This window comes from Somniosus microcephalus, chromosome 32, assembly GCF_052327205.1.
Source record: "Somniosus microcephalus isolate GS21.2 chromosome 32, FLI_Smic_1.0, whole genome shotgun sequence".
In the NCBI taxonomy this organism is placed as follows: domain Eukaryota; kingdom Metazoa; phylum Chordata; class Chondrichthyes; order Squaliformes; family Somniosidae; genus Somniosus; species Somniosus microcephalus.
Window position 1 is genome coordinate 30,717,519 of NC_141018.1, and position 267,379 is coordinate 30,984,897.

Here is a 267,379-nt window from a genome sequence, read left to right on the forward strand (position 1 = left end):
TATTAATTTAAACAGTCTTACTTTTAAACAGTCCTCAGGTTGTGACATGTTGTTACATATTTAGCCCCAAGGTATGGTCTGTCTCCTTCTCCTAGGACTAATCTCAATTTTGACAGATCATCCAATTCCTTGAAATCTGGGGTTGTTTGGCTTAGCTTGTTGAATAATATGTTTCTTGATGTGTTGAATTTTTCGCATTTTAGGAGAAATGCATTTCTGTTTCAACCTCGCCAGCCAGACATTGATCGCATATTCTATTCTCTCTAGGCTGCCAGGATTTCTTGTATCTGCCTTTTTCAATTTCCAGTTGGTGGTCGCTTAGTCTGTACCTGGTGAGGGTCTGTCTCTGTTTTGTGTCTCTGATGGTCGTGAGGTAGTCTGCCAGTTTATATTCTCTTTTTAGGGCCCGGTAACATTCTAATCTGCTTTGGCTTTCGGTTATTTTGTTCCAATGTTCTCTCTCTCTCTCTCTCTCTCTACTGAATGGCGGAGCAGGCTCGAGGGGCCGTGTGGCCTACTCCTCCTAATTCTTACAAGAAAAATTAGGAATGTTGTGTTGTGCCTTCAAGCCTTTCAGTGGATCACTATTTTGTATCTGGTTGAGGAGGAGCGCTGTTGGTGTGGCTGAGGCTGTGCCTGGACACTTGAGACACGAGCATCCACCTAACAGCTTGTCGGAAAGTATTCCCCATCCAAGCACCTTTAGTCTGGTTCTGCCTCTTTAAATGGTGTATGAGATGATAAGAAATCATAGGAAGAAAAGTAGTGGAATTCCATGATACCGCACAACACTGAACAAGCGTCTACCACCCCTGTGTCCTTGTAATCCTCTGGGTCACTATCGAGGCAATCCTATTAATTTAAACTCCTCCCCTCCCCCCCCCCCCCCCCAAAAAAAAAGAGAAATTAAATTCTAGGTTACTGAGAAAACAATTTGATTCTAAGCCTTTTATATATTAGCGAATGGCTTTAAGTCTTCCACAATTATGCCACGAGTCTCCATTCCTTTGCTTCATGTAATTATTTAATACACGTGATGATCATGTACAGTGCCTCTTCGGCAGGAGATAATCCTGAATATTCGATCTTGTCCGTATATCTCTGCAGCCTCCACACTTAAGAGGCTTTGTCGTGGGGATTACTGGATTATAATCATTTACGATTCAAGCGATTGAGCATTATCTGGCCCGATACACACACACAGACACACACATTGTGATGAAAGAAAATTGTTTTTTTAATGCCCTGTTTACAAAAATAGCGACTTGCTGTAAAAAGTGCAGTTTTGGATCTCGGGGGCTGTGCGATCTCATTCTTTTATTTCACAACTGTTAAAGCTCACCCCCCCCCACACCAGTGTTTTGGTGGGTCAATGCACTAGGCGACAGGAGGGACTAAGCCAGACAGGAAGGCCGCAGATTTGACCTCAATCACTGCTATTGGCCCATCTCCACAGAGTATTGCCATTGGGCCTCGGCCACTCTAAGCTCGGGTGTGGGGGAGAGGTTGTCCAGGGTTCCTGTTCTCGAATGCTCCACAGTAACTCTTGGCTGGAATAATGAGCCCTGACACACACACACTCTTTAAATCGTTGTCTTGTTCATACAATGAAAAGTGGAATACTTTAACTCCTTCGGAATAGTTGGAGGTCGGAAAGGGACATTGCTACCATTGGGCTATGAGGATCTCGAGAGGCATTGAACATGCATATTTGTGTTTTGAGGGCCGGGCTTCACATCTGTTGACTTAAATGTTCCGCTAAGGTTTGTGGCAGCTAGTTGGAGATGGACTTGCTGGAAAAATGACCGGTGTTGGGACTGTTTATTTAGCTAGAACTTGACGTAAGGTACCGCGTTTACACCAAGTACAATATATTAAAAAAAAATTAGAGATGCTCCCCTTTGGCCGAGACACTCGAGTAAGGCTCAAGTAATCCCCACTTTCGACTGTCATGGGGGAGATGCTGGGTTGGTATTCTGGAAGACTGAGATCAAATGGGCTGAGCTGACCTAGTGGTTGTGAATATAGGAAATACAGCAGAGTCCAGATAAACACAACTGATGCAAGAAAACAATTCCATTGTTTTCTAACCTCCTGTTATGTAGTGTTCAAAATGATCTAACTGTCGGGTGTTTGATGGTGAGTGTATTGAATATAGTCAATCCATCGGCACACAGGTGTCAGCTGTGGCTCAGTGGGTAGCACTCTCTCACCTCTGAGTCAGAAGATTGTGGTTCAGAGACTTGAGCACATAAAGCTAGGCTGACACTCCCAGTGCAGTGCTGAGGGAGTGCCGCACTGTCGGAGGCGCCGTCTTTCGGATGAGACGTTAAACTGAGGCCCCGTCTGCTCTCTCAGGTGGACGTAAAAGATCCCATGGCACTATTTCGAAGAAGAGCAGGGGAGTTCTTCCCGGTGTCCTGGACAATATTTATCCCTCAATTAACATCACTAACACAGATGAGCTGTTCATTATCACATTGCTGCTTGTTGCTGTGCGCAAATTGGCTGCTGCGTTTCTACATTACAACAGTGACTACACTTCAAAAAAATACGTCATTGGCTGTAAAGCGCTTTGGGATGCCCAGTGGTCGTGAAAGGTGCTATATAAATGCAAGTCTTTCTTTGACATCACAGAGAGCAGGGATTTGCAAGCCTTAGCCATCATGGGCTGTATAGGTGCATACCATGGTCTCTTGGGGGCTATATACAAAATTTAAATCAATGTTCCTGTTAATTTTCATATTTATTGGCGGATGCAAATAGATATTGGTGGAGGTCTCGCCATTTCGCATAGGCTACTTCCAACTTCTCTGAATAAACAAAAATACATACTCTCGGGATGTGGGTGTCGCTGGCAAGGCCAGCATTTATTGCCCATCCCTAATTGCCCACGAGAAGGTGGTGGTGGTGAGCCGCTGCAGTCCGTGCGGTGTCGGTGCTCCCACAGTGCATCATTGACGAATCCACTCCCATTTCTTTACCATGGGTAACTGGCAAGCAACTCGCGCTCAGCACCGCGATGCCTCCACGACGGTCAGGATTTTCTTTTGCTTAAATGTACCTTTTTGTTTGATAGGATGCCGATGATTCCAAGAGCCTGGCGTTGGTGTTTAACCGTCAGAAGGAGATGGTTCAACAGGTGCAAGAGATAAGGTAGCTATCTTCTCTTTTCTCTTTGGTAGGAATGCCGTTGGTGAGGTTGGGTCAGACACTGGACTCCCAGTCAGAGAGCTGGCGCTTGAATCCCAGGCGTTCTGGAATTCCAGGGAGCGGGGAAACCGGGGCGATGTGTGAACGGTATCTTTGGGAAAACTTCACGCTCAACCCTCGTGATTGAAACAAAAACCAGTGAGAGAAGTTAAAAAACCAAAGGCTACAAATATTAATTATTTTGATTTTTTTCCCTTTTTTTATTAAATTGAGATTTTTACTTCTATAGCGCAGTCACTGAACTGGTATAATAGTTGAAATAACAACAGAAAATTCTGGAAATACTCAGCAGGCCAGGCAGCATCCGTGGAGAGAGAAACAGAGTTAACGTTTCAGGTCTGGGACCCTTCATCAGAACCTGTTCTGTCCCAGACATGAAACGTTAACTCTCTTTCTCTCTCCACGGATGCTGCCTGGCCTGCTGAGTGTTTCCAGCGTTTTCTGTTGTTATTTCAGATTTCCAACATCCGCAGTATTTTGCTGTTATATTGGTATAATAGTAGGTTTTCTACTGAAGGAAGTAATTACAGGAAACTTTGTGATATCCGGCACCGACGGGACCGAGCTGTTGCCGATCTATCAAAACTGCCGTACATACAAAGTTAATGTTGAAGCATACAGAGATGTATCTGACAACAAACACTGAGCTTCAAACAGTCGGCCCGTACCTTGGAAGCGTCTCTGTAGCTTAGCAACAGCTTCAGAGAGACTTTCCAAAGCCTGATTGTTGGGGGAAAAAAAAGCCACGAGAAGAAAAACAACCGAACAGAACGGCTCCTGATTTCTGCCGGCAGACCGAGGTTTCCGGACATACAACCTCCGGATAAACCAAAGTCTCCTGTATATTAACCATGAATTTGCAATCGATGAATTCCATTTAATTTCACCGATCATGCGCGCAGTCTTACTGAAATACAAGAGCAATTCGTTCTTCCTCGGGGTAAGCGTCATCACTGATAGAAAAGTTTATGTTCCCTCCAATCTTGGGGGATTTTTTGTATAAAGATAAAGGTTGCTTTACAAACAGGACGGAAATCTCTGAGCTGGGAGCGTGTGTGGGGGCCAGTTTCTCCCTTTTCAAGGGTTAAAGTTGAAACAGTGCAAGGAAAGCAACACCAGGCGAATTGGAATATCGTAGTCTCTTGCAGCACAGAAGGAGGATCATTCAACCCGTTGTGCTGGTGCTGGCTCTCTGCAACGCCATCTGCTTTGCCCCATTTCCCTCCCACTTTCCCCATACTCCATTACAATTTTTCTTTTTTCAAATATTATTATCCACTTTCCTTCAAGTACATAAGAACATAAGAAATAGGAGCAGGAGTAGGCCAATCGGCCCCTCGAGCCTGCTCCGCCATTCAATAAGATCATGGCTGATCTGATCCTAACCGCCAATCCACTATCACAGAACCATCTCCTGAATCTAACAGAATTAGACACACGAAATAGGAGCAGGATCAGGCTACACGGCCCCTGGGCCCGCTCCGCTACCCACAGGGCCATGACCGATCCGAACCTATACTCATGTCCAAATTCCTGCCCACTCCCCGTAACCCTTAATTCCCTTTACTTCTAGGAAACTGTCTATTTCTGTTTTAAATTTATGTATTGATGTAGCTTCGACAGCTTTTTGGGGCAGCATATTCCATGGACCTACCACCCTCTGAGTGAAGTAGTTCCTCCTCATCTCAGTTTTGAAAGAGCAGCCCCTTATTCTAAGACTATGCCCCCTAGTTCTAGTTTCACCCATCATCGGGAACATCCTCCCCGCATCCACCCGATCCAACCCCTTCACAATCTTATATGTTTCAATAAGATCGCCTCTCATTCTTCTGAACTCCAATGAGTAGAGTCCCAATCTACTCAACCTCTCCTCATATGTCCATCCCCTCATCCCCGGGATTAACCGAGTGAACCTTCTTTGTACTGACTCGAGAGCAAGTATGTCCTTTCTTAAGTATGGACACCAAAACTGTACGCAGTATTCCAGGTGCGGTCTCACCAATACCTTGTACAACTGAAGCAATACCTCCCTATTTTTATATTCTATCCCCCTAGCAATGAAAGCCAACATTCCATTGGCCTTCTTAATCACTTGCTGCACCTGTATACTAACCTTTTGAGTTTCGTGCACCAGGACTCCCAGATCCCTTTGTACTTCAGTACTTTCCAGTTTCTCGGTAGCGATGATGGATTCTGCTTCCACCTCTGTTTCTGGTCAGACATTCAATGCGTAAAAACAGAAATTTAAAAATCTATTCTTTTCTGATGTGTTCCTTGATACATTTATGCCCTCTTAGAAACAACATAAAAGATAGGAGCAGGAGTAGGCCATTCGGCCCCTCGAGCCTGCTCCGCCATTCAATGAGATCATGGCTGATCATCCAAATTCAGTACCCTGTCCCTGCTTTCTCCCCATATCCCTTGATCCCTTTAGCCTTAAGAAATATATCTAACTCCTTCTTGAATATATTTAACGAATTGGCCTCAACTGCCTTCTGTGGTAGAGAATTCCACAGGTTCACCACTCTCTGGGTGAAGAAATTCCTCCTCATCTCAGTCCTAAATGGCTTACCCCTTATCCTTAGACTGTGACCCCTGGTTCTGGACTCCCCCGCCATCGGGAACATCCTTCCTGCATCTAGTCTGTCTAGTCCTGTTAGAATTTCATAAGTTTCAATGAGATCCCCTCTCATTCTTCTAAACTCTAGCGAGTATAAGCCCAATCTCTCCTCATACGTCATTCCTGCCATCCCAGGTGGTGCTATGAGAGTTGAGTGCCACATCTGCACTAACGTTAACACCAAATTGATAGTGTGGCATTAGCTAAGCCTTATCATCTCTTTCCAAGAGCCGGCACAGGCATTCTGGGCTGAATGGCCTCCTTCTGTACTCTAAGGCTCTTCTGATTCATACAGACCATAAACCTCCAGGTCTCCGCTGAGCCAGCTGCTCTCAGCAGCAGTCGGGCTGTTTAAATTGGCCGTTGCGTCTCTGTCGGGGAGGGGAGGATTAGGCAGGGCTCCTCCTGACCCAGCGACACTACAGGAAGTATGTGCGAGCGTGTGAAGCCCCTCAGTTTGGGTCGCTTGCTGCTATTCACAGTCCAGGCACACAGGAATATTAGCCGCTTTGGGTGCGGCATCCGATGGCTGTTGGACTGTACCCCAGCAAGGAGTTAACTTTGAGGGGAAGAGGTAAGCATTGGTGAAAGAAAAAAAAAAATCTATGTTGTAGTTTAGCTCCTATATAGTTGCAGCTTTTTAAATTCATTCACGGGATGTGGGCGTCGCTGGCAAGGCCAGCATTTATTGCCCATCCCTAATTTGCCCTCGAAGGTGGTGGCGAGCTGCTGCCTTGAACCGTTGCAGTCCGTGTGGTGAGGGTACTCCCACAGTGCTATTAGGGAGGGAGTTCCAGGATTTTGACCCATGATGAAGGAATGCCGATATATTTCTCAGTCAGGATGGTGTGTAACTTGGAGGCGGTGGTGTTCCCATGCGCCTGCTGCCCTTGTCCTTCCAGGTGGTCGAGGTGGCGGGTTTGGGAAGTGCTGCCGAAGAAGCCTGTTCTAATTTGCTACATGTGGGTTTATATTTAATTGATATATAAATAAATATGAAATCTAAACTATGTAAACAGGAACTGTGACAGTTGTTCAGATTCCAGGTGTGATCAATCTAACTAACCTAATCCTGTAAGGTGAAATTGAAAGGACTTGCCCTGTATGTATAGGGATCCTTCCAACTATAGTTAATTACATTATTTTACATGTGCATTGTACTTGGTTGCAGTGTCACTGTCTCCAATATACAGATCCTTTTCATTTTAGATTCTGTGATCGTCAGTGCGTTTTGCATTTCACTAGTCACTTGACGATTGGGTTTAATTGTAATCTATTGCGATATGGGAGAGTAGAGTAGAAATCAGTCTTTCTGACCTTTACCGATATACAGCATTGCTTTGAGACTAAACTGTGACACGCATGCGTACGTATACAGGAAACTTTGGTTTATCCAGAGGTTGTATGTCTGGAAACCTCGATCTAATGGCAGAAATCAGCAGCCGTTTTGGTTAGGTTTTGTTTCTTCTCGCATTTTTTTTAATTTTTTTTTTTTATAAACAGTCATGCTCTGGAAAGCATCTCTGTAGCTTAGCAACAGCTTCAGAGACGCTTCCAAGGTACGGGCCGAGTGTTTACAAGCTGTTGCTAAGCAACACTGTTTGTCCGATACGGAGATGAAAACCTCCGTATCCTTCAACATTAGCGCTGGTCTATCCGGAAGTTTTGATAGATCGGCAGCAGCTCGGTCCCGTCGGTGCCGGATATCGCGACGTTTCCTGTATTAACATGTCTGCAACCGGGTGTGCCAAAAAAAATTGAATAATCCTGTGAGGAAACCGCTGATGAAATGTACGACCACTGATTTGCAAAGGTTGTGACACAAGGATGTAAAAAACAGACTGTTAACAAAATCCAACGTCGACACATTTACGGGAACATTCTTATTCCAAAATGCCAAATGTGCACTTTTATGATTTCTGTCGCCAGCATCGGAGAAGGAGAAAAGTAGGTTAACATTTTGAGTGCCACTTGTTCAGAGCTGACGGAGTCTTGCTGTGTATGTCCTGCTTTTTATTGTTGTTTCCTTGTAAGGCTCCTTACGTAGAACTCTGCACCGATGAAATAAGCACTGAATTACTCTTTTGATCCATTCAATGGATTCTTTTTTGCAAACCTACATCAGCAGTGTATGCTTCAGTGGAACTGATGCAGCGGACAACCAGTGTAATGGATAAAATGTGCACCCCTCACTTAGTTAAAGCAACATTGCACCGCCGCAAGTATTGGATCGCGAGGAACAGCACCTTCCGACTCGGCATTGTATGGCCCTCGGGCTTTGACATTGACCTTAACTGTAGCTCCCATTTTCTCTCTCTGGCAGTAGGTGCTAGCAATAAAGGACGGGTGTGCGGGCGTCTCCGGTGTTGAGGGAAGGGAACAGTTTGGTGCTTCGGGTGGGGACCGTCGGAATGCTGCTGGCGGAGTGGTCTGCACCCTTGGTGTCGACATGCTATCGACTCCTGAGCCACTCGCCAGGTTTTCCTACTTCCCTTTCTACCATCCTATCCTCCTTTAGTCAAACTCTGCATCTCATATGCGCCTTTTGTTTCTTTGATTTCTCTCGTGCCTCCTTTTGTATCATACGAATATCACTTCTGACATTTAACCTTCTGTTCTCCACCCAAGTGCTTTACAGGCCGTTATTGTATTGATTTTCATGTGTGTGCCCATGTCCGTCCATTGTTCTGTCCCTGTTTTTTGAACAGTCTTCATCTGTAGTATCTTCCAGTTCTGAGGAAAGGTTTATACCCGAGACATCGACTCCTGTCCTTTCCACAGACCTGTTTAAGTATTTCCACCGTCTGTTTTTGTTTCCGATGTCCAGCATCCTCTGAAAGGGGAAAAGAAAGACTTGCATTTCTATAACGCCTTTCACGACCACCAAAGCGCTTTTCAGCCAATGAAGTACTTTTTGAAGTGCAGTCACTGTTGTAATGTGGGAAACGCAGCAGCCAATCTGCGCACAGCAAGCTCCCACAAACAGCAATGTGATAATGGCCAGATTATCTGTTTTTAGTGATATTCGTGGAGGGTTAACTCCCCTGCTCCTCTTCGAAATAGTGCCACGGGATCTTTTACGTCCACCAGAGAGAGCAGATGGGGCCTCGGTTTAACGGCACCTCTGACAGTGCATCACTCCCTCAGCTGTGCACTGGAGGGTGATAGCCTAGATTTTGTGCTCAAGTCTCTGGAGTGGGGACTCGAACCCATGACCTTCTGACTCGGAGACGAGAGTGTGCTACCCACGGAGCCACTGGCTGATGCTTGTCACCATGAATGAGTCTTTCGTCACTCTGCTTCAAGCGAGCTGGCCTGCCACATGTAAAAACCCCTGCGGTTTAGTCTGAGCAGCTTAGTGCCATCTGGATCATGACGTTCCAGAGCAAGTAGCCCAATTCTGCAGTGTCGGTGAAAGCAGACTTGTCCTCTCCCTGCTTGTAGAATTAAACAATGTACGAGCGTGGGCTGTCTCAGTGAATTCGAGATTGACTGTCTTAAAGTAATGAGTCTTCCTGTCATTTAACACCCTCTGTCCCCAACCCCCCCCCTTCCTTTTCTTTCTCCAGTACGGTGACATGCACTTGTATGTCATTGCTACTTGATCGTTCCCCAGCATCTTGAAGATATTGCGATAATGTGTTGGGTGCCAAGCTGTCTGAACGGCTCAATCAGGCAACAGTCGGGCATTCCCCACCCACTGATGGCAGAGTAGAAATCCAAAGGAAACTCATTCAGCACAGAAACAGGCCATTCGGCCCAACTGGTCCGTGCCGGGGTTTATGCTCCACACCAGCCTCCTCCCTCCCCTCTTCATCTCGCCCTCTCAGCATAACCTTCTATTCCTTTCTCCCTCATGTGTTTATCTAGCTTCCCCTTTAATGCATCTGTGCTATTTGCCTCAACCACTCCCTGTGGTAGCGAGTTCCACATTCTCACCACTCTGAGTAAAGAAGCTTCCCCTGAATTCCCTATTGGATTTATTAGAGACAATTGGATGTTTTTTTTTGTATACTTTCTAGTGCTTGGTTGCAGGGTAGCATTGGCAAAGGCCTGGGAGCAGGTCGCAGATCTGCCTGCCCTTGGCCAAGGTGTTCTGTGTGGCACAGAGTGGCTCAAGATAAGGAAACATAACCCAAAAGTGCCTGATTTTGCTGAAGCTTGGCTGTGAGAGGATTGATTCTCCTGTGCTGAATATAGTATCATGTTGTGTATTTAACTGAGCGGCTCTTGGCCATTCTTGTGGAGTCACAATGCAACTTTCTCTGTAGATACGATCAAATGCACAGGATTACTAAAGTAATCGGTAGTATCCAATAGACCTAATGGTATTCAATTTTTATTTATTCATTCACGGGATGTGGGCGTCGCTGGCAAGGCCAGCATTTATTGCCGATCCCTAATTGCCCTTGAGAAGGTGGTGGTGATCCGCCTTCTTTAACCGTTGCAGTCCCTGTGGTGAAGTCTTTCCTAGAAGTTTGATGCAACTGAGCGGCAGGTCGGTCTGCCTGCCCTCGGCCAAGGTATTCTGTGTGGCACAGAGTGGCTCAAGATAAGAAAACATAACCTAAAGTGCCTGCTCGGCCATCTCAGAGGGCAGTTCAGTGTCAACCACATTGCTGTGGGTCTGGAGTCACATATAGGCCAGACCGGGTAAGGACGGTAGATTTCCTTCTCTAAAGGACATTAGTGAACCAGATGGGTTTTTATGACAATCCGGTAGTTTCATGGTCACCATTATTGATACTAGCTTTTTATTCCAGATTTATTTAATTAACTGAATTTAAATTCCCCAGCTGCCATGATGTGATTATGAACTCATGTCTCTGGATCATTCGTCCAGGCCCTTGGATTAATAGCCCAGTAACATACCCACCGTGCTTCTGTTCACGGTGCATCTACAGAGGGAATCTATAAAGAGAGCATGTCGTGTAAGATAAAACGCTTCCGAATTTACCTGCTGTGTTAAAAGGCCAAAGACTCGACTCAGTGCTTTGTTTTGACCTTCATTACAGGTGCAGTTAAAAAGGAAAAGCAAATGCCATAGGCTACAGGTCACTGTTGCAGAGCTAACCTTTGAGACTCCCCTCTTCTGACTAGTCTGTTGTACATCATCTTCCGCCCACCCACCCCGTTCCCCAGCATCCACTCCTCCATCAGTGCCAGCGCTTTCAGCCATCATGCTGTGGCACTCTGGGACAAACTTCCTATACCCCCTCCGTGCTGTTACCCCTCTCCCCGCTTTGAAAAGCTTCCTCAGAACCTTCGCTAGGAGGATTGTGGTAAGGTTTTTTTTTAACCAGAAGGTGGAATGTCCCGACAGAAACAGTGGTGGAATCAGAATCCATTACAGCTCTTAAAATTCAATAATATTTGTTCGCTCTTGTCATAAACATGTTGACGGGTACTTTCTTTTTTTTTAAAAAAAAACCATAATTTGGCAGGGCTCTGGTGTAGTTGTCTTTCCACACACCGAGAGAGAGATCGTCAATAATTAACCTTCCTGTGGTTTTTTTAAATGTTTGCATTTTCTACCAAGGTGCAGTAGATGGTGACAAAGCACTAAACAATAGTGAGCAGGAAGGAGGGATTTTAATTTCTACCTCTGCACAGCCACGTGTTCCAAGCAGCAGTCAGCGTGATTGTGCAGTGGCGTTTTGCCACACCCAGCGTTTTTGAATTCCAGCTAAGTCTAGGCACAGTGAGTGGGTGCAGTGCGCTTCAAAGCAGCTGGTGACGCATCTGTAGCATCCTGCACCACAGGAGGAGGCCATTCAGCCCAGTAAACCTCTGCTGGCTCTTAAGAACAAACCCACTTAGTCCCATTCCCCTGCTTTTCCCCCCCTCGCACCCTTTCATTTTTTACTGATTTCAAATACTTATCCACTTCTCTTTCAAAACCTTTTCTGGATTCTGTTTCGACTGCTATTTCTGACAGAGGAATACTCTGTGTAAATCGGAAAATAAATAATTAATTCTCCGAACCCCCTCCCTTTGTTATTTCTGGCAATGATCTTGAATTTATGCCCTCCAGTCGCAGTAGTTTTCCCTACATACCTCATCAAAACTTCTCCTCGTTGTGAACACTTTTATCGGATCTCCTGTTCACCGTCTCTGCTCCTCGTAACTGAAGCCTCTCATTCATGGCACTATCTTAGTCAATCTCTTCTGTACCATCTCCATGGCCTTGGCATCCTTCCTAAAGTAAGGCATCCACAACTAGGAACCGTGTTTTAACTGTGCCCGAACCAAGTCGGATTTCTTTCAGTCAGGGGTATCGTTAGAGAGCAAAGAGATCTGCATAAGGGGGGGAAAAAAACTTCACATGGCCTTGTGCATTCTTGGATAATGTTTCCAAGAAAAATTATATTTATTCAGTTGAGGAAATCTGAATGCACCTTGCAAAGGTTAGATTACATATTATTTACAGCACAGAAACAGGCCATTCGGCCCAACTGGTCCGTGCCAGTGTTTATGCTCCACACGAGCCTCCCCCCGCACCTCTTCATCTCACCCTATCGGCATAACCTTCTATTCCTTTCTCCCTCATCTGTTTATCCAGCTTCTCCTTGAATGCATCTATGCTCTTCGCCTCAACCACTCCCTGTGGCAGCAAGTTCCACATTCCAACCACTCCCTGGGTAAAGAAGTTTCTCCTGAATTCCCTATTGGATTTATTAGCGACCATCTTATGTCTTGCTGTAGTTGTACAGGGCCTTGGTGAGACCACACCTTGAGTATTGTGTGCAGTTTTGGTCACCTTATCTGAGGAAGGATGTTCTTGCCATGGAAGGAGTTCAGCGAAGATTCACCAGACTGATACCTGGGATGGCAGGAATGACGTATGAGGAGAGTGTGTGTCGATTGGGCTTATACTCGCTGGAGTTTAGAAGAATGAGAGGGGATCTCATTGAAACTTATAAAATTCTAACAGGACTAGACAGACTAGATGCAGGAAGGATGTTCCCAATGGTGGGGGAGTCCAGAACAGTCACAGTCTAAGGATAAGGGGTAAGCCATTTAGGACTGAGACGAGGAGGAATTTCTTCACCCAGAGAGTGGTGAACCTGTGGCATTCTCTACCACAGAAGGCAGTTGAGGCCAATTCATTAAATATATTCAAGAAGGAGTTAGATATATTTCTTTAAGGCTAAGGGGATCAAAGGATATGGGGAGAAAGCAGGGACAGGGTACTGAATTTGGATGATCAGCCATGATCTCATTGTATGGTGGAACAGGCTCGAGGGGCCGAATGGCCTACTCCTGCTCCTATCTTCTATGTTTATATTTACGGCCCCTTGTTCCGGTCTACCCCCACAAGTGGAAACAACATCTCTGCATCTACCCTATCAAACCGTTTCATAATCTTAAAGACTTCTATCAGGTCACCCCTCAGCCTCCTCTTTACCAGAGAAAAGAGCCCCAGCCTTTCCCGATATGTATAACCTCTCAGTTCTGCTATCATCCTTGTAAATCTTTTTTGCACCTTCACCAGTGCCTTGAGATCCCTTTTATAATATTTTCATTAGTTTTGATGCCAAAAACCCCTTGACATTAAAACATTTCTGCTTCCCCCTACCCTCAAGCAGCAGCTGTGGAGGCTGAAGTGTTGCTCCATATTCTGTTGAACCCACTTATATTGCGGCAGGGGCTAACCTGCAAGGGGTGTGCTACCTCTTCAAAAATCGGGTCCCATCAAGCGAGAGCACCATTTGCTGGTGTCACTAATGTAGGTCACCTTGTAATGAGGCACTTAGCAAATTTCACACACAGTAAAAACAGAAATTGGAGAAGCAGCAATCGAGCTGGTGTGGTGTTCTGTGAAATCATTAGTTTCGAGTGCTTGAATGAAAGTTACTGGCTGACAGTTGGATTAGTCCCACCCTGTCGCGCCCCACCCTGACATTTCCTCAAAAACCGAAGACGCGTCTTGTGCGCAATTGGAGCAGCAACAAAGACTTCTTCAAACGATTTCGCATCGGATGAACGGAAGTTGCTGTTACTACAATCCTGCCTTACCCAGAATTTAAATCTTACTCTCTAACTCTAACCGAGATACAGAAACAGCAAAGACCTTCCTCCTCTCGAGGTTGAAATTTATTCAGCTTTTGACATGATGGTTTCTTGAGTGTCTACAGTCCCTTCAGGCTGGTTGTGGCACCCCAGCTAGGGTCCAATTGACACTATCATTTCCCTATCTGGACTCCTTTGCCCTCATGGTGTAGGTTACACCAAGTACCCCAGCGTGCTACTGGAGGGGGACAGTAGACAGATTGGGCCCATTTTACCCATTGGTGTAGTGAGATTTGGGCATAAGGCAACTGTTTTATTAACCCATAAAAATCAAGGTTACTAAAATGAGAACCCTTCTGATTGGCAACTCGCCGAACTTCTTCGGCAGCACCTCCCAAACCCGCGACCTCTACCACCTGGAAGGACAAGGGGAGCAGGCGCATGGGTACACAAACACCTCGAAGTCACACACCATCTTGACTTGACTTGCATATATCACCATTTCTTCATCATCGCTGGGTGAAAATCCTGGAACTCCCTCCCTAACAGCACTGTGGGAGCACCTTCACCACACGGACTGCAGCGGTTCAAGAATCATAGAATGGTTACAGCGCAGAAGAAGGCCATTCGCTCCATCGAGCCCGTGCCGGCTCTCTGCAAGAGCACTTCAGCTAGTCCCACTCCCCCGCCCTTTCCCCGTAGTCCTGCAAATATTTTTCCTTCAGGTACTAATCCAACTCCCTTTTGAAAGCCGTGATTGAGTCTGTCTCCACCAACCCTTCAGGCATTGCATTCCAAATCCTAACCACTTGCTGAATAAAAAAGTTTTTCCTCATGTCACCTTTGGTTCTTTTGCCAATCATTTAAAATCTGTGTCCTCTGGTTCTCGACCCTTCCGCCAATGGGAACAGTTTCTCTCTCTCTACTCAGTCTAGACCCCTCGCCATTTTGAACAACTCTATCAGATCTCCACCCAATCTTCTCTGTTCTAAGGAGAACAACCCCAGCTTCTCTAGTCTATCCACATAACTGAAGTCCCTCATCCCTGGAATCATTCTTGTAAATCTTTTCTGCACCCTCTCTCAGGCCTTCGCATCCTTCCTAAAGTGCGGTGCCCAGAATTGGACACAATATTCCAGTTGAGGCCGAACCAGTGTTTTATACAGGTTCGTCATCATTTCCACGCTTTTGTACTCTACCTCTATTCATGAAGCCCAGGAACCCGTAAGCTTTTATAACTGTTTTCTTAACCTGCCCTGCCACCTTCAACGATTTGTGCACATATACCCCTAGGTCCCTCTGTTCATGCAACCCCTTTATGATTGTACTCTTTATATTTCCCCTCTCCATTCTTTCTACCAAAATGTATCACTTTGTACTTTTCTGCGTTAAATTTCATCTGCCACGTGTCCGCCCATTCCAGCAGCCTGTCTAAGCCCTCTTGGAGTCTATCACTATCCTCCTCACTGTTCACTATACTTCCAAGATTTCTGTCATCTGCAAATTTTAAAATTGTGCCCTGTACACCCACATCAAAGTCATTAATATATATATGAAGAAAAGCAGTGGTCCTAGAACCAAGCCCTAGGGAACACTACCACCTTCTCAAGGGCAATTAGGGATGGGCAATAAATGCCGGCTTTGCCCACATCCCAGGAACGAATACAAAAAAAGAAGCCGGGTGGGAGGAGGCTCTTGTGAAGAAATAAACGCCGGCATCGGCCAGTTGGGCCGAATGGCCTGATTCTGTACTGCACACTCGACGTAACAATGTAAGTTGTAAATGCCCTCTTCTCTCATGCCAGATTGCACATGCATCTGCAATCCTGGAATGAAATCATGATGTTTTATGCCTCCCCAATAAATCCCTATACGGTTAATTCCAGTTTCAAAACCTGAGATAATTACCTGACTCTGAAACAGAGGACATTCAGCTTGCAGTATAATAGAAGCATACCCATAGGTCAGAAATATGGCAACCCTCGTATGCGCTGAGAGCTTTTATAATTAAGAGATTCTGCTTTGTATAGTATGTTCACAATGCCCATCAATATCAAGTAGATCATCTTAAAGGTAATAGATTCATACCTGAGCCATCAATTTTGTTAAATAAATTGCTTACACTCAAATTAAAATAAGCAAATAACACGGGTTTTTACCAATCTTTTCCCCCCTTCCTTTCTCCTGAAAGCGTTGAATCATAGTCGCGTGGGTGCAGTTCATCCTCCCGTGTCTCGACAATCCTGGCCAACATCACGAAAACAGATCATCTGGGAGCTTGCTGTGTGCAAATTGGCTGCCGCGTTTCCTACATTACAACAGTGACTACACTTGTGTGCAGGGACAGAGGGACCTGGGAGTCAATGTGCATCGGTCCCTGAAGGTGGCAGGACATATTGAGAGAGTGGTTAACAAAAAGCTTATGGGATCTTGGGCTTCATAAATAGAGGTATTGAGTACACAAGTAGAGAAGTTATGCTGAACCTTTATAAAGCGCTGGTTAGGCCACAGCTGGAGTATTGCATCCAGTTCTGGTCACCACGCTTTAGGAAGGATGTGAAGGCCCTCGAGAGGGTGCAGAGGAGATTTACCAGAATGGTTCCGGGGATGGGGGATCTTAGCTACAAGGACGGGTTGGAGAAGCTGGATTTGTTTTCATTAGAGCAAAGGAGGTTGAGGGGTGATTTGATGGAGGTGTACAAGATTATGACGGGTTTGGATAGGCTAGACGGGGAAAGGATGTTCCCACTAGTTGATGATACGAGGACTAGGGGACACAGATTTAAGGTTTTGGGCAAGAGATACGGGGGGGGGGGGGGATGAGGAAAAACTTGTTTACGCAGCGAGTGGTGAGGACCTGGAACTCGCTGCCGGCGGAAGTGATGGAAGCGGAGACACTCAGTGTTTTCAAGGGGAGACTGGATAGGCACTTGCGGGAAATAAACTTGCAGGGCTACGGGGATAGAGCGGGGGAATGGGACTGACTGGATTACTCTACAGAGAGCTGGCACGGACTCGATGGGCCGAATGGCTTCCTCCTGTGCCGTTATGTCTCTGACTTTAAAAGTACTTCATTGGCCGTAAAGTGCTTTGGGACGTGCTGAGGCGGTAAAGTCGCTCTAAATGCAAGTCCTTTCTTTCCTCAATTCTTCATGCGCACGCCTAGCGATTGAGTGTTGGTAGGATTTTTTTTTAAATTCATTGATGGGATTTGGGCGTCACTGGCTGGCTAGGCCTGCATTTAGTGCCCATCCCTAATTGCCCTTGAGAAGATGGCGGTGAGCCGCCGCCTTGAACCACTGCAGTCCATATGGTGTAGGTACACCCACAATGCTGTTAGGAAGGGAGTTCCAGGATTTTGGCCCAGCGACAGTGAAGGAACGGCGATACAGGTCCAAGTCAGGATGGTGTGTGGCTTGGAGGGGAACTTGTAGGTGGTGATGTTCCCATGCGTTTGCTGCCCTTGTCCTTCTAAGTGGTAGAGGTCGCGGGTTTGGAAGGTGCTGTTGAAGGAGCTTTGGCGAGTTGCTGCTGTGCATCTTGTAGATGGTACACACTGCAGCCACAGTGCGCCGGTGGTGGAGGGAGTGAATGTTGAAGGTGGTGGATGGAGTGCCAATCAAGCGGGCTGCTTTATCCTGAATGGTGTCGAGCTTCTGGAGTGTTGTTGGAGCTGCACTCATCCAGGCAAGTGGAGAGTATTCCATCGCACTCCTGACTTGTGCCTTGTAGATGGTGGAAAGGCTTTGGGGAGTCAGGAGGTGAGACACTCGCCGCAGAATTCCCAGCCTCTGGCCTGCTCTTGTAGCCACAGTATTTATATGGCTGGTCCAGTTCAGATTCTGATCAATGGTAACCCCCAGGATGTTGATAGTGGGGGATTCAGCGATGGTAATGCCATTGAATGTCATGGGGAGATGGTTAGAGTCTCACTTGTTGGAGATGGTCATTGCCTGGCACTTCTGTGGTGCGAATGTTACTTGCCACTTGTCAGCCCAAGTCTGAATGTTGTCCAGGTCTTGCTGCATATGGACACGGACTGCGTCAGTATCTGACGAGTCTCGAATGGTGCTGAACAGTGTGCAATCATCAGCGAACATCCCCACTTCTGACCTTATGACCTATATTCAACTGGTTGAGGGGCACAGCAGCCAAGTTTGTTAATCACTTCACATTTGACTTCCCAGTAGAAATTCTGGCTCATTTCCCCCTCCCTAACCCAGGAGTGCCGTGGCCCCATTGCAGCACCCCCCTGCTGTCTTCAGATCAGCTAACTCTGCATATACTGGGAGGGAACTGGGCACGGGACTTTAATGGCTCAGCTACACACAATCTTTTATCAATTGAGAAATCGGGGAAGCTGCAATTACTGTGAAGCTCGACATGGCACGGCCTTTAAAGTGCCCTTTCTTGCTCCGCTCGCACACTGCTGAGCGTCATTGCTGTTACATCTGTGGAACTGTAAGCAGTCGATCGCTCTGTCAGCACTTGTTCGGGAACGCGGATAATGTTGCACCCTCCTGGCCTGCTTCATTAGGTTTCCTGTGAATCGGATCGGGTTCGCCGTATGGCTAAAAGTGTTTCATCCTTGTAGGCAAAAAAGTAACCTTTAACCTTTCTTACCTGTTGGTTGTCCCAGATGCCAGCAGACGCGTGCGTTCAGATGCCCAAAACCCTGTTTCTTTATCTGCACTTCTCCAGTGTTTTTGCAGGAGTTTGAACTTTTCGTGTACCCTGGAGAGTTTGGCATGGAATCTGTACGCTATATATTTTTTCATCGACCTCTGTAAAACCCCAGCGAGCCCTCCATCGAACAATCCGCTCTAACTGCCTTCCCTGTGGCGATACCGAAGAATCAGTCTGGCAGTGTTCCTTTGATTGCATGCTACCTTGTAATTTGAGGCAAGTCTTGGTAGTTTTCTGGCAAATCAAACACTGGCTCAATTTCTGCGAGCTGTAATTCTCTGCGTGCAAATTATTGTCTAAGCTAATGTGGTATTTATCATTTACTAAATCCACAGTGTTTGTCATATGTTCAGCTTGTATACTGTATAGAAGGTCATTGCAGCGCTTCCATTTCACAGTACCGGCGGGGGAAAAGTGTGACTTTTTTTCCCTCCCACGCCATTAATAAAAAATATATCAATACAAAATGCTGGAAATGCACAGCAGGGCAATCAGCATCTGTAAAGCGAAAAGAAAGGTCATGACATTTGATGGTGTTTCTCATTCAGACGGTACAGACCCGAACTGTCACGACCTGTCCTTTCTCTTCACAGGTGCCAGTTGACCTGTGCGAGCCTCTAGCATTTTCTGTTTTTTAATATTTCCAACTTCTGCAGATATTTGATGCTTTAACCCAGACCCGGAAGGCTTTCGAGAGAGTAACTAAGGAGAAACTGTTTCCAGTGGCAGGAGGGTCGGTAACCAGAGGACTCCGGTTTAAGATAATTGGCAAAAGAACCAGAGGGCGAGATGAGGGTTTTTTTTTTTAACGCAGCGGGTTGTTGTGATCTGGAACACGCTGCCTGAAAGGGCGGTGGAAGCAGATTCAATAATAACTTTCAAAAGGCAATTGGATAAATACTTGAAAAGGATAAATTTTCAGGGCTACGGGGAAAGAGCAGGGCAGTGTGACTGATCGGATAACTTTGTCAAAGAGGCACGATGGGCCGAAGGGCTTCCTTGTGTGCTGTATTATTCTATCATTTGAATTATTTTTCTCTTCCACCCTATTGCTTTTCCTGTGAACCATATTACTTACCATCTGATCAAATACACTAGCAATTGGACTTGGATTAAAACATGCACAAGGGTGCGGAGAAGGAAGTGGGGGGGGGCACTGATGATTACAATCTTGGACATGCAGTGTTTAGAGAAACCACAAGTCTGTTCTGCGTACAAGAAACTTTTGATTTACCGGCACCTAAATAACCGGAAATCTCAGTTAACAGGCAAAATTCAGGAGTAGGTTCAGGTAAGTTTTATTACTTGCCTTCTTCGATCTGTTGCTGTGCAAGGGTGTGGCTGCAGCTGTTGCTAAGCTACAGAGATGCTTGGAACTTGTGGCCATTGTTCTGAACCTGTTGCTAAGCAACAGGGTTTGTTGCTTTATACGGAGCTCTCTGCTCCGTATCTTTTACTATAGCTCTCGGTTATCCGGAATTTTTGATGAACCGGCACCACGACGGTCCCGTCGGTGCCGGATTTTTAAAAAGTTTCCTGTATTCAGTTTAACAGATCGCCTCCCCAAGTTCTCTTCGCTTTTCTCCTGAAGACATCGAGCTATGCTGAGATTTAGATCCATGGATGCTGGCCGCTATTCTTCACAGGTTATTTGGCGCAACTGAAGTTGATCGTCTGATCGTCCAACATGCCTGTGAATGCATTCCAGGAGGAGTCCTTGTCCTTCAAGGACTGGGGGTCCAACTATCGGGAAAGATTGAACAGGCTGAGGCTCTTTTCTCTAGAAAAGAGAAGTCTGAGGGGGTGACCCGATAGAGGTCTCTTAAAATTATGAAGGGGTTCGATAAGGTAGATTAAGAGGCTTTTTCCACTTGTGGGGATTCCAGAACTAAGGAGCATAAATATAAGATAGTCATTAATAAATCCAATAGGGAATTCAGGAGAGACTTCTATACTCAGAGTGGTTAGAATGTAGAATTCGCTCCCACACGGAGTGGTTGATGTGAATAGCATGGATGGATTTAAGGGGAAACTATCTAAATACATGAGGGAGAAAGGAATAGAAGGATATGTTGATAGGGTGAGAGGAGGCTGGTGTGGAGCATAAACGCCGGCATGAACCTGTTGGGCCGCATGGCCTGTTTCTGTGCTGTAAAATTCTATGTGGAGGCCAATTCATTAAATATATTCAAGAAGGAGTTAGATATATTTCTTAAAACTAAAGGGATCAAGGGATATGGGGAGAAAGCAGGGACAGGGTACTGAATTTGGATGATCAGCCATGATCTCATTGAATGGCGGAGCAGGCTCAAGGGGCAGAATGGCCTACTCCTGCTCCTATTCTTCTATGTTTCTATGTAATTAGATTCTTGACTTGGGTTTTCAGTGGAGGAAAGCGAAAATAGACCCGGGGTCCGAGTGTGGACTGGTGGCTGACTTTCGCTGAATGAACTGAGAAAACCACACTTGACAGTCTAGCATTTGAGCAGACGCTGACTTCAGCGGGAAATGAGTCGATGGAGATGGAAATAGATTAAAAACTGGTTTGACTGGATTATAAGGCAAACTGTAACCTTTAGTTGCTAGGATTACTATGGGAGGCGAAGCCTATAAGGGTTAAGATTGAGCCGAGCGGCATTATACAGGGACATTAATTGGGCTCGACACTGAGGCCGATTCTGCTTTAGTTCCAGAAATGATTCTGTTTCTCACTGATGGTGATACTCCTGATTTTTTTTTTTAAATGTTGGGTTTAACATTGAATGCAGGCGATACGAGGAGAGGTGAGTTAAGAGTCATTTCGATCAAGAATATTGGGGAGCAGATGACCCTGCTTCAGCTGTGTTGTGTTAATTGAACTCCTGTGAGCCAATTTCACCCGATCTTGCCACCAGCAGTACCTAAACGAAATATATTTCAGAGGTGTAGAAAAAGAAAGTGGGTATTTTTTTTTTTCTCTTCCCAGAAATGGAAGCGTTCTGATGGCCCAAGCTGGCTTGCTAACTGCAGCCCCCAGCGCTTTCTGCGGGCGGGTTGGTGCGATCGCGAGCTGCCTGCTATACACATTGGATGATTTTCTCATCATCAAAAAAGTTCTGATGCTAATTAAAAAGGACTTGTATTGCGCCTTTCATGACCTCGGGAATCCCAGACGAACAACTACCAAGGATAGAAATCGTCTGCTACGTAAAGCTGGGTGGGGTTATTTGTACCTGAACTGCTTGGCTGGGTTATTGTCATGTAATTTATTTACTTTGGTATATATATTTTTTTTAATGTACACCTTAACGAGGTGCAAATATACTTCCCATGCACCTGCCCGAAATAGTCAGCGCGCTTAACCCAGGGTAAGCGGCGACTTTGTAACTGACAGCAATGATAACGGAAAATGGTTAGCGCTACTTGCCAGGTTTGAGCGTGGGCGGTTTAAGTGGTGCGAGGACTGTTGCCGCTACCATTTCTGCAGTCGCTTTCCGCGGTCTCCCAAGTAACAACCTATTATTATTATTATTATTATTGTGCTGCGTTCCAGACTGAACTAAACCGTGTTGTAAAGGGGTGTTCAGCGATGAGCTGCATTGTGCCCTGTTGTAGAATCATTTGTTTCTGCCCGTGTTCAAAACAAATCCACTACTAATCCACCCACGGGCTGAATCCCCGTTCAAACATGAAGCTGATTTTGGAATGATGACAGATTTGCTTTCATTGGTGAAGGATTCACAGCATTGCTTAACAACAACAACAACTTGTATTTATATGACGCCTTTAATTGTAGTAAAATGTCCCAAGGCGCTTCACAGGAGTATTTGAAGACACAAAATTGACACCGAGCCACATAAGAAATTAGGGCGGATGACCAAAAGCTTTGGTCAAAGAGGTCGGTTTAAAGGAGGAAAGAGAAGTAGAGAAGTAGAGAGGCGGAGAGGTTTAGGCAGGGAATTCCCGAGCTTGGGGCCCAGGCAACTGAAGGCACGGTCACCGATGGTTGAGCGATTAAAATCGGGGATGCTCAAGAGGGCAGAATTTGAGGAGCGCAGATATCTCTTTGCGGGGGTTGGAGGAGATTACAGAGATGGGGAGGGGCGAGGCTGTGCTTAACCATGAGTGTCCTGGTTTTTTAATGTTGAAAAGCATTTGCAATTTACTTCAGGTCTTCTAGTAGCAAAACTAAAACATCTGCAATTGCTTTTCGGGCGAGAGAAACATTACATGCCCTGTAATGCTCTACATGAGCAGGAGGAAATCGGAAAGAGCAGAGGGGAGCCGGTGGGAAAAGGAAGGGAGTCTGGAAAAACTCCGTGTCGTGTCAGGGAGCCAAAGACAGTGGCAGAAAAGAGTTTTGAGGAGGCCTTTGGAAGTGGGGCAGATAGTCAGAGGGCAAGGGTGCAGTGCCACAGATAGTGGATTGGAGAGATCAGGGGAAGAGGGGAGTAACCCAGTGTCCGAGGGCAAGCAAGTGTGCGCAGAGATATTTGGCTGGTGGAGGTAGGTAAGGTAGGGGTGGGGTGAGGCCGCCGGAGGGGTTTGAAAGCGAGGTCGAGGATCTTACTGTTGACTCACTGAGGCGCAGAGCCCACTGGAGCTCGGAGAGGGGTGTGAGTGAGAGCGGGATGGTTTTTGTCATTTGAGGAGGGTGGTAGCAGGGAAACCAGAAAGAGCGTTCAAAAAAATCCAGCCTTGTGAACAACAAAGTGGTGGGTGCGTTTCTTAAACTGTCAAATTTCCCCACTTACCAAATCTTACTATGAAGATGAGTTGCCTGTTTATGTAATGTTTATCAGATCTAATTAGTTCCAATTGCAGTGCACAAGTGTGTTTGCCAACAAAAAAAATCACATCCTTGCTCTATCCCAATGGACGCTCTTTATTAAGGTGAGTTTTACAAAGATATAATTAGTGTTAATCGAGCTTCTTTTTGTTTGTACTCGGAAGACCATAATGTACAACTCTTTGAAAGAAAGTCTGTGCAATGTTTTCCCAAGGTCTCAGCGAGTGGGTGGTGGAGCTTGTGGTTTTCGCTTCTCTTATTATTGAACAGACACACCTGAGAGAGGTTAAAAGTATTCTTGGTTGTGGTTGCTAAACTCGGGTTATGACTCACCAGATTTTTTGAGTAGCTTAACGACGTGTCCGTGACATAGAAACATAGAAGATAGGAGCAGGAGAAGGCCATTCGGCCCCTCGAGCCTGCTCTGCCATTTAATGAGATCATGGCTGATCATCCAAATTCAGTACCCGGTCCCTGCTTTCTCCCCAGATCCCTTGATCCCTTTAGCCTTAAGAAATATATCCAACTCCTTCCTGAATATATTTAATGAATTGGCCTCAACTGCCTTCTGTGGTAGAGAATTCCACAGGTTCACCACTCTCTGGGTGAAGAAATTCCTCCTCATCTCTGTCCTAAATGGCTTACCCCTTATCCTTAGACTGTGACCCCTGGTTCTGGACTCCCCCTGCCATCGGGAACATCCTTCCTGCATCTAGTCTGTCCAGTCCTGTCAGAATTTTATAAGTTTCAATGAGATCCCCTCTCATTCTTCTAAACTCTAACGAATATAAGCCTAATCGACCCAATCTTGACAACTAAACGTTGATTAAGTCCCCTATTGTCAACACACGAGATAATTTAGTGAATTCATCAAAAGCAATTTTTCTTTTGGCTACACAAACAGCTTGATGTACTTTTGGTGCTAACATTATGTCGGAATGGAATACTGTAGTTGCAAACCTTTGAATTTGGATCATGCGATAATTTGAGATGAGGAAGGCCTATTGGCCCATCTTAATTCATACATCCGGCGACATCTGAATTTCTCCCTGTTGTTTCTTAAATGTTTCCAGAGTTTTTGCCTTTCTGGAAGTTTACTGCACCATTGATCACCTGTGTGAAGAATTATTTCCTGATGTTCGTCCTAAAATTACCTCCTTACTAGTTCGAACCCATGTCCCTTAGTTCTGCTCACGCAGTTGTAATTCAAAGTAATATTCCAAGTTAACTTTTTCTATACCCTTCCTGCATTCCAGCAGTGACTACACGTCACAAAATACTTCATTGGCTGTAAAGCACTTTGGGACGTCCTGAGGAAGTGAAAGGAAAGGCGCTGTAGAAATGTGCACGTTTGTTCTTTCTATCCCTCTCTAAGATCACCTCTTGGACGCCTCCTTACCAGGCTGAATAGCCCAAGTCTCTCCCCTCTTTCCGCCAACTCGGACCCCCCTGACGGTGGGGATCAGCCTTGTGGCTCTTCGCCGTACTGCCTCCAGCAGTTGAATATCTCTCTCGTTTCTTGGTAACCAGAACTAGATGCAGCATTCAAGGCGCACGATAGCATTTGATCGTTACCTCCGCATTCTACCCTTTTGGCTATGAAGGCCTTTATTCGTGCCTTTATTCTGAAACTGTGCCCCCCCCCCCCCCCCCCGAGTTCTAGATTTCCCCACGAGGGGAAACATCCTCTCTGCATCTACCTTGTCGAGCCCCCTCAGTATCTTACATGTTTCAATAAGATCACCTCTCATTCTTCTAAATTCCAATGAGTATAGGCCCAACCTGCTCAACCTTTCTTCATAAGTCAAACCCCCTCATCTCTGGAATTAACCTAGTGAATCGTCTCTAAACTGCCTCCAATGCAGGTACAGGAAACTCTTTGGTATCCAGCACCGACGGGACCGGCGTGTTGCCAGTTGATTAAAATTTCCGGATGACGGAGAGGGTTATCTACCGAGGCTATTTTTAGCAAACAAAAATTAAAAAAATCAAGAAATGTGCAGTATACAGTAATTGGGTACTCCCGGCAGCGCGGGAGAGTCAGACTCCTGTTATTGAGGTGTTCCGACTTCCGACAGCGCCAAGAAGCCAAGTAGTGGCAGTTTGGAGAACTACCCCCACTGACTAACTCGGCCACCGCGGGAGACTCGGACTCGGACTTGACAGCATTGCCGGTTATTGAGGTGTTGTTTTCGGAGTATGAATTTTGCCGGTTAATAGAGAATTCCGGATATTTAGGTGCCGTTTAAACAAGAGTCTCCTGTATATCCTTCCTTAAATAAGGGGGGAAAAATAATAATCTGGGAAAATTCCTCTCCAACCCCCTCAGGCGATCAAAACCAGTCCATGAGATCACATGGACTAAACATGAACTATTTTGGATGGTAGATCCCGCCACGGTCTGTGGAAGAAGCAACTTTCCTCACTTGTGCCGTACTTTCTTAAACCCGCGGTGCATCGTACCACGAGACCTCAAATTGTAGGATTCCGTCAGCCTGTTCCCTTTTGGGGTGGAGAGGGAAGGAAGCTGAAAGCAATTTGACGCTGGTATTTATTTTTTTTTTTACTGCCTTTTCCTGTGCGGTGACGAGAGAATGGCTTTTGATGTCTGGGAGCTGTTGGTGGGGGAAGCGTAGGCGCGGGGGGGAAAAGTGTGATTCCAGAGCATGAAATAAAACTAACACAAGTCCTTGTGATCAGGGAGATTTCCAGTTTAAAGTGTATTCAGCAACTGTATAGATATCTGCATTCTAAGGATTCATCGGGCATTGTATCGGTGTGCGGAGGCTTGAATGAATGTACAGATTTGATGGATTCGAAGTTGACCCAAATTACGAAAAAAAATAGTGATTAGGGAAGCCTCGGACGTCAACAAAAATTATTATTTTAGTTTTCAGTTCAGTGAAACGTATCGTGTGATGAATCTCTCGTCGTACTGCCGTTCACAGTTCCCTCTCTTTTTTTGGGGGGTGCACGGTCCCTTTAAGGGTCTGCGCGCCCCATTCAAATTTCCGCTCATGCGCGGTTTCTTCCATTTGAAAAGCCGGTGAGCGGCCCGCGCGGGACCTCCAGACTGCGCGGCCAAGCGGGGACGTTGCCACGTTATATTGCAAAAGATTCCTTTCCTCTTCTGCACCCCCCCCCCCCCCCCCGCTAAAAGTTAAGTTAAAACTCCTGCAGGTTTTAGATTATGCTGAATGGCAGAAACCGAATGGTAACCTCCTTTTGTCAAATTAGCAGTTTTGTGAGCTCATTACGCTTGATACGTGAAGTTCTTTTTCAAAGACATGTGGACTGTATTGGGATGTAATGCCCACAAACTATTTTTTCACTCGGGCATTTCAGGCTAGTTTTCACCCCTCGCCTCTTCTGCAGGCATTGCTGGCTTTGGCTGTATTTCATGAGAGCCAGTCGCTCACCAGTACCTTTCCCGTGTGGCTGGTGTTCCTGTGAGATTTGATGGTGTCGGTGTAGCTGTTCCACCATGGGGACCATCATAACCAAATCCAGTGCTCTTCCCCCTCACCCAATGTCCATGCACAGGTGCTTTGGAGCGCAGGTCTCTGGCTAGTGACCAGGGCTGATGGCCAGTTGTCACCTCCCTGCTCCACTGGTCGACTGTAGTGCCCCATTTGGTTCCCCAGTCGAATGTTTTTTTCATCACGGCTTCATGCAGAAGTCATCTAGTCCTTGGCTCAGAATATTGTTTGCCACGGCATGGATATAATCAAGAGATTACTCATGATTTATTTTCTCATCTGACCTTTTCTGGTGTTCTTAGTCTGTCGTGGAATCAACTGAATGTTAGCTTGCAGTCTGAAGTCCTTGACTGCGCATTGCCCAAGATAATATCACACATTTTGCTTTGGGCTTAACATGTCCAACTTTTTTCCTGTTTTATGATGGCGTCATTGGTGCTCTGTGCCTTCCAACCCCTCTGTGTCCGATGGAGTGGAAAGCCTACTGCTGCCAACAAACATGTCCTTCAAACAGATTCATTTTCCAAGAAAGCGTTTTAACTCGCCAGCATATTTTGCTTGACTTCATGGCCTTCATGCGGAGTGATTCAAAACTGCACGGTCCCTGCCCTAGAAATGTGTGGCCAACACAAGATGACAAAATAGTTACAGATATAGACGAAGAAGCCCATTCAACCAGATTGAAGTAGGGAACAGCAGTAGGCCATTCAGCCCCTTGAGCCTGTTACACAGGAACAGGAGGAGGCCATTCAGCCCCTCGAGCTTGTCACACAGGAACAGGAGGAGGCCATTCAGCCCCTCGAGCTTGTCACACAGGAACAGGAGGAGGCCATTCAGCCCCTCGAGCCTGTCACACAGGAACAGGAGGAGGCCATTCAGCCCCTCGAGCCTGTCACACAGGAACAGGAGGAGGCCATTCAGCCCCTCGAGCCTGTTACACAGGAACAGGAGGAGGCCATTCAGCCCCTCGAGCCTGTCACACAGGAACAGGAGGAGGCCATTCAGCCCCTCGAGCCTGTTACACAGGAACAGCAGGAGGCCATTCAGCCCCTCGAGCCTGTCGCACAGGAACAGGAGGAGGCCATTCAGCCCCTCGAGCCTCTTCCGCCATTCATTTAGGTCATGGCTGATCTGTATCTTAACTCCATCAACCAGCCTTGGTTCTGTAACCCTTAATGAACACAAATTTATCAATCTCAGTTTTTAAATTTTCAATTTGTTAGCATCTTTTGGGGGAGGGGGGTGGGGGAGGGAGAGTTCCAGATTTCCACTACCCTTTGTGTGAAGAAGCGCTTCTTGACGTCACCTCTGAACAGCCGAGCTCTAATTTTAAGGTTATGCCCTCTACCCTCTACAAGACATAAATTCATATAGTACCTTTTATACATCTCTCGAGAGTCTCAAAGTGCTTCAGTTTGTGCACATCTGAGTTCATTATCCAGGGAAAAATGGGGGATGCTCAAGAGGCCAGGATTGGAGGAGCGCCAAGATCTCGGAGGGTTGCAGTGAGATCCCTCTGAACATTCTCCTTTCAAGTCTAAAAAGGTCAGATTTCTCCTGGGTTCCCTTGTGACTCATGTCTTTTGATGCTCGGGAGTAGAACTAGGGGACACAGGATCAAAGTAGAAAAAAAAATGGTAGTTTTGGGACTAATATCAGGAAATAATTCTTCACGCCGTGATCAAGGTGCAAAAAAATAAGTGTGGTGTTAAGTATCACTGTGCTAATTTCACAATGGCCCGGAATGTGCGGTCCGGCAAAGCAAAGACGTTCAGCGCAGGTCCCGAAATACGCTTCGCACAAAGAAGTCGCGATCCCTTTGTCGAGGACTTTGGGTTTTCCGACATTCAATTCAAATCAACGGAGTATAGTGGGGGATCCCCTAGTGCGAGCTGCTGTGACGTCAGCAGGCTGTCTAAGCAGCCAATCAAAAGAGAGAATTCTGAGACAGCGAAGCAGGAAGTGGGTAAGCTCTTAAAATGTTTTAAAAATGTTAGAGAGAGCAAGACAAAGATTGGGGCTCTCACATAGGGTGAAGGCAAACCTGAAATAAAGGTGGACAAACTTAAAAAAAAATAAAACATTTTTTTAATTAAAAATTTCAACTTTTATTAAAATGGATAAATTTCACACTGAACAAAATTAAAATGAGTTTTTCAGGCCCATAACCTTTGTTTAGCAGTCAATGCGCTGTTAAAACCCCAGTTACACCTAATCCCTTTGGGACTAACGTTTAATGGGGTATTTAACAGCGTAATTACCGCGGAAGAGCCGAAGTTTTCATCCGTTTCCCTGATTTGAGAGATTTCACTGATTGCCGGCTCTGTTGTGGGGGAGGAGGAAGAGAGAGAGGGGGGGGGGGTGGCACAGCGCAGAGCTGTGAATGACAGACCACAACTTCAGGATCTCCGCTTGCTCCTGCGCCAAATCCCGAAGTTACGGTCAGTTTCAAAGGCGGAATGACGGCAAACGCTGCCAGCTCACCGTCATCCCCACTGCAAATTCCAGGCCATTGTCCCAGAAATTCGGGTCGGGGGCTTCCCGCGGGTGCAAGCCCCCGTCCTGCACTTACCTAGCGTGCCGGCCGTTGAGCTGTGGGCCCGCGTGGGATTCCGATCCTGGGCCTCCTCCAACTGCCGGCGCGCAGTGCTTGCGTATCCCAGGGGCGCAGTTAGTTCAAAGCGTCCCCTGGGATCACGTGGGCCATGGAGAGCCAATGGTAGCAGGGAATGCCCATTCATAAATTTGACAGGAAGACTTGTCAAATCTATGAATACAATTCAGCCCCAAAACATAACTAAAACTTCAAATACATTTTTTTTTTAAATTACATAAAATAACTACTTTAAACAATAATTTAAATTTTTGAAAAAATTAATTACAGTTTCTAACAGGGCTAAAAATAAACTTACCTTTCTTTAAAGTATTTAAAAATAATAAACCTGTGGAAAAAATGTTTTAATTTTACTTAATTCACCACTTACCTTGTTAAAAGCAGGCCTTGCGACTGCTTTTTAAACGTGCAGCTGCTGGAGACTCACCCTCCCGGAGCAACCTGCAAAAAAATCGGAAGTTCCAGGCGTACGCGCTGCCTCTCCGGCACACGCGTTCGACCTGTGAACCCCTTCCTTTAAGGGAACGGAAGTTCCGGTTTCCCGCGCATGCGCAGTGCATGCACGAAACCGGCACTTCCGTTGGGCCTACGCGTGAGTACCCAGCGCGTACTCACCCGTGGGGACCCGAAGTTCTGGCCCATTATCTTCGCACTCTGGTTTTACTTGCTCATTTTTGTAATGGCGCTGAACAGGTGCATTGCTAATATGATATGCTGGCTTCACTGTGTTGGTCAGTCATATAAATGTAATAATGATGGGATATAATAAAATCAAACCCACACCTTGCATATAAATGTGCAGTTTTGATCGTCACGCCACGAGGGAGACATTTAAGCTCTGAGCTGGTACAGGGAACTGTGGGGCTGATCCCCAGCATCAGACGACATGAGTTTATGAGGGGACACAGGAGTAATTTGGCCTCTTTAGCCTTGAAAGGAGAATGTTCAGAGGGATCTCACTGAAATATATGATCATGGCAACAAGAAATAAAGGCCGAACACTCTACCGGGGTAAATCATGATTGTAAGGTTAAGGGGGCAAAAGTCCAAGCTGACGTGATGGCATGAAATTCTTCACAAGGGCGAGTGAGCAGCCCTGGGAATGGGCTACCAGGCAAGGCAATGGAGGCAAAAACCTTGGACAGATGCTGTGTGGTGGCCTGAGCTAAGGTGATGCCAATGGCCATCCTTATCTTGCCAACTAAAGGTTCACAATGCAGCAACAACTTGCATTTATATAGTGCCTTTAACGTAGTGAAATTCGCCCCGACTACAAAGGAGGGCAATCCAACTCATGGCAACATTTTCTGCCAGACCTTAATACATTTTTTGGACGAGGACGGATTTTCATTGGTAGAGTACAGTTTGTGTTCTGATGCTGCTGACCTCTGCTTTTTTTGGCCAGAGTCCCGGCCCGATATCAGTGAACCAGCAACCTTACATTGGGGATAAGAGCAGAAGCAAGCCTACTCCGCCCGTGTGTTGCTAATGTCAATTCCTGGCAACAAAACTAATAAATGTCTTCAAAATGGATTGAGCTCAGAACTGTCCTGACAGGACGGTTACTTTCGCTTTTGTAGAAGAAAGATTGAATTGTGAGGCATTGAACAATCCCATAATTTGGGACTTCCTTCCATATGTCTGTTGGGAAAACTGTACCCTGTTTTCAAAATTCCATTCCCAGTCTTATTTTCTAAGAATTTACACTTAATCCATTTCTCCTGCATTAATTCCCAATCTTGCTAAATGTATTTGTAGCTTTGTGAATGGGGTGAGGTGATCCATCAGATCCCTAGTTTCCCTCCCCGCTCCACCATTATCATTTTTTCCACTTCCCTCTTCCTCTCCTAGACGTATTGAATCATTGATTATTTACTAGGTGATGTTTCTGCAGTCATTCTGGTACTTGATCCTAGGTGGTGAGTGTTGATAGGCTGTTGGATTGCGGAGAGGATCATAGCTGAGCCCAGCTCTGTCTTATACATAGATACATGGAAAAACCCTCTCGCTACGAAGGCCAACATACCATTTGCCTTCTTAACCGCCTGCTGCACCTGCATGCTTACCTTCAGCGACTGGTGCACAAGGACACCCAGATCTCGTTGCACTCCTCTTCTCCCAATCTATTGTCGTTTAGATAATAATCTGTCTTCCTGTTTTTGCCACCTGATGGGCCTTCAATAACCACAAAACTAGAAGTTATAGACTTAAACAAGTTGGCTTTTAATCACTAAGATCAGAGCTAACATCTCAACACGCCGACTGGTTCATAGGAATGAGTCATACAGATCCTGGGATCTTTATGTAAGAGAAGTCAGGGGCGGAGCCAAGAGCCAAGACCTGGAACCTCCCAGGTTAGTCGGGAAAGAGGAAGTGAAACTATACACAGTGGAGGAGGGTAATATACATGAGTGCAAAACGAATACAGGATCAAGACAAACAGATTTCATTACACCACCAAAGTGGATAACCTCACATTTATCCACATTATACTCCATCTGCCATGCACCTACCCAATCACCCAACCTGTCCAAATCATACTGGAGTTTCTCGGCATCCTCACAGCACACACGCCCACCCACCCAGCTTTGTGTCGTCTGCAAACTTGAGACTTCTTCAGACATCTATACAGCGGCACTTCTAGCAGGGGTTTCTAGAATGTGAGTGGGAACCGTCAGTGATTCTCCACCCCGTCCAACCCAATGGGGCCGAGCCGAGCCCAAATGGCTCAATCCACCGAAACACTGGAAACACTCCCTACCCTCCAGTCTCTCTTTGCTGTACTGTTTGCAGTGTGCGGTGTTCCCGCTCCTGGCCATGCATGAATGAGTTTTCGGTGCAAATGGGCACAACTTGCATACGAACAATGACGGACAAGTAAAGACCCTCTTTGGCCCATCCAGCCTGTCCCATACAATCGCGATACCTTCTGTATCCCAATATATACACTCCACCCCACCCGAAACCATGTGATCTCCTGGGAGAGGCCAAAAAAAAACAGATGAAAAAACCCAGGCCAATTTGTGAAAAAAAATCTTGGAAGTTCCTTCCGACCCATCTCGACAATCGAAACTAGTCTAGGAGATCACTCCGGTCCGGAATTCCCTGCAGTACCGACCTTCTGTAAGAGGGGATCTCCGCCCCAGCCAGAAACAGGTCCAGCTCTCGCTTGAAGGAGTTCAGTGAATCACCGTCCACCGCACGAGAAGGCAGCCTGTTCCAGAGGCCCACTACTCTCTGGGAGAAGAACCACCTCCTGACATCTAACCTAGATCTAGCCATATACAACTTAAAATTGTGACCCCTGGTCCTCCCCAACCTATTTAATTGGAACAAACTTTCAACTGGAACACAATCTATTCCCTTCATAAAATCTAGTCACTGGCTGAAAACGTGCGCTCTCCAAAGAATAGGCTTCATTTGAGCATGTCTTTCATTCTGCAATCAAAACAGCAAATGCTGGAAACACTCAGCAGGTCAGGCGACATCCGTGGAATGCAAAAACAGAGTTAATGTGTCAGGTCTGTGACCTTTCCAGGGTTCCATAAACCTCAATCAGGTCGCCTCTAAGTCCACGCTTCTCGAAAGTGTACAGTCCCAACTCTTTCCGCCTATCTTGCTGACTTCAAAGCAACTCTTGGCAATTGGACAATGCTCTTGGTCCATCTCCCTGTGTGACACTTGTAAGAAATGTATAAGATGAGACCAGAGTAAAAATATGTTTGTATCAAGATATGTATTGATAGAGCGAAGTGGACAATGACATCCACAACATCCATTTCTTTGACACTCTTCACATAAAGAGAAATGTCTGTCTTTACAGGGCAGGAGAAAAATGATCAATAAATGTGCACTGGTGGAGGGGGGCAGATATTGATTCCATGGCAAGGGTGCAGATCAAGCGGACTGTTTTGTTGCTTGTAGCACGAGCCTTCTTGGTAACCCACTGTCCGTGAAGCACTTGGAGTTTTCTGAGAAGTGCAATATAAACGCAAGTCCCCTTTTTTTTTTAATTTACAACCGGCAACTCTCAATCCTCTCCCACCTGAAACGCACCAGAATAAAGCGCAAAAGCAAAAATGCTACGACTGCTGGCAATCTGAAATAAAAATGCTGGCAGCCGCTCAGCAGGTCAGGCAGCATCTGTCGGCATCAGAACCCTGGAAAGGTCACAGACCTGACCCGTTAACTCCGTTTCGCATGCCACCAGATGTCGCCTGACCTGCTGAGTGTTTCCAGCATTTGCTGTTTCGATTGCAGAGTGAAAGACAAATGCTCAAATGAAGCCTATTCTTTTCAGAGAGCGCACGTTTGCAACCAGCGACTAGATTTTAAATCTAATTGCAATCCATTTGAAAATTCACTTAAAAAAATGTTCATCCCACCCCCCCATAAACTCTATTGACTGGCTAGGTCTTTTCGTAGTCGCTGTACACCATTTCAGTGGCAGTTGTTAGAACTTGCTTTCAATCGATACAGCTGCATAGCAATGCCATCTGGTGATTTCCCCGAACCAGAGGATGACTTTGGGAATGAAGCCAAGTGCTGCTGCTTGTAGCGAATAAGCCGAGTGGCGTGACCTATAAAACCACCCAGTACAGATCATTTATTTGTTCAACGGGCGACAAAGCTTTCACTGGGGAGATCCCACGCATAACCCTGTGTGCTGCTGAAGTAATATGGTGGTTTAGTCTCTTTTTAAAAAAAAACACAATTAACAGATGCTGATCTTTAATGGGCCAAGGGGGGGGGCGGGGATAACGTTAATCGTGCTGCACCATTGGCGCACAGAAAAAGGAAGTGGCCTAAAAGTAAAACCATAAACTGGCATTCAGTGCTGTAGAAATTCGATCTTTTAGGTAGTTAATGTAGGCCAGCGAGGATGGGGTGATGGTCAAGCTGGGCTTGCAGAGCAGGAGATGGGCGTTGGAGTTTTGGACAATTTGGGGTTCATCGAGGATGGAGGTCGGCAATAGGAGCGTTGGAGAAGTAAAGTCTAGAGATATTGGAGGCGTGGATAAGGATTTCAGTGGCATTGGGGGAGGAGGAGTAATGTAATTTAGAGAGGAGGTAGGCAATGCAGTGGAGGAAGTAAACATTTTTGGTGATGAATATATTATAGGGCTTGAAGCTCAGCTATAGGTTGATAAAACTCAAGGTCCTAATTCTGCCTGAGTTGATCACCCATGGAGGGAGATGGAGCCAGTAGCAAAGGTGCAGAGTGTTTTGCAAGGACCGGAGGCGATGGCTTCAGTCTTCCCAATGTTCAATCCTAAGGAATTCTGATTTATCCACAACTTAATGTCAGAAGGCACACACAGATAGGGTTGAGGATCCTGGTGGAGAGATGCAGCTTGGTGTCCTCCGCATACATGCCTACAAATCATGTCACCAAGGCGCAGGATGTAGAGGAGAAGGCCAAGGATGGATCCCTGAGGAAGTCTGGAGATGACTGGGTGAGAGCTGGAGGAAAAGCCCTGGCTGGAGATGGACTGGCTGTATTGTGATGGGTGGGAGTAGAACCACACAAGGGCAGTGCCACTGTGGTAGACCGTGGTGGAGGAGGATGGCATGATTGAACAGGTTGAATGCTACAGAGAGGGCATCGTGGGATAAAGCATCATGGTTACAATAATGGGATATCTTCTTCAGAACATAATCTCTTACATAGTCCAATTAATCTGCAAGACTTTTGGATGGAATGTTCGTGAGGTGGTATCCCTGTCTTCTACAGAAGACCAGCTGTCCACTATGTAGATAGTTAGATATATATTATATTGATATATTTATTTATTCGTGCAGGGCAAGTTTCTGTATCTATTCTCAAATCAACAGGCCTCTGGCTAAATAACTGTTAATCAAGCCAGTTCAAAGATACAATGGTGCATTCAGTGCATGGAATCATGTCGTTACCATTCACATGTTGTCCATAATCAACTAATGCCTTGGCCATGTTTCATCTGATTAGCCTCGGGTCATAGCTCTGGCATTCTGGCTAATCTTCAGATCAAAGGGCTGACTACAGCTGGGCTCCAGCCCTCAGCTGTAGCCCAACAAGCAAAGACACCCTCCTTCTTGACCCTAAAAGACCCTGAATGCTTGCAGCCAATTTAACATTTTATATAATACAGACATTTTCCCCTAGTTGGCACGTGACAAAGTTCTGCTTTTGACACCATATTTTGGCCCTATCGCCAGCCGTGGCTCAGTGGGCAGCACTCTCGCCTCGGAGTCGGCAGGTTGTGGGTTCAAGTCCCACTCCAGAGACTTGAGCACAGAAATCTAGGCTGACACCCCAGTGCAGTACTGAGGGAGCGCTGCACTGTCGGAGGTGCCGTCTTCTGTGGAGGAGACGTTAAAAAGAGGTCCTGTCTGCTCTCTGAGGTGGATGTAAAAGATCCCATGGCATCTGACGTAAGAAAACTACTAGGCACTTGGTCTGAGTATTAAACAAGGCTTTAATCAACTGTTTTTCAACATGGAGGTCTAGTTGTGTCCTTCACTAGTTCCTGTTAAGAATGTCCTGCACAAGCTGGGCCCATGCCCGAGTATTTATACTCTCCCTGGACAGCGCCACCAGCAGGCCGCCCAGTATTACTTCATAAGTCATTTCCACATGAATGACAGATTCATGTCAGCATCATTTCGAAGAAGAGCAGGGGGAGTTCTCCCCGGTGTCCTGGCCCAATATTTATCCCGCAATCAACATCACTAAAAAAAACAGATTATCTGGTCATTATCACATTGCTGTTTGCGGGAGCTTGCTGTGCGCAAATTGGCTGCTGCATTTCCTACATTACAACAGTGACTACACTTCAAAAAATAATAGTACTTCATTGGCTGTAAAGTGCTTTGGGACATCTGGTGGTCGTGAAAGGTGCTATAGAAATGCAAGTCTTTTCATTTATCCAATTGGACCTTTCTGTGTAACGTCAGAACCAAATTGGGTTTGCTCAAGAAATGACCTAATCAGTTCTCCTTGGTGCCTGTATGTTCAGTCAGTTTACTAAACCATTGTGCCTGTGGCTGCCTGGATGTATATTCCTCCCACAAGCACCATATAACCAAAATGTACAATGGCTTCATAAAATATATATGTGAATGCCCTTTCGTGAGAATTGGAAAAGGGAAAAAATGTTGCTCAAGTTGAAATATAATTTCTTGATGTTCCTTGATGTGCATCCAATATTGCAATTCATGTAACACTGCAATGCACAAATATTGGTTTGACACAATGGTTTATCCATTGAGCAACTGGGTGTTTGTAGGGAACTTGTCACTTCAATTTGCAGACTTACATTTCAGTGCTACAGCTACTCGCAAAATTCTGTACTAAACGAAGGCAGATTTGAAACATCTTTCTTCAGAGCATTTTAAAGCTCCATAGGGTCAGGAGTGATTCCTAACTCGTAATGGAGTTGCGTCGTCATCTACAGATTCCGCCTTGACCCTTTTTGCGTTTTGCTTTCCAGGACAAACATAGCGGACATCCTCTCCAGAGTGAAGCTGAGTCGGCAATCCTTAAGTACCGCCACTGCAGACCAAATCCATTTCGGTGACCTCAAGGAGCAGATTCACGTTGTCGCGAAGGACATTGACAGCTTGATGAACATCAAGGTAGGGACTTGAACGTTTCTGGGTTCTGCTTCATTTGGTGGATTGATCTTTCACTGGGCAGAGGGACGTGTGTTTGGACCTGATACTGAAACTGCAGTTAACCTCTTCAAAAAAAAACACAAGCAGACACCTTGAGAGGACGTTATTGGACGGTATAAATTATGGTTCTTTTTGTTTTTGGAAATTGGTAAAAGTTTGAGCTACAGAAGTTTTTTTTTTAATTACAAGGGGACGTTAAGCATTGCTTTGACTCTGGTGACGCCTTATAAGAGCACAGGCTACAAGTTTGTGCCCATTAAGAGTTGCTCTGGTCACTATTTCTAGCAAAGTCATAAACGCAATCTTTTGGAATGGGTTTTTAAAGAAAAAGAAAGAATAGAAAGACTTGCATTTCTATAGCGCCTTTCACGACCACCGGACACCCCAAAGTGCTTTACAGTCAATGAAGTACTTTGAGGAGTGTAGTCACTGTTGTAATGTGGGAAACGCAGCAGCCAATTTGTGCACAGCAAGCTCCCACAAACAGCAATGTGATAATGACAGGATTATCTGTTTTTTGTTATGTTGGTTGAGGGATAAATATTGGCCCCAGGACACCGGGGAGAACTCCCCTGCTTTTCTTCGAAATAGTGGCCGTGGGATCTTTGACGTCCACCTGAGAGAGCAGACGGGGCCTTGATTATTTTTTTAGCATTAAATACTCAATTGGGGGAAATCTTCAAGAATGTATAAATAATGTCATTAGACCTAGCAACCAGCGGTATCTGACCGCTTCCTGGTGTGTTCCTTTCCACAGCTGCAGTATGGAAGCAGACCACTATGCTGGAGGTGGAAGGTGGGGGGGGGGGGGTGAGAATAGATCAACTTGAGCCAATACGGCTAGTTAGTTTAAAGCGGTGCTGCCAGGGGCCCGGGAGGAGGAGGTTAGCCTGAGCTCGCAGCTGATTGGGGTGACGCTACACAGCATTGGCGCTTCTTGAAAATGAGGATCAAAAAACATAATGGCCCAGAAATTCGGGTCTCCACGGGTGAATACGCACGGGGTACTCACCCGTAGGCCCAATGGAAGTGCCGGTTTCCTGCATGCACTGCGCATGCGCGGGAAACCGGCACTTCCGTATCCCTGAAAGAAGGGGTTCAGAGGTGGAACGCGTGCGCAGGAGAGGCAGCGCGTACGCATCGAACTTCGGTTTTTTTTCAGGGTTGTCCCGGGAGGGTAAGTCTCCAGAAGTTACACATATAAAAAGCAGTCGCAAGGCCTGCTTTTTACAAGGTAAGTGGTGAATTAATTAAAATTAAAACCATTTTTTCCACAGGTTTATTATTTTTAAATACTTTAAAGAAAGGTAAGTTTATTTTTAGCCCCATTAGAAAATAAAATTATTTTTTTCAAAAATTTAAATTATTGTTGTTTAAAATAGTTATTTCATGTAATTTATAGTTTATTTAAAAAATGTGTTGTCTTTTTAAAATTTGTTTGAAGATTTAGTGATGTTTTGGGGCTTATAGTATTTATTGGTTTGACAGGTCTTCCTGTCAAACTTATGAATGAAGCATTCCCTGCTACCATTGGCTCTCCATGGCCCACGTGATCCCAGGGGACGCATTGAACTAACTGCGCCCCTGGGATACACAAGCACTGCACGCCGGCAGTTGGAGGAGGCCCAGGATCGGAATCCCACGGGGGCCCACAGCACAACGGCCGGCGCGCTAGGTAAGTGCAGGTCGGGGGCTTGCACCCGCGGGAAGCCCCCGACCCGAATTTCTGGGCCATTGAAGGGAGAGAAACAGAGGAGATTCCTGCTTACAGTTTCCAGAGATTTAAAAGAAACCTGGCCCATTCAAGTTGCGTGCAGTTTATTGATCTCACACCAGCATTCCATGAGTTGGCAATGTGGTAGGTTGGGAGTTTTGGAAAACAGTTGCTCTATCGGTTGAAACTGGAAGCATGGCCTTTAGAATTGAGAGTGCACAAGGCTTTATATAACCTGAATGAATAACCAGTTACTGATTCTAGATATTCATTTCAAATGTCATTAACCATACCAGGCGCTGTGCGCATTGTGCAGGGAGTACTGTTACACTACAAGGAGAATTGAAGGGTCTTTTCTAATGACTTTGTTCTAAATTGGATCCAACCTACACCCCAACCTACATCCAACCAGCACGGTGGCATAGTGGTTAGCACTGTTGCCTCACAGCGCCAGGGACCCGGGTTCGAATCCGGCCTCAGGTGACTGTCTGTGTGGAGTTTGCACATTCTCCCCATGTTTGCGTGGGTTTCCTCCGGGTGCTACGATTTCCTCCCACAGTCCAAAGATGTGCGGGTTAGGTTGATTGGCCATGATAAATTGACCATTAGTGTTAGGGGGATTAAAATATGTGGGGTTACGGGGATAGGGTGGGATATGTGTTGGTGTAGGGGTTACGGGGATCGGGTGGGATATTTGTCGGTGCAGGCTCGATGGGCCGAAATGGCCTCTATCTGCACTGTGGGGTTTCTGTGATTCAGTAATCCTTTAAAGACCGTGCAGCAGTCTTGCACCTTCCCTTTCTAACGTTTTCTTCATTGCTTTAAGTAATTTTTTTCCCCCCCATACGCGCTTCTCATCCATGGCAGCAAACCACTGTTCTAAAGGCAGAATTAATATTCATCAAATTCTGTCCTATTCATGCGCATCCTGCAAAAACACATGGCATTTCCCAGGGGGGGGAGAGACCCAGGCCAGCTTTTGATGGAAATTCATTTTGCCAGGCAATCGCCCAAAGGCTTTCCTTAAAACACTTCCAGTCCCGGGAGGAGCTGTGACCTTGCCCTGCTTTCAGTATTACTGCTGGGCATCCCAGTTGTAACCTCGGTGACGGCGTCGTCGACGACTCCACAGGGGCATCCGTGGCTTGAGCTGCAGAATGCCTCCCCCTGACGTACTTCTCTCCACGTCACTGGGTTCCACATTTAAAGCCGCACCCCTTTGATATGCAATGTTACTCCGAAAATCTGAAGTGTGCAGTCGATCATTTAAAAAAAAAATATCGCTGAGTGTATAACATAAGCCGCATTTCTCCTTCCCAAACAAAATTCTCACTCGGCGGCTTCTCCATATGTCGGCTTGGGATAAAAAGGATGAATTGTAGTTGCGATCTGTTCCACTCCAAACCATTACCTCCAGAGTAAATCTCAACTTGTTCTCTCCTGGTATTTCCAAAATATAAATTTCTCACCAAAACAGACCCTTTCCCATGGGTATCAGACATTTACCCTCCGCCCCGTGTACAGGAAACTCTTTGGTATCCGGCACCGACGGGACCGGTGTGTTGCTGGTTGATCAAAAATTCCGGATGACGGAGAGTGTTATCTACCAAAGCTATTTTTAACAAAGAAAAATTAAAAAAACCAAGAAATGTGCAGTATACAGTAATTGGGTACTCACCTACAGAATGTTGTGTTAAATGGATATTGGAAGATGCTTGATTAAGTACAGTACTGCCAGTTGAGGGTAATGCAATGCAATGACTACCAGCAGCGTGGGAGACACACAGTACCCCTGTAAAATGGCGGATCGGAAGAGACTACCGGCAGCGCGGGAGAGTCCGACTCCTGTTACAGGGGTATTGAGGTGTTCCGACTTCCGACAGCGCCAAGAAGCCGAGTAGTGTCAGTTTGGAGAACTACCCCCACTGACTAACTCAGCCACCGCGGGAGACTCGGACTCGGACTCGGCAACATTGCCGGTTATTGAGGTGTTGTTTTTGGAATGAGAATTATGCTGGTTAATAGAGAATTCTGGATATTTAGGTGCTGTTTAAACAAGAGTTTCCTGTATTAGATAACTCTCTTATTAGAAACATAGAAGATAGGAGCAGGAGTAGGCCATTCGGCCCCTCGAGCCTGCTCCGCCATTTAATGAGATCATGGCTGATCATCCAAATTCAGTACCTTGTCCCTGCTTTCTCCCCATATCCCTTGATCCCTTTAGCCTCAAGAAATATATCCAACTCCTGCTTGAATATATTTAATGAATTGGCCTCAACTGCCTTCTGTGGTAGAGAATTCCACAGGTTCACCACTCTCTGGGTGAAGAAATTCCTCCTCATCTCTGTCCTAAATGGCTTACCCCTTATCCTTAGACTATGACCCCCTGGTTCTGGACTCCCCGACCATCGGGAACATCCTTCCTGCATCTAGTCCTGTTAGAATTTTATAAGTTTCAATGAGATCCCCTCTCATTCTTCTAAACTCCAGCAAATATAAGCCCAATCGACCCAATCTCTCTCCATACGTCATTCCTGCCATCCCAGGTATCAGTCTGGTGAATCTTCGCTGCACTCCCTCCATGGCAAGAATATCCTTCCTCAGATAAGGCGACCAAAACTGCACACAATACTCAAGGTGTGGTTTCACCAAGGCCCTGTACAACTGCAGCAAGACATCCTTGCTCCTGTACTCTAATCCTCTCGCTATGAAGGCCAACATACCATTTGCCATCTTAACCGCCTGCTGCACCTGCATGCTTACCTTCAGCAACTGGTGCACAAGGACACCCAGGTCTCATTGCACTTCCCCTTCTCCCAATCTATTGCCGTTCAGATAATCTGCCTTCCTGTTTTTGCCATCAAAGTGGATAACCTCGCATTTATCCACATTATACTGCATCTGCCCAATCACCCAATCTGTCCAAATCATACTGGAGTTTCTCGGCATCCTCCTCACAGCACACACGCCCACCCAGCTTTGTGTCATCTGCAAATTTGGAGATTTTACATCTAGTTCCCTCGTCTAGATCATTAATATATATTGTGAATAGCATCGATCCCTGCGGTACCCCACTAGTCACTGCCTGCCACTCGGAAATGATCTGTTTATTCCAACTCTTTGCTTCTTGTCTACCGACCCGTTCTCTATCCAAGTCAGTACCTTACCCCCAATCCCATGTGTTTTAACTTTACACGCTAATCTCTTATGCAGGACCTTATCGAAAGCCTTCTGAAAGTCCAAATACACCACATCCACTGGTTCTCCCTTATCTATTCTACCAGTTACATCCTCAAAAAATTTTAGTAGGTTAGTCAAGCACGATTTACCTTTTGTAAATCCATGTTGACTTTGTCCGATCCGGTCACTGTTTTCCAATTACAGGAAACTTTGTGATATCCGGGACCGGCGTGCTGCCGATCTATCAAAACTGCCGGACATACAAAGTTAATGTTGAAGCATACGGAGGTTTTCATCTCCGTATCTGACAACAAACACTGTTGCTTAGCAGCAGCTTCTAAAGAGTTGTCTGCAGCTGTAAGCGTCTCTAGCTGAAGCTGTTGCTATAGCTACAGACCTTGCAGTGGCTGACTGGGGGGAAAAAAAAAGAACGAGATCGAAAAAAACTTACAGAAAACGGCTCCTGATTTTTGCCGTTGGATCGAGTATTCCGGACATACAACCTCCGGATAAACCAAAGTTTCCTGTAGAAAGGAGAAAGTACCCTGCAAGGAATATCCAAGCATTGGCTTGCTATTTTGCAAGCAGTTTAAGTGTAACTGCAGCGAGGGCACACTTGCTTTGGGGTAAGTTAGCAGCAAACCTCCAAAAACTCATGGAGGAAGAAAATGACATGCCCATTAAGTTGAAATTGGATCAGCATTTAGCCCCTCCCGTCTAAACCTGTGTCCTCTAGTTTTGCACTCGTGTTTTTTGATGTCAAATAAGGTGCTTATCATCTGATGCCTCTGGGCATTTTTAAGTTCTGGGTTGTGCCTGTACATAGTTGGAATAACTACTCTTGACTTGCTGTGCCATACTTTTGAGACGCGCCCTAACATTCAGTTCACTTGGTTTGCTAATAAATTGCACTGAGTAGATATGTTCCGTGAATTAGCAATATTCCTAGCCAAAGCCTTTTTCCTCACCTCTTCTAATGAGCATGCCGTCATTGTGTGCATTTTCCTCTTCCAATACTTGGTGTGATTCTCCAAATACTAACTTTTAAAGTGACGGAGTGCATGTTGTCGACACAGCTGCCTAAGGGTTGCATACAGTAAAGTGCATCAATCATTTGCTCCACAGGTTCAACGAGTCACCTGCCCAAAGGTCCCTCCAGTGCCATCCTGTACTTCAGTGTGGCATTTCTTGGTGTTCATGGTCATGCAGTCCGTATTCTTCCTCTGTTACCTAATACACAGGTAATCCTTTTTTCTTCCTCATGTTTGAGAAAAAAAAATGTACTGACAATGTACACTATTGACATTGTACAGGGCCTTGGTGAGACCACACCTGGAGTACTGTGCATAGTTTAGGCCTCCTTATCTAAGGAAGGATATACTTGTCTTGGAGGCGGTGCAACGAAGGTTCACTAGACTGATCCCTGGGATGAGAGGGCTGTCCTATGAGGAGAGATTGAGTAGATTGGGCCGATACTCTCTGGAGTTTAGAAGAATGAGAGGTGACCTCATTGAAACATACAAGATTCTGAGGGGGATTGACAGGGTAGATGCGGAGAGGTTGTTTCCCCCTGGCTGGAGAGTCTAGAACTAGGGGGCATAGTCTCAGGATAAGGGGTCAGTCATTTTAGACTGAGATGAGGAATTCACTCAGAGGGTTGTGCATCTTTGGAATTCTCTGCCCCAGAGGGCTGTGAATGCTGAGTCTTTGAGTATATTCATGGCTGAGATTGATAGATTTTTGGACTCATGGTGAATCAATGGATATGGGGATCGGGCGGGAAAGTGGAGTTGAGGTCGATGATCACCCATGATCTTATTGAGTGGCGGAGCAGGCTCGAGGGGCCGTATGGCTGACTCCTGCTCCTAGTTCTTATGTTCTTATATTGACATTGCTGGTGGGATAGTTAAAGGAGGAGCCGAAATGCAAAGCCAACCGCACAGCTCATCAGCTCATTCCCCTGGGCTGTTTGTTAGCAATGCTGAAGGTGTTGATGGAGCTTTTCTGGCAGTCCTTGGCAACAATACACACCCATCCATAAGTCAAGAATGATTATGTCACCCTGTGCAGGACATCAGCGAGCAAAAAGACCTAGCAACAAATTGTCGAGAACTCTGTGAAGTGTTCATTTAATGGACAGATTTGTGGATTAAATGCACAGCCCGGTTTCATGCTGAGCTACACTAGACTAAGAACGTCCCATTTTTGAATTCCACCCCCCCCCACCCCACCCCAACCCCAGTCTACGCTGTTAGTTGATTTCAGCCAGGAGAGCATTAAGGGTACCTCAAGTGTACCTGGGTGAGGGAGAGAAGAGACAGCCAAGGTTTCTGGTGCAGATACATATCCAAGATCCCTGCTGGAAAATGTGGACATGATTGGGCTTGGCTGTAATATCCCAAAAGCCTACCACCACACAGAGCGAAGATTCACCAGACTGATACCTGGAATGGCAGGAATGACATATGAGGAGAGATTGGGTCGATTGGGCTTATATTCGCTAGAGTTTAGGAGATTGAGAGGGGATCTCATTGAAACTGATAAAATTCTAATAGGACTAGACAGACTAGATGCAGGAAGGATGTTCGTGATGGCGGGGGAGTCCAGAACCAGAGGTCACAGTCTAAGGATAAGGGGTAAGCCATTTAGGACTGAGATGAGGAGGAATTTCTTCACCCAGAGAGTGGTGAACCTGTGGAATTCTCTACCACAGAAGGCAGTTGAGGCCAATTCATTAAATATATTCAAGAAGGAGTTGGATATATTTCTTAAGGCTAAAGGGATCAAGGGATAGGGGGAGAAAGCAGGGACAGGGTACTGAATTTGGATGATCAGCCATGATCTCATTAAATGGCGGAACAGGCTCGAGGGGCCGAATGGCCTACTCCTGCTCCTATCTTCTATGTTTCTATGTCCAGGTTCTCCCACGACCAATAGCTCCTTACTGTGTGCCTTATGGAACCATACCAGAGTATGACCCAATGTCTTCAGGGCAACAGGAAAAGGGAAGAATTTGTTTTTAAATTAAATGTTCCTCCACACTACCTTCTCACTGCTCTATATTTATTTGTTAGCTCTTAAGAACTCAATATAGGAGCAGTGCTTAAGATTTCATCGTGATCCACCGCCTCTTGACCTTCAGGGACTAAGACACCGTGACTCACCCGGGCTTGTGATTTATTGAAGTGCCATTTTAGGAACGGGAAGCATTTCACTAGGCTTCACCGTTAATGTCTACACAATCTGGACATCAGTAAAAATAAAAGGGCAGAAGTGTACGTTTGATCCTTTTAATTATCCACCTGATAATAATATACCCTTGCTGTCTAGACGTGTTATTAGTGCCTCAAAGCTTATGCATTGTTCAGTGCTCCCTATTTTTCCTCAGATTGGGTGATACATAAGAATTAGGAGCAGGAGTAGGCCATACGGCCCCTCGAGCCTGCTCCGTCATTCAATAAGATCATGGCTGATCATCGACCTCAACTCCACTTTCCTGCCCGATCTCCATATCCCTTGATTCCCCTAGAGTCCAAAAATCTATCGATCTCAGCCTTGAATATACTCAAAGACTCCGCATTCACAGCCCTCTGGGGCAGAGAATTCCAAAGATTCACAATCCTCTGAGTGAAGAAATTCCTCCTCGTCTCAGTCTTAAATGGCCGACCCCTTATCCTGAGACTGTGACCCCTGGTTCTAGACTCTCCAGCCAGGGGAAACAACCTCTCAGCATCTACCCTGTCAATCCCCCTCAGAATCTAGTATGTTTCAATGAGATCACCTCTCATTCTTCTAAACTCGAGAGTATAGGCTCAATCTCTCCTCATAGGACAACCCTCTCATCCCAGAAATCAATACGTTGGAACATTTCATCTGTGAAATCAAAGTTCAAATCCTGGTGACTGAGATGAGATAACGGTCTTGCTTGTCTACGGGCTGTTGAGGATTGAAGGAGAAATGGATTTAAGGCAGAGACTGATCCACTAATGACTAAGATGTGCCCTCAGCACATAGCATAAACATAGGGCTAGATATTTGGTGCATTTGCGCCTCTCGTTAGCGGCCTCCGCAAACAACTTTTTGTCTGGGCGCAGTGCCGCTAACGACTCCCGCTAAATTCAGCGGGAGTTCAGCGGTAGCGGTAACCGGTAGCGCCCCCCCGCTCCGCTGCACAGGCAATGACAACGTCGTCACCGTGCGCAACGCCCCGTTTTCGCTTCACCTGCAAAATTGTCCGCGCGCCCCCTGAATCTGCGCCGGGCGATGACATCGACCGATTCAGGGGGCAGGAACGGAGCGGCAGGAGGCTCACGAGGTGCCAAGTAAAGGGGAGGTGGCGGGCGGGGAAAAAAAAATCTCCGACTTGTCGCGGCCCGTTGCCTCTTTGAACGCGGGGTCCGTGTCGCGATCCGGCAGCCCGGTGCTCCTCTTGTGTGCCGGGGCTGCTGGCACGGCGCCCCACTCCCCGGTGGTCCAGGTAGGGCCCCGCAGAGTTGTGGGCTTGGGCCCTCCCCTTTAATGAGGGGAGGAGCCCTTCCATGCGGCAGCGCTACGTGGCCCAGTGCGTAGCGCTGCAGAACGCGATATTCGGGGTTAGCGCTCGAAGAAGGAAGTGTGAAGCGCTTGAATTAGCGCTCCACTTCCTTCTTGGGGCGCTAAAACTGATTTTAGCGATCGCCAGCGCTATTTTTTGCCGGCCGCTAAATTTAGCGCCCAGGCGATGTTAGCGACCCAAAGTGGCTGCTAACGAATTTTTCCCCCAAAGTGTTTATATACTAAAGCAATGTTTTTGTGGGACTCTTTATTTTCATTAAATGTACATCCTAATTTATTTCAATCAGTCTTATAAATAGCACATTGTTGTACCGTGGCATTACATAGAATTGGTGTACAGTAAAATAAATTGCATAAGCAATCCTTACTGGGGTGTTTTTATATTAAGTTGTGGAAGATCAGGTCTTTCTAATCCCAAAGCTGATTTATTTGTGCTTGCTCCTATTTCTACAGTCTTTCACACGCTCATTTCAAATGCCACTGTGAAGGCAGTTACTATTCCACTCAGTCTCGCTCTGTGGGGCTGTGAAGAGGGCAATTGTCTCCTTTTGAGAGCCAAGGACTGAAGTGCGCACAATGGCCGATAACTGTCGTGACTCAGCTTTAATGAATACTAAATAGAAGAACTGATCCCACTGCCCTGTGGTGCCCACATCATTAATACTGTGCCCAGTTCCAGCAACTGCAGATATTAACCTTGCTGCAGGTCCATTTTTAAACATCTCTTACAACTGAGTCAAATGGTTTATAAAAAAAAAAAAAAAAAAAAAATTGGTCCTAAAATTACCAGAGTCTACAAACACCGATTTGTGCTTGTCTCAAATTCCTCTGCCTGGTATTTAGTTTGGGTTGAAGTCACAGGGGAGGAATTTCAGACTGATGCACTGGGTGTCGTTTGTACTCCTGTTATCCCACAGTGTGGCTTGAAATGACGGAAACAAAATGAAAAGGTATTGGGGGGGAGACTGAGATTGATGGGAAAAAAACCGGGATGGATATCCACTTTAGTGGCAAAAAACAGGAAGGCAGATTATTACCTGAACGGCAATAGATTGGGAGAAGGGGAAGTGCAACGAGACCTGGGTGTCCTTGTGCACCAGTCGCTGAAGGTAAGCATGCAGGTGCAGCAAGCGGTTAAGAAGGCAAATGGTATGTTGGCCTTCATAGCGGGAGGATTCGAGTACAGGAACAAGGATGTCTTGCTGCAGTCATACAGGGCCTTGGTGAGACCACACCTTGAGTATTGTGTGTGCAGTTTTGGTCGCCTTATCTGAGGAAGGATGTTCTTGCCGTGGAGGGAGTGCAGCGAAGATTCACCAGACTGATAGCTGGGATGGCAGGAATGACATATGAGGAGAGATTGGGTCGATTGGGCTTATATTCGCTAGAGTTTAGGAGATTGAGAGTGGATCTCATTGAAACTGATAAAATTCTAATAGGACTAGACAGACTAGATGCAGGAAGGCTGTTCCCGATGGTGGGGGAGTCCAGAACCAGGGGTCACAGTCTAAGGATAAGGGGTAAGCCATTTAGGACTGAGATGAGGAGGAATTTCTTCACCCAGAGTGGTGAACCTGTGGAATTCTCTACCACACAAGGCAGTTGAGGCCAATTCATTAAATATATTCAAGAAGGAGTTGGATATATTTCTTAAGCCTAAGGGGATCAAGGGATATGGGGAGAAAGTAGGGACAGGGCACTGAATTTGGATGATCAGCCATGATCGCATTGAATGTCGGAGCAGGCTCGAGGGGCCGAATGGCCTACTCCTGCTCCTATCTTCTATGTTTCTATGGATAGATTTTTGTTTAGGCAAGGGTTACGGAACCTGAGCTGAGATACAGATCAGCCATGATATTGAAGGGCGGAACAGGCTGGAGGGGCTGAATGGCATCCTCCTGTTCCTATGTTGCTTCCTTCCTATGGAGGTATTGCTTGACTGCATTAAGCAACGAGCTGTCTTGCCTTTACCTTTAGAGCCTTGTATGTTAAGCTTTGTATTGAAAGTGTTCAACAACAAAAAAAAAACTAAATATTTGTCTTTTTACAGGAGCCAAAGGGAAACCAATTCCAAGAAATATTTCTGAGGAAGTGCTGCGGGATCATGAAAATTGTGGATCTATATATTTTTTGAGGGGGTGGGGGGTGGAGATTTGTGAACGAGTTTGCAAAGTAATATGTGCTTTAAATTGCCTTATACACGTTCTTTTCTTGATAAGTGTTGCACACCAATTGGACGGTGTCTGTAACTACCACCATGGTATAAAGTGAACATTTTTATTTCAAAGCAGAGATGTTTTTAACAAAAGTAATCCACGTAATTTAAAGGCTGGCATTTGTATTAACTTACCCAGAAAGATATTTTTATCGTCTAATAATTTTCATGTAAAAACTGCTTCGATTTATATCAAATATGCCCAGTGTTTATATACTAAAGCAGTGTTTTTGTGGGAATGTTTCTCTCTCTTCGTTAATTGAAAAAAATTAAGTCTAAATGTACGTCCTAATTTATTTCAGCCAGCCTTATAAATAGTACATTGTTACACCGTGGCATTACATAGAATTGGTGGACAGTAAAATAAATTGCATAAGCAATCCTCACTCGGGTGTTTTTATATTAAGTTGTGGGAGTTCCGGGCTTTCTAATCCTAAAGCTGATTTATTTGTGCTTGCTCCTATATCTACGGTCTTTCACTAGCTCATTTCAAATGCCACTGTGAAGACAGTTACTATTCCACTCAGCCTCGCTGTGTGGAGCCGTGAAGAGGGCAATTGTCTCCTTTTGAGAGCCAAGGACTGAAGTGCGAATGATGGCCGATAACGGTGTTCGTATCCCAGACTGCAACTATTGAAATGGACTACCCTAAATTTTGAACACGTCAAAGATGGTCACACCTACCAAAAGGAAGCAAAGATTCAAAGTGCTTCAATTGCAATGAATTACTTTGAAGTAGTGACTGTTAATGTAGGTGAATGCAGCATTAATTGTGGACGGTGCAATGTGATGAATGACCAGTTAACGTACTGCTCCTCTTTGAGTAATGTCACGGCATCTTTGACATCAATCCTGAATCACCTGAGCAGGTAGACAAGACCTTGGTTTAGTGTGTCATCGAAAAGGCAACACCTCCAACAGTGCAGTGCAGTGCAGCGCTCCCTTGGTAGCGCCCTTGAAGAATCAACCTAGATTATCTGCTCAAGTTCTGCGTGGTTTCAACCCGCAGCCTTCTGACTGAGGCGAGAGTGTTTGTCAACTGTGCCAAGCTGACACTTGACCATAAGCCGATGGAGATGCCTCCAAGCATCCGCTGCATTCAAACAATGGCCCGGGCTTCAAACTGGCTCGAGCCTCCCAGTGGTTACAATGTGCGAACGGATTCTGCCCGCCGATCATGCACCGAAAGTTAAAATCGGGCCCCCGAGGTGTAACGGTGAATCTATATAAAACCCAAAGTAAGACCGCAGTTAGAGGACTGTGCAGTTCTCTGCTTCCACTCTACACCGCGGACTGCTGAGGCAATAGAGCGGTTACAGCACAGATTCACTGGGATGCCGCCTGGTATGAGGGAATCAACAATGCAAAGAAGGACTTGGAAAAATTGGAGCGGTTTGCATTAGAACAGAGGAGAATACAGGGTAATTTGACAGAGGTGTTAGAAATAATGAAGGCATGGGACAGAGTAGGTAGAAAGATTGTTTCCGGTGGTTGAGGGATCTAGAACGAGGGGAGAGAGACACATGATCAGCTGAGAGAGATTTAGGACAACTCCAGTCATTGCCGTTTTTCTGTTGCCTCCTGAGTCTGGTGAAACTGCTCAAGACTCATGACAGGCTCAACACAACTGATTCGTTCACTGGAAGGCTATCCTGGCATTGGCGATGTTGGAGCTTGACTTGTTCTGGCGCAGAGATCTTGGATTCTGGTTCTGGCGCCAGAGATCTTGGATTCTGGTTCTGCACCATAATGTTCCTTCGTCACCAGGTCAGGTAAAGGTTGTGTCCGCTGTGGCTCAGTCCGCTCGCCTCTGAGTCAGAAGGTTGTGGGTTCAAGTCCCGCTCCAGGGACTTGAGCACATAAAGCTAGGCTGACAGTGCAGTGCTGAGGGAGTGCTGCACTGTCGGAGATGCCGTCTTTCGGATGAGACATTAAGCCGAAGCCCCGTCTGCGCTCTCAGGTGGACGTAAAAGATCCCACGGCCACTATTTTGAAGACGAGCAGGGCGTAATCCTCAGTGTCCTGGCCAATATTTCTCCCTCAACCAACATTAAAAAAAAGCAAATTATTTGGTCATTATCGCATTGCTGTTTGTGGGAGCTTGCTGTGCGCAAATTGGCTGCCGTGTTTCCCACATTACAACAGTGACTACACTTCAAAAAAAAAAGTACTTCATTGGCTGTAAAGCGCTTTGAGACAACCGGTGGTCGTCAAAGGCGCTATATAAATGCAGGTCTTCCTACACAAACAATAAAAGAAAACCTAACCTTATTGAACTGGCACCATTATATGAAACCGTTACCTATGTATTTTGGTCCAATTTCATATTTTTGACTCCTTAAGTACTTGGGTTTACAGTTTGTGTTTCATAACCTACCATCTGCCGTAGCTTTCATGGATTTATTTAATTAAGTTTTTAAATTAAAATCAAAATACTAAGATGACTCATGCCCTGTGTGAACTACTGATGAGAATTTTATGAATGTGTCCGGACATTTGTACAAGTGTAAGGAATAAAGTCACACTCTAAATAAACCTCTGCCTTCTCCAAGTAATTTTAATTCAAGCATAGAATTATAGTCTGACAAATTGCTACCCATCATCTTCCCATTATCTACAATTAGAGAGGATATGTAATCCTAGCCTAACATGCGAATGTTAAATCCTGGTGCACTCTTAAAACCCCACAGCCCAGATGGGGAATTTGTATTACTACGGGAACTGTCTTGGCATTTTTCCCATCCATGTTTTGTCCTCCCAACAAATGTTTTAAGCCTGGTGTAATGCAGTTCTGCAGCCTACGCACTTGCCTGCAGGCATTAATGACAAAAAAAAAATGGCAACTTAGAAATATTCCAAAATTCATGGCTTAAATCCTCACACGTTAAATATTGCAGTATGATTGCCTTTAATTATGATCCTGGCTATAATGAGATTAACTTTTTGCTTAACGCTTTTGTGTTAAATGCTCAGTTTTCTTAAGTTTCAAATGAAAGGCACCATACTTTTTCATCTTATAAATAGTCTGACTTTCATCCAGAGTGAAGATTGGCGAATCCTCGCAGGAAACCCTGTGGATAAATGTTCCGTTTTCCAAAGTCCCGGCATCACGTGATAATTGATCTCATTTTAGGTGCACGTTTTCACATTTCACCATGTAGAGTATTGGATATTGAATGTAAATTGTGTACTAAACGCGGAGTGTCTTTCGACGCCACTGTGTCGGCCAGTGAGTTGAAGGTGGGGCGGGACTTCCGGGAGGAATGGCAGCATTTACTCCGCAAACAGCAAAGCAAACAAAGTCTATTTAAAAATGAGTCTCTATGGACTGCGGCAGCACACAGAACTTCGCCTGATTAAAAACTGACGCCTTCAGCGATTTTTTTTTATGATGGGAATAACGGGGAGGCTATCGGCGCTCGCTGTTATTATGGAGTAAATCGGACAGCAACTTCCAGAGTCCACACTTGCACAGTTAATCTCCGAACTGTGGAAGTTGCTTGTCCGAGTTGCCCTGCTCCTCCACAAGCTTCGCTACACTGGTATCTTGCCGATAGACTCGGCATTTAAACACATGAAGGGTGTGAAGTTGTGGTACTTGCCCACTAAACACGCCAGAAAAAGTCAGGCTGGTGCATTCAGGTGTAAATGAATTTTTAATGGTGTGATGAGTCTTAATTACTGCCAAACAACCTCTCTGGCCCGGAAAATTTAATTTTACAAGTGTGGCATCTCATGCCTTCAGAATTTCATTATGGTTGGAGATGTTTAAAAAAGGTTAAATAAAATAAATTATTTTTTTACTTTGTCTCTTTTATCTGTCTTAATCCCATCTTTCTTTCCCTCTCTTTATTGTGCTTTCTGTACCTGATTTTACATTGAATTAAAGCTTCTAATTTATACTTCCTGGTTTAGACTCTGTGGCCGGAATTTTAATCTGGAGGTGAGTCGGGAGTGGGGGGAGGGCGGTGGTGGTTTAGAAAGCAGTAGGGAAACCCAGGAGAACGGGTTTCACCTAGGCCCTGCTGAATTTAATGGCTGGGCCTGATTAGCATTTCAAAGCTCTGTATCCCACTGGAGAAGCTGGCACTAGGCCGCAGAAAGGAGTGAGGGAGGGATTGGGTGGTTGGGGGCTGGAGGAGCATCGGGGGTGTGAGGGGGGTGGGGAAGGTGGAAGAGGATTGGGGCCGGAGGAGCATTGGGGCTGGAGTGGGGAGTCCAGGAAGGCGATCGGGGGCTGGAGAGAGGGGGGGTGGTGGGGGATCAGAGGCCACGGGGTGGAGGGGACTGTCGCTTTCCGATCATGGTGGGTGGGTGAGCCAAGGAAGCTGGACCCAGCAGCTAAGTGTAAAGGCACTTACCTCCTGGATCAGGCTCTCCCTCCTTCCTTTAGCTGGCGGGTTCCCCGAGGCCTGGGAAACCCGACCAGCCACAGTTAAATTTGAAATGGTGGTTAAATCGGAGGCACTCAGCCTCATTATAATATTTTAATGGGTGACCTGCCTCCTGCGAGCGAGATGGCCACCGTCACCCCCTCCCCCAATCCCGCCTCCATTTAAACCAAAAGTTGGGGGGGTCGAGATTCAGTTTTTTTTTAACACTGTGACCTCCAATCCGCCTGTTTTTTGGGGGGTTTAAAATTCCCCCCCAAAAGTGCGTCAGTCTAATTGGTTGAAAAGAGAGACACAGTTGCTTGGCCTGTTCTCACACGTCACAGATCCCCTGTAGAGGGTGTCGCGCTGGAAAAGGAGCTCAATACCGTAAGTAGCCACTCAAAAGCCCACGAATAGTCTGCGGGCAACTGTAAGCGTGATGAAAAGACGAGCGCTGTTCCTTCACCACTGACCATAAAATCCGGGCCAATATGTGCATAAAATCAATCCCAATCATATACAGCAGTGCAGTTGATGGGGGGAATTATCCAAGCGTCTCCATTCGGGCCAGGAATAGTGGTGTCTCTATATGCAGCCCTCCTAAATGTGTACTTTCAGCGTGTGTTGTATGAGTGTACACATGTTGAACTCCATCCCTAACAAGTTAAATATTTGTGGTAATTGCCTCCATGCACAAAGAAAAGTAACTTGCATTCATCATATATCTGTGGAACTTTGCAGTGTGCCAACCCATACATAACAGAAATTGCACAATATAATCCATTCTGTAGGAAGCGCAACATCCAAAGGCACTTCACACACAATGCATTATACAGGAACCCCGCCCCAACCACGGTTTTGTTATACGCGGATTTCAAGTATACATGGTTTCCTCTCCGCGACAACTTTTGCCAACCACGGCAGTGAATTTTGCGTATACGCGGTTTTTAACTTAGGATTAAGGTAAATAACATGATTTTATTGCTTTTATATTTTTTATTGTGTGATTTGAACATTTATACTGTATTTGCCAACCGCGGTTTTACTAACCACGGGGGGTTTTCAGGGACGTATCCCCGTGGTTGGGGAGGGATTACTGTATTACGCAGAAGACGTTATGTGAGTAAGCAGACATCAACACCCCACAAAAGCAATGAGATAAATGACCAGTTAATCTGTTTTCGGTGGTGTTCGTTGAGGAAGAATGATGGCTGAGGTGCTGGGAGAATTCTGTGCTGCTTTACTATCCAATCTTTAACACCCAGAACACCTAGAGTCATAACGGCACAGGAGGAGACCATTCGGCTCATCGAGTCTGTGCCGGCTCTCTGTAGAGCAATCCAGTCAGTCCCATTACCCCCGCTCTATCCCCGTAGCCCTGCAAATTTATTTCCCTCAAGTCTCCCCTTGAAAACATTGAGTGTCTCCGCTTCCACCACTTCCGTCGGCAGCGAGTTCCAGGTCCTCACCACTCGCTGCGTAAAAAAGTTTTCCCTCACATCCCCCCTGTATCTCTTGCCCAAAACCTTAAATCTGTGTCCCCTAGTCCTTGTACCATCAACTAGTGGGAACAGCCTTTCCCTGTCTAACCTATCCAAAGCCGTCATAATCTTGTACACCTCTATCAAATCACCCCTCAACCTCCTTTGCTCTAATGAAAACAAATCCAGCTTCTCCAACCTGTCCTTGTAGCTAAGATCCCCAGAACCATTCTGGTAAATCTCCTCTGCACCCTCTCGAGGGCCTTCACATCCTTCCTAAAGCGTGGTGACCAGAACTGGATGCAATACTCCAGTTGTGGCCTAACCAGCACTTTATAAAGGTTCAGTATAACTTCTCTACTTTTGTACTCAAACCTGTTCAACATCTCATCTGAAGAATGGCACCTCTGACTGAACTGTTTCCTCAGCGCAGTATTGAAATGTCAGCCTTTCGCCCTTCCTTTTTCATTAATTGCAATACTTGAAGAGGTAAGTGTGCATGTGTGTTTTTGGGAGGGGGCAAGAGTTCAGAATCGATCGGTGAATAATTATTTCCAGAATAAAATGTTTTCCTTGTCTGTCTGTTGCCAGAATATCGCGTATCCACTCATTGGAGAGTTAGCCACATTTTCTTCTTATTTAGTAACATTTCAGTTGCTTTTCATTGTTGGTTGATCGAGTTACAATGGAGTTGTGGCACACTGAACTATTAGTTCACAAGGAGCGGTGAAACAAAATCAAGGTTTTTTTTTAAGTGCTTTGTCAGCTGAATGCTGAATTGTTGCAATTTTTCAAATGTACTTCATTTTCTACTTTATATTCTCTAAAAGGATTCTTTTCTGTTGTAAGTTAGATGGAAACCTTGAACATTTAGAGGTAGGGTAATTGCGGATGAGTGACCTGCAGCCTTATTTTAAAAGAAAAAAGACTTGCAGCACCTTTCATGACCTCTGGACATCCCAAAGCACTTTACAGCCAATGAAGTACATTTGATGTGTTGTCACTGTTGTAATATAGGAAACGCGGCAGCCAATTTGCACACAGCAAGCTCCCACAAACAGCAATGTGATAATGACCAGGTAATTTTTTTTTTTTTTTTTAAAGTGATGTTGATTGAGGGATAAATATTGGCCAGGACACCGGGGAAAACTCCCCTGCTCCTCTTCGAAATAGTGCCACGGAATCTTTTACGTCCACCTGAGAGGGCAGATGGGGCCTCGGTTTAATGTCTCATCCGTAAGACATTTTGGATTTGTGATGATGCTGTCGTCCTTGTATTACTTTGTGCCCTCAATATATGTGGTTTCATACTTGACCACTGGACACTACTCTAGCAAGGAGCAGATAATCACAGCTAATGATGCAAACCAATTCTGAAATTCTCACTTTCTCAAAGTTCCAAATGCTACCAGATCATAGCCAAGGTTGATATCTAAATCTATTGAAGTGGCAACACTCTCACCTCTTGAGTTAGAAGGTTGTGATTTCAAGTTCCACTTCAGAGACTTGAGCATACAATCTAGGCCAACACTTCAGTGCTGAAATGAGGAAGTGTTGTCCCATCTGAGGTGCCGTCTTTCGGATGAGATATTAAACCCGAGGCCCCATCTGCCACCTCAGGTGGAGGTTAAGCATCCCACGGGCTTATTTCCAAGAAGCAACAGCTGTGATCGCTCAGTGTCCTAGCCAATATTTATCCCTTAAGCAAAACTTAAAACAGATGATCCGGCCATTTATCTCATTGCTGTTTGTGGGAGCTTGCTTTGCACCAATTTGGCCGCCCCATTTCCTACATTACAACAATGACTACACTTTATATAAAAAAAAAAAAAAAAAGTACTTCATTGGCTGTAAAGCGATTTGTGACTTCCTGAAGTTATGAAGGGCTCTATTATAAATACAAGTCATTTTTTAGCCCAACTGAACCCAGTTGTCATAAATTTAGTAATGAAAACAGAAAATGCTGGAAATACTCAGCAGGTCAGGCAGCATCTGTGGAGAGAGAAACAGAGTTAATGTTTCAGGTCACTGACCTCTCGTCAGAACTGGAAAAAAGTTAGAGATGTAGCAGGTTTTAAGCAAGTGCAGAGGCCGGGAAAGGGGGGAGGGGAGGAAAGAACAAAAGGGAAGGTCAGTGATAGGTTGGAAGGCAAGAGAGATTCAATGACAAAAGGGATGATTGTACAGAGCAAAAGGAGATGGTAATGGGACTAGTAAAGAAACAAAAGATGGGTCTAAAAGAGGTGTAATTGTTGTAAAGTAATATTACTCCGAACCATGGGACTACCACCCCCCATCATCCTACAATCTACATGCTCGCTGTCCCCTAGTCACTTGCTGTTTTATCCTTGTTTTTAGTCCTATTTTAACCTTGGCACTGTCGCCGACTGTGGGCTTTGGCCCTTCACACACACGGATCTCAATTTTCAGAAGAGGTCTGGCATATGAGGGAAAAAGGAATAGAGGGTTATGCTGTTGAGATTTAGATGAGGAAAAATGGGAGGAGGCTCGAGTGGAGCATAAGCACCAGCAGGGACTGGTTGGGCAGAAGGGCCTGTTTCCGTGCTGTACATCCTGTGTAATACACGATGGAGTGTTGTGCATGCGGGAGGAGATTCTGCACTGCCAGTCATGAAGTGCGGGGTGGGGAGGGTTAGGGGGTCAGAGAACTGAGAGTACAATGTTGTAGCCCCCACCCACCCCCCCTTGCACTTCCTTCCGAGAGCAGCCTCACAGCTGTAGAGAACTGGCAGAAGATAATCTCGGAGGGTTCACTTGGGGTCACCACCTCCAACAGTGAAGCTTAGGCAATTCCTCATTAAACCTGGGGATAAGATCATTGTAGTTGTCCATACTCTGTTCTCATTATTTTTGTAATGCGGGCAGCAACATTGGTTGTGCTAATGTTTCAGGACATCACTGAAGAATTAAATTCATGACTTTACTACAAGATTACAAGAATTTCATGTACAATTCATTGTTGACAGATGCTCTATATATTGTATAGTGTGTGTGAACATGAGATTTGTAAATAACCATCGTCTTAAAACTGAGTATTTATTACTGGGACAGAAAAACAACCAATAGAATCTATATATGCATCTGTTGTGTTTATTTGTTGAAACTGATGAAGAAACCAAATTAATAATTAATAAAAAATGTCCTAGTAAAGGATCCCCTTGGTATGAGTGACCATAACATGGTTGAATTCCAAATTCAGTTGGAGGGTGAGAGAGTTGGATCTCAAACCAGCGTACTAAGCTTAAATAAAGGAGACTATGAAGGTATGAGAGCAGAGTTGACTAAAGTGGACTGGGAAAATAGATTAAGGTGTAAGATGGTACAAGAGCAGTGGTGTACATTCAAGGAGATATTTCATAACTTTTAAGAAAAATATATTCCACTGAGGAAAAAGGGGAGTGAAAGAAAAGACTGCCATCCGTGGCTAATAAAGGATAGTATCCAACTGAAAACAAGGGCATATAAAGTAGCCAAATCTAGTGGGAGGATGGAAGATTGGGAAGCATTTAAAAGCCAGCAAACAATAACTAAAAGATTAATTAAGAAAGGGAAGATAGATTATGAAAGTAAACTAGCAAAAAATATAAAAACAGATAGCAAGAGTTTCTACAGTTATATAAAAAGAAAAAGGGTGGCTAAAGTGAATGTTGGTCCCTTAGAGGATGAGACCGGGAAATTAGTAGTGGGGAACATGGAGATGACAAATACGCTGAACAAATATTTTGTATCAGTCTTTACAGTAGAGGACACTAAAAATATCCCAACACTGGACAAACCGGGGGCTATTGGGGGGGGGAGGAGCTAAACACAATTAAAATCACTAAGGAGATGGTACTCGGTAAGATAATGGGACTTGAGGCGGATAAATCCCCTGGACCTGATGGCTTACATCTTAGGGTCTTGAGAGAAGTAGCAGTAGGGATTGCAGATGCATTGGTGGTAATTTTCCAAAACTCCCTGGATTCAGGAAAGGTCCCAGCAGATTGGAAAACTGCTAATGTAACACCCTTATTTAAAAAGGGAGGTAGACAAAAGGCTGGAAACTATAGACCAGTTAGCCTAACATCTGTGGTTGGTAAAATGTTGGAGTCCATTATTAAGGAAGCAGTAACAGGACATTTGGATAAGCATAATTTAATCGGACAGAGTTAGCATGGTTTTATGAAGGGGAAGTCATGTTTGACAAATTTGCTCGAATTCTTTGAGGATGTAACAAACAGCGTGGATAAAGGGGAACCAGTGGATGTGGTGTATTTGGACTTCCAAAAGGCATTTGACAAGGTGCCACACAAAAGATTACTGCACAAGATTTTAAAAAATCACAGGATTGGAGGTAATATACTGGCATGGGTGGAAGATTGGCTATCTAACAGAAAACAGAGAGTTGGGATAAATGGTTAATTCTCGGGTTGGCAATCAGTAACTAGTGGTGTTCTGCAGGGGTCAGTGCTGGGACCCTAACTCTTTACAATCTATATTAACTATTTGGAGGAGGGGACCAAGTGCAACGTATCCAAGTTTGCCGACGATACAAAGGTGGGAGGGAAAGCAGTGAATGAGGAGGACATAAATAACCTGCAAAAGGACATTGACGGGCTAAGTGAGTGGGCAGAAATTTGGCAGATGGAATATAATGTTGGAAAGTGTGAGGTTATGCACTTTGGCAGAAAAAATCAAAGAGCAAGTTATTATCTAAATGGAAAGAAACTGCAAAGTGCTACAGTACAAAGGGATCTGGGGGTCCTGGTGCATGAAACACAGAAGGTTAGTATGCAGGTACAGCAGGTGATCAGGAAGGCCAATGGAATCTTGGCTTTTATTGCAAGGGGGATGGAGTATAAAAGCAGGGAAGTCTTGCTTCAGTTATACAGGGTACTGGTGAGGCCACACCTGGAATACTGCGTACAGTTTTGGTTTCCATATTTAAGAAAAGATATACTTGCTCTCGAGGCAGTTCAGAGAAGGTTCACTCGCTTGATTCCGGAGATGAGGGGGTTGACTTATGAGGAAAGGTTGAGTACGTTGGGCCTCTACTCATTGGAATTCAGAAGAATGAGAGGTGATCTTATCGAAACATATAAGATTGTGTGGGGGCTTGATCGGGTGGATGCGGGGAGGATGTTTCCACTGATGGGTGAGACTAGAACTAGGGGGTATAATCTTAGAATAAGGGGCTGCCCTTTCAAAACTGAGATGAGGAGAAACTTCTTCACGCGGAGGGTAGTAAATCTATGGAATTTGCTACCTCAGAGAGCTGTGGAAGCTGTGACATTAATACATTTAAAACGGAGATAGACAGTTTCCTAGTTGATAAGGGAATTAAGGGTTATGGGGAGCGGGCAGGGAAGTGGATGTGAGTCTAGGTTCAGATCAGCCATGATCCTATTGAATGGCGGAGCAGGCCCGAGGGGCCGTATGGCCTACTCCTGCTCCTACTTTTTATGTTCTTATGTTTTGTCTACATATGTGTCAGTCATGGCAGAGTGGGGAGCACTGTCATCTGAGTCAGAAGGTTGTGGGTTCAAGTCCCACTCCAGAGACTCGAGCACATAAATCTAGGCTGACACTCCCAGTGCAGTGCTGAGGGAGTGCTGCACTGTCGGAGGTGCCGTCTTTTGGATGAGACGTGAAACCGAGTCTCTGCTCTCAGGTGGATGGAAAATATCCCGCGGCACTATTGCGGAGAAGAGCAGAGGAGTTAGCCCTGGTGTCTTGGGCCAATATTTATCCCTCAACCAACATAACAAAAACAGATTATCTGGTCATTATCACATTGTTTTTTGTGGGAGCTTGCTGTGCGCAAATTGTCTTCTGCGCTTCCTACATTACAACAGTGACTGCACTTCAAAAGTACTTCATTGGCTGTAAAGTGCTTTCTTTGAGGTGTCCCGTCGTCGTGAAAGGCGCTATATCAATGTAAGACTTTCTTAAAATTTTGGCGAAGATTGGAACTGGATCTGCAGCGTGAGCAAGACCTGCGTCCTCCTGATTGTTTTTAACTGGCAACCTCAAGATCTGATCCACTGCTGGATCTTCCTACCAGCGTGTGTAAAAAAAAAACTTCAGCCAGTTGTAAAACCCAGACTGAGCGGAGCCTGTCGCTGCTGGGGCGGGGAAGGGAAGGAGGGAGGAGACCGTGGGCTGTCCACCAATCTGCACTCTGGCCATTCAGTGGAGCGGGAGGGAGGGAGAGCTGTCCACATAACGTGGTGCTGAAACTGCCTCCGACCCACACCGCGCAGGGAGCTGTTCAAACCCACCGTCCTCTCCTGAAGCCGGCATCATGGCTTTCATGGTCAAGACGATGGTTGGGGGACAGCTGAAGAATCTGACCGGGGGTCTTGGAGGCGAGGAAAAGGGAGAGGGCGAGAAGTCGGACGCCGCAGCTCAAGGCATGACGAGAGAGGAGTTTGAGGAATACCAGCGGCAGCTGGTAGATGAAAAGTAAGTGCATTTTATCTCTGGACTGCAGCCAAGACGGCTAAAGCTTTCCCAAACTATAATCCACTGAATAAATTCAGGCAGAGATGAAATTGTGCAGTCCCCAATGTCTGCTTTAGTCGTAGGAACACGAAGGCACAGTCCGCCTTTACAATGTCAGTTACTTACTCCTGGAGTTAGTTTCCCTTCAACTCAGTTCGGTGCCTGTTAATCTCGACACAGAGGAATCCCGTTCTTAATTGTCACAATTGTTCGACCAGCAGACAGATTTCCAACGGGAAATCAATCATTTGCTAATGAATGCCCCGTTTTAAACAAATATTACATTATTGGGATCATCTGTCAATGTATTTTCGTCTGTAACAGTCAACCATTCAATTTAATTCAATTCAATCATTTAATGTAAGATCACGGAAAAAAACTGCTTTGCTAAATGCTAAAAATAATTGGCCACTCGAGGGTTGAGTTATGAAACGGAATCATTGAGCTAATGATACTTATTTTTCACCCTGTCCCCGATTAAGAGAGTACAACTCTTTTAAAATATTTTGTGACACTTAAAAGTTGTTTGTTAGTCTTAGCCTCTTAACTTTCTGCGAGACACGGAATCGTTATCAGAATTCTAGCATCTTACATCACAGAAGGAGGCCATTCGGCCCTTCCTGCCTGTGCCGGCTCTGTGAAAGAGCTCTCCAATTAGTCCCACTCCCCCCTGCCCTCTCCCCGAGCACATCTTCAGGTACATGCCTAATTGTCTTTTGACAGTTCCTATTGAATCTGAACCCACCCCTTTCAGATAGTGTGCTCCAGATCTTAACAACCGCCTTGTGTGGGGGGGAAAAAAAGCTTTTTAATGTCCCCTCTGGTCCTTTTGCCAATTATTTTAAATCAGTGACCTTTGAAACCGACCCACTTGCCAGAGGAAACAATTTCTCCCGCCCCGCTCCATCAAAACCCCTCATAATTTTGAATATCTCTATTGCGTCTCGGCTCCAAGGAGAACAATCCCAGCTTCTCCAGTCTCTGCACATAACGGAAGACCCACATCCGAGTAAAGTCCACCATTCCAGTAAATCCCGTCTGCTCCCTCTCCCAGGCCTCGACATCCTTCTAAAGTCAGAAGCATGGACTGCAGATGTTTCCCTGTCTCCTCTATGTTACAACTACGGCGCTGTTCTATCTTTCAATTGCATTTTGCTCTCGGGAGTTTATGATGCCCATCTCCTAAATTATTTAAACTTAATGTTCACCCGGTTTCCCAGTATTCAGGTTAACGGCTGTTGCAATATTCAACAGAAGTTAACTTTCTGACCCTGAGACTCATTTGGGGTGTGGTTTATCGCGTACTCTGTAATTCTACGAAAAAACTGTTCCTTCACAATCTATCATTAAAATAATGAATGTTACATCTCCGGCACACAAACAGGCTCTGCTCCGAGATCAATTTGACACTACAGTGTGCGAAACAGAGTTGTGATGCTGGTAAGGAGATCAACCGTTGCATTAAAAAAAAAAAAAAAATTGGAATTATTCCATATTCTCAAAAAATGCGAGCAGCTAAGTTAGGCTTATCTGATGCATGTCCAGTAGACCGCGTTTAAATCTGTAAATTTGATTGATGTGCATGGAACCGGGCTACTCCAGATCTTGGTGATTTTATTTGACATCCCGATGGGTTTGTGAACAGATTCTCTGTCGGTTTGGTGTGATAACATGTGCGTCCCATTAATTGCCGTGACCAGGAGAAGGCTAAAATTAAAAAAAGTCTGCCTCAATAGGGGACCCGTTAATTCTATTTGAAAATCTTTATAAAGTCAGCTCTGTGTCATTATGCATTTGGTAAATCGTATTCCTAAATGAATGGTAATAGCCAGACTATAATCCCTTAGATTAAAATGTGTAGTGTTTGTCAGTTACAGGTCAATGATGATTGTACCCGAAATAAAGTGTGGTTACGTAAAGCATCTGGAACTCCTTTCCATGCTTACTCGGCGGATTAAGGCACTTGTCCGGTTGAGTTATACAAGCCAGAAATGTTCCTCAGCTGCGCTCAGTTGGTAGATCTCGGCACAGTAAGGATACTATAAGGTCAGCTATTGAGCGAGGGCATGAAAGCACTGACCGGGGGCTTACATTCCTGGTGGCGATCCTGCTGGAGGAGGAACATCAGGATGGGGCTTGTTCAGGGCTGCTGGTGTGTCGCGCAGTTTGCCAGCACACTCGGCACATTGGTGAAGAATGGTCATTTTATTGAGGCACTGGAGGCGGGGGGAGGTGTCTGGACATTAACCCCAGAAAGGCAGAGAGAGGAAATATATAAAGTAACCACATGTGTGTCAGACATGCATGGTAAGCCCTTCAGTTATGCCTGTTGTCTTGGCAGCTCGGGAACATGATTGAAATGATTCGATTGACTAGAAGCTCCGACAGCTCGATTCCTCTGTTATAACGATGGCGCTTGCAAAACGCTTTTCAGGAGACGAGCACTCAATGTCGTGTTGCCTGAAACGAGGACGGCTAGTGTAAGCTGGCGAGCTCAGGTCCTTCCTTCTGCCCGAACCTACAGTCACACCAAGGCGACAGCGACTCCCACCCGCGAGGATATCTGTTACTAAACTATGAACAGAATCGAGCACCTCTGTCCGCCTGATCCGCCCAGTGTGCTTTGGTTGGGACTAGTAGGCGAGGGTGTGTGGGCTTCAGGGCTAGTTCTATTGGGCTCTGATTACATTTTATTACCCTTTTGTGGCGGAACCACCAGAGGATTATGGACAATTGTATATAATTCCTTTTACAGCAATGTAGTACAGCTGGGGGCTGCACCTTTAATGTATCTGTTAACTGTACTCTGGCTTCTTTCCTGTACTCCGCGTGATGATGTCATGCCGTCCATCACGTGATCTCTCAACGGCGAGAAGAACATGATGACGTCATGACGTCAGAGCTCGGAACCTTCTAGCAGTTGAGCTCGGAACCTTCTAGCAGTTGAGCTCGGAACCTTCTAGCAGTTGAGCTCGGAACCTTCTAGCAGTTGAGCTCGGAAGCTGCTAGCAGTTGAGCTCGGAACCTTCTAGCAGTTGTGCTTGGAACCTGCTGTCAGTTGAGCTCGGAACCTGCTGGCAGTTGAGCTCGGAACCTTCTAGCAGACCAGACCTATTTGCATTGTATCTTACAGATTCCTGTACAGCTTCATTTGTTCATTAAATTTTATTGTTTTTGATTTTCTGAGTTGATCTCAATTCTTCGGCTAGGAACCCCAGTTCCTACACTTTAAACTTTTAACTCAGTTTAATTCCCATTACATTGTCCTTAAATGAACATTTACTTTTCAAGGCATTGGTTGAATTCTAACTGTACTGTGCTGAATTCAGCAGAGTGCTGTGTCCTCCAAACCGATTCCAGCACAGAAACAGGCCATTCAGCCCAACCAGTCCATGCCGGTGTTTATGCTCCACTCGAGCCTCCTCCCGTCTTTCCTCATCTAACTCTATCAGCGTAACCCACTATTCCCTTCTCCCTCATATGCTTCTCTAGCCTCCCCTTAAATGCATCTATACTATTCGCTTCAACCACTCCCTGTGGTAGCGAGTTCCACATTCTCACCACTCTCTGGGTAAAGAAGTTTCTTCTGAATTCCCTATTGGATTTCTTGGTGACTATGTGATATTGATGGCCTCTAGTTATGCTCTTCCTCACAAGTGGAAACACTCTCTCTCTCTATCCACTCTATCAAAATTTTTCATCATTTTAAAGACAAGGGGAAGTTTTGCTGTGGAGCGGCCGAAAGATTCAAATTCAACAAAGCCTGGTTGGGAAAGTCACGAAGATGTCGATGCGAAGTTCGTGCCAGTCTCCAGCGATGCTCTGAAGTGATAGATCACCTCGCTCACATCACTAAACTGGGGCTGTTAACGAGAAGAAATCTCAGGAGACAGTCAAGAGGGTCATATATTAGTCACCTCGCTGAGAATTGTCTATTCCAGTCGATGAACAGGCCATTCCCTGGGCTTTTTTGTAGTTATATTTTAAATGCACAAAACTAGCTACAATATCTAAATCAAAGCTCATAGAATTGCGCCCTCTCTCCTGTTTAGGTTTACTACATATCTTGAGCTTTAACAAGTCTTACTGAAATCAATCCTTCTGTTTGGAATGTTCAAATATTATATTTTTAATGGTTGCTGATACTGATTAAAATATTGGCCCCGAAATGACCTCCTAGGGATTGTGAGTACCGACACTGAATGCATTCCTCTGAAAATCCTCTCCCCCATTTTTAAATAAATGGGGTTAACAACTCTGCTGAAGTAGTAGGATGAACAAACTAAAATTTGAGCCTGTTATTGCACAGCTTAGTTTCAAAGTGGTTGAGTTTCTGACTTTCCTACATTCATCAGAGAGAATGCTCCAAGCAAGTAACTGCACTGAACCCATAGATGCGATCAGTGCTGGTCAGTCTAACCATTGCTGAGCCAATAGACTTGATTACAATTGATCAAATCACTAAAAGTTGCACCACAGGTTAGCAAGGCCATAAAAAAAGCAAACCAAGCTCTAGGGTTTATTTCTAGAGGGATAGAATTGAAAAGTAGGGAAGTTATGCTAAACCTGTATCGAACCTTGGTTAGACCACACTTGGAGTACTGCGTGCAGTTCTGGTCACCATATTATAAAAAGGATATAGAGGCACTGGAGAGGGTGCAGAGAAGATTTACAAGGATGATACCAGAAAAGGATGAACAGGTTGGGTCTCTTTTCACTAATAGAGGTCTTTAAAATTATGAACAATTTTGATAGAGTGGATACAGAGAGAATGTTTCCACTTGTGGGGAAGAGCATAATGAGAGGCCATCAATATAAGATAGTCACCAAGAAATCCAATAGAGAATTCAGAAGAAACTTCTTTGCCCAGAGAGTGGTGAGAATGTGGAACTCGCTCCCACAGGGAGTGGTTGAGGTAAATAGTATAGATGCATTTAAGGGGAGGCTGGACAAGCATATGAGGGAGAAGGTAATAGAGGGTTACGCTGATAGATTTAGATGAGGAAAGACGGGAGGAGGCTCGAGTGGAGCATAAACGTCGGCATGGACTGATTGGGCCGAATGGCCTGTTTCTGTGCCGTATATCCTGTGTAATCCTGTGTAAACTAACCATGCTGAGCCAATAGACCTGATCACTATTGATCAGACTAACCAAGTATTACTAAGAACACAATACAGTAACTAGTCAGCAGATGTCAACACTGCATATTGAGCTGAAATAACAAAGCCAATAAGATTATTGCATGTTGGAAAGGAAAAGATTACTCCCGAATATCAGCATGAAGGAAGAAACACTATTTTAATAATGGAGTTAAAGCCAAAACTTCTGTTTTCCATAGCGACATATTTTCACAGGTTTTTAAATGACGGTAAATATTATTATTGGTCGGTTGGATTTAGCTTTGAGTAGACAGCGATAAAGCAAAGAGATCTTCCACACAAAATCCTGATCCTCTTCACTGCCCATCAAGTGTAACTCCACAAGTGTGTATCTAAATCTGAAAAATAGAACATGAAATCTAAATGAATGTTAGACTTTCATTTTAGCCTCCAGAATCCATTTGCACTGGGAAATTAGATGTGAGATCATAATGGCTGATTATGATACAATTGTTACATAAAATGTTTTATACAGTAAAAGTGCTGCTCACTGACCTGACTTATTCCAAAAGGATATATTGGAAAAAATCTATCTTTAAAGCCTAGAAATATATTGAAAAGCTAATGTTACAGCTGTCCCTGCCCTTTATTGTCAGGCTTCTTATGGAGTCACCAGGGTTAAGGTTGTACAAGGTGCTGTGGGGATATGATGCCTGGGAGAGATGCCAACATTTATTTTAGCAGTGAGCCGCAAGGAGTTCATTTCAAGCTGTCCTAAGTGGGGACATAATACTTCCTAAATGTTGACCAAATGGTCCCTGTGTGTGTATTGAAATGTCATCCATTACACCGTCTACCTAATTAGCAGCCTGTAGGTATAATGTTAGAAATCTGGCACCGATTTATACAGAAGTGTATGATTCACTGGGCTTTCTCGTTGACCTATGATGGGTTTAATAATCCTTAAAAGAGCTATCGTGTTAAGAACAAGTCATTTATCTTTACAGTTTCCTAATTATACCTACGGCAAAAGTACAGTGAAAAGGACTAGTTGTTTTTGAACCATAAAGACCCACTGCTAGCTCCCTGCCCTGTCATGCCATTTCAAGCGAGTACCAGCTTGTGGAGCTGTGGTTGTGCCTGCCCTTCTTAATCAGACCCAATTTCCATGGCAATAATGTTGCTTCCCCATCCCCTTACCATGTCTGTCACCATACCTGACAGCGGACAATCGTGGTGGCACTGGTAGCATAGGTGGTGAGCTAACTAAAGTATCTTTCACGTTCTGTTTTTTTAAAAAAAAGGTAAGCAGGAAAAAGATTTACATGAATCGAAATTTTTTTTAAAATGGGAAACCAATTGCCAAAACATTTGTATGCACACACAAATCATATCTCACGGACTTGTAATCCTTAAACATTTAAGCAAAATTTTACTTAAAAAAAAAATATATTCACTGGGTTATAGAATAAAATGATACAGCACAGAAGGCGGCCATTTGGCCCATCGTGCCTGTGTCGACTCTTTGAACGAGCTGTCCAATTGGTCCATTCCCTTGCTCTTCTATGGGTGTCAGTTAGGTCTTTGACAAAAGTGGAGATCAAAGATACAGAACCCGGTGCTGATATTTCCCCATGAAAAGGAATTGGGAACTAGCCGCTAGTGCTGGCATAGGCCTTTCTGTGCCATCAATCACACGTTATACAAATGGAAATAGTATGGACAATACGTCAACATCTGACATGCTGTACAGGAGAATATCCACATCATTTGCTCTCTTTATATGAACTATATCAACTGGAAGGCAGGTTTGATGAACATGAATGAAAATCCCTCGTACAGTTTTTTTTGGTAACAATTTTACTTTTTATAATTAATTTGGTTTTTCATAAGCATTTAATGGTTGTAACTTTTTCACCCACATTTTGAAGTGTTATTTTTGTCCAACTATAAATGGTTACACAATTTAATGAACTCATCACTTATTTGGGAAAATATTGTATTTAATTTTTTTTTAAGTTCCTCCCAACTAGAATGAAAATATTTCTTATTTAAAGGATCAGTACTGGCCAGCAGGAAGGTACGATGAATTATCCCTGTGCTTGAGCTTGGCATTGCTAGAGGAGAGATTTATCATATTACTGCTGGCCATGATTGACATTGTTTGTTCATGTCTATATATACCAACAGGTGACATTTCCCAGACATTGATTTCCATTTGTGATATTGTCACTCTAAGTTTATCTAGAGATGGTTAAGTGTGAATGCTGCATGCCAAGCAGTGAGTGGTGTTGGCACTGGTGATGTCAAATGCCAACACAAAAAGTGAAATGCCACCTTGTAAAATACACAATAAGCTGAGTTACCTAGGAGTGGTTTCAAGGTTGTCATGTCACCCTCTTTCCTCCCCCCCCCCCCCCCCCCCAATACAAATAATCACCCTAGGTCATATTAATACACCCAACAAACCTGTTAAAGTTCTATAAGAGGCAAAGGGTTAAGTAAGTGCAAGTTGCTCATTTGACATCTTGTAAGATTAGGATCACAGGTCACACCCAGATTACCCAAAGGGTCTTAGGAGTTGTAAGGCTTTTTATTAAAGAGCTACAGTTTTAAAGCATAATCAGATATTACATGTGGTTTAAGCTGAGTATAATAGACATACAACCTGTGACAGTAGAGAGCGATCTACGACCCCCGAAGCGGAACACCACGACTGGACAGACGGTGAGGCAATGCATTGGTCTCGGATTGGGTGGATTCCTGCATTCTGCTGCAGTGGTCACTTCCGTTGGGTCATCCCTCGAGCTGTTGGAGGTGTTAGGCCGTCCGCCACCTTGGAGGCTAAACTTGACCAAGGCCATAGCCACCTTGGGGAATCCTTCACCCCTAACTGCCTGATTTCCTCTCTCGGTGGTCTATATTTATAGTTATTTCGGTGGGCTGGTGGATACGTGATGTCAATCATTTGTACCCCATCCTATTGTCCAATTACAAGGGAGAGGCTACCTGTGACAGCCCCCTCCCAGCCTCATGAGGTCATTTTCCTCCTTATCTCTGTTCTAAAGGTCTTGTTGCCCTCTTTGTAGACAGCTTGTTTATCCTACAGCTCTTTGCTACATCCCATATCAGGCCTAGTTATGCCCACTCGAAGGCCTGTTTTTGATTTCTGACCTTGTAATTCAGCTTTCTGTACAGATATTCTTCTGATGTGACTGGAATCTTTCTGTGTCATCAACTTAGGCAAACCACTGATCTAGGGAACCCACAACAGACTATTATTTCTTTCAATCCACGATTTCTTACAATCTTAGCTGAGGTACACTATATGGCAGAGATATAAAGGAAAGGAAATTTTGGAAAAAATAACACTTAAAAATGGTTATTTAACACACAGGCATAAAAGTTATTAATAGATAAGTTATACTGGTTGTCTGTCTGGAATTGAATTTACTAACTAATGGGTAGGGAATGAAGCATCACTTTGAAAGTATCAGCGCATTCTACCAGTCGGTTTGGAGTCTATGATATAGTCAGATACGAACAAAATCTAACGATATTTAGTATGGCGCAGTTGTACTATGTCTCATTCTATCTCCACATTCAGTTGGTCTTTCATTCCGCTGTGATCACTTATTGCCAAGAAAATTGTCGTAGAATCCAGCCAACAACACACTCTCCCAAATCAAGGAGGAAATCGCTCCAATTCATTCCATAATACGCCTGGGTCTCGAAGTAAAGGGTTGCAAGTACAATGATTCAGCAACAATAATGACTTGGAACGAGAGCTAAGGGGACACTTCATTACTTCAGTCTTTTGATAAAAACCAGAATTGTCCACATTGATTGAGATGGCAACTGCAGCAAACTTGATATTAAAACAACATGCAAACAGCAGGTGGATCAGCAACTGGATGAGAAAAGACAGGTTAATGTCTCCAGCATAACTCATTAGAACTGGCAATTCTTTCAAAATGTTAACCTAATTTGTCTCTTTCCGATACTTCTGGATCTGTTGTGTATTTACAGCCTTTTAAAATGTTTATAGAATCATAGAACGGTTACAGCATGGAAGGCGGCCATTCGGCCCGTCGAGCCCGTGCCCACACTCTTTGAAGTGCAAGAGCACTTCAGCTAGTCCCACTCACCTCTGGTTCTCGACCCTTTTGCCAATGGGAACAGTTTCTCTCTCTACTCTGTCCAGATCCCTCATAATTTTGAACACCTTTATCACATCTCCTCTCAACCTTCTCTGCTCCAGGGAGAACAACCCCAGCTTCTCCACGTAACTGAAGTCCTTCATTCCTGGAATCATTCTCGTAAATCTTTTCTGCACCTTCTCTCAGGCCTTCATATCCTTCCTAAAGTGTAGTGCCCAGAATTGGACACAGTACTCCAGTTGGGGCCGAACCAGTGCTTTATACAGCTTCATCATAATTTCCACACTTTTGTACTCTATACCTCTATTCATGAAGCCCAGGATACCTTAAGCCTTTTTAACTGCTTTCTCAACCCTCCCTGCCACCTTCAATGATTTGTGCACACATACCCCCAGGTCTCTCTGTTCATGCACCCTGTTCAGGATTGTACCATTTAGTTTATATTTCCTCTCCTCATACGTTCTACCAAAATGTATCACTTCACACTTTTCTGTGTTAAATTTCATCTGCCACGTGTCCGCCCATTTCACCAGCTTGTCTATGTCTTCCTGAAGTCTATCATTCTCCTCCTCACTGTTCACTGTACTTCCAAGTTTTGTATCATCTGCAAAATTTGCAATTGGCCCTGTACACCCATGTCCAAGTCATTAATATATATCAAGAAAAGCAGTGGTCCTAGATCCGACCCCTGGGGAACACCAATGTATACCTTTCTCCAGTCCGAAAAACAACCATTCACCACTACTCTCTGTTTCCTGTCACTTAGCCAATTCCGTATCCATGCTGCCACTGTCCTTTTTATTCCATGGGCTTCAACTTTGCTGGCAAGCCTATTATGTGGCACTTTGTCGAACACCTTTTGGAAATCCACGTACACCACATCAACCACATTGCCCTCATCAACCCTCTCTGTTACCTCATCAAAGAACTCAATCAAGTTAGTTAAACACGATTTGCCTTGTTATTTGCCTTATATATACTAGCAAATCTCCTGTAGCATTTCTCACAGGTAGCCTGAAGCATGGTTGTAATGTTTAGCAGTTAACCTGGTTTGTCTCTTTAAAATGTTCCTCAAGTACTCCCTGACGTAAGAAAACTACTAGGCACTTGGTCTAAGCGTTAAACAAAGTTTTAATCAACTGTTTTACAACATGGAGGTCTAGTTGTGTCCTTCACTAGTTCCTGTTAAGAATGTCCTGCGCAAGCTGGGCCCGTGCCCGAGTATTTATACTCTCCCTGGACAGTGCCACCCGCAGGCCACTCAGTATTATTTCATAAGTCTTTCTTTCATGAATGACTGATTCATGTCACTCCCCATGGGGAAATTTTAAAAAATGAACTCTGGTAATTGTAGCTGTTTGTAAATTTCAGACTCCAGGTCAATGCTTTTCTTTTTTTTGTAAGATTATTTTGTATCTGTAACAAAGCCATTAGCACATTTATTCTAAACGAGTTAACAACTTTGTTCAAATAGTGCAGAGTGCGCTAAGAATAGCGCTCGGAGGAATTTTCTTGTGTCGGTTTTCCTCCCATTCCCAATTTTTTCTCACGCTCTTCCTATGGGGAAAGGCCTAGTCTCCTGACAGTAGGGCTCAGATAGAGCTAGAGGAGAAGGTGCAAAAAAGATTTACTAGAATGACACCAGAACTGAGAGGTTATACCAATCGGGAAAGATTGAACAGGCTGGGGCTCTTTTCTCTAGAACAGAGAAGACTGAGGGGTGACCCGATCGAGGTCTTTATGTCTACCCTATCTTAGAGAAGATGTTTCTATTTGTATGAGAAACCAGAACTAGGGGATAAGAAATAGGAGCAGGCCATTCGGCCCCTCGAGCCTGCTCCGTCATTTCATGAGATCATGGCTGATCCGATTTTGGCCTCAACTGCACTTTCCTGCCCGCTCCCCATAACCCTTGACTCCCCTGGTGCTCAAACATCTGTCTATCTCAGCCTTGAATATATATTGAAAATGTAAGATAGTCACTAATAAATCCAATAAGGAATTCAGGAGAAACTTCTTTGCCTTAGAGAGTGGTGAGAATGTGGAACTTGCTACCACGGGGAGTAGTTGAGGCGACTAGCATCGATACATTTAAGGGTAAGCTGGACAAACACATGAGGGAGAAAGGGATAGAAGGTTGTGCTGATGGGGTTAGATGAAGAAGGGTGGGAGGAGGCTCATGTGGAGCGTAAACACCGGCATGGACCTGTTGGGGCCGAATGGCCTGTTTCTGTGCTGTAAATACTATGTAATAGATTAGAAACTTATCGCACAGATGTAACTCTGGGTTCTACCCTAGGGTACAGTATGACTTGTTACAGCAGAGCACCACACCAGACCCTCCTCATACTATCTTTAAACTGTCGGATCTGCTAACTCTGGGTATCAAGTGGCTCTAAATATATATTTAATTACAGGATGGAGCGTGATGCCAATTTTACTCAAAAAAAGGCAGAACGAGCAACATTGAGAACGCATCTAAGGGACAAATACAGGCTCCCGAAGGTAGGCTGTTTATTTTGACATTGATACTAATGTCAGTAAAATAATTTTGTTCAACTTTTCTGGAGTTTATTAGAGTAATGAAGTGTCATCACTGTTGTTATGATTCTTTTATTACCTAAAACCCCCATGGGTTATATTATCTGACCGGCGCTGTTCTGATGCATGTGCTTACTGCCCTCATACTAAATTCCTCTCTGCATATTTTTTATGTTAACTGACATTTGGAAACTATAACCCTACAAATCCTATATTTATATAACCCGGAGGATGTAACGACACTTGTGTTAGGTTTAGTGAGCAATACACTGCTACATAAAAACATGAGGGAATAGGTGAGGAACATTCAAGGCCATTCAGCCCATTGAGCTCCTCCCTCCAATATCCCAACTCACCAAGCCTACCATTCAACAGCACACTGAACCCCACCTATTGTCCTTGACTCCACTACCTTACCTGGTAGGTTATTCCAAATGTTTATGACCCCCCTTGAGGATTTTGTCCTAAAAACCATTTCAAATGACCATTTCACTAATTTAATCTGGTGTCCGCTTGCCTTACCTTGAAGTATTATTCTTGGTTCATTGTTAAATACTTTATACACTTTGACGAGGCCCCTCCTTCACCATCTTCTTTCCAGATGGCATTGTTTGTGCTGATCTAACCTTGCCACATATCCCACCCCCTGCACAGTTGGGATCATTCTTGGTGCTTGTCTCTGCACCCTCCCCAATGTATATGCATTGACATTTTTGTCGTTGCAATGTGACCAAATTGTACACCAATACTAATGAATAGAATGACCCCATAACTCAGGAAACAAAGTTGGTTTCTTTATGCCCATGGAAGGTATAAGAGGAGGACTACATTAGTTGGATCAAATGTGCTTATAAGAAATTAGGTTAATTTGGAAATAGCCTACACCTGAGAACTGGTGTAACTTCTATCTTAACATAAATCAGAAGGTATAATTTACGCCATTAAAGATATTCAGTTCTCAAGTCCTGGGAAAGAATGAGTGTGACTAAGACATGGTGAGATGTCTGGTTGATTGAAAAAGTAACAAACACATTAATACATTTGTATGAGATTCTTCTGTCTATAGAACCATAGAATGGTTTCGGCACAGAAGGCGGCCATTTGGCCCATCGAGCCTGTGCCGGCTCTCTGCAAGAGCACTTCAGCTAGTCCCACTCCCACTCCCGCCCTTTCCCCATAGCCCTGCAAATTTTTTTCCTTCAGGTACTTATCCAATTCCCTTTTGAAAGCCGTGACTGAGTCTGCCTCCACCGTCTTTTCAGGCAGTGCATTCCAGATCCTAACCACTCACTGCATTAAAAATAAGTTTTTCCTCACGTCGCCTTTGGTTCTTCTGCCAATCGCCTTAAACCTGTGTCCTCTGGTTCTCGACCCTTCCGCCAGATGGGAACAGTTTCTCTCTATCTACTCTGTCTAGACCCATCATGATTTTGATTTCTACTATTTAAATAAAGAATTAACCCATTCAAAATAAACAGATTAGCATCTTTATTAAAATAGCAGACAAAGGAATTTCGTATGAAAGCATTAACACCTTTGTTACTGATATCGCGCAGTGTGATCGCAACCCAATGACATCAACACAGTGAGGATACAGGGAGGAGAAACAACCTGTACCACCGTGTCAAGGTGCTGAAACAGGTGATGCAGAGGTTATTAAGTCATTTTATGATGTCACCAGAAAGCTGTTGTGATATCAGTGTAATTATTGTGATGTTGTAATAAATTAAAGGCACATTCACTCATGAGTGTGGAATTGATTTTTACAGCACATGTCCTGGCCAATATTTCTCTCAATTAACATTCCTAAAAATCAGATTATCTGCTCATTATCTCATTGCTGTTTGTGGGAGCTTGCTGTGCGCAAATTAACTGCCGCACTTCCTACATTTTTTTTATTCGCTCATGGGATGTGAGCGTCGCTGGCAAGGCCAGCGTTTATTGCCCATCCCTAGTCGCCCTTGAGAAGGTGGTGGTGAACCGCTGCAATCCCGGTGTGGTGAAGGTGCTCCCACAGTGCTGTTAGGGAGGGAGTTCCAGGATTTTGACCCAGCGACGATGAAGGATCGGCCGATATACTTCCAAGTCAGGATGGTGTGTGACTTAGAAGGGAACTTGGAGGTGGTGGTGTTGCCATGCGCCTGCTGCCCTTATCCTTCTAGGTGGCAGAGGTGGCGGGTTTGGGAGGTGCTGCTGAAGAAGCCTTGGCGAGTTGCTGCAGTGCATCTTGTAGATGGTACACACCGCAGCCACGATACGCCAGTGGTGGAGGGAGTGAATGTTTAAGGTGGTGGATGGGGTACCAATTAAGTGGGCTGCTTTGTCCTGGATGGTGTTGAGCTTCTTGAGTGTTGTTGGAACTGCACTCATCCAGGCAAGTGGAGAGTATTCCATCACACTCCTGACTTGTGCCTTGTAGATGGTGAAAAGGCTTTGGGGAGTCAGGGGGTGAGACACTCGCCGCAGAATACCTAGCCTCTGACCTGCTCTTGTTGCCACAGTATTTATGTGGCTTGTCCAGTTAAGTTCCTGGTCAATGGTTACCCCTAGGATGTGGATGGTGGGGGATTCGGCGATGGTATGTCAAGGGGAGGTGGTTAGACTCTTGCTTGTTGGCGATAGTCATTGCCTGGCACTTCTGTGGCGCGAATGTTACCTGCCACTTATCAGCCCACAACAGTGACAACACTTCAAAAGTACTTCATTGGCTGTAATGCGCTTTGACGCCCTGAGGTCATGAAAGGCGCTATATAAATGCAAGTCTTTCTTTCTTTGATCTTTACAGCATGGTGTGTGGCCCCATAACTGTCTGAAACACAAAAATACATTGTGATATTAGTTACAATATGGTTTAGATCCAACAAGAAATCTGACCTGAAAACTCATATGCAATGAAGTCATAATTGAGTTAGGGTCAGCACCATGAGGGGGAAGCAAACCATTAAGTATTTAATTGAATGAAGAGGTTTAATGATGCACTTAATTGCTCTGTGGGTTAATCCCAATGCAGCCATAGCTGGTGTGAGTTTTGAATTAGCCTAATCTAGGTGACTAGCGGGGATCTTAGAGAAGATGTAAAATAGTAAACAGAATACAAAAGGTATAAAGCCAGAATATTTTTTCAAAGAAACTGAGCGAGTAGGACTAGGGAGACAGATTCACACTGGTGAAAGGGAAATTTAGGATCAGTGTCAGGAAATTCTTCCTGCAGAGCGATCAGCATTTGGAATAGACCTTTGAGTAGGGTAGTAGATCCTGGAGATATTTAAGAATTAGGTACGGTGATTGGTTTTTCTAGTTGGGGTGAGGTAAGATGGGCCGAATGGGCATCCTCCCCCTCTGTAGTCTTAATCTGACCCAGAGCTCGTTGTGAGCTCAGGATGTTTGTAATTGAAGGTCCTCATCAAATGAATCTCCAAAACATTTAGTTCCAGTAATGAGAACATGATCTCTTGCTATTCTCATCATGGGATAAGCATTGGATACTGTATGGAGCGGTGGGAAGCTCTATGAAGGATATCTGCACCAAGAATATAGGAGAAGCTCACAAACGCCACAATCATGGGTTGAGATTGTCCATTTAGGTTAGTCAGTATTTTTAATAGACTCCATTGCAGTTATTAAAAAATTACGAGGACAGTGAGCCCTTTATTGCTTATTGTGCTACACGAGCTCCTCTTCACTTCTCTCGGGACATGTCCTTCTATTCGCTCGATACGCAAACAGCCATTGCTCTTGTGACTTTTCCCCCCACTGACTATTTCTTAAGCTTGTTTTGGGGGATGGGGATTTCTTTTTTGTAGCAGAACTCCAACATCCCAGCTGCTCACTGAATGGTTCAAATCATAAATCCTTTTCAACGTAATGAAAATGAAAGGTCACAGGATCCTGGACTCATCTGTACGGGACACTCCTGGTTCAGTTGGAACTCTGGCCTTGATTTGAACTCCCACCCCCCCCGACAGAAACCTTTTGGGGGTGGGGGGGGAGTTAAAACAGAGCGTGGGGATTTACTCACTCCTTTCTCTGCCCCAATCTGACCGGCTGTAATTTTAAATCGGAGGCAGCTAGGACGCACGCTCTAAGCTGGTGGGGTCCGCTTTAAACATGCAAATCAGGCTCCGATGGTGTCGTCTGGGCCTGATCTCCTATTTTAACCTGAGGGTTGAGCAGGGGAACAGTGGTGCCTTACCTGGCCCCAGGCCAAACCTGCAGGAGGCTGGATCGAGGTCCAGTAAGGTAAGTTTTAAAACACTTCTAAGTTTCCTTGTGGACCAGGAGGAGCGGGAGTGCTCCTCTGGTCCCCACAAGGAAACCATGGGTCTCCCTTGCCCTGGGCTACCCCCTTACTCCCCCTCTGATCGTGATCACCTCTGAATCCCCCTCTTCCCCTGATATCATAGGAGCAAGGGTGCAAAAGAAAGACTTGCATTTCTATAGCACCTTTCATGACCTCAGGACGTTCCAAAGCGCTTTACAGCCAATGAAGTACTTTTTGAAGTGCAGTCACTGTTGTAATGTAGGAAACGTGGCAGCCAATTTGCGCACAGCAAGCTCACACAAACAGCAATGTGATAATGACCAGATCATCTGTTTTTAGTGAGGTTGATTGAGGGATAAATATTGGCCCCAGGACACTGGGGAGAGCTCCCCTGCTCTTCTTCAAAATAGTGCCATGGGATCTTTTACGTCCACCTGAGAGAGCAGACGGGGCCTCGGTTTAATGTCTCATCCGAAAGACGGCACCTCCGACAGTGCAGTACTCAGTCGGTACTGCATTGGGAGTGTCGGCCTGGATTTTTGCGATACAGTGAGGAGCAAGAGTGCGTTAGGACAACACATGTGGAGCTTAGAAGGAACAAGAGGTGAGAGTTCAGAAGAACAACGACCACCGGAGTGTCAATAAACTAGGGAATAAGCGTGTCCCCTATTAAAACAATGTTTGAAGCGATTGAGGGAGCTGAAGGTTTAGGCTTACACGAGCTCTGCTGTAAACTGGTGTGATCTATTGTTATGGGGGTGGATGTAGTTTTCTGAGATTGAGGGACTAATTAAAAGGCAGTCCAACACCTGGAGCAGAAACAATCTCAACCTTGTAATTTGACCTTGAATGTCAAACAGGGATGTCGTGGATATTAATTTACTGAATTCAATCCCCTGTCAAGGCAAACCTTTTCTTATTTTGGTCTATTAACCAAGACAATTAGCTTCTTGCTCTCCTTACAGCTGTTTATATGTCATCATGTATGTTTGTACATAAGGAACCGGCTGCCTTAAATCAGTCGAGCCACGAATTCGGTGACAGCCATGAAATGAAATTTAGTGAGTCAGGCTTTGAAGCGCAGTGAACATTGAATGAATTCTTCTTGCCAGAGTGAAATAGACGAGAGCCAGATCCAACTGGCCGGTGGCGACGTGGAACTGCCCAAAGAGCTGGCCAAAATGATTGAAGAGGACAATGAAGAGGAGGCAGAGAAGGACTCGGTGATCGGGCAGCTGACCAACATCCAGAACCTTGATCTCGACGCCTTGAAGGACAAGGCTCAATCAACTCTGGAAGACTTCAAACAAACGGCAGAAAAGTGTTGCGTCATGTGAAAATAAAATAGGGACCGATTTTTCACGACGTTCACTGCAATATGAAAGAAAGATGCGAATTGCGGACTATTAGACACTGACCTGAAAAACAAAAGTCCCAGTGAAAGTAATGCAATAATTGGTTAGACACACATCAGCCGCAGTTTGCAAGTCCTTGGCTGTGCAATGTATACACCAGTGAGGGTTTCTTGCCTACTCCTACCTGAGATCTGGTTTTCTTTGCTTCCCATATATTATTCTGTAAGACTGAATGTAGTGCAGGCTCAGAATGTGAAGGTAAATCCTGGTGAACAGCTGCTTCTCCCCACCATTGCCCCAGTGACGGTGTAGTTCTAGGCCAGAAAGGGTCATTGTGAGAATAATAGTCACGCATCTAACTTTACCTAATTTGCGAGTTATTTAGTTGCTTTCCACTATAGACTAATAAATGGAGATTATAATAACAATGACTATGGATTCTTCCCACACCGCCCATTTATAAAGGCCAATGATCTTGTTGCAAGTCCAACTGCTTGATAGGTAGTTGATACTCCGATTAGATGATGCCGAATGTGCAATGTGTCCAAATTGGGCAACCAGTCAATATATAATTTAAAAAATATATAATATTCATTGTGGACGTCACTGGCAAGGCCTGCATTTATTGTCTGACCCTAGTACATGTGAATATATGAACATACCAACAATGACGGACAGGTAAAGACCCCCTGGTACATCGAGCCTGTCCCTTGTGTATCGCAACATATACACTCCACTCCACCCAAAACCATGTGATCTCCTGGGAGAGGTAAAAAAAAACAAGGTTAAAAAATAACGAGAACAATTTGTGGAAAAAAATTTGGGAAATTCCTCTCCGACCAATATAGGCGATCGAAACTAGTCCAGGAGGTCACTCTGGCCCTGAGTTCCCTACCTTCTGTAAGAGGTGACCTCCGCCCCAGCCAGAAACAGGTACAACTGGGTGGCTTCCTTGGCCACTTTACCATGTTGCTGTGGGACTGGAGTCACAAGTAGGCCAGACCGGGTAAGGACGGCAGGTTTCCTTCCCTAAAGGACATCAGTGAACCAGTTGGGATTTTACTGGTACCAGCTTTTTATTTCCATATTTATATTAACAAAAATTTAATTCAAATTTTCAAATGGTCACAGTGGGATTGGAACTCCCATTTTCTGGATTATTAGTCCAGTAACGTAACTACTACACTGCCGTACTTGGATTCTGATGTTGCATTTGGGACATTTAGTCATTTACAATGTGGGCAAAAGAATGAGTTTGGGGCAATGATTGTCTTCAGCTTTTCACTGTTTCATACTTTGAATTAGGCTCCTGAAAATTGGGTATGGAATGGCACGCTGATCATAATGTTAAATATAAGTGAGATGCAGGCAGACATAAAGGTATGAATGATTATATGTGACTCCCATTGAAAGGTGCTTTATAATGTTCTTCAGATATCTAACTTAATTTGTTTAATATAGACTTTTTTCCATCTCCATTCACCAGATTCACCAGACTGATACCTGGGATGGCAGGAATGACGTATGAAGAGAGATTGGGTCAATTGGGCTTATATTTGCTAGAGTTTAGAAGAATGAGAGGGGATCTCATTGAAACTTATAAAATTCTAACAGGACTGGACAGACTAGATGCAGGAAGGATGTTCCCGATGGCGGGGGAGTCCAGAACCAGGGGTCACAGTCTAAGGATAAGGGGTAAGCCATTAAGGACTGAGATGAGGAGGAATTTCTTCACCCAGAGAGTGGTGAACCTGTGGAATTCTCTACCACAGAAGACAGTTAAGGCCAATTAAATATATTCAAGAAGGAGTTGGATATATTAAGGCTAAAGGGATCAAGGGATATGGGGAGAAAGCAGGGACAGGGTACTGAGTTTGGATGATCAGCCATGATCGCATTGAATGGCGGAGCAGGCTCGAGGGGCCGAATGGCCTACTCCTGCTCCTAGCTTCTGTGTTTCCATTCTGTCCTTATTTCTTTTGCCTTTAGTTGATGGCGGGGGAGAATCTGAGACTACAGACATCACCCAGGCTTAACGCCAACGCTGCTTTAAACATCAGCCAGGGGCCAACGGCTGGTGCGCTGCACAGCAATTTCATTCCTCCTCGGATGAAAAAGCTTTAAACCAGCGGAATATGGATAGCCAACCCCTAAAAGATTGGGATCACCCAGTCACCACTGGGGAACGGCCCTTACAGCTCTGGGAGCAGCCCCTTGATGTGAAAAAGTGAATACTAAATGTCAGACATAGCTGAGAGAGCAAAGGATATCCATCCACATTGTCTAATGAACTATTTTTTGTTAAAATAAATGACCCCCATCCTGATTATATTCAGTAGCAATCACCAATTAAGATTCTCTTATCGTGGATCTGCTTGCTTCAGTGGAAAAAAAAAAGGGTTATTTAAGATATCTAAATATTAATAACCTGTAGATTGTAGGAAGAAGGGAAGATTGATGGAGGTGAGGAGTTCCACTGTTTTGAGGTCCTGAGAAAGAATGAATGGGCGACTGTGTGCTCAGCCTTTATTTAGATGCAATGAGAAGGAAGTGTGAAGGATGAAGGGGAACAGCGACTATAGTATCGCCAATTAAAAAAGGATTGTGATGGGGAGAGGTTAAGGTCCAGAGGTCAGGCTAGGATCACACAATAGACTTTATCTTGCATCCAGTCCAGGAGTGGAAGAGAGAAAACCCACCCCAGATACAGGAGCAGGATTCAAAGTTTTAGTGGAGTCAGGCTTTCATAGAAAGTTGTCGAGGGAAAAATGGTTGTCACTCGAGATGAACCGTCTGATTGAAGGACTGAAGGTCCTGTGGTCTCATTTTTATGTTCTTGGGATTTTTTTTGACCACTATATTAATCTGTCCTTATCTGTTACTCGTGCTGTTCAGTCATGAATTGTTGCTAAAGTGCTCCATCAGTAGGGTGGACTCCTTCGTTTTGACATTATTTACCCATTAGCACCTTGCCACCAACAGAATGATGCAGGGGAGCTGTTGGGTTTATGTCACCACCATAGCAGTTTGTGGCTGTGCATGTCTCGGGTCCCGTCTCGAGAGTTGCTTTGATGTGACCTTGTTGAGCTAGCAGCCCTTTGGCGCCTCACCTCCACGCTTGATGCGTGTGTCTAGATAGTGAGAGCATTGTTAGACTGTTTGACCTGGAGGTAGGGGGGATAATCAAAGCCAAGCCTGATACCATCCTCACTCTACATTACAACAGTGACTATACTTCAAAAGCACTTAATTGGCTGTAAAGTGCTTTGGGACGTTATGAGGTTGTGAAAGACGCTATAGAAATGAAAGAAATGCATGTCTTTCATTCTGCCAGTACAATTCACACTTCAGCTAGAGCCATCCTTTGTTTCTGAACCTGTCCCATTATCATCTCCTTTTGCCTTGAATATCTCTTAATGTCTTTTAACCTCTCCTGCCTTCTATCCTATCACAGACCTTTCCTTATGTTCTTTCATCCCCTCCCCCTTTCCCAGCTCCTACACTTGCTTAAAAATCTGTTCCATTTCCTGCTCTTTTCCAGTTCTGACGAAAGGTCATCGACCCTGAAACGTTAACCCTGTTTCTCTCTTCACTGATGCTGCCCTGACTTGCTGAGTATCTCCAGCATTTTTCTGTTTTTATTATAGAAATGCAAGTCGTCCTTTCACTCAGCAGAGCAAACCAGAGCTGTGATGAAGGATCCACACTCCAAATTTTAACCCGTTTTTCCTCTTTCAGACTCTTGACATTTCTGCTGTACGTCTCCAGCGTTCTAGTTTATTTCTTTTCTTTTCAGCAACACTCTTAAAACATTTTTGAGATGCCAAACAAATGTATTAATGCTCAAAGCATAACGGAACGACATCTAACATCTCCAACACCTCACCTCTGTATGTCGGTGATGGTTGTTGAGCAGTTGTAGCATCAGGTGGGAAGAACAGCCTTTCATTCATGCTAAGCATTGTACACCTGTAGAGCTTTAAAATATGCATGAAAAGGTTAAGGGGGAAAACAACAAACATGCTGAATCTTAACTTCACCACTGTTTCTGTTCATACAATTTAGATCTGAGACGACGACAGCATTTTGTACAACTGTCCATTTTCCCCAAGATTTATTGCAGCTCTCTCATACCATCTAGCCACAAACCTTAACTCTTGGTTTATGTCGCAGGTTTTTCACCTCTTTCCTTCCCCCCACCCCCATCTTGCTTCCTCTCCCAAAGGCGTGGACTCACACTGGGGCTTGGTCCTCAGGTGCCAACAGCCCTCTTGGACCTTACATGTTTAGACAGACAGTGGGGAGGGAGGCAACTCAGTTGATCCTGATTCTGCCCTTGGCTACATCACAGTCAGGCACTTTACAGCGGGGGGGGGGGGGAGATCACTGGACAGCGATCAGGAACAAGAGCCCTGACTCATTCCCCCCACCCACCTTAACCCAGGGGTCAGGAATGTAGGCAGGGGAGGGGACACATTCAGGATGTTCAAACACGCCCCTGAAATTTCTGATTTTATTTTTTATGGACTGTTCCTCCTTGTAGGCTAGATTGCAAGGTTATTCAGGAGCACCATGAAAGGCCTGTTTCTGTGCTGTAACTTCTATGTAATTATTGATTAAGTTCTCCCTGTGATCTGGACCCCGCTATGAATGTTCAATAAACCACTTTCTCAATAAAGGATTCAGAGCCATCGATGTGTGTGTGTCAATTTCTGAGTTACATTCTGCATGTTCGGGTTTACCGTTTAACAAACACTGACACTAAGTCCCTTTATACGGTCCCTTCCACCTGGACCATTAGCCCACCTCTCTCTCCGTGAGGCTGACTGACCTTGTTCTGTACTCACAGCGTTTGCTGCTTGTATTTTGGATATCTCTTGTCTTGTGAGGAACATGAATCTGTTCCTGTTTCCTCTTCCATGTGTCGATTTTAAAATTCTCATCCTTGTTTTCAAATTCCTCCATGACCTCGCCCCCTCTCCCTATCTCTGTAATCTCCTCCAGCCCTACAACCTTCCAAGATCTCTGCACTCCTCCAATTCTGGCCTCTTGCGCATCCCCCGATTTTAATCGCTCCATCATTGGCGGCCGTGCCTCCTGTTGCCTGGGCCCTAAGCTCTGGAATTCCCTCCCTAAACCTCCACCTCTCTCTCCTCCTTTTAAGACGCTCCTTAAAACCTACCTCATAGAAGTCATAGAGCTTTACAGCATGAAAAGAGGCCCATCGCGTCCACGCCGGCCATTAGGCCCTGTCTAATCTAATCCCATTTTCCAGCATTTAGTCCGTAGCCTTGTATGCTATGGCATTTCAAGTGCTCATCCAAATGCTTCTTGAATGTTGTGAGGGTTCCTGCCTCTACCACCCTTTCAGGCAGTGAGTTCCAGATTCCAACCACCCTCTGGGTGAAAAAGTTCTTCCTCAAATCCCCTCTTAACCTCCTGCCCCTTACCTTGAATCTATGCCCCCTTGTTATTGACCCCTCTACTAAGGGAAAAAGTTCCTTTCTATCTACCCTATCTATGCCCCTCATAATTTTGTACACCTCAATCAGGTCCCCCCTTAGCCTTCTCTGCTCCAAGGAAAACAACCCCAGCCTGTCCAGTCTTAATTTTTCTTACCTTCTTGACCAGTCTCCTATGCAGGACTTTATTGAAAGCCTTACTGAAATCCATGTATACCACATCCACTGCACTACCCTCATCCACACACCTAGTCACCCCTTGAAAAATTCAATCAAATTGGTCAGACATGATCTTCCCTTGACAAAGCCATGCTGACTATCCCTGATTAATCCTTGCCTCTCCAAGTGGAGACTAATTCTGTCCCTCAGAATTTTTTCCAATAATTTCCCTACCACTGATGTTAGGCTCACTGGCCTGTAATTCCCTGGTTTATCCCTACTACCCTTCTTGAATAATGATACTATGTTAGCTGTTCTCCAGTCCTCTGGCACATCCCCTGTGGCCAGAGAGGTTCTGAAAATTTGTGTCAGAGCCCCTGCAATCTCCTCCTTTGCCTCACACAGCAGCCTGGGATACATCTCGTCCGGGCCTGGGGATTTATCCACTTTTAAGCCTGCTAAAACCGCCAGTACCTCCTCCCTCTCAATGCTAATATGTTCAAGTATATCACAGTCCCCCTGCCTGACTTCTATGTCTACATCGTCCTTCTCCATAGTGAACACAGATGCAAAAAATTCATTTAAAACCCCACCTACATCTTCTGGCTCCAGACACAGATTGCCACTTTGGTCCCTAATGGGCCCTACTCTTTCCCTAGTTATCCTCTTGCCCTTAATATACTTATAAAACACCTTAGGATTTTCCTTTATTTTGCTCGCCAGTGTTATTTCATGGCCCCTCCTCGCTCTCCTAATTTCTTTTTTAAGTATCCCCCTGCACTTTTTATACTTCTCTAGGGCTTCCTCTGTCTTTAGTCCTTTGTATCTGCCAAAAGCCCTCCTTTTTTTCCTAATCCATTCTCGTATGTCCCTTGACATCCAAGGTTCCCTGGGCTTGTTGGTCCCACCCTTGACCTTTACGGGAACATGTTGCCATTGTACTCTCTCAATTTCCTTTCTGAAAGACTCCCATTGCTCCGATGTGGATTTTCCTACAAGTAGCTGATCCCAGTCCACTTTGGCCAGATCCTGCCTTATCATATTAAAATCGGCCTTCCCCCAATTTAGAACCTTTATTTCCGGTCCATCTCTCTCCTTTTCCATGACCACCTTAAATCTCACCGAATTATGGTCACTGTCACCAAAGTGCTCACCTACTAACACTTCTACCATTTGCCCGGCCATGTTCCCTAGAATTAGGTCCAGTACCGCCCCCTCTCTTGTAGGACTTTCTACATGCTGGCTCAAAAAGCTCTCCTGGATGCACTTTAAGAATTCTGCACCCTCTAAGCCTTTCACACTCTGACTATCCCAGTTAATATTGGGGAAGTTGAAATCCCCCACTATTATTACCCTATTATTTGCACATTTCTCTGCGATTTGCCTATATATCTGTTCCTCTATCTCCCCCTGACTGTTTGGGGGCCTATAGTACACTCCCAGCAAAGTGCTTGCCCCCTTTTTGTTTTTAAGTTCTACCCATATGGCCTCATTAGAGGAACCTGTTAATATATCATCCCTCCTTACAGCAGTAATTGACTCCTTAATTAATATTGCAACACCTCCTCTTTTACCCCCCCCCCCCCTCTGTCCCGCCTGAAGATTCTATACCCTGGAATATTGAGCTGCCAGTCTTGCCCCTCCCTCAACCATGTCTCCGTGATAGCAACAATATCATACTCACATGTGTTCATCAGCACCTTCAGTTCATCCACCTTATTCGCAAGACTCCTTGCATTAAAATAAATGCCATCCAGCCTTGCCCTACTCCCTTGTGCCGTTACATATTTGCTCTGCCTTCCAAGCTGACTTGTTTTTTCCTCTATATTTGGCTGTACATCACCCCCTATTATAGCTCCACTCTGTATCCCATCCCCCTGCCAAGTTAGTTTAAACCCCCCCCCCCCCCCCCAACAGTGCTAGCAAACCTCCCCGCAAGGATATTTGTCCCGTTCTGGTTCAGGTGCAACCCGTCTGACTTGTACAAGTCCCACCTTCCCCAGAAGCCGACCCAGTGATCCAGGAAACTAAAACCCTCCCTCCTGCACCAACTCTTTAGCCACGCATTCATCTGCTCTATCCTCCTATTCCTATACTCACTAGCACGTGGCACCGGGAGTAATCCAGAGATTACAACCTTTGAGGTCCTGCTCTTTAATCTGTTACCTAGCTCCCTAAATTCTTGCTGCAGGACCTCATCCCTCTTCCTACCCATGTCGTTGGTCCCAATGTGAACCACGACCTCTGACTGTTCACCCTCCCCCTTCAGAATGCCCTGCAGCCGTTCAGTGACATCCTTGACCCTGGCACCAGGGAGGCAACAAACCATCCTGGAGTCACGTCTACGGCCACAGAAACGCCTATCTGTTCCCCTTACGATAGAATCCCCTACCACTATTGCTCTCCCACTCTTTTTCCTCCCTTCCTGAGCAGCAGAAGCACCCCTGGTGCCAGGAAGTTGGCTGCTGCTGCCTTCCCCTGGTAAGTCATTCCCCTCAACAGTATCCAAATTGGTATACCTGTTTGAGAGGGGGATGGCCACAGGGGTCCCCTGCACTACCTGCCTGCTTCGCCTGATGGCCACCCATTTCCCTTCTGCCTGTGCAGCCCTTACCTGCGGTGTGACCAACTCACTAAACTTGTTACCCACGACCCTCTCAGCATCGCGAATGCTCCAAAACTCATCCATCTGCAGCTCCAGCACCTCAATGCAGTCCACCAGTAGCTGCAGCTGCATACATTTCCGGCACACATGGTCGTCAAGGACACCGGCAGTGTCCCTGAATTCCCACATAGCGCAGGTGGAGCACAACACGGGGCTGGGCTGTCCTGACATGACTTACCCCTTTAATTAATTTAAATTAATTCAATACCACCAATTAAAGATATACTTTAGGGCGCTTATTTACCAACTGTCCCCACTACACCAGAGACCCTAGAAAATATATACTGCAGAATTTGAGCTTGTAAAAAAGGAGAAAGAGAGAAATACTCACCAACCAATCACTTACCTGCTTTCTGGTGACGTCACCTCATTGACCAAGCTTTTGGTCACCTGACCTAATTTATCATTATGTGGCTTGGTGTCAAATTTTGTTTGATAACGCTCCTGTGAAACGCCTTGGGACATTTTACTATCTTAAAGGCGCTATATAAATACAAGTTGTTGTGTGAATGAGGTGTGAATTGAGCTGTCCTTTGTTCCTTATAGAGCCATCCTTTGTTCCTTAACCTGCCCCATTACCACCACCTCTCGCCTTGAATATCTCTTAGTGTTTCTCAATGTCTCTTAATCTTTCCTGCTTTCTATCCTATCACTGACCGTCCCTTTTGTTCTTTCATCTCCTCCCCCTTTTCCCAGCCCCTAAACTTGCTTTCCATTTCCTGCTTTTTTTCCAGTTCTGACGAAGGGTCTTCGACCTGAAATGTTAACTCTGTCTCTCTCTCTCCATGGATGCTGCCTCCCCTGCCATGTTAAGCTTGGATAAGTGCGTAGATCTAAGGTCCTCTCTCTGCAGGCGGCTCAGACCAAGAACCTCAAAACTAATGGAGCCACTATTTACCGCCTGGGGGTTTGTGATGCGTAGCGCAAGTGACATGTTGCACCCCCTCCCCCCCCCCCCCCCCCCCAAAATGATTTTTTGACATCCGATCTGTTTGGAAACAGATACGTTCACGTCCTTCGGGAATTTGAATGCAAAATGACGGTGTTCAGGCAGCAACTCACACGGCCGACAGCAAAGGGATTTCTTTCCCGCTGTTGCTGATTTTCGCAAATGCACCAAAATCATTTGCCCTTACGGTCATGGGACAGCTCGCCATCCAGAGCATTTAAACATTTCACCGCTCATTGCAAATAGGTCACGTTGATCTTTATTTACTTAAAGGTAAAATTTAAAAAAAAATAGAAAACATTCTTTTAATGTGTATTTACAAGCAGAGAACAATATTCATAGAAAATTACTGATATGTATTTCCTCCATGTTTAAGGTAATCGTCATCTATTGTATAAGGTTAATGTAAATTCCATTCTTTCCAAGCAAATCAAAGATACAGACTGTGCCAGAACTAACAATGAGTCATACGGCACAGAAGGAGGCCATTCGGCCCATCGAGTCCGTGCCGGCTCTCTGTGGAGTAATCCAGTCAGTCCCATTCCCCTGCTCTATCCCCGTAGCCCTGCAAGTTTATTTCCCTCAAATGCCTATCCAGTCACCCCTTAAAAACATTGAGTTCTTCCGCTTCCACCACTTCTGTTGGCAGCGAGTTCCAGGTCCTCGCCACTTGCTGCGTAAAAAAGTTTTTCCTCACATCCCCCCCCCCCCCTATATCTCTTGCCCCAGACCTTAAATCTGTGTCCCCTAGTCCTTGTACCTGGGAGTTGAGCCCGACCTGTCTCTGTACCTATCGAGATCATTTTACATTGTATGGCAAATTCTTGCAGCACGAGCAGCAACTGAGAAAGCAAGCTTGGGCCTCAATGTCGACTGAATGGGGTCATTGAGAGAAGCACATGTTGGGGACTCAACTCATTGTCAGCTCTGGCACAATCTAAACACAGTGCAGCACATAGCGTTGCCCGATTCTCAATGACTTGGGATGCCCCTTTCTCAAACCCCTTTCCCCTAACCCCCACCCCATTAACTTTGGCAGGGAAAATTCAACATGCGCTCGATACCTTCCACTGAATCTGAGGGGAGTTGGGAACACGCACCCATCTTCTCGGGCTTAATGTTGAGCTACCCTGAATTTGAACCCCTCCGAGCAGACCGCTCATCTCTCAGGTGGGGTTGGGGGGGTTGGGGGCTGCAGCAGCCACATCTTTGTATAAAAACAGTATCACGGCTAGAACTAAAAATAGTGCGTTTCTCTACTTCTATTCAGTAACCTCTAGCGTTAGAGATTGAAGGCTATTTGTGTAGACGTGGTATGAAAGACAAGGGCCTAGAAATTGGTCTCGGGCTGTGGTGCTAAACAGACGATATCGGATCCTGCCACCACCCAAGACCAATTTCCAGGCCTCACTCCTGAAAAATCAAACTAGGCTGTCACTTTCTGTGAGAAGTAGATCTGGACACAAAAGGCATCAAGGGGTATGGGGAGAGAGAGGGGAATATGGTATTGAGATAGAGGATCAGCCATGATCTTATTGAATGGTGGAGCAGGCTCGAAGGGCCGAATGGCTGACTCCTGCTCCTATTTTTCCAAGTTTCTAAAGTAGATGCAAGTCCAAGACACAGTTTGTTTCCTCTCTCGATTATACAGCATGCTCCAGGCTCTGAAAAGGAAGAAAAACAAAAGTCCAATTATTTTGTGTGCAAGATCCATATGGGGAAAAATTCAGTTGTTTGCGCCTCCCGTTAGCGCCTTAAGAGGGCGCTAATGGGGCGCAAAGCAACTCGCGCCCGGGCGCGGCGATGTTTGCGCCGCTTGCGAAATTAACTAGACATTTTGCGGTGCCGCTAAACACTACCGCCACGATCTCCTGCGCCGGCAGATCGTGACGTCAGTCGAGTGCGCAACTCCCCGTTAGCGCCCCGGACCGGATATTGAGTGGCGCCCCCTGCCTTACCGCCTGCCACTAGCAACGACAGGTTGAGGGGAGCGTTTTGCTGTCAGAAAGGGACTGGGGGAGCGCTATCTAAAGGCGACCGCTTCCTGCCTTTTTTTGTCGGTGACATTTTTGCACCACGCATTCTTGGAGAGAGAGAGAGACTTCTGGAGAGATTCAACGCTGTGTGAAGGAGTTTTGAGTACTGAGCAGCACTTTGCAGGTTTATTTTGATTTGCCCTTCCTTGCTTCGCCAGCGCTCTGAGGTAGCGCCTCGCTCCTCGGCCTTTGCGCCTTAAGACAGGTGTGAAGTGCCTGATTTAGCGCTCCAATCACCTCCAGGGGCGATAAAAGCCAAGTTTGCTGTCAGAGGCGATAATTAGCGCCAGGCGCTAAACTTTGCGCACGGCCGGTAATGGCGCCCCAAACGGGGCGATACCGAATTTTTCCCCCATAGGTTTTATGTAGAAAAAGTTCAGAAATGCTTTACAGTGGAGGGGGGGGTGGGGGAGGAGGAGGCTGAAATACAGAAATAATTGCCTTAAACTAGCACGCTCACTGGCCTAACATGTCACGCTTGTAGAGTGAAAGGGCTACTCTTCTGCTGTGCTTTGTGGCGGTGGAGAGAGTTTTATTCCGCATCTTTTAAAATTCATTCCTGGGATGTGGGTGTCGCTGGCAAGGCCGGCATTTATTGCCCATCCCTGACTGCCCCTTGAGAAGGTGGTGGTGAGCCTCCTTGAACCGCTGCAGTCTGTGTGGTGAAGGTGCTCCCACAGTGCTGTTAGGGAGGGAGTTCCAGGATTTTGGCTCCGAACCATGAAGGATCGGCTGATGTATGTCCAAGTCGGGACGATGTGAGAGACTTGGAAGCCATGGTGTGCCCATGCACCTGCTGCCCTTGTCCTTCAGGTGGCGGAAGTCATAGAGTTATACAGCACAGAAAGAGGCCCTTCGGCCCATCGTGTACGCGCCGGCCATCAAGCCCTGTCTATTCTAATCCCATTTTCCAGCACTTGGTCCGTAGCCTTGTATGCTATGGCGTTTCAAGTGCTCATCTAAATGCTTCTTGAATGTTGTGAGGGTTCCTGCCTCTACCACCCTTTCAGGCAGAGAGTTCCAGATTCCAACCACCCTCTGGGTGAAAAAGTGTTTCCTCAAATCCCCTCTAAACCTCCTGCCCCTTGCCTTGAAACTATGCCCCCTGGTTATTGACCCCTCTACTAAAGGGAAAAACTCCTTTCTATCTACCCTATCTATGCCCCTCATAATTTTGTACACCTCAATCAGGTCCCCCTCAGCCGTCTCTGCTATAAGGAAAACAACCCCAGCCTGTCCAGTCTCTCTTCATAGCTGAAGCGCTCCAGCCCAGGTAACATCCTGGTGAATCTCCTCTGCACCCTCTCCACTGCAATCACATCCTTCCTAGAGTGTGATGACCAGAACTGCACACAGTACTCCAGCTGTGGCCTAACTAGCGTTTTGTACAGCTCCATCATAACCTCCCTGCTCTTATACTCGATGCCTCGGCTAATGAAGGCATGTATCCCATATGCCTTTCCAACCACCTTATCTACCTGTCCTGCTGCCTTCAGGGATCTATGTACATGCACACCAAAGTCCCTCTGCTCCTCTGTCCTTCCTAGGGTCCTACCATTCATTGTGTCGCGGGTTAGGGAGCTGCTTTTAAATTTCCGGCCGAGTCGCGGGAGAGCGACACTCTCTATCCTCCCCTTCAAATACTGCTGCAGGTCTGGTGTGAACTCAGCGCAAGGTGGACCCTGGTGCATGAGGAGACTGGCTGTGACATTTTGGCCAGTGCCCACTGGTGTAATCACATTTGGTCAAAACTAAGGGAACGGAAAACTATGGGATGTCCACCCGCCATTTCCCGGCACATGTGGCTAGTGGCCAAGGGTTACCGTGGGCGGGGAGAAATTGGGAGGACCGGCCTTGCAATCTGACCGTCGGTTAGAGGAATTTGAGCCCTTGGAATGGAATCTCAGTAAAGTTGGCAATACATACAACAACAACAACTTGTATTTATACAGCGCCTTTAATGTAGTAAAGCGTCCCTAAGGTGCTTCACAGGAGTATTTTAAGACAACAAATTTGACACCGAGCCACATAAGGATAAATTAGGGCAGGTGACCAAAAGCTTGGTCAAAGACGTAGGTTTTAAGGAGCGTCTTAAAGGAGGAGAGAGCGGTGGAGAGGTTTATAGGGAGGGATTACCAGAGCTTAGGGCCCAGGCAGCTGAAGGCACGGCCACCAATGGCGGAGTGATTAAAATCGGGGCAAGCTCAAGAGGCCAGAGTTGGAGGAGCGCAGAGATCTCGGGAGGAATTTCAAGCTTACTTCTAGCTGTACACCCTGAGCGGATTGGTCATCGTCACTGTAGGTGCCGCTGTAAAACGCAGTCGTATAGCTCTCTTTGTCACTGTTGCCGCCATTTAACAGAAAGAACCGGCTCAAATTCGTCGGGGCAGAAATGCTCATGGCTACGATGGCTATTCCGATAACGAAACAGAGCAAAGCTGCAACAACAAAAAAAAAGGGAACGTCAAACTCCTTTCGCTTCTGAAGCTTCACGACTTAGAAACATGGAAGATAGGACAGGAGTAGGCCATTCAGCCCCTCGAGCCTGCTCCGCCATTCAATGAGATCATGGCTGATCATCCAAATTCAGTACCCTGTCCCTGCTTTCTCCCCATATCCCTTGATCCCTTTAGCCTTAAGAAATATATCTAACTCCTCCTTGAATATATTTAATGAATTGGCCTCCACTGTCTTTTGTGGTAGAGAATTCTACAGGTTCACCACTCACTGGGTGAAGAAATTCCTCCTCATCTCTGTCCTAAATGGCTTACCCCTTATCCTTAGACTGTGACCCCTGGTTCTGGACTCCCCGACCATCGGGAACATCCTTCCTGCATCTAGTCTGTCTAGTCCTGTCAGAATTTTATAAGTTTCAATGAGATCCCCTCTCATTCTTCTAAACTCCAGCGAGTATAAGCCCAATCGACCCAATTTCTCCTCATACATCTATCTAAATGACACATTCCGCGCTGAACAGTTTGGCAACCCCCTCACCCCCCTCCCCAAGATCCGCTGGGGTGAGGGTCAGGGGTCAGTCCCATCATTACCCTTCCATTGGTCGGCGCCCGCTCCACTAGGGGCACAGCTGGCTCACCTGCCATTACAGTAATGCCAGAAAGTCCGGCGCAGGTGGCGAGCTGGGAGGAGGGGGCTGTCTGACGACCCAACCCTTCCAAAACTGCTTAGTTGCCCCCTCCCACACCCCTCCCACCATGGCTCCCTTAAAAAGGAACCATTTTAAAATAGCAATTCTGAGCCCAATCTTTCAGGGTCCTAGCCTGTGTCCCGGGTCAGTCCCACAGTCACCCTCGGTCAGACGGTGAGCTCCCTCTGAATGCCCAGGCTGCTAGGAACTCGTGACCTTCTAACGAGGACAGTGCAAGGGGTGGGTGGAGGCTCCGCCCTCACACGGCATTCTGGGTTTCTACATGCGAGGGCAGGATATAGCCTAGTTCCTATCCAGCTGCAGGAATACGCCAGCATAGGCCACAGATTTTCAACCCCCATTACATTTCAGTTGGGAGGAAGTCTAGGACTAGAGGACGTAGCCTAAAAAATAGTGCCAGATCTTTCAGGAGTGAAGTGAGGAAACACTTTTTACTCGCAAAGGGTGGTAGAAGTTTGGAACTCTCTTCCGCAAACGGCAATTGATGCTAGATCAATTGTTGATTTTAAATTGGAGATTGACAGATTTTTGCTCACCAAAGGTATTAAGGGATATGGGCCAAAGGTGGCTAGATGGAGTTAGGTCACAGATCAGCCATGATCTCACTGAATGGCTGAATGGCCTACTCCCATTCTTATGTTTAAAAGCTTATAAAAGAACTGTCAAATCTCGTAAGGCGCTGACTCTTGCTGGTCTATACATCCATTGGTATAAGCAACCCAACTGGCTACTCCTTATGCATGACACTAAATAGCTTGGCTAGCACTGACTGGAATACAGGGTCCAGTTTTGGCCTCCGCACATGGTAGGTGATATTGAGGCATTGGAAAGGGTACAGAGGAGGGCCACTCGATTAATTCCCAGTTTGAAGCTTCTTAATTAGCAAGATAGGCTAAAAGTGCTGGGACTCTACACTTTGGAGAAGCATAGACTTAGGAGGCAATTTTATCGAGGTTTATAAAGGTGATGAAGGGAATAGATTGTGTTCGAGTAAGACAGCTTGTTTCAACTAGATAGATCCGGGAGGAGCAGGGTTCACAATTTCAAGTTGGAGAAGGCCAGATCTAGGTTAAATGTTTTGGAGGTGGTTCTTCTCCCCGAGAACAGCGGACCTCTGGAACAGGCTGCTGGCTCGTGCGGTGGACGCTGATATCGCTGAATTCCTTCTAGCGAGAACTGGACCTGTTTTTGGCTGGCGCGGAGATCACCTCTTACGAAAGGTAGGTACTGTGCAACATAATTCGGAACCCGTGTGATCTCCTGGACTAGTTTCGATTGCCTAGCTGGGTCGGAGAGGAATTTCCCAGATTATTTTCCTCCCTAAATTGGCCTGGGTTTGACCTCTCCCAGGAGATCACTTGGTTTCGGGTGGGGTGTGAAGTATATAGTGACGCACAAGGCATGGCATTTGTGTGGGGCAGGGTGAATGGACCAGAGGGTCTTATCCTGTCTGTCATTGTTCACACGTGTGTGTGTGTGTGTGTAATTGAACTATGGAGGGAATCATAGCTTAGTCGCCCCCTCCCACCCATTTCCCCTGGCTCTGCACTTGCTTAAAAGCTGTTAAATCTCTAACTTCTTCCAGTTCTGATGAAAGGTCATCGAACTGAAACGAGATCGAGTAGAATGGGCCTATACTCTCTGGAGTTTAGAAGAATGAGAGGTGATCTCATTGAAACACATAAGATTCTGAGGGCAAATGCTGAGAGATTGTTTCCCCTGGCTGGAGAATCGAGAGCTAGGGGGCATAGTCTCAGGATAAGGAGTCGGCCATTTAAAACTGAGATGAGGAAGGAAACATAGGAACAGGAGGAGGCCATTCAGCCCCTCGAGCCTGTTCCGCCATTCAATGAGATCATGGCTGATCTGCGACCTAACTCCATATACCCGCCTTTACCCCATATCCTTTAATACCTTTGGTTAACAAAAAGCTATCAATCTCAGATTTAACATTAACAATTGATCTAGCACCAACTGCCATTTGATAGGAGGAGGAATTTCTTCATTCAAAGGGTGGTGAATCTTTGGAATTCACTGCCCCAAAGGGCTGTGAATGCTCAGTCGTTGAGTATATTCAAGACAGTGAGCGATAGATTTTTGGACTCTAGGGGAATCAAGGGATATGGGGATAGTGCAGGAAAGTGGAGATGAGGTAGAAGATCAGCCATGATCTTATTGAATGGTGGAGCAGGCTCGAGGGGCCGAATGGCCGACTCCTGCTCCTAATTCTTATGTTCTTAACTCTGTTCCTCTCTCCATAGATGCTGCCTGGCCTGCTGAGTGTTTCCAGCATTTTCTGTTGCTAATTTAGAAACAAAATGGAAGCATGTACATATATGGGTAATAGAGTTTACAACGCCACTGATTGGCTGAGGATGGCTCATGTCCTGGTCACATGGAGTTGGGGGTGTGTAACGAATCGCCTTAAGGGAGATGGGCAGAGTGGCAGCCAGAACAACGGATCAGACAGCTTCAACACTCGTTGTCGCCTGCTCTCCAAAGGATTTGGGGTGGTGGGGGGGAATATCCATCTTTCGTACTTACTGCCTTCTTACTGTTTGTAACCAGTTGTACTCAATCATTAAAATTGCTCCCATTTTCCCGTTGAATCAGCCTACAGTAGATACCACAGGATGAAATGAATTGCCACTCCCCCCCCCGCACCCCAAGAATGGCTGGACCTCGATACTCACCTGTTGCTAAAGTTAGCCAAAAGGATGGACCTTGAGCGCTCTTCAACATCACATTGTCAAAGTTGATGTCACAGAGCGGGGCCTTGTTGTACCGAATGAGATCAATGAAAAGATCATGAACGAGCTGGTTACCAGTATCATGTACCCTCCTTGCAAGAGGACCAGTAGCCACAGAAGGATATTGGACAGCATCCAAGCACATAGGGCCACCCTGGTGAGTAAGAAAAAAAAAGACCCTATCTTAATCTTTAAAATCACAAGGAAACCAACTTTGTGCCGATGGGGCTAAAAGGGTTAAATTAAGAGGACGGGTTGCATCGACTAGACTTGTATTCCCTCAAAGTATAGAAGATCTAATCGAGGTGTTTAAAAAGATAAAAGGAGATGATAAGGTAGATGGAGAGAAACTATTTCCTCTGGTGGGGGGGGCGGGTGCAGTCCACAACAAGGGGACAAAACCTTAAAATCAGAGCCAGGCCGTTCAGGGGTGATGTCAGGAAGCACTTCTTCACACAAAGGGGAGTGGAAATCTGGAACTCTCTCTCCCCCAAAAGGCTGTGGATACTGGGGAACAATTGAAGCTTTCAAGACTGAGATTTTGTTGGTAAGGGTATCAAGCGATATGGATATATTTAGATATATATATTAGATATATTTCTTAAGGCTAAAGGGATCAAGGGATATGGGGAGAAAGCAGGGACAGGGTACTGAATTTGGATGATCAGCCATGATTGCATTAAATGGCGGAGACGGCTCGAGGGGCCAAATGGTTTACTGCTGCTCCTATTTCTTATGTTCTTATGAATGGCGGAACAGGCGAGAGGGGCTGAATGGCCTCCTCCATTCCGATCTTCCTACAGTGCAACCACCTTCGCAGTTGACAGCTGGAAACATCCGTCCCGACAGCAGCAAACGAAACAGCTCAGTGTTAAGACTTGCAATTATATATCGTACTGAAACGCCTCCGAGTGTCTCGCAGACGCCAGGGCCGATTCCCTGATTGGGTGTTCTTGCCGGGAGCACTGATCCTGGAACGGAAGACCGGCAGGCTCGGGGTTTTTTTTTTACATTGGTAACATTTAACTAGGCAGTGCATCAAGGAGCTGCTGACCAACGCGTTCTGCGAGCACCATTCCTCCCCAGGGACACGTGAGCAGGAGAGCCAGCCCTGCAATGAACTGCTGTCATAGGCAGCAACTACTTTGTCCATGGTAGCCATGTTTTGTGACACTGAGTCATTGGGGGAGCTTCTATAATTCATATTTAATCTGAGAAACGAAACAGAAACTAATTTAAAGGATGAGGTTACCCGGCAACGTCTCCAAGCGCTTTGCCAGTATTGGAAACCATGGAACACACAGTTGGGACAAAAGGCCTTTTCCTGCACTGTAAAATTCTGTGTGATATTCTATCTCATGTAACACAACTGATGATTGAAATGATGCTTTGCCTTGTCAACTTCACATTTATGTTGAGTTCAGTTGGACGCTAGACCAGAGGCCAGTGAAGCCCATGACAACAGTTCCAGCTCCACCACAAATAGTCCATGTTGGCCAATATTTTTGGTGACTTCAGGAAAGCTTCAGCCTGCTAAGGCTCCCAAGGTGTGGCCTTTAATGCTTGGGTTGTTTGGGCTCATCTCGTTCTATAACTTAGCACATCGTGGCTGAGGCGTAATGGCCAGAGACCTTGTACTGTGAATAAACATCACACGGGCTGTTGGGGGTAAACTTCTCTGCTACATACAAGATTGGACCTGGAAGGCCCCTCTCCAGCCCTTTGCGATACTGGGCTTCATAGTGCAGTCCGAGCATCCACAGAAACTCTTCGTTGTAGTTGATGGTTTCATTCAGTTGGTTCTTGGGGAGTCCTGCAGGTACATTGTTACATGAAGCTCTTTATCTTTCTTGGGTAGCACTGAGGTTTTGTCAGTCAGCTAATATACAGATGGTCTTAGACCTTTAATGATCCAATATAATGATATGAAGCACAAGCCTGTTCACGATATTAGTCACTGCTAACCTTGTCCCTCGTCTATATACTTGTACCTTGAATGATTGAATTATGGAGGTGTTCAAAATCATGAGGGGGTCTAGACCGAGTAGATAGAGAGAAACTGTTCCCATTGGCGGAAGGGTCGAGAACCAGAGGACCCAGATTTAAGGTGATTGGTAGAAGAACCAAAGGCGACATGAGGAAAAACTTTTTTACGCAGCGAGTGGTTAGGATCTGGAATGCACTGCCTGAGAGGGTGGTGGATACAGATTCAATCGTGGCTTTCACAAGGGAGTTAGATAAGTACCTGAAGGAAAGAAAATTACAGTGCTACGGGGAAAGGGTGGGGGAGTGGGACTAGCTGAAGCGCTCTTGCAGAGAGCCGGCATGGGCTCGAGGGGCCGAATGGCCTCCTCCTACGCTGTAACCGTTCTATGATTCTATGCTCAGTTATTGAACATGTTTATAAATGAGAGACTGGGAGACAGGGGGGAACCTGGGGATTGGCCGAGACTGGATGAAAATGGAAGGTCAAGTATTAAAAAGTGTATTTGTTCTCAGGATATGGGCAGCACCAGCATTCTTAAACAGCAGCAGAGAAATGGAAATCACCGAGGGCATCTACACCGAAGGCGTCTGCTGAATCTGGAGACGACGGTGGTTACCTGGAAGGTGCAGCAAAGTAGAAAAGCAACAAGGTGAGGAAAAGGTGACGATCGGGGAAACCTGACACCATCGGATCTCAGCTCGAGCCGACAACTGGTACTGTGGAAAATTACACAGTAAAAACTTGTTTTAAAAGGGGAAGCAGAAAATTTAATTCACATTCGTATTGAGGTCAAAGGTTAGTAAACCGAAAGAAACTGCACAGCAAGTATAGATATTTTAAAGAACAAATATTTTGTTGTAATTAAACATTATGCGAACACGTGCTACCTGCATATGCGCTATATACAATTTGAAAAATACATAAAGAAAGACTTGCATTTTTATAGCGCCTTTCATGACCACCGGACATACCAAAGCGCTTTACAACCAATGAAGTACTTTTGAAGTGGAGTCACTGTTGTAATGTGGGAAACACGGCAGCCAATTTGAACACAGCAAGCTCCCACAAACAGCAATGTGATAATGGCCAGATAATCTGTTTTAATGATGTTGATTGAGGGATAAATATTGGCCAGGACACTGGGGAGAACTCCCCCCTGCTCTTCTTCAAAATGTGCCACAGGATCTTTTATATCCACCCGCGAGAGGTTTAACATCTCATCTGAAAGATGACACCTCCGACAGTGCAGCACTCCCTCAGCACTGCACTGGAGTGTCAGCCTAGATGTGCATAAGTCTCTGGAGTGGGGACTTGAACCCACAACCTTCTGACTCAGAGGTGAGGGTGCTGCCCACTGAGCCACTGGCTGACACATATTTATTACCCATCCCATATTGCTCTGAGATGGTGGTTGGCCGGCTAGACTCGTTTTTACAACAGACAAGCTTGCTTGGCCATGTCAGAGGGCAGTAAGAGTCGACCACATAGTGTGTGACAGCAGGCACCCTTCCCTGAAGGGCATGAGTGAACCAGTTGGGTTTTCACCATAATCTGGCAGCTGGGATTTCAACTCGTGAGGTCTGGGTTACTGGGCCAATACCACAGCCATTGCACTACCACACTCTGCAGACATGGGGGATGAAATTAAGGCCCTACCTCTTAGAGTTATATTTACTCCTGTAAACCCAACGTGAATCCCAACTTCCGCTTCGATGATCCTGCTGCTAAAAGATTTATACGTTGTGTTCACCGTGGCACATCCTCGTTCCCAGTCATTGGTAAAATTGACGGCTAACAGAGGAATAAAGGAAATCATTAGACTTGCTCTTCATCAGACATGAAGACATGCTTTGATGGTCCTATTTATCTTCAATCACATCCAACTATGTCCACATGGTCTGGGTCTGATCCAATATCATAAGCCGCATGCAAATTCCTCATTGTGATCTGTATTTTATTTTTCATCAGTTGTCGTATAAGAAACATAAGAAATAGGAGCAGGAGTCGGCCATTCAGCCCCTCGAGCCTGCTCCGCCATTCAATAAGATCGTGGCTGATCTTCGACCTCGACTCCACTTTCTCACCTGATCCCCATATCCCTTGATTCTCCGAGAGTCCAAAAATCTATCGCTCTCAGCCTTGAATATACTCAACGATTCAGCGTCCACAGCCCTTTGGGGCAGAGAGTTCCAGAGATTCACCACTCTCTGAGTGAAGAAATTCCTCCTGATCAGTCTTAAATGGCCGACCCCTTATCCTGAGACTATGCCCCCTAGTTCTAGACTCTCCAGCCAGGGGGAAACAGCCTCTCAGCATCTACCCTGTCAATCCCCCTCAGAATCTTGTATGTTTCAATGAGATCACCTCTCATTCTTCTAAACTCCAGAGAGTATCGGCCCATTCTACTCAATCTCTCCTCATAGGACAGCCCTCTCATCCCAGGAATCAATCTAGTGAACCTTCGTTGCACCGCCTCCAAGGCAAGTGTCTCCTTAGTCACAGTTATAGAAACATAGCAAAATAGGAGCAGGAGTCGGCCCTTCGAGCCTGCTCCGCCATTCAATATGATCTTGGCTGATCCTTTATCTCAATACCATATTCCTGCTCTCTCCCCATAGCCCTTGATGCCTTTTGTGTCCAGAAATCTATCTATCTCCTTCTTAAATATATTCAGTGACTTGGCCTCCACAGCCTTCGGTGGTAGAGAATTCCACAGGTTCACCACCCTCTGGGTGAAGAGATTTCTCCTCATCTCAGTCCTAAATGTCCTACCCCGTATCCTGAGACTGTGACCCCTCGTTCTAGACCCCCCAGCCAGGGGAAACATCCTCCCTGCATCCAGTCTGTCTAGCCCTGTCAGAATTTTATACGTTTCAATGAGATCCCCTCTCATTCTTCTAAACTCTAGTGAATACAGGCCTAGTCGACCCAATCTCTCCTCATACGACAGTCCTGCCATCCCAGGAATCAGTCTGGTGAACCTTCGCTGCACTCCCTCTAGGGCAAGTATATCCTTTCTTAGGTAAGGTGACCAAAACTGCACACAGTACTCCAGGTGTGGTCTCACCAAGGCCCTGTATAACTGTAGTAAGACATGCTTGCTCCTGTACTCAAATCCTCTTGCAATGAAGGCCAACATACCATTTACCTTCCTAACTGCTTGCTGCACCTGCATGTTTGCTTTCAGTGACTGGTGTACAAGGACACCCAGGTCCCTTTGTACATCAACATTTCCCAATCTATCACCATTTAAATAATACTCTGCCTTTCTGTTTTTCCTACCGAAGTGGATAACTTCACATTTATCCACGTTATACTGCATCTGCCATGTATTTACCCACTCGCTCAACTTGTCTAAATTGCTTTGAAGCCTCTTTGCATCCTCCTCACAACTCACAATCCCACCTAGTTTTGTGTCGTCAGCAAACTTGGAAATATTACATTTGGTTCCCTCCTCCAAATCATTGATATATATTGTGAATAGCTAGGGCTATAGAATTTTGGAAGATGACAACCAATGCATCCACTATTTCCATGGCTACCTCTTTTAATATTCTGGGACGCAGATTATCAGGCCCTGGGGATTTATCGGCTTTCAGTCCCATTAATTTCTCCAGCACTTTTTTTTACGAATACTAACTTCCTTTAATTCCTCTCTCACTAGACCCTTGGTTCCCTAGTATGTCTGGGAAGTTATTTGTGTCCTCTTCCATGAAGACAGAACCAAAGTATTTGTTTCATTGCTCTGCCTATGTTGTGGAGTTATTCAGTCTTTAACTGGACAATACTAAATGTGGCGCCTACTATCCTGTCAGACCTCACAGTCATCGAGTAACTGTGTCTCCAATTCATTCTACCAATCTGTGCATTTGTACAAACTGAGCTTTATCTGCCCATTTATATCTAGGTCTTGTCGTAATTCCTTGGCTCATCTGCAAATTCAGTATCCACCGAGACTTTGGTTTTTTAAATTTCCACATGCAACGCTTTTGCAATTCAGTCGCTATACAATTAATTCTTCCAATTCCCTGCGATTACTTGGATTTAATCTGTCGCGCCCCCTTTCAGTTGCCCAGCACTGGACCTGCCCAATTCAATGAGCTGCTGGTTCATCTGCTGCCCTCTCCTGGAAACTGGCGTTACTGCGGCTACACGCAGCAAGCTGCAGCAAAGGCTCCTCATCCATTTATTGTGGAAGGATCACGGGGATAACTATTAAGCTGAGTAAGTTCCTACATTGCGCACTTCTCCTGTAGCTGTGAATTTGCTTCTACAGAAAGTCTATAATATGCCCCTTGTATCCCGAGTTTAAGCTGCTGTTTTACTGAATACGGAACTCTTGTTCTCAAGGCCAGGCTGATGAATTTGCCCCCTCTCAAGTTCAGGTTGTGACACTGCTCTTGTACCGCAGAATCATACAGCACAGCGGGAGGCCATTCGGTCCGTCGTACTGCGCCTCCCTTTTCAGTTTTGTGAACCATTTGCAGGCGTGATACTTCTGAGATAGACAGATTTATGAGCAACAGCGGAGGCAAGGGTTATGGGGATCGGGCAGGAAAGTGGAGTTGAGGTCGATGATCAGCCACAAGCTCATTGAATGGCGGAGCAGGCTCGAGGGGCCGAATGGCCGACTCCTGCTCCTATTTCTCCCCTCGAGATCTGCATTATTTTTCTTTTTGCCCACCAGCAAAAGAATTGTTGAAATTTAGATAAGAGTGGGCAGCATTCTTAACTTCAAATAATGTCTACCATTCTTGTCCAGCCACAGAGGCCCTCAAACTCCTGGGCCTGAGCGAGTGGGAGGAGGATGGAAGTCAGGCGGGACAGAAACTTGGAGTGGGAGGGGGAGGATCCAGTTGTCGTGGTCCATGTTGGTACCAACGACATAAATAGGACAAGGAAGGAGGTTCTGCTGAGGGAGTTTGAGCAGCTAGGGGCCAAATTAAAAAGCAGAACCACAAGGGTAATAATCTCTGGATTATTACCTGAGCCACGAGCGAATTTGGCTAGGACAAATAAAATAAGAGAGTTAAATGCGTGGCTCAAAGACTGGTGTGGGAGAAATGGGTTTTGCTTCCTGGGACACTGGCACCAGTACTGGGACAGGAGGGAGCTGTTCCATTGGGACGGGCTTCACTTGGCCAGTGCTGGGACTAGAGCCCTGGCGGATCATATAACTAGGGCTGTAGAGAGGGCTTTAAACTAACTAGTGGGGGGGAGGTTCCCAGAGAGCAAATAATACAAATGACAACAGAGAAGGTCATAGACTTAGGTAGCAGTGGGGAAATTAAAAACCAGAGCGTGTCAGGAAGGGGTAGAAGGTGTGGAGTAAAAGGTAAAGTAATAAAAAGGGCAATAGCAGGAACTAAGTGTCACAAAACATATTTGAAAGTTCTCTATCTGAATGCACGTAGCATTCGTAACAAAATAGACGAGTTAAAGGCACAAATAGCTACATATGGGTATGATCTTGTGGCCATTACAGAAACATGGCTGCAGGGTGACAATGCCTGGGAATTAAACATACCAGGTTATTTAACAATCAGGAAGGACAGGCAGGAAGGAAGGGGAGGTGGGGTGGCTATGTTAATAAAGGAAGGAATCACTGTAATACAGAGAAATGATATTGGGTCAAAGGATCAGGATAATGAAACAGTTTGGGTGGAGATAAGGAATAATAAGGGGAAAAAAACACTAGTGGGTGTAGTATATAGGCCTCCGAACAGTCGCAACTCGGTTGGACGGAGTATCAATCAGGAAATAGTTGAGGCTTGTAATAAGGGAACATCTATAATTATGGGGGATTTTAACTATCATATAAATTGGACGAATCAAATTGGGCAGGGCTGCCTTGAGGATGAGTTCATTGAGTGTATTAGGGATGGGTTTCTTGAGCAGTATGTAACTGAACCAACCAGGGGGCAAGCAACCTTAGGTCTGGTCCTGTGTAACGAGACAGGATTAATTAAAAATGTCCTAGTAAAGGATCCCCTTGGAATGAGTGACCATAACATGGTTGAATTCCATATTCAGTTAGAGGGTGAGGAGGCTGTATCTCAAACAAGCGTGCTAAGCTTGAATAAAGGAGACTATGAAGGTATGAGAGCGGAATTGAGTAAAGTGGATTGGGAAAATAGGTTAAAGGATAAGACGATACATGATCAGTGGTGTACATTTAAGGAGTTATTTTACAAATTCCAAAAAAAGTATATTCCACTGAGAAAAAAAGGGTGTAAAAGAAAAGACAGCCATCCGTGGCTAAGTAAAGAAATTAAGGATAGTATTCGACTAAAAACAAGGGCATATAAGGTAGCCAAATCTAGTGGGAGGATAGAGGATTGGGAAAACTTTAAAAGACAGCAAAAAATAACAAAAAGATTGATTAAGAAAGGGAAGATACATTATGAAAGTAAATTAGCAAAAAATATAAAGACAGATAGTAAGAGTTTTTATAGTTATATAAAAAGAAAAAGGGTGGCTAAAGTAAATGTTGGTCCCTTAGAGGATGAGACCGGGAAATTAATGGTGGGAAATATGGAGATGGCAAAAACACTGAATGAATATTTTGTATCAGTCTTTACAGTAGAGGACACCAAGAATATCCCAACACTTGACAAGCAGGGGGCTATAGGGGGGGAGGAGCTAAATACGATTAAAATCACTAAGGAAGTAGTACTTGGTAAAATAATGGGACTCAAGGCGGATAAATCACCTGGACCTGATGGCTTACATCCCAGGGTTTTGAGGGAAGTGGCGGTAGGGATTGTGGATGCATTGGTAATAATCTTCCAAAACTCCCTGGACTCAGCAAAGGTCCCGGCAGACTGGAAAACTGCTAATGTAACACCCTTATTTAAAAAGGGCAGTAGACAGAAGGCTGGAAACTATAGACCGGTTAGCCTAACATCTGTGGTAGGTAAAATTTTGGAGTCCATTATTAAGGAGACAGTAACAGGACATTTGGATAATCATAATTTAATAAGACAAAGTCAGCATGGTTTTATGAAGGGGAAGTCATGTTTGACAAATTTGCTGGAGTTCTTTGAGGAAGTAACATATAGGGTGGATAAAGGTGAACCAGTGGACGTAGTGTATTTAGACTTCCAAAAGGCATTTGACAAGGTGCCACACAAAAGATTATTGCTTAAGATAAAAAATCACGGGATTGGGGGTAATATTCTGGCATGGATAGAGGATTGGCTATCTAACAGAAGGCAGAGAGTTGGGATAAATGGTTCATATTCAGACTGGCAATCAGTAACCAGTGGTGTTCCGCAGGGGTCAGTGCTGGGTCCCCAACTCTTTACAATCTATATTAACGATTTGGAGGAGGGGACCGAGTGTAACACATCAAAGTTTGCAGATGATACTAAGATGGGAGGGAAAGTAGTGAGTGAGGAGGACATAAAAAACCTGCAAGGGGACATAGACAGGCTAAGTAAGTGGGCAGAGATTTGGCAGATGGAATACAATACTGGAAAGTGTGAGGTTATGCACTTTGGCAGGAAAAATCGTAGAGCAAGTTATTATCTTAATGGCAAGAAACTTGAAAGTACTGAAGTACAAAGGGATCTGGGGGTCCTGGTGCACGAAACTCAAAAGGTTAGTATGCAGGTGCAGCAAGTGATTAAGAAGGCCAATGGAATGTTGGCTTTCATTGCTAGGGGGATAGAATATAAAAATAGGGAGGTATTGCTTCAGTTGTACAAGGTATTGGTGAGACCGCACCTGGAATACTGCATACAGTTTTGGTGTCCATACTTAAGAAAGGACATACTTGCTCTCGAGTCAGTACAAAGAAGGTTCACTCGATTAATCCCGGGGATGAGGGGATGGACATATGAGGAGAGGTTGAGTAGATTGGGACTCTACTCATTGGAGTTCAGAAGAATGAGAGGCGATCTTATTGAAACATATAAGATTATGAAGGGGTTGGATCGGGTGGATGCAGGGAGGATGTTCCAGATGATGGGTGAAACTAGAACTAGGGGGCATAGTCTTAGAATAAGGGGCTGCTCTTTCAAAACTGAGATGAGGAGGAACTACTTCACTCAGAGGGTGGTAGGTCCATGGAATATGCTGCCCCAAAAAGCTGTCGAAGCTACATCATTACATAAATTTAAAACAGAAATAGACAGTTTCCTAGTAGAAAAGGGAATTAAGGGTTACGGGGAGCGGGCAGGAATTTGGACATGAGTCTAGGTTCGGATCGGTCATGGCCCTGTGGGTAGCGGAGCGGGCCCAGGGGCCGTGTAGCCTGATCCTGCTCCTGTTTTTGTGTGTCTAATGCTGTTAGATTCAGGAGATAGTCCTGTCATAGTGGATTGGCGGTTAGGATCAGATCAGCCATGATCTTATTGAATGGCGGAGCAGGCTCGAGGGGCCGATTGGCCTACTCCTGCTCCTATTTCTTATGTTCTTATGTTCTTATGTCCCTGGGTCCACTGGGCTTCCGCCCCCTGTTTCTTTTATAAACCCACTGGGAAATTCTGTTGGGAAGGGGAGGGAGCTTCTTGTGTTCGCTCCCCTCTGTTCTGACATCACCCAAAGAGGTGAGCTGACACCCCCTCCCTCCTCCTCATCAGGAAAAGCCCACCAGCATCATCTTTACTGCGCCAGTATGGAATTGGGGGGGATTAACGCTGGTTCTCTACTGACAATCAATTACAGATCAAACAATTGCACGTCACACAATCAATTGCACCTCAATCAATCACCATTAGGACAGTATTAATCAGAAAATTCGAACGATTGAACGATCGAACATTGATCACAACAGTAAGTAGAAGAAAATTCGAGTATTCGGTGTTTCCACGGGTTTTGAGAAAATGGATGGCTTCTTTTCCGTGGAAAAGCGGAAGACCGTGTATAAGGACTATGATATTACATGGTTAGATAATACCAAGTAAAAACGAGGAGTCACTAGATTGCCAATAGGATTGGCGTAAAATTGTTTTTGATTGATTTATCTGTAAAATTTACCACTGCATTTATACTGTTAACCCTAAAGCTGTCCTCAAGGCTTTGTTTTATTGCGGCTAATGAATGTAATGGATTTATTATGTAATTGATGAGTTGTAACAGGTACTATCATATTTAAATAAATATGTTTGACTCAAACAAAAGTAATCAAAAAATTGCAAAAAATTTTAAATCCACTCTTTTAAACCAGAATACTCTTGCCCGTCCGATATTCCTGAGCAGGGTGGACACTTAGGGAGCGTCATTAATGTCACAGGCACCCACCCCTTTTATGTGTTAAGGATCCTGTCCCTAGAATACCTACTTCACTTAATGGGCAAAAATGGCCCAGCCTTTAACCGTGAGTTTTGACCAAAGCAGTCTGCTCCACGTACAGTGTTATGTATTTCATTCTCGACATTAAATTCTGGCTCACTGCTGCTCTTTCTTAAATGAAGCCTGCCAAGTTCACACCGAGCTGTGTTGTGCAATTGCTCTTCTCAGTTGTTTCCTTGGAGCAAGTTGTTGGCAGGTACAAAATATATTAGGTCAAAACAGGGCTGAGTGATGCCAGCACATTGCTGCACTATCAGACTCTCCTTGAACTGTGTCCGTGCTTGCGATGTGGAATGCCCCTTAACAAGAGCTGATCCGACGATACTCACCAACAATGACGACACCGATGAAGAGACTTAGGCTTACCTTCACAAACCAGTGGAATTTCTGCAAAATGATCACACAGCTTATTAGCACAAAGCACCATCCACGTGCGGTGAGAACAGACACTATAGTGACTGCGCCGCACCAATACTTCAACCACAGGGTGCAGTCAGGATACATTTACCGTGAAATTGCGCTGGGTAATATCAGAGGACTAAACTTGTTGCATCTCTTGCATCCTAGGTGTCATATAGCCTATATGATCAGAGAAGGTGTGACCCCGGGTTTATGCAGACTGACCAAATACAGGCAGAAGAACCGCTCGATTTGGGAACTGGAACTCTTACGGTACATTCACACATACAAACATAGAAACATAGAAGATAGGAGCAGGAGTAGGTCATTCGGCCCCTCGAGCCTGTTCCGCCATTTAATGCGATCATGGCTGATCATCCAAATTCAGTACCCTGTCCCTGCTTTCTCCCCATATCCCTTGATCCCCTTAGCCTTAAGAAATATATCTAACTCCTCCTTGAATATATTTAATGAATTGGCCTCAACTGCCTTCTGTGGTAGAGAATTCCACGGGTTCACCACTCTCTGGGTGAAGAAATTCCTCCTCATCTCTGTCCTAAATGGTTTACCCCTTATCCTTAGACTGTGACCCCTGGTTCTGGACTCCCCCGCCATCAGGAACATCCTTCCTGCATCTAGTCTGTCTAGTCCTGTTAGAATTTTAAAAGTTTCAATGAGATCCCCTCTCATTCTTCAAAACATAACTCAGAGGGGGAAAAATTCAGTATTGCCCCATTTGGGGCGCCATTATCGGCCGTGCGCAAAGTTTAGCGCCTGGCGCTAATTATCGCCTCAAGATGGCAAACTTGGCTTTTATCGCCCCTGGAGGTGATTGGAGCGCTAAATCAGGCGCTTCACACCTGTCTTAAGGCGCAAAGGCCGAGGAGCGAGGCGCTACCTCAGAGCGCTGGCGAAGCAAGGAAGGGCAAATCAAAATGAACCTGCAAAGTGCTGCTCAGTACTCAAAACTCCTTCACACAGCGTTGAATCTCTCCAGAAGTCTCTCTCTCTCTCTCTGACTGCGTGGTGCAAAAATGTCACCAACAAAAAAAGGCAGGAAGCGGTCGCCTTTAAATAGCGCTCCACCCAGTCCCTTCCTGACAGCAAAACGCTCCCCTCAACCTGTCGTTGCTAGCGGCAGGCGGTAAGGCAGGGGGCGCCACTCAATATCCGGTCCGGGGCGCTAACGGGGCATTGTGCACTCGACTGACGTCACAATCTGCCGGCGCAGGAGATCGGGGCGGTAGTGTTTAGCGCCGCCGCAAAATGGCTAGTTAATTTTGCGAGCGGTGCAAACATCGCCGCGCCCGGGCGCTAGTTGCTTTGCGCTGCATTAGCGCCCTCTTAAGGCGCTAACGGGAGGCGCAAACAACTGAATTTTCCCCCCAGAGTGCGCTGTTTCTGAGTATTGTAATGAACGAATACTATTTTAATGAATTTACTAACCAGCTTAATGCCTTTTAAAAAATATCAATCAGAGGAATTACACGCTAATGCTTTTGTTACTAATATTATACAGCACCATTTCAAGATAAATGTAAATTTGCAGCAAGACGACATCGGGAAGAATTTTCCCACCCATTCCTCTTTGGAAAATACACCCCCTTTTTAAAAAAAGACCCAAAACCCTCAGAATGGGATGCAAGGGAACCAATTCCTTTGAATTGGATTCACACACTGTCTTTGGAATTCCTCTTTCGCCTGTAAACAGGGTCAGTGTCAGATTGAATCAATCTGCAGTTTCCCCCCTCCCCAGCCCCCCCGCCGCCCCACAGCTCAGACAGGTCCCTCCCCGACACCCCATGGGTATCAGACTCGTAGTGCGGACTGCAGTGTGAACAAGGTCCTTTGTGGTTCAGGTCCCAAAGGGCAAAGTTGAGCAGGACCGAGGGAGGAACATTTTTTACTGGTACCTAAAATCATTCCTCAATTGGTTGTTTCCCCCACCCCGGGTAAGTTGTTGAAAATATACGTTTAGTGTATCGACTAATGTTGGTTGAGGGTTTTTATGTACTCATTGTTATAAATCTCATCATCAAGAAACTACTTATGAAATAACGCTGGACGGCCAGCTGGTGGCGCCGTCCAAGGAGTATAAATACTCGGGCGTGGGCCCCAGCTTGCCAGGGACATTTTGTAAGACAAGGAGCTAGTGAAATACAACTGGACCTCCATGTTCTGAAACAAGTTGATTAAAGCCTTGCTTTATACTCAAACCAAGTGCGTAGTGAGTTTTATTACGTCACTCATTATGTAGAATGATACAGCAAAGAAGGAGGCCATTCGGCCCATCGTGCTCTTTGAACGAGCAGTCCAATTAGTCCCACTCCCCTGTTCTTTCCCCGTACCCCAGCGATATTTTTTTTTCCCCCTTCAAGTATTTATCCAATTCCCCTTTTGAAAGTTGCCATTGAATCTGCTTCCACCGCCCTTTCAGGCAGCGCATTCCAGATCATCATAACTCGCTGCGTAAAAAAAATTCTCCTCATCTCCCCCTCTGGCTCTTTTGCCGATTACCTTAAATCTGTGTCCTCTGGTTACCGACCCTCCTGCCAATGGAAACAGTTTCTCCTTATTTATTCTATCAAAACCCCTCATAATTTTGAACACCTCTATTAAATCTCCCCTTAATCTTCTCTGCTCTAAGGATTTGATTGAGAACCCATCTAAACCCCTTCATTAAATTTGTAATCATTCCTGGGTGTTTGATAAAATGCCAAATAAAACAGATACTTACTTCTGTCCCACGAATGCCTAAGCATATAACGAGAAAGGCCACTAGGAAGACTAAAAATGTAATAATAATCACAATTTGGATGGTATTGAACACCACTGGTATTCTTGGTGTTGGATAGAAGGGCAATCGTAAAAGGTAATCTTTGCCGTCCTTCGCGGATACCTGGAAATGACAAGTGAAGATGTTAAGGGCTAGGGTGAACCAGCGAGAAACTGCACAACCTATCGATACTGAAGTGGATGTGCTTCGATTGGCAGTGTCATTACCAAGCACCATACTTTACAGGAATATAGGTCAAGCAGATGCAAATGTTCTGTGGATTGTGCTTGGAAAGATAATGGAATCTTTACTCAAAGATGCAATAGAAAAACATCTAGAGACTGCAAATATAATAAAGAGTTGTCAGCATGGATTTCAAAAGGGAAGGTCATGCTTGACCAACCTGATTGAATTCTTTCAAGAAGTAATGGAAAGAGTAGACAAGGGTAATGCAGTAGATGAATATATTTGGATTTTCAATAGGCTTTCTAAATGGAAAGAGTAGACAAGGGTAATGCAGTAGATGAATATATTTGGATTATCAATAGGCTTTCGAAATGGAAAGAGTAGACAAGGGTAATGCAGTAGATGAATATATTTGGATTATCAATAGGCTTTTGAAATGGAAAGAGTAGACAAGGGTAATGCAGTAGATGAATATATTTGGATTTTCAATAGGCTTTCGAAATGGAAAGAGTAGACAAGGGTAATGCAGTAGATGAATATATTTGGATTATCAATAGGCTTACAAAATGGAAAGAGTAGACAAGGGTAATGCAGTAGATGAATATATTTGGATTTTCAATAGGCTTTCGAAATGGAAAGAGTAGACAAGGGTAATGCAGTAGATGAATATATTTGGATTTTCAATAGGCTTTCGATATACTGCATAGCAATGTTCCCTCTAATTTTTGTTTTGGGTGCGCAGCCCCTTTAAGGGGCTGTGCGACCCATTCACACTTCCGCCCATTTTTCCACTGAGAAACCGGCAGGCATTGCTGCATGGTAGACTTGCGACTAAGGTCAGAGCACGTGGAGTCAGGAGACAAATAGCGGAATGGGTAGCGCGCTGGCTACAAAAACAGAAACCCGAGAGTAGGGGTTAAAAGGCAGTTACTCAGACTGGTGGAAGGTGGGAAGTGGTGTTCCACAGGGATCGGTGCTGGGAACCACTGCTGTTCACCATCTACATAAACGATTTTGGACTCCAGAATCGGAAGTACAATTAAAAAATTTGCGGATGTCACCAAATGGGAAGGTATAGCTAATAATGAGGCAGACTGCCACAAAATACAAGATGACGTTAATAAACTTGTCAAATGGATGTTTAATTGGCAAATATAGATAAATGTGAGGTGGTGTATTTTGGCAGGAAGAATAAGGAAGTAATGTGATCAGTTCTGCTCTCCATATTATAAAAAAGGATATGGAAAAGGTGCAAAAAGGATTTACAAGGACGATATCAGAACTGAAAGGTTATATCTAACAGAAAAGATTAAACTGGCTGGGGCTCTTTTTTCTAAAATAAAAAGGATAAGGCGGAGGGGTGACCTGATAGAGGTCTTAAAGATTCTATGTAATTCTGAAAGGGTTTGATCAGATAGATGTAGAGAAGATGTTTCCACTTGTGAGGGAAACCAAAACCAGGGGTCATAAATATAACGATAGCAAAATACTGCGGATGCTGGAAATCCGAAATAACAACAGAAAACGCTGGAAAAACTCAGCAGGCCAGGCAGCATCCGTGGAGAGAGAAACAGAGTCAATGTTTCAGGTCTGTGACCCTTCATCAGAACTGAGAAAAAAGCAGGAAATGGAACAGATTAAAAAGCTTTTAATCTGTTTCATTTCCTGCTTTTTTTCTCAGTTCTGACGAAGGGTTTCGACCTGAAACATTGACTCTGTTTCTCTATCCATGGATGTTGCCCTGGCCTGCTGAGTTTTTCCAGCATTTTCTGTTGTTATTTTGGTCATCAATATAAGATAGTCACTAATAAATCCAATAGAGAATTCAGGAGAAACTTCTTTACCCAGAGAGTGGTGAGAATGTTAAACCTGCTGCTACAGGGAGTGGTTGAGGCGAATAGCAGAGATGCATTTAAGGGGAAGCTAGATAAACACATGAGGGAGAAAGGAATAGAAGGTTATGCTGATAGGGCGAGATGAAGAGGGGTGGGAGGAGGCTCGTGTGGAGCATAAACCCCGGCACGGACCAGTTGGGCCGAATGGCCTGTTCCTGTGCTGTAAATTCTATGTAATTCTATGTAAGAATGACTTATAAGAATCAGGAAACAATTGAAGCTATTTCTCAACCCAAGAATGATTTTTCTCTAGGAAAGGGAAGGCTGAGGGGGGTGACCTAATGGAGGTGTAATCCAATACACGAGTTCAAAGTAACAGCCTGCTGCTTTGACAGAATTATCAGCAGCGTAACTTCAGATAGCGATAATTTGAGCTGGGTAGATCACTTGCATCCATTCCCTGCCAAAACAGCACGAACAAAACAAAAATTGTAGTGAGTGTGTGTAACTGGAGGTAAATGGCCCAGAAATTCGGGTCGGGGGCTTCCCGCGGGTGTAAGCCCCCGACCTGCACTTACCTAGCGTGCCGGCCGTTGTGCTGTGGGCCCCCGTGGGATTCCGGTCCTGGGCCTGCTCCAACTGCCGGCGCGCAGTGCTTGCGTATCCCAGGGGCGCAGTTAGTTCGATGCGTCCCCTGGGATCACGTGGGCCATGGAGAGCCAATCGGAGCAGGAATGCTCCATTCATAAGTTTGACAGGAAGACCTGTCAAACCTATAAATACTACAGCCTCAAAACATCACTAAATCTTCAAATAATTTTTTTTTAAATCACATTTTTTAAATAAACTATACATTACATGAAATAACTATTTTAAACAATAATTTAAATTTTTGAAAAAAATAATTTTATTTTCTAATGGGGCTAAAAATAAACTTACCTTGCTTTAAAGTATTTAAAAATAATAAACCTGTGGAAAAAATGTTTTAATTTTAATTAATTCACCACTTACCTTGTAAAAAGCAGGCCTTACGCCCGGGAAAACCTGCAAAAAAACCATAAGTTCGATGTGTACGTGCAGCCTCTCCCGCGCACGCATTCGAACTCTGAACCCCTTCTTTCTCAGGAACGGAAGTGCTGGTTTCCCGCGCATGCGCAGTGCATGCAGGAAACCGGCGCTTCCATTGGGCCTACGGGTGAGTACCCCGTGCGTACCGAGGAAGTGCTGCACTGTTGGAGGTGCTGTCTTTCGGATGAGACGTTAAACCGAGGCCCCCGCCTGCTCTCTCAGGCAGAGGTAAAAGATCCCACGGCACTATTTCGAAGAAGAGCAGGGGAGTTCACCCCAGTATCCTGGGGCTAATATTTCTCCATCAATCCACATTATCTGGTCATTATCACATTGCTGTTTTTGGGAGCTTGCTGTGTGCAAATTGGCTGCTGCGTTTCCCACACTTCAAAAAGTACTTCATTGGCTGTAAAGCAGTTTGGGACGTCCGGTGGTTGTGAAAGGCGCTATAGAAAATGCAAGTCTTTCTTTTTTCCCTCCATCCCTTCACTTTGTTAGTTCTCTCCCTGCCGTCTCTCCTAATTCTTCTATTACTGCTTCACATCCATTTTTCCTCTGTAAAACATTTTGGAACATTTACCACATTAAATGGGCTTTGTTAAATGCCAGCTGTTGTCGATGGAATTTAACATTATTCAGGCTTTAAATCTCTACTGGACTGGGCACCGGTACAAGGAATAGTTGGCTTTTACCATAGATGTACTCCTACCTACAGTTGCCATGACAATCTGGCATGTTTCAGGTACTGTCTTGGCTTCTTCCATAAACACAGATTAAAAGAAAAGCATTCAATAAGGTGCCAGACAAGAGGTCATAACACAAAATTAGGGCTCAGGGGACTGAGGGGTAATATACTAGCATGGATTGAGGATTGGTTAACGGACAGCAAACAGAGAGTAGGAATAAACAGGTTATTTTTTGGGTTGGCAGGCTGTAACTAATGGGGTACCGCGAGGATCAGTGCTCGGGGCCTCAGCCGTTCTCAATCTACATCAATGACTTAGATGAGGGAACCGAGTGTAATGTATCCAAGTTTGCTAATGATACAAAGCTGGGTGGGAATGTAAGTTGTGAGGAGGGCACAGACAGGCTAAGTGAGTGGGCAAGAACATGGCAGGAGGAATATAATGTGGAGAAATGTGAAGTTATCCACTTTGGTGGGAAAAATAGAAAAGCAGAGTATTTTTTAAATGGTGAGAGATTGGGAAATGTTGGTGTTCAGAGGGACCTGGGTGTCCTTGTACACGAATCACTGAAAGTTAACATGCAGGTACAGCAAGCAATTAGGAAAGCAAATATTATGTTAACCTTTATTACAAAAGGATTGGATTATAAGAGTAAATAAGCCCAATTATTTAGGGCTTTGGTGAGACCACACCTGGACTGGAGTATTGTGTACAGGATATACTTGCCTTAGGCGGAGTGCAATGAAGGTTCACTGGACTAATTCTGGGATGGGGGGATTGTCCTATGAGGAGAGATTGAGCAGACTAGGCCCATATTCCCTAGAGTTTAGGAAAATGAAAGGTATAAAATTCTTAAGGGCTTGACAGGGTAGATGCAGGGAGGATGTTTCCCCTGGCTGGGGAGTCTAGAACCAGGGGTCGCAGTCTCAGAATAAGGGGTCGGCCATTTAGGACTGAGATGAGAAGAAATTTCTTCATGGTACTTAATAGCGTAAGGACCCTTTTAATGACAAGATTTATATTCTTGCAATGCCACTGACCCTCTCCAGCTCAGAAAGGGAACAAATGAAACTGTGGAGTCTCATTCCTACAGGTAGCAAATTGTTCTGAGAGATTTTTAAATTAAAAATGTTTAATTTTTCATTTTGTTTTACTTTTCCTTTCTGTCTCTTTAATCTCTCTCTTAAGCCAATCTTTCTTTCCCTCTATTTCTCTTCCTATTATCTAATTTGACCCTAATTCACCTATTTCCTTCTCCGTCGTTCCTCTGTTTCTTTCTCAATTCTTAAATCTCACTGGTTAAGGAGATTGACTGTTGGTCCCGTCGTTCACCAAGGTCCCAGATACCCCGTTGCCCTCGCCGCCCTGTTATCAGCTCACACTTCCAGCAAATTGCGGCGCAGAAAAACTTCGAGTTGAAGGGCAAGGAACAAAAACCTAACTAACTGGGCACACTGTGAGATCTGAACATAGGAACAGGAGCAGGCCATTCAGCCCCTCAAGCCTCTTCCGCCATTCATTGAGATCGTGGCTGATCTGTATCTTAACTCCATCCACCCGCCATGGCTCCATATCCTTTTATATCTTTGTCTAATAAAAATCTATCAATCTCAGATTTAAAATGATTAATTAAGCTGCACTGTCGGAGTGTGCCATCTTTCGGATGAGACGTTAAACCTGAGGCCCCGTCTGCTCTCTCAGCTGGACGTAAAAGATCCCACGGCACTATTTCGAAGAACAGCGGGGGACTTACCCTGGTGTCCTGGGCCAATATTTATCCTTCAATCAACATCACTGAAACAGATTATCTGGTCATTATCACATTACTGTTTGCGGGAGCTTGCTGTGCACAAATTGGCTGCTGCGTTTCCAACATTACAACAGCGACTCCACTTCAAAATGTACTTCATTGACTGTAAAGCGCTTTGAGACGTCCTGTGGTCATGAAAGGCGCTGTATCAATGCAAGTCTTTCTTTTTCTTTTTCGCATCTGCTGCTTTTTGCGGAAGAGAGTTCCACATTTCTACCACCCTTTGTGTGAAGAAGTGTTTCCTAACTTCTCTCCTGAATGGCCTGGCTCTGATTTTACGGTGATGTCCCCTTGTCCTAAACTCCCCCACCAGCAGAAAATGTCTATCTCTACCCTATCAATTCCTTAAAACCTCAATCAAATCACCCCTTAACCTTCTATATTCCAGATAATACAAGCCTAGATTAAGTAATTTCCCCATATAATGTAACCCTTGGAGCCCTGGTAACGTTCTGGTGAAGCTGCACTGCCCTCCTTCCAAGGCCAGTATATCCTTTCCAAGGTGTGGTGCCCAGAAGTGCTCACAGTGCTCCAGATGTGGTCTAACCAGGGCTTTGTATAGCTGTAGCAAAACTCCCTCTCCTTTATACAGGAAACTCTCGATTTACCGGCACCTAAATTAACCGGAAATCTCTGTTAACCGGCAAAATTCCGGAGCAGGTTCAGGTAAGTTTTACTTCATATTAGCGGCAGTTCCTGGATCTGTGGCTGTGTAACTGGGGTTCGTGCACTTGTTGCTAAGCAACAGGGATGCTTGGTCTGTGGCCGGAGTTCTTGCACATGTTGCTAAGCAACAGGGAAGCCTGGATTTGTTGCTGTGTACAGAGCTCTCGTACCTTTTAACTATACTTCTCTGTAATCCGGACTTTTTGATAAACCGGCACCACGCCGGTCCCGTCGGTGCCGGATAAAAAAGAGTTTCCTGTATTCTAGCCCTCCTGTTATAAAGGCTAACATTCCATTAGCCTTTTTGATTATTTTGTATACCTGACTACTACATTTTAGTGATCTGCGTACATAGATCCCTAAATCTCTTTGGACCTCCATTGTTACAAGCTTTTCACCATTTAAATAATCCTCGGAACTATCCTTTTTTGGTTCAAAACAGATGTGCTCGCACTTACCTGAGTTGAAATCCATCTGCCAAAGTTTTTTTCCCACTCACTTCACCTATCAACGTCTCTTTGCAATTTTATGCTCCCATCTACAAGCAATTTGTTTTGGGTGTTGGTTGAGGAATAAATGTTGGCCAAGACATTGGGAGCACTCACCTGCTCTTCTTCAGATAGTGCCATGGGATTTTTTTCATCAACCTATGAGGACAGACGGGGCCTCGGTTTAACGTCTCGTCTCATTTGGCATCTCCAGCAGTGCTTCACTTCCCCCAGTACTGCATTGGAGTGCCAGTTTTGTGGGACTAGTCTCTGGCAACCCACAGCCATCTGACTCAGAGGTGACAGTGCTGCCCGCCGAACCATGGCTAAATCCCAACCATAAGATACAGGTTCTGTTATGGGACCAACAGCCTGGAGGTCATGAGTTCAACTCCCACCGTAGCAAGTTATCAAATTGACTCCAATAGATCTGATAATTTATGGGCTTGCACAGAAGGCAGGCGGGGGGGGGGGAAAGTGACCATTAAAGCTGCTGGTTGCTTGTATTAATGTCCTTCAGTAAAAGAATCCTGCCCCCCTTCACCTGGTCTGGCCTAGGTGTGACTCCACTACAGGGAGTGGAAGCTGGCTGGCGGGACCGGACATTTTGGCAGCAGGAGTTAACTCACGGGAAGGGGGGTCTCGAGAGGGTATCACAGAAGGAAGGTGAGAGTCTGTGGTAGAGGGGGCCTGAGCCTCTCTTGTGGGGCCCAGAAGAACACTCCTGCTTGTCCTGTTCTGGGTCCCTGGATCTTCTCGCTGTCTTCACCTGGTGGGAGAGCTTTCCCCGCTCAGGCCAGAGTTAAACTGGCAATCAGGGCTGAATGACATCATCAGACCCTGATCTGCATATTTAAAGAGAGACCCCACCTCAGAAGAGCAGTTTAAAATCAAGATCGCGGGAAATCAGTGGATAAATCACCTTGGGCAATTCAACTACCTACACACACAGTTTCCGCCAGGCAGGTAGAGTTAAAATCACCCCTTAGTGTCAAGATGAGATGACAGGTGTTGGGAGTTCTGGCAGCCTAGTTGACCATTCTGATCCCCACGACCTTATTATTTGGTTGGCCTGTGTTGTCCATAGTCAATTATTCCTGGATTTTGGTGAAATGATTATACAGGAAACTCTTTTTTATCCGGCACCGACGGGACCGGTGCAGTGCTGGTTTATAAAAAATTCCGGATTACAGAGAGGTATAGTAAAAGCTTTGAGAGCCCTGTACACGGCCACAGATCCAGTCGTCCCTGTTGCATGGCAACAGGTGCAGGAACCCCGGCCACAGATCCAGGCGTCCCTGTTGCATAGCAACAGGTGCAGGAACCCCAGTTACACGGCCACAGATCCAGGAACGGCCACTAATGTGAAGTACAGGAAACTTTCGATTTACCGGCACCTAAATAACCGGAAATCTCGGTTAACCGGAAAAATTCAGGAGCAGGTTCAGGTAAGTTTTACTTCATATTGTACTTGCCTTCCCCGATCTGTTGCTGTGCAAGGGTGTGGCTGCAGCTGTTGCTAAGCTACAGAGACGCTTGGAACTTGTGGCCATTGTTCTGAACCTGTTGCTAAGCAACAGGGTTTGTTGCTTTATACGGAGCTCTCAGCTCTCCGTATCTTTTACTATAGCGTTCGGTTATCCGGAATTTTTGATGAACCGGCACCACGTCGGTCCCATCGGTGCCGGATAAAAAAAAGTTTCCTGTAAAACTTACCTGAACCTACTCCTGAATTTTGCCAGTTAACAGAGATTTCCGGTTATTTAGGTGCCGGTAAATCGAGAGTTTCCTGTACCTCAATCAGCTATTGTACGATGATGATATGGAACTTTAATGGGATGTGAGCCAGGCTAATGCAGGAACTTACATAAGGCTACATATCTGCCCCAGGTACTGGACTTGGCAATTATTACTCATCAATGATTCATTCAATGCACACACCACCAGTACGTTTTAAACTGGTTCATCTAGTGTGCATGAAATATAACAATGAACAATTCTTAGCTATGGAAAGAATGTTCTATCTTTAAATAATTGCTGCTTGTATTTAACCTTTAATTAAAATTGTGGATAGTTTTTGGTTGGTCAATTAATAAATTGACTGGGAGGCACTTGCTTAGAAGGATGTGTAAGGACAACTGGCCGAAGGAAGGTCCAATGTTAATTGGAATCAATGCTGAAGAACACTCGCAAAAGCACTTATTTGCTTCTTTTTCCTCCAAGATATACAATAGACCCTCTCCGTGTTGCAGTATCACTGTGTTGCTGTCTTTGGGACCGAGCCAAATGCCAAGATTTATGTTATACCAAGGTTGTGTTCTAGAGAGTGGGAGAACTTGCATTTACATAACGCCTTTCACGACATCAAGACATCCCAAAGTGCAGCAGCCAATTTGCGCACAGCAAGGCCCCACAGACAGTAATGTGATAATTGCCAGATAATCTGTTTTACTGATGTTGGTTGAGGGATAACACTCAACTAAACCTACTAAAAGTAACAGATTACTGGCTATGCAATTTTATTGCTGTTTGTGGGATCTTGCTGTGTGCAAAATGGCTTCCATGTTGGATGGTAAACTAACTACTTCAAATTAATTTAATTTTAGGTGACGCACTTTAAGTTATTTCTGGGGATTGATAAGGTGGTATATAGTTGTTTCTTTTTTCATCACTGTAATCTGTACTAAGAACTTGCATTTGTAAAGAGAGGTATCACCATCCTCAGGACTTCTAAAGATGCTCAACGTCTAAGGACTTGTTTTTGAACTGTGGTTGCTGTGATGTTGGCAAACGTGGCAGTCACTACGCGCACAGCAAGGTGCCATAAATGGCAAAGAAGATGAATGACCAGTCAACAACAACAACAGCTTGTCTTTGTATAGCGCCTTTAACGTAGTAAAACATCCCAAGGCGCTGCACAGGAGTATTTTAAGAAAAAAAAATCTGACACCGAGTCACATAAGGATGAAGTAGGGCAGGTGACCAAAGGCTTGGTCAAAGAGGTAGGTTTTAAGAAGAATGGGAGGGGATCTCATTGAAACTTATAACATTCTAACAGGACTAGACAGACCAGATGCAGGAAGGATGTTCCCGATGGCCGGGGAGTCCAGAACCAGGGGTCACAGTCTAAGGATAAGGGGTAAGCCATTTAGGACTGAGATGAGGAGGAATTTCTTCACCCAGAGAGTGGTGAACCTGTGGAATTCTCTACCACAGAAGGCAGTTGAGGCCAATTCATTAAATATATTCAAGAAGGAGTTGGATATATTTCTTAAGGCTAAAGGGATCAAGGGATATGGGGAGAAAGCAGGGATAAATACCTATCTATACAAGTGCACATGGCTTCCTTTTGGGGGAGTCTGGCAACGCTGAAAATACTGTCTTTCTCTAAAGAGTTAGACACACACAGGCCGGAATTCTGCCGGTCCTCAGAGTGCGGGATTGGAGGTGGGAAAATGGCAAAATGGAAACCCGCTGTCAACCCGCCTCCAATCAATCTTCCCAAGTGTCGGGTCCCCGATTTGCGCATGGACACGACACCTAGCAGCGGGAAGAGGATTATAGCCACTTACCTGGCTGTTAACAGGTACTTGATACTTGTTAACAGGCTCTTCTTCAATTTTGCCGCTTCTGCCTCAGGCTTCCCGACGTCTGGACACCACGCCAGGTAAGTGTGGCGTGTTGTGAGTCTGCTGTAGTGTTTGTGCATTGGTGACAGCTGCAGAAGTGGTGTGAAGGATCCAGTGGTACACTGGTGAGTTTCAGAGGTAAGAAAATGTTGGGAAAATCATTTTTAATGCATTTAGACTTTTCTGTAGGTAACAAGTTTTGAATTGAATGTCTGGTCCCACCTCATTGGGAGAACCACTCTCGCCAGTGACAGATCGCTTCTGTAACCTCACCTGCAGCTGCCATCTGTTCTAGCCTAAGGAGGGAGTCAGCGGAGAGCCTGGGTGCAAGAGCTCACCTGTGAACAGTCATTGTCAGTGTTTGCAGCACCTCAATGCTGTCAAAGAAAAGTTATGCATGGTCCCTTTAAGAAAACCGGCAGCTGACACGTCATCAAATGACGTCATCTGACCCGCTTCTTCTTAATTGGCCGGCAAGCCTGCAGGGCGGGGCTTAACAAGGTCAATCGACGTAAAATCACATCCATTGGCCGGATGAAGTTGGGGGCGGGACTGGAACCCGGAAACCAGCTGACCCGCTCCCAAGCCGCAGCCATTTGCAAAATCGCGGCCTGATAGTTCTTACTGTGATAAAACACTTCGCAGATTTTGAGAAGCCCTCGGAGTAGGGGATGACCTGTTGATTGACAACCCTGTGGCTAAGGACCTGGGTTGGTGATGTGCAAAAGCCAGGACAACGGCATTGGGTTTGGGGGGAGAATGGCTTGCAGGCTGCCGGTGGTCCTGTTGGGACAAGCTCTCGGATTCCTACAGCGGAAGTTGCTGCAGGCAAATTGGCTGGCACTGTGACGGGGTTGGGGAGCCACGGGGCCGTGCTCTCCGGGTAATGTAGGTTCTGGACCCAAGCGCAGAAACGAGGCGAGAGGCAAATATACAGTACTTTGTTTGAACTTTACTAGGTTCACACATAACTAGAGGTTACAGAGGGAACCGACTGGCACCCTCACAGGCACGTCCCCCTACATCACGACAACGACAATTTAAGGCGATTGGCAAAAGAACCAGAGGCGACATGAGGAAAAACTTTTTTTTTTTTACGCACCGAGTGGATGGGATTTGGAACGCGCTGCCTCATGGGGTGGTGGATACAGATTCAATAGTAGCCTTCAAAAGGGAATTGGATAAATACTTGAAGGAGAAAAAATTGCAGGGCTATGGGGAAAGAGCGGGAGACTGATTGGATTGCTCTTCGAAAGAGCCAGCGCAGACTCGATGGGCCGAATGGCCTCTTTCTGCACTGTATTATTCCATGATTCTTTGATCCTAAGACTGTTGTGTCGGTACCCTTCTACCTAGACACAATTAGAACTCAGAACCCAAAGATTCAAACATGAAGTGCTTTATTCAGGAAGGAAAGGGACGTTCTGGAGAGTTCCGAACAAAGAGAGCTAAACTTAACCAAGAGAACACCCAACCACGTATCTGCTGTGACAGCGCCACCGCAGGTGGGAGGAGAACACACAATTCATTTAAGAGGGGAGGAATATGTTATGTAAGGTCCACATTATTCCTCAACAGGTAAGTTACTTTCAATGCACTCAACTAATCAAGGGTAGAGGTAGACTGCCTCAAACCCTGACTTTACCCTGGGGTTTATTCTGCCCCAGTCTTGTGGGTAAGTCACTAAGCCTACAGATCCAAACGTCTTGGAGGCCGCCGCTCTCTGACAGGATACCGGCGGTCATCGCTGGCTTCCACAGCAGTAGGCATTGACAAAGGCCTGGATGGAGAAGGTGCCTGTGTCAGTCGAAAGTCAGGAGTTTGCACAGGTGGAACAGTCTCTATGACTTCCTGTGTTGGAGAAGAGCACTGTGGCAAAGGATGCTGGTTTGCGGTATCATCCAGAAACAGTTCAGGCCAACCAGCCGTTGGAGCCTCTGTGGCTGTCTCTGCTCCTAGCAACAGTTGATCTGTGTGTCTTCTTCAGACGACGTCCTCGGCAGTCTCAACCGTGTAAGACACAGGGCCCGTCTGCGCGATCACCGTAGCAGGAACCCATTTCGGTCCAGTGTTGTAGTTTCGAGCTAGGACGTGCTCTCCAGGGTGAAACCGTCTCTCCTTGGCTCTTTTCTCTCTCTTTTCAACTTGAGCTTGCTGTTGACAATGGACAACCTGTTCTGCCCTTGGAGGTTTGAGTAAGTCAAAACTTGTCCGCAACTGCCTCTTCATCATGAGCGAAGCGGGGGAAGTTTTGGTTGTGGCATGTGGCTCGTTCCTGTAGGACAACAGGAAGCTGTTCAGACGTTGGTGGATTGAGCCCTGATCTTGCGATGCCTTCAAGGCGTGCTTCAAAGTTTCCACGAACCTTTCTGCCAGGCCGTTAGTAGAGGGATGATAGGGCGCAGACCTGATGTGTTGGACACCATTCACATGCAGGAAGGTTGCAAACTCCTGTGAGACAAATTGTGGACCATTGTCACTTACGAGTTGTTCCAGTGAGCCATAATGGCTGAACATCTCACCAAGTTTCTCAATTGTTTTCTCTGCCGTGGTAGACCTCATCACAGCGAACTCCGGCCACTTGCTACGAGCGTCCACAACCATCATAAACATCTTCTCTTCAAAAGGACCGGCGAAGTCCACATGTACTCGCTGCCACACTTCTGCAGGCCAATCCCAGGGGTGTAGGGTTGCCAGCTGTGGAACATTCCGGACCCTTTGACATGGGGAACATGTTTTGGCTTTCTCCTCAATATTTCCATTGAGACCTGGCCACCAGAAGTAGCTTCTTGCCATTTCCTTCATCCGAACCATCCCACTGTGGCCTGTATGAAGTTGTTGCAGTATAGGTTCCCTCAGAGGTGGCGGAATGATGACACGGCGTCCCCAAAGAAGACAACCTGCCTGGACGGAGAGCTCATTTCTTTTTGAAACGTAAGGTTTCAAACTAGGAGAATCTCCTATAGCTCTCCCTTGAATGACATCGTCCATTACCTCAGACAGGACTGGATCGTTGCGGGTGTACCTTCGCTCCTGAACTGCCGTGACAAGTGCTCCCTCCACTTGTCTAAAGTAGAAGATGTCTATCTGACGAGGCTCTGGGGGAGTAACAGGCAAGGGTAGCCTCGAGAGACTGTCTGCGTTGCCGTGCAAGTCTGATTTGCGATATTTGATGTCGTATGTGTGTCCTGACAACAGTAAAGCCCACCTTTGCATCCTGCTTGCAGCAAGAGACGGAATTCTGGTGTGGGGCCCGAAGATTGAAGTCAATGGACGGTGGTCCATCAGGAGTGTGAACCTTCTCCCAAACAGGTACTGATGAAATTTTCGAATTCCAAAAACGATTCCCAAGGCCTCGCACTCCATCTGTGCATAGTTACTCTCGGCCTTGTTCAAGGTGCGTGATGTGAAGGCGATAGGTTTCTCTTCACCAGAAGGCATGATGTGGGATATGACTGCTCCCACACCATATGGTGACGCATCACATGCTAGCTGCACGGGCAGCTTTGGGTCAAAGTGTCAGGACCTCCGATTTCAGCAATGCTTTCTTTGCTTGGGCGAAAGCTTCGTTGCACAGTTCAGTCCATTTCCATGTTTTGCCTTGACATAGCAACATTGCTGAAGCCGTTACATCAGTTGCTGAGTCTGGAATAAACTTCCCATAGTAGTTAAGTAGCTCCAGAAATGAACGTAACTGGCTCACATTCTGGGGTGCTGGGGCCTCCACAATCGCCTTGACCTTTGACAGCGCCTTATGCAGGCCAGTAGCGTCAATCACATGCCCCAGGTACTCAACTGAAGACTGAAAGAATTCACATTTGTCTTTACGAACTCTGAGTCCGTACTCTTTCAGTCGTTGTAGTGTCGCATCCAAGTTCAGAAGATGATCCTCATTTGTCCCAGTGACAAGGATGTTGTCCAGGTAGCACTGGACTCCTGGCAGTCCACTCAAAATCTGATCCATTGCCCTTTGGAATAGAGCAGGGGCCGACGTAATTCCAAACGGAAGGCGGCAGTACCTGTATAGCCCCTTGTGTGTCACAATTGTCAGCAGCTCCTTTGATTTGTCATCGACATGCATTTGTAGATAAGCCTGGCATAAGTCTATTTTGCTGAACTTTTGCCCTCCGGCCAGGCCCGTAAAAAGATCATCAATGAGGGGAAGAGGGTACTGTTCCGCAGATAGCACTGGGTTAATAATCACTTTAAAATCCCTGCAGATTCGAACAGATCCATCCTTTTTCAGGACAGGAACAATGGGTGTGGCCCATTTGCTCACGCTCACAAGCTCCAGGACTCCATTCTCGACTAAGGCCTCCAGGTTAGCCTCAACTTTTGGCCTAATTGCATAGGGTACAGGTCGGGCTTTGTGAAACTTTGGCTTGCTGTGAGGTTTAATGTCCAGTCTCACGCTGATCTTTTTCATGCTCCCAAGTTCCCCATTGAAGAGTTCTGCATGTTTGTTTAACACTGCAGTCAGACCTGACTCCCCTTTTGACATCATGCGGACTGCAGGTCAGTCCAGCATGATTTTCTCTAGCCACGCACATCCCAGTAGCGATGGGTAATTTCCCTTTACCACATATAGTGGCAGTTTCGCAGTCTGTCCATTCAATTTAACTGTCACCTCAATGGCGCCTCTCATGGCCACAGGTTCGCCGGTATACGTCTTTAGCACAATGTTTGTTGGCTGAAGGGTAAGATGCTTTAGCATTTTGTTGTAGACAGTGTCTGAAACAAGGGACACAGCCGCGCCTGTGTCCACCTCCATCCGCACTGATTGCCCCTCCACCAGTGGTGACACCCAGTAGCCATTTGAACCACCTGCAACTGTCAGTATGTGCACCTCTTCTTCCTCAGAGGTGTCGCTCCCCTCTGTTTTGCTTGTTCCATCATACTGCACTGAATGAACACTCTTTTTCCTCTCTTGTCCAAATACAGACATTTTGCTTTCATGCTTCCCAGCTCTGTCTGTTCTTTTTTTTACCTCTACAGGCGCGTTCAATGTGACCCTTTTTGCCACAATTTCGGCATTCCAGCTCCGTACACCAGCAGTCATTGTGATGGCCCATTTTCCCACAATGGTAACATGTGCCGTTCCGCGCACCTTTAGGCTCAGACGACCCCTTGTGAACTCTCCCTGTTGAACTCAACTGGTGAGCCTCCTTTTCCGCCATCTCCATGGAGACACTAACTTCAATGGCCTTTTCAAGAGTAAGGTTGTCCTCAGTAAGAAGGCGCTTCTGTGTGGCTGCACTTTGCAGACCACACACAAGTCTGTCTCTAATGGTGTCATTCAGCACCTCCTTGAACTCGCAGTGTTCTGACAACCTTTTTAAAGCAGCAATAAACATCGTCACTGATTCCCCCTCCTCTTGATTCCATTTGTGAAATCTAAATCTCTCAGCAATAACCAGAGGTTTTGGTGAAAAATGTGCTCCAAGAATTTCCACTAGTTGCTTATATGTTTTAGTCCCTGGCTTATCTGGCTGCACAAGGTTGTGAAGTAAATTGAATGTCTTCGGCCCCATTACACTCAAAAAGGTAGGCACGACCTTTTCGTTTGCCACCGCATTCGCCAATACAAAATAGTCAAAACTTTCCGTATAAGCGCACCATTGCTCCACATTTTCATCAAAATCACCGATGTTTCCTAATATAGTAGCCATCTCACGTTTCAAATTAAAATTTCTGCACATTGCTGAGGAGGTCAGCGCAAGGTCCATTTGTTCATGCTCATGGATCCAGTGCCGAAAACAGTTAATGATCTTGTGCGAACATCAAAAGTGAGTATCACATCACACTTACCTTCAATCTGCTTCCCTTCTCTTCTCATCACCAGCACTCTGCGTTATAAGCCTCCTCCTTCACATCCCACCTTACCCTTACTTCCCTTGCACCCTTTCCTATCCATCTCTGTCTCTGCACTGAATCACTTCAGCATCCTGCGTATGCACCCCTTAGACTCGCTCTCACTGTTATGCAGTGACAACAACTAACAACACACAGGGAGCTAGCTTCCTCTTGGCACTTCACCCCTTCTTCTCCCTCAAAGGTTCTATGGTAGGGATTCTTCACACTCACTCCATCACTGTGGTTGAAACTCCGCTTGTGTCCTTCCTTGCAGGAAAAGATAGCCCACAATAAGAGGGAGAGAGCACTGACTAGAGGAGGAACACCAACCTTAGCCACATTGACCAGTGCTGAGGAGGCTGCATACAATATTGTTGGAGGTGGCGAGGACCTGGAAGTGGGCGATGGAGAGACGGGCACACTAGAGGAAGCTGGTGACATAATAGAGTTTCATCCCTCTCATTGACATTTAGTGATTGACTGCAATGGCATATGATGTTCATAGACAAGCGCGTTGTATCATGCACAAAAGGATGTGTCTGCTACATCAATATCAGATGTCTAAATCATGCCTTTATTCTCCCACAGGACCATCGAGCGCCCCCCTCCCCACGATCCAGGACAAAGAATCAGACGACGCCTCAGAGGAACCTGAAGCCTCTGAGGGAGCAGCGCCACCAGGACTCAGCGCACCCAGCACCAGCGCAGCAACGCACACCTCGGTGGGGCTATCACAAGTTACAGTACTGTTGTCACCTGGTCTATCACAGCACACAAGTGAGCATCAGCAGATGGTGGAGACAGCGACAGCAGTGGAGAATGTCAGGGTTGCTGTCACAGGGCCGTGTAGACACGGGGCCGTGCTGTCCGGGCGAGGCTGATTCTGGACCTAAGTGCAGACAGACGAGGCGAGAAGCAGATATGCAGTCTTAAATAACAGTACTTTACTAGAATCACACAGGTAAACAGTTACAAAACATAGGAGCTCAAGACAAGCTACCACATAGGCAAATGGCTAGTCAAGATAGGAACTCAAGACAAGCTACCGTGAGGCAACCAGCTTGTCAAGACTGAGCTCAAGACAAGCTACCCCAGGGCAACCGGCTTGTCAAGATAGGAACTCAAGACAAGCTACCATGAGGCAACCGGCTTGTCCAAACTGAGCTCAAGACAAGCTACCACAGGGCAACCGGCTTGTCCAAAACTGAGCACCTTGTCCAAAACTGAGCACCTAGTCAAGACTGACTCCCTTGTCAGGACTGAGCCCAGAGGGAAGAAACCACCGAACTTAAATACAAGCAAAAACAGGTGAAACCAATAAACCAGATAAAAGGCAGTTAAGTAATAAACAGGAGAAACAAGTAACAATTTAGCAAAAGGAAACCAACCAGTGAAGGTGCCATCTAGGGGTTACTGAAGGAACTGACCGACACCCTCACAGTGCGTCCTCGGCGGAGGTCGCTGGACTCTCCTAGCTCTGCTGATCTGCATGCAGATGCTGTGCCTCGGGGGCCATCCAGAAAAAGAGTGGTTTGGGAAATACAGGAACAAGTGCAGGAGTTTCTGGAAAGGTTTGCCTCCAGGGTTACTGCGAGTGTGGAGAGAATGGAGGAGTCCATCTGTAACATCAGCACTGCCGTGGTGGAGGCAATGGCACATGCACGCACCACCATGGATAGGATGGCAACCTCCATGGAAAGGATGGCTACCGCCATGGAGAAAATAAGTTGCCAGAGTCAGAAAAACATGGTGACTGTTCAAAATAGATTGTCATCTCTGGAGAAGAGATGGGCAGCTATTGAGCAGAGAGACCAGATGGATGTCCTTGTGATGAGGACTGCTAGTACAGATACAGGTCCTCATGGCCCCCCTGATGTGCAGCAAGGTGCCCTCCAGCCAATTGCCAGCACTGAGGTGCGGCTGACCCATAAGAGGGATGTTGTTGGCAGGACACAAGGAAGTGTGGGCCCCTCACCAAGTGCTCACATGACCATGCCACTGTGGAGCCCTCGGTCAGAGACACACTTTGCAGAGACAACTGAGATGGCCGTTTCAGCCCCTGCCTGCACAGCCGCAGGAAGAGCAGACTGTTGAAGAGCCCTCCCAGGCTCCCAAACCCAGAGGACGCCTGCCAAAGGTGTTTAAGCAGGCGCAGCATCTGAGTCAGCAAGGTGCCTCTACATCTGCTGAAGTCATGGGGTAGCACCACGTAGAAGCACACATATAGTCACAAGGGGACTCACGTGGCTGTTTTGTCTTTTTTTTCTGACTGTGGTTGGTTTATGATCCTTTTGTCATGTGGTAAAGAAAAATTATGGCAAACAGTTGATTGTGTGGCCTATGTGTTCTGGGAAATGGCAAATGCACATTGAGGGCTCAGAGCGACTTGGTTTTGTAATGCTGATGGTGAAAGTGATAGGAAATAACAGGGTATAGCAGAGATGATGTATGACAATGGACTAATGTCGCCTACAATTACAGAGCCATATGGTGGCCACCTATGGTTGAACAGTAAGCTTATGCGAATGTGGCATGGCAGTGTGCATACCCTGCTTGACAGGCAGCAGTGAACTGGAGGGATGCTGCATTGGTCACAACAGGGCATGCAAGACGCCCCTCATCCTCCTTCTCCTCCTCTTCCCAGGAAGATCTGCACTGTGCCATGTGGCTGCTGCTCCTCCCATTATGAAGATCAGGATGAGAGGACATAAATTTTTCCCATCCCCTTGCTATAGATTTCATTTGAGGCAACAAGCTTGCAAGCGCACAGTCGAAGTGGCCTGAAATGATTTCATTCAGTTCACACTGCAGGTGGGTGTCAGCTTGAACAGTCAGAAGGTCAGTAGACGTGCAAAATCTTATCCCATACCTACAACAGCAAAGTTGTTGCATTTGAATGTCAGTCATGTTTCAGGGGTGCTTTTAAAGCGCTCCACCAATGCATACAAATCATGTCCTCCAGCAACTCGTCTCCTTGAAACTGGCCTGTTTCTGACAAGACGGGAAACAGGAGCCAGAGGCACAAAAATGGGAAACCACTATCAAAATAGGATTAGCAAGGCAGTTAACAGGTTCTTAACTGCCTTAACTACCTGTCCCACCGGTTCCAGTCGGGTCAGTTTGGGAGCGGCTTAACAGACACTCACGAAAATCGGGTGGAGGCAGGATGGAGGTGGGTTGGGTGTCTGAAGCCATTTTTCCCGATTTTCGCAACAGACCCGCCTTCTCGGGGCTATTAAAATTGAGCCCATCCTCTCTGTATCCACTCTCTCAAAATTTTTCAGAATTGTAAAGACCTCTATTAGGTCACCCCTCAGCCTTCTTTTTTAAAGAGAAAAGAGACCCAGCCTGTTCATCCTTTCCTGATAGGTATACCCTCGCATTTCTGGTATCATCCTTGTAAATCTTCTCTGCGCCCTCTCCAGTGCCTTTAAATCCTTTTCATGATATGGCGACCAGAACTGTACACAGTATTCCAAGTGTGGTCTAACCAAGGTTTGATACAGGTTTAGCATAACTTTCCTACTTTCCAATTCTATCCCTCTAGAAATTAACCCTAGTGCTTGGTTTGCTTTTCTTATGGCCTTGCTAACCTGTGTCGCAACTTTTGGTAATGTCGTTGAATGTCAAGGGGCGGTGGTTAGACTCTTGCTTGTTGGAGATAGTCATTGCCTGGCACTTGTGTGGCGCGAATGTTACCTGCCATTTATCAGCCCAAGCCTGAACATCATCCAGGTCTTGTTACATGCAGGCATGGAATGCTTCATTATCTGAGGAGTTGTGAATGGCACTGAACACTGTGCAGTCATCAGCGAACATCCCTATTTCTGACCTTATGTTGGAGGGAAGGTCATTAATGAAGCAGCTGAAGATGGTTGGGCCTAGGATGCTGCCCTGAGGAACTCCTGCAGCGATGTCCTGGGGCTGTGACGATTGACCTTCAACCACCACAAGCATTTTCCTTTGTGCTAGATATGACTCCAGCCAGTGGAGAGTTTCCCCCCTGATTCCCATTGACTCCAGTTTTACTAGGGCTCCTTGATGCCACACTCGGTCAAATGCTGCCTTGATGTCAAGGGCAGTCACTCTCACCTCACCTCTGGAATTCAGCTCCTTTGTCCATGTTTGGACCAAGGCTGTAATGAGGTCGGGAGCCGAGTGGTCTTGGCGGAACCCAAACTGGGCATCAGTGAGCAGGTTTTTGGTGAGTAAGTGCCGCTTGATAGCACTGTCGATGACACCTTCCATCACTTTGCTGATGATTGAGAGTAGACTGATGGGGCGGTAATTGGCCGGGTTGGATTTGTCCTGCTTTTTGTGGACAGGACATACCTGGGCAGTTTTCCACATTGTCGGACAGATGCCAGTGTTGTAGCTGTACTGGAACAGCTTGGCTAGAGGCGCGGCTAGTAATGTACTTGATTCCAGGTAAACATGCCCTCATCAAATAATCAGTTTAACAAGTCCTTAATTTCATTGTTTGAGGGAAATTGGTGGTGCGGAACTGCTGTCATACTTGCCCACATGACTACCGTTGCTGCACCCTAAAGATGATCTACTGTGAAACATCTTGCAATTTTCAGCAACGTGATAAGATTCTCTCTCTCTCTCTCTCTGTACATTGCAAACCACCCGCAAGTCATTCCATTTCTTGAGACGTGCTTGTTCAGAGGTGAAGTAGAAGAAACCCTCGTATACTTTTCCTCCTTCTCTCTGAGAGATTATGTTAACTTCTGCAGGTTGAACGATAAATTGTGTTTGTGGCAAAGGCTTTGGAAGAACCTACAGATCCTGTTGGGAGTGTTGACCCTGAAGGTCAATGGATGGTTTGGGGGGACAGGTGTGGTAGCTTCAAACATCTCCCTGGACTGGTTGTTCAGCTGTGGGACAACTTGCCCAAGGCCACCAAAGCAGTGGGGCAGAATAAACTCATAAATTTCATTGGGCCCAGAAATTCCGCGGGAGGCCGGTGATCTGGAAAAATCTGCGCTTGGACCGGAGGGCTCCCGGGAGGCACAGAGTTCCGATGCTGGGCCTCTCCAAACTGCCGGTGCGCAGGGCCCATGTATCCCAGAGGCGCAGGTAGTTCGCAGCATCCCTGGGACCACATGGGCCATGGGGAGCCAATCAGAGAAGGGAATCTCCCTTCACAGGAAGACCTGTCAAATATATCAATAGAGATCACCCCAAAAACATAGGAAAACTTTAAATAAATTTTTTTTAAATCACATTTTAAAAATGGCTTTAAATTAATTATTTTTTTGGAAAAGAAACCTAAGTTTTTAACGGGGCTAAAAATAAACTTACCTTTCTTTAAAGTATTTTAAAATGATAAATCAGTGGAAATTTTTTAAAAACTTTTTTTCAACTCTTTTCCTGGTAAAAGCAGGCCTTACGCTTGTACCAGGCGCAAGAATTGTAAGTGTTTTCTGCGGGCAGAGAGTCTCCAAAAAGTGGAACTCTCCGCCCGCAGAGGCCCTTCTCCAGGGCAGCCGGAGGATCTGCTGAGAGCTTTCTTGACAGATCAGAAATGCTGGTTTCCAGCGCATGCGCTGTGCATGCCTAAAACCGGCATGTCCGTTGGCCCTACGGGTGAGTACACACTCGTAGGGATCGGAATTTCTGCCTCCATCTTTCTAAAAAGAAGCAGGCACTTCCTGTCTGAGCAGGTGTCCTCCTTCTTGCTGTGTGAGCTTACAGTTTCAAAGAGTGGCATAAATTGATACAGAATAGGTCTTCTACTTGCTTAAAGAAAGTTTGCTTGGTGGAAATTTATAGTTTTATTATCACAGTTGGGTAGAATGGCTAATTAGAAATATTTGCGAGATCATGCTGTCACAGGAATTTGATTTTATAGTGTATGACTTCTTTCAGCCCTACTTCCTAGCTGGTACCCACTGGTCTCCTGTGCACCCAAGCTCAACCTTCACTCCACCATTGGTGGCAGAGCATTCAGCAGTCTCAGCCCTCCTCCCTACCTCTAGCCTACAACTCTCCCGAGAATTCTGCTTTCCTCCAACGCTGGCCTCTTGTGCCTTCCCCCTCTTCCTTCATAAGAACGTAAGACGTAGGAGCAGGAGGAGGTCATTTGGCCCCTCGAGCCTGCTCCGCCATTCAATAAGATCATGGCTGTCGTGGCCTCCAGCCATCAAGGCCCTAAGCTCTGGAACACGCTCCCTAAATCTCTTTGCTCATCTGCCTCTCCTTAAGATGCTCCTTAAACCCTACCTCTTTGGCTAAGCTTTTTGGTCGCCTGTCTCCTTATTTGGCATGGCATCATTCTTTGCCTGATTACGCTCCTGTGGAGCTATGTTGTTGTTCACCTTGCTACTTCTCTCCCCATCATCAGAAGGCCTTCAGTCATCTTTCCATAATCTACTTTTGCTTGGGTATCCATTTCTTCTCTGCGAAACCCATGTAGTCACCTATTCATGGCCACTGTTTCTCAGACTTAGCATTACTAATGTCCATGTCTATGGGACACGAGAAGTCATGAGAATGTTTTGGATGGGGCATTGACTCAAAAGCTGCACTGGGCCATGGGTGGAGCAGAGAAAGTTTGTGAGTACAATTCAGCGTAACAAATGTGTTTTGTAACATATGCTGCCAGACCTGCTGAGTATTTCCAACACTTTCTGCTTTTATAACAACAATTTGTATTTATACGGCGCCTTTAACGTAGTAAAAAGTCCCAAGGCACGTCACAGGAACGTTATCAAACACAATTTCACACCGAGGAAAGAAAGAAGTGCAGTCACTGTTGTAATGTGGGAAACGCGGCAGCCAATTTGCACACAGCAAGCTCCCACAAACAGCAATGTGATAATGACCAGATAATCTGTTTTTGTTATGTTGGTTGTGGGATAAATATTGGCCCCGGGGATAACTCCCCTGTTCTTCTTCAAAATAGTGCCATGGAATCATTTACATCCACCTGAGAGAACAGACGGGGCCTCGGTTTAACGTCTACATTCGAAACACGGCACCTCCGACACTGCAGCACTCCCTCAGCACTGCACTGGAGTGTCAGCCTGGATTTTTGTGTTCGATTCTCTGGAGTGGGGCTTGAACCCACAACCGTCTGACTCAGAGGCGTGTGTGCTACCCACTGAGCCACGGCTGACACTATTGGGGCAGATGAAAGAGTCGTTGAGTATATTCAAGGCTGAGATAAATAGATTTTAGGACTCTAGGGGAATCAAGGGATATGGAGATCGGGCGGGAAAGTGGAGTTGAGGTCGATGATCAGCCATGATCTTATTGAATGGCGGAGCAGGCTCGAGGGGCTGTATGGCCGACTCCAGCTCTTATTTCTTATGTTCTTCTTATGTTCTGAAAATTTGACACTGAGCCACATAAGGAGATATTAGGGCAGGTGACCAAAAGCTTGGTCAAAGAGGTAGGTTTTAAGGAGCGTCTTAAAGGAGGAAAGAGAGGTGGAGAGGTTTAGGCAGGAAATTCCAGAGCTTAGGGCCCAGGTAACGGAAGGCATGGCCGCCAATGGTTGAGCGATTAAAATCATGGGTGTTCAAGAGGGCAGAATAAGAGGAGCGCAGATATCGCGAATGGTTGTAGGGCTGGAGGAGATTACAGAGATAGGGAGGGGCGAGGCCATGGAGGGATTTGAAAACAAGGATGAGTATTTTAAAATCTAGGCATTGCTTAATGTAATGTATGTACCTTTAAGGGGAGAACTACTTTTTACAGCTCCTGTATACTGTAGTACCGGCAGTGACCACACCTGTATATAAACCCTGAGTAGGGATCTGTACAATTAGTTTTAGAGTAACCCTCATCCAGTAAACACCTGTTGATTGTTCCCTGCAGTCTCTTGTCTAATTATTGAAGGACACAACATCAAGATACACGGATCTAACATTGGCGACGAGAAGATTCAAACCTACCTGCAACTCTGCATCACCTCCCAGGGATTCACTCCTGGAGAACAGTGAAAGAAGAAGGCTGAGTCCAGAAGCACGGGCGTCGACCATGGGAAAACCCCCAGTCATCCAGCGGAGATTTGAGCATCGCAGGGGAGGCTGTCGAGAGCCGGGCTTGGTTCTCCAGTCACGGTGGTCCAGCGAAACGGGCTGGCAACAGGTACGGCGCAGACCCTTCCCGGACAGCGGCGGCTAGAGCCGACCGACGGCACAAAAAAAGGCCGAGCAGCGTCGACGGGAGAAGAGAGAGGGTAGAGCGCACAGGGCGCAGCCGGTGTTCAGGACCGAGTGGCATCAACGAGAGAGAGCAGAGCGCAGCCGGTGTTCAAGGGCCGAGCAGCGTCAACGAGAGAGAGAGGCATGCAGGAAAACGTACAGAGCGCAGCCGGTGTTCAAGGGCCGAGCAGCGTCAGCGGGGAAGAAAGGAAAGTGCGGGAGACGCCATTTTGAGCCGCAGCGGAGAAGAAGGGAGAGCGCGGGAGGCGCCATTTTGAGCCAGTCTAACCACACCCAGGGATGCCGAAGAGTGGCAGTGTCACAGCATTCGACAATGAAGTCGAAGATTGGACGACATATGTTGAACGCATAGAAGTGTACTGCAAGGCGAATGAAGTGCCAGATGACAGGAAAGCGCTGGTATTGTTGAATTCAATGGGTGCAAAAACGTATGGCTTACTGCGAAACCTAGTAACCCCAGAAAAGCCAGTAGAAAAGGATTTTGAAAACATAGTGTCAATCCTACAGAACCACTTAAACCCCACACCGCTGCTGATAGCAGAAAGATTTAAGTTTCACAAAAGGAACCAGCATAAAGGTGAAAGTAATGCTGAGTTTTTAACGGAACTGCGCAAGCTATCGAAACACTGCCAGTTTGGAACGGGACTAGCAGATACTTTAAGGGACAAGTTTGTGTGTGGGCTTCAAAGTGAAGGAACCCAGAAACGGCTTCTATCAGAAAAGGATCTTACGCTGGACAAGGCTTTCAGCATTGCAGTATCACACGAAGCAGCAGCACGGGGCATGGCAGAGATACAACGGAGACCGCAAGAATATGGCACAAATGAAATGTCATACGGAACAGTGAAGTGCTTTCACTGCGGCAGAACAACACACGACCATAATGATTGCTGGTTCAAGGACAAAGTGCGCAGACAGTGTGGAAAAGTAGGACACATAGCAAGAGCCTGTAGGTCGGGAAAGAAAACCAGCAGCAAGAAATCTCCACAGGAGAAATACAAGAAGGTACATAAGGTGCCGGAGAGTAGTTCAGGCGAACAGAAAAGTGATACAGACTCCGGAAGCAAGGAGCTGGGTTGCCTGAAACTACATAATGTGATCAAAACGGAGGATCACCAAACTATCTGGGTCATGCTCAAGATAGCAGGAGTCCAAGTGAAAATGGAATTGGACACAGAATCAGCCCTAACAGTCATAAACTGAAGGGACTACAAGCGGCTATTCTCACATATACCCTTGAAAGATACAGAGATTGTCTTGAAGATGTACACGGGGCAAAAAGTCTACCCCAAAGGAAAAATAAGGGTGAACGTTATATATAACGGCAAGGAAACACCAAAAATGGACCTATATGTATTGCCAGATGAAGGACCACCACTACTAGGATGTGAATGGATCCAGAAGATACAGCTAGATTGGCATTCCATACAAGCACTGACGGTAGATGCCAAAAAGGATGACGACGTCACACCTGGACAACTGTCAAAAATGCTAACTGATGCACAAGAAGTGTTCCAGGAGGGACTTGGAACACTAAAAGGCATAACAGCGACGATCAAAATAGAGGAAAATGCAAGCCCAAAGTTTTTTAAGGCCAGACCGGTGCCTTATGCAATCCGCCCAGCCGTCAAAGCAGAGCTGGAAGGTTTGGAACGTTCAGGAGTATTGTCCAAAGTAGACTGGAGTGAGTGGGCTACACCCATCGTTCCTGTAATGAAGAGGTTGTTGAGTAATACGCCTGGGGAACCAAAGAAGGTTCGCATCTGTGGGGACTTTAAGGTGACAGTGAACCCAGTCCTTCACACTGTACAATATCCGCTTCCGCGGATTGAAGATATTTTCGCCTCGCTATCTGGAGGGAAACGCTTCACTAAGATTGATCTGGCCCAGGCGTACCTGCAAATGGAGGTAGAAGAAGCCTCGAAACAGTACCTCACGATCAACAATCATAAAGGTCTCTACCAATACAACCGGCTGGTGTTTGGGGTAGCATCAGCTCCGGCTATTTGGCAAAGGGCAATGGATCAAGTCCTGCAAGGGATTCCAGGGACCCAGTGTTATTTGGACGACATCCTGGTCATGGGCGAAAATGACAGTGATCACCTCGCCAACCTGGAGCAGGTGCTCACTAGATTGAAGGAATATGGGCTCCGAGATAATCGCCGCATGAGATAAAGAATAGATTGCCTTTCAAAAGCTAGGCTTTATTAACCTTAAAAAACCAGCAGTACATGTTGAGCACCCAGTCTCAACCAAACTGTAGAAAACTGAATTTAAGATGGCCACCACAGGTCACATGGAATCAACTAACCAATAAGTTTACAGCATATATCTCAAGGCAGGAAAACAGGCAACCAATTACAATGCTTATAAAACAAGAATAATCACCACACCGCAAATGCGAGTTTTTCCAGAAGCAGATCTCGTATTGTGGCCACGTTATTGATGAAGAGGGGCTACATAAGTCCCCTGAAAAGATTGAGGCAGTAGTCAAGGCTCCAGCACCGGAAACTGTGTCACAACTGAGGTCGTTCCTCGGGCTGGTGAACTACTTCCATAAGTTCTTGCCGAATTTGTCTACAGTTCTACACCCACTGAACACCCTACTGCAAACGGGGGTACCATGGAAGTGGAGTGACGAATGTAAACGAGCTTTCCAGAAGAGCAAAGCATTGATCACATCAAAAGAGGTGTTGGCTCATTTCAACCCAGCACTACCAATTCGGTTGGCGTGTGATGCATCACCCTATGGCATTGGAGCAGTGCTGTCGCACAAATTCCCGGACGGCTCGGAGAGGCCAGTAGCCTTTGCGTCTCGGTCACTAACCTCAGCCGAGCGCAACTATGCCCAGATTGACAGGGAGGCCCTCAGCCTAGTGTGGGGAGTGAAAAAGTTCAATCACTATCTGCACGGGCAGAAGTTCACCTTGTTGACTGACCACCAACCACTTGTCTCTATCTTTAATCCAAAGAAGGGCGTTCCGGTGATGACTGCGCAACGGCTACAAAGATGGTCCCTTTTTCTAGGGGCGAACCAATATGAAATCGAGTATAAGGGCACGAAACAGCATGGAAACGCTGATGGGCTATCACGCCTGCCACTGCCTACTGCGGAGGAAGCACCAGCAGTGGACCCTGTCGAAATATTTAATTCGACTATAATTGAACGCTTGCCAGTAACTAACGCTGATATAGAGAAGGAGACCCGAAATGACCCGACACTGTCTCGGGTATATGACTTGACGGTGAAGGGATGGCCAACACATGGCGACTCACTGTTGCCAGCATTCTCATCCAGAAGAGAACAGCTGTCAGTATGCCAGGGGACCTTGATGTGTGGATCCCGAGTGGTAATTCCACCCAAGTTAAGGGAGAGAGTGCTCAATGAGCTTCACGAAGGCCACCTGGGAGGGGTGAAAATGAAAAGCCTTGCTAGGGCTTATGTGTGGTGGCCGGGGATCGATCAGCAAATCGAGGACCTGACAAAGAGCTGCTCAGGATGCCAGAAGGTCCAAAATGCACCACCACATGCCCATCTACACCCATGAGAGTGGCCCTCATCTCCATGGCAACGGGTGCATATTGATTTTGCTGGTCCATTCATGGACTCAATGTTTTTAATAGCCGTGGATGCGCACTCGAAATGGCCTGAGGTGATCAAAATGTCCTCCACCACCACGGAGAAAACGATTGCAGTCCTACGGACCATTTTTGCCAGGAACGGCTTGCCAGAGCAGATTTGCTCTGATAACGGACCACAGTTTGTGTCCGAAGAGTTTCGAAGATTTATGAAAAGGAATGGGGTAAGGCATTACACATCTGCCCCGTATCATCCAGCCACAAATGGATTGGCTGAGAGGTTCGTACAAACCTTTAAAAAAGCAGTAAAGGCCATGTGCGATGATGACATTCCACTGCAGCATAAGGTGGACAATTTCCTGCTAGCCTACAGAAATGCGACACATGCAGTCACCAACCAGACCCCGGCCATGATGTTCTTTAACCGAAGGTTGAGATCTCGTCTGGATTTGCTCAGACCAAATGTACGAAGAGATGTTGAGAATAAGCAATTCCAGCACATCAATGAGAAGCCGACAAGGAGCTTCAATGTAGGGCAACCAGTCTTGGCCCGCGACTACCGAACAGAGAAATGGCAACCAGGAACGATATGCACACGGCAGGGGCCACTAATGTACACAGTGGATGTTGGGGAGAACATTGTGAGACGCCATGCTGACCAGATCCTAGAGTCACAGGAACGAGTCAACCCCATGTCTCGCCCATACGTACCTGGTGATGAACCCGACATACAGGTAGCATCTACCCCAGAAACAGTAGCATCGGAAGCTGATGAACCAACCGACGACAGGGGGCCAGAATCACCTCCGCACCAAGAGCAAGACACTCAGGAAAGGCGCTATCCAGAAAGGATCAGGAAGCCTCCCCAAAGACTGAATTTATAAATAGACTATTTTCAGTTAATGTTGCATGTTAAAAGTGTTAATTGTAATTAGTTGATATTTAATTGTTAAATGAATATTATGGTACTGTTAATCTAAAAGGGGAGGAATTGTAATGTATGTACCTTTAAGGGGAGAACTACTTTTTACAGCTCCTGTATACTGTAGTACCGGCAGTGACCACACCTGTATATAAACCCTGAGTAGGGATCTGTACAGATAGTTTTAGAGTAACCCTCATCCAGTAACACCTGTTGATTGTTCCCTGCAGTCTCTTGTCTAATTATTGAAGGACACAACATCAAGATACACGGATCTAACACTTAAGTGGGAGTCAATGTAGGTCAGCAAGCACAGGGGTGATGGGCGGACGGGACTTGGTGCGAGTTAGGACACGGGCAGCTGTATTTTGGATGACCTCAAGTTTACGGAGGGTAGAACGTGGGAGGCCAGCCAGGAGTGCGTTGGAATAGTCAAGTCTAGAGGTAACAAAGGCATGGCTGAGGGTTTCAGCAGCGGATGAGCTGAGGCAAGGGCGGAGATGGGCGATGTTACGGAGGTGGAAACAGGCAGTCTTCGTGATGGCGCGGATATGTGGTTGGAAGCTCATTTCAGGGTCAAATAAAATGTGTATTGTGCTGGGAAGTTTAAATTCTTGATCAAAATTGCATGTCAGTGGAAATGTAGTGGTTACTTAACCTGCACTATTACTTTCACAAGCCTTGATATATAACTTTGGAGATCCCAGTCCAAGTCGTAGGAGGTGTTTGAAGAGCCAGCCTGATTACCTCGCGAACAATTGCTGCTAAATTACAGGAATTATCTCTGACGAGTTATTTTGATATTGATGTGAGGTTGTAAATGCCAGATAAAGGTTATTTGATACAGCAAAGTTTTAGTTGGGAACAAAACTAAGATTTGAAAGTACGCTCCCTGACGCAATCTGAAAAAATGTTGGGCTGGTTTGCCCAACCCATGGAAGACTTCTGTTGGGTCACCTCGAGGTCTCTTTTCTGAAGAGGGGGCCCCTAACCTGTTCAGTCATTCCTGATAGCTGTAATCTTTCAAAGGGGAAGAGACAGATACGCTGAAAGGCTGAGATGAGGAGAAGAAAGAAAGAAAGAAGAGAAAGAAAGAAGAGAAAGAAAGAAGAAAAAGAAAGAAAGAAAGAAAGAAGAGAAAGAAAGAAAGAAGAAAAAGAAAGAAAGAAGAGAAAGAAAGAAAGGAGAAAAAGAAAGAAAGAAGGAAAAGAAAGAAAGAAAGAAGAGAAAGAAAGAAAGAAAGAAGAGAAAGAAAGAAAGGAGAGAAAGAAAGAAGAAAAAGAAAGAAACAAAGAAAGAAGAGAAAGAAAGAAGAGAAAGAAAGAAAGGAGAGAAAGAAAGAAAGAAGAAAAAGAAAGAAACAAAGAAAGAAGAGAAAGAAAGAAGAGAAAGAAAGGAAGAAAGAGAAGAAAAAGAAAGAAAGGAGAGAAAGAAGAAAAAGAAAGAAAGAAAGAAAGAGAAGAAAAAGAAAGAAGAGAAAGAAAGAAAGGAGAGAAAGAAAGAAAAAGAAAGAAAGGAGAGAAAGAAGAGAAAGAAAGAAGAGAAAGAAAGAAAGAAAGAAAGACAGCTAGACAGACAGACAGACAGACTGATTGATTGAAAAGCAAAATACTGCGGATGCTGGAAATCTGAAATAAAAACAGAAAATGCTGGAAACACTCAGCAGGTCAGGCAGCGTCTGTGGAGAGAGAGAAACAGAGTTAATGTTTCAGGTCGATGACCCTTCGTCAGAACTGGAAAAAGCTGGAGATGGAGCAGGTTTTTAAGCAAGTGTCGGGGCAGGGAAAGGGGGAGGGGAGGAAAGAACAAAAGGGAAGGTCTGTGATAGGGTGGAAGGCAGGCGAGATTAAGAGACAAAAGGGGTGATGGTGCGAGGCAAAAGGAGATGGTAATGGGACAAGTTAAGAAACAAAAGATGGCTCTAGATGAAGTGTAAATGGCGATGGCAGAATGATCGACAGCTGCCGTGTGGGAGAGAGAATCCTACGTTGCAATGTGTTGATTGATTGATTGGTTGATTAGATCAGACAGCCTCCACAATACTTTTGCTTTAGTTTTAGTGTTTAATTCACTGTCACTTCCCTTCCAGGAATGCCTACCTTGAAGAAATTCTGCTCTTCTCTCAATTCAATTCAATTCAATTCAATTTTATTTATCACATAACTAAATACAAGAAGTGAAATCTAGTCAGTGAAATGCTTTTTTCTTGACGAGCTGAGAGCACCAAGCAGCAAGAACACTGAGCTGCCTGGTACGCACGGAGCCCGTGGGATTTTTGTTTGTCTCTTTCACCTTTATTAGTTTCTGTTTGCCTTCTTGTGATTGAGCATCTGTCTGCTAAAACTCGCTTTCATGGCCAGATTTTTGCAATGATATCTCTGTTTCTGGCCAGTATTCATCCCTCAACCAACACAATAACAAAAGAACAGACGATCCGGTCATTATCACAGTGCTGTCTGTGGGAGCTTGCTGTGCGCAAATTGGCTGCTGCGTTTCCTACATTACAACAGTGACTACACTTCAAAAAGTACTTCATTGGCTGTAAAGCGCTTTGAGATGTCCGGCGGTCGTGAAAGGCGCTATAGAAATGTGAGACTTTCTTTTTTCTCTCTCAGCAGGTGTTGCCAGACCAGTCTTTTCTGTTTAATTTTTGTATTTATATAATGTTGCGATGCACCACATGGCAGTTTCACAGTGGGGACCTGCGCCAGCGTTTGAAATTCCCCTTGAATATCTCTTAATGTCTCTCAATGTCTCTTAACCTCTCCTGCTTTCTATCCTGTCACTGACCGTCCCTTTTGTTCTTTCATCCCCTCCCCCTTTCCCCGGCCCCCACTTGCTTTAAAATCTGTCCCTTTTCCTGCTTTTTTTTCCAGTTCTGACGAAGGGTCTTCAACCTGAAACGTTAACTCCGTTTCTCTCTCCATGGATGCTGCCCTGGCCTGCTGAGTTTTTCCAGCGTTGTTATTTTGAAATTCCCCTACTTTTTGCTGAGTTCCCCAATCTCAGCTGTGACCCTGGTGACAGTGGAGGAACGACGCTGCATGTGTAGACTTCTGAAGTGTAGTCACTGTGGCAACGTAGGAAAAGTTGTCAGCAAAAATGCACACAAAACCAGAGAGACTTGTATTTCTATAGCATTTGTCCTGGTCTTTTAGACATGTCTTTGCGTGCGTCACATGAATGAACTACTTTGCAGTGGCTGCTGTTACCTATGTGAGCGCTGCAAATATTTTTGCACACTGTAAAATTGCGCAAACAGCAATGAGGTGAATGGTTGCTTCCATCTGTTCTTTCTTTTTTAAGCTAGTATTGTGCTATTGTTTAATATTCGGCAGTATAAAAATAAAAGGCTTGCATTTCTCCAGTGCCTTTCAGCATGTCCCAAAGCGCTTCACAGACCCAATGAAGTACTTTTGATGTGTGGTCACTGTTGAAAGGGTCACCGGTGTCCTGGGGCCGATATTTATCCCTCAACCAACAATAACAAAAAGCTGATTATCCGGCCATTATCACGTTGCTGTTTGTGGGATCTTGCTGTGCGCAAATTGGCTGCTGCGTTTCCCATATTAACAACAGTGACTCCACTTCAAAAAAGTACTTCGTTGGCTGTAAAGCGCTTTGGGACGTCCGGTGGTCGTGAAAGGCGCTATAGAAATGCAATGCTTCCTTTCTTTTTTCACAGGGGTCTCTACTCCCCAGTGCAGTTCTTCCGTGAGAACAGCGTTCCCTCTAAGCTGCGTGCTTGTGTGCGGCCGCGCAGTAACCTGCACGGTCCCGCGCGGGTCGCTCGCAAGCTTTCCCACTTGAAATACTGCGCGTGCGGGGAAATGTAAAGGAGCCGCCCGTTGAAATAAACAGGCCGCGAAGGCAACAAAGACAATCGGGAGCGAACGTGGCAAGGGACGGGGAGCGAATGGCCAGGGATTCGGAGAAGGTGCCTCTGTGTTTGTCGAAGAGTTCTCTGTCATGGAGTTTGCAGGCACAATAGACGGGAAAAAAATCTCAATGCACATAGATCAGTCATCTCTTCAATAATGTATGAATTGAACTGGGTATCACACTCCTCATTTTTATAATATTTATAATGCAGATATTGTGCAGATTGTTTGCTTCTTTGAATTTTCTTAGTTGATTAAAAAAAATATATATATATGTATATATTCAAGCCAACATTCCTCCTTCAGCCAATTAAAAACAGGTCTTTCACCTCACTTTCTGTTTTTTTGGATCTTGCTGTGCACAACACTTCAAAAAGGAACTCGTTGGCCCTTTGAGGATGTGATAAGGCGCGCAGAAACATTCTTTCCTCCTATACACATTTAAAGCTGCGTTTCCCACATTACAACAGCGACTCCACTTCACAAAGTACTTCGCTGGCTGTAAAGCACTTTGGGACGTCCGGTGGTCATGAAAGGCGCTGTAGAAATGCGAGTCTTTCTTTCTTAATGCAGGGAACGCGGCTGCCGACTTGCGCACAGCAAGCTCCCGCAAACAGCAACGTGACAACGCACTCTGGGGAACCCACGCAGCCGGCTGTGCAAGTTCCTCGCAAGCTACGTTGAGAAGGTCGCACTGATACGGATCAGTGTTAACGTAAGTCTTTTCTGTTGACACTGCGGGTGGTTGCGCTTTCAATTGTCTATATCAATTGATGCCTAAACTCAGGACTATTTTTAATTTGCTGGTGAGTGGAGGAAGGCAGAGCTTTGCACACGTGCATTCAACACACGCAGAGCCGGTGAGCCGCCTCTGCCGGTCAGTCAGATTCTTAGAATTAAAAAGATTTGACAACATCGTCCAGGTTATACCTATCAGGGAATATTGCACAGGCCGGGACTCTTTTCCCTGGAAAAAGAAGGCTGAGGGTGACCTGATAGAGGTCTTTAAGATTATGAAAGGGTTTGATATATGTAAGGGTGGGAGATGTTTCTGACATAATAAAACTCACTTCGCACTTGGTTTGAGTATAAAGCAAGGCTTCAATCAACTTGTTTCAAAACATGGAGGTCTAGTTGTACTTCACTAGTTCCTGTTTACAAAATGTCCTGGGAAAGCTGGGCCCACGCCCGAATATTTATACTCCTTGGATGGCGCCACCAGCTGGCCGTCCAGTGTTATTTCATGAGTCTTTCTTCATGGATCATAAGATTCATAACAGTTTCCACTCCTGGGGGAGACTAGAACTAGGGGCCATAAATATAAGATTGTCGCTAATAAATTCAATAGGGAATTCAGGAGAAACTTCTCCCTACCACAAGGAGTAGTTGAGGCGAGTCGAGCTGCCTTTAAGGGGAAGCTAGATAAACACATGAGGGAGAAAGGAATAGAAGGATATGTTGATGGGGTGAGATGAAGAGGGGTGGGAGGAGGCTGGTGTGGAGCATAAACACCGGCATGGACCAGTTGGGCCAAACGGCCTGTTTCTGTGCTGTATGTTCCATGTAGTTCTATGTAGGCCATACTGTGCATGGGCTGCATTAATGCCAAAGGGATGGTCAGGTTCTGGTGGTTTGACAGCAACGGCAAATGTCACAGCAAGATTACACTTCCTCCCACCCCGCCTCCTGTAAGGACTCTATTCCATTCTCCCAGTTTTTCTGTCTCCGCCGCATCTGCTCCGAAGATGCCACCTTCCACACCAGTGCTTCCGATATGTCTTCCTTTTTCCGCAACCGAGGATTCCCCTCTACCGTGGTTGACACGGCCCTCGACCGTGTCCGTTCTATCTCCCGCACTTCTGCCCTCACCCCTGCCCCTCCCTCCCGGAACCACGATAGGGTTCCCCTTGTCCTCACCTTTCACCCCACCAGCCTCCACATTCAACGGATCATCCTCTGCCATTTCCGCTACCTCCAAAGTGATCCCACCACCAAACGCATCTTCCCCTCCCCTCCCCTTTCAGCATTCCATCGGGACCGCTCCCTCCGAGACACCCTAGTCCACTCCTCTATCACCCCCAACAGCCCTTCCCCTTCGCCTGGCACCTTCCCGTGCAAGCGCAGGAGATGTAACACCTGCCTCTATACCTCCCCCCTTCCCACTGTCCAGGGCCCCAAACACCCCTTCCAGGTGAAACAGCGATTTACTTGTACTTCTTGCAATCTAGTATACTGTATTCGCTGCTCACGATGCAGTCTCCTCTACATTGGGGAGACCAAACGCAGATTGGGTGACCGCTTTGCGGAACACCTCCGTTCAGTCCGTAAGGGTGACCCTGAGCTTCCGGTCACCTGTCATTTTAATTCACCGCTCCATTCCCACTCGGACCTCACCGTCCTTGGCCTCTTGCATTGTTCCACGGAAGCTCAACGTAAACTCGAGGAACAGCACCTCATCTTCCGATTAGGCACTTTGCAGCCTTCCGGACTCAATATCGAGTTCAACAATTTCAGATCATAACCTCAGCCCCCATTACATTTTTACTTATATTTTTTTCCACCCTTTTGTTTTGGGTTTTCCCTCCCCCCCCCTTTCCTTTTTTTCTTCTCTCTCCCACATGGCAGCTATCTCTTATTCTGCCAGTACACTTCACACCTAATCTGAGCCGTCTTTTGTCTCCACTGTCCTATCACCATCTCGTCTGGTTTTGAATACCTCTTAATGTCTCTTTTACTTCTTTTGTTCTATCGCAGCCCTGCCTTCGATCTATTTTATTTCCTTTCCAGTTTTGAAAAAGGGTTTCGACCCGAAACGTCAACTCTAATTTCTCTCCACGGATGTTGCCTGGCCTGCTGAGTTTTTCCAGCATTTTCTGTTGTCACAGCAAGATTGACAGGTTATCACTGCACATCACTTCTGCAGCACTGCACCAACTGTTCCAATAATACAAAATATAAAGGTTTAAAAATCTTCCATCTGAAGGCGGAGGAGGTATTTTGAATTATTTTATCCTATAGATTATTTGATTAGATTGGAATGCTGTCCCTTTGTGCTCGGGTGTGTATTCCAGGACAGTTACTAACAAATATATATCATCTGAAATGTTCAGAGATATTACATAGTATTTACAGCACAGAAACAGGCCATTCGGCCCAACTGTTTATGCTCCACACCAGCCTCCTCCCACCCTTCTACATCTCTCCCTCTCAGCATAACCTTCTATTCCTTTCTCCCTCATGTGCTTATCTAGCTTCCCCTTAAATTCATCTATACTATTCACCTCAACCACTCCTTGTGATAGCGAGTCCCACATTCTCACCTCTCTCTGGGTAAAGAAGTTTCTTCTGAATTCCCGATTGGATTTATTAGTGACTATCTTATATTGATGGCCCCCCCATAGTTCTGGTCTCCACCACTCCCCCCGCAAGTGGAACCATCTTCTCTACGTCTACCCTATCAAACCCTTTCATAGCAGTCTCGTTTGTTGGATAAGTGACATGAGTCTTGTCATTCATGTGGAAATGACTTATGTAATAATACTGGGCGGCCTGCTGGTGGCGCTGTCCAGGGAGAGTATAAATACTCGGGCACGGGCCCAGCTTGCGCAGGACATTCTTCAACAGGAACTAGTGAAGGACACAACTAGATCTCCATGTTGTAAAACAGTTGATTAAAGCCTTGTTTAATACTCAGACCAAGTGCCTAGTAGTTTTCTTACGTTAATAAGGTTACGAAGTTTTGGCACAAATTTGTGATGATGGAAGAATTGAAATCACATCAGTGATGCCAAGAAAGCTGCAGCACTTTGATTATCAAGAACTTAATTCGACACCACCAGATACACCAGCAGGTGTGCTTTGTTCGTGCTGGATTTTACAACCTCTTTTTCCTCTTTAGCACAGTGGGGGGGTTTTTTTTGAGACCATTAACGCATTCATTAGAAGGGTCAGTGCCAGTGCAATGTGCCCACAAGCTCAAACTTAGCCACTTGGAAGCATAAACTGCCAACTGCTGCAGCCATTAATAAAACCTTGGCGGCAATTAGCAGTGAGGTTAAATATTCCGTCAACGATTTGCTGTTTCAGACTTGGTGGGGGGGGGTACTCACAGCCCACAGACACAACAGATTTTAAGGAGCATCTTCAAGGAGGAGGGAGAGAGAGGCAGAGAGCTTCAGGGAGGGAATTCCAGAGCTTAGGGACAAGGCAGCTGAAAGCACGGCCGCCATTGGTGGAGAGATTAAAATCGGGGATGTGCAAGAATCCAGAATCGGAGGAGCACAGAGATCTCGAAGGCTTGTGGGCCACCTTCAGTGTGCCAGTGCAGCCTTCGGTCGCCTGAGGAAGAGAGTGTTTGAAGACCAGGATCTCAAACCCAGCACCAAGCTCATGGTCTACAGAGCAGTAGTGATACCCGCCCTCCTGTATGCTTCAGAGACGTGGACCACGTACAGCAGGCACCTCAAAGCACTGGAGAGGTACCACCAACGCTGCCTCCGCAAGATCCTTCAAATCCATTGGCAGGATAGGCGCACCAACGTCAGTGTTCTCACTCAGGCCAACATCCCCAGCATCGAAGCTTTGACCGCGCTCGATCAGCTCCGATGGACGGGTCACATTGTCCGCATGCCCGATACGAGACTCCCAAAACAAGCGCTCTACTCAGAGCTCCGGCACGGCAAGAGAGCCCCAGGTGGGCAGAGGAAACGCTTCAAGGACACCCTCAAAGCCTCCTTGGAAAAAGTGCAACATCCCCACCGACACCTGGGAATCCCTGGCCCAAGACCGCACAAAGTGGAGGAGAAGCATCCGGGAAGGCGCCGAACACCTCGAGTCTCTTCGCCGGGAGCAAGCGGAAGCCAAGTGCAAACAGCGGAAGGAGCGCATGTCAACCCAAGCACCCCACCCACCTGCCCCTTCAACCGCCGTCTGCCCCACCTGTGACAGAGACTGTAGGTCCCGCATTGGACTCATCAGTCACCTGAGAACTCATTTTAGTGTGGAAGCAAGTCATCCTCGGCTCTGAGGGACTGCCTAAGAGAAAAAATGTAGGGCTAGAGGAGGCTATAGAGATAGGAGGGGCGAGGCTAGTGTTCCCATTAAGCTGTGTGGGTGTCTGGAGGTCCCCGCAGCTTTTCCAATGGGAGATATTGCTCACAATTTTGAATGGGCCGTGCAGCCCATTAAACGGACTGCACACCCCAAAAAATAATTATGGGGAACATTCGGCGAGGCCATGCCCTATGAATGAAAGCCAAGTGAATGATGGTGCGCTTCACTGGAAGGTAGCACTACTGACCATGATTGTACCACAGTAAATTGACCAGGGAAACTGCAGCAAGATAACCCGTACCTGATTTAAGTCGAACGCTACAAATAATTAACATGCTCTGGGACTAATCAAAGAGCAAATAGGGAATCATTGACACGTGACTGGATTACTTGTATAGCCGTTCGCTCGGTCCTATTTTTTGCTTATACAGGAAACTCTCGATTTACTGGCACCTAAATAACCGGAAATCTCTGTTAACCGGCAAAATTCAGGAGTAGGTTCAGGTAAGTTTTACTTCATATTAGTGGCCGTTCCTGGATCTGTGGCCGTGTAACCGGGGTTCCTGCACCTGTTGCCATGCAACAGGGACGCCTGGATCTGTGGCCGTGTACGGAGCTCTCGTACCTTTTATTATACCTCTCTGTAATCCGGACTTTTTGATAAACCGGCACCACGCCGGTCCCGTCGGTGCCGGATAAAAAAAGAGTTTCCTGTACCTTTAACGAGGCCGATTAGTCCCAGAACCAAATCAGAACTGCGTTGCTATTTCAGCATTGTTTCTTCAGCCCCATTCATTTAAGTCTCCTTCGCAGAAGAGACCTTCCGATGAACTCGCACGAACAGTTATTTCGGAAAATGTTAATTGCTAGCTGAAACCTGTGGTTATTTGTAGGTGGAAACGATGGAATCTGGCAGCTACGACGTCGTTTCACGAGCCATGGAGCGTGCTGCAGCTATTTATTGCGACCTCTGTCGCTCGTATCAAAATTTTACAAAAAAATAACCCTTAAGAATTGAAGAACCACAATGAAGGCCCACGGTGCAGGAGACCACTGCAGATTGTTGGACCACTGACTGAATATAAAAGGTAAAGGGGCAGGAAGTTAGTCACTATGTAAGAAGTAAATCACAGCATTGCAGTCCCCCCTGATACAGTCAGACAAAACAACTCCACCGAAAATAGTTTGAAGAAAGCACACAATAATTAGCTTTGCAACTTGCGTTTATACCCAATAATTAATCTGGTTCTATGATCTGATTCAAACGGAAAATCTTCACGCTAACCTGAGTGACACGCATACTGCACAGGTTCACCTCCTTATGTGCCAATCACTTACAAACACGTACGCCAAGTAATTGCAATGACCCAGTATTAATTATGGAGGCACGTCAGGTGGTTGGCTTATTCCCGTAATTACTCAACTTCAACATTAAAGGAACTGAACAGCTCCAGACAAAGTGGCGGGGTTTTTTTTCCAACCTTCCCAACACGCTATCTCTAAGCTGTGACCTTTATAGCCAAGGTTTACCGGTTCTGCGACAATCCTTTGTTTTGGTTCAGCATCGCATCCACGGTATTTGGCATCAGCTCCTTTTTTTCTGCATTCGGCCCGACTGCTGGGAACTCCATTTTGAGGACATCCTTGAGGCACTTTTTAAGACGCAACACCTGGTATTCTGCCTAAAGATAATGTCACGTAATTTTTTTTTTTTGTTATTGCTTAAGTTACACAATGTGACAATAACAATGTCGCCCAGAGAGCGGTGAACCTGTGGAATTCTCTACCACAGGAGGCAGTGGAGGCCAATTCATTAAATATATTCAAGAAAGAGTTGGATGTTCTTGCCATGGAGGGAGTGCAGCGAAGATTCACCAGACTGATACCTGGGATGGCAGGAATGATGTATGAGGAGAGATTGGGTCGATTAGGCTTATATGCGCTAGAGTTTAGAAGAATGAGAGGGGATCTCATTGAAATTTATAAAATTCTAACAGGACTAGACAGACTAGATGCAGGAAGGATGTTCCTGATGGCGGGTGAGTCCAGAACCAGGGGTCACAGCCTAAGGATAAGGGATAATCCATTTAGGACAGAGATGAGGAATTTCTTCACTCAGAGAGTGGTGAACCTGCGGAATTCTCTACCACAGAAGACAGTGGAGGCCAATTCATTAAATATATTCAAGAAGGAGTTGGATATATTTCTTGAGGCTAAAGGGATCAAGGGATATGGGGAGAAGGCAGGGACAGGGTACTGAATTTGGATGATCAGCCATGATCTCATTAAATGGCGGAGCAGGCTCGAGGGGCCGAATGACCTAATCTTGCTCCTATCTTCTATGTTTCAATGTTTAACATCAAACTACCAAGAAGGCTTCAACCATTTTAAATTTAGTGGCTAGTTTAATATTTTGACAACCTGCCAACATAGGCTTACCTTCATACATCTATATTACATTAGCTATATATGCTCCACATTATTTAAGTCTCAGCTTGGCTAAATGGGTAGCACACTCACCTCTGCTATCAAAATAGTTGTGGGTTCAAGTCCCACTCCAGAGACTTGAGCACAAAATCCAGGCTGACACTCCCAGTGCAGTGCTGAGGGAGTGCTGCACTGTCGGAGGTGCCGTCTTTCGGATGAGACGTTAAACCGAGGCCTCCGTCTGCCCTCTCGTAAAAGGTCCCATGGCACTATTTTGAAGAAGAGCAGGGGAGTTCTCCCCGGAGTTTTGGGGCCAATAGATGAGGCCTTTAAGACAGAGATGAGGAGAAATGTTTTCCTCACAGAGGGTCGTGAGTCTTTGGAACTCTCTTCCTCAGAGGGCGGTGGAAGCAGAGTCTTTGAATATTTTTAAGGCAGAGGGAGATAGATTCTTGATAAGCAGGGGGGTGAAAGTTTATCGGGGGTAGGCGGCAATGTGACGTAATCAGATCAGCCATGATCTTATTGTATGGTGGAGCAGGCTCGAGGGAATTACTCCTGCTCCTAATTCGTATGTTTGTACGTTCTTATATTTATCCCTCAACCAACATCACTAAAAAAACAGATGAGCCGGTCATTATCACATTGCTGTTTGTGGGAGCTTGCTGTGCGCAAATTGGCTGCCGCGTTTCCTACATTACAACAGTGACTACACTTCAAAAAGTACTTCATTGGCTGTAAAGCGCTTTGGGACGTCCTGAGGTCGTGAAAGGTGCTATAGAAATGCAAGTCTTTCTTTCTTTGGGCATTATGACTTTGTGACTAACTCAAGCCTGCAACTGCACACTTCTGCCACTAGATGGAGCTTCACAGGCCTCAGAGGCTGCAGATCCCCATACCAGCGATTTACTTGTACTTCTCGCAATCTAGTATACTGTATTCGCTGCTCACGATGCGGTCTCCTCTACATTGGGGAGACCAAACGCAGATTGGGTGACCGCTTTGCGGAACACCTCCGTTCAGTCCGTAAGGGTGACCCCGAGCTTCCGGTCGCCTGTCATTTCAATTCACCGCTCCATTCCCACTCGGACCTCACCGTCCTTGGCCTCTTGTACTGTTCCACGGAAGCTCAACGTAAACTCGAGGAACAGCACCTCATCTTCCGATTAGGCACTCTGCAGCCTTCTGGTCTCAATATCGAGTTCAACAATTTCAGATCATAACCTCGGCCCCTATTTCATTTTCACTTATATTTTTCCACTCCTTTCCTTTCCCCCCCCCCTTTCCTTTTGTTTCTCTCTCACACCTGGCAGCTATCTTTTGCCCTGCCAGTACACTTTACACCTAATCACAGCCTATTACCATCTCGTCTAGCTTCTAATCTCTTTTACTTCTTTTGGTTCTTTTATTCTTTTGTCCGATCGCAGCCCTGCCTTCGATCTAGTTCCTTTTCTCTCCAGTTTTGAAGAAGGGTCAAACCCGAAACGTCAACTCAAATTTCTCTCCACGGATGTTGCCTGACTTGCTGAGTTTTTCCAGCATTTTCTGTTGTTATTTCCCCATACCTATACCCGCACCATTGCTACTGCACTGGGAGAAATATCCTTCATTCTGACTCTCTGTAAGCAAAGCCATGGAAGATCCACAATGATTGTTTAAAATAAACTAAAATGTATCCTTACTTTGTCTCAAGTTATTGCACGTTGGTTAATTTATCTGTTTAAAAAAACCATGACAACAACAACTTGTATTTACATAGCACCTTTAATGTAGTAAAACGTCCCAAGGTGCTTCACAGGAGCAATTATCAAACAAAATTTGACACTGAGCCGCATAAAGAGATATTAGGGCAGATGACCAATGCAGAGGTAGGTTTTAAGGAGCATCTCAAAAGAGGAAAGAGAGGTGGAGAGGTTTAGGGAGGGAATTCCAGAGCTTAGGGCCCTGGCAGCTGAAGGCACGGCCGCCAACGATGGAGCGATTATAATCAGGGATGCTCAAGGGGGCAGAATTAGAGGAGCGCAGAGCTCTCGGGTGTTTGTGGGGCTGGAGGAGATTACAGAGATAGGGAGGGGGGCGAGGCCATTGAGGGATTTGAAAACAAGGATGAGAATTTTTAAATCGAGGCGTTGCTTAACCGGGAGCCAATGTAGGTTAAATTTAAGTCAAACAGATTGGAATCGGACTTGAGTTATACTGTCATTTCTGCAGTGCTGCACAGTAGAAACTGCAGCCTTAGCGCATCAGTTGATGAGCGTCTTAAATTAACTCCATTTCTGTAGAGCGGCTCAGAAACACAACCTGCAAAAATTAAAAGTGAAGGGCTGTTCAGGCGATTGATATTTTAATTGCATTTGATTCAAAAATGGGATTGGGACAAAGAAAAGACTGGAAAGGGGAACAAACACGAAGCGCAAAAAAACAAACAAATAATGCAACAAAATGAGTTAATGACTTGGCTGTAAAGCGCTTTGGGACGTCTTGAGCTTGTGAAAGGCGCTGTAGAAAAGCGTATTATTTCTTTTTGATGAAAACCGTCATGGGTAAAGAGCTCACTGACGATATGATCGACAGGTTTCACAGTTGGAATGAAGTAAAGTATTTTTTGAAATGTTGGTCACTGTTGTAATGTAGGGAAAAAAAAGGTGGAGTACAGGAAACTCTTAATTATCCGGCACCGACGGGACCGGCGTGGTGCCGGTTTATCAAAAAGTCCGGATTACAGAGAGGTACAGTTAAAAGGTACGAGAGCTCCGTACACAGCAACAAATCCAGGCTTCCCTGTTGCTTAGCAACATGTGCAGGAACTCCGGCCACAGACCAAGCGTCCCTGTTGCTTAGCAACAAGTGCACGAACCCCAGTTACACCGCCACAGATCCAGGAACTGCCACTAATATGAAGTAAAACTTACCTGAACCTACTCCTGAATTTTGCCAGTTAACGGAGATTTCCGGTTATTTAGGTGCCGGTTAAAAGAGACCAAAAAATTGAAGTCGTCTAAAAGTGCACGTGCTCTTTGGAAAGCCTGCGGAGATGGCCAGGAAGGGGTGGGGGGGGGGGGGGGGTGGTCATTGTGGGTGGAGAGGCTGTATCTTTCCTTCTACTGTCTTCCACACACAATTGGCAGAAAGTCCAATTGATGAAGGAGGGAGGATAAACTGGCATGGTCGGCACATGACCGGCAAGTCTGAGCTCGCTGGAGCTATGTGGGAAACCTATTGCGGATCTTAAAAGATATTCTTTACATGTTTGTTTTTAATTTTAGAACATTTTAAATATACGATCAGCGGTGTTGAGTGTTTGCTGCAAGCACTAATATTGTCTAGAGAAAGCGTATATTATTACTTCACTTAGCAGTTCTACAGCCTTGTTTGAAGTAGCCATAGAACAAGTAGGTCGACGTTTGACGGGGACTTCGGGCTTCCTGCCAGAGAGTTGGTAGCGGTGAGAATATTGTCATTTTGATGCTGGTGTGTTAATCAGCTTGGAGCCGTAGGGCACAAAGAGCTGTTGGAACTGATGGTGCGGTTTTGTTTGCTTAGATTGGTGTGCCAACACCTATCAGTAATCAGCCTAGTTGCACGGCATTCTGACTTGGAGCTGGGAGATAGGAGGGGATGAACAGGCATATACAAGTGGAATCCTGGCTCTGTTACAAGAGCTGCTTCGTCAGAGTGCCAAATCAAATAGTATCCCACGGCAACAAAGTGAAAAAATTGAGTTGATCAACTGGCCAGCACAAAAAAAAAGTCGTTATAGAGTATAAAAGCTCTTTAACCTTTTATTACAAAGAAAATGAGGTGAAATTGCCCTGTGCATATTAACACACAAAGCGGTGAGCCATTTATTTTCAAATGGCTTAATCCTCTTTTTATTCATGCTCGGGATATGGGCGTCACTGGCAATGCCGGCATTTATTGCCCATCCCTAGTTGCCCCTTGAGAAGGTGGTGGTGAGCCGCCTTCTTGAACCGCTGCAGTCCGTGTGGTGAAGGTGCTCTCACAGCGCTGTTGGGGAGGGAGTTCCAGGGTTTTGACCCAGCGACGATGAAGGAACGGCCGATGTATGTCCAGGTCAGGATGGTGTGTGGCTTGGAGGGGAAACTGGAGGCGATGGTGTTCCCATGCACCTGTTGCGCTTGTCCTACTAGGTGTTGGAGGTTGCGGGCTTGGGAGGTGCTGCCCAAGAAGTCTTGGCGAGTTGTTCCATTGCACCCTGTGGATAGTACACACAGTGCACCGGTGGTGGCGGGAGTAGATGTTTAAGGTGGTGGATGGGGTGCCCATCAAGTGTGAAAGGATTCGCAAATTTCATGTCTCCCCTGAAGATTTACTTCTGGCTTATTGGAGAAACCCTGGCTGGACTGAGTTTAAAATCCAGGGCTCCAGCGCCCAACAAGATGCTACGGTCAACCTCATGGCCAAGGCCTGCAAAGTTCAGGTTTGGACTGACAAAGAAGGAATGTTCTAGAAATTAGAAGGCAGACAGGCCTTCTGCATTTATGTATGAGAAGCAAACAGTGGCATTCGGGCCTCTGATTAAAACCCATCAAGGCCGTTTGCACAGATAATCAACGGGTAATAGTTGCATTCAGACCTTCGTTAGCTGACTTCAACACTGTTTGGAAACGATCAACGGGGCATTAAAACTGGAATGGCCCCATCACAAGACCAGTTACACAAAGGAAAACACTTATGGGACGTTTAAAGACCGATTAACCGGCCAGCCAGGTCGATGGGCCCAGACCGGTTTCCTTTGTATCATCTTCAACACGTTCAGGTCAGACAAAGAAACAAGCTGATCTGACAGATGATAAGGGCTCCCAGAAAGGGGTATAAGTAATTCCTCGGGAAGCCATATCTCTCTCTCTCTCTCTCGCCTGGACTCCGGTGCCCTGCCTTACCATCAAGAAGATCGACGACGAAGAGCCCATCCAAGGGAAGCAGGATACCCGCAGTTACATTTTAAATCACTGGGGTATCTCTGCTCTGGGCGGTGAAAACCCTAAAGACATCGGCAGGCAACGGGGCACGGAGCAGGCGTCCTAACATCCGAGACTGGTGAGCATAAACTTTCTGGCCCATCACAAGACAACTTAGATAGGTGTAAAGGGTGGGAGTTAAGGGGATTGCTAAAATTGTCATTTTAGTCATTTTCCCTCGATGTGTCCATTTCTCCTCCCCCGCTAAGTGTAATTGTGTTACATACATAGTGATTTTCTCTGTATAGTGTTTATTTTTCTCTATTTTTAATAAACATTGGTTTTCTTTGCACCAAACCACTGGTCTCGTTTTGTTTATATCGCTGCTCATAATAAGTCCGGTGGTCAGAACCAGAGGGGAAGCGACTCGAACCGCACGGGGCTGGAGCAGCTCAGATACGCCTGACTGGCCAGTCACAAACCCCAAACCAAAACCGCCAACAAGCGGACTGCTTTGTCCTGGATGGTGATTTAAAATTTTTTTTTAATTCATTTATGGGAGTTCCCCCCGGTGTCCTGGGCCAATATTTAACCCTCAGTCCGCATCACTAAAAAACCGATTATCTGGTCATTATCACATTGCTGTTTGTGGGAGCTTGCTGTGCACAAATTGGCTGCTGCGTTTCCTACATTACAACAGTGACTACACTTCAAAAGTACTTCATTGGATGATAAGCACTTTGAGACATCCGGTGATCGTGAAAGGCGCTATAGAAATGAAAGTCTTTCTTCTATAAAAATGATTTTAAAAGGTGGTTTATAACCGGGATTTTGTTTTTATGAGGCAAGATGGGTCTAACGTGTGAGGCTAAAGTTATTCTGGTAGGTGGCGGGGAAAATAAAGCGGTGCCCTGGTGAGTGAGAATTGCATAGAATGATAGAATAGTAAGAAAGAAAGACTTGCATTTATATAGTGCCTTTCACGACCACAGGACGTCCCAAAGTGCTTTACAGCCAATGAAGTACTTTTTGAAGTGTAATCACTGTTGCAATGTAGGAAACCCGGCAGCCAATTTGCGTATTTACAGCCAATGAAGTACTTTTAGTACAGCACTGAAAGGAGGCCATTCGGCCCATCGAGTCTGCACCGCCTCTTTCGAAGAGCAATCCAGTTAGTCCCACTCCCCCCTGCTCTTTCCCCATATCCCTGCAATTTTTATCTCCTGCAAGTATTTTTCCAGTTCCATTTTGAAGGCTACGATTGAATCTGTTTTCACCACTCTGACAGTCAGCGCATTCCAAATCCTAACCATGGGGTGGCGCCACTCAATGACAGGAAGTGGCGCCACTCAATGACAGGAAGTGGCGCCACTCAATGACAGGAAGTGGCGCCACTCAATGAAAGGAAGTGGCGCCACTCAGTGACAGGAAGTGGCGCCACTCAATGACAGGAAGTGGTGCCACTCAATGACAGGAAGTGCTGACATCGGAATTGCAACAGAGGAGTGTTCCCACTTCATGTTCCCCCAGAGTATTCAGGCCTTGCATTTGGAGGATGCTGCAGGAAGAAGAGTTGAGGTAGTACAGGGTGCCTTCAGCTGCCGCGGCCCTAAGCTCTGGAATTCCCTTCCTAAACCTTTCTGCCGCTCTACTTCGCTCTCCTCCTTTAGGGGCCATCTTTAAAACCTACCTCTTTGACCAGTTGGCCTAAGAGCCATGCATTTTACGGTCAGCAGCGAAGCAACGGCGCTCGCTGTTCATTACGCTGACAGCTGCCCGCAGACCTCTCCTGGGCTCTTGAGCGGCAACTTGCTGCCATTGGACGTCTGATCCAGTGCGGCGCCCTCTACAGGGGATCTGTGGTGTGTGTGAGCAGAGCAAGCAGCGCCTGGCTCTTCAACAAATCAGATTGAGGAAGCCTCACTGAGCCACACGGAGTCTAAACCAGAAAGTATAAATTAGAATATTTTGCTTTAGAGAACATCTTGAAGCTAAAGGGTGAATCCAATTAGGTAAGGATGACGTGGAACTAATAGTTTATAAAGACCTCAGTTTCTTTAGTGATTTTTTTGGACTCCTTGTTAATGTAATCGGGTATAATAGAGTTCACAGACAGACCAGGAAGTATAAATTAGAGCACTTAATTCATTGTAAAATCATGTACAGAAAGCAAAATAAAGAAAGCGATAGAAAGATGGGATTAAGAGAGCAAGCGATAAAAAGACAGAAAAAGTAAAATAAAATTTTTTATTAAAAAAAATTCTCCAGCCATAATGAAATACTGAATGAATGAGACTCCACACTTGTAAAATTAAAATTTCAGGGCCAAAAAGGTTGTTTGGCAGGAATGAATATTGGGCTAGAAATTCATTATAGCCCAGGAATGGGCGGTATCATTAGAAAAGCTGGAGAATTAGCGCCAGGCGCTAATGCTTTAGACTGCACGCAAAATTCATTCTCACTGCTCAAAGAAATAATTGGGGCGCTAAATCCAGCCTTAAAGGCTGAACTCAGTGGCGTTACATGCAAAGGGTGGACCAATATCGGGTGTAGTCTAATCTTAACTCATCATTGCCACTGGCTATTCCCAGAACTTAAAGGGGCGGTTCATTGATGCTGCAGCACCTCATTCTCAGCATTGCTGGCTGTGCAGCTGCCTCAGCGAGGAGAAGCACAAGTAGAAGGAGCCGGAGGACTGAAGCAGGTGTGTTCATGGCAGATCCACCTCAGTTGGGTGGTCAGGGTGATTGAATGCTTCAACAAATGCTACATATCACCATCTGTACCACAAGCTTCACACATTGCCCAAAGCACCACACCACCAGTGCTCACCCACCAACAACCTCTACCTACCAACACTCACTCCCACATCTCACGCTTTGCACACAATGACAGTTATTCAACTATGGGAGGCACAAGGGTCATTATTTATTAGCTTGATTGTGATATGTGTGACACGTTTATGCATAAATTTATTCATGGAGTTTGCAATATTTTGTGGTCTCTCTCATTTCACCTTTGTGTCCAGGAGGATGCTATGATATGGCACAGCACAGGGATGGTATGATGGGCATGTGGTGAGCAAAAGGGATCTGCGGTTTAATTCATCCTGGTGTGAGGTTGGAGGTCTGTTTGGAGGAGGTGGCAGAGTTCTGTGTCCACCCGCTTGCTGATGCGGAGCCATCTAATACACTCCTCACTTCACTGAAGTTAGGAGAAGTGCTCTCAGAAAACCCTCGGAGGATAAGGCCTCCTGTTGAGAGCCCTGATGGCCCTCCTCCTCCCTCTGGCTACATGTTCCAATATTTCTCGCTGCCTCCGCTCCCTCCGCCGTAGATCCTGGAGGGCCAGGTGGACTGCCAGTACAGCTCCTGACATGAATCAATTGAGCGGCCTGCGGGTGGCGCTGTCCAGGGAGAATATAAACACTCGGGCACGGGCCCAGCTTGCGCAGGACATTCCTAACAGGAACTAGTGAAGGACACAACTAGACCTCCATGTTGTAAAACAGTTGATTAAAGCTTTGTTTAATGCTTAGACCAAGTGCCTAGTAGTTTTCTTACATCAGCTCCCATTAATGTAAGCCAAGTGTAGCACTTTGATATTTTTAAAGAATAAATGTAACTACGTTTTAGTTACCGCAACACTCCTGATACAAAAGAACCTTTAAATTACTGAATTAAACTGTTCCACAATGACTCATTACTCAAGATCCCTTGAAATGACGTCCCTGGAGCCAGCTTCCACCTGCTTGACACCTCCTCGCCCTGTCGCTCTCTGGTCAAGGCACTAAGGTGGGAGGCATAAATCAGTTTTGCAGATCGGGTGCCCAGTGAGCATTCACTGATGTCACGATCTGCCTGGCGCTGACCTCGTATCGGTGGCGCAACTGGGGTGGGGGGGTGGGACACCGGATTTACCATGCGGCGCTGGATTTGCCTCGCCCCGGCGATACTGCATTAGTGCCCCATTGGCGCCAGCTGCTGGCACTAAATGGAGGCGCTAACCAACTGAATTTTTCCTCCAAGAACTTATCACGCCATTAAAAACTCACACACATCTGAATGCACCATGACTCATTTTTTCTGCCGTGCTTTTCGGTAACTAGTGTGTGACATAAGAAAACTACTAGGCATTGGTCTAAGCATTAAACAAAGCTTTAATCAACTGTTTTACAACATGGAGGTCTAGTTGTGTCCTTCACTAGTTCCTGTTAAGAATGCCCTGCGCAAACTGGGCCCGTGCCCGAGTATTTATACTCTCCCTGGACAGCGCCACCCGCAGGCCGCTCAGTATTATTTCATATGTCTTTCTTTCATGAATGACTGATTCATGTCAGTGTGTAAGTACCGCAATTTCAGGCTGCTACGTGGAGTTGAATGCCGAGTCTATCGGCGAGGTACCGGTATAGCGCAGCTTGTGGGGGAGCAGGGCAATTCGGACAGCAACCTCCATACTTCCGCCTTTAACTGCGCACGCGCGGACTCCAGAGGTTACTGCCCGATTTAGTCCATATTAAGGCTGAGCGCTGATAGCCTGTCCTGTTACTCTTAACGCAAAAAAAACCGGGCCACTCAATTAGGTCCCCCCTCAGCCTCCTCTGTTCCAAATACAAGTTTTATTTTTTGTTCCGGTGAAAATCGCACCTACCTGCCAACTTACACTCATTTTCATTGACAAATGTGACCTTTTTTTGATACAACTTACTCTTAAAAACAAACGCCGCTTCTTGTGCTTATAAGTGTGTTTACAACCAGGCTCGAGGGGCCCCATGGCCACATCTTGAGTATTGTGTGCAGTTTTGGTCGCCTTATCTGAGGAAGGATGTTCTTGCCATGGAAGGAGTGCAGCGAAGATTCACCAGACTGATACCTGGGATGGCAGGAATGACGTACGAGGAGAGATTGGGTCGATTGGGCTTATACTCGCTGGAGTTTAGAAGAATGAGAGGGGATCTCATTGAAACCTATAAAATTCTAACAGGACTAGACAGACTAGATGCAGGAAGGATGTTCCCGATGGCCGGGGAGTCCAGAACCAGGGGTCACAGTCTAAGGATAAGGGGTAAGCCATTTAGGACAGAGATGAGGAGGAATTTCTTCACCCAGAGAGTGGTGAACCTGTGGAATTCTCTACCACAGAAGGCAGTAGAGGCCAATTCATTAAATATATTCAAGAAAGAGTTGGATATATTTCTTAAGGCTAAAGGGATCAAGGGATATGGAGAGAAGGCAGGGACAGGGTACTGAATTTGGATGATCAGCCATGATCTCATTGAATGGCAGAGCGGGCTCGAGGGGCCGAATGGCCTACTCCTGCTCCTATCTTCTATGTTTCTATGTTTACTCCTGCTCCTAATTCTTATGTTTCTTATTGGAGTGACTCTGAAGGGACGTGGAACGAGAAAGGGTTGGTCTCCATGAGAATTACTTCAAAAATGAATATTAGTTTCTCAATTTTGTATTTTGTAAAACAGTTTTTAAAAAAAAACCTTCCTGCATGGTCAAGCCCCTTCAAATATTAACACACACACCAGAAGTCTCTTGCAAATACAGACATGGCCTTAGGCGTCCCCTGACTCAATTGGAAACGTGTGAAAGGAACAATTGGGGGAATAGTTTGCCTAATCCCCAGATTTTGCTTGTTCAGAGACGGCTAGTTTTTACTTTATATGCCCCTACATTGTGCATTTGGTGCTCTGATTGGCTGGAAAGGGACGGGTTTCAGCCAACCAAGGCCCATATTTGTGTATAATGACAAGGTGGGTGTCACAGGGCCAAACATCCCACGCCTGAAAGGTAACCCTGTTAGTTTTTGTGACGTAGGTTGTGTTAAAACACCCCGGCGCTGGACTGGATGAGTTATACCGTCAACACATTGCAGTGAGTGTCTGTGCAGTCAGCTGGGGCGAACGAAAGGACAAGTGGAACACTGGCCAATGCTAGCTTTGTGAATAGGAGAAGAACGCTGCATCCAATTGCCTGTGAACTTATCCAGAAGCCTCCAGTTACAAGGATAAGAGATTGAGAATGTCGCAGCCGGACAACTTATCCCTCGTGGTCCATGGACCCGGCGATATAAAACTGGTAAACTGTTAACCTTGAAAGCGGACGATCTCGGCTGTCCAGTACTCACATTGTGATCTCGTGAACCGTGCACTGAGATGGTGATCTGGTATATTGCGTACTGGCCATTGTGACCTGTATATCCGGAACTCACAATGTGATCTGGTATTTGATGTATTCACAATGTGATCGTGTATATGATGTACTCCCAATGTGATCTTGTATATGATGTACTCCCAATGTGATCCTGTATATGATGGACTCCCAATGTGATCTTGTATATGATGTACTCACAATGTGATCTGGTATATGATGTACTCACAATGTGATCTGGTATATGATGTATTCACAATGTGATCCTGTATATGATGTACTCACAATGTGATCTGGTATATGATGTATTCACAATGTGATCCTGTATATGATGTACTCCCAATGTGATCTGGTATTTGATGGACTCCCAATGTGATCCTGTATTCACAATGTGATCTGGTATATGCTGTATTCACAATGTGATCCTGTATATGATGTACTCACAATGTGATCTGGTATATGATGTATTCACAATGTGATCCTGTATATGATGTACTCCCAATGTGATCTGGTATTTGATGGACTCCCAATGTGATCCTGTATTCACAATGTGATCTGGTATATGCTGTACTCACAATGTGATCCTGTATTCACAATGTGATCTGGTATATGCTGTACTCACAATGTGATCTTGTAGATATGTATAGAAGAGATTTACTAGAATGCTTCCAGGGATGAGGGAATACAGTTACGCGGATAGACTGGAGAAACTGGGGTTGTTCTTCTTAGAACAGAGAAGAGTAACAAGCGATTTGATAGAGGTGTTTAAAATCATGAAGAGTAAATAAAGAGAAGCTGTTTCCAGTGGCTGAAGGGTCGATAACCAGAGGGCACAGATTTACAGTGATTGGCAAAGGAATCAGAGGCGAGATGAGGGAAAAACCTTTTTATGCAAGGAGTGGTTAGGATTTGGAATGATAGGGCGGTGGACACAGATTCAATAGTGGACCTCAAAAGGGAATTGGATAAATACTTGAAGGAGAAAAAGTTGCAGGGATATGGGGAAAGAGCGGGAGAGTGGGACTAACGGGATTGCTCTTCGAAAGAGCCGGCGCTGAATGGCCTCTTTCTATGCTGTGTACTATTGTATTGTATCATGTACTCACATTGTGATCTCGTATATCATTTACTCCTATTGACACCTCGTACATCATGTGCTCACATTGTGATCTTGTTGTATATCATGTACCCACATTATCGTCCTGCAAATGGCCTTCTGAACGATGAATTCCATTTTTGCTGCTTTTTAAAGGCTGCAATCTGCTGAAACAGGAGGGCTGACGATAGTCTGCGTGAATGTTTTATGCAGCTGTTCCATAGAAAGATAATATGTGGAAGAACGCATATATTGTGGGAGGAACAAAATCTAATCCGGATGTAATGCTTGATTATTGACAGACTTGTGTCTAGTGGGAGATATTTCTGGTGAGAGCAGTTCTTCGGATATTGGTGGACTGGAAAAACATTTTACTCCACTTATCAAGACTTTCCCTAATGATTTAAAACTGAGACTGCATTTTGGGTTTATTTAACAGCGTCTTAAAAGAAAACGACACAATATATATTGATCTGGACGAGGGAATTGGATGTAATATCTCCAAATTTGCAGATGACACAAAGCTGGGTGGGAGGGTAAGCTGTGAGGAGGATGTCGTGAAACTCCAGTATGATTTGGACAGGTTGGGTGATTGGGCAGAAACATGGCAAATGCACTATAATGTGGATAAACGTGAGGTTATCCACTTTGGTGGCAAAAACAGGAAGGCAGATTATTATTTGAATGGCAATAGTTTGGGAGAAGGGGAAGTGCAAAGAGACCTGGGCGTCCTTGTGCACCAGTCGCTGAAGGTAAGCATGCAGGTGCAGCAGGCAGTTAAGAAGGCAAATGGTATGTTGGCCTTCGTAGCAAGAGGGATCGAGTACAAGAACAAGGATGTCTTGCTGCAGTTGTACAGGGCCTTGGTGAGACCGCATCTTGAGTATTGTGTGCAGTTTTGGTCGCCTTATCTGAGGAAGGACGTTCTTGCCATGGAAGGAGTGCAGCGAAGATTCACCAGGCTGATACCTGGGATGGCAGGAATGATGTATGAGGAGAGATTGTGTTGATTGGGCTTATACTCACTGGAGTTTAGAAGATTGAGAGGGGATCTCATCGAAACCTATAAAATTCTGTCAGGCCTGGACAGACTAGATGCTGGAAGGATGTTCCCGATGGTTGGGGAGTCCAGAACCAGGGGTCATAGTCTAAGGATAAGGGGTAAGCCATTTAGGACTGAAATGAGGAGGAATTTCTTCACCCAGAGAGTGGTGAACCTGTGGAATTCTCTGCCACAGAGGGTGGTGGAGGCCAGTTCATTAAATATATTCAAGAAAGAGTTGGATATATTTCTTAAGGCTAAAGGGATCAAGGGATATGGGGAGAAAGCAGGGACAGGGTACTGAATTTGGATGATCAGCCATGACCTCATTGAATGGCGGAGCAGGCTCGAGGGGCCGAATGGCCTACTCCTGCTCCTCTCATCAATGTTTCTATGTAAAGTTGCATGCAGATTCAAGCGCCCATTGTCCAATTCCAGCCAGCTGTTGCCACTATGATCCTGTTGCACTTAAATTTTTCTTTGCATTTGAGCCTTCGCTGAAGGCAGGGGGTGGGGGTGAGTGAAGGAGAGAAGTTGGGGAGGAGGTAGAACCACACAGTGGCACATGCGCTGTTCACCATTCAAGCTAGCAGGCCTGCTGATGGAGTACATGCTGTCTCCTTTATTGCCAGTAGTAAAATCTCTGTTTATTTCTATCACAAGGCTAGGAGCTCTCTTTAAAGAGTACATTTCTTCTCTCCACAGGAGAAACGCCCAGTTCCGGAACCAGGCCCTGGCGGTAAGCATGTTCTTAAAAAGATTTTCCCGAGTGAAGCCTTCCTCTGTTCTTTTGAACATCGACCTGAAACGTTAACTCTCGCTCTCCACAGATGCTGCCTGACCTGCTGAGCATTTCCAGCACTTTCTGTTTTTATTTCCGTTCTTTTGAATTACTTATTTTTATTTTCAGGCTCTCGGCCTCTCTTAGAAACATTCATTGTACGAAAAAAAAGCACACCTTATTGCATTAACCTATTGGGCGGTAAGACAGTTCAGACTTTAATGCTGCTATATCATGGGTTGCAGGATTTTCAAACCCTTGGTGGTATTTCCACCATTGTCCATTCTCATATTGAAGAAGATGCTTAAGGTGAAAGGTCAGATAATGGGTGGGAGTGGAATAGGTGCTTTGTTATTACCAGGCACGAGATGTTTGCAATAGGGTTTGTAACCTTTTCTAACAGCTCTTGAAGAATTCACTAGAGTTTAGAAGAATGAGAGGGGATCGCATTGAAACGTATACAATTCTGACAGGGCTAGACAGACTGGATGCAGGGAGGATGTTTCCCCTGACTGGGGGTTCTAAAACGAGGGGTCAGTCTCAGGATATGGGGTAGGACATTTAGGACTGAGATGAGGAGAAATTTCTTCACTCAGAGGGTGGTGAACCTGTGGAATTCTCTACCACAGAAGGCTGTGGAGGCCAAGTCACTGAATATATTTAAGAGGTAGATAGATTTCTAGACACAAAAGGCGTCAAGGGCTATGGGGAGAGAGTGGGAATATGGTATTGAGATAGAGGATCAGCCATGATCATATTGAATGGCGGAGTAGGCTCGAAGGGCCGAATGGCCGACTCCTGCTTCTATTTTTCTATGTTTCTATGAATGGCATGCAGAGTTGTACCCCATTCCTGTTTCTTGTTTAAAATATCTACATTAGTGAAAGGCTTCCCTAAAACTTGGTCAGGATGCTTGAAGCATTATACTGTTGGCTGATGGATGTAAATAATGAGAACGTGGCTTCCTCCAAGCTGATGCAAGGGGGGGGGGGGATGACGCTGAGAAATCGATTTCTCAAATGATCTGCCAAAATCTGTTTTCTAGTTGCTCAGAAGCAAGCGAGATTCTTTGCAATTCCCCCAGTGAAAAATTCTTGTCAACTCTTGCAAACTCTGGGAAGCCAGCCACGTAAACCAACTGCAAGGCAATGCCTCGTTTATATACTTCCGCCTTACCTAGGAGCAGCTCGGCAACTATTCTTCACAGCTACACCCTTGATTAAATGGCTGGGACAGCGATTTTTTTTTCCTTGTTGATTTAGTCATGTATAAATTATAAATGGAATAGTTGTGTACTGTCCTGGGTTTTACTTTATTTTTTTTTGGATCCGGTTTCTGTCGTAAGAAAACTCACTAAGCACTTGGTTTTGAGTATAAAACAAGGCTTTAATCAACTGTTTCGCAACCATGAGATTTCTAGTTACATCACTAGTTCCTGGTTACAGAAACGTCCTGAACAAGCTGGGCCCATGCTCGAGTATTTATACTCCTTGGACGGCGCCACCAGCTGGCTGCCCAGTGTTATTTCATGAGTCATTTCTTCATGATGATAAGATTCATGACATTCTTCCCGCCTCAAAGATTTGGACGTCCGACGACTTCCTTCTAGCGGATTAGACGGACCACGAATAGCTGCAGTCTTTTAGATCTTTGTTTGTGGCTGGAAGGCACGTCTCCTCGGACCGTGTCTTGGTCCCTGGGTCGCTTGGTCCGTACTGGTAGATCGACAGGGCCCGTGTCGCCTTGATCGACCTGAGGGAGACTGGGGAGGTCATGACTCCGGGTGCGGGTCCCCACAGGCGCAGAGCTGGCTTCATTTTGTTTGGTAGCCGGGGATTGACTAGCATCCTGGCTTCGGGTGGCCATCCTGTGGGGAGCACTTGGCTCCCCGAGTTGATCCGGTGGAGTAGCCGGCAGATCCCTTGATGTCCCAGGTAGGGCGTCATCCTCAAAGGAGCGCAGAGTGTCGGCATCATTACTATGGGTCCCTCTATCAGTTGAGTAAATTGACGTAAGAAAACTCACTAAGCAGTTGGTTGAGTATAAAACAAGGCTTTAATCAACTGTTTCACAACCATGAGATTCTAGTTACACCAACTAGTTCCTGGTTACAAAAATGTCCTGAGCAAGCTGGGCCCACGCCCGAGTATTTATGCTCCTTGGACGGCGCCACCAGCTGGCCGCCCAGTGTTATTTCATGAGTCATTTCTTCATGAATGATAAGATTCATGACAGTTTCCTTCTTTCACCTGTTCCTACAAACAGTTTTCAAAAATGCACGCTCTCTGCGACCTGTGCTGCTTTCAGGCATCTGCTGCAGATCACTCGCCAGCCACTCTGTACTTTCAGTTATGGGGGGGAGGGGGGTGGTGGGGGAAGAAGCCAACCTTGCAGAGGCTTGCCCCAACAGTTTGATTGCCAACTTGGAGGGAGCGGCAAATGTTTTATAATTAGTTTGAAAGACCTCCTTCTGGAAGACCCCAAGCTGATCGGCGTACTCTCTCTTCTAGATAGTTTTTCATCAGTCCAACACAGCATCCAACACCTCATCTTCCGATTAGGCACTTTACAGCCTTCCGGACTCAATATCGAATTGAACAATTTCAGATCATAACCTCGGCCCTTATTACATTTTTATATATTTTTTATCCACACTTTTGGTTTGTGCCTTTTCCTTTTTTTTTTCTCTCTCCCACATGGCAGCTGTCTCTCACTCTGCCAGCGTATTTCACACTTCATCTAGAGCCATCCTTTGTCTCTTTACCTGTCCCATTACCATCTCGTCTCGCCTTGAATATCTCTTAATGTCTCTTCACCTCCCACAGACCTTCCCTTTTGTTCTTTCATCCCCTCCCCCATTCCCCAGCCCCCAAACTTGCTTTTTAATCCGTTTCATTTCCTGCTTTTTTTCTCAGTTCTGACGAAGGGTTTCGACCTGAAACGTCGACTCTGTTTCTCTCTCCACGGATGTTGCCCTGGCCTGCTGAGTTTTTCCAGCGTTTTCTGTTGTTATTACAGCATCAAACATGGTTCATAGGAATCTGCAAAATCATACCAATTCTCTTCACAGAAACGATATCTGATTATTAGAATGCTACCAATTTAAATGCACTATTTCCATTAAACCTTAAAAAATGTACCTTTTTTTAAAGCAAGCTAACTGCAAGGCAATGCCTCATTATATACTTCTGCCTTCCTTTTTAAAAAAATGTTCCACAGGTACCAAAGTACTTGCATCCAAGGTTTAAATTTTCTTCTGCTGAGGGGCTTACTGGTTTGAAAAAAAATGTTGTTTTAATTTTCTTGCTCACGCTGTACTTTCAGAGGTCCAGGTGAAGATGCATTCGGTCGGGATCTGTGGCTCTGATGTCCATTACTGGCAACATGGAAAAATTGGAGAATTTGTTGTAAAGAAGCCAATGGTTCTGGGGCACGAGGCTGCAGGAACGGTCTCTAAATTGGGGGAAGGAGTACAAAACCTTAAAGTAGGTCAGTCCACAAAAAACACATTATCAAAAAATAGAAAGAAAGAACTTGCCTTTATATACAGGAAACTTTCGTTTAAACGGAGGTTAAATCTCCGGAATGCTCTATCCACCGGCAAAATTCAGGAGTCGGTTCAGATAACTTTTTTCACTTTTCGTGGCTTTTTTTCTCCATTTGTGGCTCTGCAAGCGCCTAGCTGAAGCTGTTGCTTAGCTACCGAGACGCTTGCAAGCTGCGCCGACTGTTTTTGCTGCTTCAGACGGAGCTCTGAGCTCCGTATGTTTTAACATTAGCGCTGGTTTCTCCGGCAGTGTTGATCGACCGGCACCAGCTCGGTCCCGTCAGTGCCGGATACCAGAAAGTTTCCTGTAGCTCCTTTCACGACCTTGGGATGTCCCAAAGTGCTTTTTACAGCCAATGAAGTACTTTTGAAGCACTGTCGTAATGTAGGAAACATGGCAACCAATTTGAGAACAGCAAGGTCCCATAAAGAGCAATGAGATAACGACCAGATAATCTGTTTTAGCGATGTTGGTTGAAGGATAAATATTGGCCCCAGGACACCAAGGAGAACTCCCCCTGCTCTTCTCTGAAGAGTGCCGTGGGATCGTTTACGTCCACCCGAAAAAGCAAGATGGGGCCTTGGTCCGACAGTGCAGCACTACTCCCTCAGCTATGATGTGTCAGCCTAGATTATGCGCTCAAGCCTCTGGAGTGGGACTTGAACCTTCTGACTCCGAGGTGAGAGTGCTACCACTGAGCCAAGGCTCCGTGGTACCTCCAAGTGAAAATGGACCTGCCTTTGGTACATTGTCAAAAGTACAATTTTCCCACTGAATGTGGGGGAGAGAAAAATAACTGTTCATGAGTCCTCAGGATTGGAGTCCTTTTTCTTTTAATTAGAAAATAGCAGCAAAAAGGCCCCAAAGCCAGCCTGGTGCCCAAGTGAAATTGTATTTTTTGAACGCATTTGCTGAAGACAGAAATGTGTCGCATGGGACAGATGGCATAATGGGCCTCCCTTGAGCTAAATAATTTGCTTTGGGCAAAAATTAAGCTGAAGCCACTCATGAAATCATAGAAAGATTAATTTAGTCAATGATCAAACAGGAGAAAGCAACAAAAAAAAACCATTGTAACAGAGTAGGAACTAACAGCAGAATAGAGAGGGACAGAGAGGACAAGGTGGGGGAGGAAGGGGGAAAAGAAAGATGGCGGCCGTGCCTTCAGCTGCCCAGACCCTAATCTCTGGAATTCCCTCCCTAAACCTCTCCACCTCTCCCTGTCCTCCTTCGAGACACTCTGTAAATCCTATTTCTTTGACCAAGCTTTTAAGTCACCTGTCTCTTTATGTGGCTCAGTGTCAAATTTTGCCTGATAATAGCTCTTGTGAAGCACCCTGGGACATTGTACTCTGTTAAAGGCACTATATAAATGCAACCTGTTGTTGTTGGCTCTTCGCTCTGCTGCTTACAAGGGTCCTACATGAAATGGGTTGGGGCAACCTAGAAGGCCTGCATCCACGGCACAAAACTGCTGACAGTTTGACACTAACTTGATGATTTCACTTCGAAAGGATAGTAAGAATGTCTAATTGGGGGGGAAATGAAAATGTCCCCACACTGGTGCTCTTTTGAAGTGGCATTGCTGGGGCAGAATAAAGAAAGCTTTGCCCTGCATCTGGGAGTTGGGACTGTGTTCTGTTTCACGCCACTAATAATGTCTTTTCTCAAAGACAATTGATAGAAAGAAATAAAATAAGTATGTATCTCTAATGTTTCCTCTGCTACAGGTGACAGAGTTGCTATTGAGCCTGGTGTCCCAAGAGAAAACTGTGAGTTTTGCAAAATTGGACGCTACAACCTCTCTCCGACGATTTTCTTCTGTGCTACTCCTCCCGATGATGGGACTCTTTGTCAGTACTATGTACACAATGCCAACTTCTGTTTTAAGTGAGTTCCTCGCATATATATATTTACTTGCTTGTCTCTGGTGGCAGGGGGGTTGCTACACTTGACCTCAAGGTCACGGGGTTTGGGAATGTGAAAGTAGTCAGGACTTTTCCTGCTCCTGACCACTTTCCGGGGACTCCCATTGAAAGTGTGTATGCATGGATATTGGGTGAGGAGAGGATCAATATTAGCTCTGAACATTGAGCTCTGAAGACTCAAGAGGATGAATAATGTTGTCTACTTGTGATTATTGTATCCTTAGTAATTATCTATTAATACTACTTTGTGTTGTTTACATAGAAACATAGGAGCAGGAGTAGGCCATTCGGCCCCTCGAGCCTGCTCCGCTCAATGCGATCATGGCTGATCATCCAAATTCAGTACCCTGTCCCTGCTTTCTCCCCATATCCCTTGATCCCTTTAGCCTTAAGAAATATATCCAACTCCTTCTTGAATATATTTAATGAATTGGCCTCCACTGCCTTCTGTGGTAGAGAATTCCACAGGTTCACCACTCTCTGGGTGAAGAAATTCCTCCTCATCTCAGTCCTAAATGGCTTACCCCTTATCCGTTTAAGCTGCAAATAAATACATTAGCAAATTAAAACTGGAAAAAGTGAATTAAAAACGTAGCACAAGTCTACATGAAGTACATAGACGACAGCATTGGGGAAATTATTAGTTCCAGGTAACATGCTATCTACAAGGGCAGATTAAATAAAACTGTTAATTATGGGAAGTGAGACCTACTCATGGGACATGCTGTGTAACCATTGAAAAAAAATTGCAGTTACTTTAAGACCTCAAACTGTAATGAATACTCACTCTCATCGCAACATAAGCAATAAGATCAGACCAAATTAAAACAGCTAATTCATGGCACTAAATTGATGATTTCACTTCGAAATCCCAAAGCGCTTTACAGCCAATGAAGTACTTTTTGAAGTGTAGTCACTGTTGTAATGTAGGAAGAGCGGCAATGATATTGCGCACAGCAAGCTCCCACGAACAGCAATGTGATAATGACCGGATAATCTGTTTTAGTGATGTTGACTGAGAGATAAATGTTGACACCGGGGACAACTCTACTGCTCTTCTTTGAAATAGTGCCGTGGGATCTTTTGCGTCCACCTGGGAGAGCAGACGGGGCCCTCGGCAAGACGGCACCTCCCGACAGTGCAGCGCTCCCTCAGTACTGCACTGGAGTGTCAGCCGAGATTTTTTGCTCAAGTCTCTTGAACCCACAACCTGCTGACTCAGAGGAGAGGGTGCTACCCAACTGAGCCACGATTGACACTCAAATTACCTGTACATTGCCGAGTTACCCCTGGGACAGTATTTTAATCAGAGACGTGCGGCTAGGCTGATCACGCCTCTAAACACTCATTTCTGCACCCCTTTCAAAATGGCCAGCAATAGAATAAAACGGCACTCCCTCAGCAGTTTTGACATTGTATCAGATGTTCCCTTCTAGTTTCCATCTCCTGCATACATGTCACAATATGACTGTAGGAAATGGACACTAGATTGTGAAAAGTGAAAAAGATCAATTAGATGAACTGGACTTCAAAATGTAAGGAACGCTGGGAAATACTTGGGAAAAACTGCCCGTATCACTGGTAAATTATAATGGCCTTTAAAAAAGATTAATAAAGGTCATAGAATCATATAGCAAAGAAGGAGACCATTCGGCCCATCGTGCCTTTGCCGGCTCTTTGAAAGAGCTCTCCAATTAGTCCCACTATCCACCCCCCCCCCCCCACTCTTTCCCATAGCCCTGCACTTATCATTTTTCTTTTAAATTGCCAAATATAAATTTTCCAAGGGCAGGATCACAGTGTTTGTTGTGCGCGTACAATCCCCCTGCACTACAGCACATGCATTTTTTTCATTAGGGTAACGAGTTGCACTTAGACAAGGTTTTGAATACCTTCAAATTGATATTTGAATGGATTTTCAAAGCAATATATATAAAGCCCAACATTAAACATGTTAAATGAAATGGTCTTGTATCAACATTCTAAAACCGGTTCTACCTCCTCTTCTGCCACAATTCTGCAGTATAATATTCCTTCTTCTTAATTGTCTACTTATCTGTAAATAATGTTTGTAGTACGGCCATGCATTGAATTTGTGGGTAAGCTGCGTTAGCCAGGGATGAAGTTAGCTGACAGGACACCCTCAACACTTCTCCGAATGTTGTAGCTAGTCTGATTCAAAGTGGACCACCATCTGATACTTCCAGGCAATGTCAATAGATGCCACACATAAGGAATGACGTGAAAAGCTTCATATATGACAAATGATGTGTAGGAAAGTTTAACGTTGTGTAGCATCTCCTTGTTTCAGGCTTCCTGAATGTGTAAGCTATGAGGAAGGTGCAATGGTCGAGCCTCTTTCTGTTGGGATTCATGCCTGTCGCAGAGGAGGGGTGATTATGGGCCAGAAGATCCTCATCTTTGGGGCAGGTGAGCGGTTGCTTATGTAGCTCACTCGTCGCTGATATCACCAACTAAATGGGTTTATCAGAAATTGGCACACAGTTTTGGCCCTGTTTTAAATTGAGATGAAGAGGGAACAGACTGAGATCTGGGGATCCCCCTGAGTCAGTTGAAGAAGAAGTTCGAATGAGCTATCAATAAACGCAGATAGACCCATTTCAGAAGCCACTAGATAGCTATGAACATAGCTTTGGTTGGAGGCCAAATATCAACAACTTGAGCAGAAGTGCAAAGACTTTGAAGATGTCTAAGGCAATGGCAGATGATTCATTATATGGATTAAATGGCTTTTTCTACTTTATGTTCTTAAATGGATTCATTGCTATGTAACATTTGCAAAGAAATGTCCGTGTTTGTATGTGATGGATTACAATGATGCCCTCATCACTAAATGAAGATTGCCTCTAGATTTAGTTAGTTCAGTGTAGATGTTTATAATGGCTGATTTTATTGGTGAACCTTATTAGCCTCCCAAATTCTGAAATGAACTTCATTGAGGAAATTCCCAGAGTGTCTCTGACCTTGTGGTTACACTGCTGTGACCCAAAGCAAAATAGGAAGAGTTTCGGCTTCAGTCTGCTTGCAGTTATGCACTGAGTGAATTCCTACTGCAACCCTGAAGTGGATTCTGTCTCAAATCAGAATGAAGATGAGACTTAAAGAGCCCCAGTGTCCTGGTGATCTCTCAGACAGTTACTCTTGTTCTCTACTACGCCTTTGTGGAGAGACATGGTCCCACTGTAAGGGAGAGCTCTTCTCGTGCTGGTCATGCACCTGTTGTTGTCCAGGAGGAAGGCGTCTACCCGGGCTTTGTCTGTGGGGGGGCGATGCACATTGTGGGAGACTAATAAAGGGAAAGGGAAGAAAGCAAATAATTATGTTTATTTTTAAAAAAAGCAAAATAAGCTGATGTTCATGTATTAGATATCTCCATTTGCATAAATGATGCAGCTCTGTCCTAGTACTTTGCACATGATCTAACTGTCAGCCTTTCATTTAGGGCCAATCGGAATTATGATTCTGCTTGTAGCCAAGTCTATGGGAGCAGGCCCGATTGCGGTTTGTGGTAAGGTTAATTCTGTGTGTTTTTAAAATGTTCTTTTTAAACTATTTCTCGTTCAAATGTCTGCGTTTTTTGTCTCTTGGCTTTTCTTATAATATTGCAGTTTTCTGGCTTTATAAGTGTTGCAGAGGGCAGCTTGTGAATTTGAGGCAGGTGAGTCCAAACCATAGCTTTTGGGCTCACAAAGCCCAGGCAACTCAGTTCTTCTTTCTATGCATCTAGTTCCCACTTTCGTTTTCCTGTTTTACTTTTGTTTCCATCTGGAGGTTTGGGAAGAGCTGCTCTTTGCTGCGGCCTCATTGGTGGAGAAGCACTAAACCAAAAACATCTGTTAACATCAGCAGCTTGAGATATATGCAGATAAATGGAACTTTATAGAATGCTAGACTTTACATGTGGCCTGGTGTTGCAACCAAGATGAAAAGACTGTAGAGTTTAGAAGAATGAGAGGGGATTTAATTGAAATGTATAAAATTCTGACAGGGCTAGACAGACTGGAAGCAGGGAGAATGTTACCCCTGGCTGGGGATCCAGAATGAGGGGTCACAGTCTCAGGATATGGGGTAGGACATTTAGGACTGAGATGAGGAGAAATTTCTTCACTCAGAGGGTGGTGAACCTGTGGAATTCTCTTCCACAGAAGGCTGTGGAGGCCAAGTCACTGAATATATTTAAGAAGGAGATCGATAGATTTCTAGACACAAAAGGCATCAAGGGGTATGGTTAGAGAGTGGGAATATGGTATTGAGATAGAGGATCAGCCATGATCATATTGAATGGCGGAGCAGGCTCGAAGGGCCGAATGGCCAACTCCTGCTCCTATTTTTCTATGTTTCTATTGGACACTGCTGTACCAAAGTTAGGTACTGGAGAGTAAAGACTGGTCCATTGTCTCACAGATTATGGGCCAAAGCTCCTACATTTCAGCTTTATCTACCTACCTATTCACTCACCCCCCAAAAGTCTAATTGGCATTGGCACTGCAAAAAATAAAGGGCTAGAAATTGGTCTTGGGAAGTAGCGTGAAACGGGCGGTATCGGATCGACCGGCCGTTCTACAGAGCGCCTGATAGGCAGTCCATTGACTGCAGTTTAATTTCCAATTAATTTTCCAATTTCAACTTTTCCATGCTGTTTACACTTCTTTAAAATCACTTTACAGGCGGCTCTTTTTCAAGGCTGAAAAGCCAAGCATCTCCGATCTATCCTCATAGCTCAGAATCTAACACTAAGAAACCAGCCTTGTGTCTCTTCTCTGCACTGCCTCCAACGCTTGAGTGCCTCCCCTTGTGTCACGGTGACCAGAACTGGAGGCAGTACTTAGGATGTGGTCTGACCACGGTATAAGAACATAAGAAATAAGAGCAGGAGTAGGCCATACGGCCCCTCGAGCCTGCTCCGCCATTCAATAAGATCAGGGCTGATCATCGACCTCAACTCCACTTTCCTGCCTGATCTCCATATCCCATGATTCCCCTAGAGTCCAAAAATCTATCGATCTCCGCCTTGAATATACTCAAAGACTCAGCATTCACAGCCCTCTGGGGCAGAGAATTCCAAAGATGCACAACCCTCTGAGTGAAGAAATTCCTCCTCATCTCAGTCTTAAATGGCCGACCCCTTATCCTGAGACTATGCCCCCTAGTTCTGGACACTCCAGCCAGGGGGAAACAATCTCTCAGCATAGAAACATAGAAACATAGAAGATAGGAGCAGGAGTAGGCCATTCGGCCCTTCGAGCCTGCTCCGCCATTCAACGAGATCATGGCTGATCATCCAAACCCTAGCACCCGGTCCCTACACCGACAGCCATCCCACACAAGCCCTATCCCCGTAACCCCGTAACCCCACGTATTTAATCCCCCCCTAACACTAAGGGCCAATTTTTGTCATGGCCAATCAACCTAACCCGCACATCTTTGGACTGTGGGAGGAAACCGGAGCACCCGGAGGAAACCCACGCAAACACGGAGAGAATGTGCAAACTCCACACAGACAGTCACCCGAGGCCGGATTTGAACCCGGGTCCCTGGCGCTGTGAGGCAACAGTGCTAACCACTATGCCACCGTGCTGCCCTCTACCCTCTCAATCCCCTTCAGGACCTTGTATCCTCCTGTTTGTTTAAGACTTCCTCTGATTTGCATTCTACTGTTTTGGCTGTGTAGTTCAAGGTTCTGTTTGGCTTATTGATTACTGCTCTGCATTGATTGCACATGTTGTGCGTTGAGCCTCCTGAGCTATTCATTTCATCCTTTACCCATTTCAACACCATTCATATGGAGTACCTTGTGTGGTCCAGCTTTCCTTCTGAGGTGGTGCAGTATTTTACCTATTAAATTTCATTTGCCATTGATTTGCCCATGTAAATATTTTGTCCATCTTATTCTGTAAATTTTAACAGTGTCTCCTAGCTTAACATCATTTGCAACTTTGACCAATTTACATTGAGTTTCTGAATTCAAGTCATTGAGGTCAATTACAAACATTAATGATTCGAACACTGATCCTTACTGAGTATCCCACTCCTGCACCTGAATAACTTCTCTAACACATACCTGTTGTTTTCTTCTCTTCGGTCAATTTCTTATCCATACCCAAGATTTGATATCCTTTAAATATGAAACTTAATCAGATGCTTTCTAGAAGTCTAGGTACAACTTAGAGGGTGTGCAACGAAGGTTCACTAGACTGATTCCTGGGATGAGGGGATTGTCCTATCAGGAGACTAGGCCTATATTCCCTAGAGTTTAGAAGAATCAGAGGTGATCTCATTGAAACATATAAAATTCTTAAGGGGCTTGACAGGGTAGGTGCTGGGAGGATGTTTCCCCTGGCTGGGGAGTCTAGAACTAGTCTCAAAATAAGCAGTCGGCCATTTAGGACTGAGATGAGGAGGAATTTCTTCACTCAAAGGGTTGTAAATCTTTGGAATTCTCTACCCCAGGGGGCTGTGGATGCTGAGTCATTGAGTATATTCAAGACAGAGATCGATAGGTGTTTGGATACTAAGGGACCCAAGGGATATGGGGATAGTGCGGGAAGGTGGAGATGAGGTAGAAGATCAGCCATGATCTTATTGAATGGTGGAGCAGGCGCGAAGGGCTGAACGGCCGACTCCTGCTCCTATTTCTTATGTTCTTATAATTAACAAGTCAGCAGGCTCACCACAATTCATTTGAGAAGTCTCAAAGACGTCGAGGAATTGGGCCAGGTGGGTTCTTCCTCTTCTGAATCCATAACTGCTATTTATTAAGTTTAAAAATAACTTTATCACTCCGATAAGCTACTTGGGTATCTAACTTTTTTAAGGTGCTTAACCTCGTGTACAGAATTACATTTATTATCATCTGGCCTTCCTTACTTTAAAAAAACTATTTATGCGGTATAGTTGAAAGAAAACTTCATTTTAATTGGCTGTGTCAATATCCCCTTATTATAAATGTATCCGTGATAAAGGCAAATAGTTCTTACTTTATTTAAAATCATAGGACCTTGTGCTGCAGATGTTTCTTCTAATCATTTGAGGCCTCACCGCCTCATTGAATCCTTTCAGATATGATGCAAGAGCGATTGGACATGGCAAAGTGCTTGGGTGCCACTTGCATCTTTAAAATGGAAAAATGCACCTGCCCTCGCGAATTGGCACAGAAGGTGAAGGCTGCTCTTTGTGCTATGCCAGACGTGACTTTTGACTGCACTGGGGCCGAGCAATGTGTCCAGGCTGGTATCTATGTAAGTACTGAAGCCGCAGAATTGGTGTTTGGTCAAAAGTTTTTGCAGCCCGCTACTTTTGCATGGTTAGCTAGTAATGGGTCTCTGCCCACTTTGTTTTTATTCTTGGTTTGTGGGTGATGCTGGGAAGGCCGCATTTATTGCCCATCCCTAGTTGTCCTAAGGGAATGAAGAGGAAACTTTCTCTCTTAACCGGAAATCTCTGTTAACCGGCAAAATTCAGGAGTAGGTTCAGGTAAGTTTTACTTCATATTAGTGGCAGTCCCTGGATCTGTGGCTGTGTAACTGGGGTTCGTGCACTTGTTGCTAAGCAACAGGGATGCTTGGTCTGTGGTCGGAGTTCCTGCACATGTTGCTAAGCAACAGGGAAGCCTGGATTTGTTGCTGTGTACGGAGCTCTCGTACCTTTTAAACTATACCTCTCTGTAATCCAGACTTTTTGATAAACCGGCACCACGCCGGTCCCGGTGGTGCCCCGAAAGTTGTAGTCCCGACTCCTGAATGAAAATCCTGCCCTGTTTCTCTCTCCATGGATGCTGCCTGACCTGCTGAGTGTTTCCAGCACTTCCTGTTGTTATTTCAGATTTCCAGCATCCGCAGTATTTTGTTATTAGAAAATCTGGTCTGTGGCTTTCAATTGTTCTTAATCCTAAAGCCCAACTAGAGGTTAATTGCTGTAAATGGGGACATGTAGATTGGTGGGTGTTTGTAAATTTCCAACTTCAGGCCAGAAGAAATAGTACTTTTAATGCTTTGAAGTGTGATGGCTGAAACACTTTAAACGCATGGTTTTTATAAAGGAAACCCTGGTGACATACTGCGTTGCCAGTACATTTTGTGTGTTTTCACATGATGACTATGCGTACAACTAAGCACTTAAACTCTAGTTTTGCTGTGTTATTTATGATGTTTAATTCAAATTATTTGGCATTTCAATTTTTTTTTTAACAACTTTGAGATACTAGGAGTAGGCTGACAGATAAAGTTCTATCTCCTTACACACAAAAAGATACATTTAGAATGAAGAAATGTTGCTTATTCCTACTCCTAATTTTAGGGCACCAAACCTGGAGGAGTTTTGGTTCTGGTTGGTATGGGCACACCGAACACAAGCGCCCCCCTACTAACTGCAACAACCCGAGAGCTGGACATCCGAGGAGTTTTCAGATACTGTAACACGTGAGTACCAAAGAGAGCATAGGCAATTTACAACAAAAGAATTATTGGTTCCACAAATTTTGCCTGCTAGCCTGTTCAGTTAGTTATATATAGAATGCACAGCACAGTAACAGGCTATTTGACCCAGCTGGTCTCTGCCGACGTTTATGCTCCACACGAGCCACCTCCCACTCTATTTACTTCATCTCACCCTATCCACATATCCTTCTATTCCTTTCTCCCTCATGTACTTGTCTAGCTTCCCCAATGGCCCAGAAATTCGGGTCCCCACGGGTGAGGACGTGCTGGGTACTCACGTGTAGGCCCAACGAAAGTGCCAGTTTCGTGCATGCACTGCGCATGTGCGGGAAACCGGAACTTCCGTTCCCTTAAAGGAAGGTGTTCACAGGTCGAACGCGTGCGCCGGAGAGGCAGCGCGTACGCCTGGAACTTCCGTTTTTTTTTTACAGGTTTCTCCGGGAGGGTAAGTCTCCAGCAGCTACGCTTATAAAAAGCAGTCGCAAGGCCTGCTTTTAACAAGGTAAGTGGTGAATTAAGTAAAATTAAAACATTTTTTCCACAGGTTTATTATTTTTAACTACTTTAAAGAAAGGTAAGTTTATTTTTAGCCCCATTAGAAACTGTAATTAACTTTTTCAAAAATTTAAATTATTGTTTAAAATAGTTATTTTATGTAATTTATTGTTATTTTAAAAATGTGATTTTTTAAAAACATTTATTTGAAGTTTTAGTTATGATTTGGGGCTGAATTGTATTCATAGATATGACAGGCCTTCCTGTCAAATCTATGAATACAGATTCCCTGCTACCATTGGCTCTCCATGGCCCACGTGATCCCAGGGGATGCTTCGAACTAACTGCGCCCCTGGGATACGCGAGCACTGCGCGCCGGCAGCTGGAGGAGGCCCAGGATCGGAATCCCACGGGGGCCCACAGCACAACGGCCGGCGTGCTAGGTAAGTGCAGGTCGGAGGCTTGCACCCGCGGGAAGCCTCCGACCCGAATTTCTGGGCCATTACCTCAACTACTCTATGTGGTAGAGCGTTCCACATTCTAACCACTCTCAGAGTAAAAGTTTCTCCTCGATACCTTATTGGATTTATTAATTATATTTACGGCCCCTAGCTTCAGGCGTCCCCCAAATGGAAACATCTTTTCTATGTCTAAACCGTGTAACCTATTTAACTCTGGAAATGAAGCAGGATGTTACAATAGGATTTATGCTCTGGTATGATAATCATTGAGTTTATACTGAGCAGTGGGGGAATCTAGAACTAGGGGGCATAATTTCAGAATATGGGGGCACCCGTTGAAAACGGAAATGAGGAGGAATTTCTTCTCTCAGAGGGTCGTGAATCTTTGGAATTCTCTTCCCCAGAGAGCTGCGGAGGCTGGGTCATTGAATATATTCAAGGTGGAGATAGACAGATTTTTGAACGGTAAGGGAGTCAAGGGTTATGGGGAGCGGGCAGGGAAGTGGAGTTGAGACCAAGATCAGATCAGCCATGATCTTATTGAATGGCGGAGCTGGCTCGAGGGGCCAAATGACCGACTCCTGCTCCTACGTCTTATGTTCTTATGTTCAGTGTGGGTTTCAGTGCATCGCTGTACTAAAAAAAGCAATTAACCGAGAGCCCTGGCTAAACAATAAAACGTCCTTATTGAACACAAAGAGGGATGATGCTGTGAATTTGATATCATCTTGCCACATAGAATTATTTTTTAAATGAGGGGTTTTATTCCCTATTAATTGTGACAAGCAAAGTCATTATGAGGCCTTTTACTACAATATTTTAACTTGCCATAATCTCATCATTTGATTTCAGTAATTAAAGTGTCCATTCTGCTGAAGGCATCTCCACTATCGCTGTAGGAACCAGTTGGCTTTGCGCAGTATTTGATTAAACAAAAATGTATTCAATTTTTTTTTTCAAAGAAGCTAATTGCAAAAGTATTAATTTTTTGGAGATCACCTGTTTCACATATCTACGCGCTTATAGGAAAAATATTTCCAGTGTCCATTTAAGGCTTATTGGGGGAGAAATTCAGTTGGTTGCGCCACCCGTTAGCGCCTTAAGAGGGCGCTAAGTGGGTTGCAAGCCAACTCGCGCCCGGGTGCAGCACTGCCCATGCCTCCCGCTAAATTCCGCGGGATGTTAGTGGTGGCGCTAACCGTTAGCGCTGCGCCGCTGCCGATGACGTCATCGGTGTGCGCAGTGCCCCGCTGACGCCCTGGCCGCGATCTTCGGGAGCGCCCCCTGATTTACCGCCGAACGCTATGTCCGACAGGGTCAGGGTGGCGTACCTGCGGCCCGGGAGGTGCAAATTAAAGGCGAGGTGCGGGGCGGCCATTTTTGTTGTTGGCCGCCTGCCAGCACCTGCCTGCGCTCCCGTCCCCGGCCTCCTGAACCCCCCCCCCCCCCCCTGCGGAGTGCCGGCTGTGCTCCAAGAGCCTGGCACTTCTCTTGGGTGCCGGGCTCTTTTGCCTGCACTCCCGATCCCCGGGGGCCCAGCTGGGCCCCAGATTGCGCTGCACAAGGCCCCTCCCCTTTAAGAAGGGGAGGAAGGCCTGCAATACGCTGCGGCACGTTGCGCCACGATATTCACTCGCAGCGCCCCAAGAGGGATGCGGGGCCCCTCCAGTAGCGCCGCGCTTCCCTTTGGAGCGCAACCACTCAATTTCCGGTGCGGGGGCGCGAATGTTTCCGGGGCGCTACTTTTAGTGCCCTGGCGAGGCTGGCGCCCCAAACGGGGCTATACTCAATTTCTCCCCCATTTACTTTTTTAGCTTGTTTTGCAGTTCCTCACTTGCTTACATTAACTAACCTATTCATACCTATATGATCCAGGTACTTTAGTACTACCTAGTTGTAAAATGCCACCTGGACAGAGGACAGAGAGGAAAATCTGGCAAGGAAGGTGGCACCTCCTAGTGGAGCCTGTCTCTCAGTGTCTCTACATTCACTGAAATTGAAAGAAAGACTTGCATTTCTACAGCGCCTTTCATGACCACCGGACGCCCCGAAGCGCTTTACAGCCAATGAAGTACTTTTTGGAGTGTAGTCACTGTTGTAATGTAGGAAACGCAGCAGCGGAAAGATAGTTGAATGGGATTGGTTAGGGACATGCAATCCTCCTCTCTCAGTCTTCCCCTTTGCCCCTTCAGCCAGGCTGTGCCCAGGTGGTATGGATAAAAATCTACACCCTCCACACCCACCCCCAGTCTATAGATTTTAAAACATGGGAAGCGGGTAAGCTACCCTGTTTAGCAGAGAAGTAGTTGTGGGTGCAAGGAAATGTCAAAATAAAAGATTGAAGACGATACAAGATGATTTCCCTTCTCCAAAATATAACTTCTTATCTCATCCCCCACAGTCACCTATGCAATAGGACATAACGGATTTGATCGGTTATTACTTTAATTCATTATTTGATTGCAAGAGCAGAATGTGGAACCATAAGAAAGTGTTAGCCTGAAAATTACTTTTACAGCAGTCGTCGCATACAGCTGTTCGGATAACACTCCTTTTTCTGCTTTTTTAGTGCTGATGTTAGTCCATTTAACAAAAACTGGTCAATGCCTGTGTTGAAATAGCAGTCAGAAGAATATAATACAAACACATTAGGTGTTTGTCTGCTGATACCATCATTAGTAAATTCTGGGCTCTGGTAAACTGATGTCGGATTGTAACCGTGGGGAATCTGTCATTTACTATGAATGAATTATATGGGACTTGGTGTATGCATTTAAAAAGAGCCTGTTGCCTCAATTGTAGGGTAGAGTGCTGTGAGAAATGATACTATCGCTTGCCTTTTTTTGTTGTTGCTATTTTAGGTGGCCCACCGCAATTAACATGTTGGCTTCAAAGAAGGTGGACGTGAAGCCTTTGATCACACATCGCTTCCCCCTGGAACAGGCCATCGAAGCATTCGAGACGGTGAAGAAAGGGGCGGCGCTCAAGGCGATTGTGCTGTGCGAGGAGCAGCAGCAGCAGGCCAAGTCGGCAGATCAGTGTCAGCAGCAATGCCAGCAGCTACTGAAGGAGTGTCAGCAGCAATGCCAGCAGCTGCAGAAAGACCAGTGCGGGGGGGCACGCAGCATAAGCAGCCAAGGCCGTTCCTGAGCTTGTTCTTCGTTTGTGCCCACACGGGGGTGCGGTGTTTTCAGCACAGGCCTCTCGGGCATGTGTTTTCACCAAATACTGTTGTCCCAAGTCTGTAATAAACACTCTGAATAATTGCATTTGTAAGGTCCTTGTTTGATAAAGCTGCGTTATTCCTTGATTTCCTTCTCTTCCCCCATGTCCGGTCCATTCTGTAGATGCAAAGTAAGCCAAGAATCTCTATGTAGTTCACTTGTAGCTCTTAAGAACTACGTTACAACCACTTGCATTTACATAGCACCTTCAACGTATTAAAACGTCCCAAGGCGTTATACTTGCATTGGAGGCAGTTCAGAGAGATTCACTCGGTTGATTCCTGGGATGGAAGGGTTGTCTTATGAGGAAAGGTTGAGCAGGTCGGGCCTATACTCATTGGAGTTTAGAAGAATGAGAGGTGATCTTATTGAAACATATAAGATTCTGAGGGGGTTGGACAGGGTGGATGCGGAGAGGATGTTTCCCCTCGTGGGGGAATCTAGAACGAGGGGGCATAGTCTCAGAATAAGGGGTCGCCCATTTAAGACGGAGATGAGGAGGAATTTCTTCTCTCCAGAGGGTCGTGAATCTTTGGAATTCTTTACCCCAGAGAGCGGTGGAGGCGGCGTCGCTGAATATATTCAAGGCTGAGATAGGCAGATTTTTGAGCAACAGGGGAGCCAAGGGTTATGGGGAGCGGGCAGGAAAGTGGGATTTGAGGCCAAAATCGGATCAGCCATGATCTCAGTAAATGGCGGAGCAGGCTCGAGGGGCCGAATGGCCTGCTCCTGCTCCTATTATGTTCTTCTGTAAGGCACGTCACAGGAGTATAATCAGACAAAAATTGATACCGAGCCAAATAAGGAGATATTGGGCCAGGTGATTTACTCCAATAAATAAAATAAGGGTTGAGAGGGATCAACAAATCAAATCAAATCAAATCAACTTTTATTGTCATTGTTAGTGCACAAGTGCAGTACAACGAAATGTAGGCTTGCGGCTCCCGAGAGTGTACATTTAGATTAAGACATTTAAACATTCAACATACATTTGGCTTGTAATACATTAACATAAACATAACCATAATAAAGTGCATTGGCAGATGTGCAGGCTTTAGAGTTTATTTGTGGAGTTCAGTAGGATGACAGCCCTGGGAAAGAAGCTGTTCCTAAATCTGGTCGTACGGGTACGAATGCATCTGTAGCGTCTCCCAGATGGCAGGAGGGCGAACAGACTGTGGCTGGGGTGGGTAGGGTCTTTGATGATGGACCATGACCTCCGTAAACAGCGTTTCTGGTATATGTGCTCTATGGTCGGTAGCCGGTAACAGCAGGAAAAGCAAAATACTGCGGATGCTGGAAATCTGAAATATAAACAGAAAACGCTGGAAATACTCAGGTGGTCAGGCAGCAACTGTGGGGCGAGAAACAGAGTTAACGTTTGAAGTCTGTGACCTTTCGTCAGAATTGGAAACCTTTTAGAGAGATGTAACAGGCTTTAAGCAAGTACAGGTGCAGGGAAAGTGGAGGAAAGAACAAAGGGGAAGGTCTGTGGTAAGGTGGAAGGCGGGAGTGATTAAAATGACAAAAGGGATGAATGGGGAAAGGCAAAAGTGGGTGGTAATGGAACAAGTAAAGAAACAAAAGATGGGTCTCGAGGAGCTGTGAATGGCAACAGTAGAATCATTACCCACACTTGCTGTCCTAGAAAATGGGAGCAGTGGTTATAATCTCAGCTCAGTGGAAAGAATTAGCGGTGCTCCAGCTGTCGTGTACTTATCAAGACATACTCGGAATTCAAAATCAGATGCTCCTCAAACATGCAAAATTCAAGATGGTCATGCTATCTTAGACCATTCAGTAAGTAAGCCCAGATAATAAATATGACAAGCAGCCATAGACCTAATTGTTTTTTTAAAAACTGTCTCTCACTTTTGTGTCTGCCTGCCACCTCCGCACCCTCCCCCCCCCGCCAATCACTTTGTCCTTCTCTCTCTGCTCTAAGGGTCCTAAGCGAAAGGATGTTTGGTAGTCTTGACTCGGTTCCTAATGGGTGCAAATTGAGAATCTCATTGAGAACCCACAAGGTTGCTTGCTGTGAAAAATGGAAATGTCCTATTAGTGCAGTGTGGTTACCCTTAACAATTAATGGGCCGTATTTTGCGACCCCGTAGGGGCTGCGCAAGTGCCGGGTTTAGGCACGCCAAGTGCACGCGCTAAAACCCGGCACTTGCGAATCTTCTTGACAGATCCTCCGCATCCCCGGGACAAGGGTCTCTGCGGGTGGGGAGTGGCGCTATTTGCCCAACTTCCGCCCGCTGAAAAGCCGTGGCATTCTTGCGCCTGGTAAAAGCAGGGTGTAAGGCTTGCTTTTACCAGCATAAGAGTTTTAAAAAAGAGAAAAATATAATGTTATCACTCACTTATACATTAAAAACCCTGTCCAATAAGGTAAGTTTATTTTTAGCCCCGTTAAAACATAATTTTTTTTTTCAAAAAATTAAATTGTTGTTCAAAATATTGAATTAAATGCCATTTTAATTAATTTTATATATATTTTTTTAAATTTCATGTGTTGGTGTATTTTTTAAGTCATCCCCATTCATACTTATGGCAGTTCCGTACGTACGGAATCCCCGTAAGTATGAATGGGGATTCCCCTTCTTTCATTGGTTGGGCCGGCCCACGTGATCCCAGGGGCGCTTGCGAACCAGGTAAATGCGCAGAAAATTTGATGGTCGGTGGCATCCGCCCGCGGGAAGCCTCCAATCGCAAATTCAGGCCCAATGTCTTTGTTACATTAACAAGACAACTCACTGGCATCTGTAAGAAGACTCCAGCACTCTGCTGACGTCATTTTTATTTTGTGTTCATTTTCCTGAAAGCAGGTAAAATAATTTCCCTCTTTGGCACAAACTTTGACGTGCTCGCTCTCTCAAAGGCTACAGAGAGACATGAGTTCTGGGGCTATCCATAAAGACATGCAGCCGTCCTCTATTGCAAGAAAGAAACTCAAGGTTTCTTAATGATGAGGCATGAATTGAGCAACCCGAAGTCACTCTCGATGCCATTACAGACACTTGCACAGAGTTATCTGAGAATGGTTGATTAAGATTGTTGAGCCAGTTTGGAGGCCTGGAGGTAACTCTTTAGGTAATGGGTAGAGACCGCTCCTCCAAGCAGTCCAAGCTCTGAGTTATGGTCCTACAGCTAGAACACTGCATACGGTTCTGGTCACCACATTACAGGAAAGATGTGATTGCACTAGAGAGGGTGCAGAGGAGATTAATGAGGATGTTGCCAGGAGGGTGCAGAGGAGATTAATGAGGATGTTGCCAGGAGGGTGCAGAGGAGATTAATGAGGATGTTGCCAGGACTGGAGAATATTAGCTATGAGGAAAGATTGGATAGGCTGGGCTTGTTTTCTTTGGAACAGAGGAGGAGACTGAGGGGAGATTTAATTGAGGTGTATAAAATTATGAGGGGCCTAGATTGAGTGAATAGGAAGGACATATTACACTTAGCAGAGAGGTCAATAACCAGGGAGCATAGATTTAAAGTAATTGGTAGAAGGATTAGAGGAGAGTTGAGAATTGTTTTCACCCAGAGGGTGGTGGGGGTCTGCAGCTCACCAAAAGGGTGGTAGAGGCAGAAACCCTCATCGCATTTAAAAAGTACTTGAATATGCGCTTGAAGTGCTGTAACCTACAGGGCTACGGACCAAGAGCTGGAAAGTGGGATTATAGGCTCTTTTTTTGGCTGGTACAGACACGATGGGCCAAATGGCGTCCTTCTGTGCCGTAAATTTCTATGATTCTATGAAAGCAATCCCAGCTCTGAGACATGGTCTTACAAAATGGTATTGATTTTCTCATACTCAGAAACCAAAAAAGACTGTGGGGGAGTATTTAATTACAGCTTAAAATAGTTACACAGGGCATTGCACTGCTAACTTTAAATAGACTGCATCGTATTTCTGCCTCTATGTCTGCCTAGCATGATCTAATACAGATATCTAATACAAATCTGATATCTCCCCTCGCCCCAATCTCACCCCCCACAATCTGATATCTCCCCTCGCCCCAATCTCACCCCCCACAATCTGATATCTCCCCTCGCCCCAATCTCACCCCCCACAATGATATCTCCCCTCACCCCAAATCTCCCCATCCCCCCACAATCTCACCACCCCCCACAATCTGCTATCTCCCTTCGCCCCCAATCTCCCCCCTGCAATCTCCCCCTCCCCCCACAATCTCACCTCCCACAATCTCACCGCCCACTATCTCACCACCCCCCACAATCTCTCCCCCCCACTATTTCAACCCCCACAATCTCCCCCTCCCCTCGCAATCTCCCTCTCACCCCCACAATCTCCCCCGCACAATCACACTCCCCACTATTTCAACCCCAACAATCTCTCCCCCCAATTTCTCCCTCTCCTCGCAATCTCCCCCTCCCCCCACAATCTCAGCCCCCCTCGCAATCTCCCACCACAAGCTCATACTCAGAAACCAAAGCAGACTGTGGGGGAGTATTTAATTACAGCTTAAAATAGTCTCTCCCCACAATCTCCCCCTCCCCCCGCACAATCTCCCCCCCCCAATCTCTCTTTCCCCAATCTCTCTCCCCAATCTCTCTCTCCCCCAATCTCTCTCTCTCCCCCAATCTCTCTCTCCCCCAATCTCTCACTCCCTCAACTCTCTCTCCCCCAACTCTCTCTCCCCAATCTCTCTCTCCCCCTCACAGTCTCTCCCCCAATCTCTCTCTCTCCCCCCAATCTCTCTCTCCCCCAATCTCTCACTCCCCCAACTCTCTCTCCCCAATCTCTCTCTCCCCCTCACAGTCTCTTCCCCCAATCTCTCTCTCTCCCCCAACACACAAACGGCCGGCCGCGCGCCGCCGCGGTTGACAGTCGCGCGACCTGCCTTGAGTGACAGCGCCAGCGACCAATGGGAATCGGGTGGCGCCGTGATCCCGAGCTGCGGGTGAGAGGGGGGGTGGGGTGCTGTGGCCAATCAGCGGCGGGAGGCGGGGCCAGGAGCCAGTGGCGGGGAGCGGGCGGTCGGTGCCGTGGTTCAGAGGCGCTGGAGCGGCAAATGGCGGCGGCGGTTCTCCCGGTAACCGAAATCCCGCGGCGTTGTCCTCTCATGGCTCGCGGTTGGGAAGGAGAGGAGATGCCATTTTCTTCTTGGCTGTTAGCAATGTCCTGCCTATTGTTGTTGACCAGAGTGACATTGGCTTTCCCCAGTGTGTCAGCCAGTGGCTCTCCCCCCAGTGTGTCAGCCGTGGCTCAGTGGGCAGCACTCTCGCCCCTGAATTACAAGGTTGTGGCTTCAAGTCCCACTCCAGAGACTTGAGCACAAAATCTAGTCTCTAGTGCAGTGCTGCACTGTCCGAGGTGCTGTCTTTTGGATGAGATGTTAAACAAAGGCTCAGTCTGCTCTCTCGGGTGGATGTAAAAGATCTCATGGCACTATGAAGAGGACCAGGGGAGTTCTCCCTGGGTGTCCTGGCCAGTATTTATCCCTCAATCAATGTCACTAAAAACAGATGATCTGGTCATTATCACATTGCTGTTTGTGGGAGCTTGTTGTGCGCAAATTGGCTACCATGGAGGGAGTGCAGCGAAGATATACCTGAGATGGCAGGAATGATGTATGAGGAGAGATTGGGTTGATCGGGCTTATACTCGCTGGAACTTAGAAGAATGAGAGGGGATCTCATTGAAACTTATAAAATTCTAACAGGACTAGATGCAGGAAGGCTGTTCCCGATGGCGGGGGAGTCCAGAACCAGGGGTCACAGTCTAAGGATAAGGGGTAAGCCATTTAGGACAGAGATGAGGAGGAATTTCTTCACCCAGAGAGTGGTGAACCTGTGGAATTCTCTACCACAGAAGGCAGTAGAGGCCAACTTATTAAATATATTCAAGAAGGAGTTAGATAGATTTCATAAGGCTAAAGGGATCAAGGGATATGGGGAGAAGGCAGGGACAGGGCACTGAATTTGGATGATCAGCCATGATCTCATTGAATGGCAGAGCAGGCTCGAGGGGCCGAACGGCCTACTCCTGCTCCTATCTTCTATGTTTCTATGCCGCGTTTCCTACATTACAACAGTGACAACACTTCAAAAAGTACTTCATTGGCTGTAAAGCGCCTTGGGACGTCCGGAGGTTGTGAATGGCGCTATATAAATGCAGGTCTTTATTTATTTTTCTTGGCTGTTGGAAATGTCCTGCCTATTGTTGACCAGAGTGACATTGGGTTTCCCCAGTGTCATCAAAAGGAAAACAAATCTGGTGAGGAGGCATAACTAAAAGACTTGCATTTCTATAGCGCCTTTCACCACCGCCTCAAGGGCAATAAATGCTGGCCTTGCCAGTGACGCCCACATCCCATAAACGAATTTAAAAAAAGGATGCCCCAAAGCACTTTACAGCCAATGAAGTACTTTTTGAAGTGTAGTCACTGTTGTAATGTTGCAGTATGGGCACAGACAGCAATGTGATAATGACCAGATAATCTGTTTTTGGTGATGTCGATTGAGGGATAACTATTGGCCAGGATACCGGGGAGAACTCCCCTGCTCTTCCTCGAAATAGTGTCATGGGATCTTTTACAAGAGGGCAGATGGGGCCTCGAATTAATGTTTATCAGAAAGATGGCACCTCCGACAGTGCAGCACTCCCTCAGTACTGCACTGGAGAGTCAGCCTAGATTTTTGTGCTCAAGTCCCCGGAGTGGGACTCGAACCCACGACCTTGTAACTCAGAGGCAAGAGGTGCTACCCACTGAGCCACAGCCGTCACATATAATTCAAACATAAAATCTAATGTAGTCATAATATTATTGTCCATATCTGGCAGACATTCTGTTCCTGGCGGTGCCCAGCAGTCGCGGAAGGACACAAGGGCCAACCAGGCACAGATGAGAGCAACGCTCCCCGTGGGCCACCCTCGTCCTGGAGCTGTGATTTTGGTCCGGCCCAGGAGCAGGCCCGCGCACCGGGTCGCCAAAGATCAGGGATGAAATTTAAACAAAAATGGAGGAGCAGCCCCCTTAAATAATCAAATAGGGGCTGCAACCTCTCGCACTCCACATAAAGGTGAAAAACAGTTTGATCCAGGTTGCAGGCGGCCTGGGTATCCGTGAAGTGACATAAAAACTAATTGCACGTCACTGCTGCATGCAACACTCTCCACCCCAGATCCCCAATGGCGCAGAGCAAGACTGCCGCACAGAACTGACCTGAGATTTGCCTTTTCAGCGCTCCTGATTTTTCTCTCCCACCCAGTTCTGCCCCTGGATCCACTTAAATGTATTTTTGAGCTGTGCCCCATCATTATGTATTTTACTTAGTTTATGTTAGTACTTGCTGTTCTGATGTGTATGATATAAGATATGGAATAGAGAAGCATCCGATATCTAAACAATGACTGGGTACAGTTCTGGTCACCACATTACAGGAAAGTTGTGATTGCACTAGAGAGGGTACAGAGGTGATTTATGAGGATGTTGCCTCCAGGACTGGAGAATTTTAGCGATGAGGAAAGATTGGATAGGCTGGGGTTGTTTTCTTTGGAACAGAGGAGGCTGAGGAGTGATTTAATTGAGGTGTATAAAATTATGAGGGGCCTAGATAGAGTGGCTAGGAAAGACCTATTTCCCCTAAGCAGAGAGGTCAATAACCAGGGAGCATAGATTTAAAGTAATTGGTAGAAGGATTAGAGGGGAGTTGAGGAGAACTTTTTTCACCCAGAGGGTGGTGGGGGTCTGGAACTCACTGCCTGAAAGGGTGGTAGAGGCAGAAACCCTCATCGCATTTAAAAAGTACTTGGATATGCACTTGAAGTGCCGTAACCTGCAGGGCTACGGACCAAGAGCTGAAAAGTGGGATTAGACTGAAGAGCTCTTTTTCTGCCGGCACAGACACGATGAGCCGAATGGCCTCCTCCTGTGCAAATTTCTATGATTCTATATTGCAATATTGCTCTTGATTTCTTTGTGGAAGTGACAACCCAAGTGACCTGTGGTGAACCTATGACACAGTGTACCCAGCATTTCAATAGGCCTTTGACAAAGGGTTAAATTACGAGGAAATAAATTGGGAAACACTTTTTCGCACAAAGGGTAGTGGAAATGCGGAATTATCTTCACCAAAAGGCTGCGGATGCTGGGCCAATTATAAATTTCAAGACTGAGAGTGACAGATTTTTAAGGGTAACAAGGGATGTAGATCAAAGGTGGGTAAATGGAGTTGAGGTATAGATCAGCTGTGTTGTAATTAAATGGTGGAACAGGCTCGAGGGGCTGAAAGGCCTCCTCCTGTTCCTATTTTCCACAAGGAAAGGCAATGAATTAAGCGCACAACTGCGGGGATTCAGGATAAATCTTGGGAATGGAATGGATAAGGAACTGGTTGAAGTGTAGGAAACAATGAGTATGTGTTAAAGAAGATGGGCTAGATTTTCAGGGAGCCGTCAGGCGGGGTTTCAGGCGTGTGGTGTGGGGGGGAAATCCCGAATTTGGGGGTCCCGCCCAAAACCCCGCCCCACGTAAGTTTCAGGGGCGGCGGGTACCCGCCCCGCACTAGGACCCGCCGAAACCAGGCGGGAAGGGATTAGTGCCAATTAACTGCTTGTTAACAGGCAGTTTTTAGCCTAATCCCTATTTTGAGGGGTTTCGTGTGGGTTTCCCGACGGTTCCAAACCACGCCAGGTTAGAGCAGGCGGGCCGTCAGGTTGAAGGAGTTGGAGGGGTCGCAATGTCGGCGCTCAGGTGAGTGATGGGTGCATGAGTGCAAAGGTAAGTGTGTTTGGTGTGTCTAAAGTGTGTAAAGAACTTTTACTTACCTGTACTTAGCTTAGCAGCCTTTCTTCCTGTAGCCGTAGGGAACGCATCACTCAGCCGGAACTGAAAGCTGAACAGCTGCAATCTGTCAAAAGTGACAGCCTTCAGCTTTGAGTGCCTCTGACAGTTCTAACTGAGTCTGTGCAGAATGACTCAGCTTAGAACTCAGAGTGTCAGTGTTTCACAGCTTCAAACAGCTGTCAAACGCTGATATTTCATCTGTCAAAGAACTCTTGACAGATGAAATTTCAGTCTGTGACGTCACCGCTGGGCGGGCTCAACAAGGTCAGTCAAGGGAAAATTGTGCAGATTGGCCGGACGTCGAAGTAGGCGGGTCAAAAACCTGAAAGGGGAAGTCCCGCCTTCTTCCCGACAGGTTCGGCAAAATCTACCCCAATATGTCAGAATGGGGGGAACTAATGAGTGGGCTACTTCAGGGTTCAGTACTGGGACCACTGCTGTTTCTAATTTATGTAAAGCACCTTCAGTCAGAAACTCAAAGCAAAGTGGTCAAATAGGAGGGACAGTGGAATCAGAAGAGGCAGATCAGAAAGAGTTGGACAAGCTATGTAAGTGAACAGAACAAAGACGGATGAATCTTTAATGCAGACAAGTGTAAAGTGCTACACATTAGAAGAAAAAATAGATGACACATGTACTCCATGAAAGGTGTTGAAATAGCTAAGGATGAAGATAAAAGAGATCTAGGAAACCTGATGCTAAACATGATCAACTAATGCAGAGCAGCAACCAACAAAGCCAAACTACATAGCCAAAATGGTAGAATGCAAGTCAGAGGAGGTAATGATCAAACTTTATAGTGTTCCATTCAGACTACATCTTGACTGCTGCATCCAGTTCTGGTCGCCAAGTGACGAGAGATGTTCAAGCACTGAAGGCAGTGCAGAGAAGAGGCTGATCTCCGTGTGTCGGGGAGTAACAGTAAAGAAATCATAAATGTAAGTACCAATATAGTTTCTCTTTATCTATTTCTAGTTTAATAAGTTTAGCTGAATGCAGCCCATGCCAAGAGCCAGGATATTGGATCAGGCCCACCATATAAAATGAGGTTGGCACCCCTGATATAACACAAGTAGATTGAGGGTGAGAAAATGGTCAACTATTTGAAGTTCTGGTAAGTTACAGTAGCATAGTGGTTCGGGTACTGGACTAGTATTCCAGATGTAAGAAGTCACACAACACCAGGTTATAGTCCAACAGCTTTATTTGAAATCACAAGCTTTCGGAGCGCTGACGAAGGAGCAGCGCTCCGAAAGCTTGTGATTTCAAATAAAGCTGTTGGACTATAACCTGGTGTTGTGTGACTTCTTACATTTGTCCACCCCAGTCCAACTCCGGCATCTCCACACCATAGTATTCCAGAGGCCTGGACTGATGATCCAAAGACGTGAGTTCAAATCCCACCATGGCAACTGGGGAATTTAAATTCAATTAATTAAATCTGGAATAATAAAAAGCTAGTATCAGTACTGGATTGTCGTAAAAACCCATCTGGTTTAAAAACCCATCTAATGCCGTTTAGGGAAGGAAATCTGCTGTCCTTGCCCGGTCTGGCCGATATGTGATTCCAGACCCACAGCAACCCAACTGCCCTCTGCCACGCCATTGTATTCAAGAAGGTAAGGGCAATTAGGGATGGGCAATAGATGCTGGCCTTGCTGGTGATGTCCACAGCCAATGAATTTTTAAAAATTGCATGGGGTAGGGCCAATAGTACAGTTGTAATAATGACCCTCGTCTTAAATGTGGGCTATAGATTTCTTGTTTTGTGTTTTATTTGGGCTATAAAGTGAGGGTGATAGGGGTCTTGTATTTATGGGTGAATATATATGCAAGAGCAGTCTTAATTGCGTTATCTTTTCTGACTTCTCTCTTGCACCTACGTTGTTGCATGTTCTATGTAGGCTTTCCCTGGGTCGCAGCCTATAGCCTTTCCAGAGTAAAGAAATATTTTGCATTTATATAGTGCCTTCCACAACCTCAGGATATCCCAAAGCGCTTCACAGCCAATAAAGTACTTTTGAATTGTAGTCAGTGTTGCAATGTAGGGAAACACAGCTGTCAGTTTGTGCATAGCAAGGACCCACAAACAGCAATGAGATAAGTGAGCAGTACATTGGTTTTAGTGACCCGTTTGAGGCTAAATGTTGGCCAGGACACTTTGAGAACCCTCCCCCTCACCCACCCCTCACCCACAAAATAATGTTTGCTGCACTGTGTCCTGTTAATCACAGGCTAGCTTAGAATATATTTTTAAAATCCTGCTGAGCTTCACCAGGTATAATGCATTCACCAAATGCCCTGGTAATTTGTTTGAGCAAATTCTAAATTTATTGCAGTGTAAATAGATAACGACATTAATGCACCACGAGTGCAGTTTGTACAAACCTGAATTTTGACTTGTACCAGTGAATGGTTGAGTTAATAAGGGCATGTTAACATTTGGTGTACAGCCAAAAATAACACAGCCGGGATAAAGTAAACTCCAGGTGGACAAAGTGCTGTTTCCAAAATGATGAAATCCTCACTATTACTTAATGCTGTGTGTAGGTTTTAGAGACAGTAGTGGAAAATGGCTAACACAGGCATCAGAGGAAGGTGAAGAAGTACATTTGGCCAAGTATCCCAGCATGCTTTACATTCAGATTGCCAGACTGCCGAGCCTTAGAGTATCGCTGTGCAAAAACAGTAAGACTATAGCTTAAAAATAGCTTAAGTTGCAGAAGTAGGTGACCATAGATGTGATGGTGTCATCTGCAGTTGCAGCTGGGCAGTCGGCAACTCAGTAGCTGGAGCTCCTGGTGACACCTTTGGAGATACTGTCTGTAGAGATGCTTGAGTGAGATGAGATAAGAAACGAAAGCAGAACAAAGGCAGATGCGAGGGAACCATAGTACTACAGGAAACTCTCTCTTAACCGGCAAAATTCAGGAGTAGGTTCAGGTAAGTTTTACTTTATATTAGTGGCCGTGTAACCGGGGTTCCTGCACCTGTGGCCGTGTAACCGGGGTTCCTGCACCTGTGGCCGTGTAACCGGGGTTCCTGCACCTGTGGCCGTGTAACCGGGGTTCCTGCACCTGTGGCCGTGTAACCGGGGTTCCTGCACCTGTGGCCGTGTAACCGGGGTTCCTGCACCTGTGGCCGTGTAACCGGGGTTCCTGCACCTGTGGCCGTGTAACCGGGGTTCCTGCACCTGTGGCCGTGTAACCGGGGTTCCTGCACCTGTGGCCGTGTAACTGGGGTTCCTGCACCTGTGGCCGTGTAACCGGGGTTCCTGCACCTGTGGCCGTGTAACCGGGGTTCCTGCACCTGTGGCCATGTAACTGGGGTTCCTGCACCTGTGGCCGTGTAACCGGGGTTCCTGCACCTGTGGCCGTGTAACCGGGGTTCCTGCACCTGTGGCCGTGTAACTGGGGTTCCTGCACCTGTGGCCGTGTAACCGGGGTTCCTGCACCTGTGGCCGTGTAACCGGGGTTCCTGCACCTGTGGCCGTGTAACCGGGGTTCCTGCACCTGTGGCCGTGTAACCGGGGTTCCTGCACCTGTGGCCGTGTAACTGGGGTTCCTGCACCTGTGGCCGTGTAACCGGGGTTCCTGCACCTGTGGCCGTGTAACCGGGGTTCCTGGATCTGTGGCCGTGTAACCGGGGTTCCTGCACCTGTGGCCGTGTAACTGGGGTTCCTGCACCTGTGGCTGTGTAACCTGGGCTCCTGCACCAGTGGCCATGTACGGGGCTCTTGTACCTTGGTAAGTATACCTCTCTGTAATCCGGACTTTTTGATCAACCGGCACCACGCCGGTCCCGTCGGTGCCGGATAAAAAAGAGTTTCCTGTATCTAGATCTATTTTTAGATGATCGAACTGCTTGGGTGGTATATCACATGACCTAGGCAGGATTGTTCGCTCGAGGGACGAAAGCTACCACCGTGGTAGCCACGTCTGACTGCTGGAGTTTCAACCAATGTGCCAGAATTGTAAGGATTGATACGATTGTATCGTATTCATGATTGACACATTTTACAGTAGTGCGTTATCGCGTCCGTGACAAAGAAAAGGTAAAAGCGATTTAAAATTTTTTTTCCACCAGTGAACTTGTAGGCAACAGAGAGGAACATTGAGTTCTTTGGATAATGATAACATTTTAAATTCAATTCAGGCTTCAGCTCAAGGCCTCGGTCTGTAGTTTGTAAATTGTGGGGTTGGATTTCTGTAATTAGTGAAATATTCATAAATTAACATTATTCATCATGTATGCAGTTTGTTGTCCTATAAATTGTGTTCAGACGCTTCTATAAATGCTGTATTTCAGTGAACAGTTTTACGTGCAATTCAGGCTTCAGCTCAAGGACTTGGTCAGTGATAAAAGGGCCTTTGGACTCGTTTAGAACTGGTCATCGACTGTAGACACAAGCAAACGCCACGCACTTTTAATCTGTGAGATTGAAGATGGCGCAGCATGAGAATCTGTCTGTGGTGCTCTACGAAAAAAACGATCTGAGACTGGTAACCAATTTATCACTTTTGTCTCATTTTATACCTTATACTTGCAGGAAGTGAGATGGTCAGGGTCAAGGATGATCCTTCAGGGAAAAACAAATAAATGCAGAGCCAGTGCTTCAGTGCATTTTCTTATCAAAGACAATTACGGAGCAATTAGCCTGTAAATCTTGGGAGAATTGTGAAATCCCCTAAAATGTTAATGGGATTTATTTTAATTCTGCTCTAATTACTGGAATGTTAACAAATTTATCTCAAATTCTCATCCTACTAGATTTTTAAAAATACTATGGAAGAAATTCTGTTTAGCTTGGTTTAATATTAAACATTCGCGAATGGATACAAAAGCAAAATACTGCAGATGCTGGAAATCTGAAATAAAAACATAAAATGCTGGAAATATTCAGCGGGTCAGGCAGCATCTGTGGAGAGCATTTTATAATCGCTCAACCATTGGCGGCCGTGCCTTCAGCTGCCTGGGCCCTGAGCTCTGGACTTCCCTCCCTAAACCTCTTCACCTCGCTACCTCGCTCTCCTCCTTTAAGACGCTCCTTATAACCTACCTCTTTGACCAAGCTTTTGGTCACCTGCCCCAATTTCTTCTTATGTGGCTCGGTGTCAAATTTTTCTCTTATAACACTCCTGTGAAGCACCTTGGGACGCTTTACTGTGTTAAAGGTGCTATATAAATACAAGTTGTTGTTGTTGAGAGAAAAACAGTTTAAGTTTCCGGTCGATGACTTTTCATCAGAACTGGAAAATGTTAGAGATGTAACAGGTTTAGAGGCGGGGAAAGCGGGGAGGGGAGGGAAGAACAAAAGGGAAGGTCTGTGATAGGGTGGAAGGCAGGAGAGATTAAATGACAAAAGGGATGATGGTGCGAGGCAAAAGGAGATGGTAATGGGACAAGTTAAGGAAATGAAAGATGGGTCTAGAGGAGGTGTAAATGGGAATGGCAGAATCATCAACAGCTGCCATCCGAAAAAATGGGGGCAGAGGTTATGATCTGAAATTGTTGAAATCAATGTTGAGTCCGGAAGGCTGTAAAGTGCCTAATAGAAAGATGAGGTGCTGTTCCTCGAGCTTACTGGAACAGTGTAAGAGGCCGAGGACAGAGTGCAAGTGGGGTGGAGAATTAAAATGACAGATGACCGGAAGCTCGGGGTCATGCTTGCAGACTGAACGGAGGTGTTCCACAAAGCGGTCACCCAGTCTGCATTTGGTCTCCCCAATCTAGAGGAGACCGCATTGTGAGCAGCGAATACAGTATACTAAATTGAAAGAAGTACAAGTAAATCGCTGTTTCACCTGGAATGAGTGTTTGGGACCCTGGACAGTGGGGAGGGAGAAGGTAAAGGGGCAGGTGTTGCATCTCCTGCGCTTGCACAGGAAAGTGCCATGGGAAGGGGAAGGGGTGTTAGGGGTGATTGAGGAGTGGATCAGGGTGTCGCGGAGGGAGCGGTCCCTTCGGATACTGCAAGGGGAGGTGAGGGGAAGATGTGTTTGGTGGTGGGATCACGCTGGAGCTGGCGGAAATGGCAGCGGATGATCCGTTGAATGTGGAGGCTGGTGGGGTGGAAGGTGAGGACAAGGGGAACCCTATCGTGAGTCTGGGAGGGAGGGTAAGGCATGAGGGCACCCCTTCTCGGGAATGGATGTTTCTTGGATATTGGAAAGACTTGGCAGGTGGTGGAGGAGGTTGTGTGCAAGGGTGGCCCGGGATGGAGTCTGTACTTTGCATACGGGGGGACTCTTGTGTGATTTTTAACTGAAGGAATTTTGGCAGTAAAATCTGTTTGTAATGTTCAACAAGCTTGATTAATGATGCAGTGTTGTTTATCAGCGCATGTTGTTAGAGCATAGTTACATATTAACTTTGCATATGTTGTTCATGATCGTAAAAGTAAAAGAAAAAAAGACTTGCATTTCTACAGCGCCTTTCACGACCACCGGACGTCCCAAAGCGCTTTACAGCCAATGAAGTACTTTTCGAAGTGTAGTCACTGTTGTAATGTAGGAAACGCGGCAGCCAATTTGTCCACAGCAAGCTCCCACAAACAGCAACGTGATAATGACCAGACCATCTGTTTTTGTGTTGATGACAATACTAGCACAAAAAGGAGATTTTTTTTTGTTGTCTTGGTTTTAAGGAAATCTTTAAGAAAAGAATATCAAATTCTTTTTAGGACACGCACCTCCTGTCTACAAACCTAATTTCCTGTTTTCATTATTGCTGGCCACACTTCTCTGCCAAGATTCACCATTGTAAATTTTATGTCAGCATTTCCGGTTCAATTTTGCCATCAATGTACTTGCAGGATCTGGCCACCAAATAGTTCTGTGGAACAAGTTTGTGAAGTGAAGACCAATTCCAACCCCCCTCCATATCTTTCAGCTTACAGTACCATGGATAATTTACTAGTGCATATATATATTCTGAACAGTTTCGTCACATGGTACATACAAGAGATTATATTGGCACATTTTAAAGTTGTGCACTTGTTAGGGGGAATTCCCAATATGTGTTCCTGGAGCTGAAGCTCAGTGCTGGGGGAGCGCATTTGTAAAATTGCCCGTGTAGGGCTGCAGCTTCTACTGCAGTGTGGAGTTCTAGAGTTGAATTAAACTTGAAAAAAAAGGATGCTGGCATTCCAAACTATTGTGGCATGGAATGGTAGAGCAAAGTTCACTCTCGGGTGTCCCCACATGGCCCTGACATGTTGTCCCAAATGGCACTGGCTGGAGGTTACGCACTTTTCATTAGAACAGAGAAGGTTTAGGGGAGAGCTGATCACCTCTGAAGGGTGTTCACATTTCTGAAAGGTTTTGATGAAGTAAATCAGGACAATTGATTTCTACCGATTGTTGAATCAGTAACTGGAGGGCATAAATTTAAAATCATCACTAAAAGAGACAAAGGAAGAAGCTAGGAAAAACAGGGGTTAGGATGTGGAATGCCCTCCCAGAAACAATGGTGGAAGCAGAACCCATTGTAGCTTTTAAAAGGGAAGTGACTAAATCTTTGAGTATGGGGTAAGAGCAGGGGATAGCTCTTTCAAACAGCACGCATAGGTGCAATAGAAAGACTAGCCTCCTTCTGTTTTGTAAAATTCTATGATTCTACTTCCTTATACATAGAATTACATAGAGTATGCAGCACACAAACAGGCCATTCGGCCCAACCAGTCCACGCCGGCGTTTAGGCTCCACTCGAGCCTCCTCCCGTCCTTCCTCACCTAACACTATCAGCGTAACCCTCTATTCCCTTCTCCCTCATATGCTTGTCCAGCTTCCCCTTAAATGCATCTATACTATTCGCCTCAACCACTCCCTGTGGTAGCGAGTTCCACATTCTCACCACTCTCTGGGTAAAGAAGTTTCTTCGGAATTCCCTATTGGATTTCTTGGTGACTATCTTATACCGATGGCCTCTAGTTTTGCTCTTCCCCACAAGTGGAAACACTCTCTCTGTATCCACTCTATCAAAACCTTTCATAATTTTAAAGACCTCTATTAGGCCACTCCTCAGACTTCCCTTTTCAAGAGAAAAGAGACCCGGCCTGTTCATCCTTTCCCGATAGGTATAACCTCGCAGTTCTGATATCATCCTTGTAAATCTTTTTGCACCCTCTCCAGTGCCTCTGTATCCTTTTTATAATCCTTTTTATAATATGGCGACCAGAACTGTACACAGTACTCCAAGTGTGGTCTAACCAAGGTTCCATACAACTTTAGCATAACTTCTCTAATTTGCATTAATTGCCCTTGTGGGAGGAGCACATTACCACTGACCAGTGTTGTGTGGTTCCAAGTGATATACTCAATAAGAGCTTCGATAAAGTGAGCATGAGCCCATTTTCTAACACTCTGTCATAATTGCTTCCTGCTCCAGCACACATTAGACACCCAATTCATTCTCTTATTTCTAATTTCCCAGATGAGTCACTTGTTTTTTCCCCAGTATCTTCCCTAGTGAGTATCCAGATTACCACGCCTGATAAAAGGAGGATAACCCTTTGTATTGCTCAAGTGAGCACCAAAGTTCACATAGTTTATAAAGGAGGATGACTGCTTCAGTCTCTCCCAGTAAGTATCCAGGTTAATGGGCCTAATTGCAAGATCACTAAATACAGATGACGGAGGACATTCGATCCATCTTCGCTTATGTGCCAGAAGTGCAACCTACAGTATCCCCCCCCTGCAACATCCAACCGGTTCTTGAATGAGTTCAAGGTTTAAACCTGATGAAGGAGGATGCCCTGTAGCTCTTCATTATAGCTCCAATTTATTTGTAATTACAATAGTAGTAGAATCTCAATGTTGTGATTTCTGGCACAACTACAGAGAGTCCGACCTTTCTCAAGTACATATCCCATCTTCCCGTTACAGGAACAGCGTCCAATCCCAGAACCAGGCCCCAATGGTAAGTCTTTTTATTCTTCCCTGCCTCAATAATTGTCATTCATTTTCAGGCACGACCATTGTAACTTAAAATAAATAAACAGAAAATGTGGGAAACAAGGGTCCCTGGTTTAAGACGATGAATAAGTCAAATTCTAAAAGTAAAGCAAACTACTGGATCTGAAATAAAAACAGAAAGTGCTGGAAGTACACAGCAGGCCAGGCAGCATCTGGAGAGAGAGAAACAGAGTTAACGTTTCAGGTCGATGACCCCTGGCTTAAAAGCTGTTCATCTCTTAACATCTTCCAGTTCTGATGAATGGTCATCGACCTGAAACGTTAACTCTGTCTCTCTCTCCACAGATGTTGCCTGACCTGCTGAGTGTTTCCAGCATTTTCTGCTTTTAAGTCAAAATTCTATTTTTATTACATGGAATTCTGACAATTTTACCCCTTTTGGGGCAGATTGAATTCTGTAACTGTCCAATGAAAAATCTAATTCAGTGGCCTCAGCTATGTGGGGTGAAGCCATCATTGAAAGGGCTGTCCTGGTAGAATGCGAATACCGTTCAAGTTTGAATACAACCTTGTATAATTAGACTGAAGTTTGAAAATCCTCTTTCTCTTTTCTTGAGCTGTGCTGTCTTTCTCATCAGTCCGCACAGCATTTTGCGAGTAGCAGGAACAAAACAAATACTCCCAGTCCTTTCTTCCTGAAAAATAAATCTGAACGCGTTTGCATTTCAGTGCCTATTTCTCAAAGCCTTAAAACTGACTTTTTTCCCCACGGAATTATGCTACACTAAAATGGCACTGTTACGAATTTGGACCTTCCCTAGTTTGGTGTACCATAAGTAATCTGAGCATCCTACTTTTATAGCACTTGACTAACAGTACCATGCATTTACTTGCACATTAGTGTAACCAGGGAGCCCCTTGTGATGTGAACTCGATGTTTGTGTCTTCTGCACATTCTCTGTGAAGGCAGACCAAGTAACTGCTTGGTGCGATGAAGACTGATGCGAATCAGTAAGGTGATCTATTTCAGAGTAAGATGAACATACAGAGTAGCAGCGATGATTAGACTCACTTAATTCAAACAGTACAACGTAATCTTTGCGTAACAATACAAAATAAAGGATATATCATGCTTCCCCACATTAGGGTCGCCTTACTTGACTTGAAAAAGGTCATTTCTAACTATTCTTCCCTGAACATCAATCTTTTCACAGCCTTTGCTGACTGCCTCACAGGTTTCAACAGCCGCCCCACGACTGCCTGTGTCTGTTTTATCACGGCCGGAAAAGGGATCAAGACTTTTCAACACAATGGTTGTGAGGTCCTTTTCAATGGCTGAGATGGTTTAATGAATTGTTTATTATTTACAGCCTATGGGGATACAGCACCAACATCAGCTCATTAAAATTTTAACTATCTATTGTATCAGAGCCTTTTTTTAAACTTGTGTGAATATACTATGCTCTCTACTCAAAACCAAACATTAAAGTTACTCATTTTGTCATATCCTTTCTGTGGTGTAGTCAAAAGACCCCAAAATGTGATCAGCACCAGTTATAAAATGTATCATTCCCATGATTATAATTTTCTTGCTATGTTGTACTTTCAGAGGTCCTGGTGAAGATGCATTCTGTCGGGATCTGTGGCTCTGATGTCCATTACTGGCAAAATGGAGGAATTGGAGATTTTGTTTTAAAGAAACCAATGGTCCTGGGGCACGAGGCGTCGGGGACTGTGTTTAAAGTGGGGTCTGGAGTACAACATCTTAAAGCAGGTCAGTCAACATAACAGAAAGCATTAATTTTACCTCCGCAGTAGCAGCCGCCAATGTACGTGACTTGGATTCACGTGCAAAACCAGAATGTACTCACTGAATGTGGGGTGGGGAAATATGTAAATACTAATTATATGTGTTAATTTGCTGAGAGCTCATCTATGGGTTATGAAGGAAAAGTGCACACAGGCGGTTTATGATACGATAAAATCATAGAATAGGACAGCACAGACCATTCGGCCCATCGTGTCTGCGCCGGCTCTTTCAAAGAGCGATCCAGTTAGTCCCACTCCCCCGCTCTTTCCCCATATCCCTGCAATTTTTTCTCTTCAAGTATTTATCCAATTCCCTTTTGAAGGCTACTATAGAATCTGTATCCACCACCCTATCGGGCAGGGCATTCCAAATCCTAACCACTCGTTGTGTGAAAAAGTTTTTCTCATGTCGCCTCTGGTTCTTTTTTTAATCACCTTAAATCTGTGCCCTCTCGTTATCGACCCTTCAGCCATTGGAAACAGTTTCTCTTTATTTACTCTAAACCCTTCATGATTTTAAACACCTCTATCAAATTTCCTCTTAGCCTTCTCTGCTCCAAGGAGAACAACCCCAGATTTTCTAGTCTATCCACGTAACTGTATCCCCTCATCCCTGGAACCATTCCAGTAAATCTCTTCTGTACCCTCTCCAATGCCTTCATGTCCTTCCTAAAGTGCGGTGCCCAGAATTGGACACAATACTCCAGCTGGGGTCGAACAAGGGTTTTATAAAAAAAAAAAAATTTAAGTTTTTAATTTTTCCAAAAATGTTTCATGTGACCAGAGATCCTGGAATGAGCTGTCACGCATTCTTTTTCTCTCTCATTTTCTTTCCTGCAATCCACTTCTGCAGACTTTGAACCCCTCACTGAAATGCGGTCCCACAGGCAATGGTCACCCTTGGGTGCCTGGTCTAAGTGGCCATTGGTCAGTGAGTGCGGGCAGCCTGTTCAAGTATGGGGACCATTGCAGCCAAGCGTGGTTCTGCCTCTGTCCAGCGTTCATGCACGTGTCCTCCAGCAGGGCTCCAAGATGGGAACACCAGCTGATTTTTCGCTTCTCAAACTCTGGGGCACTCTGCCCGATTTTAGTCCCAATACCACTGCCCCACCTGGGATTAGCTATTTCAACCAGGGACAGAATCTGGGGCCTTATGGGTCTCCATAGCTCAGATTTTATCTCTGAGCCATCAGATAGTTTTCCCAATCAAGCAGCGAGTTCCAAAGATTGGCTAGTGCTCAACTGTGTCTTTTCTGCACTTGTTTGGGCATATCTGTAAGAAGGGGAGCATGCCTTATGTGAGAAGGTGACATGTGGCCCTTTCCCTGAGCTGAGGCACTCGCTTTGATGGCCAGCAATTAATAAGTTGAAGCCACCCACAAATATCATACCAAGACCATACCTTCTGTGGCAACATAAAGGTGACCCATCCAAGGATAACCCCCACCGTGTTTACCCCTGCACTGATGTTTGCTGTTAAAAGATTGTGCACTAAGTGTCCGAGCGTTTCCTCTGCTACAGGCGACAGAGTTGCCATCGAGCCTGGAATCCCCAGAGAAAATGATGAGCATTGCAGAACTGGGCGTTACAACCTCTCCCCGACGATTTTCTTCTCTGCTACTCCTCCCGACGATGGGAATCTTTGCCGATACAACACCCACGATGCCAACTACTGCTACAAGTAAGTTACTTGGAGCATCGGTTATATGGAGAGAAATGACCCTGGTGTAAAAAACAGAAGATGCTGGAAATATTCAGCAGGTCAGATGGCATCTGTGGAGAGAGAAACAGAGTTAATGGGGGGGATTTTGCCAGCGCTCGGGGCGGGTTTGGAGGCAGGACCGGTGGCAAAATGGTAAAAAATGGGAGCGAGTCCCGAACCCGCTCCCAACCCGCCTCCAAACGATCTTCCCGGGAGGGACCCGTCTCCTAGCGGCGGAAGGGTATTCGAGCCAATTAACTGCCTGTTAACACATAGTTAACACGCAGTTAACAGGCAGTTAACAGACTTTTTCCCAATTTGCGCCTACTTTTCGACTGCTGCTGCGGGCTTCCTGACGTCGGGAACCCCGCCAGGGTAAGTGAGGCGAGCTGTGGGTCTGTTTTACTGTAACACTAGAAATGACAGCTTCAGAGGTAGTGTGAAGCTGCAATGGGACACTGGTAAGTATGACAGGTGAGAGAATGTTGGGAATTTTTTTTTTTACTGTGGTTTGATGCTTCTCCAGGTGACGAGCTTTGATGTGTTTGTGCAGCCTCATCTCATCGGGAGAAGTGACAGATGGCTTCTGCAATCTCACATGCAGCTGCCATCTGTTTCATCCTAAGGAGTCATTGGAGAGCCTGGGTGCAAGGGCTCACCTTTGGACAGTGACTGTCAGTGTTTGACAGCACCTCAATGCTGTCAAACACTGACAATTCAGCTGTCAAAAAATTATGGTGCCTGTCACTTTAACAAAACCGGCAGATGAAGCGTCATGCACTGACGTAATCGGACACTGGCTTTCCTTTAATTGGCCGGCAAGCCTGCAGGGCGGGCTTAACAAGGCCAATCAAGGGGAAATAGCGTCTGTTCATCAGACGTCGCTGGGGGGCGGGACTGAAACCCGAAAACCAGCAGTCCCGCCTCGACCTCTGGATCTAAGGTAAAATCCAGCCCAAAGTTTCAGGTCGATGACTTTTCGTCAGAACAGATTTCCAACATCTGCAGTATTTTGCTTTTGTATTAATGATGCTGGTGGTTTGTTTGAGGCAGTACATTGCGGGTGGGTAACATTGGGAATTTATGACAGAAAGTTTTGACTGTTCACATATATGTAAAATGCTGAAATCCTTTTCTTGTAATCGTCCAAACGTTAATCTAGTGCAAGTCCTATTTTCCCCATTAAACACTTGTGAAATGGCAATTCAGGCTTCATTAAATACATTTTATTACACCCTTCACAAAAATGAGCTCCCGTTGGCAGTGTCGCAATTCTTATGAGTTGAGGTGTGTTCTTGTTCACAAATCAATTTGAGTTGGCGTGCCCTGAGTGAATAATAGATCCATTTATCATTTTCTGGATTGCATGTAGGATATCCACTGCACGCACCTATCACTTCGCAGAATGATGACTATCAGTCTCATTAGAGAGTTGCATGAGTAAATTAATCAAACACGTTTATTCAAATAGAGTCATTTGCTGAAACAAGATGTAACCAATATTTGAAATCAGCTCCTAAAAAGTTTAAACAGAAAAATCTCGTGACTGTGTTCCATTGATTGGCTATCTTTGTAGACCTTTTTAACAAATTCTATCCAGAAGGAGAATTGTCACCCATGCCTTCTCAGAATTACTTCTGGAGCTGTGTTTTGCCTCCACTTCCGTCACAGCTGGATAAAAACCGTAACTAACTGATACAAAAAAAAGGGTGTCCTGATTCTTTCACCCATAAAACCCATTGAAATAAAGTCTCGCTTTTGAAAAGCCAGTCTGCGAGGCAATTTACTCGAAGAATGGAATCTGCAGGGCAGGTAACTGCTCAGCCAGCCGAGGACAACTTCAAACATTTGGTGTATGGAGTCAAGTGACTGGTTTGTCTAATGTTGTTCCTGCACCCTCTTTTTGAAAACCGATCCTGTTGAAGTCTGTAACTTGCAGCTCTTCTGCTGTTAGTCACTATATGGCCCTCCCCCTGATCCACCATCAAGAAAAGAAAGACTTGCATTTATATAGCGCCTTTCATGACCACCGGATGTCCCAAAGCGCTTTACAGCCAATTAAGTATTTTTTTGAAGTGTAGTCACTGTTGTAATGTAGGAAATGCGGCAGCCAATTTGCACACAGCAAGCTCCCACAAACAGCGATGTGAAAATGACCAGATCATCTGTTTTTAGTGATGTTGATTGAGGGATAAATATTGGCCCCAGGACACCGGGGAGAACACCCCTGCTCTTCTTCGAAATAGTGCCACGGGATCTTTTACATCCACCTCAGAGAAGACGGGGCCTCGGTTTAACGCCTCATCCGAAAGATGGCATCTCCAACAGTGCAGCACTCCCTCAGTACTGCACTGGAGTGTCAGCCCAGATTTTTATGCTCAAGTCTCTAGAGTGGGACTTGAACACACAACCTTCTAACTCGGAGGCGAGGGTGCTGCCCACTGAGCCACGGCTGACACGTCAAAGGCAGGTGTTTCTGGGCTGCTGCTTGCTGCATGTGACTTGGCCTCTGTGCTTACAGCTTTCGTGTTTGAAATGGGATTCAAAATGGAAAATGAATAATAAAGAATCTCTTTCCAAAGTTTAGTTCTTGGATGGGTAAAGTGAATAGAAAATCTGGAATCTAACAGCATTGTAATCATTCACTAATTCTGTTACTAAATTTTAAATTATCCTAACAAGAGGCAGTGACTTAATTCTAACCGATTACAGTGAAACTTGGATTAATCAGTCACTTTAAAAGATTTAATTAATTAGTGGTTAGCTGCTGATTTTCAGATGATTTGGAGGTGGCAGCATTTTGTTTATACCGCCTGGCTGTGAGTCCAACTCATATGCCCATGGGATACCTCCGGGTAGGTGTCCTTGTGGAGGAGATAGGATTATGCCATTATAGCACCAATTCTCTGAATCACGCTCAGGTGCAGCTCCCCGCTGGAACTCTGAATTGAAAAGCGTGTGCTTTACTTTCTAAGATTTAAAAAAAAAGGGATTTAATCACACTGTTCCAAGAATATCATGCAGTGCTAGGTATCTGTTCAAAACAAACTGCATCCAGACTCTTGAGGAAATGAGAGGTTCTAAAGATGCCACGTAAAACAGAATTGTATGTAGGACAGAGTTCCTCTCCAATATAAAGTCAGATACACTGATCTGGTCACATTCCAAGTAGGAACAACAGAATTTTCAAGAAAAGCCCATTGCAGTCCACCTGGCTGAGTCCAAAGTACAAAACATGCCATGCTACAATAGTCTCATACTGATTTTACTAAAACTGGCTAACTTAAGGTGGGATGGGCAATAAATGCTGGCCTTGCCAGCGATGCCTACATCCCATGAACGAATAAAAAGAAGAAAAAAAAAATGTTTTTGGTACAGTCGACTCGTGTTAATTCAAAGTCACTCAATTTGAATTGAAACTGTACTGAAACAGCTTCTGATACCATTTTAATGCAATTTCTTAATTTTTGTGGATAATTAACATTTTGAGGGTGACAATGACTTTAAATTAATAGAAGCAGACAATGCTATGTCCATTATGATTGGCTATTTCTTTATTTGTAAGAGATGGATTCTCATTGTATTGTTACTGATGCACCCATAAGGATTTATTTTTAGAGAAATGCGATTTATACCAAATCTAGTAGTTTGGATTTTTTGTAAATGCAGTTTTAAATATCATCATCAATTGTGGTAATTAAATATCTGCTTGATTTTCCCTACAGCTTCCTCTTGATTTTTAGCGTGTTTTGTTGTGACAGAGCACCAGATATGGGATGAGAAAACGTTCACACTTTTCCCCCTTCATCTCCCTCTGCTGTTAGGTTCAAATTAGCTGGGGAGTAAATCCAATTCCTTTCCTCTGGGGAAACTGGGTGGGCTAGATAGACTGCCATACCAATGTAGAAGACCCTAGGCAGTATTTGTGTATTATCTTTTCCCCTCAAAAAGAAAGAACTTGCATTTATACAGCGCCTTTCATGACCTCAGGACATCTCAAAGTGCTTCACAGCCAATGAAGTACTTTTGAAGTGTAGTCACTGTTGTAATGTAAGAAAACGCGGCAGCCAATTTGCGCACAGCAAGAACCCACAAACAGCAATGTGATGATGATCAGATAATCTGTTTTGTTTTTTAGTGATTAATAAAAGACCAAAGAATTTTTTTTAATGTACAGCTGTCTCACATCGGTTTTAAAACGATAATGGAGAAATTTTGCTTGACTGAGCTCTGGGGTAGTATTTCTGAAATAGTGCTCATGCAGAACTTCGTACGACAGGAATGCCTACTGGGAGTTTGGATGCAGAGATCGATGTATGATTTTCCATCCACAATGGGTGGCTGCTGTGCCCAAATTTCTGATGCGAACGTCCATTGAGTGAAGCTCTGTGCTGTGAGCAATGTACCCCCCCGGAGGTGTATGGCCCCACGTGGCAGCGCACCAATGGCGAGGTCCCGTGCAGGCTGCTCACCAGCTGCTGCTACTGGAAGAGATGCTGTGCAGCAAATGTAAAGGGCCCGCGCAGCAGAAAGAAAATTAGAGGGAGCACTGGCTGTGAGCACAAAGTTTTAAAACCTGTCATTCTATTTCCGTCACACAGACATTAATTTATGTCTGTGTTTGTTACGTTTTGTCATGTTATGTTATGTTTGTGTGCCCTTGTCTCAGGCTCCCTGAATCCGTGAGCTTTGAGGAAGGTGCAATGATTGAGCCTCTTTCTGTCGCCATTCATGCCTGTCGCAGAGGAGGGGTGACGATTGGCAGCAAAATCTTCATTTTAGGGGCAGGTAAGCAGTTAATTGTGTAAGTTACTATTAGCAGCTACTAAACATTGATTTGAATTCTGAATGTACTGTTCCCTTTTCTTTTTAACCCCCATGAACTGCCATTTGCCTGGTACCTACAGATGTTTCCAGCTGAAAATGCTGGAAATACTCAGCAGGCTAGGCAGCATCCGTGGAGAGAGAAACAGAGTTAACGTTTCAGGTCTGGGACTCTCGTCCCAGACCTGAAACGTTGGGCTGGATTTTCATTCAGAAGTCGGGAAAGAGGCGGGACTACAACTTTCAGGTTGTAGTCCTGCCTCCATCGAGATGCGGCCAATCCACGTGATTTTCACTTGATTGACCTTGTTGAGCCCGCCCAGCGAGCTCAGCAGGCCAATTAAGGGCCACCTGGCAACAGGTGATGTCACAGACTGAAATTTCATCTGTCAAGACGTGTTGACAGATGAAATATCAGTGTTTCACAGCTGTTTGAAGCTGTCAAACACTGACAGTCTTACTTCTAACCTGAGTCCTTCTACGCAGACTCAGTTAGAAATCTCGGCGGCACTGAAAGCTGCAGGCTGTCACTTTTGACAGCTTGCCGCGGCCATTCTGCTTTCTGTGCCGGCTGTGTGATGGACTCCCGAAATCTAGAGGAAGGAAGGCTGTAAAGGTAAGTACAGGTAATTTAAACTTCTTTACACACTTTAGACACACCAAACACACTTACCTTTGCACTCATGCACCCATCACTCACCTGAACACCGACATCTCGACCCCTCCAAGTCCTTCAACCCGACGGCCCGACGACTCTAACCTGGCATGGTTTGGAGCCGTCGGGAATCCCATACGCCAACCTTCAAAATAGGGATTAGGTTAAAAACTGCCTGTTAACAGGCAGTTAATTGGCACTAATCCCTTCCCGCCTCGGGTTGGCGGGTACCGGTGCGGGGCGGGTACCCGCCTCCTTTGAAACTTACATGGAGGCGGATTTTGGGCGGGATGGTGTCGGGACCCCCGAATTCGGGATTTTTAGCCCCCCGCACGCCTAAAAGCCTGCCTCACGGCACACTGAAAATCGACCCCGTTAACTCTGTTTCTCTCTCCACGGATGCTGCCTGGCCTGCTGAGTATTTCCAGCATTTTCTGATGTTATTTCAGATTTCCAGCATGTGCAGTATTTTGCGATTGTACAGATGTTTCCAGCTGTCTGGTTCTCTGAATATTTGGTGCCTCTCTGGCTGACATCAGTAAGTGGCTGTACGGAGAATCACGCATGATTCTTCATTGTATGTGGCACCGTGTCTATAAAGCTGTGGCTATAAAGCTCTGTATTTTTCACTGCTCCCACAAACTAAAGTTTACACAAGTTATCGCTCCCTTTCATCAAAGATGTGTCAGCTGCCTTCAGTCCGTAGCACTTTCACCTCTGAGTCAGAAGGTTGTTTAAGCCCCAGTCCAGGACTTGAGCCCACAGTCTAGGCTGACACTGCAGTGTGGGAGTGCTACATTGGTCACACCATTCTTCAGATAAGATGTTAGCCAAGTGGTTCAGGTAGATGTTAACAATCCAATGGCAATATTTGAAGAAGAGTATGGAGTGCTACCCGTCTCCCGGCCAACAATCCTTCCTCATACAACACCACTTCAAAAAAGACTATCTGGTCATTAATCTCATTGTTATCTGTGAGATCTTGCTGTGTGCAAAAACTCAAATGAGCCTTTGCCTACGTAACAACAGTGACTGCACTTCAAAGTAACTTGTGAAGCACATTGAGGTGCGTTGGAGAGATGTGATAATGAGCTCCATAAATGTAAATCTTTTATTTATTTCTTGTAGATGCCGTGTTCTGCCCAGACATTAAAGTGCGGGGACTATAATAACTAGAGATTTAGGGGCAAAAATTCGGTATCGCTCATTTTGGGGCACTAACATCGGCTGGGCACAAAGTTTAGCGCCCGGCACTAATTATCGCCTCCGACTGCAAAATTCGCCTCTATCGCCCCCTGGAGGTGATTTGAGCGCTAAATCAGGCGTTACAGACCTCTCTTAAGGCGCAAACGTCGGGGAGCGAGGCGCTACCGAAGCTCAGGCGATGTCCGTTACCATGGAAGCCAGACAGACTGGCGCCATCCAGTTCTTAAAGAGGAGGGGCCATCTTGCTGGCCAGCCACACCCTGCTCATTGCAGCCTTGAATCTCAGCCGCCTTCAGTCCGTAGCACTTTCACCTCTGAGTCAGCAATTGTGTTGGAAGCACTAACGGATAGGCCCAGGGAAAGAACTCGGGGCTTAGGAACCTCAAAAGTGGTGCTGAGGGTGTTAAATCTCTCCAGACATCTCTCTCCCTCTCAACCTGCGTGTACCAAAAATGTTGCCGACAAGAAAAGGCAGGAATCGCCCGCCTTTAAATAGCGCTCCCCCAGCCCCTTTCCGACTTGAAAACGTTCTTCTCTACCTGTCGTTCCTAGCGGCAGGCGCTAAGGCAGGGGGAGCGACTCAATACCCGGTCCGGGGCGTTGCACGCTTGACTGACGTCACGATCTGTGGGCGCAGGAGATCGTGGCGGTAGTGTTTAGCGCCGCCGCAAAATGACTGGTCAATTTTGCGAGTGGCGCTAAAATCGCCGCGCTTGGGCGTTAAGTTCCTAGCCCCCTGGAGGCACTAACCAACCAAATTTTTCCCCCTTAATGACTAGCTAACCAGAAAAGAAGAAACCCGCGTTTTAGACAAAGCACTTCCCCATACTTGAGAAGAATGAGAGGTGATCTCTTTGAAACATAAAATTCTTCAAGTGCTGGATAGGGTAGATTCCAGGAGGATGTTTCCCATGACTGGGGGTCATAGTCTCAGGATAAGGCCATTTAGGACTGAGATGAGAAATTTCTTCACTCAGAGGGTGGTGAATCTTTAGAATTCTCTACCCCAGAGGGCTGTGGAGGCTCAGTCGTTGAGTATATTCAAGACAGAGATTGATAGATTTTTGGATACCAAGGGAATCAGGGAATATGGGGATCGGGGAGGAAAGTGGAGTTGAGGTCGAAGATCAGCCTTGCTCTTATTGAATGGCGGAGCAGGCTCGAAAGGCCGAATGGTCTACTCCTTCTCCTATTTCTTATGTTCTTATTGTAAGTTCATGCACCTCTTACGGCCTGGGAGGAGCACACCTTTGGCAAGGAGTGTTGCACACGGCTGGAGAATGAGAGAGAAGAAGTGAAGAAAAATAGTTTTTTTTTAAAAATCAAAAAATGCTTAAATTCATGAGATAGATACCCATCCTGGTGTGGAATGATAGTTTCTCGTTCTACAAGACTCCAACAAGTAATTGCAGAATTTATGCCAAATCTATTAAGTAATTCCTTACAAATGATTCTCGTGCATAATGTAAATACAGGAAACTTTGTGCTATCCGGCACCGACGGGACCGAGCTGTTGCCGTTCCCTCAAAACTGCCGGACACACCAGCGTTAATGTTGAAGCATACGGAGCTTTTAATCACCATATCTGACAACAAACACTGTTGCTTAACAACAGCTTCTAAACAGTTGGCCCGTACCTTGGAAGCGTCTCTGTAGCTTAGCAACAGCTTCAGAGAGACTTTCCAGAGCCTGACTGTTTAAAAAAAAAAAAAGCCACTAGAAGAAAAAAAACCTAACAAAACGGCTCCTGATTTTTGCCGGTGGTTCGAGCTTGCCGGACATTTAGCCTCCGGATAACACAAAGTTTCCTGTATAAGAGAATGTTATTCACCAGAGAATCAAGGGCACCATGCCCCAAGTTCTCCAAACTTTACCCTGTCCTTCTGTCCTGAACCTGCCACATGATTTTCTAACGGACAACTTTTTTTATACATTAAGGGCCAATTGGACTTGTGAATCTTCTTATATCCAAGGCCATGGGAGCATCTCAGATCGTGATCTGTGGTAAGTTGTTTGTTTGTGTGTCTTCATTTTAAGTGCATAAGAAAGCCTGGGGCAAGAAAATGCCATTTACCCCATCAGGTCTACTCCATCCAGAATCTATGCATTACAGGAAACTTTTGATTAACCGGCCCCTAAATAACCGGAAATGTCGGTTAACCGGCAAAATTCAGGAGTCGGTTTCAGCTAACTTTTATTACTTGCACAGCAACAAATTGAGGAAGGCAAGGGTTTGGCTGCAGCTGTTGCTAAGCTACAGAGACGCTTGCAACTTGTGGACGTTCTTCTGAAGCTGTTGCTAAGCAATAGGGTTTGTTGCTTCATACGGAGCTCTAAGGTCCGTATCTTTCACTATAGCGTTCGGTTATCCGGAATTGTTGCTGAACCGGCGCCACGTCGGTCCCGCTCGTGCCGGATACCAGAAAGTTTCCTGTAGTATTCTATCATGGGCTATTGTCACTGATCACAAATGAAGTCTGTATAATTGATTAAGCATTTTTCATATCTGTGCCTACAGACAGGTGAAAATTAAAGAATATTATAATAAAATATATAATTTTACATCTTTTCATGCTGCTTAGCTCTAATTCTTTATTTACTGCCTCAGCTTCATGCATCTTTATTACCCGTGATTGTCTCTACCATAGAATCTTACAGCATAGAAGGAGGCCATTCGGCCCATCATGCCTGTGCCGGCTCTCTGCAAAAACTACCCAATCAGTCTCATGCCCCATGTCCTTTCCCCATGTACGCTTCTTAGTCATTCTTTTAAAATGTATCTTTAAACCATTTTCTTTTTACCGTTTCTGGTTTAAAAAATATGAACACGTACTTAAAATAAGTGCTGGTGTTGAGAGGAAGAAGCAAATTTTGCTATAACTTTATAATGCACACCAGAATGTTACATCGCTAACAAAAAAGGGGGCTTGGCTGTGATGCCGCAGTGGTTGAATAGCCAGCTGACTGGGCTTGGACATAGAACAATGACCACTTGGGCAAGGTAATGGAGGATAACTAGTGTAATTGTATCCATTCATCAGCACAAAATAAGGAAGGATATACAGAATGAGAGGTGATCTCATTGAAATGTATAAAATTCTTAGAGAGGGCTTGATGGGATATTTGCTGAGAGGCTGTTTCCACTGGCTGCAGAGTCTAGAACTAGGGGGGTCACAGTCTCAGGATAAGGGGTCGGCCATTTAGGACTGAGGTGAGTAGGAATTTCTTCACTGAGAGGATTGTGAATCTTTGGAGTTCTTTACCCCAGAGGGCTGTGGATGCTCAGTCGATAAGTATAGTCAAGACTGGTTGATAGATTTGTGGGAATCGAGAGATATGGTGATCGGGCGGGAAAGTGGAGTTGAGATTGAAGATCAGCCGTGATCTTATTGAATGGCGGAGCAGGCTCGAGGGGCCGTATGACCTCACCCTTCTCCTATTTCTTATGTTCTTAAATAGAAAAATGGGACAAAAAGGATAGATAGCCAATTTTTTTGACAGCCTGAAGCATTTTGTATCTGTCCTTTGAAGGCTGCTCATCTGGGATTTTATTTACATTAATGGTAAATAAAGATGTTGCCAGAGGTGTAACAATCCCACTCCACCATTTCAGATTTGTCACTGAGTCGATTGGAGAAGGCAAAGCAGCTGGGAGCCAGTTTCACCATTGCAGTAGAGAAAAGCACAAGCGCCAAGGAAGTGAGCCAGAAAGTGAAGCATGCACTCGGTGGAGCTATGCCTGACATATCCATCGAATGCACTGGGGCGGAGTTATGTATCCAGGCGGGTGTCAGTGTAAGTACGGAAGCTGCACAGCTGATACCCGTGTGTGAAGTTTTGTAGTCGGGTACCTATGTAATTTTAAACAAAGTAATTGAATATAAGTTACGATTAAATTGCCAAAATAAAATCCTGAATGTCCTGGGACACGAAAACAAACCCAGACTTGGTGAGCCTTCTTGTGGTACTTAAGCGTATTCTCGGTACAGGAAACTTTGTGCTATCCGGCACCGACGGGACCGAGCTGCTGCCGTTCCCTCAAAACTGCCGTACACTCCAGAGCTAATGTTGAAACATACGGAGATTTTCATCTCCGTATGAATCAACAAACCCTGTTGCTTAGCAACAGCCTCTAAACAGTCGGCAAGCATCTCTGTAGCGTCTCTAGCTGAAGCTGTTGCTTAGCTACAGACGTTGCAGAGCTTGACTGTTCAAAAAAAGCAAAGAAAAACGAAAAGAATAAAAAACGGCTCCTGATTTTTGCCGGTGGCTCGAGCTTGCCGGACGGTTCGCCTCCGGATAACACAAAGTTTCCTGTATCTGGGTTTTGTATCTCACTTGATGTGTTCCTGTGTAATCTGATATATTATTCACTCGATTCGAGAAAATAGTTGCATATTCTTATAATATTTCTGTATCTTGAATGAAAGAAACTATTAAATATTAAAAAAAACTCAGAATTTGTAATTGATTTTATAAAGGAAAGTTGATTAAGAAAAGTCCTTGTTATAAATCTCATCATCATAAAGATACTACTCATGAAATAACCCTGGATGGCCAGCTGGTGGCGCCATCCAAGGAGTATAAATACTCGGGCGTCGGCCCAGCTTGACCAGGGACATTTTGTAAGACAAGGAACTAGTGAAGTACAACTAGACCTCCATGTTCTAAAACAAGTTGATTAAAGCCTTGCTTATACTCAAACCAAGTGCGTAGTGAGTTTTATTACGTCAGTCCTCCTATAGGAAAACCTTGGCTATGATTGCACACTGCGAAAACCTTTTGGAGGAATTTTGACAGATAAATTTCAATGTCATGCCAACATTTTGAATGAAGATATGTTGTTTATTACATGTATTTTATATTTTTTCGTAGGCTACCAAGTCTGGAGGGGTTTTGGTTCTGGTTGGTATGGGCAATCCTTCAGCAAACATCCCCATATTAGATGTGACAATTCGAGAGCTGGATGTCCGGGGGGTTTTCAGATATTGTAACACGTAAGTACTAAAAAATGAAATATACATTTTGAACCCTATTTGCAATAAACTCCTGGGAAATTTCCTCGGGGGTTCACTCGATCAGCCGGTGTAACTTCAGCAGAAATCCCGGATGCACGCATAAACAATGGCCTGTATTTTCTGGGGCCTATGGGTGCGTACGCGCCCATAAGGGCCCCCCAAAGAGGGAGCTGTTCCGTTGGGACGGGCTCCACTTAAACCGGGCTGGGACCAGTGTCCTGGCGAACTGAATAACTAGGGCAGTAGACAGGGCTTTAAACTAATGAAGCGGTTGGGGGGGGGGGGGGGGCGGGAGGTTGGAAGCTGCGAGAGAAATGTCAAGGCTCTAGAGCAGAGTAGAGCTTTGAGTAAAAATAAGCAGAGTGGGTCAGGAGGGACAGAGAGAGTATCAAAGGTAATAAGACATCAGTGACTCAGGTGACATCAGGGAAAAATAGAAATAAGCCAAAGCTAAAGGCACTATATCTGAATGCGCGAAACATTCGCAACAAAATAGATGAATTAATAGCGCAGATAGAAATGAATAGGTTTGATCTAATAGCCATTACGTAGACATGGTTGCAATGTGGCCAAGGTTGGGAACGAAATATTCCAGGATACTTAACTTTTAGAAAAGATGGGTAAAATGGAAAAGGAGATGAGGTAGTAGCCCTGATAATCAAGGATGGGATAAAGACAGTAGAGCGAAGGGATCTTAGCTCTGAAAATCAAGAAGTAGAATCAGTTTGGGTGGAGCTAAGAAACAGCAAGGGGCAGAAAACATTGGTGGGAGTTGATTATAGGCCCCTAAGCAGTAGTTGTAGTGTAGGGCAGAGTATAAATCAGGAAATTAGAGGCGCATGTAACAAGGGTAATACAGTAATCATGGGGGACTTTAATCTACATATAGACTGGGCAAACCAAATTTGCAGTAACAGTGTGGAGGACGAATTCATGGAATGTATGCAAGATAGTTTTTTCGATCAGTATGTTGAGGAACTAACTAGGGAACAGGCTATTTTAGATCTAGTATTGTGCAACGAGAAAGGGTTAATTAATAACCTTGTAGTAAAGGGGCCTTTAGGGAAGAGTGACCATAATATGATAGAATTTTATATTGAGTTTGAAAGTGATTTACTGTAGTTAAATCCGAAACTAGGGTCTTAAATCTAAACAGAGCAAACTACGTTGGTATGAGGGGCGAGTTGGCTAAGGTAGATTGGGAAACTACATTAAAAGGTATGACGGTAGAGAAGCAATGGCTAGCATTTAAAGAATTTTAATACATAATTTACAACAAATATACATTCCTTTAAGACACAAAAACCCCACAGGAAAAAGTGGTCCAACTGTGGCTAACAAGAGAAGTTAAAGATAGTATTAGGTCAAAGGAAGAGGCTTCTAATGTTGCCAGGCGGTTAAATGGCACTAATCCCCTTCCTGCCTCGGGGAGGCGGGTCCCAGTGCGGGTCGGGTACCCGCCTCCTTTGAAACTGGCATGGAGGCGGGTTGGGTGTGAGATGAGTTTGTGCCCCCCAATTTCGGGATTTTAACCCCCCACACGCCTCCAATCCTGCCTCCACGGCCCAATGGAAATCCTGCTCTTTGTGTCTGTCTTCATGGAAGAATACGCAAAAAACTTCCTGGAAATAGTAGAGAACCAAGGGTCTCGCGAGAATGAGGAAATGAAAGAAATTAGTATTAGTAAAAAAATAGTACTGGAGAAGTTAATGGGACTGAAAGCTGAAAAATCCCCTGGACCTGATGACCTACATCCTAGGGTTTTGAAAGAAGTGGTTATAGAGATAATTGACGCATTGGTTGTCATTTTCCAAAATTCCATTGATTCTTGAACGGTTCCTGCGGATTGGAAGGTAACAAATGTAACCCCACTATTTAAGAAAGGAGGGAGAGAGAAAATGGGAAACTACAGACCAGTTAGCCTGACATCAGTAGTAAGGAAAATGCTAGAATCTATTATTAAGGACGTGGTAACAGGGCCCTTAGAAAATAATAATAGGATTGGGCAGAGTCAACACGGATTTATGAAAGTGAAATCGTGTTTGTCGAATCTGTTAAAGTTTTTTGACGTTGTAACTAGCAGAATAGATAAGGGGGAACCAGTGGATGTGGTGTATTTGGATTTTCAGAAGGCATTCGATAAGGTGCCACACAAGAGGTTATTAAACAAAATTAGGGCTCATGCAATTGGGGGTAATATACTAGCATGGATTGAGGATTGGTTAACGAACAGAAAACAGAGAATAGGAATAAACGGGTCATTTTCAGGTTGGCAGGCTGTAACTAGTGGTGTACCGCAAGGATCCGTTCTTGGGCCTCAGCTATTCACAATCTACATCAATGATTTGGATGAGGGGACCAAATGTAATATATCCAAGTTTGCTGATGGTACAAAGTTGGGTGGGAATGTAAGTTGTGAGGAGGATGCAAAGAGGCTTCAAGGGGATAGACAAGCTAAGTGAATGGGCAAGAACATGGCAAATGGAATATAATGTGGAGAATTGTGAAGTTATCCACTTTGGTAGGAAAAATAGAAAAGCAGAGTATTTTTTAAATGGTGAGAGGTTGGGAAATGTTGGTGTTCAGAGGGACCTGGGTGTCCTTGTACACGAATCACTGAAAGTTAACATGCAGGTACAGCAAGCAATTAGGAAAGCAAATGGTATGTTGGCCTTTATTACAAGAGGATTTGAGTATAAGAGTAAAGACGTCTTACTGCAATTATATAGGGCCCTGGTGAGACCACACCTGGAGTATTGTGTGCAGTTTTGGTCTCCTTACCTAAGGAAGGATATACTTGCCATAGAGGGAGTGCCACGAAGGTTCACCAGACTGGTTCCTGGGATGGGGGGATTGTCCTATGAGGAGAGATTGAGTAGACTAGGCCTATATTCTCTAGAGTTTAGAAGAATGAGAGGTGATCTCATTGAAACATACAAAATTCTCACAGGGCTCGACAGGGTAGATGTGGAGAGAATGTTTCCCCTGGCTGGGGAGTCTAGAACCAGGGGTCACAGTCTCAGAATAAGGGGTCGGCCATTTAGAACTGAAATGAGGAGAAATTTCTTCACTCAGAGGGCGGTGAATCTTTGGAATTCTCTACCCCAGAGGGCTGTGGAGGCTCAGTCGTTGAATATATTCAAGACAGAGATCGAAATTTTTTGGGAAATTAAGGGAATCAAGGAATATGGGGATAGTGCAGGAAAGTGGAGATGAGGTAGATGATCAGCCATGATCTTATTGAATGGCGGAGCAGGCTCGAGGGGCTAAAAGGCCGACTCCTGCTCCTATTTCTTATATTCTTAAAGCTGGCTCAAAGAAGCTTGCTTTCTCATTTGTGCCTAAAGCTTTCTTTTACTTTAGCTACTCTCAATTCTGTAGAAAATCTGTCCATTGAAGAGTTGATTACTGCTCCCACATCAGGGAGGCTCTTCTAGCACACCTCAGTCTCCTTTACATTCATTGCCTGAAAACATAAATTGAATTACAAACAAATGTAATTATATTTCCAGAAATGTCCTTGTCTGTATAGACCAGTTTCAATTCTGCTAACTAGTTTACCATTCATTTCTTCTTTCTGAGAGACTTAATAGCTTTAAAAGCCTCACTTGGGGAACTTGATCAAACTCCTTCTGAAAATTCAAGTAAGTTGTATTCAGTTCAAACACAATCTACTAATTTAAACCTAGTGGCTAATTAGGGAATGTTGCTGACAGAGGTCAAGGAGCAGCTAGTGTCTCCAGCCCAGAAAATATGATGGGAGACATGAAACAAACGGAGGGGGGAGAAAATACAAGAGATTCCCCGATTATTTTTTAAAAAAATTGTAGAGTTCTAGCTTACCCGTACCCACCTTGGTGCAATAAGATTGATTTGGTCAAATAGTGCTAAAAGGCTCAATGCCCATTTCCTGGAGCAAGCTTTCAGTCACCACCCATCTTAAACTCTCCCTTTGCTCAGTGCCCATTTTCTTAAATGCTCAGTTGGTAGCACCCTCGCCTCTGAGTCAGAAGGTTGTGCGTTCATGTCCCTCTCCAAAGACTTGAGCACAAAAATCTAGGCTGACACTACAGTGAGGGAGTGCTGCACTGTCGGAGGTGCCGTCTTTCGGATGAGACGTTAAACCGAGGCCCCGTCTGCCCCCTCAGGTGGACGTAGAAGATCTATCTTGAAGAGCAGGGGTGTTCTCCCTGGCGTCCTGGCCAATATTTATCCTTCCATCAACATCAATAAAACATGATCTGGTCATTATCACATTGCTGTTTGTGGGAGCTTGCTGTGCGCAATTGGCTGCTGTGTTTCCTACATTACAACAGTGACTGCACTTCAAAAAGTACTTCATTGGCTGGAACGCTGTTTGGGACGTCTGGTGGTCGTGAAAGGCGCTGTAGAAATACAAGTCTATCCTTTCTTTTAAGACACTATGTGAAATGCTTTGGGATTTTTTTTTGCATTAAAGACACCATATAACTCATAATATGAGTTGTTATTTCACTAAAAGCGAACTGCAGTCAAAAATATGATAAGTGAAAATGGAAGATTATCAAGGTGTAAAAATCATTACACGAGTAAATATAATTATACCCCCTTTTTGTTCTTGTCAATTTAGGTGGCCTGTGGCAATTGCCATGTTGGCTTCAAAGAGGATTGATGTGAAGCCCTTGGTCACACACCGCTTTCCCCTGGAAGAGGCTCTCAAAGCGTTTGAAACAACAAAGAAAGGCGTCGGAATCAAAGTGATGCTGAAATGTGACCCGAACAACCAGAATCCTTGAGACGGCTTTTTGTGTGTGTACCCACAGTGGCACAACCAAAAACTCCCATTCCTACTGGGGGAGGAGAGAAGCTGTGTAACACTGGCGGCACACTATGTTACAGCTTGCCATGAACAGAGGGACAACCAGTAAACTAAGAAAAGAGTATATATAAACAATGCGAATGTATATTTATACACTCAGGGATATACCTGTTTATACACTGTATGAATAGAACTGCGTTTATGTGTTCAACCATAAATGTATTTTGATGCTTTGGCAACATAAGATGTACCTTATCATGCCAATAAAGCAATTTGAATTTGAATTTGAATTTGAATAGCAGTCCTCTGGCACTGGGATAATGTGTTAACGAAGGTGATCTCCCAGATAACCGTGTGTGATTACCCCTGTTAATTATCTAGCTGTAAAGTTTTCTTTTGTTTAATATCATGTCAAATTCATTCAAAGTAAATCAAGGATCTCACTTTAGATGCCATTGGCACTCATTAAATAGTGTACTAAATACTACAATGAGTGACAACTCAGATTGAGTGACGAGGCAGTCATTTAATGGGAGGGTCCAGGTGACATCAAAAACAATGTGAGTGGAGTTCAATGTATTTATTAATGTCACATGGCCCCAAGATTAACTTGAAGTTTTATTCATTTTTTTTGTCTAATCCTTGCACTAATTGGCCCCTAATGATCAACCTCAGGTATTTCAATATCCAGAACTTTGCTGCAAGACTGTATTTGCAATACTGAATTGCCACACTGTCACATGAGGGGAGCAATTGATTCGGTAAATATTGTGGCTGCTTATTATGACATATCAATTACAGAATAGCAATGTCACATAGTTCATTGGAGGATAAAATAAGGGAATAAAGATGACCTTTATGAAGAAGGACTTGCATTTCTATAGCGTCTTTCATGACCACGGGACATCCCAAAGCACTTTACAGCCAATGACATACTTTTGAAGCGTGGTCACTGTTGTAATGTAGGAAACGCGGCAGTCAATCTGTGCACAGCAAGCTCCCACAGACAGCAATATGTTAATGACCAGAAAATCAGTTTTTAGTGATGTTGGTTGAGGGATAAATATTAGCCAGGATATCGGGACTAACTCCCCTGCTGTTTGAAATAGTGGCCGTGGGATCTTTTACGTCCACCTAAGAAGGCAGATGGGGCCTCGGTTTAACGTCTCATCCGAAAGACGGCACATCTGACAGTGCAGCACTCCTTCAGCACTGCACTGGAGCGTCAGCCTGGATTTTGTGCTCAAGTCTCTGGAGTGGGACTTGAACCCACAATGTTCTGACTCAGAGGCAAGAATCCTACCCACTGAGCCACGACTGACACTTATGATAAATGATCTGGACTCGTATTTGTATGACTTTAATCCCCAATCACAACATAATTCCCCCGTTATAATCTCCCTACGAACATACAAAATTGACGGACATGAAAAGACCAGCTGGTCTATCAAGCCTGCCCCACACTCATGACGGCTAGAGCATTATAACTAGACTCTTCCTAGCAATTGTCCAGCTTGCCCATGGCACAGTAAGTGTTAATCTTAAGGGGCAGAAATATCCATTAATGCTATGAGTTGTGTTTAATTTTCTGAACTGACGGTCTTATTTCTTATACATACCATCCAGCGCTGTAATTGTGAAATATAGGTCAGGTTAAATTGCAAAATCGAATGTGAAGGGAGTGTGGGTGCTGCAAGGAGTCCGAAGAACCCTGGCTGACATCTGGATTCAAATCCATTGTGCACCAGCAATCTGACAGTTTCGCTGCTGCTTTAAGGGTCCCAAGTGAAAGGAGGTCTGCAGTTTTAACCCAGTTTCTGGTGAGTGGAAACCCACAGTACAAGTTGACAATCTCGTGCAGGAAGGCCACACAATGACTGGTGTGGGAAATGGAAATGCCAAGTTGGTGGGGTGTGGTTACTTTCCTGTGATTGATTGAGAGTGTGAAGAAGGACCTCACCTGGTATCTGGAAGCTCAGTGTGAATAGTCCAGTAATCTCCAGCTCTCTGCTGACCTCTGTTGGCAGTCAGGCATCCACTAGATTTGTGTCATTTTTTAGCATGAAGGCAAGAGATTTTTTCAATTTTCTTGAAGCAATTAAAAGAATTTCCCTTATGAGCACAATCTTAACTGCAAGAGACCGACATCAGGGACCCATGGGTATCTATGGACCTAAAGAAACAGAAATACTTGCATTTATATAGCACTTTTTACGACCTCATGACGTCACAAAGCGCTTAACAGCCAATTAAGTACTTTTGAAGTGTAGTGACTGTTGTAATGTAGTACACGTGGCAGCCACTTGCGCACAGCAAGCTCCCACACACAGCAATGTGCTGAATGACCAACTAATTTCTATAATGAATGTAGTGACAAGAAGATGCTCTGTGTGAGGTTATCTAGGCAGATGCACAGAGTCAGCAGGACATGGCAGAATAAGATTATTGCCCGTATCTAGTTTGGACATCTAGATGTAACGTCCTAGGTACCAGGAAAACAATCACTCCTCCTGTGAGCTGGGTGCATTGTCAAGAAACCCTCCTCCAGACATCGAACAGTCTGAGGTTTAAGCCGTGATGAATGATGGTGATGGCTAAGCCTTTGAAATGAGGAGAATGGGTTTTAGATTAGTGGGAGGGAGGTTGAATGGCACCGCAGCCAGCAAGTCAAAGATTGGCAGGTGTGGCTAAATATGTTTAAGCCAAGAGAAATTGGAGGCTTTTATGTCAGGCCATCAATATGAACAGAATTGTATGAGCCAAAAAGATGAATCTAGTTTAAAATATGCAATGATAAAGGTGGCAAACAATGCCAGATTAACTGTGATCCATCAAAAAACAGACAGCCATCAATTGATATAAAATACTGCAAGGCCATGGAGAAGAATAATACAAGACATGAGAGCAAGTAGAGTTCAGCGAAAGCAATGTACTGACCTTGTGGTGGTGAAGCAGCAGATTTCCTCTGCATTGTAAGCAAAATTGTAAACGTGAGCTTTATAAACGTCTGATTTCATTGTGTATCGCACGCAGAGGAAATCTTCCCTCAAGGTGCCATGTCCTAGACAAAACATTTCTTATAGACATCAAGGACAACCCCCCCCCTTACTGTAAGGGTCTCAGCGAGACCCCGATTCCGAATGATTCGACATTGACCCGTATTGGTGACTGTGATTTAACTGTATTCAGCACAACCAAGAATCAAGCAGTTGTCAGTGTATAATTGAGACTTATATTACCCCATTATGCCCTGGGTAGAAGTCGCGACTGCAAAATGTCCACACCCTCGGTCTCTTGTCTTTGTCTCCCGGGTGTCTCCTGGTTCTCCAAAATCTTCCACCATTTGTGGCTGTCGGGATCCCTTTCTTATACACAGTTTGCTCCCTTGCAAGCATGAATTTGCCTCCCTCCCTTTGATTGGCTCTTTCTCGGCCTTCATGACCTCACTCAGTCCTTCCCTTTCTGTAACTTTCCACTATGCACAATTATTTCAACAGACGTTAATTTTCACATAGGCCTCTTCCCTATCTCTATGGTTTTAACTTTCTTATCAGTCTAGCTTCTACGATTGAGCAGATCCCAACTATAATGACATTCTTTGGCCTGCCTTTTTTTTCTCAAACTGTCCCAGCCTTTGATTCTTCAAGTTCTCCATACAATGCCTTCTCAATTGGTCATTGTTCAATAATGTGCACTATTTTGTAGTGTTTGCTCCCAATTCTGCATGCTAACTTAGCTTTAATTTCCCATCTATCCTTCTGCCAAGCTAGTTCCTTTGGCTTATAAGCTAATTGTACACTCACACATAGGGAAACATAGAAGATAGGAGCAGGAGTAGGCCATTCGGCCCCTCGAGCCTGCTCCGCCATACAATGAGATCATGGCTGATCATCCAAGTTCAGTACCCTGTTCCTGCCTTCTCCCCATATCCCTTGATCTCTTTAGCCTTAAGAAATATATCTAACTCCTTCTTGAATATATTTAATGAATTGGCCTCAACTGCCTTCTGTGGTAGAGAATTCCACAGGTTCACCACTCTCTGGGTGAAGAAATTCCTCCTCATCTCTGTCCTAATTGGCTTACCCCTTATCTTTAGACTGTGACCCCTGGTTCTGGACTCCCTGGCCATCGGGAACATCCTTCCTGCGTCTAGTCTGTCTAGTCCTGTTAGAATTTTATAAGTTTCAATGAGATCCCCTCTCATTCTTCTAAACTCCAGCGAGTATAAGCCCAATCGACGTAATCTCTCCTCATACGTCATTCCTGCCATCCCAGGTATCAGTCTGGTAAATCTTCGCTGCACTCCCTCCATGGCAAGAACATCCTTCCTCAGATAAGGCGACCAAAACTGCACACAATACTCAAGGTGTGGTCTCACCAAGGCCCTGTACAACTGCAGCAAGACATCCTTGCTCCTGTACTCGAACCCTCTCGCTACGAAGGCCAACATACCATTTGCCTTCTTAACCGCCTGCTGCACCTGTATGCTTTAAGAAACTTTAAAGATGTTTTAAGAAACAAATTGACCCATAATAACCTCACGCCCCACCACAAAGCAAAGCCATAGGGTTCCAGGAATGTGTTGGGCATCACTCTCCACCAGCCTTGTGTGGGGAGGACAATTCAACATTTAAAAGGAGGAACTGGTGAGTTTGAATTTCTGTAAACTAAAACTGCAGTTTACGGGTAGATTTATAATACAGCTTGTTATCATCGTTCTTTTTGCCAGGTTTGGGCCAAGACTTCTGACTGAGGTGTTTTTAAGAGCTGCATTTATAATTTTCAAGATGGGCATTCCACTATTGTTTGTGTTATTTGGAGGAGGAATGAACTGGTGATATCAGACAGATGAGATAATACCTGGAATGTTAGCCACAGACCCATACCTACAGGCAGGACACACCTATCTTGGCATATCTGAGACACACTGCCTTCGCGGGCTAAGCTCTGCTCGTGGCAGGGACAGAGTTCGGGAAACTGACCTTTATCCGACCTTCACCACAGCAACAGCAATGTCAATTGATGTCAAGGTGTAGCTTTGGCACACCATCTCACCTACCTCCCTAACCCCTCTCATAGTCATGCAATCTGGAAGAGGCAGCAAACGAGCAATAGAACAATTTGGGCCAGTTTAGGGGGAAAAAACCCTGGAAAATTCGTCTGACACCCGCCCCCCCCAAAGGCAATCAAGGCTGGAATTTTCCTGTTGCCATGCGTGCGGGTTTGGAGGCGGGTCGGCTGTAAAAACTGCGAAAATAGGCAGCGCGTCAGGAGCCCGCCGTTATCCCACCCCCTCGCGCCTTTAGGGTGCATTTGCCGGCACGCCGCGGACCCGATCGAGAGAGGTGGGCAACCTAATTAAGCTCATTAAATGTTATCAGACCCTTAACATGGATTTTAACTGCAGCTTCTGAAATTAACGGCATAAGCACGGGAAGCATGCAGCTCGGCAACCTCGCCTGTGAAGGAGAGGCGGGAGCTCAGTGGCCGTTGTGCGAGGGCATTAATTGACAGCTGGGAGTACCAGATAAATACACACCTTACACCTCAAATCAAAAATCAAATCAGCTTTTATTGTCATTGTTAGTGCACAAGTGCAGTACAACGAAATGTAGGCTTGCGGCTCCCGAGAGTGTACATTTAGATTAAGACATTTAAACATTCAACATACATTTGGCTTGTAATACATTAACATAAACATAACCATAATAAAGTGCATTGGCAGATGTGCAGGCTTTAGAGTTTATTTGTCGAGTTCAGTAGGATGACAGCCCTGGGAAAGAAGCTGTTCCTAAATCTGGTCGTACGGGTTGCCTAAGGGAAAGGCTGTTGCTGACTCCATTTTGTGCACAGATTTAGGTTTCTGGCGTTTGCATGTCATTTCTGCATCCTCAGAAGCCACTCTCAGCACATTGCTAGTCACTATCACAATACTGAGGGATTGGCCCTCTGATCGCTACTTGACCTGCCATCTGCGACATCAGCATAGGTGCCGCTTATACTGTCTCACCTTGTTCCTCAGAATCGGACCAAGATGAACCCAACCACCAAGAACACCAGCAGCATCACCAGCACCCACAATAGCAGCCTTCGCAATGATGTGATATTCCACAGGAGAAAGGGGGGCACCACAGGGCTGCAGCGCGCCGGAGGCAATACCCCCAATACAGGGTATACAGGCAGAGGATAAGCTTCCTCAACATGACTGAGCAGCGGTGCTTCAGGAGGCTCAGGCTTTCGTGCCAGGTCGTTGCAGACATTTGTAGCTCGCTGGAACAAGACCTGCTGCCTAGAGGTCCTGGTGGACATTCCTTGCCAGTGGCTGTCAAAGTCACCACCGTCCTCAATTTCTTCGTCAGGCTCCTTCCAGGGATCTGCAGCAGACATTTGCGGGATCTCGCAGTCGGCCACCCACTGATGCATCATCCAGGTCACTGATGCCACGTTTCACAAATTAGCCAATTATATCAACTTTGCCACTGATGAAGCCACTGTTACTGAGCGGGTGCTCGGCTTTTTGGCTCTGGCTGGCTTCCCACAGGTGCAGGATGTCATCGACTGCACACATGTGGACATGAAGGCAGCCCATCATCACCCAGGAGTGTTTGTGAACCGCAAAGGCTTCCACTCCCTCAATGTGCAGCTCATCTGCAACCATAAAAAAATAATTATGCATGTGTGCACCAGATTCCCTGGCAGCTGTCATGACTCTTTCCCAGTCCACCCTCCCTCAGCTCTTCGCACCTCCAAACAGATTTACTGGCTGGCTGCTTGGCGACAAGGGCTAGTCGTGGCTCATGACACCCCTGAAGAGACCAAGTACTGAGGCTGAGGAGGATTATACTGACAGCAACATCTCCACCAGATGTGTCATAGAACAAGCAATAGGCATGCGCTTCAGATGCCTTGACGGTTCTGGAGGAGCTCTTCAGTACGCACCAGCCAGGGTCGCCAGAATCATCGTCATCTGCTATGTGCTGCACAACATAGCACAGCAGCGAGGATTATCGTCATCTGCTATGTGCTGCACAACATAGCACAGCAGCGAGGATTATCGTCATCTGCTATGTGCTGCACAACATAGCACAGCAGCGAGGATTAGAGCTGCAGGAGGAGCATGGCGCACAGAACATAGCCTCTTCAGAGGAGGAAGACGAGCAGGTGGAAGACAAGGAGGAGGAGGAACCTGAGATGCAGATGCCACCAGCAGCGGCGCACATTGCTGCCCGGGAGGCACGGGATGGCCGTATCATGGCCAGATTTACTTAACTTGCTCCAATTCAGCCACATGGCTGCCACATGCTGTACTAAGTTTCCCCCCGCCCCCAACAACACCATAAAGCATCCTTACAATGACCAATCCATTGCTCTCACCCAGAGCCCCAATGCTCGAGGTCAAATAATGCGTCACCATTCACTCCAAGTGACAAAGCCACTTCCAAGGTTTGAGGCAAAAATGGACAAGACCCGAAAGTTGTGCAAAGAAAAAAAATTGTGTTCAATCAAAACATCTGAAACTTAGCACTACCATTTGTTGATACACCCATGCGCTTACCCTTGTGCATCTACTTTTGTGTCATTTTTCTTTTGCGAGTGCTTCTATGAGGTGCAACCCCTGTGGCTTCAGCAGAGGTACTTGCAGGCTGCTCACTTCCCTGCTGCGACTGCGTTGACACTTTTGGCGGACGTCCTCTGGCTTTTGGAGCCTGCTCCTCCTGCGACTGTGCAGGGGCAGACTCGGCCATCGCGATTCGAGGAAGCATCTGGGGCTCTGACTGAGGGGGAGGCAATGGGGAGAAGTGGGAGCACTTTGAGAAGAGCCCCTACTTCCGTGTCCCCTCTTAACATTATCGCTCTCCTGGGCCCCCCCGCACTTCCCTGCTAGCAAGGAGCTGGCGAGCACCTTGCTGCACAGCAGTGGGGCGATGAAGGCCCAAGTCAAAGTTTACATCCCTCCTTCAGAGGAGGCCCATGATCACCTGCCATCTGTTGTCCACAGCTAGCATGTGCTCATGTGCTCCATGCAGGTAGCCATCTTTTCCATGGAAGAGCCCTTCGTCGGCATCGCCTGCGACATGGTGGTGCTCATGTTGGAAATGGACTCCTCCATTCTCTGAATATTTGCAGAAATCGCGGCTGCAAAAGATGCCAGAGCCTCATGCATTGTTGCTGCGCCTCCAAGATCACCCTCTTGATGGCCCCCGAGGCTCAGCGCCTGCATGCAGCTCAGCCGAGCTTGAAGCTACGTTAAAGGAGCTATATAAATACAAGTTGTTCTGGTTGTGGCAACTCTATATGATTTATATAGGTTTCCAATTCTGACTTAATTACCTTATTTAAATATGGTACTACAGTAGTCTATGAGAACAATCACAGACCTCAGCGAGCTAGTGAACATATGAGCGGGGCGAAAGTTGTAGTCCCGCCTCCTACCCGCCTCCTCAATGAAAATCCAGCCCGAAGTTTTCATCAGTTTCCCTGATTTGGGTGATTACACAGACTGCCGGCTGTGTGGGGGGTTGGAGGGTGGTGGAAGGATGGGGGGTTGCACAGCGCAGCCTGGTTCAGCGCTGTCAGTGACAGACGGCAACTTCAGGACTTCCGCGTGCGCCTGCCCCAAATCCCAAAGTTGCGGTCAGTTTCAAAGGCGGAATGACGGCGAACGCTGCCAGCTCGCCGCCATTCCGACCGCAAATTCCGGGCCATTGTCTTGGCTGCGGTGCTAAAGTGACAAATAGCAACTCTATCAATGAACTTTTGGACAGTAAATAAAAGCTTCAGTTGAGTGGAACACCAGGTACTCTAAACATTGGCAAAGTTTGCCCAATATTACTCAATCATTGAACTACTTTTGAACTCACCCTGAAGTGAGCAGTGGCTTAAAAGAGACCGCTGATTACCGTCCATTCTAGACTGAGAAACTGGAGATGGCGCAGCAAGAGAACCTGTCAGTTGTGGTCCATGGTGCAGGAGATTTGAGACTGGTAACTGATCGTCTCTTTTGCCTTGAGTTATACCTAATGTTGTATTTGCAGGTAGCTATCGTGGATCAACACTGCAAGCTCTGTATAAATGGGCATTAATTCATTTAACTCTTAGAAGCAATGGTTAAGAAAAGAGAAAGAAAGAGGGGAGTGCTTTATCACATCTCTTAGAAACAGTACTTTGAAGTGTCGTCGCTGTTGTTCCGTAGGCAAGCATAGCAACTATTTTGCAGACCCGAAACGTCACCCTAATTTCTCTCCACGGATGTTGCCTGGCCTGCTGAGTTTTTCCAGCATTTTCTGTTGTTATTTAAGATCTCGATCTTCCTTGCTGCAATGCTCCATCTCACCCTCAGTAAGCTCCCCGCTGGAGTGGAGCTAATTTACAGAACAAACGGGAAACTGTTCAACCTCCGTCACCTCCAGCCCAGATCAAAGGTCGTTCCATCCTCTGTCGTCGAATTACAGTATGCAGACGATGCTTGCGTCTGCGCTCACTCAGAGGTCGAACTCCAAACCATCGTCAACACCTTCACCGAAGCATATGAGAGCATGGGCCTTACCACCAACGCTGCCTCCGCAAGATCCTGCAAATCCATTGGCAGGATAGGCGCACCAACGTCAGTGTTCTTGCTGAGGCCAACATCCCCAGCATCGAAGCTTTGACCACGCTCAATCAGCTCCGATGGACGGGTCACATTGTCCGCATGCCCGATACAAGACTTCCAAAACAAGCGCTCTACTCGGAGCTCGACACGGCAAGAGAGCCACAGGTGGGCAGAGGAAACGCTTCAAGGACACCCTCAAAGCTTCCTTGAAAAAGTGTAACATCCCCACCGACACCTGGGAATCCCTGGCCCAAGACCGTACAAAGTGGAGGAGAAGCATCCGGGAAGGCGCCGAACACCGAGTCTCTTCGGGAGCAAGCGGAAGCCAAGTGCAGGCAGCGCAAGGAGCGTACGTCAACCCAAGCACCCCACCCACCCGCCGCTTCAACCACCGTCTGCCCCACCTGTGACAGAGACTGTAGGTCCCGCATTGGACTCATCAGTCACCTGAGAACTCATTTTTAATGTGGAAGCAAGTCATCCTCGGTTCCGAGGGACTGCCTAAGAAGAAGATAAACAGCAATGACCAGTCTATTTGGTGTTCGTGACATTGGTTGAGGAAAGAGGGAGGAATGTTGGCACCAGAGAATTCCCAGCTCTTGGTCAAATAACCTGTGCCTGAACCACTGGAACAGAAAAATCGGCCTCAGTTTAACGTCCCATTGAAATGGTAATGTAGCACTCCCTCGGTACTGAGCATTAGCGGGTAAAAATTCATCTTGCGGGTAATAGTGCAAAACGAGCGACAGCGAATGAATCGGAAAAGAAAATTGGGCGGAGTAAAATTGGCTGCTGGTTCGCTGTCGCAAGTTTGCGTTACTGGCCACAATGAATTTCTACCCCTTTGCCCAAATTCTGTGTTCAACTATCGGGTAGACATAGAGAAGATGTTTCCACTTGTGGGGGAGTCCAAAACTAGGGGGTCATAAGTATAAGACGGTCACTAATAAATGCAATCAGGAATTCAGGAGAAACTTCTTTACCCAGAGAGTGGCGAGACTGTGGAACTCACCACCACAGGGAATGGTTGAGGCGAATAGTATTGATGCATTTAAGGGGAAGTTAGATAAGTACATGAGGGAGAAAGGAATAGAAGGTTATGCTGATGGGGTGAGATGAGGTGGGGTGGAAGGAGACTCGTGTAGAGCATAAACACTGGCATAGACCAGTTGGGCCGAGTGGCCTGTTTATGTGCTGTAAATGCTATGCAATTCTATGTAACTCAGGCAAGAGTAGCTACCCACCGAGCCAGCTGGCATTGAGACAGTGGAATTGATTATAAATTGGACTTGGTCAATTCTATTCTTGTTACTGAAACTTTTGTACATTTTGTTTTCAAGTTGTCACTTTACAAATGTGTTTTTTTCCAGAGAAAAATTCTACTTGCATGGTATATGTCCCGTTTGATATTCAGTTTGCTTTTTAGAACTGAGATGAGGGGGAACTTCTTCTCTCAGAGGGCGGTAAATCTGCGGAATTCTCTGCCCCAGAGAGCTGTGGAGGCTGGGTCATTAAATGCATTTAAGGTGGAGATAGACAGATTTTTGCAAGGTAAGGGAGTGAAGGGAGACAGATTTTTGCAAGGTAAGGGAGTGAAGGGTTATGGGGAGCGGGCTGGGAAGTGGCTTTGAGCCCAAGATCAGCCATGATCTTATTGAATGGCGGAGCAGGCTCGAGGGGCCAAGTGGCCTATTCCTGCTCCTATTTCTTATGTTCCATTGAAGTCAATGGGACTGAATATTGTACAATAGGCGGCCGATTTGATACTGCCTGTTTTGTGCTACCACCCAATCCAAATTTCTATTGCACTGTGTCTGTGATTTCTATCACATCATTGAAGGATCAGACCTCTCAATGCACGTCCCCCTGTCGTAGCATGGCCAAGTAGTCTAAAGCACTGGAGTAAGGCTCCAGTCGCTGCGGCGTCAAATCCCATTGCTGCCAGAATTTCTGGTGGCACTTATTTTTTGTGGCTCAGTGGGTAGCACTCTCGCTTCTGTGTCAGAAGGTTGTGGGTTCAAGTCCCACTCCAAGGACTTGAGCACAAAAAATCTAGGCTGAGACTCCGGTACAGTACTGAGGGAGTGCTGCACTGTCGGAGGTGCCTTAGAGTCATAGGGGGCGATTTTGTGACTGGAGGCGGGACTGCTGCTTGTCGGGTCGTTGTCCCGCCTCCATCGGCTTGTGGCCAACCCACGCTATTTTCCCTTGATTGACCTTGTTAAGCCCGCCCAGCAGGCTTAGCAGGCCAATTAAGGGAAAGCCGGTTGCAGAGCAAGTCAATGTATGACATTTCATCTGTCAAAAATTTTTGACAGATGAATTTTCATCGTTTGACAGCTCTGTGAAGCTGTCAAACAGTGACATTCTCTGTAGTTTGATGAGGTCTTGCATACAAGACCTCATCAACCTTTTTTTTTACAGAAATGAGATGGTTGTTGCTTATGAGAATGCAACAGCCATCGCTCATCTGCAACACGGAGGTGCGAGACTCTCCGCATACAAACCGACTGAAGCCTGCAGGGAGAAACAAAGCTAAGTACACTTTTAAAAACACTTACCTCAGATACTCACCTCTACACTCTTGCACCCATCACTTACCTTCACAGCACACTTTTGCACCCCCCTGACCCCCGCAGACCCAGTACTCGCCTCGCTGAGCTGGCGGGTTTCGGAGCCTTCGGGAAGCCTGCACTTATGAGGGCAAAAAGGGGATAATCCTATTTTCTGCATGTTAACTACCTGTTAAAAGGCAGTTAATAGGCTTTAATGCCTTCCCGCCTCCTAGGAGATGGGACCCGGCGCGGGACGGCTACCCGCCTCCTGGGAAGATGGCATGGAGGTAGGTTGGGCACCCGGCCCCGAATTCTGCCATTTTCCCGGCAGTCCTGCCTCCATACCCGCCTCCCCAGGGCTGGCAAAATCGCCCCCCTAGAGTCATATTTCTTTCAGATAAGATGTTCAACCGAGGCTCAATCTACTCTCTCAGGTGGACGTAAAAGATCCCATGCCACTATTCCGAAGAAGAGTTATCCCTGGTGTCCTGGCCAATATTTATCCCTCAATCAACATCACTAAAACAGATTATCTGTTCATTATCACTTTGTTGTTTGTGGGAACGTGCTCTGCACAATTTGACTATCGCGTTTCCTATGTTACAACAGTGACTACATTTCAGAAGTACTTCATTGGCTGTAAAGCACTTTGGGACGTCCGTAGGTCGTGAAAGGCGCTATATAAATGCAAGTCTTTTTCTTTTTCATCTCGCCACAGGAGAAGCGACCAGTTCCAGAACCAGCACCTAACGGCAAGTCTTTTTATTCTTTCCATTTTTATTATTGCCATAACAATTAGTTACTTTTCAGAAAGGGCAGCGTATTTTAAAAAACACTTTTAAAAATAAAAAAATATAGAAAGGCAGATTTTAGCTGGCAAATTGGACCTCTGCTGTTTATCTCACACACAGCAATTTGTGGCAAGGAAGAGATACGCCGTGAGTTGCGAATATCCACAAATTGCTGGCTGATTTGCACCGCTCTTCGTTAGCCTCACAGAAACCGGATCTCACTGTCAACCTCTCCGTGAGTGTCGAGCAATTGCTGGATTAGCGCTGTAAATACGAATTAAGCTCACCGCAGAAAGTTAGAGCTGCTACTTTGTGGCGTAAGGACCATGTTAATGGGGTGATTTATGCTCTTGCAATGCCACTCAACCTCAGAGGCACAGAAAGGGAACAATTGAAACTGTGGAGTCTCACTCCTGCAGGTAGTAAATTGTTCCTAGAGGCATTTAACATTTTTTTTCTTACTTTTCCTTGGTGTCTTTTTTCTCTCTCTTAATCCAATCTTTTTTTCCCTCTCTTTATTTCTGCTGCTGTATCTGATTTTACTCGAATTCACTATTTCCTTCTCCATCTATCCTAAAATCTCACCGGTTAAGGAGATTGACTGTTGGTCCCATTGTTCACCAAGGTCCCAGATACCCCGTTGCCCTCGCCGCCCCATTATCTGCTTGCACTTCCAGCAATTTGCAACGCAAAAATAATTGGAGCTGAAAGGTGATGAAAAATACAACTCACGGTGCTCACTGAGATGCCCCACTCCAGCAAATTCTAGGACAATGTCTGTGCACTCTTAAAATACCCTATACCTCAGCTATTGGTTACTCTTTCTGTACTGTACTTTCAGAGGTTCTGCTGAAGATCAATTCTGTCGGAATCTGCGGTACGGACATCCATTTCTGGCTAGAAGGTGGATTCGGAGATTTTGTCATCACAAAGCCATTGGTTCTGGGTCACGAATTCTCGGGCACTGTAGTTAGAGTGGGGGCTGGAGTTCAACACCTCAAAGCAGGTCAGCCCGCAAAGCATTCTATGTCATCATCAGAACTTAAGGGGAGGTTTAATAGAGGTGTTCAAAATTATGAAGGGCTTTGATAGTGTAAATAAGGAGAAACTGTTTCCACTGGCAGGTGGGTCAGTAACCAGAGGACACAGATTGAAACAAAAGAACCAGAGGCGAGATGAAAATCACTTTTTTTTATTTTAAGCAGTACGTTGTTACGATCTGGAATGCGCTGCCTGAAAGGGTGGTGGAAGCAGATTCAATAGTAACTTTCAAAAAGATAATTGGATATATACTTGAAAAGGAAACATTTGCAGGGCTATGGAGAAAGAGCAAGGGATAATTGGATAGCGCTGTCCATGAGCCGGCACAGACATGAAGGGCCGAATGGCCTCTTTCTGTGCTTTATGATTCCAGAGGAAGTTTGAGAATTTCATTGTTTTAAATCTTCAACGACAAGTCAAAATGGGACCATGGCAAATGTAGTTTTTCCTGTTGAGTGCAGGAGGGGAATAACTATTTTAAGCCCATGCTTATGTGATGAAGGAACGCTTGCACTCACATTACTGTGACTTTTAAATGGAGGAAATGCTCATCAGACAGTAGTGAGATTGTATGTGCCACTTATTAAGTTTTCCTAAAGGTTGTGCAGTATGATCAGAGGCTCTGGAATGAGCTGTCACCAGCTAACCCCCTCACTGATGAGGAATGGAGTCCATTTAACTTTCATTAAAATTTAATCCAGAGCAGCAGAACAATCCCAAAGCCAGCCTGAGCGTGCCTGCTCGAATGAGTCTGATCTTGAATTCTTGGGCACACTGAGGAGGGGAACTTGCTTTATGTGGGATGGATGACACTGTAGAATAGGCAGATGCTAAATCCTGAACAATAACCCCAATGTGTGGGAAGTATCGCACTGAAAGCATTCAGGGTCAGAGAACGCACAGCGCTAACACTCCAGATTTCAGAGAATGCACAGCACTGACACTACCGATTTGAGAGAACACACAACGCTAACACTACTGATTTCAGGGAACGTTCAGCGCTAACACTACTGATTTCAGAGAATGCACAGTGCTATCACTACCGATTTTGGAGAACGCACAGCGCTAACACTACCAATTTCAGAGAATGCACAGCGCTAACACTACCAATTTCAGAGAATGCACAGTGCTAACACTACTGATTTCAGAGAATGCACAGCGCTAACACTACCGATTTCAGAGAATACACAGCGCGAACACTACCGATTTCAGAGAACGCATAGCGCTAACACTACCGATTTCAGAGAATGCACAGCGCTAACACTACTGATTTCAGAGAACGCACAGCGTTAACACTACTGATTTCAGGGAACGCACAGCGCTAACACTACCAATTTCAGAGAATGCACAGTGCTAACACTACCAATTTCAGAGAATGCACAGTGCTAACACTACTGATTTCAGAGAATGCACAGCGCTAACACTACCGATTTCAGAGAATACACAGCGCGAACACTACCGATTTCAGAGAACGCATAGCGCTAACACTACCGATTTCAGAGAATACACAGCGCGAACACTACCGATTTCAGAGAACGCACAGCGTTAACACTACCGATTTCAGAGAACGCACAGCGCTAACACTACTGATTTCAGAGAACGCACAGCGTTAACACTACTGATTTCAGAGAACGCACAGCGCTAACACTACTGATTTCAGAGAACGCACAGCGTTAACACTACTGATTTCAGAGAACGTTCAGCGCTAACACTACTGATTTCAGAGAATGCACAGTGCTATCACTACCGATTTTGGAGAACGCACAGCGCTAACACTACCAATTTCAGAGAATGCACAGCGCTAACACTACCAATTTCAGAGAATGCACAGTGCTAACACTACTGATTTCAGAGAATGCACAGCGCTAACACTACCGATTTCAGAGAATACACAGCGCGAACACTACCGATTTCAGAGAATGCACAGCGCTAACACTACTGATTTCAGGGAACGCACAGCGCTAACACTACTGATTTCAGAGAATGCACAGCGCTAACACTACCAATTTCAGAGAATGCACAGTGCTAACACTACTGATTTCAGAGAATGCACAGCGCTAACACTACCGATTTCAGAGAATACACAGCGCGAACACTACCGATTTCAGAGAACGCATAGCGCTAACACTACCGATTTCAGAGAATACACAGCGCGAACACTACCGATTTCAGAGAACGCACAGCGCTAACACTACTGATTTCAGGGAACGCACAGCGCTAACACTACTGATTTCAGAGAATGCACAGCACTAACACTACCAATTTTGGAGAACGCACAGCGAAACAATGTAGCAATGACGATTTGTTCAAAAGCAAGAAACAGAGAAATTTAATTTAACTAGCGGTCCATGTCTTTCCTTTGCTGCAGGTGACAGAGTTGCCATTGAGCCTGGTGTCCCCAGAGAGAATGATCAGTATGTTCGAGCTGGACGTTACAACTTGTCGCCAACGAGCTTCAGCTCTGGTCTTCCTCCTGATGACGGAGCTATGTGCCGATACTATGTCCACAAAGCCAGCTACTGCTACAAGTTAGTTCCTCAAGTTAAAATTATGATAACGTGATCTGCTGCCTGTTAAAAAGTTTCTTTATCTAGGAATTCATAATATTAGGGCTGGATTTTACCAGCTCTGAGGAGGCGGGACTGCTGGGAAAATCCCCAAAAATGGGAGCGGGTCCCAAACCCGCTCCTAACCCACCTCCAACCAATCTTCCTGGGAGTCGGGTCCCCGATCTGCGCAGGGACCCGACTCCTAGCGGCAGGAAGAGGATTATAGCCACGTAACTGCCTGTTAACACGTAGTTAGCAGGCAGTTAAGAGGCTTTTTCCAATGTTTCGACTGCTGCTGCGGGCTTCCCGACATCGGGGAACCCCACCAGGATAAGTGAGGCGAGCTGTGGGTCTGTTGTACTGTAACTGTAGAAATGACAGCTGCAGAGGTAGTGTGAAGGCTGCAGTGGGACACTGGTAAGTATGACAGGTGAGAGAATGTTAGGAATTTTTTTTTTACTGTGGTTGATGCATCTGCAGGTGACAAGCTTTGATGTGTTTGTGCAGCCTCATCTCATCGGGAGAAGCGACAGATGGCTTCTGCAATCTCACATGCAGCTGCCATCTGTTTCATCCTAAGGAGAGAGTAATTGGAGAGCCTGGGTGCAAGGGCTCACCTTTGGACAGTGATTGTTAGCGTTTGACAGCTCCTCAATGCTGTCAAACACTGTCAAATCATCTGTCAAACAAGTGTGGTGCATATGCCTTTAAGAAAACCGGCAGATGAAGCGTCATCAACTGACGTCATCTGACACCGGCTTTCCATTAATTGACCGGCAAGCCCGCAGGGCGGGGCTTAACAAGGCCAATCAGGGCAAAATAGGGTCTGTTCGTCAGACGTCGCTGGGGGCGGGACTGGAACCCGAAAACCAGCAGTCCCGCCTCGAACTTGGCCTGGAAGGTAAGATTCCGCCCTTAGTGTTTGTTCGAGCAGGGCAGTTAGTGGTTTCAAACACGAGTCACAGGGATGCCAGACGCTCCATTCCACCACTTACATGTGTGAAACAATGTAGAAAATGTTGGAAGCACACAGCAGGTCGGGCATCATCTGCGGAGAGAAGAGACGAGGTGTTTCGGGTATAGATCCTTCTTTAGAACTCTGACAAAGGCTCCATACCTGAGATGTCTTGCCTGTTCTCTCCACAGATGCTGCCTGACCTGTTGATCGTTTCCAGCACTTATTGTTTCAGATTTCCAACTTCTGAGGTATTTTGTTTTATTTTTAATCTGCACGTGTGATGAGTTTCACTCAGTCCGTGGCCTGGCCTGTTGGATCAAGGCTCACTTGTGCTCACCTTCTATATTAAGTGGGTTTAATCAAGTGCCTGTCAGCCGTGGCTCAGTGGGTAGCACCCTCGTCTCTGAGTCAGAGGGTTGTGGGTTCGTAGTTCCACTCCAGAGACTTGAGCACAAAAATCTAGGCTGACATTCCTGTGCAGTGCTGAGGGAGTGCCGCACTGTCCGAGGTGCCATCTTCCAGATGAGAAGTTAAACCAAGGCCCCGTCTGCTCTCTCAGGTGGACGTAAAAGATCCCACGGCACTACTTAGAAGAAGAGCAGGAGAGTTCTCCCTGGTGTCCTGGCCAATATTTATCCCTAAATTAATGTCACTAAAAAACAGATTATCTGGCCATTATCACATTGCTGTTTGTGGGAGCTTGCTGTGCACAAATTGGTTGCTACGTTTCCCAAATTACAACAGTGACTACACTTCAAAAAGTACTTTGTTGGCTGTAAAGCGCTTTGGGACATCCGGTGGTCGTGAAAGGTGCTATAGAAATGCAAGTCTTTCTTTTTTTCTTGCGTGTCTGCAGGGGACGCATGGTTTATGATCTAAGCCTCCCTGTAGCTATCTGCATGATAGTCCAGCTGTAGGAACGTAGGGACAGGAGTCGACCACTGAAGCCTGTTCTGCCCTTCCAAGGTCAAGGTTGGTAATGATGGACATTCCGAAGCAGGAGAGATGGGATGAGAAAAGCTTCCTTGCTTTTTCTTGCCCTGTCCCACTTCCCTTAGTTTTACAGTAATTGGAGAACTGGGGCCGTCCTTGTGGAACTGGAACAAATCCAGGAAGTCTCAAATCTAATAGAATGGGTCATACTTCCTCGGAATCTGTATCATTGCCTCCATTTCAGTGCTCTCGCCTGCCATGGGTAATCTTCTACTGTTCCAGTTCTGAGGTGAAGACATTCCTCCCCACCAATAGACAACTTATCAGTAAACGCCATTTGTGGGCTGACTCAGACATTGATCAGGCCATGATTTCACCTACCTGGGCGGCTTCAAGGCAGGAGAGGTCGGCGGCGGTAGGGGAGCGACCCCGCTGCTGCGTGGATCCCGTCGATAAATCGAATCTTGCCCCAATGGGCCTTGTTAGGCCTGTCCTGCGCGTTTCCCGGCCCTATTAAAGGGTGCGGGTCTGGTGATGTCATCGGATGATGCGATTATTGCCGGTTTATGTAAAGGGGCCATGGCCCCAGTTACTGTCAGTTGCAAAATCGATAGCATTCAGTGCTTTCAGTGTTTGAGTCTCTGCACTGTGAGCTTGCAGCGCCAACGAGCAGCACCTCGCTTCACAGATGAGTCCCTCCATCATCTTGTGGAGGGAGTGAAAGCACGTAGGGAGATTCTCTTCCCTGCGGACGGCAGGACGAGGCCTCCCCAGCAGACAAAGGCAGCGTGGCTGCAGATATCGCAGGAGGTCACGGGGCTGTCAGTGATGGTTCGCACCTGGGTGCAGTGCCGCAAGAGGTTCAATGATCTAATAAGATCAGGAAAAGTGAGTATTAATCCACAATTACCTTGATGCTGCTGTGCGCTGCATCACATTCGCACCACTGTACATTGCCACCCCTACTCCACAACGCTACACAGCCCAACATCCCAACATCCCTTGTACCTTCATCCATCCCTCTAACTCTATCTACATTATCAGGTCAGCATCTCACCATGCAGCCCTCACACTCAGCCTCATCGTTATGCAATGACAGCAACTAACAACACAAAAGGAGGCAACTTGGTATTGCCAACCCACTCCATCAAATTGTCAGTGTAAAAGCTCTATGCCATTCCATTCCTTACACTCATCCCATCACTCTCACCGAACCTTCTCTTCTTTCCCTCCTTGCAGGAAAAGATAGCGCACAATAAGAGGAAGAGGGACAGAACGGGAGGAGGGCCTCCACAAATCATGTCATATCTGACGAGTGCAGAGGAGGCAGCACTGGAGATTGCTGGAGTGGTGGACGTTCTGGAAGTGGGGGGCGGAGAGAGGGGCTCAGTGGAAGAAGCTGGTGACAGAGTGAATTTCCAAACAATCGCACGCCTTTCATCATTACCTCATATGGGGTGTGATGTCAAGACAAGATGAATGCTCATCATGTGGATAATGCTATGTGTCTGCAGTCGACATCCTGTATATCTAACTGATGTCTTCACTCTCCCACAGGTCCATCAAGAGCGGCCCCAATGTCCAGGAGCAACAGCAAGACGACTCCTCAGAGGAGCCTCCTGCCTTTGAGGACACAGCGTCACCTCAGACAATGCAACCCAGCACCAGCGCAGAGCCGCACACCTCGGTGGGTCTGTCGCGAGATAGAGTAGTGTCGTCACCTGGTGTCTCACAGATCACAACTGAGCAGCAGCAGATGGTGGAGACAGTGACAGCAGTGGAGACGCCTCGTCGGAGGGCACAGGAGTCTCCTAGCTCTGCTCAGCTGCATGCAGACGCTGAGCCTCGGGGGCCATTCAGGAAGAGGGCGATCCTGGAGCTGCAGTGCAGGAGGCTCTGACTGGTTTTGCCACCGCGGTGACTACGAGTGTGCAGAGAATGGAGGAGTCCATCTCCATGGCGCAGTCACTGGCAACTATAGCTTCCTCCATGGATAGGATGGCCACCTGCATGGAGGAGACACGGCGCCAGTCGCATGAGAACATGGTTTCTCTTCAAAATAGATGCTCATCTATGGAGGAGGGATGGGCATCTATGGAGGAGAGAAACCAGAGGCTCATAGACGTCCTTTGTAGGAGGGATGTCAGTATAGAGGTGGGCCCTCATGGCCCCACTGAAGTGCAGCAAGGTGCTCTCCAGCTACTTGCTAGCAGGGAAGTGCAGGTGGCTCATGAGAGGGATGATGGTGGGAGGGCAAATGTAAGAAATCACACAACACCAGGTTATAGTCCAACAGCTTTATTTGAAATCACAAGCTTTCGGAGCACTGCTCCTTCGTCAGATGAAGTGGAGACATGCATAAAAACACAGCTTATATAGTCAGAGAATAATGTCAGATGTTTACAGGTAATCTTTCTAACTGCCATTTATCACACCTCGGCAGAGAGATAATCACAGCAATCAAAGGTGTAAATGGTGTCCAAACAGGTCAGTCAGGAAAACATTACATCAAAGAACAATGAGTTGGGGTCACAAGGGGTCAAATGTTGCAGATGGACATGGAAGTGGGGGACTCTGCTCCAAGCGCTCTGACTTCCACCCCCTTGGTCAGAGCCCCAGATTCCTCCCCGGGCAGTGATGGCTGAGTCAGCCGCAGGAGGAGCAGACTTTGGTGGTGCCATCAGTGGCTCCAAAACCCAGAGGATGACCGCCAAAGGCGTCTAAGCAGGTGCAGCACGGAAGTGAGGAGGCTGCCTCTACCTCGGCTGAAGCCGCAGGGGTAGCACGACGTAGAAGCACCCAGAAAAGAAAAGAAAGATCCCACACAAATAGTCACAAGGGTAGTCACTCGGGTGTGTCTTTCTTTATCAATGTCATGTTAGTATTCTATGAAGCGCTGGTTCAGAACCCGACATACTCCCCTGGTGTGATTCCCGAAACTTGGGAAAATACTTTGTGCCTGCTAAAATGGTGAGTAACTTGGTTTAAACACCCTCTCAACTAGCACAATTGAATGACCCGTCGCTTAGTGCCATGTCTGCAAAGTGCAGGCAGAACCGACACTAGGGAAACTCACAAGGAGGCGGGTTTAGAGCGGGATAACGCCCTGCTGTCAATCATTTGGATTTTGACAATAGACCCGCCTCCAAACTCGCCCTCTGAGCGCCGGCAAAATTCAGCCCTGTGGGTCACATTGGAATAACCAGGCATGGGTTCCAAATTCTGTGCATCCTCTGTGTCTCTTTTAATAGAGTAGGGACACACTCAGTTCCAAAATGTCACCTCACATTCCCAAAGTAGGCATACAAGAGCATTCTCTTCTTTGCTATACTGTGCATTGGTGCCAAACCACAGCAGCATGTCTGTTCGGCCATATAACCATGGATAACCACAAAAGGAGAGGCCTTTCAGTCTGCAGTGTCTGTGCCAGCGCTTTGCTAGAGCAACCCAAAACAAATCTCACTGACCCGTGCTCCTCCTCGTGGTTTTCTCTGCTTCAATTATTTATCCACACACTCCATTCTGAAAAGCATGAATTCTGAGCTCTAGATAGTAATTTATGTACAGTACGTAAAATCGTGTGGCTTCATGCCTTTGGTGTCTCCTTCGTTTCAGACTTCCTGACTGCGTGAGCTATGAGGAAGGTGCAATGGTCGAGCCTCTTTCTGTTGCCATTCATGCTTGTCGCAGGGCAGGAGTGACAATGGGCAGCAAGGTCTTCATCTGTGGAGCAGGTAAAGAGTCGCTTACATGGAGCAGCTACCAAATCATCCACAATCAATTCTTTCTTTTTTTGGAGATCGGGGCTGGGGGGGTGGGGGCGGAGGCTGGAGCAGAATAATCACCGGCTATCTTTCCTAGGGTTTTTAAATCCGGTTATAAGCTTGAAGTCATTTACCTGACGGTCTGCATATAACAGGCAATCAGGGCCTGAGGAGGCCGAAGGCTTCCTTGATAAGCATGGGGGGAGCTCTCCTGCTCCTTCTGGCCCACAAGGAGTGCTAAATGAGCAGGTCTTCCTTCGGGAATCGGCAGCTCCCGCCTCGGATCAGCTGCCGGGGCCTCCCGCTGACTTCCAGGAAATTTAAGTCCCGCCACCGATGATGTCAGGAGTGCCGCGACTTTGGAATGTTAATTAGACCCCCCGCCTGCCTGCTGCGGGAGCCTCGCCAATGGCCTGCTTTCTGTATGTTAAAATTTAAAGGGGCTGGAATGGGGTCAGGTTGCTCAATCCTGATATTTTAATTCCCCACCGCTCCCGTCCCGTGTGTGGGCTGGCGGCGTTAAAATCGAGGCCTAAATATCTGGTAAATGGGAACAGCAGACATCTGAGTTTTAGCTGTAAATGGTGCGATGAAATTCCGCTCTGTGTATATTAATGTGCAAATGGCATTGTAGGAAATTCCTTTTCAGGACAGGGTTACCTAATCTGCATTTTATACATACTTGTTGAAGGAGGTGATTATTTTAAACAGATTAATTTTTCCGTTAAAATAGCAAAGAAATGTCATGCCAATGCATTCGGTGTTTAGGCTAGTATTCACAGCCTACTTTCATGAACCCAGGCGTGAAATTCAGTTTCCCCCCATTCCCCTAGGACAGGTTTGACTGGGCTGGGTGGCAGTCTAGCTCACATTTCACAGTGACGGGATTTTTTTTAATGCCGTTTATCAGGAAATCTGAACCTACATTAAATGAGCCAAATGGCCTATTTTTCCTAACCAATACCTCATGCTCTTAAATGATTAGGGGATAGGGAGGAAAGAGTTGTGACTAAAATGGTAGCGCTGCCCCAGATTACAAAATGTTCACATGACCTGCTGCTGTGTGAAAATTCCTGAAAGATACTCGATTACACAAAGGGTTAGCATTGTGATGTGATCAATCATGTCCTTACATCACTGATCAGGACAGGCCCAAGATTCAGTTACATTTTAGATTAATGTCAAGATAAAATTAGCACCACCGCAGAGGTTCAGTGTAAAGTGCGTCACAATATGATGGCTCCCAGAGCTGAATAACTCAATGCCAAACCCTGCCTCCTCCCAGAAAAAAAAACAGACTGTCTGTCTGGTTTAAAATCAGACACGTGCTCAATACTCCTGGTGTGTCCTGTGTCCTCTGTGGGTTAAATTGCCGATAGGGTTGGATGAAGAGGGGAGGGAGGAGGCTCGTGTGGAGCATAAATGCCGGCATGGACTAGTTGGGCCGAATGGCTTGTTTCTGTGCTGTTAATTCTGTTTAATTCTATGAAATAAGAACATACCCCAGTGACAAACATTGCAGACTTTCAGCAGAATTTGACGCTGGCTCTTCCAATATCTTAGCCTGTTTGAAACCTCCCAATGTACAATTACACACATTCTCTAATAATATTTTATTACCAGTAAACTTCATAAGAAGCAGTCTCAGGGTGTCTCCAACGTATTGGTTGCATTTATGAGACTCAAAATAAAACAGGGAGGCATTGCAACTTCACTCGGCTTGCAGTTATCACGAACTGGGTGTGTTTGCACTGCAGTCCCTGGAGTGGAATCTGCTCCAGATTCTGTCTGAATCTAAATGAAAATAAGACTGATGGAACTTTTAATACACGGTGTCAAAAGGGGGTAGGACCTGGGAATGTCCACACAGTCACGTCTGTTCTCAGCCATGCCATTGCAGAGAGGTATCAGTGGTACCCACCCACAGTCCTGGAGGACATATCAGAGGGAGCGGCCCAATGGTGTCAATGTAGCTCTTGCCAGCCAGACATTGAGTAGTAAAGACAGAGGCCTGGGAACAAGGTGACCGCCCACCCTATTGACCAGGGAATGGTGCAGATTATGGGACACAGAGGGCTTGATTTTAATAGCCTTGAAGAGGCGGGTTTGGAGGTGGGTTAGCTGTGAAAATCGGAAAAAATGGCTTCAGACACCCAATCTGCCTCCATCCCGCCCCCACGCGATTTTCATGAGTGTCGGGTCAGCCGCTTCCAAACTGACCCAACTCCAACCAGTGGGACAGGTAGTTAAGGCAGTTAAGAGCCTGTTAACTGCCTTGATAATCCTATTTTGATAGTGTCCCATTTTCGTGCCTCTGGCTCCTGTTTCCCGTCTTGTCAGAAACAGTCCAGCTGCAAGGAGACGAGTTTCTTGAGGACATGATATGTAGCCATTATTGGTGCAGCACTTTAAAAGCACTCCTGTAACATGGCTGGCATTCCAATGCAACAACTTTGTTGTTGGAGGTTTGGGATAAGATTTTGCAAACCTAATGACCTTGTGACTGGTCAAGCTGACACACATCTGCTGTTTGAACTGATTGGGAATAATTTCAGGCCACTTTGCGTGTGCGCTTGCAAGCTTCTTGCCTCAACTGAAGTCTATAACAACGGGATGGGAACCATTTACATCCTCTCATCCTGGTCGTCAGATTCGGAGGAAGAGCAGCGCGGCTTAGTGCTGCCGGATGAACAGGTGGCTCAGCACACAGCCCCCTTGGAGGAAGATGAAGAGGACAAGGAAGAGGATGAGGAAGAGGATGAGGAGGAGGACGGGGAGTGATGCCTTGCGGGGCCAGATGTGGCCAATCCAGCAGCAGGCGATCACATTGATGGCCGTCAGGCAAGGGATGCACTCAGCCATGCCAGATTTGCGTAAGCTAATGCTTCAACCACAGGTGGCTGGCACATGGAGATGAATATAAGTCCAACAGTCTCAAACCCCAGGCATCATCTGTCCAATAAACGGTGGTTTGCTTTCAGTGTCACCACCAACATTCTACATGTAAATAACCCTGAGCCCTCTCTCTTGAACTTCCATTTCCCAGAACACAGAGACCACACTTTAGGTGATCTCAGCAGATCATTAAACCTTTTTCGACACTAAACCCATGTGCGTCTGCACACAGATCTCGAGCTCACCTCCTCAGCAATTTGCAGCCAAGCTGCCTTGGTTTGCTGAGGAGGCCTCCTCCTTCCGTTTCCAGGGAAGAGGACCTCCTGACGTCCTCTAACTCCCTCAACAAGAGCACGGAGAGAGCCCTCATTGAACCTGGGTGCAGCTTTAGTTATTGGGGCTGCCGTTCCTGCAGCTCCCAGCACCTTTAAGAGAAAAAAGCATTAATATTACTAAGCAAATGATTGGAACACATCTGGCATCTTTTTCATTTCATAGCCAGATAATAAAGTCATATATCAAAAAATCATGAATCTCTTTCTGGAATAATATGACCAGCAATATCATTCATTAGATTTTGCTCAGAACAGACGCTGTCAACTCCCCTTTCTAGACAATACAGCACCAAGCCATCCCAATGACATTTGTATGCAAAGGGGACATGGCCCCTTTAAATTGTCAAACAAACAATGCGTCATCAGGCGCGAGAAACTGACATTTTCCGAGCAATTGCCTGGAGGCACCCGCACGTTGGCCGTAACGAGGCCAATGAAGCCAAAATCGGAAGTGCTGGGCGGCGGCAGCTGGGTGTGGGTCTGAAAGCTGCCGAGCAGCGGGCCCGCCCTCAACCCGCATTGTTATTAAAATCGAGCCCAGAAAGTGGGAGTGAGAAACTTTTTTTTAATAAATGTATTTATGTTAAAGAAAGAATGATTTGCATTTATATTGCGCCTTTCATGACCTCAGGACGTCCCAGTGCTTTACAGTCAATGAATGATCCCTTGGCACTATTTCGGAGAGGAGCAGGGGAGTTCTCTCCAGTGTCCTGGCTAATATTTATCCCTCAAACAACATCACTAAAGCAGATTATCTGGTCATTTATCTCATTGCTGTTTGTGGGAGCTTGCTGTGCGCAAATTGGCTGCTGCGTTTCTTACATTACAACAGTGATTACACTTCAAAAGTACTTCATTGGCTGTGAAGCAATTTGGGACGTCCTAAGGTTGTGAATGGTGCTATACAAATGCACCTTCTTTCTTCAGTGCCAAATGTGTTCCGTAACAAGCTGTCATGTACCTGCCACAGTATCTTCTCAATGCCATGCTGTTTATCTGTTTATTAAGGGACAATTGGACTTGTGAGTCTGCTGGTTGCCAAGACGATGGGGGCGGCTCATGTTGTGATTTGTGGTAAGGCACGGTGCGCGTGTTTAAAACCTTCCGTTTTAAACTATATCCCAGCTGGCACATCAGAGCAGTTCTTTCCTTCTCTTCATTTTCCTGGCAATATTGTGCAAGTTGAAAATTTGTTTGTTCCATAATGTTACCCGTTCCAAACCTAGAAAAGGAACCCTTTACTTTAACCCCGGTTATTGGCGTATATTTTCTTCATGGAGAAAGAAAAAGAGTGACAAAGTCCTGGCTTTGAGAAGGGCTTTTTTAAAAAGGAGCAGCTTGTTTACTGAAACAAGGATGTGGAGGGGTGAAAGCTGGCCCATTTACACATAGATTACAAGTCAGAAAGATTCCTGGCACCACTTAACTCCTCTTTATTAAAGCCCAATTTCTGTCAAACTCAACGCTCCAGTCATACAATTCACAATAAACTTTCTACATCCTTTTCCGCAACATATTCTGGTCCTGAGGGATCACGTCTTTCACCACAAGAACTTAGGTTTGAATTCAGTCCGGATTGATGGGCTGAAGATTTGCTTCCTCTGCCAGCTTCAGAATCTTGCGTTTGGGCATTTTCAACCCACTTCTTAACGGGCTTGAACACACAGCACACAAGCTGGCACTAAAGGTATGATTTCGCACTTTTGCACTCCATCTGTCCGTCTTTCGGATGAGACGTTAAACCGAGGCCCCGTGTGCCCTCTCAGCGGACATAAAAGATCCCACGGCACTATTTCGAAGAAGAGCAGGGGCGTTCTCCCCGGTGTCCTGGCCAATATCTCTCAACCAACATCACTAAAAAACAGATTATCTGGTCATTACCACATTGCGGGAGCTTGCTGTGCGCAAATTGGCTGCCGCGTTACTTACATTACAACAGTGACTGCACTTCAAAAAGTACTTCGTTGGCTGTAAAGCACTTTGGAACATCCGGTGGTCGTGCAAGGCGCTGTAGAAATGCAAGTCTTTATTTTTTTTCTTTCCAAGCCTCTGCTGCTGGAAATACATATTGGGAAATCATACTTGATTATCTGTCCATTAGTTTTCACTGGACAAAAAAAATATTCAGGGGCTTCACTCATGTGATTTCCAGGTATGTGTTCAAGAGGAAGCTGTTTACCTTAGATCTGATCGTTTCTTAAATATGTATGTTTTAAAGTTATTATTTGAAAAAGACCTTCACCGAAGCATACGAGAGCATGGGCCTTACACTAAACCTCCGTAAGGCAAAGGTCCTCTAACAACCTGCCCCCGCCACACAGTACTGCCCCCCCGATTATCAAAATCCATGACAAGGCCTTGGACAACGTGGACCACTTTCCATACCTCGGGAGCCTACTGTCAACAAGGGCAGACGTCAACGACGAAGTCCAATACCGCCTTCAGTGTGCCAGTGCAGCCTTCGGTCGCCTGAGGAAGAGAGTGTTTGAAGACCAGGACCTCAAACCCGGCACCAATCTCATGGTTTACAGGGCAGTAGTAATACCCGCCCTCCTGTATGCCTCAGAGACATGGACCATGTACAGCAGGCACCTCAATCATAATCATAATCAACTTTATTGTCATTGTTAGTGCACAAGTGCAGTACAACGAAATGTAGACTTGCGGCTCCCGAGAGTGTACATTTAGATTAAGACATTTAAACATTCAACATACATATGGCTTGTAATACATTAACATAAACATAACCCTAATAAAGTGCATTGGCAGATGTGCAGGCTTTAGAGTTTATTTGTGGAGTTCAGTAGGATGACAGCCCTGGGAAAGAAGCTGTTCCTAAATCTGGTCGTACGGGTGCGAATGCATCTGTAGCGTCTCCCAGATGGCAGGAGGGCGAACAGACTGTGGCTGGGGTGGGTAGGGTCTTTGATGATGGACCGTGACCTCCGTAAACAGCGTTTCTGGTATATGTGCTCAAAGCACTGGAGCGGTACCACCAACGCTGCCTCCGCAAGATCCTGCAAATCCATTGGCAGGATAGGCGCACCAACATCAGTGTTCTCGCTCAGGCCAACATCCCCAGCATCGAAGCTTTGACCACGCTCAATCAGCTCCGATGGACTGGTCACAGCGTCCACATGCCCAATACGAGACTCCCAAAACAAGCGCTCTACTCGGAGCTCCGACACAGCAAGAGAGCCCTAGGTGGGTAGAGGAAACGCTTCAAGGACACCCTCAAAGCCTCCTTGAAAAAGTGCAACATCCCCACCGACACCTGAGATTCCCTGGCCCAAGACCACACACAGTGGAGAAGCATCCGGGAAGGTGCTGAATACCTCGAGTCTCCTCACCGGCAAGCGGAAGCCAAGCGCAAACAGCGGAAGGAGCGCACGTCAACCCAAGCACCCCACCCACCCGCCCCTTCAACCACCGTCTGCCCCACCTGTGACAGAGACTGTAGGTCCTGCATTGGACTCATCAGTCACCTGCGAACTCATTTTAATGTGGAAGCAAGTCATCCTCGGTTCCGAGGGACTGCCTAAGAAGAAGAGAGGAGAATTTGAAAAAGAAAGACTTGCATTTCTATAGCGCCTTTCATGACCTCAGGATGTCCCAAAGCGCTTTACAGCCAATTAAGTACTTTTTGAAGTGTAATTACTGTTGTAATGTGGGAAATGCGGCAGCCAATTTGTGCACCGCAAGCTCCCACAAACAGCAATGTGATAATGACCGGATCATCTGTTTTTTAGTGATGTTGGTTGAGGGATAAATATCAGCCAGGACACTGGTGAGAACTCCCCTGCTCTTCTTCAAAATAGTGTCATTGGATCTTTTACGTCCACCTGAAAGGGCAGACGGGGCCTCGGTTTAACGTCTCATCCAAAAGACGGCACCTCCGGCAGTGCAGCACCTCCTCGGTGCTGCACTGGAGCGTCAGCCTAGATTTTTGTGCTCAAGTCTCTGGAGTGGGACTTGAACCCACAACCTTCTGACTCAGATGCGAGGGTGACAATTAATATGAAAAATCCACAGGAACAGGGGAGTTCTTGCTGTGGAGGGCAGTGAGCCAGGGTTTGAGAGCTAGGAAGTGAAGATGGTTAGACATTCTGATTGATTATATTTGGAATCAAACTTTCCCTCAGTAAATTTAACAGGTGGGGTAGAATCAATGATATGGTCGATGTACATTGTCTGTGGAAGTGATGGGCCTGGGTGGGGGGGCTGGTGTGCTCAATGGTTTTTTTCTTATTTCCATTCTTTTTTACCATAACTTCTTAACTATCATTAAATAAGAGAGGCAATGCTATGCTGTAACTTTAAAGCATATGTTCAAACATGAGGAAAAACTTTTTTATGCAGCGAGTGGTTAGGATCTGGAATAGAAACATAGAAGGTAGGAGCAGGAGTAGGCCATTCGGCCCCTCGAGCCTGCTCCGCCATTCAATGAGATCATGGCTGATCATCCAAATTCAGTACCCGGTCCCTGCTTTCTCCCCATGCTCTGCCTGAAAGGGTGGTGGAGGCAGACTCAATCATGGCTTTCAAAAGTGAGTTGGATAAGTACCTGAAGGGAAAACATTTGCAGGGCTACGGGGAAAGGGCGGGGGAGTGGGACTAGCTGAAGTGCTCTTGCAGAGAGCCGGCACGGGCTCGACGGGCCAAATGGCCTCCCTCTGTGCTGTAACCATTCTATGATCCTGTATCACTGAAAAGGCAATAGTTGCTACTTGCCCTTCAACATGCATGAGTGATAAAGAAAGATTCCCATTTACTGTTGATCCAGATTAAATCCCAGAAATCTGTTCTGTTGGAAACAAAAGGAGGTTTTTTTTTAAGATTTGTCAAGCGAACGATTGGAGAAGGCGAAGGAGCTGGGGGCTGATTTTACGATGAAAGTGGAGAAGGAGACACCTCAGCACCTGGCCCAGAAAGTGGAGGCTGCTCTTGGTTCCATGCCAGATGTGACCATCGAGTGCACCGGGGCAGAATTCTGTGTCCAGGCCGGCACCTACGTAAGTACTGTACCTGCACAATTAGGATCTCTGTGAGGTGTTTGCCATCGGTTACCTGTGCATTCCTGGGCAAAGAAACTATGCATAGAAACATAGAAGATAGGAGCAGGAGTAGGCCATTCGGCCCCTCGAGCCTGCTCTGCCATTCAATGAGATCATGGCTGATCATCCAAATTCAGTACCCTGTCCCTGCCTTCTCTCCATATCCCTTGATCCCCTTAGCCTTAAGAAATATATCCAACTCCTTCTTGAATATATTTAATGAATTGGCCTCTACTGCTTTCTGTGGTAGAGAATTCCACAGGTTCACCACTCTCTGGGTGAAGAAATTCCTCCTCATCTCTGTCCTAAATGGCTTACCCCTTATCCTTAGACTGTGACCCCTGGTTCTGGACTCCCCGGCCATCGGGAACATCCTTCCTGCATCTAGTCTGTCCAGTCCTGTTAGAATTTTATAAGTTTCAATGAGATCCCCTCTCATTCTTCTAAACTCCAGCGAGTATAAGCCCAATCGACCCAATCTCTCCTCATACGTCATTCCTGCCATCCTAGGTATCAGCCTGGTGAATCTTCGCTGCACTCCCTCCATGGCAAGAACATCCTTCCTCAGATAAGGCGACCAAAACTGCACACAATACTCAAGGTGTGGTCTCACCAAGGCCCTGTACAACTGCAGCAAGACATCCTTGTTCCTGTACTCAAACCCTCTCGCTACGAAGGCCAACATACCATTTGCCTTCTTAATCGCCTTCTGCACCTACATGCTTACCTTCAGCGACTGGTGCACAAGGACACCCAGGTCTCGTTGCACTTCCCCTTCTCCCAATCTATTGCCATTCAGATAATAATCTGCCTTCCTGTTTTTGACACCAAAGTGGATAAGCTTGCATTTATCCATGTTATATTGCATCTGCCATGCTTCTGCCCAATCAACCAACCTGTCCAATTCATACTGGAGTTTCTCGGCATCCTCCTCACAGCAGCCCACCCAGCTTTATGTCGTTGGCAAACTTGGAGATATTACATCTAGTTCCCTTGTCTAGATCATTAATATATATTGTGAATATATATACGAAGTAAGAGATTCAACTGGCGAGTCAACATAAAAACCAGCCAAAAATGCAAGTTGAAAAAAGTAGCAAGTAAGAGCAGAGAGACCTTGCTTCACTTCTGCAGGCCAAGCAGGACTAGAGGAAATGCAGCCCCTCCATCTTCGCATAATATATAGTCATAGGCTGTTTCCAGCAGGGTCACTGGATAGTGATTAGGAGCAGGAACCCAGGCTGCTTTTTCTGTTCCCTAGCCAAATATATGTTGAGGCCAAATATAGAAACAACAACAGCTGGCATTTATATAGCACCTTTAACATAGTAAATCACCCCATGTTTCACAGGAGTGTAATCAAACAAAATTCGACACCGAGCCACATAAAGGGACAGGTGACCAAAAGCTTTGTCAAAGAGGTAGGTTTTAATCAGTGCCTTAAAGGAGGAGAGAGTGAGGCAGAGAGGTTTAGGGAGGGAATTCCAGAGCTTAAGGCCGAGGCAGCTGAAGGCACGGCCGCCAATGAAGCGAAGCAAATCGGAAATGCAAAGAGGCCAGAATTGGAGGAGCGCAGAGTTCCCTGCAGGTTGTAGGGCTGGAGGAGTCTATAGAGATAGAGAGGGGCAAGGCCGTGGAGGGATTTGAACACAATGATGAGAATTTTAAATTTGACACGTTGCTGGGCTGGGAGCCAATGTAGTTCAGCGAGCAAAGGGATGATGGGTGAGCTAGGATACGGGCAGCTGAGTTGCCAACCTAGCTCAGATCGACTAATTCAACACAGACCAAACATCAAACCAAGGACCCTCCTGCTCTATCTAGCTCAGTACTGCACTAGGTGCATTTACCCACTAAGCCATCAGTCTGATTGAAAAACGTATCTGCTGGTATATGTTTGGCTAAGTTTGTAGACCACGAATATCTGATACGTATAAAATATTGCTTCTTAGGCCACTCGCTCTGGAGGGGTTTTGATTCTGGTTGGTCTTGGTCCAGCTTCGGTGAATGTTCCGATATTAAATGCAGCAATTCGAGAGGTGGATATTCGGGGGGTTTTTAAATATTGTAACACGTAAGTATTGATATTTGCCTTGCTCATCCAATAAATTAATTCCTTTGATTTGGGCTTTTAATATGAATTAAAACAATCAGAAATCAAGCATAAACAACATCTCGTGCTTAAATGCTTCACGCTCTTCTAATGAGATCGTGAAAGTCGCTATATAAATGCAAGTCTTTCTTTCCTTCTTTGTTTTTCCACGGACAGTCAGTGTTTGGACAGTGCGCTCTTGTATTTGAAAATCAGCACACTAAGTTGCTCCTGTCGTAAGTTCCCTGGTTCCTGCCTCAGGGGAGCCTTCCCATCTATCACTGGGCATGTCACCATGTTCACCTGGCTCCTGTACTCAGCGGTGCAGGAGTCAAGGTGCAGAGGGAGAAAGGCCACAAAGAAGTGGCAGCACAACTCAGGCAGGACTTCAGTGCACAGTTGATGTGGTAACATCATTACTGGTTTTGCATTCGAAAATACATATTCATTATATATATGCATTATATAGCGCCACAGAACGTCCCAAAGCGCTTTACAGACAATTAAGTACTTTTGAAGTGTAGTCACTATTGTAATGTAGGAAACGCAGCAGCTAATTTACGCACAGCAAGCTCCCACAAACAGCAATGTGATAATGACAAGATAATCTGTTCTTTAGTGATTTTGCTTATATTTAGGCTTATATTCGCTAGAGTTTAGAAGAATGAGAGGGGATCTCATTGAAACGTATAAAATTCTAACAGGACTAGACAGACTAGATGCAGGAAGGATGTTCCCGATGGCGGGGGAGTCCAGAACCAGGGGTCACAGTCTAAAGATAAGGGGTAAGCCATTTAGGACTGAGATGAGGAGGAATTTCTTCACCCAGAGAGTGGTGAACCTATGGAATTCTCTACCACAGAAGACAGTTGAGGCCAATTCATTAAATATATTCAAGAAGGAGTTAGATATATTTCTTAAGGCTAAGGGGATCAAGAGATATGGGGAGAAAGCAGGGACAGGGTACTGAGTTTGGATGATCAGCCATGATCGCATTGAATGGCGGAGCAGGCTCGAGGGGCCGAATGGCCTGCTCCTGCTCCTATCTTCTATGTTTCTATGTTTGGTTGAGGGACAAAATAGTGCCATGGGATCTTTTATGGCCTCCTGAGAGGGCAGACTGGACCTCAATTTGATGTCCCATCCGAACGTGCAGCACTCCCTCAGTACTGCACTGGGAGTGTCGGCCTAGATTTTGTGCTCGAGTCTCTGGAGTGGGGCTTGAACCCACAACCTTCTGACTCACAGGCGAGCCAACTGAGCCAAGGCTGACATGTAACTTTTTTAATATTTTAATTATTACAGCACAAAGCACAGTATTGCAACAGCTCGTGGTGCCACAGATACAATTTTACAAAGCTCTAGTATGGCATGTCTTGAGTAGGGTTCTCAGTGCAGGTGACCTGTCCTCTCAGCAGAGGAAAAGTATGTGATAGAGAGAAAGTTGAACACAGTGAGGGAGAGAGAAAAGACAAAATACTCCCTCCGCCCCCCCCCCCCCCATTAAAAGAAAACGTATGAAGTTCTATTTTATTTATCTTGATGCAATAGCAGGACAACACCGGCAAAACCACAATACACAAGGGGAAGAGAAGGACACTATGCAGGCAACAGGCATGAATTAAGTAAGGGTGAAGCTAAAGAGGTGGGTTTCAAGGAGGCTTTTGAAGAATGGAGAGGTAGTAAGGCAAAGTGGTTTGGGGAAGAGAGTTCCTGAGAGCAGGGGTGAGGGGCTGAAAGACCAGCCTCTGATGGTTGAACAAAGGAGTGGGAGATGAGCACCAATCCGGAGTTGGAGGAGCAGAGGCTGGGACACGGGGCTGGAGAAGGTCACTCGGGTATAGAGCGAGGACATAGAGGGATTTTTAAACAATGATGTGGACCCTGAAATTGATGATGTGGAAGTTTGGCAAGGATGAAGCGATGGGACTTTTCAGAATTCTGAATATTGCCTTAACTTTTATATTAAATGGTCTGTAACAGTGCAAAAATGTGTATGTGAAAAAATATATTGTATGTTCAACAAGAAGACTATTGAGGGACAAAAAAATGATTACATGAATGAATACAATTATACTTTATTTTAATTAACAAAAACAATCCCTGGTGTTTTGAGAAGTGAAAGGTACAGTACGATGAAGAATGGTCTCATTACCAACCAGCCTTGCTCTTCTTAGGTGGCCTGTGGCAATTGCCATGTTGGCTTCAAAGAGGATTGATGTGAAGCCCTTGGTCACACACCGCTTTCCCCTGGAAGAGGCTCTCAAAGCGTTTGAAACAACAAAGAAAGGCGTCGGAATCAAAGTGATGCTGAAGTGTGATCCTAAAAACAAGAATCAATAGAAGGTGACGTAATGAAACTCACTATGCACTTGGTTTGAGTATAAAGCAAGGCTTTAATCAACTTGTTTCAGAACATGGAGGTCTAGTTGTACTTCACTAGTTCCTTGTCTTACAAAATGTCCCTGGAAAGCTGGGGCCCACGCCCGAGTATTTATACTCCTTGGACGGCACCACCAGCTGGCCGTCCAGCATTATTTCACGAGTAGTTTCTTGATGAATGATGGAGATTTATAACAGAAGGTATCTCCATGATATTCAGCTTTACTTTCACCACTGCTTTGGAGGTCCGCGAGATCCACCCTCTCCACCATGTGCACCCTCTGGTCCTAACTCTTTCAACAGCACTGACTCACTTTATTTCAGAGCTGTCCTGGTATCTAGTTCCGTTTCATTCTTCGTCTCATTCAGCCCTTTAACAAAAATCTTTCTCTTCCTTTCAGGTGGCAAGCTCAACACAAACTTGAGGGACAGCATCTCATCTTCCTACTAGGCACTCTGCAGTCCTCTGGCCTTAATATTGACTTTTAACAGCTTCAGACCATAACCACCGCTCCCATTTCCTCTCTTGTCAGCCAGTGCTAGATGGGTGTACCAGCAATTCCGGGGATAGCTCAGTGCTTGGGGTGGGAATCCCTTATTGGGACACATACATTGGAGTGGTCTGCACCCCTAGTGCCTACCTGTCTTCCACCATACCGCTGGGCCACTGGAGCCAGTTTTTCCATGTTCCCTCCCCACTCCACTCTTCTGCTTTAACCATTCACACATCCTCTGGGTCTCCTATATATCATTTATTTTTCTTGTCTTAGGCCATTGATGTAATAAAACTCACTATGCACTTGGTTTGAGTATAAAGCAAGGCTTTAATCAACTTGTTTCAGAACATGGAGGTCTAATTGTACTTCACTAGTTCCTTATCTTACAAAATGTCCCTGGAAAGCTGGGGCCGACGCCCGAGCATTTATACTCCTTGGACGGCGCCACCAGCTGGCCGTCCAGCGTTATTTCATGAGTAATTTCTTGATGATGGAGATTTATAACAGCCATTATCACTTCGGTCATTTAATCGTCTCCTGTTCTCCACCTGATTACTTTACAGATCTTTTTCTTTTCATGTGTATGTGGTCATTCTTCATCACCGCCCCTTTCCCCTTGCTTTTTTCTTCCTTATAAGCTGTTCATTTGTAACATCCAGCATTCTGACGAAGGGTCATAGAGCTGAGACGTTAACCCAACCCTTTTCCTTTCTCCACAGATGCTGCCTGACCTGTTGACTGTTTCCACCATTTTCTGCTTTTAGTTCCTGAGAAGCTTTCATTGTGGACGTACCAACAGTCATGATCACCAAGTGGCATTCAATAAGAGTTCTCAGACACTAGGATAATTGTGTTAATAATAAAGGTGATCTTCCCAGATAGTTGAGCAAGTGTGTAATTAACCTGATGTATTATCTATCTGGAAGGTTTTCTTTTGTTTTATATCGTGTCAGTTTCATACATTCAAAATAAACCACTTAAGATGTAGATAGGAGTCATGGCACTCAATAAGTAATGTAATATTACCACAGTGAAATTGTACGCTCTCATCAAGTAGATGATTGCAACAGTTAATTGGTCTGTTATGGACGTTACTATAGTGACATGTGATTATGTAATTGATTTGCTGAAAATACCACTGTTCTAGCTTAATCTTAATGTCTGCTGTTGTGTCCCAGTGAAATTCTTCTTATTACAATGTAGGAGCTTTACCAAGTTGTTAGTATGAGCTTTAAAATTCTCATCCTTGTTTACAAATCCCTCCATGGCCTCGCCCCTCCCTATCTCTGTAATCTCCTCCAGCCCTACAACCCTCCGAGATATCGGCGCTCCTCTAATTCTGCCCTCTTGAGCATCCCTGATTATAATCGCTCCACCATTGGTGGCCGTGCCTTCAGCTGCCTAGGCCCTAAGCTCTGAGATTCCCTCCCTAAACTTCTCCACCTCTTTCTTCCTTTCAGACGCTCCTTAAAACCTACCTCTTTGACCAAGCTTTTGGTCACCTGTCCTAATATCTCCTTATGTGGCTCGGTATCACATTTTAAGAACGTAAGAAGAACATAAGAAATAAGAGCAGGAGTCGGCAATATGGCCACTCGAGCCTGCTCCGCCATTCAATAAGATCATGGCTGATCATCGACCTCAACTCCACTTTCCCGCCCGATCTCCATATCCCCTGATTCCCCTAGAGTCCAAAAATCTATTTATCTCAGCCTTGAATATACTCAAAGACTCAGCATTCACAGCCCTCTGGGGCAGAGAATTCCAAAGATTCACAACCCTCTGAGTGAAGAAATTCCTCCTCATCTCAGTCTTAAATGGCCTACCCCTTATCCTGAGACTATGGATTTTGGAGTGTCCTCCTCAAATTCGGCTGCTCTCAAAAGTTTGTCACTATCCTCCGCCTGCTTCACGACGACATGCAAGCTGTGATCCTGACCAACGGTTCCACCACAGACCCAATTCACGTACGAACCGGGGTCAAACAAGGCTGTGTCATCGCACCAACGCTCTTCTCGATCTTCCTTGCTGCAATGCTCCATCTCACCCTCAGTAAGCTCCCCACTGGAGTGGAACTAATTTACAGAAATAACGGGAAACTGTTCAACCTCCGTCGCCTCCAGTCCAGATCCAAGGTCGTCCCATCCTCTGTCGTTGAATTACAGTATGCAGACAATGCTTGCGTCTGCGCTCACTCGGCGGTTGAAGTCCAAACCATCGTCAACACCTTCACTGAAGCGTATGAGAGCATGGGCCTTACACTAAACATCCGTAAGACAAAGGTCCTCTACCAACCTGCCCCGCCACACGGTACTGCCCCCCGATTAGCAAAATCCACGACAAGGCCTTGGACAACGTGGACCGCTTTCCATACCTCGGGAGCCTACTGTCAACAAGGGCAGATGTCGATGACGAAGTCCAACACCGCCTTCAGTGTGCCAGTGCAGCCTTCGGTCACCTGAGGAAGAGAGTGTTTGAAGACCAGGACCTCAAACCCGGCACTAAGCTCATGGTCTACAGAGCAGCAGTGATACCCACCCTGCTGTAAGCCTCAGAGACATGGACCATGTACAGCAGGCACCTCAAAGCACTGGAGAGGTACCACCAACGTTGCCTCCGCAAGACCCTGCAAATCCATTGGCAGGATAGGCACACCAACGTCAGTGTTCTTGCTTAGGCCAACATCCCCAGCATCGAAGCTTTGACCACGCTCGATCAGCTCCGATGGACGGGTCACATCGTCTGCGTGCCTGATACGAGACTCCCAAAACAAGCGCTCTACTCGGAGCTCCGGCACGGTAAGAGAGCCCCAGGTGGGCAGAGGAAACGCTTCAAGGACACCCTCAAAGCCTTGAAAAAGTGTAACATCCCCACTGACACCTGAGAATCCCTGGCCCAAGACCGCACAAAGTGGAGGAGAAGCATCCAGGAAGGCGCTGAATACCTTGAGTCTCTTCACCGGGAGCAAGCGGAAGGAGCACACGTCAACCCAAGCACCCCTCCCACCCGCCCCTTCAACCACTGTCTGCCCCACCTGTGACAGAGACTGTAGGTCCCGCATTGGACTCATCGGTCACCTGAGAACTCATTTTTAATGTGGAAGCAAGTCATCCTCGGTTCCGAGGGACTGCCTAAGAAGAGAAGATGCCCCCTAGTTCTAGACTCCAGCCAGGGGGAAACAACCTCTCAGCATCTACCCTGTCAATCCCCTTCAGAATCTTGTATGTTTCAATGAGATCACCTCTCATTCTGATAAACTCCAAGGAGTATAGGCCCATTCTTGTTTGATAAAGCTCCTGTGACGTGCCTTGGGACGTTTTACTACGTTAAAACTGCTACATAAATGCAAGTCGTTGTTGTTGTTGTTGAGCTTTGTGTTGGTGCTTATTGTCATGTTTTGTCATGTGAACTTTCTTACGGTTTGAGCAGTGACTTAATTACTTTATCTCCAGCTCAGTGTATCTGTGAGAAATCTCTTTCACACATGGACCATTCCTTAGCAGTTTTACCGGTGATGGAACATCTTGAATGTGAGCAGTCACACACAGACTAACAGAATTACAGTGACAGATCAGATTGAGTGACGAGCTAATCATTTAATGAGAGGGTTCAGGTGACATCAGAAACTGTGAGCCTAAATCTCTAACTAATTATTAACGTCAGATTAAATTGCAGTCATTTAATATCTCACATTTTTTTACTGTTTATATCGGCTAATTGTTATTTATTGTTAATTGTATTTGGCAGTATTGCAAAATGTAATCTGAGTCCACAGTATCTCCAATGAATTGTTAAATAGTCAGTTGTGTGTCAGTGGGGTAGATTTCCAATTGTTAAATATGACGTTTTCTTATAAATTACAATGACATGTATTTCACTGGAGTGTATAATAAGGGATTTATATTTCAGTTTTGAAGCCAAATTATAAGGAAATTTACACCTCCCTGTATATTACAATAAATAGTATGGCCTCAATAGTACTACAACCTTACTATAACACTCCTGTCAGTAATAATCAAACTATCACAGCCTTAAGTAGATGTAATTTTAGCATACTTTCAACTCTTTTTATCTATGATGGGTGAAACTAGAACTAAGGGGCATAGTCTTAGAATAAGGGGCTGCTCTTTCAAAACTGAGATGAGGAGGAACTACTTCACTCAGAGGGTGGTAGGTCCATGGAATATGCTGCCCCAGAAAGCTGTAGAAGTTACATCATTACATAAATTTAAAACAGAAATAGACAGTTTCCTAGAAGTAAAGGGAATTGAGGGTTACGGGGAGCGCGCAGGAATTCGACATGAGACTAGGTTCGGATCGGTCATGGCCCTGTGGGTAGCGGAGCGGGCCCAGGGGCCGTGTAGCCTGATCCTGCTCCTATTTCGTGTGTCTAATTCTGTTAGATTCAGGAGATGGTTCTGTGATAGTGGATTGGCGGTTAGGATCAGATCAGCCATGATCTTATTGAATGGCGGAGCAGGCTCGAGGGGCCGATTGGCCTACTCCTGCTCCTATTTCTTATGTTCTTATGTAAGTGAGACCATGGAGCCAATGTCCATGCACTGGTGTAAGGCAGCTCTAGATGTTTAAAAACTGGTGCAAGCCTCACCGGAATTGTAACGTACCAACAGTACTCAACTTTGGTGGGTCAACCACAATTGCTTAATTATTCCCAGCTCCGCGTTCTGATATGGTCGGGTGATGGGCGCACACCAATGGTGGGCTGGAAAATTGCATGAAGGTGGAATTTAAAGGAACGTGGGCAGCTAAAAAGGTGGGACCATTTTTATTTAAAGGCATCACAACCTATTGGCAACCTTTGCCAAGGCTAAAGGGAGAGAGTTCTAAGAGATGACCCAGCAACAATGAAGATTGACATGAATCTGTCATTCATGTGGGAATGACATATGAAGTAATACTGGGCGGCCTGCTGGTGGCGCTGTCCAGGGAGAGTATAAATACTCGGGCATGGGCCCAGCTTGCTCAGGACATTCTTTAACAGGAACTAGTGAAGGACACAACTAGATCTCCATGTTGAAAAACAGTTGATTAAAGCTTTGTTCAATACTCAGACCAAGTGCCTAGTAGTTTTCTTACGTCAAAGATGAAAGCAATCCAATCTGCACACGAGTGGCGGAGAGGCCTGGCACTCGACTCCCTGTTTCGTGGCTGCTGAAGTGCAAGTGGTGCAGCTTGAGGTGGTTTCAAAGAGAGCTTGAGGTGGTTCCATAGGTCAGCACTGCAGCACGCCCAGAAGAAGTCGGATGCAGGCTTGAGGCTGCAATTGGCTAGTACGGTCACTGGCTGTGCTACCCTTATGCTGCATAATAACTGCAGCTGCCTTAACATCACATGGCGCAGCTCCGCATCTGCCTCTCTGAACACCTGGGCTGTGTGAAAATAGAGCCTCATGGTTGTTGACATAATGCCTGCACATATAGTTGCTGGTATCTCAGAATTACATAGAATTTTACACCTCAGAACAGGCCATTCAGCCCAGCAGGTACGTTTATACTCCACACAAGCCTCCTCCCACCCTACTTCATCTAACCCTATCAGCATATCCTTCCTTTCTCCCTCATGCACTTATCTAGCTTCCCCTTAAATATATCTATGCTGGTAGCGAGTTCCACTTTCTCACCACTCTCTGAGATAATCTCAGGGATTACAGATGAGGAATCATCCAGTTAATCAGACATTCATGCAATTTACTTGTGTCTGTTGCCCTTGTTTCTTTTGACAATAGGAACATCTGTATGTACTAATCCTTGAAAAATGAGGTCTGCGCATATCTGTCTATAGAAGAAGGTGTGCGGTTAGTGGCAGGTGGGCACAGAACGCCTCTGGTGAGGTTTGAACTGCTTGGCCCCCCTCCCTTGAGGCGGTGGCGTAGTGGTTATGTCACTAGACTAGTAAGCCAGAGGCTCAGTCAAATGCTTTGAGGATATGGGTTCAAATCCCACCACGGCAGCTGGTGGAATTTAAATTCAATTCAATTTAATTCTGGAATTAAAATGTTAGTCTTAGTAATGGCGACCATGATACCATTGTCGATTGTTGCAAAAACCCATCTGGTTCACTAATGTCCTTTTGGGAAGGAAATCTGCCGTCCTTACCTGGTCTGGCCTACATGTGACTCCAGACCCACAGCAATGTGGTTGACTCTTAATGCCCTCTGAAATGGCCTAGCAAGCCACTCAGTTACCTACACCATATGGACTGCAGCAGTTCAAGAAGGCGGCTCACCACCATCTTCTCAAGGGCAATTAGGGATGGGCACTAAATGCAGGCCTAGCCAGCCAGCGACGCCCACATCCCATCAATGAATAAAAAATTTTTTTTTTTAATCCTCTTCGTCCTCCTCCAAAAAGCCAATCTTCTCCTATTATCTCCTCCCATGAAGGCATGGACATCTGCTGGGATGTGATTTCACAAATGCTAATCAGCTGAATTTATACGATCAACTTCAGTCCCTGGAATGGAGAAGATTTATTACTGCATTTTGAGGCTGTTTTTCCCAAAATAAAACTCAATTTTTCTCCCCCATCAGCTCTTACCTTCTCAATAGGCTTCATGCCAAGTGTTATATGTTAGTCAGGTCACACTTAAAGAGAAAGAGAAGGACTGCACCTATTCATGTGCCCTCACACCGATATTTAAGGTGGAGACACACATCTGCGGGATGTGTCAGAGGAGCTCTGCCTGCAAACATTTTGAATTACCAGGGAAACATCCACTGCAAGGGCACCATAGGGCTGGCCATGCCACAGCCAGTAATGGTCAGCTGTGCCAGACATGCTGTCCTATGGGAAGATTGCTCAGGAGTGGGAAGCAGAGCTGCTTTCACCAGCCATTAACCATGAGGCTCGAGTGTTGCCCCACTCCGCCCCTTGACTAACAACATAATCCAGGCCGACACTTCAGTGCAGTACTGAGGGAGTGCCGCACTGTCGGAGGTGCTGCCTTTCAGATGAGACGTTAAACCGAGGCCCTGTCTGCCCTCTCAGGTGGGCGTATAAGATCCCATGCCACTATTTTGAAGACGAGCAGGGGGAGTCCTCCCTGGCCAATATTTAACCCTGAAACCAATATCACTAAAACAGATTATCTGGTCGTTATCACATTGCTATTTGTGAGAGCTTGCTGTGCGCAAATTGGCTGCTGCATTTCCGACATTACAACAGTGACTACACTTCAAAAAAAAAACTACTTAATTGGCTGTAAATGTCCTGAGGTCATGAAAGGCACTTATAAATGCCAGTCTTTCTTTCTCACGGACTTTTTAAAATTTACATCTTCATATTCTCGGCAGAGACACAATGGGCTGAATGGCCTCCTTCTGCGCCGTAAATTTCTATGATTACACGGCCTCTCGCAATCCCGGGTGCCTTTTAATTTGGATTTGTTGCTATTCCTGAAAATTGTGTGGTTATCTAAATGCCAACACTGGGACAATAGTGGGTGCGTTTTCATATCGCTTGAAAACCCAACCAGAAAATTAAGTAGGGCACTAAATTGGCCTACTTAATTGGCTGTGAAGTGCCTTTGGACACCTTGAGGACATGAAAGATGTTTTTTAAGTGCAAGTTCTTTCTCCTCTTAACTGTTGTGTGGAAATTAGGAAAACCAGATCACCATTTGAGCCCTAGAACTGAAAGTGACAATACTTAATCATAGTTTCATAGTATCTTACAGCACAGAAAGAGGCCATTCAGCCCATCGTGCCTGTGCCAGCTCTTTGAAAGAGCTCTCCAATTAGTCCCACTCCCCCGCTCTTTCCCCACAGCCCTGCAATCTTTTGCCTTTTCAAGTATATGTATCTAATTCCCTTTTGAAGGTTATTGAATATGCTTCCACCAGCCTTTCAGGGATGGCATTCCAGGTCATAACAACTCGGCACGTAAAAAAAACTCCTCATCCACCCCTCCCCCCTTCCTGGCTCTTTTGCCTGATAAGCTTCATTAAGGCTTCAAAATGGGTGGTCAGCTCTAGATTTCATTGGGAACATTCCCCATAGTCTTGTGAAGAAAACGCCAATGAAAATATTTTAAATCGGATGACATCACAATGCCAAAGCGACATCACATTATGGAGATGCAATAAATACAACCGTTTAACTGCAATTGCTGCACATCTGATGCAGAAAATGCTGGAAATGCACAGCAGGTCTGACAGAATTTGTAAAGAGAGAGAACAGGTTAACATTTTCGACAAAACTGGAAAATGAAAGATGAACAGGCATTTTAGTGGAGGGGGAGTGTTAAAAAAAAAAGATAGTCCAATCACAGGAAGTTAAGGGGTTGAATGACCTACCTTAAAAGAAAAGCGGGAGGTGTTTAGAAGATATAAAAGGCAGGAACACATTAAAGAATCAACATCAGGGATGCAGATATCCATCCCCCTCATCCACCCAACCAGAATAGTGTTCCGACAATAAGTCTACAGCAAGAACGTCAATGCACCTCGCCCTGGGACTCTGACAGACCCACAACTCCACTAGAGGTGGGAGCAACGTAGCAGAAGATTGGTCTCTGATTCTGACAACCGCCTCCAAGCAGTCGACATCGCAAAGTGCAAAGATTGATAGATTGACCTGGTCAGGTTATGAAGTGAACAGATTGGTCTTTGAAATAATTTTCTCATGTCATTAGTGCATGATTAGTGCATTTTGTTGGTGGTCCCAGACAGTGAGCTTGCATCCCAACAAGCCAACAGCAAGGGTTAACTCTAAGCTATGGAAATAAATATTCAAAAAGCACTTCTGCTTGCCTTGCATTCCTTCCCCAATCCTCTCCTTTCTCTCCTTTGTTCACTCTCTGATATTTGTTAATTACTTTACATTTACTACATTATTTTAATAAACCAATGTTACTGTTTCTACTACTTTTCTTTTAAACGCATTATAATGTGGATAAATGTGAGGTTATCCACTTTGGTGGCAAAAACAGGAAGGCAGATTATTATTTGAATGGCAATAGATTGGGAGAAGGGGAAGTGCAACGAGACCTGGGTGTCCTTGTGCACCAGTCGCTGAAGGTAAGCATGCAGGTGCAGCAGGCGGTTAAGAAGGCAAATGGTATGTTGGCCTTCGTAGCGAGAGGGTTCGAGTACAGGAACAAGGATGTCTTGCTGCAGTTGTACAGGGCCTTGGTGAGACCACACCTGGAGTATTGTGTGCAGTTTTGGTCGCCTTATCTGAGGAAGGATGTTCTTGCCATGGAGGGAGTGCAGCGAAGATTCACCAGGCTGATACCTGGGATGGCAGGAATGACGTATGAGGAGAGATTGGGTCAATTGGGCTTATACTCACTGGAGTTTAGAAGACTGAGAGGGGATCTCATCGAAACCTATAAAATTCTGTCAGGTCTGGACAGACTAGATGCAGGAAGGATGTTTCTGATGGCCGGGGAGTCCAGAACCAGGGGTCATAGTCTAAGGATAAGGGGTAAGCCATTTAGGACTGAAATGAGGAGGAATTTCTTCACCCAGAGAGTGGAGAACCTGTGGAATTCTCTGCCACAGAGGGCGGTGGAGGCCAGTTCATTAAATATATTCAAGAAAGAGTTGGATATATTTCTTGAGGCTAAAGGGATCAAGGGATATGGGGAGAAGGCAGGGACAGGGTACTGAATTTGGATGATCAGCCATGATCTCATTGAATGGCGGAGCAGGCTCGAGGGGCCGAATGGCCTACTCCTGCTACTATCTTCTATGTTTCTAAATAGTTTTTTTACTTGTGTTATTGCTTCTGCCTCCTTAATCTCACTTTGTGTCCATGTCAGCATTTAATAGATTTTTTAAAGAATCACACTCGACATTGCAGGGCAATTTATTTTGTCTTCATGATGCAGGAGCAAAAATATAAATTCTAAGTGAAGTTGAAAAGAAAAGGAAAAAGGACCTAGAAAAATTTGGTGGAGCATGACTAATAAGCAATGGCAAACTCTGCTTTAAGTCACAACAGAAAACGCTGGAAAAACTCAGCAGGCCAGGCAACATCGGTGGAGAGAGAAACAGAGTCACACGGTCGAGGGCCGTGTTAACCACGGTAGAGGGGAATCCTCGGTTGAGGGAAAAAGGAAGACATGTCAGAAGCACTGGCGTGGAAGGTGGCATCATCGGAGCAGATGCGGCAGAGACGGAGAAACTGGGAGAATGGAATAGAGTCCTTACAGGAGGCGGGGTGGGAGGAAGTTGTAGCCCAGGTAGCTGTGGGAGTCGGTGGGCTTGTAGTGAATGTTGGTCAATAACCTATCCCCAGAGATGGAGACGGAGAAGTCGAGGAAGAGAAGGGAAGAGTCGGAGATGGACCATGAGAAGGTGAGGGAAGGGTGGAAATTGGAGGCAAAGTGAATGAAATTGTCCACGGATGTTGCCTGGCCTGCTGAGTTTTTCCAGTGTTTTCTGTTGTTATTTTGGATTTCCAGCATCCGCAGTATTTTGCTTTCATATTACTGTTTTAAGTTATCCTACAGTGCGTTCACACTACATGCTCAGCGCTGGCGAAACTGGTTTGGGCTTTTGTACTGTGCTAAGCTTAGGTAATGTAAATGATGTGTGAAGATTCCTGCTGACTCCAAAAAGGCTGAGTGGGCAGCACTCTTGCCTCTGAGTCAGAAGGCTGTGGGTTCAAGTCCCACTCCAGAGATTTAAGCACAAAATCTAGGCTGACACTCCCAGTGCAGTGCTGAGGGAGTGCTGCACTGTCGGAGGCGCTGTCTTTCAGATGAGACGTTAAACCGAGGCCCCGTCTGCCCTTTCAGGTGGACGTCAGGCGCTCTTTTGAAGAATAACAGGGGCGTTCTCTCCGGTGTCCTGGCCAATATTTATCCCTCAACCGATATCATCATTAAAACAGATTTTCTGGTCATTATCACATTACTGCTTGTGGGAGCTTGCTGTGCACAAATTGGCTGCCACGTTTCCTACATTACAGTGAAGACACTTCAAAAGTAATTCACTGGCTGTAAAGCGCTTTGGGACATCCTGGAGTATTGAAAGATGCTGTGTAAAATGCAAGTGTTTCTTGCTTTCTGTGTGAGATTGAGCCCTCACACTGCATTGAGGCTGCAGGTACACTATAAGTGTAGTACTGTATTGTAAATGCATTCACGGAGACTGATATTTCAGAGGTTATCCTGGAGTGGTCCTAGTAATGGAAGCTAGCACCTTCTAGCTAAGTTGGGGGTCAATTGGAATCACCAATTCTAGAAAAATAATCTCACCTCGGTCCTGCAGCACGCTCATCTCCCAGGATCAGGTGCTTGGACCAATTGCAGGATGGTTGGAATCATCAGTTCCCGTTAAAGTCATGGCCTGGAATTTCCTTCGTGGGCGCAACCCGGAAGTTAGACCCGAAAATCCGCCATTCCCTCAATTCCTTGTACATGAAACTCTGTAACTTGGGGGCGGGGCCATTATTATGGGCAGAAATGCATTCGGGCGGAGCGATTGATAGATGGACGTAAAGGATCGAAGAGATTTGAGCGTAATCAAGATGAGTATATTCAAGACTGAGATCGATAGATTTTTTGAGCACTAGGGGAATCAAGGGATATGGGAATAGGGCGGGAAAATGGAGTTGAGGTGGAAGATCAGCCCTGATCTTATTGAATGGCGGAGCAGCCTCGAGGGGCCGTATGGCCGACTCCTGCTTCTATTTCTTATGTTCTTATGTAATGAGCATGTCACTCAC

At 45.6% G+C, this 267,379-nt stretch overlaps 6 protein-coding genes across 14 annotated transcripts; 5 read left to right on the plus strand and 1 right to left on the minus strand.

Moving 5' to 3' along the window:
* The first annotated feature begins 3,068 nt into the window (after positions 1-3,068).
* LOC147097363 (protein ERGIC-53-like) lies at positions 3,069-52,614 on the plus strand. The gene is made up of 4 exons (XM_085972276.1): positions 3,069-3,156; positions 36,866-37,010; positions 43,069-43,184; positions 48,548-52,614. Exons 1-4 carry the CDS (start codon positions 3,131-3,133, stop codon positions 48,582-48,584), a joined length of 324 nt encoding a protein of 107 aa, XP_085828402.1. The 5' UTR covers positions 3,069-3,130; the 3' UTR covers positions 48,585-52,614.
* An 8,121-nt stretch (positions 52,615-60,735) lies between these two features.
* On the plus strand, positions 60,736-83,172 carry cplx3a (complexin 3a). Its single transcript, XM_085972277.1, has 3 exons — positions 60,736-61,031; positions 72,748-72,835; positions 78,245-83,172. The coding sequence occupies exons 1-3, from the start codon at positions 60,871-60,873 to the stop codon at positions 78,467-78,469; spliced, it is 474 nt and encodes a 157-aa protein (XP_085828403.1). The 5' UTR covers positions 60,736-60,870; the 3' UTR covers positions 78,470-83,172.
* Positions 83,173-89,365: 6,193 nt separating this feature from the next.
* LOC147097365 (dual oxidase maturation factor 1-like) lies at positions 89,366-149,596 on the minus strand. The gene is given in 11 exon segments (XM_085972003.1): positions 89,366-89,386; positions 92,018-92,196; positions 95,618-95,698; positions 95,701-95,828; positions 96,484-96,486; positions 97,277-97,487; positions 99,318-99,452; positions 107,288-107,345; positions 110,095-110,219; positions 110,222-110,256; positions 149,496-149,596. Coding segments are annotated over 11 exon segments (1,077 nt in total).
* LOC147097366 (sorbitol dehydrogenase-like) lies at positions 101,817-182,548 on the plus strand. Of its 4 annotated transcripts, none has more exons than XM_085972280.1 (9): positions 101,817-101,885; positions 164,316-164,349; positions 167,716-167,880; positions 169,670-169,829; positions 172,179-172,297; positions 173,331-173,396; positions 176,948-177,126; positions 178,184-178,305; positions 182,141-182,548. In XM_085972280.1, exons 3-9 carry the CDS (start codon positions 167,730-167,732, stop codon positions 182,427-182,429), a joined length of 1,086 nt encoding a protein of 361 aa, XP_085828406.1. In that variant the 5' UTR covers positions 101,817-101,885; positions 164,316-164,349; positions 167,716-167,729; the 3' UTR covers positions 182,430-182,548. The 4 variants fall into 4 exon arrangements, with proteins under 4 accessions (XP_085828406.1, XP_085828407.1, XP_085828405.1 ...); XM_085972281.1 differs by lacking the exon at positions 101,817-101,885 and adding an exon at positions 149,439-149,658; XM_085972279.1 differs by lacking the exon at positions 101,817-101,885 and adding an exon at positions 161,121-161,400.
* Positions 182,549-187,473: 4,925 nt separating this feature from the next.
* LOC147097367 (sorbitol dehydrogenase-like) lies at positions 187,474-221,115 on the plus strand. Of its 6 annotated transcripts, XM_085972285.1 has the most exons (12): positions 187,474-187,563; positions 192,132-192,257; positions 192,842-192,938; positions 195,628-195,821; positions 200,205-200,238; positions 201,844-202,008; positions 203,565-203,724; positions 208,415-208,533; positions 212,369-212,434; positions 214,044-214,225; positions 215,306-215,427; positions 220,058-221,115. In XM_085972285.1, exons 4-12 carry the CDS (start codon positions 195,765-195,767, stop codon positions 220,221-220,223), a joined length of 1,071 nt encoding a protein of 356 aa, XP_085828411.1. In that variant the 5' UTR covers positions 187,474-187,563; positions 192,132-192,257; positions 192,842-192,938; positions 195,628-195,764; the 3' UTR covers positions 220,224-221,115. The 6 variants fall into 6 exon arrangements, with proteins under 6 accessions (XP_085828411.1, XP_085828410.1, XP_085828412.1 ...); XM_085972284.1 differs by lacking the exon at positions 192,842-192,938; XM_085972286.1 differs by lacking the exon at positions 192,842-192,938 and having other exon boundaries at positions 195,652-195,821.
* An 8,055-nt stretch (positions 221,116-229,170) lies between these two features.
* Positions 229,171-260,757, plus strand: LOC147097368 (sorbitol dehydrogenase-like). Its single transcript, XM_085972290.1, has 10 exons — positions 229,171-229,230; positions 233,112-233,145; positions 234,026-234,190; positions 236,594-236,753; positions 242,281-242,399; positions 246,668-246,733; positions 250,496-250,671; positions 252,666-252,787; positions 254,983-255,151; positions 256,404-260,757. The coding sequence occupies exons 1-9, from the start codon at positions 229,174-229,176 to the stop codon at positions 255,146-255,148; spliced, it is 1,065 nt and encodes a 354-aa protein (XP_085828416.1). The 5' UTR covers positions 229,171-229,173; the 3' UTR covers positions 255,149-255,151; positions 256,404-260,757.
* Positions 260,758-267,379: the final 6,622 nt, after the last annotated feature.

Coding starts and splice junctions, on each gene's coding strand:
- LOC147097363 (XM_085972276.1), top strand. CDS start 3,131: ATGGTTCAACAGGTGCAAGAGATAAG. Junction 3,157..36,865: donor CAACAGGTGCAAGAGATAAG/GTAGCTATCTTC, acceptor TTTGCTTTCCAG/GACAAACATAGCGGACATCC. Junction 43,185..48,547: donor CTCTGTTACCTAATACACAG/GTAATCCTTTTT, acceptor GTCTTTTTACAG/GAGCCAAAGGGAAACCAATT.
- LOC147097366 (XM_085972279.1), top strand. CDS start 161,344: ATGTCGCAGCCGGACAACTTATCCCTCGTGGTCCATGGACCCGGCGAT. Junction 161,401..164,315: donor GACCCGGCGATATAAAACTG/GTAAACTGTTAA, acceptor TTCTCTCCACAG/GAGAAACGCCCAGTTCCGGA. Junction 164,350..167,715: donor TCCGGAACCAGGCCCTGGCG/GTAAGCATGTTC, acceptor CTGTACTTTCAG/AGGTCCAGGTGAAGATGCAT.
- LOC147097367 (XM_085972285.1), top strand. CDS start 195,765: ATGGCGCAGCATGAGAATCTGTCTGTGGTGCTCTACGAAAAAAACGAT. Junction 195,822..200,204: donor AAAAAAACGATCTGAGACTG/GTAACCAATTTA, acceptor TTCCCGTTACAG/GAACAGCGTCCAATCCCAGA. Junction 214,226..215,305: donor GTATCCAGGCGGGTGTCAGT/GTAAGTACGGAA, acceptor ATTTTTTCGTAG/GCTACCAAGTCTGGAGGGGT.
- LOC147097368 (XM_085972290.1), top strand. CDS start 229,174: ATGGCGCAGCAAGAGAACCTGTCAGTTGTGGTCCATGGTGCAGGAGAT. Junction 233,146..234,025: donor TCCAGAACCAGCACCTAACG/GCAAGTCTTTTT, acceptor CTGTACTTTCAG/AGGTTCTGCTGAAGATCAAT. Junction 246,734..250,495: donor GGCTCATGTTGTGATTTGTG/GTAAGGCACGGT, acceptor TTTTTTTTTAAG/ATTTGTCAAGCGAACGATTG.
- cplx3a (XM_085972277.1), top strand. CDS start 60,871: ATGGCTTTCATGGTCAAGACGATGGTTGGGGGACAGCTGAAGAATCTG. Junction 61,032..72,747: donor CGGCAGCTGGTAGATGAAAA/GTAAGTGCATTT, acceptor ATTTAATTACAG/GATGGAGCGTGATGCCAATT. Junction 72,836..78,244: donor ACAAATACAGGCTCCCGAAG/GTAGGCTGTTTA, acceptor TCTTCTTGCCAG/AGTGAAATAGACGAGAGCCA.